The 288,358-nt window shown below is 40.7% G+C and overlaps 4 protein-coding genes and 2 pseudogenes across 4 annotated transcripts; 3 read left to right on the top strand and 3 right to left on the bottom strand.

Moving 5' to 3' along the window:
• Positions 1-18,676: 18,676 nt before the first annotated feature.
• On the bottom strand, positions 18,677-20,929 carry LOC138831365 (sentrin-specific protease 2 pseudogene; annotated as a pseudogene).
• A 66-nt stretch (positions 20,930-20,995) lies between these two features.
• On the bottom strand, positions 20,996-22,978 carry LOC138831364 (sentrin-specific protease 2 pseudogene; annotated as a pseudogene).
• Positions 22,979-47,862: 24,884 nt separating this feature from the next.
• LOC138831363 (zinc finger protein 25-like) lies at positions 47,863-68,583 on the bottom strand. Its single transcript, XM_070028481.1, has 8 exons — positions 68,558-68,583; positions 68,007-68,203; positions 67,396-67,467; positions 58,792-58,850; positions 50,994-51,120; positions 50,341-50,430; positions 49,126-49,226; positions 47,863-49,038 (listed from the first exon to the last, which is right to left on the bottom strand). The coding sequence occupies exons 1-8, from the start codon at positions 68,581-68,583 to the stop codon at positions 47,863-47,865; spliced, it is 1,848 nt and encodes a 615-aa protein (XP_069884582.1).
• Positions 68,584-96,035: 27,452 nt separating this feature from the next.
• On the top strand, positions 96,036-98,072 carry LOC138831362 (zinc finger protein 717-like). The gene has a single exon (XM_070028480.1). The coding sequence runs from the start codon at positions 96,036-96,038 to the stop codon at positions 98,070-98,072; it is 2,037 nt and encodes a 678-aa protein (XP_069884581.1).
• A 14,671-nt stretch (positions 98,073-112,743) lies between these two features.
• LOC138831361 (zinc finger protein 658B-like) lies at positions 112,744-177,274 on the top strand. The gene is made up of 7 exons (XM_070028479.1): positions 112,744-112,959; positions 132,188-132,314; positions 133,306-133,395; positions 135,549-135,782; positions 135,825-135,901; positions 136,199-137,574; positions 175,825-177,274. The coding sequence occupies exons 1-7, from the start codon at positions 112,744-112,746 to the stop codon at positions 177,272-177,274; spliced, it is 3,570 nt and encodes a 1,189-aa protein (XP_069884580.1).
• A 3,722-nt stretch (positions 177,275-180,996) lies between these two features.
• LOC138831360 (zinc finger protein 585A-like) lies at positions 180,997-266,794 on the top strand. The gene is made up of 7 exons (XM_070028477.1): positions 180,997-181,047; positions 181,904-182,219; positions 228,026-228,259; positions 228,302-228,378; positions 228,676-230,345; positions 257,754-257,769; positions 265,739-266,794. The coding sequence occupies exons 1-7, from the start codon at positions 180,997-180,999 to the stop codon at positions 266,792-266,794; spliced, it is 3,420 nt and encodes a 1,139-aa protein (XP_069884578.1).
• Positions 266,795-288,358: the final 21,564 nt, after the last annotated feature.

Genomic DNA, 288,358 nt, shown 5'->3' with positions numbered 1-288,358 from the left:
GGCACAGGAGAGCACAAAACTCACTTTTGGCCAACCCACTACCATTCGCTCTCCCCACAGACTAAAGGACCTTTTGTCTCATAAATCCCTGTCTTCCCTTTCCCCTTCCCGCCTACAGCTGTTTCATGTTACTTTTATTCAAAACCCTGACTTTTCACTGGAAAGCTGCTCCCCGCTCAATCCAGCCACCTTGCTTCCATCCAATTCTAACCCTCTTTCCCATTCCTGTACAGAGATCTTGGAGGAATTCACACCCCATTTTACAGGTATCTCAGAAACTCCTCTTCCTGACCCAGAAGACACCTGGTACATCGATGGCAGTTCCACATCTACCTCTTCAGGAAGCCGAGTGGTGGGCTATGCCATTCTTGAAAGCAGCCCTCTGCCCCCTAGCACTACCTCACAAAAGGCAGAACTTATAGCTTTAACTAGGGCCTTAATTCTAGCCAAGGGCCGGAAGATCAATATTTATACAGACTCAAAATATGCCTATCATATTCTCCATTCTCATGCAGCAATCTGGAAGGAACGTGGCTTCCTGACCACCAAAGGGACTCCCATAACTAATGCCTCACTTATTCTTAAACTATTAGAAGCTGCTTCCCTTCCCCAACAGGTTGCGTTCATCCACTGCAGAGGACACCAGACAGGATTGGATGCCATTACAGTCGGCAATTCAAAAGCAGACCGGGAGGCAAAGCTAGCAGCCCAGAGACAACTCCAGGGACAACTTCCAGCTCCCTTGCTTCTGGTATTGCCTTCAATTCAACCCTCTTATACCCCACAGGAGATCGAGGAACTTATGCACCAGGGAGCCTCCCAGGAAGCACAGGGATGGTGGTCTCTGGAAGGACGAGTTGTTCTTCCTGAGACACAAGCAGACAGCTTTCTTTCCCAGGTTCACCAGGCGCTGCATATTGGATACAAGCCTCTCTCCCACCTTCTTAAACCTTTAATCCATTGCCCTAGCCTAACTACTCGACTAAAGGCTATTACCCAAGCCTGCCCCACGTGTTCTCTTACTTCCTCACAGGGTGGTCTCCGACCAGCTGCATTCCCCACACACCAAGCATGGGGACACACCCCAGGGGAAGACTGGCAGATAGACTTCACTCACATGCCCAGATGTAAGCGGCTGAAATACCTTCTAACTATGGTTGATACCTTTTCAGGATGGATTGAAGCCTATCCCACAACGTCGGAGACAGCTGACACTGTTGCCTCTGTCCTTATTAAAGAAATTATTCCTAGGTTTGGCTTACCCAGGTCACTTCAATCTGACAATGGACCTGCTTTCATCTCCAAAGTGACCCAACAGGTGGCATCCTCTCTAAACATCCAGTGGAATCTTCACATTCCTTATAGGCCTCAGTCTTCTGGAAAGGTTGAAAGAGCTAATGCGCTCCTTAAGACACAACTTACTAAACTTTCTCTAGAGCTCCAGCAATCCTGGCCAGAACTGTTACCCCTGGCGCTCACCCGCTTACGTGTTTCTCCCCGCAGCCCTACTTTCCTCAGCCCCTTTGAGTTAATGTATGGAAGACCTTTTCTCCTAGGTAATTTCCCTACTGACAATACCAAAACTCCACTAATAGACTACCTTCCCGTCCTAACCTTTCTTAGGCACATCCTGCGCCAACATGCTGACCAGTGTCTCCCTCAGCATCATCAAGGCCCCTTTCCCACTCCCCCAATTTTGCCTGGTGATCAAGTGTTTCTCAAGACCCTTAATCCATCTGGTTTACACCCTAAGTGGACAGGCCCTCACCAGGTTCTGCTGACCACCCCCACAGCAGTCAAGCTCAAGGGACAGCCACAGTGGATTCACCTGTCAAGAATAAAAAGGTCTCCTGCTCCTGCCCCTTCTATGCCAACACTGACTTCGAGGTACACCTGTTCCCCCCTTGGGCCTACCAAGGTAAGGCTATCTCGCATCCCTGAAGATCCGGGTGAGTAACACTGAGCTAACTGCTCTCCTCCCCAAGGACCTCACTACCTCATCCCTTAGGTCACCTCCAAGCCATGGACATCCAATCTTTTCTTTCCAGTAATATATTTGCTTTTCATCTTTGTTCAGCCCCCTGCCTGAGAAGACTTCTTCCAGACTTCATCGAAGAGACTCGCTTCTTGCAGATATCATGGAACTGGCAGACCTGGAAGCAGTCACCTCCTACTAGGTCACCTCTCTTCCCCCCCTTTCCTTTTTCAGCCATGCTTCTCCACCATGCTGGGTGGGGCTACAGTTCAGTAACTTCTTTTCCTGCCTGAATAGCGCATGGTGTTCTTTTCACCTACCCAATAAAACCTAGAATTTCCTAACCACCTAACTACCCCTTTTGTGTGAACCAAAGTGCCTTGACACCATGCAAGATTTTTCACCAATACCATTTCTGGCCTTCACATCCACGTCCACACCACTTCTCTACTCTGGTGAGTGAAACTACTCTACGGCTCTCTGTCACTCAGTCTCTGTCCAGACGTGGCGCCACGCCAGAGAGCTCCTACGGCCTTTAGCTGAAAGGTGGTCACCTCTGAAGCCGAGGACGCTTGGCTTTGGGGGCTTGGCCATTTCTCTCTAGAGGGCTCTGGGGGAAGTCGGGATGCCGCTTCTGCCTGGTCAGCTCTTCTTCACTCACCAGACTGACTCTACTTTTTGGCTTGTGCCCTGAAGAGTGTGACGCAGGCTGGGTCCCGGGGACCCCCCCTCTAGGTTCCCTCTCAAAGGCTAGCCATTCTAGGTTTAAAAATTGTCAGAGTTTCCATTTGTTCAGGTTTCCGTCAATGCCTCATGAAACTTCTCCAGACTCCCGTCCAACAGACTCGCCTCCTCCAGACTTCATCGAGGAATCAACACCCAAGTGACAGCTGCAGCCTGCTGCCTTCTCCCAGCATGGACCACATCCCAGCCTTTTACCCCTACGACGCCCCTTGCCAGCAGGAAGTAGCCAGAGAGAGTCTTCGCCCTTTTTCATAATTATCAAAAGGCTGGAATGTAAGGTCCATTCCTGGACGACGAACAGACCTTGCCCAGTACCTGCGTTACCTAGGCAACTGGGATACCTGGAAGAGGTCACGTCCGCATCTGCTGAGGTCACATCCTAACCTGATGTGGCCACACCTTTCTCCCACCTGATCCCACTTCCCTTTACCTGGACACACCCTTCCCCGCCCCCTACCCTATATAAGGCCTAAACCGCCGCCAGACCGCCCTCTTTTTTTCCTTTGCCAGCCGCGTGGAGTGCCAACCTTGCCTGGTCCCAGCAGGTCTACTGAATAAACCCCTTACCTGAATACCACGTGCGTGGTGCAGTTTCAGTTCTTACTCGGTCACCTCTTTTTAAAAACCTAACACTTTCGAGGACTGGTTTTTCCAATAACTGTTTTGTCCCTTAAGTTCAACCTGAGGCCAGTTTTACAGGAAATCATGGCTTGCTTTTAGAATGGAATTAGCTTAGTCCTTCACTCTACACCTTGAGACACTATTATTCTCTGTTTTTGGAAATGCCCCATCTCCCGTGAGTAGGCTTGTCCAGGTGATCCTTGGAGGCAGGGGCAGGCACTTGGCTGATAGGTATAGATTACTGAACCTGTCAGCCTGGGACTAAGAATTTCCGTTGGGCCTGCCCCCCCACCCCCACCCCACCCCCCACCCCCCACCCCCGTTAGAACCTTCTTTAGTCCATACCACCTGTGTCTCCATGATTGTGTCCTTTGTCCTGTCTCCTGGCTCATCTCCAGGTATCATGGTGTCCCAATTCAGCTCTCCATGGGAGGTGAATTGGTTTGTTGGTATTGTTTTTGTTTTTTTTTTCATTTCTCTCTGGCCTATTTCCTAGCCATATTATGTGTATTTTGGGGCCTGTAGGCATTCATAACAATGGGCTGCCTGCTGACTGCTAGTGGTGTAATAAAGACTCCAATATCCCATCTTCCAAAATGTGCCTTCTGGGATCATTTCACCTTACAACAGATGTGGTCTCATTGGGGATCCCAGTGCCAAGGAGGGCATCGGGGCTCCTTGAAGCCACTGGTGGATGGTCTTGGTGGGCCGGCTGCCAAGGGAAGGAAACCCATACAGGAGAGGTATGCCACCCCTGTGAAGTTCCAGGGCCCAGTAGTCTTTGCGCCACTCTGACAGCCAACTCATCAATGCTTGAAATTTCATCCAAACATCTTTTTGGAGTGGCTTAGAAATCTTCTGGAAGGGGCTGGGAAGGTGGCTCAGTGGTAGAGCGCTTGTCTTGCATGCATGAGGCCCTGGGTTTGATTCCTCAGCACCACATAAGCAAAAAGAAAAAAGCCAGAAGTGGTGCTGTGGCTCAAGTGCTAGAGCGCTAGCCTTGAGCTGAAGAGCTGAAGGACAGCGCCCAGGCCCAGAGTTCAGGACCCACGACCAAATCCCAAACAAAAAAAAATTAAAAAAGAAATCTTCTGGAACTGTTTCTTTGTCCTATATTTTGTTTATGTATTTTTCTGAAACCTGAGACTACACAGTCCATCTGTAAATTGAAGTGGTAAAGGGACATGTGCTCTCCCATTGGAGGGTGCTGAGAGGTTTTGGTGGCCCTGAGTGGGAGTCACTCACTCAGCAGACTCTCATACTGTGGAGAATTCTGCAACCTCTAGCGGGAAGATCTGTGGATCAACTCCCACCAAAAGTGCTCTCATACAGAAGAGAATTCTGGATATGGTTGTGTTGGGGTCTGCCTGACCTTAGCTGGCTTTTTTGTGTGTTTGTCTTGGTCTTGAACCTCTTCTATTTGGTCTTGTGTCTTCTCTATGGGGGAAACCAGATCCTGCTATGTGCTGTGTCCTACTCTGCATACTCTGAGAGTGTGCAGGAAGCTGAGGACCTGGTTCAAAACAACTAGCTAATCTTAGCAGTTTAAAAATTGTAAAGTGCTCCCAACTAAAATTGGCAAAAGAAAGTCAGGCTGCCAGGTGAGTAGACAGAGTAGCCCCATCCAACTGAAGGTATTCAAAGGTCAATTGATATGTAAAATGCTCTAGACAATTGGGACAAAAAGTAAAGTCAGTTACTGGGTGGGCTCCAGGGAATCCCCACCCAGCATTCTTCAATAGAAGTATTTAATATGCTAATATGAGGTTGAGCCTGGTCAAGAGCAGCTGACCCTGGAAAAATGTTGCCAAGCTAAGGTAATTTGCTTAAAAGTTTGTCTGAAATCTTAGTCATCTGCAGGAGTAAGCTTGGCAAAAATATCTCTTGCCACTAACAATTCAGGAAAATGTATAACTGGTATCTGTTAGTATTATCCACACATTTGGTCCTCAGCTCAACCTAGACCCGGGGCCTCCTATAGTAGGAGGCCTACTCAGGCAGGCAAGCCCACCTAATCGTCCAAAGTGACAGAGCCCACCACAACGAAGTTGTTAACAAAGAAGCAACTTTATTGAGAAGGTTCCTACACAGACCAGTCAGGGCCCAAGCAACTGCGGGAGCTGATACTGCAACCCCAAGCGGCCCCCATTCTTTGGGTTTTAAAGGCAAAATCCATGAGGGTGAGCCTGGTCACAAGCAGCTGACCAATGGGATCGTAACACACACAAAGGATTGTACAAACATACCAGACCACACACTGGTGGCCAATAGGCAGAGTTTACTGTAAGCATGTGCAAAAGTAAGGGTTTACCATAAGCATATGATATTGCCAGTTGGAGCCAGATTACAACCTGTTTTATGGGTCAGTGTTTTTTTTTTTTTTTTTTTGGTCCGGTCGTGAGACCTGAACTCTGGGCCTGGGCACTGTCCCTCAGCTCTTCAGCTCAAGGCTATCGCTCCACCACTTGAACCACAGTGCCACTTCCAGCTTTTTTCTTTTTGCTTATGTGGTACTGAGGAATCGAACCCAGGGCCTCAGGCATGCAAGGCAAGTGCTCTACCACTGAGCCACCTTCCCAGCCCCTTATGGGTCAGTCTTTAACTGAACAATCAAGAGTGGGTTAGGTTGTTAAGGGGAGAGGGACCAGATGAATTTTCTTCATTCCAGGTGAACTAGGCCCTGCTACTTTACAGGTTTTGTTTTTGTTTTAGGGATTATAGAAAAAAACAAAAACCTTGGCTCCAAGCAGCCAAGTTCTTGAAATGAAAAGAATGCTTCTAGGTCCCCCTCCCCTTAACTTATCCCACCTTCATTGTTTTGTTAAAGACTGACCGATTAGCCGGGCGCTGGTGGCTCACACCTGTAATCCTAGCTACTCAGGAGGCTGAGATCTGAGGATCGCGGTTCAAAGCCAGCCCATGCAGAAGAGACCTTGAGACTCCTATCTCCAATAAACCACCAGAAAACTGGAAGTGGCACCGTAGTTCAAGTGGTAGAGTGCTCACCTTGAGCTGAAGAGCTGAGGGACAGCGCCCAGGCCCAGAGTTCAAGCCCCACGGCTGACCAAAAAAAAAAAAAGACTGACTGATTAAACAGGTAGCCAGTAATCTGGCTCATGCTGGCATGCTGGCTGGCATGCTGGTGACATCGCGAGTTTACTATAAACTCTACCTTTTTCACATGCTTATGTTAAACTCCACTAAACTCCCTTGTGTATGTTTACCTTAAGCTCCGCTTTACAATTGAATTCGCGAGTCATTTAAACCAAAAGTGATAGGCTGGTTTAAACAGCCATTATGTGACAAAGTGTAACCTCACTGGCCACCTGCGTGTGGTCTGGTATGACTGTGCAGTCTTTGGGGTGTGTGAAAATCTCATTGGTCGCCTATGTGACCAGGCTTCACCTTCTGATTTTTGCCTTTAAAAACCTAAGCACGTGGGCCATTCGGGGTCGCAGTATCAGCTCCCGAGCCTGTGCTGCGGCCCTGGCTGGTCAGTGAAGGAACCTTCTCAATAAAGTTGCTTCTTTAATATCAACTTTGTTGCGGTGGGCTCTGTCACTCTGGATGACTAGGTGGGCTTGCCTGCCTGAGTAGGGGGTCTTCCTACTACACAGGAACTAGGCCTATCAAGTCTAAAATTCCTAAAACAAAGGCAAAGCTCAAAATGGAATCATACCAGTTTGGGCCCCATCTCAGAATCCACTTCACTTCCTGCCCTTGAATTCCTTCAAAACAGCTGGCCACTCCATCCCTTCACTCAGACCTACCTAGCAAGCACTTACCTCACTCACTTCAGCTCTCACTTTCTCCCCTAGATGCTCCTTCAACCTGGATAGGAGTATATGCCAACTGCTCTCTTTCCTGAGGAGATAAGAAGTAAGGAGGCCACGTCTGGCCAGCGCCATATGGGCCACATGGTGGATGGTAGGGTCTGGCATATTATCTTCATGCTGGGGGAAGGACCCCTGGCCCACCCCCATTGCCTGCCTAGCAAGTAATAGGCATGCGCAGACCCCTGGAGGCATGGGCAGGCACTTGGCTGATAGGTTACTGAATCAGGGACTGGGAATTTTCTGAGGATCTGCCCTCTGTGCCAACATATTTTAGGCCTGGACCAGCCTAGCCGCTGGACTCCATGCCACTTGTGTCTCTGATCCTGTCATGTGTCTCTGATCCTGTCATGTGTCCCATCTCCTGGCTTATCTCCAGTCATCATGGAGCCCCAATTCAGCTCTCCATTGGAGCTGAATTGGCTTGTTGGTATTGTTCTTGCTATTACTTTCCTCTTTAGCATGTTTCCTAGCTGGGTTATGTGTATTTGCGTGCTGTAGGCCTTTGTAACAACTGGTGGCCTGTAGCCTGTTCACTGTATAATAAAGACTCCAATACTCTATATTTTAAAATGTGGCTTTTGGATGATTTACTTACAACAGATATAGCCCCTCTAATAAACCTTATAATATTCTTTCTCCTGTGCCTGCCCCCCCCATGGTCCCCTGTGATGGTCATGACAGATTCTTACATTTGGTGCACAAAACCTGGGATAGGTTCCCCAGTAGATATGCTCCCCCTCCACTTCAGACAGGGTACTGACCAGCTGCTCCAGGCCTTAGCCCATGGTCCTACAATGGAGTCGCCAGAGGACCACCAAGGTAACTTTCTCCTAATCAAGTGCTGTAACTTCTGCCCATCCAACACTGGCTAATTCATTCCTACCCAGGTGAGTGACCAATCCAGAGGCTTAGATTCTGCTGTTCAGGCCACCGGGACTGTGTGGGGGCTTCAGGGCCCCAGAAAGCTTGGCCAAGTATCTAAGCCACATTCTGAGGTTTCTCTTCTGTGTCAGTTGTCTGAGGCGTGCTGAGAGCTGACTTATGGGTGGAAAATTTCTTACATTCCTCATTTTCATAGGGTTTCTCTTCTGTGGGTGTTTGAGGTTGGAAAAGTCAGGTCTGACTTCTGAGAGGTAGCTTTTGTACATTGCTTAGGCTCACTGGACTTCTCTGAATAATTGCTCTGAGCTTCCGTAGGGTTTAATTCCTTACAAAAAATTTTCCCCATTTACTACATATATAGAGATGCTGTCTAGTGTGTATTTTGTGATATGTAGTGACTGTAGGTCTTAAGTAGAATGCCTTTTCACATGCAGTACATTCAGGTATATTCCTTCCACCCTGAAGAATTTCTTTGTTATGGTTATAGGAGGGTTCTCCTACACAAACCCAATTACATTTAAAGAATACAGTCTCTGAATTTAGTATTCTCTTCTCCACCATATTCAAAATATGGCAGCTCATTTGGACTCCCCAAATACCTGATGGATTCTTCAACTACACGAAACACACCAGGCCTATCGTAAGCATGCATCTCCTCAGGCTCACTATAGCGAAGCATGTTCTGACACTCAATGAAATCTTCAGCCCTCATGCCTAAAGAGTTCTCCTTAATCCTAATAAGCTCTGGTATATGTGTGGAGCGCAAACAAAGTTGTTACTAATCTCACGCTTTCCTCCACTGTGGTAGAATTTGTGATTGCTACTTCATACAGACATTCATCTGGACTTTCCTGGAAGGTCTTAAGCATGTCTTCCATTTCTTAGACTCTAAAATGAGTCATAGAAAAAAATAGACAAAAACAGAGATCCAAATTCCTTTTTATAAAGACAATAACATTTCTCCCATCCTGTTAGAGATTTTGAAATATCAAAATAAGAATTGATTTATGAGAAATATGTGCTTTGCTCTCTAATGTATTAACAAAGTAATAGTGATATTTTGCAAGGGAAAAGAATTTTTTTCTGTTTCTGTTTTTTCTTCTTTTTATATCATAGGAAATATTTACTCAAACTACTCAACTACATAATGGTAGAGTTTTAAGCTGAGTACTTACCATATGCCTTTTGTATTCTTGGGATTTTTCAATTTTTTTTTATCACAGGGGAATAAATGCATTGTTCTCTTTTATATTATTGAAATAATTTATATATTCTACTGCTTTGCTTCTCAATCAGTAGGTGATGAACAGGATGATTTTGTAGATTTGGAGAACATAGGATGTTTTAGTCATCCCTTTAGCTTTTGCTTAAGCAGTAATGTTTCCTGAGAGCAAGGATTTATAATTACATCTCTTCAATTCTAAATTCTCACTAAGAATTACTTTGGGTATCTGTGGGAATTTTAAAATTCATTTCTCCCCACCTTAGACAAAGTCTCTTCAGATTTCCTTTTCTGGCATTCCATCCCCTCACAACCATGGAAGACCAAAAATATTCCAGCTCACCTCCTACTCAATCATTCTCTGTAGACTAAAAGCATTGGTCTAACTCTCAGTCTCAGTGCATCACCAGTTGCTACTTTCCTTATCATATGAGAGCAGCTCTGGTGTACTCAATTCCTACACCTGCATAGTCCTAGCTTCAAAGAAAATGAAATCTCATATTCTACATTTGAATTTTCTTTCTTTTGTTTCAGTATGATTTCCACAAAAAGAGAATTCCTAACTTGAACTCTACAGTATGTCTCCATACAAATTATTAATTCATAAGTGTTTGAGACAAAGGATCACCTAGTTCTCTCCCACAAACAGGACTCAGGGGAATTAGGAACATTATTGCTCAGTACAGCACAAGATCAACTTATCAACTGGGTTCAGGCTCCAACATCACTATCCCAGATGAATTAACTCACCTGTGAAATTCTTGTCTGAGGCTACTCCTAACCATGGTTCTGCACCTTGCTCCAAATGACAATCAATTTAGGCTTAGGAACACAGTGCCCTGATAATAAGAAGTAGAGGAGAACTGTTGCTCATACTGGGTAATCATTGGTCTAAGATCTCAGATATCCTGTTCAGAATGTTGTTCCTAAATCATATTTCTCATTGTTCACTGGCTCCTTGGCTCCCAGGCTTGGATCTATTTTGCTGGTTGTGTGGCTTGAAATCAGCTCTTTCATTCAAGGCTAGCATTCTACCGGTTTTGAGTCCCAGTTCTACTCCAGTTTTGTTTTTTTCTTTTGTCGGTTGTGAGTCTTGTACTCTGGGCCTGGGCATTCTCCCTCAGTGGTTCAGCTCAAGGCTAGTGCTCTCTCACTTGAGCCACAGCACTGCTTCTGGTTTTATAGCAGTTTATTGGAAATGAGAATTTCACAGACGTTCCTGCCCAGGCTGGCTTTGAACCACAAACCTCAGATCTCAGTCTCCTGAGTAGCTAGGATTACAACCATGAGCCACTGGCACTCGGCCCACTTCTAGTTTTTGAATAGTTAATTGGAGATAAGAGTCTTATGTGGAATTTTTGGCCATTGCTGGCTTCAAACCAAAATCCTCAGATTTCAGCCTCCTAAATAGCTAGGATTACAAGTATGAAAAACTGTACCCAGTGACAGGTTTGGATTATAAATACCCACTTTAAATTGATGATTTACAGAGCATACTTCCAATAGTGATATACATTCTTGTCCTAGATTGGAATCAACATACAAAAATTACCTCAGGTTTGGGAAGACAGTCTCCTGTCCGTGGAACATAGTTTGGAACTTTTGTCATCCTGCTGGTTTGGATTCTTGAAGAATGAGAATAAAATTGCCTCAGGAGTTATATCATCAAGTTGAAGTTGTCTTTAAAAAGAAATTAAACTTCTTACAGACTGGACTCATGTCTAATAGAATTGAAAGTTTGATAAATATTCACATATATACTAAAAATGAACCATTTGGCCCTAGCAAGTTAATGTGATTTTGATCACCCAAGAACATCAGGTTACTGTAGGTCTCCAGCATTATATCCCCATATCAGGTACTCTGACCAATGTCAAGTCCTCCCAGCTGAAGTCCACAGCTACATCATCTAATGACAACAGCTTTTGTAAGGGTACATTTACATCAAGTAATCATGAGAACACCAAGACTGGAATTTCATTTTCCTGTATATATGCTTTTGTTTTACATAAAATATCTGGAGCTTGCTGTGTTGTTATCTATACAATGGGAGAAGGAAAAATCAAAGTAGAAATGTTTGTTTCTATTTTAACTTAGTCATTCCCTACGATATGTATCAAAAGAGACATACACTAAGTATAGAGAAATAAAAATAAATAAATACAAAGATAACATAAGCAAAATCAGTAATGAACAGTGCAAGTAATGATAATATGAAATGGAATAAACATCAGCAGAAATTGTATGACCACACCACAGACCATTGATAATGAACAGATCATATATCTCAATAGTAAAAGTTGTATGCTGAAAAGCAAAGTCTCCAAGGACACGTTTAAAAGGCCATACAATTTTTTAAATCTACCTTTACTACTGGAGAACTACTATTCCTTGTACTGATAGAACAGCCAGACAAAAAGTGAGCAGGAGCCGGGTGCCGGTGGCTCAAGTCTGTAATCCTAGCTTCTCAGGAGGCTGAGATCTGAGGATCGCGGTTCAAAGCCAGCCCAGGCAGAAAAGTCTGTGAGACTCATATCTCCAATAAACCACTAGAAAACCGGAAGAGGTGCTGTGGCTCAAGCGGTAGAGCGCTCGCCTTGAGCTGAAGAGTGCAGGGACAGCACCAAGCCCAGAGTTCAAGGCCATGACCAACAACAAAAAAAAAAGTGAACAGGAACACATAAATGGATGGCATTATCTTAACCTAAATGTTATTTATAAAGTACTTGGTGTTACATTTACCAAGAAAGACACATTGAAAGTAAGTCCCAGGACAAACTTTCTAGAAATCAATATGAGAAATAAAGCTGTGATAAATACATTATAGTTAAATAATCTATTACTAATAATCTCAGTGAAATAAACAACAGGGAAAGTACAATGGACATCGGTGGAATGTTTCCTACCATTGATATTTATACAATATTAAAGGTAGCCATTTTCTTACTTCATCTTTGAAATAAAAACATATGTTTTAATGTTATATTCACAAGGGTATCTTCTTTTTTTTTTTTTTTTGTCGGTCGTGGGGCTTGAACTCTGGGCCTGGGCGCTGTCCCTCAGCTCTTCAGCTCAAGGCGAGCGCTCTACCATTTGAGCTACAGCGCCACTTCCGGTTTTCTGGTGATTTATTGGAGATAGGAGTCTCACGGTCTCTCCTGCCCGTGCTGGCTTTGAACCGGGATCCTCAGATCTCAGCCTTCTGAGTAGCTAGGATTACAGGCGTGAGCCACCAGCGCCCGGCCACAAGGGTATCTTCTGAAGAGTGGGGGAAAGCCAAAGAAATGGGTGCAAACAGGATGAAAAAGTGCATCAATGGAGGTCATTCAACACTGATGAAAATAAACTATATAACTTGTGAGTAGAAATGGGGGAAAGTGCTTGGGAGAGAGTGAACATAAGACATTGAACAAAAGGAAATGTCCTCATTACCTGACTCATGTAATTGTAATCTCTCTGTACATCACCTCTATAATAAATTAAATTATTTAGAAAACAATTCTCCATGGAGTTGTGTTAGCCTAAACTATTTGCTTACTGAAGAAAATCTACCATAGTTACAAGAACAGTTACAATAATTAGAAATAAAATAAAACACTTAATTTGAAACAAGAAATATTTTGAATTTAGGTTGAATATAAATTCTACATAAACTAATAACAATAATCTTGTTTTATGGTAGTATCCAATTCACTGTTAGTGTTAAATAGTCAGGTAAGAGAAAACAAAGTAAAATAAGTATTTCTGGCTCAAAACTGTTATCCTACCCTAGCTACTAAGGAGGCTGAGGTCTGGAAGCCAGCCTGAGTAGACAAATTAATCAGCTAATAAACAGGCTGGAAGCAAGGCTCAAGTGACAGTACCAATAGTGAATGAGGCCTATGAGTTCAAGCTTCAGTCCTAGCACAAGAAAGGCATGGTGAGGCTGAGGTAGGTGTGTCACATGAGTTTTGAAATTAGACACCAATTATGGTAACACAGCAAGTGCTCATCTCAGACATACAGAGAAAAGAAAATGGGTGAAGGCGGGGGCGGGGGGGGGAGAAGGGAAGCAAAAGGATAGGGAAAAGAAGGAAGAAGAGGAGACAAGAGAGGAGTGGCGAGGAGAGAAAAAGAAAGGGAAAGGAGGACAAGAAGACAAGATGGTAAGACAGGATCATGAAATTACATTTGACTCCTTAGATAGGACACCAAAAGTGATTGATCCAAAGCCAAACAAGACTAAGTACATACAATTGAAATTTTGTGCACCAAAAGGCATGATCAACAAAGAAGAAAAAACATGGTATATGAGAAAATATTTGCATATATCTTTAAATAGATTACTAAATGAAAAGAATTAGAAAATATAAAATGAAGTCCTATAATTAACCCCCAACACCAATCTGATTTTGAAATGGGAAAAAAAGACTAAAAAGAATATATACATATAGTTGATTAAAATATGAAAAGAAGTTCAATATCAATATTAATGAGTAAAATTCAAATCAAAATTACAATGAAATAGATACTTCACACTGTTAATATGTTCAAATTTTTAAGTAACAACAACAACAAAAATCCAAAGTCTAACAACTGCTGAAAAGGATGTGAAAATATGAACTTTGGTGCATCTCTGGCAGGAATGTAAAACAAAGATGGTATGGAGACTCCCAAAAATAACTATATAGAGAATTAGGAATATGGTGCAGCACTTCTATTTCTAGATTTGTACCCAACAGAACAGAAAGCAGGGACTAGAACAAATATTTGGAAAATCACTTCACTAAAATGACTCACAATAACCAAAAGATAAAAGCACGTAAAACAATAGATAAATGCATTGAAAAGGAAGGCAATTTGATTACATTTTACAGCAGCATGAACCTTGAATACAATAAGCTAAATAAAATACACCAATCATAAAGGAGCAACCATGGTATTATTCCCCTTATTGAACTTTCAAGGATGAACAACTTATAGAGGCAAAAAGTATGATGATTCCAGAGACTGGGACAGAGAAGAATAGGAGCTGTATACTTAATGATTACACAGCTTCATACGTGGATGATAAAAAATGCTGTACACGGATGGAAGGGATGGTCACACAATGAGGCCAAGTGCAATTTCAATGAATTGTACATTTAAGAGTGGTTTAGTAGCCAAATACCTATACTTCTGGAACTTGGGAAATTCAAGAAGGATTAGCCTACCTACCTAGGCTACACAACAAGTTCAATTGTTTCCTGGACTAGCAAGACCTGTCTTCAAAAGGAATATGGAAAATTCAAATTTTGGATTCTGAATTTTATCAGTGATAAAAGTGACTTATGTATCTATTTTTCCTAGTGAAATAGCAAGTGAATTGAAAGTGTTTGAAAACATGTTAAAACAGATTTTAGTTGGAAACACACATTAGAAATAACATTAATAACAAACACATTAACAAAAGACACACATTATTATAATCTATGCATCTTGCTGTTTGTTTTTTGTATATTTTTCACTGACTACAATTCAAATGTGTCACATATTCATGAATCATTTCTCCCAGTAGATTCCTAAGGATATTTTGCCACACATGTTAGCTACATTAGCATAGGCAAGTTGAACAGTAAGAAAAACTGGTTCCCAGAAAGATAATTTGAAGAAAAGAAAAAAATGAGAGGTATATGAAAGAGAGACTGAGAGAAAGAAAGAGGAAAAGAGACAGAAAGAAAAAATAGACCTGAAGAGAGAGAAAGAGAAAAAATTGGGGGGGGGGGTCACTCATGGGGCCTGAATTCTGGGCCTGGGCACTGTCCCTCACCTCTTCAGCTCAAGGCTAGCGCTCTACTACTCAAGCCTCAGCAACACTTCTAGCTTTTTTTTTCTTCATATGTGATACTGAGGAATTGAACCCAAGGTCTCATGCATGCAGGGCAAGCACTCTACCACTAAGCCACCTTCCTAGCCTCAAGAGAAAGAGAAATTTTTAAAAAGCTAATGAGTAGGAAATGGAATGAAGAGAGAAAATAGAGCAAAAAAAAATACTGTGAGGACACTTTAGAAAAAAATAGGGATTTCAAGAAACACCGTAGACTATACCATCAAATATAGTCTTAAGTTTTAAGTAAGACAAAGACCACAAAGCATTCCAAGAAGCATGTATAGAGAGTAATTTAAGTACCTATCGCTTACTCCGTCCTCTACAGCATTTGAAGTGTATGTGACCACACTATTTCAGCATCTCCCATCAATCTTCATTAATATAGTTTAATGTTACTCATGGGGATGTGATACTGGACTAGATGATAATGAACATTCACCTTCCAGGGGATGTCATCTCCTTGCTGTCAGTGAATCACATTACAAGTGTGACTATTTTTTCTCACATCAGAAAAACTAGAAGCAAACTGAAGCAAATCAGCACTCAACTTACACAGAATGTAAGATTTTATATTTCACTAAATCTATGATCAATCTTTATCTATTTAGGAACATGTTCCTGAAGCAGAATCTGCTTTTCTGTTCTTCAATCTTGGACACTCTTAGGTTCCCAAAATGGAATGTAAAATAAAGTGAGAAATAAAAAGTAACTCACCAGAAATCCTTGCATTCTTTCTTGCCTTTGACAATGAACAGGAGATACTGGAAGCATGGCTGATAGAGAAGGCAAATGAGGTAGTCAGGAAAGAACCTGTGTGATTGTGCCCCAGATTTTTCTTCTCAAAACATCATACATGGGCTGGAAAAGCATAAAGCTTTTTTATGAAAAAATAATGTTTTCTGTCTCAAATAGAACATTAAACTATCCACTAAAGATGAAACCACAGTCCATTAGTCAGTAGCTAGATAGTATAAAAGCAATTCATTTCTAGGTTACCATATGTATGTATACACACACACACACACACACATATAGTTAAAACTACTATTCCCACAAAATAATTGGATAATTAAAACAATAAACATATCACATCTTCACTAAAACTAGTTATTAGTGAAGTACACTTAGGGATGTATGAACTACTTTTCTCTTAATGCAAAGATATCCTAGAACTTAATTCAGCATTTGTACTCTACTTCATTCATTTACATATTTAAACACTGTGGTAGTGATGTCTGCTATAATTCAGTTTTTTTTCACCCAAAGTTATACAGGAAAAATGTATACAATATATATTTCTTGCATTACGTTTCCATAATGGTTTTGAAATGGCACATTTCTTTGTATCCAAATACTGAGAGCACCTTTGTACAATGACTTGCAATTTGCCATTTAACCTGCTTTGGCCAAAGGAGCATCAGCAAAGATGATGTAAACACAGGTTTGAGAAGTCCCTAATACTCACTTTCCTAAATGGTCACATGAAGAACCTTGGCCATCCTGCTAGAGATATAGAACCTCATAAAAATGCAACATAAAATACTGGTCATAGGATTGACACAATCCAACCCCATCCTGAGCCAATGAACCAGAAGATTAAAGTCTTCTATGTTACTGAAACAAAATATCAAGCTGAGGACACCCTAAAATGTAGATCCATAAAACTTAATGCTCTTATCCACACGTGTTTTTTTACACAATTACATAGAATGTAAACTTTTAATATAAAATAACATGAGCATTACAGTGATGTACGAAATGAAATCTACTCTGTAGATTTCAAAGTTTTTTGTTGTTTTGTTTGGAATGACAATATGAGTTATTAAAAAGCAATGTTTGCATATCAGTATTGAATTTTCTACAACACAAGAATGTTTACAAAACTTAGAAGGTTTTACTATAGACAAAGTTGTCCATATTCACACTGCTTGACACGGAGTGTTATAGATTTCAGGGTGGGATATTTTCCAAAAACAGAAACAAAAGAACAACAAGAAAAAAAAACCCCACACTTTCAAAGGATTTGTGTTCAAATGGAGACTACAACTCCCACAATGCTCTGTGCCATGCTGGAGGAAGTGGGATCTTACATGGGTTTGACCACTGCTAGACCCTAGGTCCATGGAGGGCATAAATGAATGGGGACCTTTCTCTTCCAGCTGTGGGAGCTGAGTTGGATTTTTTTTTTTGAAAAACATTATTTGCCTCCTGAAATACTCTAAGACCAACCAGAAGATGGAAATGTCTTAGGAGCATTAGATAAGTTGTTTTTTTAAAATTCTTACTTCTAATAATGTACTTGAGGTTATGAGAATACATTTAAATTTTTTATTTAATGGATACATTTTGTTGAATGTAAATTATGTCTCTGTTTTGCCTTACATTTTTTTGTCAGTCCTGGAGCTTGAACTCTGGGCCTTGGTGCTGTCCCTAAGCTCTTCTGCTTACGGCAGTGCTCTACCACTTGAGACACAGCACTGATTTTGTGGCGGCTAATTGGAAATAAGAGTATCACAGACTTTTGTGGCTTTCAACCATGATCTTTAGATCTAAGCCTCCTGAGCATCTAGGATTCCAGCGCCTGGATCGCCTAAATTTCTAAATATCTCCCCTATCACTTTAAATAGGTATTCACAGCCATTAAACTTGGACCATTTTCCACTGCTCTAATTTATACCCTGGAAAAAGTATCAGGATTGCTATAATCTTGTGTCAATTTAGATTTCTCAAAATCTAACAATTTCCCAGAAACTCCCAAACTCCATCTATGAAATCTTAAGGAGTGTTTCGTTATTTCTGAATTTTGTCTTTCCTTTACAGGATTTATTTTCTCTTTTTTTTTCCTTTTCAATCTTCAGCAAGGAGTGGAAGTCTGATTAACACTTCTTTCAGAAATAAATAGTTCAAATAACTTAAGTATAAAAGAACAGTGGAAAATGGCCACAGTCTTATGATTGCAAATAAATGAGAAAAATAATATAAGTGAACAAACACATGGTAAAAACAAAACAAAACAATTCATAGCATAAATCCTGTATTTCCCACATTTGTAAGGAAATAACTCTTTGAAAGAAACAAAAAAATATCAGCTGGGCACCTGTGGCTCAGACCTATAATCCTAGCTACTCAGGAGGCTGAGATCTAAGGATTGAGGTTCAAACCCAAGCCAGGCAGCAAAGTCCATGAGATTCATATCTCCAATAAATTACTCAGAAAACCAGAAGTGGCGCTGTGGATCAAGTGGTAGAGCACTTGCCATGAGCTGAAGAGCTGAGGGAAAGTGCCAAGGCCCAGAGTTCAAGCCCCACAACCGACCAAAAAGAGAAATCAATCAATGTTTGTTCTTGTATGGGTTGAGCAGACACAGCCTTCCAGAGGTTGGAAGCTGTTCCTCCACCCTGTCAGGATTTGGACGCAGAGGGCCTGCATGCACTTTTACGGCTCAGTACCTGGGCAAACAGAAATGGAGTAGAGACACTGTATCCTGTGATGCATGAGGAAATGCCCATAAAGAAACACCAGCAGCAATAGGACCTAGCAGCGCACAGTCACAGCAACTGCTGAGGGAGGATCTCTACTGTCTTCTACTGAAAGAGAAGCATCTGTTCCTGCATAAATGTGATAGGTTTGTCCCTAGAAATATAGAATTTGAATATTTGGAAGTAAACATTCCACAATCGCTCCCATTCAACAGTTGAAGAATCTCATGTGACTTCATACTGTAGTGTGTCCACTCTAAAAGAATTAGATCAACATTTCTTTTCATCTTACTTTCATCCTGTAAATACTGATGGAAAATTTCACAGTTTTGCTTCCTTTTTGGGTCCAGTCGTGGGCCTGAACTCTGGGCCTGGGCGCTGTCCCTCAGCTCTTCGGCTCAAGGCTAGCACTCTACCACTTGAGCCACAGTGCCACTTCCGGCTTTTTTCTTTTGTTGCTTATGTGGTGCTGAGGAATCGAACCCAGGGCCTCAGGCATGCAAGGCAAGTGCTCTACCACTGAGCCAGCTTCCCAGCCCATCTTGCTTCCCTTTTGTCCCATAAAGTCCAGATACTTAAGATATTTTTATCTTAGATCTGTCACCACCAGGATCCAATGTAACTTCCAGTGAATAGACACAGAATAAATTCTTGTTCAAAGTGGTTTGCCCCTTTGGTCCATCGTTTCATTGCTTGGTAAGCCCCAGACTTAGGTCAGGATAGAAGAAAGTAATGAATGCATGAAAGTACTGGATAGCCTTGCTTTTATTTCTTTCCATTAGGAGATTCATGTAAAAATTAGTGACCTCATCAGTGAACAAGTTTTTTAAGGTTTGGATATCTCCCTCAGTAATTCTCAATTTGAAAGCACTACTGAGGATCTCATCCTGTGGGCCATGGTCTAGGGCATTATTGATTTTCTTTTCCAGGTCTTCAATAAGTTCAAGATCATCTGTTCTTCTGTCCTTCTCTTTGTCTAAGAAATTCTTTTTCTTGGCCTCAACTACTACTATTTTCCTCCTAAATAAGACATTGCTTCCAAGCTGGGCACTGGTGGCTCACGCCTGTAATCCTAGCCACTCAGGAGGCTGAGATATGAGGATTGTGGTCCAAAGCCAGCCAGGGCAGGAAAGTCCATGAGACTCTTTTTTTTTTTTTGGTCGGTCATGGGGCTTGAACTCTGGGCCTAGGCGCTGCCCCTCAGCTCTTCAGCTCAAGGTGAGTGCTCTACCACTTGAGCTACAATGCCACTTCCGGTTTTCTGGTGGTTTTATTGGAGATAGGAGTCTCACAGTCTTTCCTGCCCGGGCTGGCTTTGAACCCTGATCCTCAGATCTCAGCCTCCTGAGTAGCTAGGATTACAGGCGTGAGCCACCAGCGCCCAGCTTGAGGAAAGTCCATGAGACTCTAATCTCCAATAAACCACTAGAAAACCAGAAGTGGCACTATGACTCAAGAAGTAGAGTGCTCACCTTGAGCTGAAGAGCACAGGGACAGCGCCCAAGCCCAGAGTTCAAGCCCTACGACCGACCAAAAAAAAAAAAAAAAAAGACATTGCTTCCAGGCAGAGTCAGGCTGATACTTCTGATAGGTCACGTACAGCCGGATGCCCTCCTTTATTGTCATTTTCAGGTCTTACAGTGATCTTTTCTTTTCTTTTTTGTTGGACATAGGGCTTGAACTCTGGGCCTGAGGGCTGTCCCTTAGCTCTTCAGCTCAAGGCTAACGCTCTACCATTTGAGCCATAGTGCTACTTCCTGTTTTCTGGGTTTTTTTTAATTGGAGATAAGAGTTTCATGGCCTTTCCTGTTATTTCCTTCTTCTTTTTGAGTACCCTAGCTGATCTTGCCTTCCTGCACAACTACCATAATTCTTCTTTGCATGACAGTCTCCGCTGGAGATTATTCCTTCTTGTTCCTGCCATAATGCTGATGGTTTTGTCCATCTCTTTTCCCTTCTTACATCTTTCTCTGAATGATCATATCAGTTTCCTTGATTTAAATAATCCATGGAGGGCTGGGAAGGTGGATCAGTGGTAAAGTGCTTGCCTGGCATGCATGAGGCCCTGGGTTTGATTCATCAGCACCACAGAAACAGAAAAAGAAGGAAGTAACACTGTGGCTCAAGTGGTAGAGCGCTAGCCTTGAACTGAAGAGTACAGGGAGAGCGCCCAGGCCCAGAGTTCAAGCCCCATGACTGACAAAATAAACATAAATAATAAATAAATAAATAACCTATGGAGAAAATTCAAAAGGGTGTCACTAACTTCTCAAAACTCCCATCACATGTATCCAAGTGCCTACAGTAGAAGTGTTCTTGCATGTTTCATAGGCACTTTAAACAATTTCCAAGAATGAAGTCATCATTTTTACCCAATATTTCTAGAATTTACCTCTGTATAATACTCATAAACATTTGGTCAGTTCTGTTTCTGTGATTTCTCACCTCCTCTCCAAAACAATGGGGACACCTCACACCCTTGCTACCCTCTTCAGAAATATCTGTTATATCCTGTTCTTGAGGTTTCCATGTTATGCAACTCTCTGAATTGCCCCTGCTGTGGCCCCAACCAATTGCTGTTCTATCATAGTCTTCTGAATTCAAAGTAAAACCAAAGGAAGGCAGGACTCTACAGGGCTGATCTCATGTAACTGCCACTGATCTTTGGATAGTCACTTATTCCATCAGGAGATTTATTATCCATTTTCAGCATGTTGTTCTGAGATCCAGAACCTGTCAGTTCACAAGATGAAGAGTTCAAAAATACCTCTCCTCAAGAGGCCACATTTCATGTTCCATTACAAGCAGAAATCACCATGGGCATTGTGGTCAGCTCTAATGGGAATCCAAGTAAGCTACCAACATTGCAGCAACTTTTTCAGTTGGTGAATAAAGCAATCTAATCTTTGTCTTTAACAGGTATTTTCATCAGTACCCACTGGAGAAAACAGAGTGTTGTGTGAGCGCCACCGTTTGAGGAGGGGCCAAACTCGGGGCAACGACCAGTTGCAGAAATGGAAAATGGCACCCAGAATCCTATTCAGCCCTGTTTACATACCAGACTGGAGCAGTGGAGGCCAACACACACGAGGTGAAAACCCCAGACCTCTTGCAGCCATTGCCGCCTTCACAGCTTTGGCCACCACCATCAAGCCTCTCAGTCATTGCACATTGAGATGTTTCTTTGTTGGCGGTAGACTCTGCTTGCCTTTGCCTGTTATCCACTTTCTGGCTTGATCTTACAATTAAAGCTTCTTAGTTCTTGTTGAAGCATATAGGGCTCTGATATTGCTTTATCTCTAGTCTGCCATCTAGGATTTTCATTTTCCCTTTAAAAAATTAACATATATGTATTTCTTTACCTCCTCCGTGATTTTCCTCTTTAATTTGTATTTTGAAATAACTCATAAGACCTTTGAACTCAAATAACATGGGTTTAGAAAATACTCTATAGCCATGAAGAAAAACCATTTTGAATTGTACTTTTTTAAAATGTAATAACACCTAGACACACTTAGCACCTAAATCTTAAAATCAGTTTTGTAGTTTTATTTTAAAGTACTCCCTCACCTTGTTTATACCTGCTGTGCCAAGTGATTCATGGTTACAGTGATAAAAGTTTTATGAATTAAAAATATCAGATAATTTAAAATTCTGAATATGTCTACTGGCAAATGAATATATTTGCCAAATGCTTGACAAACCCATGCACAACAGTAACACTCACAATAAAGTATATTAATTTCAAAGATTGATTATGATTTTACCTAGGGACAGGGTGCCAAGATATCACAGACCTTTGTCCCACAGCTTTAAGAAGGATTTCATGACCAGACAAGTGGTAGAAAACAAAAAGTAAAGGAAACAGCTTTGTGGGCTGGGAATGTGGCTTAGTGGTAGAGTACTTGACTAGCATGCATGAAACCCTACATTCCATTCCTCAGTACCACGTAAATAGAAAAGTCTGGAAGTGGTCCTGTAGCTAAAGTGCTAGAGTACTAGCCTTGAGCACAGAGAGGCTCAGGGCCAGTGCCAGCTCCACCCCTAATGAAAACTGGGTACTTAGAATGGAATATATGTTACAAAATTTCTTCAAGATTCTGGCTGTATTTATCATATAAGTTGACCTTTACACTCCATAGGTTGGCATTAGTCTTGAGAGCCTCTAAAGAGAATTGGAAAGTTTTAAAAATTGTTTTTGTAAAGGTAATGTACAAATGGGTCACCATTTTGTAAGTTAGGTAAAGTGTACATTTCTTGTTGGACAATGTCACCACTTCCTTTTTTCTCTTCCAGTTTTCCCCCCTGTTCTTGTTCACAAGTTGTCAACATCATATCTACTGGGTACCACTGCTGCTTGTGTTTCCCCATTTTCCCTCAATTTCTGTGTCCTCTTACTCTCCCTCAAAAATATGGATAAATCGGGGCTGGGAAGGTGGCTCAGTGGTAGAGCCCTTGCCTTGCATGCATGAGGCTCTGAGTTCAATTCCTCAGCACCACATAAGCAGAAAAAAAGCCAGCAGTGGCGCTGTGGCTCAAGTGGTTGAGTGCTAGCCTTGAGTTGAAGAGCTGAGGGACAGCACCCAGGCCCAGAGTTCAGGCCTATGACTGGACCCAGAAAGAAAAAAAAACATATGGATAAATAAACAAACAAGACAAAAAAATTCCTCTTGTTTCCATTTTCTGGAATTCATTTCAATATAAAAATCAGCAGCTTTATGCAAGCATCAGGCTTTGCTCACACATACATGACACTTATACTTCCTGCACCCAGTCATAGCTCACACCAGATTCTAAGGTCCACAAAGTAATTCTTTTCTCTTTCCACAGAAAGGAGCTGAGGATCAGAAAGATTAAGTGACTTTTGGGGAATGCTGGCTGAGCATAGTGGCTCACTCTTATAGCCTTCTTTACTGCAGAGAATGAGATCTGAAGATCATAATTTGAAACCAACCCAGATTGACAAATGTCTAATGGTAGACATTCACCATCAGTTAACTGTCAGAAAGCCAGAATTTTGTGTTGCAAGCAGTAGAGCTACAACACTACCATACTTAAATGAGAAACTTAAAGGATACTGAAGGATAGTGCAAATACAATGATCTTAAGAACCAATACTATCCCATACACACACCAACACCACCAACATACACACACATATTAAAAGAGATATTAGTACTGAAATCCAAATACAGTTTTTATATTTGTATATGCTTTATTATTGGCTTTAGTAAGGTTTGACCTGATAGTCTCTCTACCTATGAGCCACAATTCAAGCACTTTGTTGCAATTACTACCCAGGTTTGTGTACAGAAATACATTTTCCTAGTTAAGGACACATCCTTTTCCAACAATGGTGAAATGTCTCTACTTGGCCCAGGTTCTTCTATTGAGACCCAGTATCTTACACTATTTGTCCTGCATGGCCTGTAAGTTGATTGGTCCAGTAGATCTCAGCCATCCTAATAACTAGGATAATAGGTAGCAGCTATTGTACTGGATGGTACTTGCTTTAGGAAAAGTGCTCTGAGTTCACCATTCAGTGAAGGTTGTTAGAACTCACCTATTAATACTTTTTGTTCAGAATTGGGAACTTCATATATCTAGGACTGCAGGGGGAACATGGTGTTATTTCATACTGGTTTGATTTTTTTTTTTTTTTTTTTTTTGCCAGTCATGGGGCCTGAACTCTGGGTCTGGGTGCTGTCCCTCAGCTCTTCAGCTCAAGGCTAGCGCTCTACCACTGGAGCCACAGCACCACTTCCAGCTTTCTCTGTTTATGTGGTGCTGAGGAATCGAACCCAGGGCCTCCTGCTTGCAAGGCATGCACTCTACCACTGAGCTACCTTCCCAGCCCACATACTGGTTTGATTTTATGGCAGCTTGTAGCTATTGCCTACTTTGAGCCCTGTATGAAGAGAAAGGGAGCTCCTGGGAGACAAATGCACTGTACTAACTGCTGCTCTCAGATATAGAAGTGAAAAGAAGACTCAAAGAGCCAAATAGCATAGACACTGAGCTCTTAGAAACTCAGGCTATCTGGTTCCTTACATTCAATGTAGAAAGTCAGAGCCTGCAGGGCTTGTAAAATCCATTTAGATTCCTGAACATGGGATTCCTTTCTCCTCAGCCCTTTTGACTCTTTGTATCAGGGTTTGTTGGTGTGGCTTTCTTTCCTGTTAACTTACTATACAGGTTAAAACATTATGTGCACCAAACAACAGGTTTCTTTTGTCCTAGTAGATGTTCTACATTCTGTTACCTTCCTGTTTGGGAGCTTGTTTTGTACTTGGACCATCATATACATATCCTTACTAAGGGAATAGCTCACAGACTGTGCAACATAGTTTCTCAATGATGATTAACTCACCCAGAGACTGAGCCTTGGGAGGTTGGTTTTAGGCCTTTATGAGAGGCTTTGGCCTAGGCACTGTGGGCAACATTGGTGGAAATGTCCTCAGAGCAATCCCACAGACAGTGAGTGAGCCCTGATTAGTATGTAGTTATTGACAGTTCTACCTAGGAGTGTGAACAAATGACTGAGTCCTTTTTAGCTTATTGCACAATATGGAAATTGGAAACAATTATCAGCTTGTGAATTCCTAGCCCAACTTCCTGGCTATTCCTAGGAACCACTTTCAGGAAATGGTGAGATTATCATGATCTCAAAAAGGATTTGTTATTCCCAGGCTCAAATTCTAGGTATTCTTGTTACATCATCTCACCTGCCCTTTATACCAAATAGATGTGGCGAAGGTCATATTCCTCAAAGACCTGATCTTGTGCAGGCAAGTTGTCACACCATCTCATGATAGAGAAGTTCTTGACAAATGGGTCCTTAAGTGATTGTTCTTAATATGCAAATCCCATAAATGTGTTTAAGAAGATAGAGGTGGTCAAGACCTCACTGGGCCACACGCACATGTTTATCATTGTCCTCACAGTCCAAGATTACACAAATATCATGTGTGACACTTCAGTGTAGCTATGTCTACAAGAACTATGAAGTTTTTCCTGCCCACCTATTATTTAGAATTGCTCTGTTTTCTGCTCCCAGAATGCACCAATGAATTGAACTGTGCAAAATTTCATTCCTGGCAGGCAGGGTTTGATGAATAGAATGACATCTGCTGGAAGGGGACCCAAGAAAACCAGGTTTTGCTGAGAGCAGCTTACTCAGAAATATTCAGGTGTACCTAGAGATGGACAGTGTTTCTGCACCTTTCAGGTATCAGCATCTTCTCACTCCTCAGGATTCCTTTTGAAGAGTCACATCTTCAGTGATAAGGAAGGGGAGGAAAATGATGTGTTTAGTGGGCCAGAGGAGACATTTTTAGAAGTAAGGACATAGATGGCTTGCATAATTTTCTTTCAAGAAATATAGTGGCTACTGGTGGGCTCACATCTGTAATTCTAGTTACTCAGGAGGCTGAGATATGAGGACTGTGCTCTGAAGCCAGCTGGGTCAAGAAAATTCAGGAGACTCATCTCTAACTACTAAAAATAAAAATAAAAAGCCAGTGATTCAATGAGTAGAGCAGTAGCCTGGAGCAAAAAGAGCTCAGAATCAGTGCCCAGGTCCTGAATTTAAGCTGTATGACAGGTACATAAACCCCGATCTCCACCCCCTCACACACAGAAGGAATACAGGAAAACTAATTAGCAACCAGACTGGCAGCTGGTGTGTGTGTGTGTGTGTGTGTGTGTGTGTGAGTACACAGGAAAATAAGAGAAGTAACAATCTGCAGGCAGTCAAGATGGTTCCAGGATGAGAAGTCTATTTTATCACTTCCATTTTCCTGTCATGCTGAATGCCTGCCCCTTCAGCAGGTTGAATTACAAGGAGAGCCTGTGGGAACTGGCAAGGCTGCCATGAACTGGTGTTAGGAGGAGTCATCTCACGTGTCATTGGTGGAGATGACAAGAGTGTGGTTCAGCTCTCACTCTGGACTTTCCTACCTTCCATACTCACCAAAGTCAACAGCAGGAAGACAAAAGATTCCCTAGATGTTTGCGATATTTAAGGCCCCTGGGAAATACAGCATTGAGAGAAGCAGCCCAAGTACCTTTGGCTGCAGACAGGAGTGGGCTCCTGCTTCCAGGCCACCCAACCCAGCTGTGTCCCCCTGGGAGCATTCAGCAGGTCCTGATATTCAGTGAGGAAATTACTGGAACCCAGACTGACTCGCATTTGTCCAATCTCTTTGATTCAACTGTTCTGGAGCCCTCTGGGAACCTGGAGTCACCTGAGGGTACTATGTCTCTACCTGAGATTTGTAAGCATCCTATCTCTAAGTGTGGCTTTGTATGCCACATTGCAATACAATGCTCACATGGAGAAGTTAAAGGACACTGAATCTTAAGTTTTATGCATTCCTTGAATTCATTTGTGAAGTTTTCTCCAATGATACAAATATAACAGATTTTACTTCATGTTTAGAAAACATTGCTTTCTGAAATACTTCAAATTATGTAATTTTCTAAAGTGATAGAAACAACAAAGGACTGGTTTAAATCAGGATATTTTAGAACAGTGTGAGTAGTGTTAAATATGTTCTACAGTTTGAAGGATAATGGAGAACTCCAGGCAGCTGTCCATAATTAACACAGGGCACTGTGTTGCTTCCCAGGGGGAGATATGGTGGGTGGGAAAACATGGGGTTCAGCAGTGTGTGATCAGCCTTTCCTTCCCAGGACATAACAAACACCTTTCTTCTCTGGAAGGGAAGGTATCTTCCTCTGCAGTCTGCCCAGGTGAATGCTTGGACATTTACTTCTGGAGAACATTTGTAATCCCTGTGCTCAACTTCAGCCCAGAGGAGAAGGCAGGTCTTAGAGCCCATGGACCCAAGCCCCACCCCAGGTGACCTTTAGGATCTGAGGAGCCTTCTTTGTCCTGCCCCCAATAAGTTCTCCTCCCTCATCTGGTCTCCCCAGTGACCCTGAACCTGTATCTGTGTTCCACATTTCTGCTCTGTCCCCTTCCCCAACAGCAAAGTGGATTGTGGGGACACAGTGTAAATGAAGTCTTAAGAGAAACTGGAAGCACACATAGAGACCTCAAATTTGACCATCTCTGCACATCCTGAAATTTTGTTAGTTTTTTACTTACTTTTGCTAATTTATTTGTTAGGTACTTATTGGATTGTATGAACAACATATTTTGTTTAGTATGGTATTGAATATAGCTATCTGTGCCCTACATCACCTATAGTTTAGTAATATAATGTAAAAGATAAAGATTGGTTTAAATAATGTCCATTAAATGTTACTGATTAGGTCCCTTGCAATTAGTTGCTTAAAGTTTTTTTTTCCTACAAAAGGAAAGTCTTGTTAGGAAACTCCTAAACTGAAGAGGAACATGGAATATAAAATTCACCCTAATGATTGTCCCTCCCATAACTCCTTTTCTTTTTTTTTTTTTTTTTTTTTTTTTGCCAGTCATGGGGCCTGAGCTCTGGGCCTGGGCACTCTACCACTTGAGCCACAGCACCACTTCTGGCTTTTTCTGCTTATGTGGTGCTGAGGAATGGAACCTAGGACCTCATGCATGCAAGGCAAGCACTCTACCACTGAGCCACCTTCCCAGCCCCCATAACTCTTTTTCTATTTCATCATTCAGTCTCAAGGAAACTCAGCATCAATAAAGTTAGCAATCTATTTGTCACTGCTCCTCTGGGGATTTTGTTGGATGAAATCTGTTTGTTCCTCTTTGTTCCTCCCATTGGTGTGATGATAGGAACAGGATTACTGAGGTCTTCCAGAATGACTTGGATGTCAGGCCTTTATACCTAATAGCCCCACTCTCTGCTACTATCAAATGCATGCTTCCCATGCCTTTTTCTTAGAATCTTCACAGTGCCATTCCATTTCTCTTAGGCAAAGAATACTTCATTATTAAAGGCTGGAGAGATTTTGTGGTTCCAGAAAGACCTGTCCTTTTTCTTAAGGATTTTTCTACTTTCAAATCCATTTTTTAGTCCAGGACATTCTCTCACATGTACACCTTCTCTCTCTCTGTCTCTCTCTTTCTCTCTCTCTCCTTTCTTTCTCTCTCTGTCCATTTGATTGTTAGTGATCTATGAGCTTTAACATGCTTTCTTACTTCTGTTGGGTTTTTTGTTTTGTTTTGTTTTTTGTTGGTGTGGTGCTTGAACTCTGGACTTGGGCGCTGTCCTTGTGCTCTTCAGCTCAAGGCGAGCACTCTACCACTTGAGCCCCAGCACCATTTCCGGTTTTCTAGTGGTTTATTGGAGATAAGAGTCTCGTGGGACTTTCCTGCCTGGGCTGGCTTTGAACCACGATCCTCAGATTTCAGCCTCCTGAGTAGCTAGGATTACAGGCATGAGCCACTGGTGCCCAGCTCTCTTACTTCTGTTGTTATATCTCTCTTCCTCTCTCTTCTTACTTCTCTCTGTGTGTCTCTTTCTCTGTCTCTTGTCTGTCTCTCTCTGTATTTCTCACCCTCTGTCCATTTGATTGTCATGGATCAAATATAGGAGCTTTAACATGCTTAGCCTCTAATCTCTATCTTCAGCCACTTTATATTCTCCTATTTTCTATAAAAGTTAGAAATAGGGGCTGGAAAGGTGGCTCAGTGGTAGAGCGCTTGCCTTTCATGCATGTGTCCCTGGGTTTGATTCCTCAGCACCACAGAAGCCAAAAGAAAAAAGCCGGAAGTGGCACTGTGCCTCAAGTGGTAGAGCACTAGCCTTGAGCTGAAGAGCTGAGGGACAGCGCCCAGGCCCAGAGTTCAAGCCCCATGACCGGACCCCCCAAAAAAAGTTAGAAATATTATATTTTATTAAGGCATGATTTGGATTTTGTGGGGTGTGTAACAACATTGGGTGTTGTGTTGAAGCCAAGGCCTTGACTAGTGATCTTCTGTCCTCAGCCTTCTAAGTGCTCGAAATACAGGCTGATAATTTGAGATACAATATTTAATCTTTCTTTTGTGTCTTTACTTAGGTATTTCCTTTTCTTTTTCAAGCTCTGCATTCATTTATTCATCAGGAGTTTTATAACATAAAGGGTGTGCATTTCTCAGATGTTTACTACCTTTTATAAATGTCTTTTTCTTCTTTTTGTTGTTGTTGTTCTGCTAGTGATGGGACTGTGTCTCTTCATTAGGGAATCCAACACACTCATTTGACCTTTTTACTTCAAGCTGGTGCTTTATCACTTGAACTATACCTCCAGTAGAGTTTCTTTGGGCAGCTACTTGGAGACATTGGAGACAAAGTCTCTCAAACTTTTCTTTTTTGGGGGTCCAGTCGTGGGGCCAGAACTCTGGACCTGGGCACTGTCCCTCAGCTCTTCAGTTCAAGGCTAGTGCTCTACCACTTGAGTCACAGCACCACTTCCGGGTTTTTTTTCTTTTTGCTTATGTGGTGCTGAGGCATGCAATGCAAGCACTCTACCACTGAGCCAACTTCCCAGCCCCTCTCTCTCAAACTTTTCTGTTTCAGCTAATATATAACTGTGATCCACAGAGCTTCGCCTCTAAAGTAACTAAGATTATAAGCATGAGACAAAGGCTCCAAATGCCTTTTGAAAATAATTATTTCCCTTTCCTCTTCTTAGCCTTGTCACAGTCCTTCTCTACTTTGCAATTCCTGGCTTTAATGATTTCCCAGTGACATTTATTATCTCTTGAATAGAGTTTCCTTATTCTGTGTTTCTCTGTGTACTTTTGGGATCATCCAAGCTTGATATGACTTTTTTTCTTACTTTTTCCTAATTTTCCTTGCCCTGTAGATAATTTTCAAGACTGACCACTTTCATTTCCTTGGGGGTATTACTTTGTCCTTATTCTGTTTTTCATCAAAGGACCCTTGTATGGAACTGGAATTAATTCTCTTCTTTTGCTCAATTTTTTTTTGTCAGTTGTGGGGCCTGAACTCTGGGCCTGGGCACTGTTCCTCAGCTCTTCAGCTCAAGGCTAGTGCTCTACCACTTGAGCCACAGTGCCACTTTTGTTTTTTTCTGCTAATGTTGTGCTGAGGAATCAAACCCAGGGCCTCATGCATATAAGGCAAGCGCTCTACCACTGAGCCACCTTCCCAGCCCCTTTTGCTCACTTTTGTATGAAATTTGTTTGTAGGAATTTTTATAAGTGCAACATTTTCAGCAAGTTTTCCGTCCAAGCAGAGTTTCTTTCTAATGTGTCTGTACAATGCTCACAAAGATGTTATTTTTTTACCTCCCCCCATTCTTTACCCCAAGCTTTCTCTCTCTTCACCTCTACATGAGTCCTTCTCTATTGGGTCCCTGCTCCTGCTTGTTGTTCCCTTGTGTGAGGCCTGTCTTAGAAGGAAACAGCAGCTATTTCTAGACCTGTTGTCTTTCTCCTAAATTGGTACTGATCTGTAAAACTTTCAGAAACTACATATTTTCTTTATCTAAAAAAATTATTTCCTTTCTGAATTATTGGACTTTATTTTTCCAGTAAATCAGTCTTCATTACAGTTACAGGAATTATTCATCCTTTCATATTAGTGTTTGAGTCATTAGATTTCAGATTTACTTCTTCTCAGTTCATTTCTTGAAAGAAATCAGATTTCCCTATGGCAGCTGATTCCTAATTAGCTGATATTGATTTTAAGTCCTGTAGATCCCAGACCTTCCCATAAAGTTCATGTGAACCTAAACTACAACTCATTGACAAAGGTGTGTTTAGCTGTCAGACGTGAAGCTTTACCCCAGACCTGAATCCTAAAGGATTGTTCTTTCTTACCCATATTATTTGTAGAAATATATTTAGGAATAAATTCTGATTATTGAAACTTTGATTTTCCCTAGTGATTTTTTAAAAAGTAGATTCAGTGATAAAAATATGTGCAGCATAGTATATACAGGTATTACTCATTCGTCAAAAGAAATAATACTGTTCTTTGATAGAATTTTATTAGAGGACATTGTATTTAAGTGAAGCAGAAAAGACACAGCAAGAAATATTACACGGTCTCACTTGTCACATCTAAGGAAATTGAACTCTAGGAAGCAAAGAGGAGCATAGTTGTAGCTAATTTGGAAGATGGGCAACTCTAGGTCAAAGGAAGCAAAGTTTCAGTGATATACGATGAGTAAGTCCTGGAAATCTAATTAACAGTAAGATTCTTACATGAGGTAATATTGACTGGTTAAGCTGTAATTAACATTCCAGTGTATAATCATTGACATGGGTTCCCTTGGTTCTTATGTCACATAATGTGTTGTCTTTATGGATTTATATTGAATCAATTAATTTCAGAATTTTATATTTTTTTCACAATTATTTCTAAATGTATCTATTTTTCAACTGATTTGTTTTAGCAAGCCCTTGAAAATAAATGCTTGAGGGGTTGAGAAAGTGGCTCAGTAGTAGAATGCTTGCCTTGCATGCATGAGGCCCTGAGTTTGATTCCTCAGCACTACATAATCAGAAAAAGCCAGAAGTGGTGCTGTGGTTCAAGTGGTAGAGCACTAGTTTTGAGCTGAAGAGCTGAGGGACAGTGCCCAGGCCCAGAGTTCAGGCCCACTACTGGAAACAAACAAACAAACAAAAAAAGAAAATAGATGCTTGAATTTTCTGTGAGTTCTCTTCATACAAAGTATATGCCTTGTTAAGTGTATTAGCTTTATGGTGGTAACCACCCAAAGGTTTTTTGTAATATGAAAATATCATATAGTAGTCCTCCAAAATATGCAATTTTCTATGACAAATTCGCTTAGTTAAGGATTAAATATTTTGAAAATTATATCTATACTTGCACCAGATTATTCTTGGAGCCTACGTCGTTCAACGGATTGTTATGTGTTCAACAGATTCTTAATCATAGGCATAATAAAATGTATATTTTGAAAATAGATCAGAAATTTGTCATGTGTAGTCACAGTCATGAAATCCCACTAACAATTCTCAATGTTTGAAGCCAAACTTCTTATTATCAGTCATATATTAGTAAGATTATTTGTGATCTTTCATTTCATGAAAGTGACTGATGTGGTTTTTAATTATATCAACTCAACATAAAGTTATTGATTTTTTACATTCTCCTGAGAAGAAGAAAATTTACATAAATGTTAGTCAAAAAGAGTTCAGCATGATGAAACTGAAATATTTCCAAGAGTAAACAAGGATGGCATAAAATTATTTGTAATGTTTAAGTTTACATGATTCCTTATGCATTTATGCTCAATGAATAATAAAATGTTTTAAGGAAAAATATATTGATTGGCCCTTTTCTTCCTGCTTTTTATCAATGGGCTTTTCATCAGAGCAGCCAATGTCAATGAGTAAGAAGGTGAACACTATACTAAGGAATGGCTGAACAGCACAAGTTGGTCTTTGCAGGAAACTTGATCACGGGGTTTGGCTCTCAGTGTCCACACAGAATCAGCTCTCATTAGTTGGTGGCATGATTTTTCCTGTTGTTGTTTGATTCATTGACTTTGTCTCCCTCCAAATGAAAGGTGCCTTGGCTCTTATTTGCTATATGACACTTGGCTGGTTTCTGTAATTAAACCACGTCAATGTGCTCTATCACTTCATGGTCCTACATTTCCTGACTCTATCAAACTTCTTTACCTGTATCCTTCACTTGGTCCTGATCTGTAGGACCAGCTGTTCCTGGACAGCACACTTGTATTGCTCAGTTGAAAACTCTGTGCACAAGGCCCTTTAGAAGATCATCTCACTTGTGCAGGTGTTCAACATTCCCTGGCAGAAGCATTTCTATCAAGTACTACAGGGGATTCAATATCTCTCACATTTTCCCTTATCACAACTCATGCATCTCTACCTCACTAGGTGAAGAACACCAGCGTATCTTCCTGTCACACTACAACAAGCTTGCATAGATCCTTCATGTCATTGACAGGAGGTTAAATCCAGTACCTCAGGTGGGGCCTCCAGCACATAAATTCCCTGTCCTTCTCAGCTTCTACCCTTGTTTTTGCATTTTCTTTACATACACCCAAGCACACCCTCTGGTCCCACCTCATTTTGTAGCTGAATTTGTAGCTTCTGTCTCCCATAGCAGGCCTAGAACCTGCCTGATTTAAGTGTCTTGCAACTCAGTCTTATTCCAGTAGCCTTCAAATGATGAGAAGGCTGGTCACTGGGAGTGTTTTATTGTGAAAATTATTTCACATATCAAAGACCTCAGCACCATTTTTAAACATTTATTATTATTATTATTATTATTATTATTATTATTATTATTATTATTATTATGTAGTTGTACAAAGAACTTCCTATTCTACAAAACAGTATATGAATACAAGGTGTCTGACAACATTGTCACCCATTGCTCCTAACCCATCCCTTCTCTTACTTTTCTTTTAAATTGAGATTAGGTGATTACATAAGTTTCTCATATTTCACAGTATTGTGATACATAAAGTTACAAACACATTAAAACCTTCACAAAGCAAATTGTCATTATGATGGTCTATAAAGTTTGTGAATTCTATGAGCTTTGACAATACAAATTACTTCTTCCACATCAGGTGATGTTTACATTTCTTTCCTTTTGCTTAGTGTAAGCTGTTCCCTCTTTTTTTTTTTTTTTGCAGTTGTGGGGCCTGAACTCGGCCTGGGCACTGTCCTTCAGCTCTTGCTCAAAGCTAGTGCTCTACCACTTGAGCCATAGCGCCATTTCTGGCTTTTTCTGCTTATGTGGTGCCGAAGAATTGAACCCAGGGCCTCATGCATGCAAGGCAAGCACTCTTCCACTAAGCCACCTTCCCAGACCAAGCTGTTCCCTCTTTTCCTCTCATTCCTCCCTTCCCATCACTGTCTTTGGGTTGCTCAGTTCATTTTCATCTGTGTCCAGTGCAGCTGATGGGCCTTTTGTTGTACGTTGTTCCATTTCCTACTTATTCTGTGTCCTCCTCTTGGCTTCCCTCCTTTGCATGCATATATCCACCATATATATGGTCAAGAACATGGAGTCATTTAGTAAAGATACAACAAAATGAGTGGCTGTCCTTTGTTTCTCAAGTGTTGTTTACTTTGTCATATCTCCTTGCATTTTGGCTTTAGCATCCACACATCAGAGAGACCATGTGCCATTTGTCTCTTTGTTCTTGGCTTAGCTTGCTCAAAATAATTTGTTCTAGTTCATTCCATTTCTCTGGAAATGCCATCATTTTGTCCTTTCTAATAGCTGCATAATATTCCATTATATATAGGCACCACAATTTTGGGATCCACTCATCAGTAGTGGGGCATCTGGGTTGTTTCCAAATCTTGGCTATTGTGAACAGTGCTGCACAGGTCTCAGCATCATTTTTAATTGAAGTGAATGTAGACATTGATTCCAATCAATAAGAGCTACTACTAAGGTCTCAGACACATCCAAGGAATTACTGAATCAGATACTGAGGTAGAGCTCATTTTGCAACTCAGGATTTTATTAGTACATAATCTGGGTCCTGACACTATCATTAAAAGCTGCTCATGAGTGCTAGCCTTGGACAAAAAAGGCTCAGTGACAGTGCTCGGACCCTGAGTTCAAGCCCCACAACTAAACAACAAAACAAAACCAAACTCATGGACAGTTACTGTTCTACTCTCTGTTACTCCCAAGATGAAATTGTGGGCTGCATCCATCCTCATCCTCTCTGAAAAGATGGAAGGCTTATTACTTTCACTGCCAAAAAGTTAAAAGTATACCAGTGTGACATATTGGCTATGGAAGTTAAATGTGCTTGAAGAAAATGGTGAAAACTGTTTTTTTTTTGTCTGACTTCTTTTTTGTTTTTTAAAAGCAAATTACTTTATTATGTAAATACTTCCTATTTCTCCTAGGTAAAACTTGCCTCGAAAGTGCTGGAAGTGACAGGCTTTTATAAATCAAAGGGGAAGAAATTATATTTTCCATTTCTGTCCCTATGCCTTATGCAATCCTGAAGCATATTAACAGAGGTATTCATAGGACTGTCCTGTCATTCAGAAACGAAGTGTATCTATAACTAGGTAGGGTATCTGGATTTCTTAAACTCATGGAAAGACTGGATGATAGAAAAGTTAAAGTTCTGATTCTTATCTCCTTGAAAAGTAGGCAAGCTTTAGCTTCAGAAAACCATTCTTATGAACCATTTATTTAGAATCTCTTGGATTAATTAATTTTTAAATGGATGACACAAATAACTCCATTTAGACTCTGCCAACATGCCCACTTATCTTAACAATTTACTTCTCTAGTATTAGAATCTGAATGGTCCCTCATTGCTGGAATAAAGTTTGTCCGTAGAAACCTTTTTTGTTGCCTGGAAGAGATGTCCTAGTCGTTGTTATCCCAAGTTGGCATGAAATGACAGTTGAGAAGGGATTCAGTACTAAAAAGACCTTTTAGGATCAAATTGGGAGAAATTAGCTTAGGAGGAATGTTTCTGAAACTGGTCTTGAAGTTAGTTAAGGTTGTTTTTTATCCTCCTGTTGTTGGGTTGGGTAAGAGGAAGGTTAACTGGAACACATTTTTTACCTACATAGGAAGTATCCATGAATACTCCCTCCCCCCCCCTCGCCCACTGCTTATGTATATCAGTTAATTTAAAATAATGAACACATGGACAGAAGCTTTTAAGTAGCTAGGCTTATTAACCTGAATAACTTCGAGGATGCTAGCTTTTTAAAGCATTTTCTTTATTCCATCATAGAAGCCTTATATTAACTTGGGAAACAAATATATTTAACATACAAGTGAGCCATCAATACTTAGCATATCACTTTACAAATACAGAGCACAGAGTATGTTAGAATCACTTAAAATAATAGTTTGTTTACTCTGCTATAAAATATAGCAGGTATTTGGCTTAAAAGGAAAAAAATCTCTTCCTTAAAAAAATATTTATTGGGGCTGGGAAGGTGGCTCAGTGGTAGAGTGCTTGCCTTGCATGCATGAGGCCCTGGGTTTGATTCCTCAGCACCACATAAGCAGAAAAAGCTGGAAGTGGTGCTGTGGCTCAAGTGGTAGAGTGCTAGCCTTGAGCTGAAGAGCTGAGGGACAATGACGAGGCCCAGAGTTCAGGCCCACAACCAACAAAAAAAGAAAAAGAAAATATTTATTAACAGCAGAGCAATATTATTTTTTTTTCAGAGCAATATTCTTAAGATAGCCTTGTTACTACAGAAAAAGAGAATGAGATATTATATAGAAAATCATTTAGATAACTTTTGAATTATGCTTTAACAACACAAAAATGGTATAAGCTCCATATATTTGTTTTAAGACTTAGTAAGTTATATTGTAGCATTTTGTTCTATCCTACTTTTTCTGTGAAAGTTGTGCTGCCTGATTTCATGGCCGGGACACTGTCTTGAGCTTTTTGTTCACTGCTAGCCCTGTATCACTGGGTCTACAGTTCCACTTCTGTATTTTTTTGGTAGTTATTTGGACATAAGTAGCTCAAGGCCATACTGCCCAGGCTGGCTTTAAACCAACATCCTCAGATCTCAGCCTCCTCAGCAGATAGAATTAAAGGTATGAGCCATCAGTGCTCAGCCATCCTTCTTTTGTTTAGGAAAAAAAAATCCTTTGCAATAGTGCTTACCCTACATAACTGTTTTATTCAAAAACATTTTCTCCTATTATCTTTTTTTTATTGTGAAAATACCGAACAGAGGGGTTACAATTACATGGCCAAGGTAATGAGTACATTTCTTATCAAGCATTGTTGCCTCCTCCTTTGTTTCCCCTTCCCATTCCTCCTATTATCTTTAAGAATTTGTATAAAAGGTTTCCATTCCACAGCTTTGTGAGTATACTGCATCTGGGTCACTGTCACCCTTTATTATTATCCCCACCTCCCTCAAACACACCAATCCAAATTCATCTTAATTACCTTGCATAGAATACATTACCAGCAGATCTATCTTGAATGAATTGGATCTTGCGGTTCAGGCGTGTTAATTCCAGCAATAGGAGAGGCCTAGTTAGAACTATAGTCTGAAAACCATCCCTTCTCAGAAAGCATCCAGTTTATAAAAGGTGGGCCAATGAGCCACTTCCAACTAGCTTGTATATGTATGTGTGTATGTGCATGTGTATGTGTGTGTGTGTGTGTGTGTGTGTGTGCGTGTGTGTGTGTGCGTGTGTGTCTACGTGGCATAAAAGGTAGAAAAACAGGTGCGTCCCAATTTTTCTATTTTCTTATATTTTCAATATTTTTTCTAAGCCTTTGCAGTCAAGCAAACGGATGAACATTGTGAGCAGAAAACACTTGAAGTGTAATTTCACTGTCTTCATCTTGTAAATATACTCATGGTCAGGACTAAATGGCCCTGTTTGAACAAAATAAATACTAGAATTGTGGAAGGCCTAGGAAACCTGAAATGAGACTCTGGATGAAGCCTCTATTTCCCAGAGAGAAAAGATTTCTTCAGGACAGCACAAAGGGCTCATGTTTTTATTCCTAGCTTTTCTGGAAACCAAGATCAGAGAATCTCCTTTGAAGCCAGCCCTGGCAGGAAAGTCAGTAGAAATATCTGCAATTAACCATGAATTGTTGCTGGGGCTCAACTGGTAGACGGATAGCATTGGTTAAAAGAAGATAAAAGGTCAAGGATGGCACTCAAGTCTGGAGTACAAAACCCCAGAAAAGCACACAAAATTTTCTTTATGTAAGTGCTTTTAATTTAAGCAAACAGTTCAGACCTTATGAAGAATGACTGGGTTATATAGGATTTGGAGTCCTGGTCTTGGTTTACTAATTAAGCACTTCCTGGGGAAATACAGACATATTTCCAAATGCCTACAGGACATATTTACTTTTACTATATACTGGCATGTAACATGGCTCTAGGAATTCTAAACTTAGGTCAACTTTTGTGTGTCTATGTAAATGAAGACAGTATATTAGTGGAGTTATTCCAACAGTCTACAAAAATAGAGCCTTTGTTTACATCATTTTCTAAACGATTCAAGAGTTTGCTTTTTGTAAAAGCCATTTTTCTTGAGTCCTACTTCTAAAAGAATAATTGTTTCACCAGGTATCAGACATTCTTCTTTTGAATACTGTTTATCCCTCCATCCCTCTCTTCCTTCATTCCTTTTTTCTCAGGGTCTGGGACTGTCCCCCACCATCTTTACTAAGGCTAGTCCTCTGACTTCGGGTACAACTCAGAACTAAATATCTTAATGTTGACCAAAACCTTTCCAATCATTAGATTTGTAGCTTTTTACATTATCCTTTAAAGTAAAGGGGCAATGGAAAATTTCTAAAATGTTGAAAAATATTGTGCAGTCTGAGCTGAGGATCACAGTTCAAAATCAACATTGCAGTAAAGTCAGGCAATACTTCAGACTTCACCTTTAATTACTAAACAGGCAAAACTGGAGCTGGGCCTTCAAAAGTAGAATACCATCACTGACTGAAAAACCTCAAGAAAAACTGCAAGATTCTTCACCCACTACCTGGGGGAGGGCGGGAGGGGGAGGGATGCCCAGGAAGCAAAAATTAAATATTTTGCAAATCTGGTTTACCTTGAATTAGGGAGATATCATGTGTGTGTGTGTGTGTATGTATGTATGTGTGTGTGTGTGTGTGTGTGTGTGTGTGTGTGTGTATTTCTAGTTACACAGGCCGAAGAAAAAGGAGTGTAATCTCTGAAACATCCCTTGAGATTTATCTAATTTTACTTAGTTTGCAAAAAGGTCTAAGTAAATAAAAACATTTGGGGGCTATGGGTAATGCTCCAATTTAAGGCATCTTTGTATCAAGTGCAAAGCTACAAATTCATCATCAATAGTGTCACCTCGGTGCTATAAAGAAAACAAACTGAAAAGTAGTTCAGAGAGAACTGATACTACAACAGTGAGAAACTTAAATATATAGCATGTCATGGGTACAATCACAATAAGTAAGTGAAAAGAAAAGGTTTCCTTCACTTATCATTACCTAGCCTAACAAATCCCATTGTGTTCAAAATAAGGGCAGAAATGTTTCTTAGTGCTAGTTTATGGACAGGTGAAATGTACTGCAGAAAATTTATAAGGGACAGCAGAGGAAGTGAGTGTCCCCTGCACAGTGCTATTGAAAGTGAACTAAAGTCACTTGTAAGATTTTGAATTGTAGGGAAAACATTGAGTAACTTAAATATGCAGACTTTTTATGTTAAAAGAAGAAAGAATAGTCTGGTCTATAGTATCTACATTCCATAGTTCAATACCCAAAAGTGAAAAGGAAGAAGTAGAAAATGGAATGACATGAAGTATTCAGTTATAGGTAGATAAGGAAAAAAGGTATTGAGTGAAAGAAACAGAGGAACAAAGACAAAGAGGAAGAAATCAGTTTTTTTTAAGTTTTGGTTGTAGGGTTTGAACTCAGGACCTGTTTGAACTCAGGTATGTGACAGGACTAGGTAGGAGAACTGAAGTCTGTGAACCATCCCTTCTCAGAAATCATCCAGTTCATAAAAGATGGGAGAATATGCCACTTCCAACTGGTTTGTGTGTCTGTCAGTCTCTGTCTTATCTGTATGTCTATGTGCTATAAAAGTAGAAAAGCCAATTTTATGGGTGCTTTTCAATCACCTTATTCTTTTCTAGTCCTCTGTAGACAGGCAAAGGAGTGAACAGTGTGAGGGGAGGGGCTAAGCGAGCAACCTAGCCAGCTTTAGGAATGTAAGTTCACTGCAGTCATGGCAAGGATTTAATAGCCTAGGTATTCTGAGATTGTTTTTTGTCAGTCGTGGGGCCTGAAATCTGGGCCTGGGCGCTGTCCTTCAACTTTTCAGCTCAGGGCTAGCGCTCTACTTGAGCCACAGCGCCACTTCCAGCTTTTTTTTCTCTGCTTACATGGTGCTGAGGAATTGAACCCAGGGCCTCATGCATGCAAGGCAAGCACTTTACCACTAAGTCACCTTCCCAACCCTCCCTGAGCTTTTTGATTGAAGGATGGCACTCTGCCACTTTGAGCCACAGAGCCACTTCCAGTTTTCTGCTAGTTAATTGGTGATTAGTCTCACTGACTGGCCAGGCTAACTTTAAGCCACAATTCTGACATCTCAGCCTTCTGAGCAACTAGGATTACAGGCATGAGCCACTGATACCTGGGTAAAAGTCAGTTTTGTGTATTATTTCTACTAAACCAAATATATCAGTAATCAGTTCACTTTAAATCAGTAACCAGTTCATTTTAATCATGAGCTATAACATCAATATATACCTTTGAAAATTTCAAGTTCATATTGTTAAGCATGTATCACTATTATGTTTATATATTCACAAGGTAGTTTCTTTTATTGGGGGGGTCCAGTCATGGGGCCTGATCTCTGGGCCTGGGTGCTGTCCCTCAGCTCTTCAGCTCAAGGCTAGCGCTCTACCACTTGAGCCACAGTGCCACTTCCGGCTTTTTTCTTTTTGCTTATGTGGTGCTAAGGAATCGGACCCAGGGCCTCAGGCATGCAAGGCAAGTGCTCTACCACTGAGCCACCAACCCAGCCCCAAGGCGTTTCTTAATGTTTGTAGTAGTTAAGGTTCAAACCTTGGGTCTCACCCATGCAGAACACATGCTTTACTCCTGAGCCACCATCCTCCATCTCTCGAGTAGTTGACAGTAACGTTTTTAATATGGTTGAACAATTTTGTGTGCATTTGTGTGGCCTGCAGGTGAATTCAGGGCTTGAGGGCTTTCTGAGCTTTTTTTCCTCAAGGCTAGTGCTCTAGCCCTTGTGCCACAACTCAGCTTCTACCTTGTTTTATAAACTCAGATTTTGTGCTTGTTGAATTTCCTTGCTCAGAGCTCTCTACCTCTTATCCCATGCCCACAACTCAGCTTTTTTGGTGGCTAATTGGAGCTAGCCTTGTAGGCTTTTCTGTCTCGGGTGGCTCTATTCCTTGATCTTCACGTCTCAGTTCATGAATATCTAGACTTAGAGGCAAACACCACCTTTGGCTGTTTCTTTACTTTTATGTCTGTTGCAGCATAAAACAAGATGAAATTTCAAGTGCTCAGCTTTACAAAAATAGTCTACTTCTATGTGGACCAGTATGTATATATAAAGAGGATACTAAGCACATTCCCTGGCTCACCATTGCTATGAGCATTCTTTACAATAACCTAGCAGTATTTTATCTATGTGCACATGTATGCATGCATGTTTGAATGTGTGGATATATATAAACATCCATATATGCACACAAACAGAAACTTAGTTTGGAGGAAGGATCTTAGTATGTAGGTTGGGTTGCTCTCAAACTAGTGAACTTCCTGACTTCACCTCTTAAATTAAAATTATAAGCCTACCCAATCACAATTGGTTTACTGTTATTTGAAATGAGTTCACTGCCATCCTCAAATGAATAGTGACTTAATGAAATACCCCCACAACCCTATTACATCTAAGAGCAATTCTTTTTTTGGTTGTGGGGCCTGAACGCTGGGCCTGGGCGCTGTCCCTCAGCTCTTCAGCTCAAGGCTAGCGCTCTACCACTTGAGCCACAGCACCACTTCCGGCTTTTTTCTTTTTGCTTATGTGGTGCTGAGGAATCGAACCCAGAGCCTCATGCATGCAAGGCAAGCGCTCTACCACCGAGCCACCTTCCCAGCCCCTAAGAGCAATTCTTAAAAGTGAATTTTGCCAGGTGCTGGTGGCACACACCTATAATCCTACTCAGGAGGCTGAGATCTGAGGATCATGGTTCAAAGCCAGCCAACACAGAAAACTCTGTGAGACATCCTATTTCCTATAAACCACCAGAAAATCAGAAGTGACATTGTGGCTCAAGTGGTAGAGTAATAGCTTTGAGCTTAAGAGCTGCAGGACAGGACTCAGGTCCAGAGTTCAAGCCCCACAACTGACACATATGTGCATTTTGCACATGTATACACACTATATTAATTTCTTTTTTATATTATTGAGCTTTATGTACAAAATCATTTGATTTCAAATAAACATTTAATGTAAAAACAAATGTTCTTTAAACTGAATTTCTTTTACATCCACTGTACCATTCAAATGCTTTATCATCTTACATGATTTCTTCAAAATCTGTTATCAAGGGTACATATAGAAAAGCATTTTTTTATAAATAGAAACAAAGGTTTTTTTCAGCTTTTATTATAAGATGACGTAAAAAGTTTATTCAACAGATGTAATTTCATTACTATTTGGGGGAGGGAATCACCGACTTTTTGTGCAAACAATGCTAGCCTTCTTTTAAGCATTAAGAGCATTAACTGCTTAAGAAATGACATAAGCAATAATTCTACACCTACATCTCCCCTAAAATAATCTATTTTTTTTCATTTTTTTTACATATGTGCACAGCTTTAGCAAATTAAAGCCCAAGAGAAATGCTGGAAACCCACTACCCAGAGGCAAGATGGGGTTTTACTGTAACTCCACAAGGAGTCAAGGAGTCTGTAATGAAAGCTGCAGTTTCCCTCTTTCCTATTATTTAACACAAAAATCAATGACTAATAACTTAATACTGGATGACAAATCACATCTACATTACACACTATTAATTTCTATACATCACAAATATCCAATTTTAAGGCTTGAACTCATTGCCTTAGGGCTGTTCCTGAGCTTCTTTTCCCAAGGCTACTGCTCTACCAGTTGAGCCACATCTCTAATTCTACTTCCCACATTTGTGGTGATTATTTGGGGATAAGAATCTTATGGAATTTTATTCTGAGGCTGGTTTCAAGGCTCAATCAGCAGACATCAGGTTTATAGTCATGAGTCTCCTGTGATCAGCAGCTTTAGATATGTTTACTTACATGTGTTAGGTTATTTCTGGTACTTAGGATGGGTGTGGATTGCCCTTCACATGGACTATGAGAGTTCCCATGGTGTTCATTACACTGCATACAGCTGACATTTGCTCATCATCTGATTTTAAAAATGAGAAATAGTATTTTACTGATGTTCCAATCTCAAGAAGGTATTTAAGTTTAGCTCGTTGTAAATCATGTGCACATAGCAGAACCCATGTATACATTGTTTATTTATTCAGTCAATAAATATTCTCAGTCTCTTAGAAAGTGAGAAACTTATTTTTCTTTCTGTTTCTCTTTTGCTTCTTCTGTGTGTATGTCTGTGTTGTGTGCCAGGAATGGGACTTGAATGCATGGCTTGGTCACTGTCCACCCTCAGCTTTTTCCATTCAAGGCTGGCACTCTACCAGGTGACCCACAGACTCTACTTCCAACTTTTCATTGGGTAATTGGAGGTAACTATCTGTCATTCTTGGGTTGACTGGCTTTGAACTGTGATCCTTAGATGTCATCAACAGGTGTGAGTCACCAACCTGAGGGATGATTTATTCTTTTCTTGATCAATTCTGGGCTTGAACTTGGAGCTGGGGTGTTGTCCCTAAGCTGTCTTACTCAAGTGGTTTACCATTTTGAGCCACAGTTCCACTTCTGGATTTCTTCTGGTTCACTGGGGATGAGTTTCCTGTTCAAGCTCATTTTGATCTGTGATCCTTTGATCTCTAGCTTGCTGAGTAGCTTGGATTCTAGGCACAAGTAATACTCTATTTTTTTGCTTTCTGTTATTTTTGGACCTGAGAAATGACATCTACTTAATTTCTTTCTTTTGTAAACCAACTTATTGCTTGCACAGTAATTTACAGTCAAGGACTGCCCCAAGACATAGAGGTATGCTCCCACCATTTAGTTGTAAAAACAAGATCTTGTTCGTTTTTTTTAGGCTGAATTTACTCCAGATTCCTGATGGAGTGTGCATAGGACACATGTACCGCAAAAGTGCCATGATGGGGTTCTAGAGCGACCAATTAATTGAAAAGCTCAGACATCCTGGCTCTTCCACCCACACTGAACATTGGTAGCTCTCCAGAGAGGCAGGATAGAGCCCTCATCTCAAATGGCCTAGCCTGCCAGTGTGGCTCAAAAGGTTCTGCAGGGAAGACATGGAGATGTTGGTTCCATAGGAAATGAATGAGCTGGGAGCACTGGCTCATGGAGAGCAGGATGGCTCACTGGCATCTTTATAACCCAACCTCACACAGAGCATCGCATATGAACCAATCAGAGAGTAGCTTCTGATAGGATTTCTGAGCCACAGCAATTACACCTTGGTTGGAAGTTGCACTCCAGATTAATTCAAACAGTGGATTTAACCAAAAGTGATAGGATTAAAGGGGTGACCCACACAGCCCAGCTTCTTTTTAAAATGTGAAAAAGGATGCACCAAAGACTTCCCTTGCACACCTTAATCCCTCCAGACCTGTCCACAAATGCTCCACTGCCCTGAGCCTGAAAAGGATTCAAAAAGATCACCTGAAGACTACAAATAGAGTTCCGAAGACTACACATAGAGCTCTGCTATAACCCAGCAATCCCACTTTTGGGCATTTTCTCAAAGAATCACAAACAAGGCTATACTAAAGCTACCAGCACAACTATGTTTATTGCGGCATTATCCACCATAGCTAAGATATAGAACAAACCCAGACGCCCCTCAGTAGATGAATGGATGAAGAAAACATGGTGTGTTTGTATGTATATATATATATATATATATATATATATATATATATATATATATATATATATATATATATACACATACATACATACATACACAATGGAATTCTATGCCTCCATCAGAGCAGAAACACTTAAAAGCTATATATATATATATATATATATATATATATATATATATGAACAGATAAGAAAATGCTAAGTGAAATGAGCCCCAAGACATGGATACAGCTTTTCTTTTTTTAACAAAGTTTTTCTTTGTTATACTGTGATTTTTTTTGCATGTTCTTCCCCCTATAGTATATCCCCTGTTGTCACTGTATTATGTTTTGCTTTCCTGCACAGGCCATAGAAAGGTGGGTAACATGGCAGGAATTGCCAAAACTTTTCACTCCTGTCAATACTTAAGGACTTAACTCCCAATTAAATGAAACAGATTGATTAGTTGAATCAAAAAACAAGACCCATCTATCTGTCTTCAAGAGGCACACCTTGCCCACAGAAACAAGTATCCTGACTGTGAATGGGTAGAATAAATTCTATCAAGGAAATAGTCCCCCTAAGCAGGCCAGAATAGCAATACTAATATCAGATAGAATATACTTCAAATTATAATTAGTAAGAAGAGACTAAGAAGGCCATGACATACTAATAAATGGACCTTTCCTATGGGATGATATAACAATCTTAAATACCTATACCCCAAATGAATACCCCCTTCATCAAACAGATACTACTTACCCCATAATATACACAGATCCAAACACATTGATTTTTGGTGACTTTTACAGACCAAAGTCACCTATAGATACATCAACTCAGCAAAAATTAATCAGAGAAAACTTAGTATTAAAGAACTGCATTGACCAACTAGACTTCACAGACATCTACAGAATATCTCACCCAGCAGCATAAGACTATACATTCTTCTCAGGAACAGATGACATGATCTTGCATTGAAAGAAACTCAGATTCCTCTCCCAACTTACTTGAGCTGATTGGAAACTGGCAAAGCAGCAGGCTATAATATTAACACAAAACATTCAGTAACTTTCCTGAGTGCCAACAATGATTAGAGTGAGGCTGAAATCAGTAAAGCAACCCCATTTGTAACTGCCTCATAAAAACAAAAGCTAAGAACTTAATTAGATGTGAAGGGCCTCTATGATGAAAACTTTTAAAACCTCAAGGGAAATTAAAGCACACTGAAAGAAATGAAAAAACTTATGCCCCTGCATTGGGAGGATCATCATCATGAAAATGGCAATACTACACAAAGCTATTTACAAATTCAACACAATACCCTTCAAAATCTCAACAATATTTTTTAATTACATAGAAGAAATGATCCCAAATGCTTATGGAATTACTGGAGATGTTGAATAGCAAAAGCAGTCCATAGTGGAGAAAAAACAGTGCTGGAAGAATATCAATACCAAGCCTCAAACTCTCTAACAAAGCCATACTACTACTACTACTGCTACTACTACTACTAGTAATAGAACCCACAGACTTGTGGGTAGCCTCCAAATATTTGATAAGGGAGACAAAAATCTCAAAATACAAGAAACCAATGATGCTGGCACAATTAGCTATACATGCAGAAAACAATTAAATCCTTCTATATAACCCTGCAACAGATTAGTAACAATTAGATCAAATGGATGACCAGATACCCTGAATATATTACAGGAAGGGATAGGGAAAACACTAAGTCTCTGTGGCACAGGTCAAAACTTCCTAAAGATCCAGAATTGAAACAAATCAAAGGAAAACCAGAAAAATGGGATTGCATAAAACAAGCTTTTCTGCATACCAAAGAACCTTGGTACATGTAGACATATGACTTCTGGCTAAAATATTTTTCTATATTTGTTATACTCAATTGTTTCTCTGCTGTATGTGTTCTCAGATGCAGTGAAGACTGACTTCTGATTTAGTAATTACACATTTGTTAAGTTCTATTTTCTACTGTGAGTCAGTTCTCTAATGAATAGGAATGCCATCCAGGTGACTTTCTACATGTGTGCTCATGTTTCTCTTCAAAATGACAGCCTGCTTTCTTGATGAAGGATTTTCCACATCTGTTACATTCATATGATCTCTGCTGTGTTTTCTGATATGAACTTAGTTTTGTGAAACTCTTGTTTGGAACTTTCCACATTTGTTTCTTTTGTAACAGTTCTCTTGTGGGTGTCCAATGATAAAGCCTGAGCAGTGTCTTCTGGGTGAAAGACTGCACACTGGGCTACATTCTTAAGGCTTCTCTCCTGTGTGAGTTCTTTGATGCAAACTGAGTTTTGTTTCAGGTGAGAAATTTTCCACATATCTTACAGTCCAAAGGTTTCACATGAGTTGCTAAAGTGTGAATGCTAGGTGAAGGATTTGCACATATACTACATTCCTAAGGTTTCTAACCTATGTAAATTGTTATGCCTGCTGAGGTGTGAACTCTGTTTGAAGGTCTTTACATATGTTGCTTTCATAAGGTTTCTCTACTGTGTGTGTTCTCTGATACAAAGTGAGTTATGACTTCTGTCTGAAAGTCTGTCCAGTTTTTTACTTTCATAGGGTTTCTCATGAGTGTGTCTTCACATGAGTATTAAATTTTGACTTCTGGGTAAAGGACTTTTCACAATTCTTACATTCACAGGGTTTCTCTCCCGTGTGACTTCTCTGATGTTTAGTAAGGTCTGCCTTGTAGGTGACTTTCTACCTGTTGCATTCATAAGGTTTCTCTCCTGTGTAAACTATGATGTGAAGTGACATGTGACTGCTGCATGAAAGACTTTCCACACCTGTTGCATTCATGTTGCTCTTTGGTGTATATTCTGATGTGAAGTGAGGTGTATCTTCTGTCTGAACAACTTCCCACATTTGTTACATTCATAAGGTTTCTCTCCTGTGTGTATTCTCTGATGCAAAATGAGGGGTGACTTCCGTACAAAAGCCTTTCCACATTTATCACATTCATAAGGTTTCTCCCCAGTGTGTCTTCTCTGATGTAAAGCAAGGTTTTCTTTCTGTCCGAAAGATTTTCCACATGTGTTACATTTGTAAGGTTTCTCTCCTGTGTGTACAGTGTGATGAACAGCAAGTTGTGACTTCCAGGTGAAACACTGTCCACATTCCTTACACTCATAAGGTTTCTCTCCTGTGTGAGTTCTCTGATGCAAAGTAAGGTGTATCTTCTGTCTGAATGACCTTCCACATTTGATACACTCATAAGGTTTCTCTCCTGTGTGTGTTCTCTGATGCAAAAGAAGTCTTGACTGGTGTCTGAATGACTTCCCACATTTGTTACATTCATTACATTTCTCTCCTGTGTGTATTCTCTGATGCAAAATGAAGGGTGACTTCCGCACGAAAGTCTTTCCACATTTATCACATTCAAAAAGTTTCTCCTCTGTGTGTCTTCTCTGATGTAAAACAAGGCTATTTTTCTGTCTGAAAGACTTTCCACATTCCTTACACTCATAAGGTTTCTCTCCTGTGTGAGTTCTCTGATGCAAAGTGAGGTGTGTCTTCTGTCTGAACAACTTTCCACATTTGATACATTCATAAGGTTTCTCTCCGGTGTGTATTCTCTGATGCAAAAGGAGTTGTGACTTCTTTTTGAATGACTTTTCACATTTGTTACATTCATTACGTTTCTCTTTGGGGTGATTTCTATGGGTGGAAAATTGTCTATATTCCTCATATTCATAGAGTTTTTCTTCTGTTGGTGTTTGAGAATGTAAATTCAGGTCTGACATCTGAGAGGTAAATTTTGCACACTGGATATACTCATTGGAATTCTCTGGATATTTGCTCTGAGGCTTCATAAGGTCTATTTCCTGACTGAAAGATTTGTCACATGCACCACATATGCAATGTTTCTCTCTTGTGTATCTTTTCTCATGAGTAGGGACTGTAGGTCTTAAGTTGAACAGTTTTCCACATAGACTACATCCAGGAGTTTTTCTTCCTCCCTGAAGTATTTTCTGAAAAAGAGAGCAGAGTTATAATAGCATTCTCTATATTCATTATGGTTATATTCATTCTGCCTTATGAAAAGTTACTAAACTCACTCCTTCCTCCACTGTATTACTATTTGTGACTAAGACTTCACATGGACTTTCATCTGGATTTTGCTGGCACATCTTATTCACGTCCTCCATTTCTTGGATATCTAAAATAAGTCACAGAAAAAAAGACAAAACACAAATGAGATCCAAAGATTCCTTACTGTAAAGGTAAAGACATTTTTACTCATTCTAATTATTACATATTTTAACATATCAGAGTAGGAATTGATTGGTGATAAATATATGCTTTTCTCCATAATGTCTAAATTAAGAAAGTAATACTGATGTTTTACAATGGAAAAGAATTTTTGTGTTTCAATTTTCTTCATTTTATAACAGAGGAAATACTTCCTCAAATTACTTACCCATGTACTGTCAGAGTAGTAAGCTGTGTACGAACTATACCCTTTAGTATTCTTGGGGTTGTTTTTCTCAATTTTTATTTTGTTTGGCACAAGGGAATAGTTATTTTTTATTTCCTTGAAATAATTTATATATTTTGTTTTATTGTTTCTCAACCATTAGGTGAGGAAGAAAAATATTTTCCATTCTCAGAAACCATAATATTGTTTATATATCACTTTGCCTATCAAGTAAGCAGGAATTGTTCCTAGAAGTAAGGTTTTACACCTACATCTCTTAAGTTCTAACTTCTTACTAAGAATTATGAGGTACCTATGGGAATTTTAAACTTTCTTTGTCTTCACTGTGGATCAAAGTCTTTTTAAAATTCCTTTTCTGATATTCCTGCCTATCAGAAGCATGGAAGAACAAAGATTCTTCAGCTCATCAGCCAAATAATCATCCTCTCTAGACTAAAATCTGCAGTTCTGAATCCCAGTGTATGTCTTCCAGCACTGATGATCTATTATACTCATCAGGAGAACAGGCCTGGAGTACTCCTTATTTCTTCATACGTACATAGTCCTAGTTTCAAAGAAAATAAAATCTTATTTTCTACATTTCTTGTTTAGTTTTTCTGTTTCAGAATGATTTCCACAAAGACAAAGAGAATTGCAAACTTTATCTCTATAGCCACAACAAATTCAGTTAGTGTCCACATGAATTCTTGATTTACTAGTCTTTAAGAGAAAGGATCATCTATTTGTTTGCCACACAGGACTTAGAATTGGGAACATTATTGCTCAGAACAGTGCAAGACGAATCTACCAACAGAGCTCTGGCAAAAACATCACTACACAAGATGCTTTAACTCACTTGTGAAATTTTTGCTTGAGGCTTCTCTTATCCTTGGTTCTACTGCTTGCACCAGTTTGACGATCAAGTTAGGTTTAGGAACACAGTGCCCTGTTAATAAGAAATAGTGAAGAATTATTGATCATGCTGGGTCATCTTTGCTGTAAGATTTGACCATCTATTCACAAGGTTGCTCCTAAATCTTGTTATTTCTCAATGACTCCATGGTTGACTTTCCCCCAGCTTTGGATTTATTTTTCTTTTTGTGTGGTTTGAAATCAGCTATTTTGCTCAAGGCTAGCATTCTACCAATTAAGAGTACCAGCCCCTCTTTCACTTTTTGAGTGGTTAATTGAAAATGAGTGTCATGGGGTCTTTTCTGCCATTTCTGGCTTCAAATCAAAATCCTCAGTTCAGCTTCCTGAGTAGCTAGGATAACAGACCAGCTCCATTGTACCTAATTGCCAGTTTTGAATTATAAATACCCATTTTAAATCTGTGGTTTCCAGATCATCTTTCCAACAGTAATATACATTATATTCTAGATTGTATAACCATTTACAATAATATGCTCAAGGTTGGGAAGAGAATGCTACATCTAAATAACATAAATATTCATATATCTACTAAAAACAAAGCACGTGACCTTACAAGTTAATGTGACTTTTGCTCACCCACGGACACAATGTTACGGTAGATCTCCAGCATTACATCTCTATACAGAGTCCTCTGAGCAACGTCCAGGTACTGCCACTCCTCCCAGCTGAAGTCCACAGCCACATCATCAAATGACACTAGCTTCTGTAAGGACACATTTCTGTCAAGTAATTAGCCCTGAGTCATGAGAAAACCAAGGCTGGAATTTCATTCATCTACAGGTATGCATTTTATCTTATATAAAAATGTTTGGAGCTTGCTGTGTTATCTATACAGTGGGAGAAAGAATGATCAAAGTAGAAATGTTTGCCACTGTATTAACTTAGTAATTAAAATACAAGGTTTCCTGCTGGGAAGGTGGCTCAGTATTAGAGTGCTTGCCTTGCATGTATGAGACTCTGGGTTTGATTTCTCAGCACCACATAAGCAGAAAAACCCAGAAGTGGCTCTGTGGCTTAAGTGGTAGTGTGCTAGTCTTGAGCTGAAGAGCTCAGGGACAGCACCCATGCTGAGTTCAAACCACACAGACAACAAAAATAAAAAAAAATAGTTTCCCTAATACATCAGAATACATTTCTAAGGAGATAATAATCTGGCATGACCACATTAAGTCTAGGTAGTAAAAGAGTATGTTTAGCTTACTTTGATAAAATTTCCTATGTATCAGGGTGACAATGAAGTAAACAAGAAACTTTTCTTGCATTTTCATATTCTGCCTCACTTAAAAAGTGCTCTCACATGGGGGCTGGGAAGGTGGCTCAGTGGTAGAGTGCTTGCCTTGCATGCATGAGGCCCTGGGTTCGATTCCTCAGCACCACATAAGCAGAGAAAGCTGGAAGTAGTGCTGTGGCTCAAGTGGTAGAGCACTAGCCTTGAGCTGAAGAGCTGAGGGACAGTGCCCAGGCCCAGAGTTCAGGCACCATGACTGGCAAAAAAAAAAAAAAAAAGTGCTCTCACATAAGCAAGCACAACACATTCAGGATATTATATCGAATATATACCATATTCATCAACCTACGAAAAGCAGTGTTCATGTGAATGTAAAAGAGAGTTAACAATACTCAAGAGAGTAGCTAATGACTGATTTGGACATTTTAAGATTTGACTTAGCACATAAAAATATTTTTGTTAACTGTTTCTGTTATTAAAATTTTTTACAGTAGCATTGAGTTTATTTATTCATGTTAAGTCACCTGAAATGATATCTGCTGCATTTAATGCTCATTACTGTAAATGGCTGAATAAACCCAGGGATGCCCAATATCTCATGGTTATATTCAACACAGCCTCATTACGACTCCCACAACAGTACTTTATTTTGTAAACTGTAACCCACTATTACTCCCTTTTCCCCTCCCCCCCCCAGCTTCAAATGCACATGATAAAGAGGTTTAGTTAGGAAATGTACATGGAAAATAATAAAAACAGCTTTCCATTTACAAAATATATTCCCCATACTGATTAATTCAGGCAGCTAATTGGTTTATGAAACTTTATTGAAGAAAAATAAATCAATTACTAGCAGAGCTATCAATCACTTCTCCAGTAATACCTTGCATCATTTATTCAGTGCTATATTAAGCAGTGTATTGGAAGACAGTTTAACTAATAGCCTCCTAAGAATTTAAATGAAAATTACAAAATGTTTGACACCCTATTTTGAAATACAAAGGGTGTTTGACTTCTAATTTCCATTCTCTGGAGAAGAACAGCTCAATTCTTTATTGACCTGTATAAAATACACCACATTTTCTGTTCTGCTGATACTATAAATTCAATATCAATTCTCCAGCCACATCAGTTAGGAGCATAAAGTACATGTAACCTCAAATCTCTAACAGTGGAAGGCTTCAACAAGAATGGATGCTGCTAGAATGTTGGTTCCTTTGATGTGACAACTGAGAATCCAGCTCCCGCCCCCTCAGGTGGCTTCTTTATCATGTTAGAGTAGTGAGGAATGGTTTGGTTTCATAATCAGGTTAAGAGTGAATATAGGTTGGGTGGGGGTTGGGGGAAGGATGGGAAAGGATGGGAAGGGGAAACAAAGGAGGAGGCTACAATGCTTGATAAGAAATGTATTCATTATCTTGCCCATGTAATTGTAACCCCTCTGTACAGTATTTTCACAATGAAAAAAAGAAAAGCACAAAAAAAAGAAAAAAAAGGAGTGAATATAGGAAGTAGAGGTAGAGGGCTAGCCTTAAGCTGGAGAGTTGAGGGACAGCACTTGGCCCAGAGTTCAAGCCCCATGACTGACAAAAAAAAAAAAAAGTGAACATACTGGCTGTATAATACAAATGCTGAACTTTAAAAAAAAATTTGAGTCTTGGGCAACTGCTTTCTTGTAACTACAGTTTCTAAAAGCAGTTATTGTCCAAAGCTGGAAGAACTTAAGTCTACTCAGATGAGAATGTAAATGAATGGAGGGAGGGAGCTAAGTGAAAAATAAAATTTAAAAGAAAAGATGATGTCTGATAGGGGAGCAGCCAGATAAGAAATCAAAAAAGGAACAGTAGTTTCAAGTTCATTCCAGCTATAATGCAGGTTATTCTGACTTTTAGGTAGCATCACATGACATACTTTTGATTCTATTCCCGAGATACTCTGTTGTATTTGTCTCTGTCTGTTTTATTGTCCGTGCAATCTCTGGCACTAGGAGGTCATCTAGGATCGGATCACATAGCAGTGAATAAATGGATAAACAAACTTTAGAAATAGTTAAAGCAGGAGACCACTGTGACCTTAGAATATCAAGACAAATACTGTCAATATTGTTAATATTTGGATGCTAAATTCTTGTTGTAAACGCAACCTCAGGTGGTTTGTTGGGTAGTCTGTAGGAAAATGAATTGTTAAAAAAATACACCTCCATGATATGGGCTGTCATTACATAACAGAATATAAGAGAACATTATTCCTTATTAATCCATTTCAACACCATACTCTGTGCTTTTCTCCTGGCTCCTCACTATCAAAGGATCTGTCCCAAACTCTTGATTATCCAGGTGGCTGGGGAAAGACTATCTTCTTCTTACACTGGCTTTCCCAGACACAGGCACAGAGGGCCAGGGGCCCGTGGAGCAGTGGCCTCAGCCTTCTCCCCATGCAGCAGCTGATGCTTCCCCAGCCTGAAGAAATTCTAATGATTGAAATGTGGTCATAGATACCCTGATACTTCCTTCCTCTGTAAGAACTGCTACATGAACTTTTGTGAACATTGCATACCTCCTACAGTAAGAAATTTAGGTGGCAGAGGAATAAAATGTTCCTTGACTACAATTGCATTTTATCAGTCCTTTACTGAAGGATGGAGGCAAAGGGCAAAAGGCTTATGGAACATTAAAAAATGACCAAAAAAATGTGAAATATGACCACAAGCACAACAGAGTATAAAAAGGATAAAAAGTGATGCTACCTAAAACCTACAGAAGAAAATTTTAAAAGGTGAAATGAAATATAGTACTAATTTGTTTTGCAGAGGCTAAAAGGAAAGTCTTTTGATTCCCATTTTGAACCCCATTACAAAGGAAGAATGGCCAACAATCATCCTACCAATCCAGCCATGTGTGACAATACCAGTGGTGAATGCTGACTAGCACACAAAAAGGAAATATATGTGTAAAGTATTGAAAGAAAATAATCTTCAATAGATAATCCATTGGGTAGAGGAACTCTTCAGAAAATGTAGATAGGAGATATTTAAATGGAAAGATAATTCATTAATAACACATCTGCCTTTTAAGACTGTTACAAAAAATTATCCTGCTTCAAAAGAATAAGATGCCAACATGCATGTACACATAGGACAAGGTCATTAAAAGGAAATCTGTAGAACATATGTTAGGTTTTAGGTAATCTTTCTGAAATGATTCATGGAAGAAAAACTAATTTATTAAGATTCAATATACAAATGCACAAGTGTATTATACACAAAGTATTTGCACTAGGCATATGTATCAATTAATACTTTACTTGCTTGGTAAATATGAAGGCCTGAGACCAAAGAATTCTACCAAAAGAAAATAAAAAGACAATAAATTTAGGGCTGGGAACATGGCTTATAAAGAGTGCTTGCTTAGCATGCATGAAGTAATGGTTTTGATTCCTCAGTACCACATGAACAAAAAAAGCTGAATGTGGTGCTGTGGCTCAAGCAGTGAGTGCTAGACTTCAGGGAAAGAAGCTTAGAGAGAATGAATGCCCAGTTACTGAGATCAAGGAACTGTGCAAAAAAGGCCACAGAATTGTAATTTTTTAATCTTCCATTACTATTGGAAAAGTAATACTCCTCTAATTTATAAACATCAGGACAAAACATCAGCAGTACATACATATCACTGGCATTATTTCAAACTAAATGCTGTTTATAAAGTACTGAAGTATTAATTTTACGAAGACCAAAACAATGAGAGTAATTCTCAAGACAAACTTCCTAGAAAAAAATGAGATATAAAGCTAGGTTATAAACACATTACAGTTAAGTAATATATTTCTAAAAATCGATGAGTGAAATAAACACAGGGAAATTAGTATGGATATGGGAGAAATGTACATTATCACTATGTTTTATAGGCTATTAAAAGCAGTCACTTTGTTACTTCACCTTTGAACTAAAAGCAAATGCTTTTAACTATGTATGATCTATTCACAGGTATATTTTCTGGAGGGTGGGGGAAAGTCATAGAACTCCAGGGAAACAGGGAAAAAGTACAGCAGTGGAATTCATTAGACACTAATGAAAATAAACTATACAACTCATGATTAGAGAAGGGAGGGAGGAATTGTGAAAATAAGGAAAGGAAGACCCTCTGTGAAAGGGAATATACTCATTACCTGATATGTAATTGTAATCTCTCTGTATCTCTATAACAATAAATTAAATTAATTATAAAACAATCCTTCCATGTAGTTGTGCTAGCCTACACTGTTTGCTTAGTGAAGAAAATATACCAGTTAGAATAGTTACAACTATTAGAAATAAAATACAAGGCTTAATTTGAAATGTGAAATATTGGAATTGAGGGTGAATATTAATTCTATATAAACCAGTAACAATAACCTTGTTTTAGTATCAAATTAACTGTTAGTATTAAATGTTCAGGTAAGAAAAAAGCAAATCAAAACAAGTGCTCTAGCTCAAGACTGTTATCAGACCCTAGCTACTCAAGGAGGCTGAGATCTGGAAGCCAGCATTGTAGACAACTCAAATTCATTTGAAATTTTGGAGTTGAGGTTGAATATTAATTCCACATAAGCCAGTAACAGTATGTGCTGGTAAGAAAAACAAAAACAAGAGCTTCAGGAACGAGAATGTATCCTACTTATTAAGGAGGCTGAGGTCTGGAAGCAGCCTTGGTGGACAACTCAAATTAAATAGCTAATAACAGGTTGGAGGCATGGCTTAAATGAGCGTGTCAACAGTGATTGAGGAAGCTGACTGACTGAGTTCAAGATCTAGTACTAGCACAAGAAAGCATGGTTGGGGCTTTGACACTAATTGTGACAACACAGTAAGTCCTCAGACATAAAGAGAAATGAAAATGAGTGGAGTGGGGAGAGGAGAGAAAAGGGGCAGAGAAAAGAAGAGCTGACAAGACAGTAGTGGAAAAAAGGGAAAAAGAAGGGAAGGGAAAGGAAAAGAAGAGAAGAAGGGAGGAAAGTTTCATGACATTAGACTTGACAGTGACTCCTTTGATAGGACACCAAAAGTGTTTGATACTAAACAAAATCAAATTTAGTGCATATAATTAAAACATTGTATATCAGAAGGTGTGATGAACAAGGAAGAGAAAGCATAGTATTAGTTTTTCTCTAAATAGATTACTAACCAAAGTGAATTAAAAACATAAAACAACGGGGCTGGGAAGGTGGCTCAGTGGTAGAGTGCTTGCCTTGCATGCCTGAGGCCCTGGGTTTGATTCCTGAGCACCATATAAGCAGAAAAAGCCGGAGGTGGTGCTGTGGATCAAGTGGTAGAGTGCTAGCCTTGAGCTGAAGAGCTGAGGGGCAGCACCCAGGCCCAGAGTTCACATAAAACAAAATCCTATAATTAATCATCCCCCCACAACACAAAATCTAATTTAAAAATGGAAAAAACTGAAGAGACTTTTCTAAAAAGTATACAGGTAGCTCATTAAATATAAAAAAGTTCAATGTCAATAGTTATTAGAAAAATTCAAATCAAAATGAAATATCTACTTCTTCATACACACTTTTATTAAACAAAAACAAAAAAGTTTCCAAAGTCTAACAACTGTTGAGAAAGATGTGAAAACAAAGTGAATTTTGATGCATTTCTGGCAGGAATGTAAAACAATCAACGATGGTATGGAGACTTCTAAAAGAACTAAATATAGAATTACATAGGAATATGGTCTAGGGGCTGGGAAGGTGGCTCAGTGGTAGAGCACTTGCTTGCATGCCTGAGGCCCTGGGTTCGATTCCTCAGCACCACATAAGCAAAAAAAAGAAAGAAAAAAGAAAGAAAGAAAGAAAGGAATATGGCCTAGCACTTCTATTTCTAGATTTATACCAATGGAAGTGAAAGCAGGGACTAGAACAATTATTTGGAGAATCACTACACAACAACTACTCACAATAACCAAAAGACAGAAGCCTGGAAAGAATAGATAAATGTGTTTAACAGGAAGAAAACTTTAATACATTTTACAGCAGGGATAAATCTTGAATACAATAAGCTAAATAAAATACACCAGGCATCAAGTATCAGCCATGGTATGATTTCCCTTACTGCTCTTCCATGGATCAACAAACACATAGACCCAGTAATATAATGGTTCCAAAGACTGGTAGGAGCTGTGTATTTAATGATTTTTACAGCTTCATTTATGGAAGGTAAAAAATGCTGTAGAAGGATGGAAGGCATGACCATAAAACAATGTGGCCATATGTAATGGTTTAATGTAGCCAAAAAGGATGGAATATACCTATACTCCCTGAATTTGGGATTACCAGCCAGCCTAGGCTACATAAAATTTCAAGAGCAAGCTAGACTACATAGCAAGACCTGTCTTCAAAGGGAATACAGAAAAAATCAAACCATAAGAAAAATGTCAATTCTAAGAGCCACTGCAGCAAAGGAAAATTTGTAAGAAAAACTAGTTCCCAGACACAGCATTCGAAGAAAAGTAAAAAGTGAGAGACAGATGGAGGGAAGACAGGCTGGGAGAAAAAAAAATACAGAAAGAAAAATAGATACATAAAGAAAGATACAAATAAGCAAAGCTAGAGAGCAGAAAACAAAGATTGAAACAGAAAATAGTAGGGGGGTGGGGAATCCTGTGAGGACACCTTAGAAAAAAATAGAGGGATTTCTAGAAAAATCATAGACCATATCATTGCCTATAGCCTAAGTTTCAAGTAAGAAAATGACCATGAAGCAGTCCAATAAGGTATGAAGAGTAATTTAAGTACATATTGCTTACTCAGTCCTCTAAAACATTCAAAGACTTCATTAAGACAGTTCAATGTTATTCATGAGGACGGGATCTCTGACAAGTTGCTAGGGAACCTTTATCTTCCATGAGATGTCACCTCCTCTAGGTTATTGAATCACATCACAGTGTGACTACATTTTCTCACATAAGAAAAACTAGAAACAAGCTGAAGGAAATCTGCACTTAACATAGACAGAATGTCAGATTTTATTAAAATATGCTAAACTTAATAGCCATCTTTATGGGATTTATGAACATGTTCCTGAAGCTGAATCTGTTTTTCTGTTTTTAAATCTTGGACACCTTTAAGTTCATAAGATGGAATGTAATACAAAATGAGAAATAAAATGCAACTCACCAGAGAATCTTTCATTCTTTCTTGCTGTTGACAATGAACAGAAGATTCAGGAAGCATGGCTGGGAGAGAAGGCAAATGAGGTAGTCAGGAAAGAACCTGTGTGATTTTCCTGAAATTTTCCTCCTCAAAATATTATACATGGGAGGAAAGGCCTTCTTATGGGAGAAGAATTTTTTTTTTTTTTTTTTTTTTTGGGTCCGGTCGTGGGGCCTGAACTCTGGGCCTGGGCGCTGTCCCTCAGCTCTTCAGCTCAAGGCTAGCGCTCTACCACTTGAGCCATAGCGCCACTTCCGGCTTTTTTCTTTTTGCTTATGTGGTGCTGAGGAATCGAACCCAGGGCCTCAGGCATGCAAGGCAATCGCTCTACCACTGAGCCATCTTCCCAGCCCGGGAGAAGAATTTTTTATGTATCAAGTAAAGCATCAAACTCTCCACTAAAGACAAATCCACAGTCCATTAGTTGCTAGATATTGTTAGCCCAGTAAGATTATTTCCCATAGCTAAGCATGCTCCTTCCCCTTTCCACATTGGCATGCTCCCTTCCTGGTCAACACTAGGCCCATTAAGGAAAGGCAGTTAATAATCAGCCTCCCTCCAAGCCCCCTTTACCTTGAGATGGTACTCTTCTGAGGTAGTTACCACCATATAAGGCAGCAAGAACTCCCTAGAGTGACCTTAAGGTCTGGGCAGATGCAGAGCCCCTTATCTACTATTTGGACAGCAGCCATAAATCCTAGTCCACCATGATGGATCCCTTGGTCCACATGTCCACACTGGGATCTCCACCTCCTAGCCCCTCGTTATATAGGTCACCTCAAACAATAGCCGGTACTTCTTCTCACTCTTCACTTGTGAGGTCTTGCCAGTTCCACTGCTGTCAATAAAACTTTCTTTGTTCTTTGTACCTGGATGTTTGCATGGTTTTCTGGCAAAGTCTAATATACCCTAACAGATAATACAAAAGCAATTCATTTCTCTGTTAATGTACATACAGAATTCATAAAAACTGATGTTCCTACAAAAATAATTGAATAATCAAAAAGTCACATCTTCAATAAAACTAGCTATTACTCAAACACACTTAGAGATGTATGATCTATTATTCTACTAATGCAAAGATATCCTAGGACTCCACTGAGCATTTGTATTCTAACATTCATTTACATATTTAAACACCATGGAGAACACGAATATTGTGACTCAGTATTTTTCACCTAAATTTATAGAGGGAAAATGTATACAACACATATTTTTTGTGTTATAATGTTTCAATGATGATTGTCAAATGGCACATTTCCTTGTATCCAAATACTCAGAGCACCCTCATCAGGGCAGAGAATCAAGGACAGTTATGACTCCTGGAGAGTTGTCAGATTGTCTGAAGAACTTTTGGGCTTTCAGTGACCTGGAAGGTAAATTAAAAAGGCTTAGGGACAGGCACTGGTGGCTCATGCATGTAAACCTCACTGAATCAGGAGGCTGAGATCTAAGGATCATGGTTCAAAGACAGCCTGGGAAGGAAACCAAGTGGAATCTTATCTACAATTGACTACCAAAAACCTGGATATGGAGCTGTGGCTCAAGTGGCAGAGGATGAGTTTTGAGCCAAAAAGCTCAAGGGCATCATCCAGATTTGAGTTCAAACCCTAGGAATCACACACACACACACACACACACACACACACACACACACACACATAACACACACACACACTCGATAGATCTGTCAGACAGTGACTCTCATTTACATGCCTATGTCCCTTCAATGCACTTCCATGGAGACTGAAGGAATGCTGGGGAAGAGGGATATACCCAGTGAAGACAGTATGTGGACAGAGAAGAATAGACAGCAATGAAGGAGTGATGCTTCCTCAAGGTTTCCAGGAAGTCCATGAAATGATTATACATAAGGTGTACGATGTTCCAGGGGATCAGCAGCAGAAGAAAAGGATAACAGGGTGATATGGGGTTCTGTGCAAGCCTGAACTTGGAGAGCCTTGAGTTGCAGTGAACAATCTCCTCCTGCTGCCCTAATCCATTTGGTCATCCCTCTATTTTGCTTTCTCCTCTAAAGAAAGCCACAGGTGTTCAGTGCTGAGGAGCAGAGCCATGGAAATGGTAAAAGGGTCAGAGAACGTTGCTCAATGGGCATCATTGGCACCCACCAAAGCAGCAGGGGTTCTGAATCTACACCAGCCATCCTTCATGGCCTGCATGCAGAGGCCAAAGAGAACAGAGAGACCATAGGAAAAAATTGTGCATGTGTGCCAATTCTGGGGCTTGAACTCAAGGTCTGAGCCCCCTCCTTGATCTTTTGTTTAAGGCTAGTGATCTACCACTTGAGTGACACCTCCATTTCTGGCTTTTCAAAAGGTGGTTAATTTGAGATAAGGGCCTCACAGACTTCCCTGCCCAGGCTGGCTTTAAACCTTGATTATCAGATCTCAGCTCCCTGAGTAGCTGGGATTATAGATGTGAACCACTGGTCCCTGGCTTAGGAAGGAATCTTAATCACACTCAATCTTCTAAGTATTGATTAGTGGTATGTACTGTCACTTCTGCACAATGCAAGAATGTTTTTTCTGGTCCTGGGGCTTAAACTCTTGATCTGGGTGCTATCCATGAGTTTTTGTTCTCAAGGCTAGCACTCTACCACTTGAGCCAAAAAGCTCCACTTCCAGTTTTACAGTGGGTCATTGGAACTCAGAGTCTCACAGGGACTTTCCTGCCCAAGCGGGCTTTGAACTGTGATCCTCAGATCTCAGCCTCCTGAGTAGTGAGGATTACATGCATGAGCAACTGGTGCCCAACTAATGAAAGAATTCTGGAGACAGTAAGTAAGTGAGGAAAAATAACTGCTGTTAAAAGGTAGAGCCTGTCACAGTGCTCACACAGTAGCTACGATTACAGACATGAGCCATGGGCACCTGACATGACATGTGTATTCTTGTTTTGGATGTAGGCATATTTGTTTTAGTAAAATGTACCTTTCTCATTGGTGGCTTAGGTCTGTTTCTTAGCTACTCAACTAATTACCAAAAGGCCAGCAATGGAGCTTAGACTCAAGTGGTAGAGCATTAACCTTGAGCAAATAAACAAAACAAAACAAAAACAAACAAACAAAAAAAACAGCTTATGGAGAGTACTCAGGCCCTGAGTTCAAGCCCCAGGACCATTAGACACAGACACAGACACACAGAAACATATTGCAAATGTACTCAGAACACCACTATTCTACAAACAGAAAAACTTGGGCCCAAAAAAAAAAAATGGCTGGGAGCTGGTACCTCATACCTGTGATCCTAGCTACCCAGCAAGCTGAGATCTGAAGATTACAATTCAAAGACAACCTGGGCAGGAAAGTCCATAAGACTCTTATCTTCAATTAACCACCAGAAAACCAGAAATGGAGCTATGGCTCTAGTGGTAGAGTAGCAGTCTGGAGCCAAAGAGCCCAGGAACAGTGTTCAGATACTGAGTTCAAGCTTGGCCAGTGGTGAGCAGAAGAGCCACAAGCAAGCACATCTCCTTCAGTGAAAGGCCCTCTGGCAATCCATAAATCCAGCTAGGTCCTGCTGATCCTGTTTACTGGATTAGTTGACTGAATAACTCTATAAACAACATCCCCCCCCCCCCCCTGTGACTTACAGAGCTGCTCTGGAAGGCCCCAAGGTCTGACTGATGTGGACCCCAGGGGAGGGTTAACAACTGTTGTCTAAGCCACTCAGCTTGCAGAGATGATCAGTTCTGCCCTTTCCATTGGGCAGAGCCACTCTACACCCAGTTTTGACCCTCTTCTGCATCTTGCAGTCTCCATTCAAGGCAAAAAGTTCTGGCTAAAAATGTACAGAATACCACTGAATGAGACACTCAGCCCAAGGTTGCCATCTTCACTCAAATGAACTATAAAGCTGACTTTAATAGGTGAACTTGGTAATAAATTATCCTAGTCGTACAGACCTGGCCGCTGGAACACAGAACAAATGATTGGCCAGAGACAAGATCACAAAACTTGAATCTTGGCCATACAAACGTCTCAATCCAAATTCAGTAGTGAATATGAGACTCAAATCCAGGCACTCTCCTCACCAGACAGAGCCATGTTCTTAATCACACCTGTGGGTGTTGTTGATTCCTTGGTACAGGAATATGATGGGATGACAAAGGCCACACAAATGGAGTATTATTTGAGGGTGAGCTTTGCTAAAAGATAACAGCCCCAGCTCTGGCATTTAATAACTTGTGACATCATAGACAAGTCATTTTAATTTTTTTGCCTCTGTTTCTACATCGGTGAAATGGAGATAATCAGAGCCCCTTCCCTCATAGAAGAGCAGGTCTCCAGCAAGGTGCAGGGGCTCCTGCCTGTAATCCTAACTACTCAGGAGGCTGAGATCAGAGGATTGAAGTTCAAGGCTAAAGAGCAGCAAAGTCTGTGAGACTCTCATCTCTAATTAATCACCAGAAAACCAAAAGTAGTACAGTGGTTCGAAGTGGTAGAGAACTAGCCTTAAGCAGAAGACCTCAGGGTCAGTGCCCAGGCACTGAGTTTAAGCCTGATAACCAAAAACAACAACAAAAAAATGAGCAGGCCGGGAGCTGGTGGCTCACGCCTGTAATCCTAGCTACTCAGGAGGCTGAGATCTGAGGATCACGGTTCAAAGCCAGCTCAGGGAAGGAAAGTTCATGAGACTCTTATCTCCAATAAACCACTAGAAAACCAGAAGTGGTGCTGTGGCTCAAGCGGGTAGAGCACTCGCCTTAAGCTGAAGATCACAAGGATAGCGCCCAAGCCCAGGGTTCAAGCCCCATGACTGACAAAAAAAAAAAAAAAAGAGCAGGTTCCACTCATGAGTTTAAGATAGTATATTGAGATCAAAGCCAGCCATGGCAGCTAAATCTGAGAGATTAATCTCCAATTAACCTGTAAAAAGCCAGAAGTATAATTGTGGCTCAAGTAATAGAGGGCCAGATCTAAGCAACCTACCCACTGCCTTTGTTCCAACTTGACACAGGCCAAGCACAAAGGGTCCAACAACAGATATTTGGTGATGAGAAACTGAATGAGTGAACTTTACACCTCCTGCCAACCTTTCTTGTCCAGCCCCTCTCTGGCTGCAATGTTAATTATTCTCTCATTGTGTGAAAATAAGTATAGCATAAAACATGCTATACGAACCAAGTATACGTATACACTTCAGTGGCTTTAAGTACAATCACATTTCAAGCAACCTCACTGATATCAACTTCTAGAACTTTCTCAGTATCCCAAACTGAAATTGGGTACCTATTAATTAGCAGTACCCATCCATGCCTTTTCCCAGGCTCTGGAAACCCACCATTCTACTTCCTGAGGTTGAGAGGAGAGGATTGCAGTTCAAAGCCAGCCTGGGCAGGCAAGTCTGACACCCTTATCTCCAATTAACAAGAAAAAAATCAAAAACATAAAACAGAAATAGAGATGGTGCTCATCTAGTAGAGCACCAATTGTGAGGGGAAAAAAGCAATAAAAAATATGAGGTGGGGCTGGGGATTTAGCTCTTGGAGAAGCCTGTCCTGACAAGTACAAGGTCCTGAGTTCCATCCCCACCTCTGACTTGACAATAACAATAACAACAACAAGTAGTACACAAACTATTTATGCCCAGAGGCAAGTTTACGATAAAAGATAATCACTACCTCATCCTTCTTTATAAATATGAGCTGGGTGCTGTTGGCTCATATCTGTAATCCTTGCTGCTGCTACTCAGGATGCTGGGGATCACAGTTCAAAGCCAGCCTGGGCACAAAACTCCATGAAATTCTATCTTCAGTAAATTACTCAGAAAAAGCTGGAAATAGAGCTGTGGCTCAGTGGTAGCCTTGAGAAAAAGACTCTCATGGATATGTCCCTAGCCCTGAGATCAAGCCCCAGCATCAACAAAAACAAAATAGAATACGAGGTCCTGTGTTTAGGCAACTGCACAAGTACATACAGACACACAGACACAGAGTACAGTGCCAGCCCCAACCTGACTAACTAAATCCAAGTCTCTGGGGCTGCCTCCAGGTGGTTTGCATCTTAGCCAGCTAAGCCAGGTGCTGGTGGCCCACATCTGTTATCCTAGCTATTCAGGAGAGGCCAAGATCTGAAAATCATGGTTCAAACCAGTCTGGGCAGGAAAGTTCATGAGACTCTTATCTCCAATGAGCCACCTAAAAACCTAGAATTACAGCTGTAGCTCAAGTGGTAAAACTGAGCAAAAAAGCTCAGTTTATAGTACCCAGGCCATGATTTCAAGCCACAGCCGGCACTATAAAGTACAGAAAGACCCACCAGTTAGTAAGCAAAAGAGCACAACTGCATTCACTCCAACACCAGTCTCTCCATGGCTCATATAGGTGGAAAAGAGAGAGCATTTATTTGTGCCAGTGCTGGTGCTTGAAGTCTGGGTCTGTGTGCTATCTCATAACCTTTTCTCTCTAGGCTGATGCTCTACCACTTTAGCCACAGCTCACTTCCAAGAGAATGAAAGTTAAATTAAAAGGCTGTACATGCCCAATAATTAGATAGCCTTGGGCACAATTCCAGGAAGACCAATGGTAATCTAGCTCTTAGACAAGTTCAAACCCCACAGAACCCTAGTTTCCTTACAGGTTTCTGGAATGAGAGTCCTACAAGCACCTAGAATTGCCAGCCATAGCACAGTACTCTTAAAGTCAACAAGAGTAACTTTGTGTTTCAGTTTGGTTTTATTTTGTGGACTGATCCTAGGGCTTAAACTCAGGGCCTGGATCCTGTCCCTGAGCTTCTGTGCTCCTGAGACTTGAGCCATAGATCCACTTTGTGGCTTTTTGGTAGTTAATTGGAGAGCAAAGTTTCAGACTTTTCTGCCAAGGCTGTTTTTGAATCATGAGCTCAGCTCTCAGCCTCCTGAGTAGCTAGGATTACAGGCATGAGCTACTGGTGCCCAGCTAACTAATTATATTCCTTTATTAACTAGCACTCTGGTAATCCATAAGGCCAGGGCCCACTGAGAGACCCTGGAGCTAGGCTCATACCTAGGACCCATCACCCTGAAGTGGGGGTGAGCTTCTCTAGAGGCTCCTGAACCTCCCCTCTGCCAGCTCCATTACTCCAGGATAAGGCCAGACCTGTTAATCATCCCTGCTGAGGAGAGTTTAACCCTGCCTGCAGGCCCTGGGCTAGTGTTAGCAGCCCTGGTTACCAGCTTTCCTTCAGTTCCCATATGAAGTTGGGAAAGAGGAGAGGTCTCAAAGAGAGATTCGGGCTAGGTTATCTGTGGCTCACCTCCTTTCCCCACTCCACTGCACATGCTACAGAGGCTCCCTCCATTCCCAGTTCCATTGTGGTTGTTAGGAAGCAACAGTTTCATTTAAGTCTTTGTCTTTCTTACTCTGACAACATGTATGAAATGCAGAGGGTCTGGCATATGCAAAATACAGAAGACACATAACCCACTCACACAATTCAAACACTGACAAGGGCAATTAACTGCTACAGGATGTACTTTTAGCTGCCAAGTTAACCTCAAGGTATTAACTAGAGCATTTGCTAATCTCCATTTGATTAGCCCTAGAACAAAGAGCCCTCTGTACTCAAGACACCAGAATGGCCAGAGACCAGCCAGAGACTGAGGAGAAAGGAAAAGCATCAACCTCAAAAATTCAGCCTCTTGGGCTGGAAAGGTGGCTCAGTGGTAGAGCACTTGTCTTGCATGCATGAGACCCTGGGTTCCATTCCTCAGCACCACATAAGCAAAAAGAACAAAGCTGGAAGTGGTGCTATGGATCATGTAGTAGAGTGCTAGCCTTGAGCTGAAGAGCTGAGGGACAGCACCCAGGCCCAGAGTTCAGGCCCCATGACAGGACCCCCCCCCCCAACAAAAAAAATTCAGCCTCTTCCTTTGAGGCCAGCCAACAGTCAGTCAAGTCAGATCCTGATATACAAATTACCCACTTCTTATGGGACCAGGAAAAATCACATAAGCAAATCTGAAATGCCCTACTATAGGAAGCAATTTAAGTATCCATAGACTTGCTAGGAGATAAGGGAGTTGGAATGATGTGAGGGAGCAGTCAAAGCCAGGTGCCAATGGTTCACACATGCCATCCTAGCTACTCAGGAGGCTGAAATATGAGAATCCTTGTTCTAAGCCAGTGAAATCTGTACCACTTATCTCCAATGAACCACCAAAAAGCCAGAAGTGGAGCTGTGGATCAGGCGGCAGAACACGGGCCATGAGTGAAAAACACTAAAGGACAGCACCCAGGCCCTGAATTCAAGTCCCAGGATCTGAACACATGAACACACACGAACACACACACACACACACACACACACAGAGAAATGCAAATTTAGCCTAATGCATGTACACAGGTACAGGTACATGATTAAGTTTCAAAAAGGCAATAACAAAAATGATCACAATTTGGAATGGAAAAAATACCAAGTCCCGTCAATTCAGAGGAGAGGAGGAAGGCATGTGGCATTCTACCCTCAAGGAATTGTGCTTTGGGACATTTCGGGGGATCCTTCCACCAGGACACCTCCATATCCTGGAGAGGTAAAGGTGGCAAGTTCCTCAAGAACCAGAAACTCACCTTTCACCCTATCCAAGGCACCTGAAGCTCCAAGAGGATCTCTGCACTCACTCCCCAAGGAATCCACAGGAGCTGAGAAAAAAAATAGGAATGGGGAAAGCCAAATAGGGAGAGGGGAGCAGGGGGGCCTAGGGGCCCCTGTGCAAATGGTAAAATGCAAAAGGGACTGACCTGAGCAGAAACAACAGGATCAGGTGAGGTGGGGGGGAGGGGGATGAGGGAGGAGAGCAGAGATGAGGAGAGAACCAGTCCTACAGAAGGCATCACACCCTGGGACACAGGGTTCTCCCCAGAAAGAGAACATTGGGAGGTCAGGGGAGGAGAGAGGGCAACAGAAAGGAGGACTGACTGTAAAGCATGGAAATTTGAAATAAGAGTCCCAGACTGGCGCACCAAAGGCCCTGGGTTTTATTTCTGACTCAATTGAGTGGACACATTTTCATCCTCAATTTGCCCCATCTGGGGAAAAAAAGCGGGGAAAAGTGCAAATGTTCCCCCCTGCCGCCTCTGAGGACTTCGACAGGAGGAGAAGGAGCAAGAAGGGGCAGCAGAAAAGTATTTGGAGAAGAGGGAAAGCATTATTCCATGCTGCACTGGACCGAGGCACTCACCTGCCCAGCCGCTAGAACCAGCACTTTTTCTGAACCCCCCACAGGTGCCACCAAGCTGCCTCTCCTGGTACAAAGCCCACAGCCCCACATTGGGCAGGAAGACCAGGGCCACCAGTACCACCGCCTGAAAAATCCCCTTCAGAGCCCAGCAGCCCTTCACCGCACTAGCTGGGTTGTGAGTTATCCCTGAAGCTACACTTGGGAATATAAAATATTGGAGTCTTTATTACACAGTTAACAGGCTGCAGGCCGCCCGTTGCTACAAAGGCCCACAGCCCCCCAAATACACATAACACAGCTAGCAAACATGCTAAAGAGGAAAGAAATAAAGCCAATACCAACAAGGCAATTCAGCTTCCATGGAGATCTGAATTACGATGGCATGATGACCAAAGATGAGACAGGACCCAGCACTCAACTAGGGAGACACACGTGGCAAGACTTAAGCTGATCCGGGCCTAAAAAGATCGGAGCACGGGCAGACCCACCGGAAATTCCCAGTCCCAGGCACTGGACTGACAGGTTCAATAACCTATCAGCCAAGTGCTCACCCCAGGGATCTGGACACGCCCATCATCTGGCCTAAAGAGATCAGTTCACGGGGCAGAGCCACAGGAAATTCCCAGTCCCAGGCATTGGACTGACAGGTTCAATAACCTATCAGCCAAGTGCCCACCCCTGCCTCCAGGGATCCGGGCACGCCTCTCATCTGGGAGGATGGTTTTCCTCCCCCAGCATGAAGACTAGATGCCAGACTCTACAATCACCATGTGGCCGATATGGACAGTCAGACCTGACCTCCTTAGTACATCCGCATGTCCACTTGGTGGCAGCAGCAACAACTAACCAAACCCAAGACAGCAATGGCGCTGTCCCACTCCGACTCTATAGCACTTTCCACTGCTGCCTGCTCATTGGGCACTGGTGCTTATGGTGCATTTTGGTGCAGTTGGAGTGCACTCCAGGATCTGATCCCTGCCTCCTATGCTTCTGTGGTCACTGGAGTCGAGGTCTTTGGGCTTTGCAGATAGTGGCGGAGCCCCGCCTTTGCTCAGCCCCCGGGGTCTGGGGCTCCCCTGAAGGCTTGGGTCACCTTGGCTCCAGTGCACATTCCTGGGGATGACACACAAGAGTTAATGAAATGGGGGGAAGTAGTAGCTCATGCCTGTATGCCTAGCTACTCGGGAGGCCACGATCTGAGGATCAATCTCTGAAGCCAGCCTGGCAGGAAGTCCATGAAAGTGTTATTTCCAATAAAGACTCAGAAAAAGCCAACAGCAGGGCAGGGCTGTGGCTCAAGTGGTAGAGCACTAGCCTTCAGCACACTGAGGGTCAGGAACAGGAACCAGGCCCTGGGATCAACCCACAGGGCTGGCCAATAAAAGTAATCAAACCTCTCCTGTCTTTTCTGCCCTTCCTTGTCAGCCTAGGGCTGGCTTTGTGTGCTCACTCTGCCACAGTGCTGTTGCACCCAGAAAGCTTGCTCTTTCTCACCCGCACTGACCGACTCATTCTCCACTCGAAGTTGAATTTTTTTTACGCAAGGCTGATATTCTACTGATGAGTCCTAGCTCTACTTCTGACTTTTTGGTATAATTGGGTTAAGAGCCCCAGAGATTTTTCTGCCTAGCCTGGCTTCAAGCCTCCATCCTCAGTTCTCAGCCCACTGAGAAGCTAGTATTATAAATGTGAGCCATGGGTACCCAGCAAATTTGACTTTTATTTATTTATTTTTACTATTGTTTAACTATGGATGTGGAAACATAAATTGTCATTTTTTATATCTGGTTTATTTCACTTACAATATTTTAAAGATTCATTCATGTAGCATGGGTCCGAATGCCATTCCTTTTTAAGACTGAATAGTATTTCATTGGATGCATAGATCACATTTTGTTTATTCATCCATGGACATTTGAGTTGCTCCTACTTTTCCACTACTGTGAATGATGCGATGACTAATATTATACTTCTTTTGTATTGGGCACACTGCTGTAACAGAGTAGCCAGAGGAGCGGCTAGAACCCCAGGTGAACTGTAGGGACTCACCAGTACTTTTCCTTCACATTAACAATCCACAAGAATCCTTACAGCCTGCGAGGCCCATATGATATGACCGATTTACACCTTTTGCTTTTCTCCTAGTTAGGCTGATCTTGCTCTTTTCCTAATTAAATAAATACCCAAGAAGTTAACAAATCAGGTAGGGCCTTTGCAAATTTGCTCTGGTCTCCTCTAGAAACTTCTCTAAAATTTTGTGTTACCTGGACACTTGAAGGCTTCTGCTTATAACCCTAGCTACTCAGGAGGCTGAGATCTGAGGATACTTGTTAAAAGCCAGACTGGGCAGACAAAGCTGACAGACTCCTATCTCCAATAAACTAGCAAAAAACCTCAAAGTGGAGGTTTGGCTCAAGTGGGAGAGGATCTGCCTTGCAGGAAAAGCTAAGCAAGGGCATGAGACCTGGAGTTCAAGCCCCCTGGCATGCATACACACACACACACACACACACACACACACACACACACATAAAAATAAACCTTTGTGTAGTTCTCTCCATTTTCTCAGGAACAGGAGCAGAAATTCTACCTCAGCAACCCCTTCCCTTGCCTGCTGACCTAAAATATTCATTCTTCACTAGTTCTTTGATTTCTCTACAGAGCAGGTCTCAGTTTGGGCTTCCCTCTGGAGGATGTCAGCACCTAGGTCACAATCTATTCTATTCCATTCTTATCTCTAGCAGCACCTGCTACTGTTCATTGAGAATAAACTAGAGCTCTTTCTGGACAGAAGAATTTGCAGAAAAGGTCCCCCTCTTCCCTGAGCCAAGCAGCCTAAGTAAAGCTGAGACCTGAAATTTTAGCTCATATACTTCTCCACCTTGGGAAAGTAAACTGACGACCTTCCCCAGCTAGGTACATTGTAGCTATTGTATTCAGTAATTACTGCTTGAGCTTAGCATTCAAAGTCATAAAAGGAAGGAAATTAATTAGTCTCTCTCCCCTTCACCTCTCTTCAACTAGCTCCCTAGAGGACTCTGAAGGAAATTGGAGTTGAGGTGTGTTTTGTTTTTATCTTCCCGGAGTCATTTTTTAATAAAAGTTGCAAACCAGGCCAGGCTTCCCACAATACTTTAAGAACCCAGCTTTAACCTCATGCCCTTTCATCACTTTTTTTGGGGGGGGGTCTGGTTGTGGGGCCTGGGCGCTGTCCCTCAGCTCTTCAGCTCAAGGCTAGCGCTCTACCACTTGAGCTACAGCGCCACTTCCGGCTTTTTTCTTTTTGCTTATGTGGTGCTGAGGAATCGAACCCAGGGCCTTATGCATGCAAGTCAAGCACTCTACCACTGAGCCACCTTCCCAGCCCCTTTCATCACTTTTGTAATATAGGATGCACCAAACAAGGGAAAGGGCTTTTGGGATTTTATCCTCCTCCCAGAGACAAGACTACTTTCAGTGGAAAAACAGACCTGATCATTGACTGAAAGTAAATGAGAACTGATACTTTTAGACTGAGCCCTCTTATTGGGGTAGTCATGGACATTAAATGAGATAATATATAATAAAAGGTCGCCTTGCTGTGGTGGCTCACATATGTATTCCTATCTACTCAGGAAGCTGAAGTCTGAGGACTGGGGCTTGACTCAGGGCCTGAGCCCTGTCCTGGAGTTTAAGGCTAATGCTCTACTACTTGAGCCACAGCTTTTTTGAGTAGTTTATTGAAGATAAAAGTCTCATGGAGGGCTGAGAAAGTGACTCAGTGGTAGGGCACTTGCCTTGCCTGCCTGAGGCCCTGGGTTCGATTCCTCAGCACCACATAAGCAAAAAGAAAAAAGCCAGAAGTGGCGCTGTGGCTCAAGTGGTAGAGGGCTAGCCTTGAGCTGAAGAGCTGAGGGACAGCACCCAGGCCCAGAGTTCAGGCCCCACGACCGGACCCCCAAAAAAAAAAAAAGTCTCATGGACTTTAGTGCCTGGGCTGGCTTTGAAACAGGATCCTGAAATCTCAGCCTCCTGAGTAGTTGGGATAACAGGTTGAGCCACCAGCACTTGACTCATAATGACCCCTTTAAAGCCCTCTCACCTGCACTGTTGATCTTGCTATGGTTGCTTCACATATTTGTTTGTTTACTTGGTTGTCACTGTGCTTCCTCAAATAGATGATTGGTTGTGACTTGGGTCAGCTCCTTGTCAGCTTCTAGACTATTGTATTTGATGAATGGTAAGTCTCTCCTCCCACTACCCCTTGCTACTTCCCTCTTTATTATTTTTTGTGTGGTCCTGTGCCTTGAACTCAAGGTCTGGGTCCTGTCCTTGAAGTTTTATTGCTTAATGCTAGCACTCAACCCCTTGAACCACAGCCCCCCCATTCAGTTTTCTTGGTGGTTAACTGGAGATAAGAGTTTCACAGTCAGCCTATGCTGATGGCTCCCACCTGTAATCCTAGCTACTCAGGAGGCAGAGATCTGAGAATCTGAGTTTAAAGCCAGTAAAGGCAGGAAAGTTCGGGAGATTCTTATCTCCAGTTAATCACAGAAAGAGCCAGATGTCGCACTGTGGCTCAAGTGATTGAGTGCAATCCTTGAGCAAAAGTTTAGGGACAGTGCCCAGGCCTAGAATTTAAGGCCCAAGACTGGCAAAAAATAAAAAGGAAAGCAAGCAAGCAAACTCATAGACATTCCTGTCCAGACTTGCTTGGAATAGTGATCCTCAGATCTCTGCCCCACAAGTAGCTAGGATTACGAGCATGAGCCACCAATATCTAGGTCCCTTTTTATTTATGTATGTATTTTAACAAACTGCTTATTCATCCTCTGTGTCTTCAACCTTCCTGGTGGGATACAAAAACTTTTCCTACTAGGTGTCCTTATCTGGCTTTGTTAGGGAGCTTCAATGTTGGTGCTATTCATTCTGGGACCTCATACTGATGAAGCCAAAGCCAAAGCCAAGGGTTTTGAAAGAAGAATAGATTCACCAGTCTAGAAGTGCTGGTTTATTTAAAAACACATTTTATTGATTGTGTGTGTGTGCATGACGTGTGCATGCGTGCACAAGTGCTATGATAGTAGGGCTTGCTCTCTTGCTTAGCTTTTCTGCTCAAGTCTGGTGTTTACCACTTAAGCCACACTTCCACTTCTGACTTTTTAAAACTGGTTAATTGTCGGTAAGACTCTCACAGGCTTTTTTGCCCAGGCTGACTTCAAACCATGGTCTTTAGATCTTAGCCTCTTAAGTTGCTTGAATGGCAGGCAGGAACCACCGTTGCCTGGGTTGTTTTTAATATTCTTTAACAAACTCCTCATTCAAAGACTGGGTTTCCAGTGAAATGTACAAGTCGTTATGTTGAAAATGAACATTACAACTTTGGTGCAGGCCGGGGGGGGGGCGAGGATTGGGTGGTGGGGGGAGGATGGGAAGGGAAAACAAAGGAGGAGGCTACAATGCTTGATAAGAAATGTACTCATTATCTTACCCATGTAATTGTAACCCATCTGTACAGTATTTTCACAATAAAAATAAAAAAGGGGGGTGGAAAGACTGGGTCTCCATTTTCCCATCTCATCATCACAAACCTTTAGTCCCCATTCTCTTCTCTACCAAGTAAGGATGATTATAATGGTGTGATTTCCAGGCTGGGAACAGACAGATCAGCTTAGCCAAAAGCAAAGCCCAAAAATCATAAGTATGAGACTTCGGGCAAAGATCCAGGAGAAAGGAGAAGGGATTGGAATGCAAGGGTTTAAGGACAATGTCTGTGAACTTGGAGGAAATGAAGGCTCAGAAGAGGGACATGACCTCTCACAGTCCCACTGGTGGCAGTGGAGAACAGGAAGAGCCTTAGTGCCCTGTACCCCAGGACTTGGCATGCCTTCAGTGAGTGGGCATTCATCTAACTCCTTGGAGGTCTCCAAGAGGGCAGTGGCATTTATCAGAAGCCCCAAGATCATTCATACTGTGGCAGATGTAAGAGGCACCAGGCTCAGATTCCATACTTTCTGTCCCTGGCTTATTCCCTTATGTTTGCCCTAGTCATCATAATAGCATTGCAGTAGATTCCTGGACCAGAGAGCTATAGCCAGGGGCTCATTGCTCACACCTGTTATTCTCACTACTCAGGAGGCTGAGATCAGAGAATGATGGTTTAAAGTCAACCTGGGAAGAAAAATCCAACAGACTCTTATGTCCAGTTACTCAAAAAACCAAAAAAAAAAAAAAAACAAAAACTGGAAGTGGAGCTGTGTCTCAAGAGGTAGAGAGCTGTCTTGAGATAAAGTCAAGTGAGGTAGATGCTGGTGGTTCACACCTCTAATCTTAGCTACTCAGGAGGCTGAAATCTGAAGATCATGGTTCAAAGTCAACCTGAGCATGAAAGTTTGTGAGACTTCTTTTTTTGAGTTATTACAGGGGGTAGGAGGGAGTCAGTCCCGAGGCTTGAACTCAGGACCTAGGTGTTCCTGAACTCTTTTGCTCAAGGCTAGCACTCTACCACTTGGAGCCATAGCAACACTTCTAGTTTTCAGGTGGTTAATTATAGATAAGAGTCTCATGGAATTTCCTGTTTGGGCTAGCTTTGAACCATGACCCTCATATCTTAGCTCCCTAAGTAGCTAGGATTACAGGCATGAGCTATGAGACACTCATTTCCCTTTAATTACTAAAAAGCTGGAAGTACAGATGTTCCTCAAAAGGTAGCATGCGAGCCTTGAGCATAAACAGCTCAAGATCAGTGCCCAGGCTCTGAATTCAAGCCCCAGGACCTGTATGTATACATACACACCCAGGGGGTCCACTAACAGCCAGAGTGATGAAGCCCATGAAGAGAAGATTAATTCACCTGCCTAACACACTAGGACCTTGCAGAACAATCTAGAACTGTGTAGAGAGTTCTGTCTCCTCCCCGTTTGCTGTTCTCCCTTAGATTTGGATGCTGGCTCTTCCTGTTACTGAAGTCCCCATTCCTAGGCCTGTAGGAGACCCTTCCTCCAGTTCTGTCCCCAGCACGACACCCAAAACATGGCTCCCAGTCAGCCACCCCCTCTATACCCCACAGCCCATGGTCATACTACCGTATCTTCCTCTGTGTGTGTGTGTGTGTGTGTGTGTGTATGTGTGTGTGTGTGTATGTGTGTGTGTGCTTGTGTGTATATGTATGCACAGGTGCATGTGTGCATGTTCATCCTGGGAATTGAACTTAGGACCTGCACATTGTCCCTCAGCTTTACTACTCAAGGTTATCTCTGTATCTCTTAAGGCACAGCTCTGCTTTCAGCTTTTTGATATCTAATTGGAGATAAGTGTCTTATGGACTTTCCTGCCTTGTCTGGCTGCACACCATGATTCTTGCCTCACTTCTAGTCTCCTGAGTAGCTAAGATTACAGGTGTGAAATACCAGTACGCAGAAAACCTGTTTATCTATCTATCTATCTATCTATCTATCTATCTATCTATCTATCTATCTATCTATCAATCTATCTATCTATCTATCTGTCTGTCTGTCTATCTATCTCTATCTATCGCTGGTAATGAGGCTTCAATTCAGAACCTAGTCACTGTCCCTTAGCTTTTTTGATCAAGGCTGGAATTCTGCCACTTGAACCACAGCCCCACTTTGGAATATTTGCTGGTTCTTTGAAGGTAAGTCTAGGGACTTTTCCTACCCAAGTTGTCTTTGAACCAAGATCCTTAGTTCTCCGCCTCCAGAGTCCTTCTTCTGTGTTATTTTTCCATATCTGTTTGTTACTACTTATCTGCTTTTGTCCAGAGAAGCTGATCTGAGACCCTTCCCAGATCACGCATGCTGCCATGTGCAGTGTGGCAAAGGAATGGCTTGCAGAATGAAGGAATGAAGTCTGTGTGTCCAGCCTCCATCTACGGATGTGGCAGGTTTCAGGTTAAGGCACTAAAGGTGACTAAGTTATGATCTCTGCCCAAGGAGCTCATGTTCTTCCCATAATGAGAAAGCCTACAGCTGGACAGAAAGACATGAGATCTTCGGGGTGGCAGCCCTGAACTCCCTAGGAGAGTTTTGGGAGTCTGTGATGAGAAACAAAGTAGTCACCAGGAAGGAATAGGCCTAGCCCAAAAGGCAGGGAGTAACAGAACACTCCCTTCCCCTCACCCAAAATCTAAGACCACTGGACAATAAATGGTTGGTGTGAACATTGTTCTGCCCTTTGACTGGGCTTGGACAATGTCCCTGCTTCTGTGTGTGTGTGTGTATGTGTGTGTGTGTGTGTGTGTATGCGTACATGAGGGTGTACACACACACACACACACACACACACATTGGATGAACATAGAAATATTATTTTATAAGAAATGTACTCATTATCTTGCCCATGTAATTGTAACCCCTCTGTACAGTATTTTCACAATAAAAGAAAAAATATTATTTTAAAAAATCATCTCTAAAACAACTCACTGATGGCTTACGACTGTAATTCTAGCTATTTGGGAGGCAGAGATCTGAAGATCTCAGTTCAAAGCCAGCCCCAGCAGATATATTTGAGAGATTCTTTTCTCCCATGATCCAGCAAAATCCCAGAAGTGAACATATGGCTCCAGTGGGAAGAGTGCCAGCCTTGAGAAGAAAAGCCAAGTAAGAGTGACAGACTCTGAGTTAAAGCCCCAATGCTAGCAAAAATCAGGCAAATAACTAATTTAAAAAATCAGCTCAGAGCTTTCCTCATCTGTAAAATGGAATGATGAACAAGATAATGGAAGAATGAAGGAAGAGAATCCTGAAGGGCTTCAATTCACCCCATTCCACCCCCAACACCCAGCAAATATACAAAATCACCTGCTCATTACTTAGAGCCAACCAACTAGGCCTGCTTAGCCTTGTTTAGTGCCACCTGCTGGTACAAATGCAAAATGCTGCATGTTGCCATCCTAGGAGACACTTTGGCAAGTGTCTTACCTGCTTCACAGACCTCTGGCCTCATTGGGTCTCACTTTGTCTGTCTGCTACATAAACACAGTAGACTCCTTCTGCTCCATATCCTGCATCTTCCTGGCTTGTGATTTTCAGATTATTTCTTTTCTATTCCTTCTGTTGATTCTGGGGCTTGATCTCAAGCCAGGGTGCTATCCCTTAATATTTATGCTCAAGGCTAGCACTCTACCAATTGAACCACACCTCCACTTCTGGCTTTTTGCTGATTACTTGGAGATAAGAGTTTCGTATGAGCTAGGTGTCAATTGCTCAGGCCTTTAATCCTAGCTACTCAGGAGGCTGATATCTGAGGATGTCAATTCAAAGCCAGCCTGGGCAGGAGAATCTGTTAGTTTCCTATCTCCAATTATTTACAGAAAAATCTTGAAGTGGTGCTGTGGCAAAAGAGTGCTACCTTTGAGCAAAAGAGCTCATGGATAGCTCCCAGATGCTCAGTTCAAGCCATAAGACTAGTAAAAAAAAAAGTTATAGATTTTTCTTTTTGCCTGGGCTGGCTTTGAACCCTGATCCTCAGATCTCAGGCTCCAAAGTAACTAGGATTACACACAAAGGGCCCCTCTTATAAAGGTTCTGTCTCCTATTACTGTGACCTTCAGCCATCCCGTATGCAAGCCCCTAGACATCAACTCATCCTGCCTTGAGCAGTTAAGCACGTGGGCTACTGGGCATCACACTGTGGCCTATCACCCCGGAAGACTTGTACATGAACACTGGACTGAATGGACCTCAGAGATATTTCCTTTTCTTTTTAGTCCCCTTCTTTGTAGAGATCTTCATTTCTTTGGCTTTCAATCCCAAATAATTTAATAATCTTACTGATATCTCTTCTTTCAAAACTGATCACACCTCTTTTGTGTGCCTATTTTTAAGGCCCTGATATGGATCTTGTGTCCTGTTGTGGCTTCTCCTGACCTGAGCTTACTCAGGAGGACTAATGCTTGTGCAAAAGATATGATAAGTTTACAGGTTTATGAAGGAGTCTGGACGGATTCAATGACTGGATGGGTTTGTATTGATTTATATATAACACTAATTTAATATTTCATATTAATGAAATACAATCTTACTGATTACCCCCAAAGCATTATATGTGTACTTATATACATATATGTGTCTATATGTTTGTCTTTGAAAGAATGGCAGTGTTTATTTTAGAACTATTATCAAACACAAGAATAGTAATTGGTATAGTTGATATTTCCAATGAAGAAAGCAGATATTTTTTGCCTCCAATCATCAATATTTATTGAGCATTTACAGTGTACTGAACACAGTAGAACATACAGGAAATATTGTCCCTGCTCTGGAGGATCTTACATTCTGAAAGAAAAAATATATCTTTTTTTTTCTCGGTCGTGGGGCCTGAACTCTGGGCCTGGGAGCTGTCCCTCAGCTCTTCAGCTTGAGGCGAGCACTCTACCACTTGAACACAGCACCATTTCTGACTTTTTCTGTGTATGTGGTGCTGAGGAATAGAAACTAGGGTCTCGTGCATGCAAGGCAAGCACTCTATCACTGAGCCACCTTCTCAGCCCCACTTGTCTTTTAAAATGGCACTTTTATTTGGTGTCTTCTGTAACTTTCTGAAGAAATATTCTGTAGGGTGAGATTTGATATAACTCAGACCCATCATTACTTAGAGAAGATTTAAAGACAAACAATGGCAGAGCATTCTAGATAGAGTTTGTAGGAGATACACAATCTCATTAAGTAAGGTGAGATGTGCTGCAGTAGAGGATGGTTAATAGTTTGTGGGATGCAAGCAAGGAAAGCAAGGGATCTTAGACAGTGAGTAGACCAGAAAAGTCATGTGACCTTTTCCGAAGTACATGGCCACCAAGGAGGAATGGTTAGTGACAAGACAGAAGGCTAAAAAAAAAAAAAAAAACAAAAAAAAACAAAAAAAAACAACGATAATCCTGCATGCCTGGCAAATGCAATTACCAAAATCGAAGGCAAGTTGAATCAAAAAATTCTCAAAAACCAAAACTGATTTAGATGCACAGAATTTTCAGTTAATACCAACCATGGTGAGTCAAAAACGTTGTGGCTTCCTAAGTTAGAAAATGCTATATATCAAAATTTTAACTGGAACATTATTTTTCAAATCAATTTTCCCCTACCCAAGGAAAAACTTGGGTTTGTAGGAGGTAGTTGGTAGATAGATTAGTATTTTTGTTATTGTGATAAATTTTGCACTTTAAACTTGGTAAAAGCCCATTAGCTGCCAAAAGGGAGTAATGAACTAAGTTATAATAATGTACAATTTCTTTTGAGGCATATCAAAACCAAAAGAATAATTTACATGAAAAGTTGTAGAGAAAACGGTAATAATGATTACCAAACAGTTCGTTTTCACTGCATCTTTACTTTTACATTTTTTTTTGTAGGTTGTCTAAAACAGTTAAATACAAATAAAATGTGTAGCAAAAATAATGAGAGCAAGCAGCAGGTAACATTACAAATAATGGAATGTGAACCATTTCTACCCTTATCCAGAGTTAATTGGGACACAACTTTGTCTCAAATAATACTTCTGGTACTGTAGTCTAAGGTGTGCACACTGAAATAGACTCTTCCACAGAAATAGATGATTCCAGAATGCAACAGCCATGGAATATCTGTACCACAGCCCTGCTAGTGCTCCAAAATTTTCAAATATCCAGAATAACTACACCTGTGCCTGGAACCAATTTTCCCTTTTATTCCCCACCAGTACAAACCAATATGTAGGAAGATTTCTTCACTTCAACATGGAAGCAGTTTTAACACACACTGGCCCTTGTGAAGTCCCCATGTACCAAAGTACATGCCAAACATTTACAACTTGTAAAAATACTACATCTTTGGGCTGGGAAGGTGGCTCAGTGGTAGAGCGCTTGCCTTGCATGCCTGAGGCCCTGGGTTCGATTCCTCAGCACCACATAAGCAAAATAGAAAAAAGCCAGAAGTGGCGCTGTGGCTCAAGTGGTAGGGCACTAGCCTTGAGCTGAAGAGCTGATGGACAGTGCCCAGGCCAAGAGTTCAGGCCCCATGACTGGACCCAAAAAAAAAAATTCTACATCTTCATATTGGCCAATTGAAGATGAAAACAGATAAATCACTAAATGTTAACAGGCAATATCTATTCCCCTAATATTAAAAAACAACAACAAAAAACCCTGAGAAATATAGAAATTCAAATAGAAGCAACATAAACCCATCATAAATCATAAACAAACTATTTGTGGGACAGCATGGATGGCAATTAGTCTGCTGTATAAATTTTAGAATGAGGCAGACAAAAGTTGGAAGGCCATTTAATTTTCCCCTCCTTCTCCTGCTTTCACTTCATCTCCTTGGTTATCATATCTACAATGTCAACGTTTCTCTCAGTAACTACTTTATTAGCGTGCAGTCTTTGAACCCCTCTTCACTTAATGTATCAAGTTCAGCAATGACTTCATCAAAACCTGTCTTTGCAAGAAAGCAAGCTTTCTCTAGGGAGTTCAGAATCTCATAATAGAACACCAAGAAGTTAAGGGCCAGACCCAAACTGATAGGTTTATCGGTTGTGAAGCTTGAACTCTGGGCCTGGGCACTGTCTCTCAGCTCTTCAGCTCAAAGCTAGTGCTCTACCACTTGAGCCATAGTACCACTTCCTGTTTTCTAATCGGTTTATCAGATATGAGTCTCAAATATTTCTTTATTGCTATTGTTTCTAACATATTTGTACGATGATTTCTTTTTTGCTGTGTATGTCCCTCCCCAATGGTATTTTGTAAAGAACTGCTACACTTGTGTTTCGTTGAAAATCAATCTTTCTATGGTACCTAGAATGGCCTTCATCTCCTGAGCTTGAATGATCCTACTCAGGCTTAGAAGTTGCTTGACTATAGTTGTATCACTGGGCCTGGAAAGATTAGGCCTACACAGTTATTTTGAGAAGAGCTCCTAGGGAGCTAAGAAGTTAGGAATTCTCTGGTGATGCTGCATTATCAGTAAAGGAACTGTGTTTTCCCAAATGATGCCTGACTATTCCTGACTGTGGCAAATGCCAGAGGTCAGGACACAAGCCTGGTTTCTAGAAGTGGCCCTGACTCTTCCCACACTTAGTACCTGGGATAACAAAGATTTATTCCAAAGTCTAATGGGTAACACCTGGGAAGACAATATGAGGTAGCTTAGAGTGACTGAGAGGAACTTTTAGGATCATAGAAGAGGGAGGAATTCACACTGAAATAGGGCGTGCAAATGGAAAGACAAAAACACACTGGTTTGGGCCAAGCCATCAAGCTTCACTGAAACCTATCCTTCACTTCACACTTGCACCTCACCCACATTCCCCCCGATCTCCCCAAACCACCATTAGTTTGAACAGTAATTGTGGTGAGGTGCCTGTTCTAAGACCACTCCTCCCACCCACAGGATGCTTTTCACTATTTAGCTGAACAAATTGTTAAAGAAAAGATAATGGGAACACCATGAGTTCAAGCCACAAGAATAACAATGAACATCAAAGAAAAGAAATGAAAAGTAAAGTAAAGAATCTTAAAGGAAAGGAAAAATTTGGAAACAGCCAAAAACTACTTAAGATTCCAAAAATGGAATTTGGACATTTCTGGGAAATTGTTAGATTTTTTAAAAAAATTTAATTGGTGTAAGGATTATGCTGTATATCTAGCAATTCTGCTACTTTATTGCAGTGTATACATTAAAGCATGAAAAATGATCCAAGAATCAGTTTAGTGCCTGCGAATACCTTTTTATATTGAACAGGGAGCTATTCCAAAATGTAAAGAAATCAGATATCATTTACATTCAACAGAACTTATCTGTTACACACGAACAGAAACAAAAGTCTCATAACCTCAATTACATTAGTAGATCTAAGAATTAAAAAGCCAACATATTTCATGTTTCCAATACTTGTCCTTTTCTCAGATAGTCTAACAATGTTTCAGGAGACACACAGTGATTTTCATTAAAAAAAAACCAAACTCACCTATGCTCATGCAAGCAGGAGAAAACATCCCCATAAATCCCTGCAGTCCTAAGACAAAGGGCCTAGCACTGGTGGAAACCTACTTTCTCTCAGAGTGGCACGATGCATTGTGGGAATTGTAGTCTATGTTGCAGCACAGATACTTTGAAAGTGCAGGTTTTTTATTCTTTTTTTAAAAGCAGGACAAAGATCCTTCTGCGCATGTGCCTCCCCACCCACTGTGGGTGGTTCCAGCCTGCAAATTCCAGTTTCTTTCTCGTTGCCTTGCTGCTGGAAGTTTTCTCTTCAGTGGAGCTTGGGAGGTGTAACTTGAAGGGATCTCAGGCTGCAGAACTAATAACAGGTAGGAACTGTGAGCTGGATGCAAAACACAAGGCAAAATTGATCCTCCACATGTTCCTCCAGCATGAGGCTGATGATTTGTTCAGGGCTCCAGAGTTTGTGCTGCCACAGCTCTTGTGTCTCCAGGTGCCAGAAACTGGCTAGCAACATTCTGACAGCAAGTTGGGTGGTTCTCCAGAATAGGAGAAAGTGTGCATTTATATTTCCATGATGGTGAAATTCTGCTGTTAACACCTGTGACCTTACTATCTTTGCCCAGGTGTAAGATGAGCATGGTAACAATTGTAGCAAAATTGTGAGGTGTGTGCCTGATTTGACTCCATTTATATTGCAGTTGTTTTTTGGGTTCCTGTGTTGTTTCTCCTACAGGTGTCTCTGCTCTTCTCCTTCCTTGTTAGCTTTCTTACTACTCCTGGCTTTAGTTCACTCGTGTTTGTACAAGACCTTTTTACTAGGAACAGGTCTACATGAGATATTACAGTAGTGTGTGATGGTCCTGGTTTTTTTTTTTTTTACTTTCTGTTAAGCAATGAAGCCTAGCAATGTTTGAAGAAGGATAGCTTGTCAACTCTGACAAGCCCTACAGAGCAGAGGCAGAAAGGCAAAGGAAAGGCAAAATATTTTCAGCTTCCTTGCCTTCAGCAAAGATTGGATCTACTCACTAGAGCACAAGACTCAGGTGGTACTCTTTCCTCTAACACTCCCAATCACTAGGTGCTGTTGGAAGGTTAACAGTAACTAGTAGGAGGGGAAATGAACTTGCCTGAGGAATCAGTCAGAGCCTAGTTCTCAGAAAGGACATGGGGCTGTGGTTTGTGGATTAGGAATTATTGTCACAACTGAAAGTATCTATCTCTGTTCTTACTCATTTATTCAGCCTCTTCACAGTATCAATTCTTGTACATGATCTCTCAAATGTCTCACCTGTGGATATACTGATAGTAGCCTTATAGCGTTGGTTTTTACCTGCAGTTAAGAAAGTGTTTGTCATGGAGTGTTACAGAAGGAAATTAAAGTACTGTGTCTTACTCAAAGTGGTATGGTTTTGAGATGTAACGTATAATGAAGTTTTAGGTAGTGTTCTCCACTTTGTCTCAATCTGCTCAAAGAAGTATTATTTCACTTAAAATCTTCATGGGAATTGAAGTCAATGAAGCTTGAACATTCATTTAAAATATGTTAGTGAAAGACGTTGATCCCTTTTTATCCTTTGCAGTTCCTATGCATTTTCCTAGCTTAAAATTTTACTAACATGGAGGTTTTCCACTTTATCTGTTCTTGACAATTTACAATTTCTCCACTAGATTATTGAGCCTATTTTACATCATTTAAAATGAGAGACTGCCTAAATATGTATTCCAAAACAATTGTTCAATAGAATTTAAATACAATACAATAAAATGCTCTTTTTTTGTGTGCTAGACCTGGTTCTTGGGCTCAAGCACTGGACATTGACCCTGAGCTTGTTTTGTTCCAGCCTAATGTTCTACCACTTAAGCCATATCTCCACTTCTAGGTATTTTAGTAGTTTATTGGAGATCAGTGTCTCTTAGACTTTCCTGCCCCAGCTGGCTTCAATCTGTGGTGCTCAGATCTCAGACTTCTGAGTAGCTAAGATTACAACTATGAGCCACCAGAGCCCAGTTACAAAATAAACTCTTAAATATAGATTATGTTTGTAATAAAATAATATGAAATAGAAACTTGAAATTTAAAGGATGATAGTCTAAATCCCAAAACAAGAAGAAAATATCCCACCCTGAAATCTATAACAATTGTGGTTTTGAGTATTTGAATATGGATAATTAGCCTACAGAAGTTTCTTTGTTACTTTTTAAAAGTAAGAAACCATTCTTGTCATGTGGAACAATCCAAAATGAATGTGCAAATGTTGCTTTTAAGTGATTCATATTGTTCCTTAGCACAAACGACCCAACTGAAGTTTACAGAGTAGGTTTTCATATTTCATACATATCACTGTAAAATTTATGTTATTTTATATTAAGAGTTTCTAATCCACGTAGTTGTGTAAAAAAAAATAAAAAATCTGGACAGTAGCATTTCCTGTGTAAAAGCCAAACAATAAATATAAGAAAAAGCATATAGATATTTATTTTTTACTTTTATAAGTCTGCATTTTGGGGTGTCCTCAGCTTAGAACTTTGTGTTAGTATTATTTGTGCAACATAAGATTTTAATCTTCTGGTTCTTTAGCTGTGATGTTCTGTCACTCCTATGCTTAATATTTCATGTTACATCTTTAGTAAGCCCTTTATCTCTCATATGATTGTTTAGGAAAGTGAGCATTAGGGACTTCTCAAAACTGTATTTACATAATCTTTACTGATTAAGTAAAGTAGGCTAAATGACAAATTTCAAGTTATTGCTCAAGGGTTCTCCAAGTATTTGGATGCAGGGAAATGTGCCATTTGAAAACCATTACTGAAATATTATAATACAAGTAATATGTATTGTATATATTTTCTTGTATAATTTTGGGGAAAAGTATTGAGTTATAACCTATATTCTCTCCATGGAGTTTAAATGTATAAATGAATAAGATAGAGTGCAAAAGCTCGATGGAGTCCTAGGATCCATTTTAATGAATAGAAAAATAATTCATACAACCCTAAATGTATTTCATTAATAATTGGTGGTATTGAAGGTGTGGATTTTTGTTTTAATTATTCAATCATTTTTAGGAACCTTAGTTTTTATGAATTCTGTATGTATATTAACCTAGAATACTGTTTGTCTACCAACTAATGGACTGTGGAGTCATCTTCAGTGGAGCATTTAATACTCTACTTGAGACATCAAAGATTCTTCTCCCATAAGAAGGCTTTGTGCTTTTTCACTCCATGTATAATGTTTTGAGCAGGAAAATCTGAGGCATAATCACACAGGTTCTTTCCTGACTATGTCAATTGCCTTTTCTCTAAGCCATGCTTCCAGAATCTTCTCTTCATTGGCAACAGGAAGAAAGAATGAGAGGATCTCTGGTGAGTTGTTTTTTATTTCTCATTTTTCACATTCCATTTTAGGAAGCTAAGTCTATCCAAGATTTAAAACAGAAAAAAAATATTCAGTTTCAAGAACATGTTCCTAAACAAGAGTAAGATGGTTTTAGAATGAGTAGATTATAAAATGTCTTAGTTGAGGGCAGACTTGCTTGGAGTTTTCTGATGTGAGATAAAGTAGTCACACTTGTTTGGTGATTCAATGCCATTGAGGGAGTCACTTGTCATGTAAAGTGGACATTTGCTGACAACTTGTCAGAGATCACCTCCTTATGATTAATGTTGAATTATGTTAAACAGATTTTACTGGAGTTTCTGAAATAGTGTGGTCACACACACACCTTCAAATGTGAGAGATTACTTAGTAAGATACATGTAATTAAATTACTCTCCATACATACTTCTTGGACTGCTTCCTGGTTTTTGACTACATAAAACTTGATAATATTTGATGATATAGTGTGTGGTCTTCCTAGAAAACCCTTTGTTTTTTTCCTAACGTGTCGTTACAAGATTTTTTTTCTCTATTTACTCTCTTCATTCTGTTTCCTACTCATAAGCTTTCATCATTTCTCTCTTTCTCTCACTTTTTATATATTTTCCTCCCTGTGTCTTCATCTCTTTCAGTCCCCCTTCTCTCCGTCTGTCTCTCACCATTTTTCAAATGCTGTTTCTGGGAACTTGTTTGTTTTCCTGATCAATTTTCCTTTGCTGACATAGTTCTTTGAATTGAAATTTCTCTTACCCCTTTTCTCTTTATGTCTGAGATGAACGTTTGTTGTGTTGCATGCTTGGTGTCTAAATTCAACACTAATGGGACACACCTACCTCATTCTCCACTGTCTTTCTTGTGCTAGTGTTGGAACAGGAACTCACAGGCTTCACATCCTGTCCGCTTCCTCCTTCACTGTTGACACTACTTGGTCTTTTAAAAAAAATCTTTTTGCATTGTAAAATAGTTTACAGAGGGGTTACAGTTACATGATTATATTTCCTATGGAGCATTGTTACCTGCTCCTTTGTTTTTCCTCTACCATTTCTTTCCTCCTAACCTCTGCAACCCCTCCCACCCTCCCTCACTCAAATGGTAAAGTTCGTTTTCAAACTAGTGTCTTTTTTTTGTTTTGGGGTCCAGCTGTGGGGCCTGAATTCTGGACCTGGGCATTGTCCCTCAGCTCTTTCCACTTGAGCCACAGCGCCACTTCCAGCTTTTTTTCTTTTTGCTTATGTGGTGCTGAGGAATCGAACCCTGGGCCTCACGCATGCAAGGCAAGCGCTCTACCACTGATCCACCTTCCCAGCCCCCAACCTAGTGTCTTGTACATCTCATTGTTACAATGAGTCAGCCTGTATCCCTATTTAAGCATTTTGTTTTTTTCCGTCCTATCCCCAAATTAGAAAAGTGTATATACAAGATGCAAGGCACCGCAAAAACATACAGTGAAAACAGGGGTTATACCGTGGGGGAAGAACATACCAAAGGAACAAAAAGTCACATAGTACATTAAAAACAAGAGCAAGAAAGAGAAAAAACACTTGAGTTCCTGTTTAGGGCTCATTTCACTTCATATCATCTGATATGGTCATATGTACATAGCTTTTGACCATTTCTGCTTGTCCTAGACATGTACTAGTTATTTCAAATAAGGGAGATCATGGGACCTATGTTTCTTTGGGCCTGGCTTACTTCACTTATTACACATTTCTCCAAGTCTTAACATTTCCTTATAAATGGGGTGATGCCATTATTTCTGATGGAGGCATAGAAAAGCATTGTGTGTGTGTGTGTGTGTGTGTGTATGTCTATACACATATATGTATAATTACATATTATGTATATATGGATATATATATCATATTTTCTTGATTCACTCATCTACTGAGGGGCATCAAGGTTGGTTCCATATCTTAGCTATGGTAAATAAAGCTGCAATAAACATAGGTGTGCTGGTAGCTTTAGTATACCCTTGTTTGTGATCTTTGGGTAAATACCCTAAAGTGTGATTGCTGGGTCAAAGGGGAGCAACTATGTGGAGTCTTTTGAGGAACCTCCATACTACTTTCCAAAGTGATTGAACAAGTTTACACTCCCACCAACAATGCAGTAGGGTTCCCTTTTCTGTTCGCATCCCCTCCAGCATCTGTTGTTATTCGTGTTCTTGATTATAGGCATTTTATCTGGGGTGAGGTGGAATTTCAAGGTTGTCTTAATCTGCATTTCTTTTTGGCTAGAGAAGTTGAGACTTTTTTTGATTTTTGTGTTTTTTTTAGAATGAAATTGCTCCATTTGTTAGGAAATGGAAAGTCTTGGAAAAAATTATACTAAGAGAAGTAAGAAAAGCCCAAAGAAACATAGGTCCCATGGTTTCCCTTATTTGCAATAACTTGTATATGTCTGAAACAAGCAGAAACGGTCAGATAAGTTGATTGTAGGCAAAAATGAACTCCATTAAGGATTCAAATGTATTTTCTTTCTTGTAATTGTTTCTAACATATTTATAAGTTGAGCCTTTTTTTAAATATGTCTTTTGGCCATTCTTATTTCCTCTTCAGATTAGATTCTTGTTAAGTCTTTAGCCTACTTATTTATTGGGCAGTTGTTTCTCTGAGGATTTGTTGTTGTGGATTTAATTTCTTGAGTTCTAAGTATATTTTAGATATGAGACCCATGTTCATTTTATGCCTAATGAAGATCTTCTGCCAATCTGTGGGTTTTGTATTGATCTTGTTAGCAATGTCCTTTGCCATGCAGAAGCTCTGCGGTTTCATGCAATCCCATTTGTCCAACCTTTCTTTGATTTGTTGTGTTTCTGGGTCTCTATTAAGAAAATTTTGGCTGGTGCCAAGTACCACTAGAGTTTCTCCTATTCTTTTCTGTAATGTTGTTTAGGGTGTTTGCTTTGAATGTGAGGTTTTTGGTCGTTTTGGAATTGATTCTGGTGCAGGGTTATATATACAGATCTAGCTTTAGTTTTCTACAGGTAATGAACTAACTTTGCCACCACCATTTACTGACAAAGTTGTCTTTCCTCGATTCTATTTTTGAGCTCCCTTCTCAAAGTTTAGGTGGATATAGGTCTGTGTGTACATTTCTGGGACTTCAGTCCTATTCCATTGGTCCTCAAGTTTGTTCTTGTGCAATTACCAATCTGTTTTGATTACTATGGCTTTGTAGTACAGTTTGAAATTTGGTAGTGATATTCTACCAGCATTGTTCTTTCTGGTATGGATCGTTTTTGCTATCTGGGGTCTTTTATTGTTCCATATACATTTCTGGCTTGTTTTTAATATTTCATTGAAGAACTCGGACTATTGATAAGTATCGCATTGAATTTGTAGATAGCCTTTGGAAGTATTGTCATTTTCACAATGTTAATCCTCCCATTCCGGGAGCATGGTAGGTTTTTCCAGTTCCTAAGTTGTGCTTTAATTTCTTTTTTGGCACTATCTCTTGAGCCACACCTCCTCCAATAGTTGTCTACCCAGTTTTCTGGCTTCCAGCCTCCTTAATAGCTAGGGTAGGATAAGCATCTTGAACCAGAAGCACTTGTTTTGTTTTTACTTACTTGAATATTTATCATTAATAATTAATTGGATACTACAATAAAGTTAGATGATTGTTAACAGCATATTTAAAATTAATATTCAACCTAAGCTCCAGTATTTCATGTTTCAATTAAGTGATGTACTTTATTTCTAATAATTGTAGCTGTTTTTCTAACTGTGCTACATTTTCTTCACTAACTTTATGCTCACACAACTCCATGAAGAAATTGTTTCAAATTTAATTGATCTATTGTTATAGTGGTGATGTATAGAGAGACTACCATTTCTTGGACCAGGTATTGAATACATTTCCTTTCATGCTGTGTCTTCCATACCCTCACTCTCTCCCAATGTTTCCCTGCCATCTTGACTCATGATTTGTATAGCTTACTTTCATCAGTGCCTAATGACCTGCACAGATGCGCTTTTTACCCCATTTCCTTCTAGTTCTCTGGCTTTCCCCCACTCTCCAGAAGAGATCCATGTGAATACACCATATCTATTTAAACTTTTTTTTGCCAAACCTGGGGCTTGAATTTGGAGCCTGTCCTGGGCACCATTCCTGATCTTGATTTGCTCAAGTCTACAACTCTACCACCTGAGCCACAGTGCCATTTCCTAATTTTTCTATTTATGTAATGCTGAGGAATGGAACCTAGAGCTTCATGCATGGCAGGCAAGTACTCTAACACTTAGCTATATTCCCAGCCCCAAACTATGTGTTTTTATTTCAAAGGTGAAGTAAGAAAGAGGCTATATTTAATATTCTATAAATCACAATGACGGAATACATTTCTTTGAGATCCATTGTAATTTCCCTGTGTTTATTTCACTCATAGAATACTATAAATATATCTTTTAATTTTCATGTATTTATAACATAACTTTAATTTTTCATATTGTTTTCTACACCATTTGTCTTCTGATTTACTATTAATCTTGGAATATGTGTCTTGATAAATGCAACACCATAGTATTTTTTTTTAAGTTTAAGATAATGTCATCCATGTGTGTGTTCGTGCTGATTTTTTGTCTGGTTGTTGTATCAGTTAGTAAGAGGAGTATTAGTTCTACAATAGTAATGGTAGATTAAAGTATTAAAACTGCATGGTCTTTTAAACATGTCTTTGTACCTTTGCTTTTCAGCATACATTTTTACTATCATAATGTATAATCTGTCTGTCATTATCAATGATCTATATCTGTGGTCATATATTTTGGGCTGATGCTTATTTCCTACATATTATCACTATTTGTATTTTTCATCATTAACTTTTGCTCATGGTATCTTTGTATATTTTTTTTAATTTTTATTTCTCTCTAATCCATGACTTTGGATTGCTCATTAAGTTTTCTTTCTTCTGTTCATGTCAGACAGTGCCTTATATATTTACTATATTTTACAATATAAATATGGTCTTATTTTGATGGATATCTTGCTATTTAATATCTGTTTGTCTCATCTGATATTTATTTCTTATTTTGCTTCTATGTAACCTGCACACACCTCAACTTCACTGTAAATCACCTCTCATATAAGCTGCAGGCATTCTCCTGTACACTGTGAATTACCTCTGATACCAATTACAAATTAAATCTCATGTAAATAGTTGTTATACTCCATTGTTCATAGGATAAAAATAAGACTGCATGCTTAATACAGGTGCCCTACTTTTTCAAAGGTTTGTTTCTATGTTCCATTGAATTTGTGCAACTCAAAATATGCAAGGACTGCAAGATTTTTTAAAAACAGTCTTATTCATATTCTTCATACAGAAATAAGCAGACATTTCATGTAAAGAACAAAGGCCATTCTCAGGCTGAAGCATAGAGCTTCAGCAGAAGTAAAATGTGCAGGAAAATTGTTATACTGTAGAACTGCAAGTAAATGAACTTTCTATCCTGTGGGATTCTTTGTTAGGAACACAAAGGAAATTAACTTGCTGGATGCATTTTTACTACGAACATTAATCTTTACAATATTATCATAGTAATAGCATATAGCATAATATAGTTACTTTTCAATGGAATTGAATGGAATTTATAACCTATGTATAACTTTTCTATTTTCCTTTTAAATTTTTGTAGAAATAATTCTTTGAACTCAGACACCCATATTTGCGAGGCAAGTACAAAATTAATTGATCCATATGCAGGATTCACAAACTTTGTTTTTAAAACACCTATGTGTTTGTATATTGAATTTGCATTCCTTATGAATTATGAATATGGTACTATAAGTTTTCTTTTCACAAGAGAAATTACATACAATGTTTTCTATACATTCTTTTACCTACACATGTACCATTCCTTTAACTACACATTTACCTTTTTAATAATCTTCTCCTCTGTGTAGATCTATGTTAGCAATTTTTTTTTTCTCTTGATGCACAATATTTTTTTTTCGGTCCCGTTTTCGGGCCTGATCTCTGGCCCTGGGCCCTATCCATCAGCTCTTCAGCTCAAGGCTAGGGCTCTACCACTTGAGCCACAGCGCCACTTCTGGCTTTTTTCTTTTTTGCTCATATGGTGCTGAGGAATCGAACCCTGGGCCTCAGGCATGCAAGGCAAGCACTCTACCGCTGAGCCAGTCACCTTCCCAGCCCCACAGAATAATTTTTATAGCACTTAAAATGAAGATGTGTTAATAATGCATTATCTTTCCCTAGGAATGCCTTCAATCTTAATTGTAAGAAGAGGCCCTTTGCCCCATGGATTGTGTATTGAAGTCTATTTTCTTTAAACACTTTATAGATATATTTCTTTTTGTGTGTTAGTCATCATTCACCTCTGATATTGTCAAGAATGACTGTATTCCTTTTAGACACTGTACAACAAATTAGTGCTGTATTTTATTCTAATTCTTAAAACTACTATATTTTTTACATCATGTCCCAATTCATAGTTTTATTCTCTATCCTTCTTGTGGTGGTCATAGTTCACATTTTTGGGGATCATCTTGAGCATTCCTTAAGCCTCTATCCATTTACATCCATCCTTCAATTAAGGCCTATTAAAATGCAAAGCTGATTAAGAAACATTTTATGGTAATAAGTAAGTATTTGGTGTGGTAGGAAGTAGTCAGTGTTCACAAACGTTCATGCTGGCAGTTCATTTTTACATATGAAGAAACAAATGGCTATGACCATACTTTTATATCTAGAAATTTAATAACAAAAATAGTTAACATCGGATGTTTTATTGTGAGAACTAAGTCAAATCTTATGAGAGCCAAATCATTCGTTTACTATTTTTTGAGTAATTTACTCCTTTGAACATTTATCTGGATGCTGTGCTTTTCATAGATCTACTAATGTGTTATGTATTGCATATGATGTAATGGCCATGTTGTGACTGTTTATGAGAGCACTATTTAACAGAAACTCTAAATAGTATTGTCAGTGAGGCAGAATATGAAAATGCCGAAAACACATTTATTTACTTCATTGTTACCCAGATATATAGTAAATATTACCAAAATAAGCTAAACACACACTTTCAGACTCCTACTTATACTTATTGTTGTCTTGCTAGGTTATTAGCTTCTTAGAACTGTTTTCTTGTCTTTATTGCTGGAACCAGAAATGGGTTCTAATGTAGTAGAAAAACTTTGTATGTGTAATTACCAAGTTACTATGGAGGCAAATATTTCTACTTTGATTATATATTCTCTCATTTTATAAATAACACAGAAAGTTCCAACCACATTCTGTAATACAAAAGCATACATGTAGAAGAATGAAATTCTAGTTTTGGTGTTCTCAGGACTCAGGGATTGATGGAATGTGCCCTTACAGAAGCTGGTGTCATTTGATGATGTGGCTGTGGAATTCAGCTGGGAGGAGTGGCAGGAATTGGATATTTCTCAGAGGACCCTGTATAGAGATGTGATGCTGGAAACCTATAGCATGCTGGTGTCCTTAGGTGAGCCAAAAATATCACATTAACTTGAAAAGTTAAGTAGGGCTTGACCTCTGGGCATTGGTACAGTGCCTCAGCTCTTCGGTTCAAGGTGAGCACTCTATCACTTGAGCAACAGCGCCTCTTCAAGCTTTCTGGTGGTTAAATTGGAGATAAGTATCTCACAGCTTTCCTATTAGGGCTGGCTTTGTATGGCAATCCTCAGATCTCAGCCTACTGAGTAACTAGGATTACAGGTGTGAACCAGTGGTGGGCGGAAAATGATTTGTTTGTAGTAGATATGTGAATATTTATAGAACTTTCAATGCTATTTGGATGTAAGTTTCCAGTCTGAGGGAAGTGTCATTTGTTTCAAATGAAGGTAGATTATATACAGGTAGATTATATAAATTCTGAGGCAATTTTATTTTCATTGTTCAAGAATCCAAATCAGCAGTTTGACAAAAGTTCCAAACTGTCTTCCCTAAAGAGAAGACTGTATTCCCAAACTTGAAGTGATTATTGTGGGTAGATATACAATCTAGAAAACACATACATACATACATACATACATACATACATACATACATACATACATACATACATACCTATTTATCATTATTGGAAGTAAGAACTGGAAATCACTAGATTAGAGGGAGTATTTATAATCCAAACCTAGTACTAGATGCAGTGGTTCATGCCTGTAATTCTTAGGAGTCTGAAATCTGAGGCTTTCAGTTTGAAGCAAAAAATGCCAGTGAAGTCTCCATGAGACTCTTATCTCAAGATAAGCACTCTTACACTGAAAGTGGAGCTAGGACTCAAACTAATAGAATGCTAACCTTGAGAAAAAGAATTGCATTCAAGTCACACAACCTGCAAAATTAATTCAAACCTCGGGGAGATTCAACCATGGAGACAGTGAGAAATGAAAGAAGATTTGGGAGCAACCTTGTTAACAGGATATCTGAAATCTTAGAACAATTTTGACACAGCATGAGCAATAAGTCTTCACTCTTATTAACAGGGCACACTGGTCCTAAACCTCAATTGATTGTCAAGCTGGAGCAAGATGAAGAGCCATATATGAGAGAAGCCTCAGACAAGAATTTCTCAGGTGAATTAAAGCATCTTGCATAGTGATCATGGATCCAGAACCAAATTGGTAAATTCGTCTTGCTATGTACTGACCAATAATATTCCTAATTCCCTTGAGTCCCATGTGTAGCAGAGAACTAGGTGATCTTTGTGTTAGACTTGTGAATCAAAAATGCATGTAGATGCACACTGAACTGTGTAGGGCAGTAAAGGTAAAGTTAGCAATTCTTTCTCTTGGTGGAAATTATTTTGAAAAAAGAAAATTAGAAATGTGAAAAGTGAGATTTACTTTTCTTTGAAACTAGGACTAGGCAGGTATAGCAAATGACTATGCCAAGGCTGCTATCCTCTGATAAGGATAAGGAGGGTAGAGGCCAGTAAACAGAACCCAAGCTTTCAGTCTAGAGAGAATGATTAACTAGGTCGTGATCTGATGTGGCTTTAGTTCATGAGTCTGAGGGTTTAAAAGTCAGATGACATTCTGTCTAACGTGGAGGGAAACAAATTTTAAAATTTCTAAAGATACTTAATTCACAGTGAGAACTTATAACTGAAGAAATGTGGTTATAAAACTTTATTCTCAGGTGTAAGCAAAGGTTTGTATAAAAAAGGTACAATCTCCAAAGTTAGAAAATACTGTTCTCCTAATGTTTGAGAAGTAAAGTAGCACAATATATAAATTATTTTAAGAAAGTAAAACAATACAAAGCATCTATTCCCCTAAGATCAAACAAAACAATTTTTCGGAAAAAATGAAGAATGCTACATATTAAATTATACAGGTTAAAAAGCTAGCAGTAAATAGTTTAGTAATTTGTATAAATAATTCCTCTGACATAAAAAAGAAGAAAAACCTGTAATACAGAAAAACATTTTCCATCATAAACTGTCAGTGTTACTCTTTTTTGTTGTTGTGAAAACAATTTACAGAGGGGTTACAATTACATGGGCAAGGTAATGAGTACATTTCTTACCAAGCATTGCTGCCTCCTCCTTTGTTTTCCGTTACCATCCCCTCCTATCATTCCCCTCCAGCCCCCCGCCCCAGCCAAAGTTGGGAAGTTCATTTTTTGACATAACATCTTGTACATCTCATTGTTGCAATGGGTCCACCTTCCCTCCACAAATTATACCTACATCAAACACAGTAAAAACAGGGGTTATACCATAGGGGAGGGACATATAAAGCAATAAAGAAATATCATATATATATATATATATATATATATATATATGTTAGATACAATATCAATAAATAAAAACATATGAGTCCTTATCTTGGGGTTCATTTTGCTAACATCAATTTATTGACCGTTTCTGCTTGTCTCAGATATATACTAATTATTGCAAATAAGCGGAACCATGGGACCTGTTTCTTTGGGCTTGGCATACTTCACTCAATATAATTTTTCCAAGTCTTTCCATTTCCTAACAAATGGAGCCATATCATTCTTTCCGATGAATGCATGGAATTCCATTATGTATATATACCACATTTTCTTGATCCATTCATCTACTGAGGGGCATTTTTGTTTGTTCCTTATCTTACCTATGGTAAACAATGCTGCAATAAACATAGTTGTGCTGGTACCCTTAGTATGGTCTTGTTTGTGATCATTTGGGTAAATGCCCAGAAATGGGATTGCTGAGTCATAAGGGAGCTCTATGTGAAGTCTGTTGAGGAGCCTCCATTCTGTTTTCCAAAGTGGTTGTACAAGTTTACACTCCCAACAACAATGCAGTAGTGTTCCCTTCTGTCCATATCCCCTCCAGCATCTGTTGTTATTAGAGTTCTTGATTATAGTAGCTCAGTGGTAGTGTGCTTGCCTTGCATGCATAAGGCTCTGGGTTCGATTCTTCAGCACCATATAAGCAGATAAAACTGGGAGTCGTGCTGTGGCTCAAATGATAGAGAGCTAACATTGAGCTGAAGAGCTGAAGGACAACACCGGGCCTGGAGTTCATGCCCCATGACAAAAAAACGGTGTAAGGAAGAGTATTACTTTCTTAATCAATACATTGTGGTAAAAGAAATTTATTTCTCATAAATCATTTCCTATATTAATATTTCAAAATTTGTAACAGTTAAGATGGGGAAAATGTCTTTACCTTTATTTTAAGGAGTATTTGGATCTTATTTATGTTTTTTTTCTTCTTTATATGACTCATTTTAGATATTCAAAAAATGGAGCATGTGATTAAGACTTACCAGGAAGGTCCAGATGAATGTCTGCGTGACGTAGCTGTCACAAATATTAACACAATAGAGCAAAGAGTGAGATTAGTGACAACTTCTAACTTGACCTCAAAACAGAAGCCAGATCTGAATAGGAATGATGAGAACTCCTTAAGGATGACGACGGACGAGTTCATTCAGTGTCAGAACATGCTCCACTACAGTGAGCCTGGTAAGATGCCAGCTGCATATATGCCTGGTGTTTCTCCTGTAGTTAAACAATCGCTTCGATACTCAGAGGCTTTTAGTCAAAATGATGATGGTCCATATTTTGAATATGGAAGAGAGAAGGTATTAAATTCAGAGATGATATTCTTTCCACATAATTGGGTTTGCATCAGAGATCCCGCCTCTAACCATAACGAATATAGAGAAGAATATGATAAGTCTGCTCTTCTTGCCCAAGAACTTGGTCAGGGAGGGAGGTTTCCAGTCACTATGCATCAGAAAAGAGACACAGGAGAGAATCCTTATACAAGTAGTGAATGTGAGAAATCATTCAGTAAGGATTTACACCTTACAAAACCTGAGAGGAAATATCCAGAGAATCCTGATGAGTGTAAGCAATGTACAAAATCTATCTCTAAGAATTCAGAACTAAGTTCTGATCAACCTAAAACAACACCAGAAGAGAAACCCTATGAATACGAAGAATGTAGGAAATTTTCCACCCAAAAGTCAGGTCTCAGAAGGCATCAGAGAACTGACAAAGAACAAAAGTTTGAGGAATGCAACAAATGTGGAAAATCATTTAGAATGAAGTCATACATCACTTTGCATCAGACAATACACACAGGAGAGAAATCTTATGAATGGGACAAATGTGGAAAGTATTTCAGACAGAAGTCAGACGTTACTGTTCCTCAGAGAACTCATAAAGGAGAGAAACCTTATGAATGTAATGTGTGTGAAAAGTCTTTCACCCAGAAGTCAGACCTTACTGTTCATCAGAGAACACACACAGGAGAGAAACCTTATGAATGTAACAAATGTGGAAAGTATTTCAGACAGAAGTTTCACCTTATTGTCCATCAGAGAACACACACAGGAGAGAAACCTTATGAATGTAAGGTGTGTGAAAAGTCTTTCACCGGTAAGTCTGACCTTACTGTTCATCAGAGAACTCATATAGGAGAGAAACCTTATGAATGTAATGTGTGTGAAAAGTCTTTCACCCGTAAGTCACACCTTACTGTTCATCAGAGAACACACACAGGAGAGAAACCTTATGAATGTAACAAATGTGGAAAGTATTTCAGACAGAAGTTTCACCTTATTGTCCATCAGAGAACACACACAGGAGAGAAACCTTATGAATGTAATGTATGTGAAAAGTCTTTCACCATTAAGTCTGACCTTACTGTTCATCAGAGAACACACACAGGAGAGAAACCTTATGAATGTAACAAATGTGGAAAGTATTTCAGATTAAAATCACACCTTACTGTCCTTCAGAGAACACACACAGGAAAAAAACCTTATGAATGTAATGTGTGTGAAAAGTCTTTCACCCGTAAGTCAGAACTTACTGTTCATCAGAGAACACACACGGGTGAGAAACCTTATGAATGTAACAGATGTGGAAAGTATTTCATATTAAAATCACACCTTACTGTCCATCAGAGAAAACATACAGGGGAGAAACCTTATGAATGTAATGTGTGTGAAAAGTCTTTCACCCAAAAGTCACACCTTAGTGTTCATCAGAGAACACACACGGGAGAGAAACCTTATGAATGTAACAGATGTGGAAAGTATTTCAGATTAAAATCACACCTTACTGTCCATCAGAGAAAACATACAGGGGAGAAACCTTATGAATGTAATGTGTGTGAAAAGTCTTTCACCCAGAAGTCAGATCTTACTGTTCATCAGAGAACACATACAGGAGAAAAACCTTATGAATGTAACAAATGTGGAAAGTCCTTCATCTGCAGTTCATCCCTCAGGAAGCATAAGAGAATCCACACACATGAGAAATCTTAGGAATGTGATATCTATGGAAAGTCTCACCTGGATGAAAAATAAGTTTGCATGATAGAACCAAAACCTGATAGAAGCCTTGTGAATGTAGCAAATGTGGAGCCTTTTAGCCAGAAGGCATGCCTCATGGTTCCAAATTGAATGCACACAAGAGAAAAATCTTATGAATGAAAAAAATGTGGAAAGTTTTTGAGAAGTCATAGTTAAATTTTCATCCGAAAACACACAGGAGAAAAACATTATGAATGAAACAAGTATCAAAAAAGTCCTTCACTTAGTAATCATGCATGGATGAGTGTTTATAGAGCACAGACAAGAAAGACAAGGTATGAATAATACCAATGTAGAAAATACCACTTCGACAGCATAGCACAGTGTTCAGCAGAGAACTGAATCACATAGGAGAAAAGAAAATTAACAGGTCTAACAAATATGCAATTTTTAATAGAAGTCAGTCCCCAGTACATCCAAGAACATAAAAAGGAGAGAAAATGTGAGTATAATAAATGTAGACAAATATTTAGCCAGAAGTTTCACAGGTTTCTCTACATATTTCAGAGACCTAGAGACAAGACAGAATGTCGAGTGAACATTACAGAACATCTTTCAAGCAGGAATGAACCTTCAGCCAGCATTAGAGCACTCACACAAAAAATGAAACCCAACATAGGGAAACCTTTGGCAGAAACCTCTGTAAATTATAGAGAAATCCTTCATGGCAGAATTAAGCTAGGTGTAAGGGAAAACCACTCACTGAACCAACATTTCTCATCCTCTCATTGTGTAGAGTAGGGATGATTCCCCTTCATGTTATTCAGGGGTTGGATTTCCAGGCTTGACAAAGAATTAAGATAGTGAAATTGTTGACTTGTGTCTTTTATATTGAGAAATGGATGGTCAAGAAATTTAATAAACACTTTTCAGAAATAGGAGCTCTGGACCTTTGAGATTGAACTCAAATCATCCATAGTGGTTTGGTAGTGATAGATGGGGAAGGACTATCATGCTTTATTCCAAGGACATGAGAGCATCAATTTCTCCACTGCTCCCCAAATGTCTTCCACTATATGTGTGGTCTATGTATGCATTATAACACTATTACTATTCCAATTCATTTTTTTAATGGAAGGTCTGGTGGAAGATAATACTCCTTGTTTATTACAAAATGTGCACAAGAATAAAATCTGTCTCATCATCTTTCATCCCCAAGTTCATGAAACATTCAGAAAACCTGAAAGAATACATTTTCTTTGTGTGTGGGTACTAGTCTTGTAGATTGAACTCAAAGCCTAGTCACGTTCCTTAACTACTTTTTCTCAAGGCTAAATTCTAGCACTAGAATCACAGTTCCATTTCTAGTTTCTTTGGTGGAAAAATGAAGACATGATTCTTAAGCATTTGGGTTTGGATGAGTAATGCCAAAAGGATTTTACTACATGCTGTTTTCTATTTACTACTGATGAGTCTGTTGTAAATTTTTCACTTGTAGACCATGCTATTGTTCTTCTGAGTAATAAAACACTAGTCTGGATATTGTGGAGAGTCTGTGTTTTCTCACTGTTATGGAGGGTGAAAGTGAATTCTCAAGAGGAGAATATTGCTTTTTCAAGTTACAAATTTCTAGTTCTACAACAAAATATAAGTTATGGTTTTGCTAAATTTAATTCTGTAGCAATTAAAAAAAAACTAGACCCATGGAAAAAATGATTGACAAAAGCTAGCTAGAATACTTACAGATATCCATGCGATTATAGAGATAAGCAGAAAGAGGTAGGACTGTGCTAGATATTTGGCAGGGTAAAATACAGGTGGCAGGTGGTCTACCACTTTAAATCACAGTAGATTGCTAATTGGAGATAAAAGCCCTGCTCTGGCTGGCTTTGAACCTCAACATCAGATATCAAGCCTTTTGAGTAGCTAAGATTATAGTGTGAGCCACTTGAACCTGGCCTAAAAAAAATGACATGGAGACATGGCTCAAGTGGTAGCATCAGCCTTATCTTGAATACAAAAGGTAAGGAAGAACTCACTCACAGAGGCTGAGTTCCAGCCACAGTATCAGCATGTGTACACATGCATGCAGGTGCATACATATACACACACACACACACACACAGTAGTTTAAGAGTGCTTAAAAAAACCCAACAATGAAGCTGGGTGCTTGTGGCTCATGCCTGTAATCCTAGCTACTCAGGAGGCTGAGATCTGAGGATCATAGTTCAAAGCCAGCCCAGGCAGGAAAGTCTGTGAGACTCCTATCTCCAATAAACCACTCAGAAAACTCGAAGTGGCACTGTGGCTCAGGTGGTAGAGTGCTAGCCTTAAGCTGAAGAGCTCAGGCACAGAGCTTAGGCCCAGAGTTCAAGCCCCATAACCAACAAAACAAAACAAAACCCAACAATGACAAATTATAGGTGAGTTGTGAGAGAACAAGTAAGGTAAATCTGGAGGCAAATGAAGCTGACATCTGTGATGGTTAAATCTTGAGGATGAACTTAATTGAGATCGATTGGTTTAGATGCATCAGGCTGATGAGTAAAACACACCTTTGTGTGTGGGGGGGTGGGGGGGTTGGGCTGGATATCAGATTAACTGAATCTCTCCTGCATATAGGTAGCACCATTCCATAGGCAGGCTTTCCATATGAAATTAAAGTGGGGTGGGGGAGAGAATACTGCAATGCAGGCATTCTCTTTCCCACTCTTACCCCCTCCCCTAACTCCCTGGCTACCATGAGTTGTTCTGCTTTGCCAAGATTGCCTGAAATCTGTGACATGAAGCAAAATAAATCCTTTTTCCCTTAGGTTATTTCTGTCAAGTATTTTGTCGCAGCAACAACAAACTATATTGCTAACACAAAACCCTATCTTTTCTACTTCTGTCTCTTGTTTTATTTTTTCGCTAGTCTTGAGGCTTGAACTCAGAGCCTGAGCACTGTCCGTGAGCCTCTTTGTGTTCAATCAAGGCTAGTTCTTTGGGGCTGGGAAGGTTGTTCAGTGGTACAGCACTTGCCTTGCATGCTTGAGGCCCTGGGTTCGATTCCTCAGCACCACATAAGCAAAGAAGAAAAAAGCCAGAAGTGGCGCTGGGACCCAAGTGGTAGAGTGCTAGCCTTGAGCTGAAGAGCTGAGGGACAGCGCCCAAGCCCCAGGACGAGACCCCTCCCCCCCACAATAAAAGGCTAGTGCTTTACCACTTGAGCCACAGTTCCACTTATAGTCTTTGAGTAGTTTGAGATAAAAATCTTGGTGGGTGCTGGTGGCTCCCACCTTTGATTCTAGCTACTCAGGAGGCTGAGATCTGAAGATCGTGGTTCAAAGCCAGCCCAGGTAGAAAAGTCCTTGAGACTCTTATCTCCAATAAACCACTAGAAAACCGGAAGTGCTGCTGTGTCTCAAGCAGTAGAGCACTCAGCCTGGAGCTGAAGAGTGCAGGGACAGCGCCCAAGCCCAGAGTTCAAGCCCCACGAACGACCAAAAAAAAAAAAAAATCTTACAGACTTTCCTGTACTGGCTGGTTTGAACTATCATCTTCAGATGTTAGCCGCCTGAATAACTAGGATTACTGGCTCCAGACATTGATACCTGGCCAACGTCCACCTCTACCTCTACCTCTTCCTCTTGGTTCTTCTTCCTCTCCCCTCACCTCCCTCCTCCTTCTCACCATGCTAAAAATGTACAGAATACCACTGAATGAGACACTCAGCCCAAGGTTGCCATCTTCACTCAAATGAACTATAAAGCTGACTTTAATAGGTGAACTTGGTAATAAATTATCCTAGTCGTACAGACCTGGCCACTGGAACACAGAACAAATGATTGGCCAGAGACAAGATCACAAAACTTGAATCTTGGCCATACAAACGTCTCAATCCAAATTCAGTAGTGAACATGAGACTCAAATCCAGGCACTCTCCTCACCAGACAGAGCAATGTTCTTAATCACACCTGTGGGTGTTGTTGATTCCTTGGTACAGGAATATGATGGGATGACAAAGGCCACACACAAATGGAGTATTATTTGAGGGTGAGCTTTGCTAAAAGATAACAGCCCCAGCTCTGGCATTTACTAACTTGTGACATCATAGACAAGCCATTTTATTTTTTTTGTCACTGTTTTTACATCTGTAAAATGGAGATAATCAGAGTCCCTTCCCTCATAGAAGAGCAGGTCTCCAGCAAGGTGCAGGGGCTCCTGCCTGTAATCCTAACTACTCAGGAGGCTGAGATCAGAGGATTGAAGTTCAAGGCTAAAGAGCAGCAAAGTCTGTGAGACTCTCATCTCTAATTAATCACCAGAAAACCAAAAGTAGTACAGTGGTTCGAAGTGGTAGAGAACTAGCCTTAAGCAGAAGAGCTCAGGGTCAGTGCCCAGGCACTGAGTTTAAGCCTGATAACCAAAAACAACAAATAAAAAAGAGCAGGCCGGGAGCTGGTGGCTCACGCCTGTAATCCTAGCTACTCAGGAGGCTGAGATCTGAGGATCACGGTTCAAAGCCAGCTCAGGGAAGGAAAGTTCATGAGACTCTTATCTCCAATAAACCACTAGAAAACCAGAAGTGGTGCTGTGGCTCAAGCGGGTAGAGCACTCGCCTTAAGCTGAAGATCACAAGGATAGCGCCCAAGCCCAGGGTTCAAGCCCCATGACTGACAAAAAAAAAAAAAAAAAGAGCAGATTCCACTCATGAGTTTAAGATAGTATATTAAGTTCAAAGCCAGCCATGGCAGCTAAATCTGAGAGATTAATCTCCAATTAACCTGTAAAAAGCCAGAAGTATAATTGTGGCTCAAGTAATAGAGGGCCAGATCTAAGCAACCACCCACTGCCTTTGTTCCAACTTGACACAGGCCAAGCACAAAGGGTCCAACAACAGATATTTGGTGGTGAGAAACTGAATGAGTGAACTTTACACCTCCTGCCAACCTTTCTTGTCCAGCCCCTCTCTGGCTGCAATGTTAATTCTTCTCTCATTGTGTGAAAATAAGTATAGCATAAAACATGCTATACGAACCAAGTATACGTATACACTTCAGTGGCTTTAAGTACAATCACATTTCAAGCAACCTCACTGATATCAACTTCTAGAACTTTCTCAGTATCCCAAACTGAAATTGGGTACCTATTAATTAGCAGCACCCATCCATGCCTTTTCCCAGCCTCTGGAAACCCACCATACTACTTCCTGAGGTTGAGAGGAGAGGATTGCAGTTCAAAGCCAGCCTGGGCAGGCAAGTCTGACACCCTTATCTCCATTTAACAAGAAAAAAAATCAAAAACATAAAACAGAAATAGAGATGGGTCTCATCTGGTAGAGCACCAATTGTGAGGGGAAAAAAACAATAAAAAATATGAGGTGGGGCTGGGGATTTAGCTCTTGTTGAAGCCTGTCCTGACAAGGTCCTGAGTTCCATCCCCACCTCTGACTTGACAACAACAATAACAACAACAAGTAGTACACAAACTATTTATGCCCAGAGGCAAGCTTTACAATAAAAGATAATCACTACCTCATCCTTCTTTATAAATATGAGCTGGGTGCTGTTGGCTCATATCTGTAATCCTTGCTGCTGCTACTCAGGATGCTGGGGATCACAGTTCAAAGCCAGCCTGGGCACAAAACTCCATGAAATTCTATCTTCAGTAAATTACTCAGAAAAAGCTGGAAATAGAGCTGTGGCTCAGTGGTAGCCTTGAGAAAAAGACTCTCATGGATATGTCCCTAGCCCTGAGATCAAGCCCCAGCATCAACAAAAACAAAATAGAATACGAGGTCCTGTGTTTAGGCAACTGCACAAGTACATACAGACACACAGACACAGAGTACAGTGCCAGCCCCAACCTGACTAACTAAATCCAAGTCTCTGGGGCTGCCTCCAGGTGGTTTGCATCTTAGCCAGCTAAGCCAGGTGCTGGTGGCCCACATCTGTTATCCTAGCTATTCAGGAGAGGCCAAGATCTGAAAATCATGGTTCAAACCAGTCTGGGCAGGAAAGTTCATGAGACTCTTATCTCCAATGAGCCACCTAAAAACCTAGAATTACAGCTGTAGCTCAAGTGGTAAAACTGAGCAAAAAAGCTCAGTTTATAGTACCCAGGCCATGATTTCAAGCCACAGCCAGCACTATAAAGTACAGAAAGACCCACCAGTTAGTAAGCAAAAGAGCACAACTGCATTCACTCCAACACCAGTCTCTCCATGGCTCATATAGGTGGAAAAGAGAGAGCATTTATTTGTGCCAGTGCTGGTGCTTGAAGTCTGGGTCTGTGTGCTATCTCATAACCTTTTCTCTCTAGGCTGATGCTCTACCACTTTAGCCACAGCTCACTTCCAAGAGAATGAAAGTTAAATTAAAAGGCTGTACATGCCCAATAATTAGATAGCCTTGGGCACAATTCCAGGAAGACCAATGGTAATCTAGCTCTTAGACAAGTTCAAACCCCACAGAACCCTAGTTTCCTTACAGGTTTCTGGAATGAGAGTCCTACAAGCACCTAGAATTGCCAGCCATAGCACAATACTCTTAAAGTCAACAAGAGTAACTTTGTGTTTCAGTTTGGTTTTATTTTGTGGACTGATCCTAGGGCTTAAACTCAGGGCCTGGATCCTGTCCCTGAGCTTCTGTGCTCCTGAGACTTGAGCCATAGATCCACTTTGTGGCTTTTTGGTAGTTAATTGGAGAGCAAAGTTTCAGACTTTTCTGCCAAGGCTGTTTTTGAATCATGAGCTCAGCTCTCAGCCTCCTGAGTAGCTAGGATTACAGGAATGAGCTACTGGTGCCCAGCTAACTAATTATATTCCTTTATTAACTAGCACTCTGGTAATCCATAAGGCCAGGGCCCACTGAGAGACCCTGGAGCTAGGCTCATACCTAGGACCCATCACCCTGAAGTGGGGGTGAGCTTCTCTAGAGGCTCCTGAACCTCCCCTCTGCCAGCTCCATTACTCCAGGATAAGGCCAGACCTGTTAATCATCCCTGCTGAGGAGAGTTTAACCCTGCCTGCAGGCCCTGGGCTAGTGTTAGCAGCCCTGGTTACCAGCTTTCCTTCAGTTCCCATATGAAGTTGGGAAAGAGGAGAGGTCTCAAAGAGAGATTCGGGCTAGGTTATCTGTGGCTCACCTCCTTTCCCCACTCCACTGCACATGCTACAGAGGCTCCCTCCATTCCCAGTTCCATTGTGGTTGTTAGGAAGCAACAGTTTCATTTAAGTCTTTGTCTTTCTGACTCTGACAACATGTATGAAATGCAGAGGGTCTGGCATATGCAAAATACAGAAGACACATAACCCACTCACACAATTCAAACACTGACAAGGGCAATTAACTGCTACAGGATGTACTTTTAGCTGCCAAGTTAACCTCAAGGTATTAACTAGAGCATTTGCTAATCTCCATTTGATTAGCCCTAGAACAAAGAGCCCTCTGTACTCAAGACACCAGAATGGCCAGAGACCAGCCAGAGACTGAGGAGAAAGGAAAAGCATCAACCTCAAAAATTCAGCCTCTTGGGCTGGAAAGTTGGCTCAGTGGTAGAGCACTTGTCTTGCATGCATGAGACCCTGGGTTCCATTCCTCAGCACCACATAAGCAAAAAGAACAAAGCTGGAAGTGGTGCTATGGATCATGTAGTAGAGTGCTAGCCTTGAGCTGAAGAGCTGAGGGACAGCACCCAGGCCCAGAGTTCAGGCCCCATGACAGGACCCCCCCCCAACAAAAAAAATTCAGCCTCTTCCTTTGAGGCCAGCCAACAGTCAGTCAAGTCAGATCCTGATATACAAATTACCCACTTCTTATGGGACCAGGAAAAATCACATAAGCAAATCTGAAATGCCCTACTATAGGAAGCAATTTAAGTATCCATAGACTTGCTAGGAGATAAGGGAGTTGGAATGATGTGAGGGAGCAGTCAAAGCCAGGTGCCAATGGTTCACACATGCCATCCTAGCTACTCAGGAGGCTGAAATATGAGAATCCTTGTTCTAAGCCAGTGAAATCTGTACCACTTATCTACAATGAACCACCAAAAAGCCAGAAGTGGAGCTGTGGATCAGGCGGCAGAACACGGGCCATGAGTGAAAAACACTAAAGGACAGCACCCAGGCCCTGAGTTCAAGTCCCAGGATCTGAACACATGAACACACACGAACACACACACACACACACACACACACAGAGAAATGCAAATTTAGCCTAATGCATGTACACAGGTACAGGTACATGATTAAGTTTCAAAAAGGCAATAACAAAAATGATCACAATTTGGAATGGAAAAAATACCAAGTCCCGTCAATTCAGAGGAGAGGAGGAAGGCATGTGGCATTCTACCCTCAAGGAATTGTGCTTTGGGACATTTCGGGGGATCCTTCCACCAGGACACCTCCATATCCTGGAGAGGTAAAGGTGGCAAGTTCCTCAAGAACCAGAAACTCACCTTTCACCCTATCCAAGGCACCTGAAGCTCCAAGAGGATCTCTGCACTCACTCCCCAAGGAATCCACAGGAGCTGAGAAAAAAAATAGGAATGGGGAAAGCCAAATAGGGAGAGGGGAGCAGGGGGGCCTAGGGGCCCCTGTGCAAATGGTAAAATGCAAAAGGGACTGACCTGAGCAGAAACAACAGGATCAGGTGAGGTGGGGGGGAGGGGGATGAGGGAGGAGAGCAGAGATGAGGAGAGAACCAGTCCTACAGAAGACATCACACCCTGGGACACAGGGTTCTCCCCAGAAAGAGAACATTGGGAGGTCAGGGGAGGAGAGAGGGCAACAGAAAGGAGGACTGACTGTAAAGCATGGAAATTTGAAATAAGAGTCCCAGACTGGCGCACCAAAGGCCCTGGGTTTTATTTCTGACTCAATTGAGTGGACACATTTTCATCCTCAATTTGCCCCATCTGGGGAAAAAAAGCGGGGAAAAGTGCAAATGTTCCCCCCTGCCGCCTCTGAGGACTCCGACAGGAGGAGAAGGAGCAAGAAGGGGCAGCAGAAAAGTATTTGGAGAAGATGGAAAGCATTATTCCATGCTGCACTGGACCGAGGCACTCACCTGCCCAGCCGCTAGAACCAGCACTTTTTCTGAACCCTCACGGGTGCCACCAAGCTGCCTCTCCTGGTACAAAGCCCACAGCCCCACATTGGGCAGGAAGACCAGGGCCACCAGTACCACCGCCTGAAAAAGCCCCTTCAGAGCCCTGCAGCCCAGCACCGCACTAGCTGTGTTGTGAGCTATCCCTGAAGCCACATTCTGGAATATGAAATACTGGAGTCTTTATTACACAGTTAACAGGCTGCAGGCCACCCGTTGCTACAAAGGCCCACAGCCCCCCAAATACACATAACACAGCTAGCAAACATGCTAAAGAGGAAAGAAATAAAAACAATACCATCAAGGCAATTCACCTTCCATGGAGATCTGAATTACGATGGCATGATGACCAAAGATGAGACAGGACCCAGCACTCAACTAGGGAGACACATGTGGCAAGACTTAAGCTGATCCGGGCCTAAAAAGATCAGAGCACCGGCAGACCCACCGGAAATTCCCAGTCCCAGGCATTGGACTGACATGTTCAATAACCTATCAGCCAAGTGCCCACCCCTGCCTCCAAGGATCTGGGCACGCCTATAATCTGGGAGGCTGGTTTTCCTCCCCCAGCGTGAAGACTAGATTCCAGACTCTACAATCACCATGTGGCCAATATGGACAGTCAGACCTGACCTCCTTAGTCCATCCGCATGTCCACGTTGTGGCAGCGGCAACAACTAACCAAACCCAAAACAGCAATGGCGCTGTCCCACTCCGACTCTATAGCACTTTCCACTGCTGCCTGCTCATTGGGCACTGGTGCTCATGGTGCATTTTGGTGCAGTTGGAGTGCACTCCAGGATCTGATCCCAGCCTCCTATGCTTCTGTGGTCACTGGAGTCGAGGTCTTTGGGCTTTGCAGATAGTGGCGGACTTTGCTCAGCCCCCGGGGTCTGGGGCTCCCCTGAAGGCTTGGGTCACCTTGGCTCCAGTGCACATTCCTGGGGATGACACACAAGAGTTAATGAAATGGGGGGAAGTAGTAGCTCATGCCTGTATGCCTAGCTACTCGGGAGGCCGTGATCTGAGGATCAATCTCTGAAGCCAGCCTGGCAGGAAGTCCATGAAAGTGTTATTTCCAATAAAGACTCAGAAAAAGCCAAAAGCAGGGCAGGGCTGTGGCTCAAGTGGTAGAGCACTAGCCTTAAGCACAATGAGGGTCAGGAACAGGACCCAGGCCCTGGGGTCAACCCACAGGGCTGGCCAATAAAAGTAATCAAACCTCTCCTGTCTTTTCTGCCCTTCCTTGTCAGCCTAGGGCTGGCTTTGTGTGCTCACTCTGCCACAGTGCTTTTGCACCCAGAAAGCTTGCTCTTTCTCACCCGCACTGACCGCCTCATTCTCCACTCAATGTTGAATTTTTTTGCGCAAGGCTGATATTCTACTGTTGAGTCCTACCTCTACTTCTGACTTTTTGGTATAATTGGGTTAAGAGCCCCAGAGATTTTTCTGCCTAGCCTGGCTTCAAGCCTCCATCCTCAGTTCTCAGCCCACTGAGAAGCTAGTATTATAAATGTGAGCCATGGGTACCCAGCAAATTTGACTTTTATTTATTTATTTTTACTATTGTTTAACTATGGATGTGGAAACATAAATTGTCATTTTTTATATCTTACAATATTTTAAAGATTCATTCATGTAGCATGGGTCCGAATGCCATTCCTTTTTAAGACTGAATAGTATTTCATTGGATGCATAGATCACATTTTGTTTATTCATCCATGGACATTTGGGTTGCTCCTACCTTTCAACTACTGTGAATGATGTGATGACTAATATTATACTTCTTTTGTATTGGGCACACTGCTGTAACAGAGTAGCCAGAGGGGCGGCTAGAACCCAGGGTGAACTGTGGGGACTCACCAGTACTTTTCCTTCACATTAACAATCCACAAGAATCCTTACAGCCTGCGAGGCCCATATGATATGACCGATTTACATCTTTTGCTTTTCTCCTAGTTAGGCTGATCTTGTTGTTTTCCTAATTAAATAAATACCCAAGAAGTTAACAAATCAGGTAGGGCCTTTGCAAATTTGCTCTGGTCTCCTCTAGAAACTTCTCTAAACCTTTGTGTGGACCTGGATACTTGAAGGCTTCTGCTTATAACCCTAGCTACTCAGGAGGCTGAGATCTGAGGATACTTGTTAAAAGCCAGACTGGGCAGACAAAGCTGACAGACTCCTATCTCCAATAAACTAGCAAAAAACCTCAAAGTGGAGGATTGGCTCAAGTGGTAGAGGATCTGCCTTGCAGGAAAAGCTAAGCAAGGGCATGAGACCTGGAGTTCAAGCCCCCGGCATGCATACACACACACACACACACACACACACACACACACACACACACACACACACACACACACACACACACACACACATGTAAAAATAAACCTTTGTGTAGTTCTCTCCATTTTCTCAGGAACAGGAGCAGAAATTCTACCTCAGCAACCCCTTCCCTTGCCTGCTGACCTAAAATATTCATTCTTCACTAGTTCTTTGATTTCTCTACAGAGCAGGTCTCAGTTTGGGCTTCCCTCTGGAGGATGTCAGCACCTAGGTCACAATCTATTCTATTCCATTCTTATCTCTAGCAGCACCTGCTACTGTTCATTGAGAATAAACTAGAGCTCTTTCTGGACAGAAGAATTTGCAGAAAAGGTCCCCCTCTTCCCTGAGCCAAGCAGCCTAAGTAAAGCTGAGACCTGAAATTTTAGCTCATATACTTCTCCACCTTGGGAAAGTAAACTGACGACCTTCCCCAGCTAGGTTCATTGTAGCTATTGTATTCAGTAATTACTGCTTGAGCGTAGCAGTCAAAGTCATCAAAGGAAGGAAATTATTTAGTCTCTCTCCCCTTCACCTCTCTTCAACTAGCTCCCTAGAGGACTCTGAAGGAAATTGGAGTTGAGGTGTGTTTTGTTTTTATCTTCCCGGAGTCATTTTTTAATAAAAGTTGCAAACCAGGCCAGGCTTCCCACAATACTTTAAGAACCCAGCTTTAATCTCATGCCCTTTTGTCACTTTTTTTTTGGGGGGGGGTCTGGTTGTGGGGCCTGGGCGCTGTCCCTCAGCTCTTCAGCTCAAGGCTAGCACTCTACCACTTGAGCTACAGTGCCACTTCCGGCTTTTTTCTTTTTGCTTATGTGGTGCTGAGGAATCGAACCCAGGGCCTTATGCATGCAAGGCAAGCACTCTACCACTGAGCCACCTTCCCAGCCCCTTTCATCACTTTTGTAATATAGGATGCACCAAACAAGGGAAAGGGGTTTTGGGATTTTATCCTCCTCCCAGAGACAAGACTACTTTCAGTGGAAAAACAGACCTGATCATTGACTGAAAGTAAATGAGAACTGATACTTTTAGACTGAGCCCTCTTATTGGGGTAGTCATGGACATTAAATCAGATAATATATAATAAAAGGTTGCCTTGCTGTGGTGGCTCACAGATGTATTCCTATCTACTCAGGAAGCTGAAGTCTGAGGACTGGGGCTTGACTCAGGGCCTGAGCCCTGTCCTGGAGTTTAAGGCTAATGCTCTACTACTTGAGCCACAGCTTTTTTGAGTAGTTTATTGAAGATAAAAGTCTCATGGAGGGCTGAGAAAGTGACTCAGTGGTAGGGCGCTTGCCTTGCCTGCCTGAGGCCCTGGGTTTGATTCCTCAACACCACATAAGCAAAAAGAAAAAAGCCAGAAGTGGCACTGTGGCTCAAGTGGTAGAGCGCTAGCCTTGAGCTGAAGAGCTGAGGGACAGCACCCAGGCCCAGAGTTCAGGCCCCACGACCGGACCCAAAAAAAAAAAAAAGTCTCATGGACTTTAGTGCCTGGGCTGGCTTTGAAACTGGATCCTCAAATCTCAGCCTCCTGAGTAGTTGGGAATAACAGGTGTGAGCCACCAGCACTTGACTCATAATGACCCCTTTAAAGCCCTCTCACCTGCACTGTTGATCTTGTTATGGATGCTTCACATATTTGTTTGTTTACTTGGTTGTCACTGTGCTTCCTCAAATAGATGATTGGTTGTGACTTGGGTCAGCACTGTGTTAGCTTCTAGAATATTGTATTTGATGAATGGTAAGTCTCTCCTCCCACTGTCCCCTTGCTACTTCCCTCTTTATTATTTTTTGTGTGGTCCTGTGCCTTGAACTCAAGGTCTGGGTCCTGTCCTTGAAGTTTTATTGCTTAATGCTAGCACTCAACCCCTTGAACCACAGCCCCCCCATTCAGTTTTCTTGGTGGTTAACTGGAGATAAGAGTTTCACAGTCAGCCTAGGCTGGTGGCTCCCACCTGTAATCCTAGCTACTCAGGAAGCAGAGATCTGAGAATCTGGGTTTAAAGCCAGTCAAAGCAGGTAAGTTTGGGAGATTCTAATCTCCAGTTAATCACAGAAAGAGTCAGATGTGGCACTGTGGCTCAAGTGATTGAGTGCAATCCTTGAGCAAAAGTTTAGGGACAGTGCCCATGCCTAGAGTTTAAGGCCCAAGCCTGGCAAAAAATTAAAAGGAAAGCAAACAAGCAAACAAGAAACTCATAGACATTCCTGCCCAGATTTGCTTCGAATAATGATCCTCAGATCTCTGCCCCACAAGTAGCTAGGATTACGAGCATGAGCCACCAATATCCAGGTCCCTTTTTATTTATGTATTTATTTTAACAAACTGTGGTCTGTGTCTTCAACCTTCCTGGTGGGATATAAAATTTCCTACTAGGTGTCCTTACTTTGGCTTTTTTAGGGATCTTCAGTGTTGATGCTATTCATTCTGGGACCTCAAGCTGATGAAGCCAAAGCCTTAGCCAAGGGTTTTGTAAGAAGAATAGATTCACCAGTCTAGAAGTGCTGGTTTATGGCTCAGTATTTAAAACACATTTTAGTGTGTGTGTGTGTGTGTGTGTGCATGTGCAAGTGCTCTGATACTAGGGCTTGTTCTCTTGCTTAGCTTTTCTGCTCAAGTCTGGTGTTTACCACTTAAGCCACACTTCCATTTCTGACTTTTTAAAACTGGTTAATTGTCAGTAAGACTCTCACAGGCTTTTTTGCCCAGGCTGACTTCAAACCATGGTCTTTAGATCTTAGCCTCTTAAGTTGCTTGAATGGCAGGCAGGAACCACCGTTTCCTGGGTTGTTTTTAATATTCTTTAACAAACTCCTCATTCAAAGACTGGGTCTCCAATGAAATGTACAAGTCGTTATGTTGAAAATGAACATTACAACTTTGGTGCAGGTGGGGGGGGCGAGAATTGGGTGGTGGGGGGAGGATGGGAAGGGAAAACAAAGGAGGAGGCTACAATGCTTGATAAGAAATGTACTCATTATCTTACCCATGTAATTGTAACCCATCTGTACAGTATTTTCACAATAAAAATAAAAAAGGGGGGTGGAAAGACTGGGTCTCCATTTTCCCATCTCATCATCACAAACCTTTAGTCCCCATTCTCTTCTCTACCAAGTAAGGATGATTATAATGGTGTGATTTCCAGGCTGGGAACAGACAGATCAGCTTAGCCAAAAGCAAAGCCCAAAAATCATAAGTATGAGACTTCTGGCAAAGAGCCAGGAGAAAGGAGAAGGGATTGGAATGCAAGAGTTTAAGGACAATGTCTGTGATCTATGGAGGAAATGAAGGCTCAGAAGAGGGACATGACTTCTCACAGTCCCACTGGTGGCAGTGGAGAACAGGAAGAGCCTTAGTGCCCTGTACTCCAGGACTTGGCATGCCTTCAGTGAGTGGGCATTCAACTAACTCCTTGGAGGTCTCCAAGAGGGCAGTGGCATTTATCAGAAGCCCCAAGATCACTCACACGCTGGCAGATGTAAGAGGCAGCAGGCTCATATTGCATACTGTCTGTCCCTGGCTTATTGCCTTATGTTTGCCCTAGTCATCATAATAGCATTGCAGTAGATTCCTGGGACCAGAGACTGAGTGACTCAGTCAAAATAGGAGGGAGTGACAATCACCACCAATGATAGCAAGGGAGTGAAAAGCCAGGGTAGGAAGCTAGGGAGGTTGGTGGAACTGAAAAAGGGCCAAGAAGAGAGCTGTAGCCAGGTGCTCATTGCTCACACCTGTTATTCTCACTACTCAGGAGGCTGAGATCAGAGAATGATGGTTTAAAGTCAACCTGGGAAGAAAAATCCAACAGACTCTTATGTCCAGTTACTCAAAAATAAAAAAAACTGGAAGTGGAGCTGTGTCTCAAGAGGTAGAGAGCTGTTTTGAGTGAAAAGTCAAGTGAGGTAGATGCTGGTGGTTCACACCTCTAATCTTAGCTACTCAGGAGGCTGAAATCTGAAGATCATGGTTCAAAGCCAACCTGAGCATGAAAGTTTGTGAGACTTCTTTTTTTGAGTTATTACAGGGGGTAGGAGTGAGTCAGTACCGAGGCTTGAACTCAGGACCTAGGTGTTCCTGAACTCTTCTGCTCAAGGCTAGCACTCTACCACTTGGAACCACAGCAACACTTCTGGTTTTCAGGTGGTTAATTATAGATAAGAGTCTCATGGAATTTCCTGTTTGTGCTAGCTTTGAACCACGATCCTCATATCTTAGCTCCCTGAGTAGCTAGCATTACAGGAATGAGCTATGAGACACTCATTTCCCTTTAATTACTAAAAAGCAGGAAGTACAGACGTTCCTCAAAAGGTAACATGCTAGCCTTGAGCATAAACAGCTCAAGATCAGGGCCCAGGCTCTGAATTCAAGCCCCAGGACCTGCATACATACACACCCAGGGGGTCCACTAACAGCCAGAGTGATGAAGGCCATGAAGAGAACATTCATTCACCTGGCTAACACACTAGGACCTTGCAGAACAATCTAGAACTGTGTAGAGAGTTCTGTATCCTCCCCGTTTGCTGTTCTCCCTTGGATTTGGATGCTGGCTCTTCCTGTTACTGAAGTCCCCATTTCTAGGCCTGTAGGAGACCCTTCCTCCAGTTTGTCCCCAGCACCACACCCAAAACACGGCTCCCAGTCAGCCACCCCCTCTATACCCCACAGCCCATGGTCATACTACCGTATCTTCCTCTGTGTGTGTGTGTGTGAGTGTGTGTGTGTGTGTGTATGTGTGTGTGTGCTTGTGTGTATATGTTTGCACAGGTGCATGTGTGCATGTTCATCCTGGGAATTGAACTTAGGACCTGCACATTGTCCCTCAGCTTTTCTACTCAAGGTTATCTCTGTATCTCTTGAGCCACAGCTCTGCTTTTAGCTTTTTGATATCTAACTGGAGATAAGTGTCTTATGGACTTTCCTGCCTTGTCTGGCTGCACACCATGATTCTTGCCTCACTCCTAGTCTCCTGAGTAGCTAAGATTACAGGTGTGAAATACCAGTACGCAGAAAACCTGTTTATCTATCTATCTATCTATCTATCTATCTATCTATCTATCTATCTATCTATCTATCTATCTATCTATCTATCTGTCTGTCTGTCTGTCTGTCTGTCTGTCTGTCTATCTATCTATCTATCTATCTATCTATCTATCTATCTATCTATCTATCTATCTATCTATCTATCTATCGCTGGTAATGAGGCTTCAATTCAGAACCTAGTCACTGTCCCTTAGCTTTTTTGATCAAGGCTGGAATTCTGCCACTTGAACCACAGCCCCACTTTAGAATATTTGCTGGTTCTTTGAAGGTAAGTCTAGGGACTTTTCCTACCCAAGTTGTCTTTGAACCAAGATCCTTAGTTCTCCGCCTCCAGAGTCCTTCTTTCTGTGTTATTTTTCCATATCTGTTTGTTACTATTTATCTGCTTTTGTCCAGAGAAGCTGATCTGAGACCCTTCCCAGATCACGCATGCTGCCATGTGCTGTGTGGCAAAGGAATGGCTTGCAGAATGAAGGAATAAAGTCTGTGTGTCCAGCCTCCATCTAGGGATGTGGCAGGTTTCAGGTTAAGGCACTAAAGGTGACTAAGTTATGATCTCTGCCCAAGGAGCCCATGTTCTTCCCATAATGAGAAAGCCTACAGCTGGACAGAAAGACATGAGATCTTCGGGGTGGCAGCCCTGAACTCCCTAGGAGAGTTTTGGGAGTCTGTGATGAGAAACAAAGTAGTCACCAGGAAGGAATAGGCCTAGCCCAAAAGGCAGGGAGTAACAGAACACTCCCTTCCCCTCACCCAAAATCTAAGACCACTGGACAATAAATGGTTGGTGTGAACATTGTTCTGCCCTTTGACTGGGCTTGGACAATGTCCCTGCTTCTGTGTGTGTGTGTGTATGTGTGTGTGTGTGCGTGTGTGTGTCTGTGTTTGCGTGCATGAGGGTGTACACACACACACACACACACACACACATTGGATGAACATAGAAATATTATTTTATAAGAAATGTACTCATTATCTTGCCCATGTAATTGTAACCCCTCTGTACAGTACTTTCACAATAAAAGAAAAAATATTATTTTAAAAAATCATCTCTAAAACAACTCACTGATGGCTTACGACTGTAATTCTAGCTATTTGGGAGGCAGAGATCTGAAGATCTCAGTTCAAAGCCAGCCCCAGCAGATATATTTGAGAGATTCTTTTCTCCCATGAACCAGCAAAATCCCAGAAGTGAACATATGGCTCCAGTGGGAAGAGTGCCAGCCTTGAGAAGAAAAGCCAAGTAAGAGTGACAGACTCTGAGTTAAAGCCCCAATGCTAGCAAAAATCAGGCAGATAACTAATTTAAAAAATCAGCTCAGAGCTTTCCTCATCTGTAAAATGGAATGATGAACAAGATAATGGAAGAATGAAGGAAGAGAATCCTGAAGGGCCTCAATTCACCCCATTCCACCCCCCCCCCCCAGCAAATATACAAAATCACCTGCTCATTACTTAGAGCCAACCAACTAGGCCTGCTTAGCCTTGTTGTTTTAGTGCCACCTGCTGGTACAAATGCAAAATGCTGCATGTTGCGATCCTAGGAGACACTTCGGCAAGTGTCTTACCTGCTTCACAGACCTCTGGCCTCATTGGGTCTCACTTTGTCTGTCTGCTACATAAACACAGTAGACTCCTTCTGCTCCATATCCTGCATCTTCCTGGCTTGTGATTTTCAGATTATTTCTTTTCTATTCCTTCTGTTGATCCTGGGGCTTGATCTCAAGCCAGGGTGCTATCCCTTAATATTTATGCTCAAGGCTAGCACTCTACCAATTGAACCACACCTCCACTTCTGGCTTTTTGCTGATTACTTGGAGATAAGAGTTTCGTATGAGCTAGGTGTCAATTGCTCAGGCCTTTAATCCTAGCTACTCAGGAGGCTGATATCTGAGGATGTCAATTCAAAGCCAGCCTGGGCAGGAGAATCTGTTAGTTTCCTATCTCCAATTATTTACAGAAAAATCTAGAAGTGGTGCTGTGGCAAAAGAGTGCTACCTTTGAGCAAAAGAGCTCATGGATAGCTCCCAGATGCTCAGTTCAAGCCATAAGACTAGTAAAAAAAAAGTTATAGATTTTTCTTTTTGCCTGGGCTGGCTTTGAACCCTGATCCTCAGATCTCAGCCTCCAAAATAACTAGGATTACACACAAAAGGCCCCTCTTATAAAGGTTCTGTCTCCTATTACGGTGACCTTCAGCCATCCTGTATGCAAGCCCCTAGGCATCATCTCATCCTGCCTTGAGCAGTTAAGCACGTGGGCTACTGGGCATCACACTGTGGCCCATCACCCCTGGAAGACTTGTACATGAACACTGGACTGAATGGACCTCAGAGATATTTCCTTTTCTTTTTAGTCCCCTTCTTTGTAGAGATCTTCATTTCTTTGGCTTTCAATCCCAAATAATTTAATAATCTTACTGATATCTCTTCTTTCAAAACTGATCACACCTCTTTTGTGTGCCTATTTTTAAGGCCCTGATATGGATCTTGTGTCCTGTTGTGGCTTCTCCTGACCTGAGCTTACTCAGGAGGACTAATGCTTGTGCAAAAGATATGATAAGTTTACAGGTTTATGAAGGAGTCTGGACGGATTCAATGACTGGATGGGTTTGTATTGATTTATATATAACACTAATTTAATATTTCATATTAATGAAATACAATCTTACTGATTACCCCCAAAGCATTATATGTGTACTTATATACATATATGTGTCTATATGTTTGTCTTTGAAAGAATGGCAGTTTTTATTTTAGAACTATTATCAAACACAAGAATAATAATTGGTATAGTTGATATTTCCAATGAAGAAAGCAGATATTTTTTGCCTCCAAACATCAATATTTATTGAACATTTACAGTGTACTGAACACAGTAGAACATACAGAAAATATTGTCCCTGCCTGGAGGATCTTACATTCTGAAAGAAAAAATATATCTTTTTTTTTTTCTCGGTCATAGGGCCTGAACTCTGGGCCTGGGAGCTGTCCCTCAGCTCTTCAGCTTGAGGCGAGCACTCTACCACTTGAACACAGCACCATTTCTGACTTTTTCTATGTATGTGGTGCTGAGGAATAGAAACTAGGGCCTCGTGCATGCAAGGCAAGCACTCTATCACTGAGCCACCTTCTCAGCCCCACTTGTCTTTTAAAATGGCACTTTTATTTGGTGTCTTCTGTAACTTTCTGAGGAAATATTCTGTAGGGTGAGATTTGATATAACTCAGACCCATCATTACTTAGAGAAGATTTAAAGACAAACAATGGCAGAGCATTCAGGATAGAGTTTGTAGGAGATACACAATCTCATTAAGTAAGGTGAGATGTGCTGCAGTAGAGGATGGTTAATAGTTTGTGGGATGCAAGCAAGGAAAGCAAGGGATCTTAGACAGTGAGTAGACCAGAAAAGTCATGTGACCTTTTCGGAAGTACATGGCCACGAAGGAGGAATGGTTAGTGACAAGTCAGAAGGCTAAAAAAAAAAAAAAACAACGGTAATCCTGCGTGCCTGGCAAATACAATTACCAAAATCGAAGGCAAGCTGAATCAAAAAATTCTCAAAAACCAAAATTGATTTAGATGCACAGAATTTTCAGTTAATACTAACCATTGTCATGGTGAGTCAAAAATTTGGCTTCCTAAGTTACAAAATGCTATATATCAAAATTTTAACTGGAACATATTTTTCAAATCAATTTTCCCCTCCCCAAGGAAAAACTTGGGTTTGTAGGAGGTAGTTGGTAGATAGATTAGTATTTTTGTTATTGTGATAAATTTTGCACTTTAAACTTGGTAAAAGCCCATTAGCTGCCAAAAGGGAGTAATGAACTAAGTTATATGATGTACAATTTCTTTTGAGGCATATCAAAACCAAAAGAATAATTTACATGAAAAGTTGTAGAGAAAACGGTAATAATGATTACCAAAGAGTTCGTTTTCACTGCATCTTTACTTTTACATTTTTGTTTGTAGGTTGTCTAAAACAGTTAAATACAAATAAAATGTGTAGCAAAAATAATGAGAGCAAGCAGCAGGTAACATTACAAATAATGGAATGTGAACCATTTCTGCCCTTATCCAGAGTTAATTGGGACACAACTTTGTCTCAAATAATACTTCTGGTACTGTAGTCTAAGGTGTGCACACTGAAATAGACTCTTCCACAGAAATAGATGATTCCAGAATGCAACAGCCATGGAATATCTATACCACAGCCCTGCTAGTGCTCCAAAATTTTCGAATATCCAGAATAACTACACCTGTGCCTGGAACCAATTTTCCCTTTTATTCCCCACCAGTACAAACCAATATGTAGGAAGATTTCTTCACTTCAACGTGGAAGCAGTTTTAACACACACTGGCCCTTGTGAAGTCACCATCTACCAAAGTACATGCCAAACATTTACAACTTGTAAAAATTCTACATCTTCCGGCTAGGAAGGTGGCTCAGTGGTAGAGCGCTTGCCTTGCATGCCTGAGGCCCTGGGTTCGATTCCTCAGCACCACATAAGCAAAAAAGAAAAAAGCCAGAAGTGGCGCTGTGGCTCAAGTGGTAGGGCGCTAGCCTTGAGCTGAAGAGCTGAGGGACAGTGCCCAGGCCAAGAGTTCAGGCCACATGACTGGACCCAAAAAAAAAAAATTCTACATCTTCATATTGGCCAATTGAAGATGAAAACAGATAAATCACTAAATGTTAACAGGCAATATCTATTCCCCTAATATTAAAAAACAACAACAAAAAACCCTGAGAAATATAGAAATTCAAATAGAAGCAACATAAACCCATCATAAATCATAAACAAACTATTCGTGGGACAGCATGGATGGCAATTAGTCTGGTGTATAAATTTTAGAATGAGGCAGACAAAAGTTGGAAGGCCATTTAATTTTCCCCTCCTTCTCCTGCTTTCACTTCATCTCCTTGGTTATCATATCTACAATGTCAACTTTTCTCTCAGTAACTACTATATTAGCGTGCAGTCTTTGAACCCCTCTTCACTTAATATATCAAGTTCAGCAATGACTTCATCAAAACCTGTCTTTGCAAGAAAGCAAGCTTTCTCTGGGGAGTTCAGAATCTCATAATAGAACACCAAGAAGTTAAGGGCCAGACCCAAACTGATAGGTTTATCAGTTGTGAAGCTTGAACTCTGGGCCTGGGCACTGTCTCTCAGCTCTTCAGCTCAAAGCTAGTGCTCTACCACTCGAGCCATAGTACCACTTCCTGTTTTCTAATCGGTTTATCAGATATGAGTCTCAAATATTTCTTTATTGCTATTGTTTCTAACATATTTGTAGGATGATTTCTTTTTTGCTGTGTATGTCCCTCCCCGATGGTATCTGATAGAGAACTGCTACACTTGTGTTTCGTTGAAAATCAATCTTTCTATGTTACTCCTGAGCTTGAATGATCCTCCCTACTCAGGCTTAGAAGTTGCTGCACTATAGTTTTATCAATGGGCCTGGAAAGATTAGGCCTACACAGTTATTTTGAGAAGAGCTCCTAGGGAGCTAAGAAGTTAGGAATTCTCTGGTGATGCTGCATTATCAGTAAAGGAACTGTGTTGTCCCAAATGATGCCTGACTATACCTGACTGTGGCAAATGCCAGAGGTCAGGACACAAGCCTGGTTTCTAGAAGTGGCCCTGACTCTTCCCACACATAGGACCTGGGATAACAAAGATTTATTCCAAGGTCTAATGGGTAACACCTGGGAAGACAATATGAGGTAGCTTAGAGTGACTGAGAGGAACTTTTAGGATCATAGAAGAGGGAGGAATGCACACTGGAATAGGGCATGCAAATGGAAAGACAAAAACACACTGGTTTGGGCCAAGCCATCAAGCTTCACTGAGACCTATCCTTCACTTCACTTGCACCTCACCCACATTCCCCCCGATCTCCCCAAACCACCATTAGTTTGAACAGTAATGGTGGTGAGATGCCTGTTCTAAGACCACTCCTCCCACCCACAGGATGCTTTTCACTATTTAGCTGAACAAATTGTTAAAGAAAAGGTCATGGGAACACCATGAGTTCAAGCCACAAGAATAACAATGAACATCAAAGAAAAGAAATGAAAAGTAAAGTAAAGAACCTTAAAGGAAAGGAAAAATTTGGAAACAGCCAAAAACTACTTAAGATTCCAAAAATGGAATTTGGACATTTCTGGGAAATTGTTAGATTTTTAAAAAAAATTTAATTGGTGCAAGGATTATGCTGTATATCTAGCAATTCTGCTACTTTATTGCAGTGTATACATTAAAGCATGAAAAATGATCCAAGAATCAGTTTAGTGCCTGCGAATACCTTTTTATATTGAACAGGGAGCTATTCCAAAATGTAAAGAAATCAGATATCATTTACATTCAACAGAACTTATCTGTTACACACGAACAGAAACACAAGTCTCATAAGCTCAATTACATTAGTAGATCTAAGAATTAAAAAGCCAACTTATTTCATGCTTCCAATACTTGTCCATTTCTCAGATAGTCTAACAATGTTTCAGAAGACACACAGTGATTTTCATTTAAAAAAAAAAAAAACTCACCTATGTTCATGCGAAGCAGGTGAAAACCTCCCTATGCATCCCTGCAGTCCTAAGACAAAGGGCCTAACACTGGTGGAAACCTACTTCCTCTCAGAGTGGCACGATGCATTGTGGGAATTGTAGTCTATGTTGCAGCACAGATACTTTGAAAGTGCAGGTTTTTTATTCTTTTTTTAAAAGCAGGGAAAAGATCCTTCTGCGCATATGCCTCCCCACCCACTGTGGGTGGTTCCAGCCTGCAAATTCTGGTTTCTTTCCCGATGCCTTGCTGCTGGAAGTTTTCTCTTCAGTGGAGCTTGGGAGGTGTAACGAAGGGATCTCAGGCTGCAGAACCAATAACAGGTAGGAACTGTGAGCTGGATGCAAAACACAAGGCAAAATTGATCCTCCACATGTTCCTCCAGCATGAGGCTGATGATTTGTTCAGGGCTCCAGAGTTTGTGCTGCCACAGCCCTTGTGTCTCCAGGTGCCAGAAACGCTTGCAACATTCTGACAGCAAGTTGGGTGGTTCTCCAGAATAGGAGAAAGTGTGCATTTATATTTCCATGATGGTGAAATTCTGCTGTTAACACCTGTGATCTTACTATCTTTGCCCAGGTGTAAGATGAGCATGGTAACAATTGTAGCAAAATTGTGAGGTGTGTGCCTGATTTGACTCCATTTATATTGCAGTTGTTTTTTGGGTTCCTGTGTTGTTTCTCCTACAGGTGTCTCTGCTCTTCTCCTTCCTTGTTAGCTTTCTTAGTACTCCTGGTTTTAGTTCACACGTGTTTGTACAAGACCTTTTTACTAGGAACAGGTCTACATGAGATATTACAGTAGTGTGTGATGGTCCTGTTTTGTTTTTGTTTTTGTTTTTGTTTTTTTTTTACTTTCTGTTAAGCAATGAAGCCTAGCAATGTTTGAAGGAGGATACCTTGTCAACTCTGACAAGCCCTACAGAGCAGAGGCAGAAAGGCAAAGGAAAGGCAAAATATTTTCAGCTTCCTTGCCTTAAGCAAAGATTGGTTCTACTCACTAGAGCACAAGACTCAGGTGGTACTCTTTCCTCTAACACTCCCAATCACTAGGTGCTGTTGGAAGGTTAACAGTAACTAGTAGGAGGGAAAATGAATTTGCCTGAGGAATCAGTCAGAGCCTAGTTCTCAGAAAGGACATGGGGCTGTGGTTTGTGGATTAGGAATTATTGTCACAACTGAAAGTATCTATCTCTGTTCTTACTCATTTATTCAGCCTCTTCACAGTATCAATTCTTGTACAGGATCTCTCAAATGTCTCACCTGTGGATATACTGATAGTAGCCTTATAGCGTTGGTTTTTACCTGCAGTTAAGAAAGTGTTTGTCATGGAGTGTTACAGAAGGAAATTAAAGTACTGTGTCTTACTCAAAGTGGTATGGTTTTTAGATGTAACGTATAATGAAGTTTTAGGTAGTGTTCTCCATTTTGTCTCAATCTGCTCAAAGAAGTATTATTTCACTTAAAATCTTCATGGGAATTGAAGTCAATGAAGCTTGAACATTCATTTAAAATATGTTAGTGAAACACGTTGATCCCTTTTTATCCTTTGCAGTTCCTATGCATTTTCCTAGCTTAAAATTTTACTAACATGGAGGTTTTCCACTTTATCTGTTCTTGACAATTTACAATTTCTCCACTAGATTATTGAGCCTATTTTACATCATTTAAAATGAGAGACTGCCTAAATATGTATTCCAAAACAATTGTTCAATAGAATTTAAATACAATACAATAAAATGCTCTTTTTTTGTGTGCTAGACCTGGTTCTTGGGCTCAAGCACTGGACATTGACCCTGAGCTTGTTTTGTTCCAGCCTAATGTTCTACCACTTAAGCCATATCTCCACTTCTAGGTATTTTAGTAGTTTATTGGAGATCAGTGTCTCTTAGATTTTCCTGCCCCAGCTGGCTTCAATCTGTGGGGCTCAGATCTGAGCCTTCTGAGTAGCTAAGATTACAACTATGAGCAACCAGAGCACAGTTACAAAATAAACTCTTAAATATAGATTATGTTTGTAATAAAATAATATGAAATAGAAACTTGAAATTTAAAGGATGATAGTCTAAATCCCAAAACAAGAAGAAAATATCACACCCCGAAATCTATAACAATTGTGGTTTTGAGTATTTGAATATGGATAATTAGCCTACAGAAGTTTCTTTGTTACTTTTTAAAAGTAAGAAACCATTCTTGTCATGTGGAACAATCCAAAATGAATGTGCAAATGTTGCTTTTAAGTGATTCATATTGTTCCTTAGCACAAACGACCCAACTGAAGATTACAGAGTAGGTTTTCATATTTCATACATATCACTGTAAAATTTATGTTATTTTATATTAAGAGTTTCTAATCCACGTAGTTGTGTAAAAAAAAATAAAAACTCTGGACAGTAGCATTTCCTGTGTAAAAGCCAAGCAATAAATATAAGAAAAAGCATATCGATATTTATTTTTTATTTTTATAAGTCTGCATTTTGGGGTGTCCTCAGCTTAGAACTTTGTGTTAGTATTATTTGTGCAACATAAGATTTTAATCTTCTGGTTCTTTAGCTGTGATGTTCTGTCACTCCTATGCTTAATATTTCATGTTACATCTTTATTAAGCCCTTTATCTCTCATATGATTGTTTAGGAAAGTGAGCATTAGGGACTTCTCAAAACTGTATTTACATAATCTTTACTGATTAAGTAAAGTAGGCTAAATGACAAATTTCAAGTTATTGCTCAAGGGTTCTCCAAGTATTTGGATGCAGGGAAATGGGAAATGTGCCATTTGAAAACCATTACTGAAATATTATAATACAAGTAATATGTATTGTATATATTTTCTTGTATAATTTTGGGGAAAAGTATTGAGTTATAACCTATATTCTCTCCATGGAGTTTAAATGTATAAATGAATAAGATAGAGTGCAAAAGCTCAATGGAGTCCTAGGATCCATTTTAATGAATAGAAAAATAATTCATACAACCCTCAATGTATTTCATTAATAATTGGTGGTATTGAAGGTGTGGATTTTTGTTTTAATTATTCAATCATTTTTAGGAACCTTAGTTTTTATGAATTCTGTATGTATATTAACCTAGAATACTGTTTGTCTACCAACTAATTGACTGTGGAGTCATCTTCATTGGAGCATTTAATACTCTACTTGAGACATCAAAGATTCTTCTACCATAAGAAGGCTTTGTGCTTTTTCACTCCATGTATAATGTTTTGAGCAGGAAAATCTGAGGCATAATCACACAGGTTCTTTCCTGACTATGTCAATTGCCTTTTCTCTAAGCCATGCTTCCAGAATCTTCTCTGCATTGGCAACAGGAAGAAAGAATGAGAGGATCTCTGGTGAGTTGTTTTTTATTTCTCATTTTTCACATTCCATTTTAGGAAGCTAAGTCTATCCAAGATTTAAAACAGAAAAAAAATATTCAGTTTCAAGAACATGTTCCTAAACAAGAGTAAGATGGTTTTTAGAATGAGTAGATTATAGAATGTCTTAGTTGAGGGCAGACTTGCTTGGAGTTTTCTGATGTGAGATAAAGTAGTCACACTTGTTTGGTGATTCAATGCCATTGAGGGAGTCACTTGTCATGTAAAGTGGACATTTGCTGACAACTTGTCAGAGATCACCTCCTTATGATTAATGTTGAATTATGTTAAACAGGTTTTACTGGAGTTTCTGAAATAGTGTGGTCACACACACACACCTTCAAATGTGAGAGATTACTTAGTAAGATACATGTAATTAAATTACTCTCCATACATACTTCTTGGACTGCTTCCTGGTCTTTGACTACATAAAACTTGATAATATTTGATGATATAGTGTGTGGTCTTACTAGAAAGCCCTTTGTTTTTTTCCTAATGTGTCGTCACAAGATTTTTTTTCTCTATTTACTCTCTTCATTCTGTTTCCTACTCATAAGCTTTCAACATTTCTCTCTTTCTCTCACTTTTTATATATTTTCTTCCCTGTGTCTTCATCTCTTTCAGTCCCCCTTCTCTCCATCTGTCTCTCACCATTTTTCAAATGCTGTATCTGGGAACTTGTTTGTTTTACTGATCAATTTTCCTTTGCTGACATAGTTCTTTGAATTGAAATTTTTCTTACCCCTTTTCTCTTTATGTCTGAGATGAACGTTTGTTGTGTTGCATGCTTGGTGTCTAAATTCAACACTAATGGGACACACCTACCTCATTCTCCACTGTCTTTCTTGTGCTAGTGTTGGAACAGGAACTCACAGGCTTCACATCCTGTCCGCTTCCTCCTTGGAAGACCAAGCACTACTTGGTCTTTTAAAAAAAATCTTTATGCATTGTAAAATAGTTTAGAGAGGGGTTACAGTTATATGATTATATTTCCTATGGAGCATTGTTACCTGCTCCTTTGTTTTTCCTCTACCATTTCTTTCCTCCTAACCTCTGCAACCCCTCCCACCCTCCCTCACTCAAATGGTAAAGTTCGTTTTCAACCTACTGTCTATTTTTGTTTTGGGGTCCAGCTGGGGGACCTGAATTCTGGACCTGGGCGTTGTCCCTCACCTCTTCCAACTTGAGCCACAGCGCCACTTCCGGCTTTTTTTCTTTTTGCTTATGTGGTGCTGAGGAATCGAACCCTGGGCCTCATGCATGCAAGGCAAGCGCTCTACCACTGATCCACCTTCCCAGCCCCCAACCTAGTGTCTTGTACATCTCATTGTTACAATGAGTCAGCCTGTATCCCTATTTAAGCATTTTGTTTTTTTCCATCCTATCCCCAATTTAGAAAAGTGTATATACAAGATGCAAGGCACTGCAAAAACATACAGTGAAAACAGGGGTTATACCGTGGGGGAAGAACATACCAAAGGAACAAAAAGTCACATAGTACATTAAAAACAAGAGCAAGAAAGAGAAAAACCACTTGAGTTCCTGTCTTAGGGCTCATTTCACTTCATATCATCTGATATGGTCATATGTACATAGCTTTTGACCATTTCTGCTTGTCCTAGACATGTACTAGTTATTTCAAATAAGGGAGATCATGGGACCTATGTTTCTTTGGGCCTGGCTTACTTCACTTATTACACATTTCTCCAAGTCTTAACATTTCCTTATAAACGGGGTGATGCCATTATTCTGATGGAGGCATAGAAAAGCATTGTTTGTGTGTGTGTGTGTGTGTGTGTGTGTGTGTGTGTGTGTGTGTGTGTGTGTGTGTCTATACACATATATGTATAAATACATATTATGTATATATGGATATATATATCATATTTTCTTGATTCACTCATCTACTGAGGGGCATCAAGGTTGGTTCCATGTCTTAGCTATGGTAAATAAAGCTGCAATAAACATAGGTGTGCTGGTAGCTTTAGTATACCCTTGTTTGTGATCTTTGGGTAAATACCCTAAAGTGTGATTGCTGGGTCAAAGGGGAGCACTATGTGGAGTCTTTTGAGGAACCTCCATACTACTTTCCAAAGTGATTGAACAAGTTTACACTCCCACCAACAATGCAGTAGGGTTCCCTTTTCTGTTTGCATCCCCTCCAGCATCTGTTGTTATTCGTGTTCTTGATTATAGCCATTCTATCTGGGGTGAGGTGGAATTTCAAGGTTGTCTTAATCTGCATTTCTTTTTGGCTAGAGAAGTTGAGACTTTTTTTGATTTTTGTGTTTTTTTTAGAATGAAATTGCTCCATTTGTTAGGAAATGGAAAGTCTTGGGAAAAAATTATACTAAGAGAAGTAAGAAAGGCCCAAAGAAACATAGGTCCCATGGTTTCCTTTATTTGCAATAACTTGTATATGTCTGAAACAAGCAGAAACGGCCAGATAAGTTGAGTTTAGGCAAAAATGAACCCATTAAGGATTCAAATGTATTTTCTTTCTTGTAATTGCAGGTCCCATGGTTTCCCTTATTTGCAATAACTTGTATATGTCTGAAACAAGCAGAAACGGTCAGATAAGTTGAGTTTAGGCAAAAATGAACCCCATTAAGGATTCAAATGTATTTTCTTTCTTGTAATTGTTTCTAACATATTTATAAGTTGAGCCTTTTTTTAAATATGTCTTTTGGCCATTCTTATTTCCTCTTCAGATTAGATTCTTGTTAAGTCTTTAGCCCACTTATTTATTGGGCAGTTGTTTCTCTGAGGATTTGTTGTTGGGGATTTAATTTCTTGAGTTCTAAGTATATTTTAGATATGAGACCCATGTTCATTTTATGCCTAGTGAAGATCTTCTGCCAATCTGTGGGTTTTGTATTGATCTTGTTAGCAATGTCCTTTGCCATGCAGAAGCTCTGCGGTTTCATGCAATCCCATTTGTCCAACCTTTCTTTGATTTGTTGTGTTTCTGGGTCTCTATTAAGAAAATTTTGGCTGGTGCCAAGTACCACTAGAGTTTCTCCTATTCTTTTCTGTAATGTTGTTTAGGGTGTTTGCTTTGAATGTGAGGTTTTTGATCATTTTGGAATTGATTCTGGTGCAGGGTTATATATACAGATCTAGCTTTAGTTTTCTACAGGTAATGAACCAACTTTGCCACCACCATTTACTGACGAAGTTGTCTTTCCTCGATTCTAATTTTGAGCTCCCTTCTCAAAGTTTAGGTGGATATAGGTCTGTGTGTACATTTCTGGGACTTCAGTCCTATTCCATTGGTCCTCAAGTTTGTTCTTGTGCAATTTCCAATCTGTTTTGATTACTATGGCTTTGTAGTACAGTTTGAAATTTGGTAGTGATATTCTACCAGCATTGTTCTTTCTGGTATGGATCGTTTTTGCTATCTGGGGTCTTTTATTGTTCCATATACATTTCTGGCTTGTTTTTAATATTTCATTGAAGAACTCGGACTATTGATAAGTATTGCATTGAATTTGTAGATAGCCTTTGGAAGTATTGTCATTTTCACAATGTTGATCCTCCCATTCTGAGAGCATGGTAGGTTTTTCCAGTTCCTAAGTTGTGCTTTAATTTCTTTTTTGGCACTATCTCTTGAGCCACACCTCCTCCAATATGTTGATTAGCTGCTTAATTTGAGTTGTCTACCCAGTTTTCTGGCTTCCAGCCTCCTTAATAGCTAGGGTAGGATAAGCATCTTGAACCAGAAGCACTTGTTTTGTTTTTACTTACTTGAATATTTATCATTAATAATTAATTGGATACTACAATATAGTTAGATGATTGTTAACAGCATATTTAAAATTAATATTCAACCTAAGCTCCAGTATTTCATGTTTCAATTAAGTGATGTACTTTATTTCTAATAATTGTAGCTGTTTTTCTAACTGTGCTACATTTTCTTCACTAACTTTATGCTCACACAACTCCATGAAGAAATTGTTTCAAATTTAATTGATCTATTGTTATAGTGGTGATGTATAGAGTGACTACCATTTCTTGGGCCAGGTATTGAATACATTTCCTTTCATGCTGTGTCTTCCATACCCTCACTCTCTCCCAATGTTTCCCTGCCATCTTGACTCATGATTTGTATAGCTTACTTTCATCAGTGCCTAATGACCTCCACAGATGCGCTTTTTACCCCATTTCCTTCTAGTTCTCTGGCTTCCCCCACTCTCCAGAAGAGATCCATGTGAATACACCATATCTATTTAAACTTTTTTTTGCCAAACCTGGGGCTTGAATTTGGAGCCTGTCCTGGGCACCATTCCTGATCTTGATTTGCTCAAGTCTACAACTCTACCACCTGAGCCACAGTGCCATTTCCTAATTTTTCTATTGATGTAGTGCTGAGGAATGGAACCTAGAGCTTCATGCATGGCAGGCAAGTACTCTAACACTTAGCTATATTCCCAGCCCCAAACTATGTGTTTTTATTTCAAAGGTGAACTAAGAAAGAGGCTATATTTAATATTCTATAAATCACAATGATGGAATACATTTCTTTGAGATCCATTGTAATTTCCCTGTGTTTATTTCATTCATAGAATACTATAAATATATCTTTTAATTTTCATGTATTTATAACATAACTTTAATTTTTCATATTGTTTTCTACACCTTTTGTCTTCCGATTTGCTATTAATCTTGGAATATGTGTCTTGATAAATGCAACACCATATTTTTTAAGTTTAAGATAATGGCATCCAGGGGGAGGGGGGAGGCGGGGAAGGGAAGTGAAGGGTAAACAAAGGAGGAGGCTGCAATGCTTGGTAAGAAATGTATGCATTATCCTGCCCATGTAATTGTAGCCCCTCTGTACAGTATGTTCTCAAATAAAATAAAATACAATTTAAAAAAAAAATAATCCTAAAAAAAAAAAAAAAAAAAAAAAAGATAATGGCATCCATGTGTGTGTTCGTGCTGATTATTTGTCTGGTTGTTATATCAGTTAGTAAAAGGAGTATTAGTTCTACAATAGTAATGGTAGATTAAAGTATTAAAACTGCATGGTCTTTTAAACATGTCTTTGTACCTTTGCTTTTCAGCATACATTTTTACTATCATAATGTATAATCTGTCTGTCATTATCAATGATCTATATCTGTGGTCAAATATTTTGGGCTGATGCTTATTTCCTACATATTATCACTATTTGTATTTTTCATCATTAACTTTTGCTCATGGTATCTTTGTATATTTTTTTTTATTTTTTTTCTCTCTAGTCCATGACTTTGGATTGCTCATTAAGTTTTCTTTCTTCTGTTCATGTCAGACAGTGCCTTATATATTTACTATATTTTACAATATAAATATGGTCTTATTTTGATGGATATCTTGCTATTTAATATCTGTTTGTCTCATCTGATATTTATTTCTTATTTTGCTTCTATGTAACCTGCACACACCTCAACTTCACTGTAAATCACCTCTCATATAAGCTGCAGGCATTCTCCTGTACACTGTGAATTACCTCTGATACCAATTACAAATTAAATCTGATGTAAATAGTTGTTATACTCCATTGTTCATAGGATAAAAATAAGACTGCATGCTTAATACAGGTGCCCTACTTTTTCAAACGTTTGTTTCTATGTTCCATTGAATTTGTGCAACTCAAAATATGCAAGGACTGCAAGATTTTTTAAAAACAGTCTTATTAATATTCTTCATACAGAAATAAGCAGACATTTCATGTAAAGAACAAAGGCCATTCTCAGGCTGAAGCATAGAGCTTCAGCAGAAGTAAAATGTGCAGGAAAATTGTTATACTGTAGAACTGCAAGAAAAAGAACTTTCTACCCTGTGGGATTCTTTGTTAGGAACACAAAGGAAATTAACTTGCTGATTGCATTTTTACTATGAACATTAATCTTTACAATATTATCATAGTAGTAGCATATAGCATAATATAGTTACTTTTCAATGGAATTCAATGAAATTTATAACCTATGTATAACCTTTCTATTTTCCTTTTAAATTTTTGTAGAAATAATTCTTTGAACTCAGACCCCCATATTTGCGAGGCAAGTACAAAATTAATTGATCCATATGCAGGATTCACAAACTTTGTTTTTAAAACACCTATGTGTTTGTATATTGAATTTGCATTCCTTATGAATTATGAATATGGTACTATAAGTTTTCTTTTCACAAGAGAAATTACATACAATGTTTTCTATACATTCTTTTACCTACACATGTACCATTCCTTTAACTACACATTTACCTTTTTAATAATCTTCTCCTCTGTGTAGATCTATGTTAGCAATTTTTATTTTTCTCTTGATGCACAATAATTTTTTTTCGGTCCCGTTTACGGGCCTGATCTCTGGCCCTGGGCCCTATCCATCAGCTCTTCAGCTCAAGGCTAGGGCTCTACCACTTGAGCCACAGCGCCACTTCTGGCTTTTTTCTTTTTTGCTCATGTGGTGCTGAGGAATCGAACCCTGGGCCTCAGGCATGCAAGGCAAGCGCTCTACCGCTGAGCCAGTCACCTTCCCAGCCCCGAAGAATAATTTTTATAGCACTTAAAATGAAGATGTGTTAATAATGCATTATCTTTCCCTAGGAATACCTTCAATCTTAATTGTAAGAAGAGGCCCTTTGCCCCATGGATTGTGTATTGAAGTCTATTTTCTTTAAACACTTTATAGATATATTTCTTTTTGTGTGTTAGTCATCATTCACCTCTGATATTTTCAAGAATGACTGTATTCCTTTTAGACACTGTACAACAAATTAGTGCTGTATTTTATTCTAATTCTTAAAACTACTATATTTTTTACATCATGTCCCAATTCATAGTTTTATTCTCTATCCTTCTTGTGGTGGTCATAGTTCACATTTTTGGGGATCATCTTGAGCATTCCTTAAGCCTCTATCCATTTACATCCATCCTTCAATTAAGGCCTATTAAAATGCAAAGCTGATTAAGAAACATTTTATGGTAATAAGTAAGTATTTGGTGTGGTAGGAAGTAGTCAGTGTTCACAAACGTTCATGCTGGCAGTTCATTTTTACATATGAAGAAACAAATGGCTATCTATGACCATACTTTTATATCTAGAAATTTAATAACAAAAATAGTTAACATCGGATGTTTTATTGTGAGAACTAAGTCAAATCTTATGAGAGCCAAATCATTCGTTTACTATTTTTTGCATAATTTACTCCTTTTAACATTTACCTGGATGCTGTGCTTTTCATAGATCTACTAATGTGTTATGTATTGCATATGATGTAATGGCCATGTTGTGACTGTTTATGAGAGCACTATTTAATACAAACTCTAAATAGTATTGTCAGTGAGGCAGAATATGAAAATGCCGAAAACATATTTATTTACTTCATTGTTACCCAGATATATAGTAAATATTACCAAAATAAGCTAAACACACACTTTGAGACTCCTACTTATACTTATTGTTGTCTTGCTAGGTTATTAGCTTCTTAGAACTGTTTTCTTGTCTTCATTGCTGCAACCAGAAATGGGTTCTAATGTATTAGAAAAACTTTGTATGTGTAATTACCAAGTTACTATGGAGGCAAATATTTCTACTTTGATTATATATTCTCTCATTTTATAAATAACACAGAAAGTTCCAACCACATTCTGTAATACAAAAGCATACATGTAGAAGAATGAAATTCTAGTTTTGGTGTTCTCATGACTCAGGGATTGATGGAATGTGCCCTTACAGAAGCTGGTGTCATTTGATGATGTGGCTGTGGAATTCAGCTGGGAGGAGTGGCAGGAATTGGATATTTCTCAGAGGACCCTGTATAGAGATGTGATGCTGGAAACCTATAGCATGCTGGTGTCCTTAGGTGAGCCAAAAATATCACATTAACTTGAAAAGTTAAGTGGGGCTTGACCTCTGGGCATTGGTACAGTGCCTCAGCTCTTCAGTTCAAGGTGAGCACCCTATCACTTGAGCAACAGCGCCTCTTCAAGCTTTCTGGTGGTTAAATTGGAGATAAGTATCTCACAGCTTTCCTATTAGGGCTGGCTTTGTATGGCAATCGTCAGATCTCAGCCTACTGAGTAACTAGGATTACAGGTGTGAACCACTGGTGGGCGGAAAATGATTTGTTTTTAGTAGATATGTGAATATTTATAGAACTTTCAATGCTATTTGGATGTAAGTTTCCAGTCTGAGGGAAGTGTCATTTGTTTCAAATGAAGGTAGATTATATACAGGTAGATTATATAAATTCTGAGGCAATTTTATTTTCATTGTTCAAGAATCCAAATCAGCAGTTTGACAAAAGTTCCAAACTGTCTTCCCTAAAGAGAAGACTGTATTTCCAAACTTGAAGTGATTATTGTGGGTAGATATACAATCTAGAAAACACATACATACATACATACATACATACATACATACATACATACATACCTATTTATCATTATTGGAAGTAAGAACTGGAAATCACTAGATTAGAGGGAGTATTTATAATCCAAACCTAGTACTAGATGCAGTGGTTCATGCCTGTAATTCTTAGGAGTCTGAAATCTGAGGCTTTCAGTTTGAAGCAAAAAATGCCAGTGAAGTCTCCATGAGACTCTTATCTCAAGATAACCACTCTTACACTGGAAGTGGAGCTAGGACTCAAACTAATAGAATGCTAACCTTGAGAAAAAGAATTGCATTCAAGTCACACAACCTGCAAAATTCATTCAAACCTCGGGGAGATTCAACCATGGAGACAGTGAGAAATGAAAGAAGATTTGGGAGCAACCTTGTTAACAGGATATCTGAAATCTTAGAACAATTTTGACACAGCATGAGCAATAAGTCTTCACTCTTATTAACAGGGCACACTGGTCCTAAACCTCAATTGATTGTCAAGCTGGAGCAAGATGAAGAGCCATATATGAGAGAAGCCTCAGACAAGAATTTCTCAGGTGAGTTAAAGCATCTTGCATAGTGATCATGGATCCAGAACCAAATTGGTAAATTCGTCTTGCTATGTACTGACCAATAATATTCCTAATTCCCTTGAGTCCCATGTGTAGCAGAGAACTAGGTGATCTTTGTGTTAGACTTGTGAATCAAAAATGCATGTAGATGCACACTGAACTGTGTAGGGCAGTAAAGGTAAAGTTAGCAATTCTTTCTCTTTGTGGAAATTATTTTGAAAAAACAAAATTAGAAATGTGAAAAGTGAGATTTACTTTTCTTTGAAACTAGGACTAGGCAGGTATAGCAAATGACTATGCCAAGGCTGCTATCCTCTGATAAGGATAAGGAGGGTAGAGGCCAGGATACAGAACCAAAGCTTTCAGTCTAGAAAGAATGATTAACTAGGTCGTGATCTGATGTGGCTTTAGTTCATGAGTCTGAGGGTTTAAAAGTCAGATGACATTCTGTCTAACGTGGAGGGAAACAAATTTTAAAATTTCTAAAGATACTTAATTCACAGTGAGAACTTATAACTGAAGAAATGTGGTTATAAAACTTTATTCTCAGGTGTAAGCAAAGGTTTGTATAAAAAAGGTACAATCTCCAAAGTTAGAAAATACTGTTCTCCTAATGTTTGAGAAGTAAAGTAGCACAATATATAAATTATTTTAAGAAAGTAAAACAATACAAAGCATCTATTCCCCTAAGATCAAACAAAACAATTTTTCGGAAAAAATGAAGAATGCTACATATTAAATTATACAGGTTAAAAAGCTAGCAGTAAATAGTTTAGTAATTTGTATAAATAATTCCTCTGACATAAAAAAGAAGAAAAACCTGAAATACAGAAAAACATTTTCCATCATAAACTGTCAGTGTTACTCTTTTTTGTTGTTGTGAAAACAATTTACAGAGGGGTTACAATTACATGGGCAAGGTAATGAGTACATTTCTTACCAAGCATTGTTGCCTCCTCCTTTGTTTTCCGTTACCATCCCCTCCCATCATTCCCCTCCAGCCCCCCGCCCCAGCCAAAGTTGGGAAGTTCATTTTTTGACATAACATCTTGTACATCTCATTGTTGCAATGGGTCCACCTTCCCTCCACAAATTATACCTATATCAAACACAGTAAAAACAGGGCTTATACCATAGGGGAGGGACATATAAATCAATAAAGAAATATCATATATATATATATATATATATATATATATGTTAGATACAATAGCAATAAATAAAAACATATGAGTCCTTATCTTGGGGTTCATTTTGCCTAACATCAATTTATTGACCGTTTCTGCTTGTCTCAGATATATACTAGTTATTGCAAATAAGCGGAACCATGGGACCTGTTTCTTTGGGCTTGGCATACTTCACTCAATATAATTTTTCCAAGTCTTTCCATTTCCTAACAAATGGAGCCATATCATTCTTTTCGATGAATGCATGGAATTCCATTATGTATATATACCACATTTTCTTGATCCATTCATCTACTGAGGGACATTAGTGTTTGTTCCTTATCTTACCTATGGTAAACAATGCTGCAATAAACATAGTTGTTTGGTACCCTTAGTATGGTCTTGTTTGTGATCATTTGGGTAAATGCCCAGAAATGGGATTGCTGAGTCATAAGGGAGCTCTATGTGAAGTCTGTTGAGGAGCCTCCATTCTGTTTTCCAAAGTGGTTGTACAAGTTTACACTCCCAACAACAATGCAGTAGTGTTCCCTTCTGTCCATATCCCCTCCAGCATCTGTTGTTATTAGAGTTCTTGATTATAGTAGCTCAGTGGTAGTGTGCTTGCCTTGCATGCATAAGGCTCTGGGTTCGATTCTTCAGCACCATATAAGCAGATAAAACTGGGAGTCATGCTGTGGCTCAAATGATAGAGAGCTAGCATTGAGCTCAATAGCTGAAGGACAACACCAGGCCTGGAGTTCATGCCCCATGACAAAAAAACGGTGTAAGGAAGAGTATTACTTTCTTAATCAATACATTGTGGTAAAAGAAATTTATTTCTCATAAATCATTTCCTATATTAATATTTCAAAATTTGTAACAGTTAAGATGGGGAAAATGTCTTTACCTTTATTTTAAGGAGTATTTGGATCTTATTTATGTTTTTTTTCTTCTTTATATGACTCATTTTAGATATTCAAAAAATGGAGCATGTGATTAAGACTTACCAGGAAGGTCCAGATGAATGTCTGCGTGACGTAGCTGTCACAAATATTAACACAATAGAGCAAAGAGTGAGATTAGTGACAACTTCTAACTTGACCTCAAAACAGAAGCCAGATCTGAATAGGAATGATGAGAACTCCTTAAGGATGACGACGGACGAGTTCATTCAGTGTCAGAACATGCTCCACTACAGTGAGCCTGGTAAGATGCCGGCTGCATATATACCTGGTATTTCTCCTGTAGTTAAACAATCAATTCGATACTCAGAGGCTTTTAGTCAAAATTATGATGGTCCATATTTTCAATATGGAGGAGAGAAGGTATTAAATTCAGAGATGATATTCTTTCCACATAATTGGGTTTGCATCAGAGATCCCGCCTCTAACCATAACGAATATAGAGAAGAATATGATAAGTCTGCTCTTCTTGCCCAAGAACTTTGTCAGGGAGGGAGGTTTCCAGTCACTATGCATCAGAAAAGAGACACAGGAGAGAATCCTTATACAAGTAGTGAATGTGAGAAATCATTCAGTAAGGATTTACACCTTACAAAACCTGAGAGGAAATATCCAGAGAATCCTGATGAGTGTAAGCAATGTGCAAAATCTATCTCTAAGAATTCAGAACTAAGTTCTGATCAACCTAAAACAACACCAGAAGAGAAACCCTTTGAATACGAAGAATATAGGAAATTTTCCACCCAAAAGTCAGGTCTCAGAAGGCATCAGAGAACTGACAAAGAACAAAAGTTTGAGGAATGCAACAAATGTGGAAAATCATTTAGAATGAAGTCATACATCACTTTGCATCAGAGAATACACACAGGAGAGAAATCTTATGAATGGGACAAATGTGGAAAGTATTTCAGACAGAAGTCAGACTTTACTGTTCCTCAGAGAACTCATACAGGAGAGAAACCTTATGAATGTAATGTGTGTGAAAAGTCTTTCTCCCAGAAGTCAGACCTTACTGTTCATCAGAGAACACACACGGAAGAGAAACCTTATGAATGTAACAAATGTGGAAAGTATTTCAGACAGAAGTTTCACCTTATTGTCCATCAGAGAACACACACAGGAGAGAAACCTTATGAATGTAAGGTGTGTGAAAAGTCTTTCACTCGTAAGTCAGACCTTACTGTTCATCAGAGAACTCATACAGGAGAGAAACCTTATGAATGTAATGTGTGTGAAAAGTCTTTCACCCGTAAGTCACACCTTACTGTTCATCAGAGAACACACACAGGAGAGAAACCTTATGAATGTAACAAATGTGGAAAATATTTCAGACAGAAGTTTCACCTTATTGTCCATCAGAGAACACCCACAGGAGAGAAACCTTATGAATGTAATGTATGTGAAAAGTCTTTCACCAGTAAGTCTGACCTTACTGTTCATCAGAGAACACACACAGGAGAGAAACCTTATGAATGTAACAAATGTGGAAAGTATTTCAGATTAAAATCACACCTTACTGTCCATCAGAGAACACACACAGGAGAGAAACCTTATGAATGTAATGTGTGTGAAAAGTCTTTCACCCATAAGTCACCCCTTAGTGTTCATCAGAGAACACACACGGGAGAGAAACCTTATGAATGTAACAGATGTGGAAAGTATTTCATATTAAAATCACACCTTACTGTCCATCAGAGAAAACATACAGGGGAGAAACCTTATGAATGTAATGTGTGTGAAAAGTCTTTCACCCAAAAGTCACACCTTAGTGTTCATCAGAGAACACACACGGGAGAGAAACCTTATGAATGTAACAAATGTGGAAAGTATTTCAGATTAAAATCACACCTTACTGTCCATCAGAGAAAACATACAGGGGAGAAACCTTATAAATGTAATGTGTGTGAAAAGTCTTTCCCCTGTAAGTCACAGCTTACTGTTCATCAGAGAACACATACAGGAGAAAAACCTTATGAATGTAACAAATGTGGAAAGTCCTTCATCTGCAGTTCATCCCTCAGGAAGCATAAGAGAATCCACACACATGAGAAATCTTAGGAATGTGATAACTATGGAATGTCTCACCTGGATGAAAAATAAGTTTGCATGATAGAACCAAAACCTGATAGAAGCCTTGTGAATGTAGCAAATGTGGAGCCTTTTAGCCAGAAGGCATGCCTCATGGTTCCAAATTGAATGCACACAGGAGAAAAATCTTATGAATGAAAAAAATGTGGAAAGTTTTTGAGAAGTCATACATAGTTAAATTTTCATCAGAAAACACACAGGAGAAAAACATTATGAATGAAACAAGTATCAAAAAAGTCCTTCACTTAGTAATCATGCATGGATGAGTGTTTATAGAGCACAGACAAGAAAGACAAGGTATGAATAATACCAATGTAGAAAATACCACTTCGACAGCGTAGCACATTGTTCAGCAGAGAACTGAATCACATAGGAGAAAAGAAAATTAACAGGTCTAACAAATATGCAATTTTTAATAGAAGTCAGTCCTCAGTACATCCAAGAACATAATAAGGAGAGAAAATGTGAGTATAATAAATGTAGACAAATATTTAGCCAGAAGTTTCACAGGTTTCTCTACATATTTCAGAGACCTAGAGACAAGAGAGAATGTGGAGTGAACATTAGAGGACATCATTCAAGCAGGAATGAACCTTCAGCCAGCATTAGAGCACTCACACAAAAAATGAAACCCAACATAGGGAAACCTTTGGCAGAAACCTCTGTAAATTATAGAGAAATCCTTCGTGGCAGAATTAAGCTAGGTGTAAGGGAAAACCACTCACTGAACCAACATTTCTCATCCTCTCATTGTGTAGAGTAGGGATGATTCCCCTTCATGTTATTCAGGGGTTGGATTTCCAGGCTTGACAAAGAATTAAGATAGTGAAATTGTTGACTTGTGTCTTTTATATTGAGGAATGGATGGTCAAGTAATTTAATAAACACTTTTCAGAAATAGGAGCTCTGGACCTTTGAGATTGAACTCAAATCATCCATAGTGGTTTGGTAGTGATAGATGGGGAAGGACTAACATGCTTTATTCCAAGGACATGAGAGCATCAATTTCTCCACTGCTCCCCAAAAGTCTTCCACTATATGTGTGGTCTATGTATGCATTATAACACTATTACTATTCCAATTCATTTTTTTAATAGAAGGTCTGGTGGAAGATAATACTCCTTGTTTATTACAAAATGTGCACAAGAATAAAATCTGTCTCATCATCTTTCATCCCCAAGTTCATGAAATATTCAGAAAACCTGAAAGAATACATTTTCTTTGTGTGTGGGTACTAGTCTTGTAGATTGAACTCAAAGCCTAGCCACTTTCCTTAACTACTTTTTCTCAAGGCTAAATTCTAGCACTAGAATCACAGTTCCATTTCTAGTTTCTTTGGTGGAAAAATGAAGACATGATTCTTAAGCATTTGGGTTTGGATGAGTAATGCCAAAATGATTTTACTACATGCTGTTTTCTATTTACTACTGATGAGTCTGTTGTAAATTTTTCACTTGTAGACCATGCTATTGTTCTTCTGAGTAATAAAACACTAGTCTGGATATTGTGGAGAGTCTGTGTTTTCTCACTGTTATGGAGGGTGAAAGTGAATTTCTCAAGAGGAGAATATTGCTTTTTCAAGTTACAAATTTCTAGTTCTACAACAAATTATAAGTTATGGTTTTGCTAAATTTAATTCTGTAGCAATTAAAAAAAACTAGACCCATGGAAAAAATGATGGACAAAAGCTAGCTAGAATACTTACAGATATCCATGCGATTATAGAGATAAGCAGAAAGAGGTAGGACTGTGCTAGATATTTGGCAGGGTAAAATACAGGTGGCAGGTGGTCTACCACTTTAAATCACAGTAGATTGCTAATTGGAGATAAAAGCCCTGCTCTGGCTGGCTTTGAACCTCAACATCAGATATCAAGCCTTTTGAGTAGCTAGGATTAGAGTGTGAGCCACTTGAACCTGGCCTAAAAAAAACGACATGGAGACATGGATCAAGTGGTAGCATCAGCCTTATCTTGAATACAAAAGGTAAGGAAGAACTAACAGAGGCTGAGTTCCAGCCACAGTATCAGCATGTGTACACATGCATGCAGGTGCATACATATAAACACACACACACACTGTAGTTTAAGAGTGCTTAAAAAAAAAACCAACAATGAAGCTGGGTGCTTGTGTCTCATGCCTGTAATCCTAGCTACTCAGGAGGCTGAGATCTGAGGATCATAGTTCAAAGCCAGCCCAGGCAGGAAAGTCTGTGAGACACCTATCTCCAATAAACCACTCAGAAAACTCCAAGTGGCACTGTGGCTCAGGTGGTAGAGTGCTAGCCTTAAGCTGAAGAGCTCAGGCACAGAGCTTAGGCCCAGAGTTCAAGCCCCATAACCAACAAAACAAAACAAAACCCAACAATGACAAATTATAGGTGAGTTGTGAGAGAACAAGTAAGGTAAATCTGGAGGCAAATGAAGCTGACATCTGTCATGGTTAAATCTTGAGGATGAACTTAATTGAGATAGATTGGTTTAGATGCATCAGTCTGATGAGTAAAACACACCTTTGTGTGGGGGGGGTGGGGGGGTTGGGCTGGATAGCAGATTAACTGAATCTCTCCTGCATATAGGTCGCACCATTCCATAGGCAGGCTTTCCGTATGAAATTAAAGTGGGGTGGGGGAGAGAATGCTGCAATGCAGGCATTCTCTTTCCCACTCTTACCCCCTCCCCTAACTCCCTGGCTACCATGAGTTGTTCTGCTTTGCCAAGATTGCCTGAAATCTGTGACATGAAGCAAAATAAATCCTTTTTCCCTTAGGTTATTTCTGTCAAGTATTTTGTCGCAGCAACAACAAACTATATTGCTAACACAAAACCCTATCTTTTCTACTTCTGTCTCTTGTTTTATTTTTTCGCTAGTCTTGAGGCTTGAACTCAGAGCCTGAGCACTGTCCGTGAGCCTCTTTGTGTTCAATCAAGGCTAGTGCTTTGGGGCTGGGAAGGTTGTTCAGTGGTACAGCACTTGCCTTGCATGCTTGAGGCCCTGGGTTCGATTCCTCAGCACCACATAAGCAAATAAGAAAAAAGCCAGAAGTGGCGCTGGGACCCAAGTGGTAGAGTGCTAGCCTTGAGCTGAAGAGCTGAGGGACAGCGCCCAAGCCCCAGGACCAGACCCCTCCCCCCCACAATAAAAGGCTAGTGCTTTACCACTTGAGCCACAGTTCCACTTCCAGTCTTTGAGTAGTTTGAGATAAAAATCTTGGTGGGTGCCGGTGGCTCCCACCTGTGATTCTAGCTACTCAGGAGGCTGAGATCTGAAGATCGTGGTTCAAAGCCAGCCCAGGTAGAAAAGTCCTTGAGACTCTTATCTCCAATAAACCACTAGAAAACCGGAAGTGCCGCTGTGTCTCAAGCAGTAGAGCACTCAGTCTGGAGCTGAAGAGTGCAGGGACAGCGCCCAAGCCCAGAGTTCAAGCCCCACGACCGACCAAAAAAAAAAAAATCTTACAGACTTTCCTGTACTGGCTGGTTTGAACTAGGATTACTGGCTCCAGACATTGATACCTGGCCAACGTCCACCTCTACCTCTACCTCTTCCTCTTGGTTCTTCTTCCTCTCCCCTCACCTCCCTCCTCCTTCTCACCATGCTAAAAATGTACAGAATACCACTGAATGAGACACTCAGCCCAAGGTTGCCATCTTCACTCAAATGAACTATAAAGCTGACTTTAATAGGTGAACTTGGTAATAAATTATCCTAGTCGTACAGACCTGGCCACTGGAACACAGAACAAATGATTGGCCAGAGACAAGATCACAAAACTTGAATCTTGGCCATACAAACGTCTCAATCCAAATTCAGTAGTGAACATGAGACTCAAATCCAGGCACTCTCCTCACCAGACAGAGCCATGTTCTTAATCACACCTGTGGGTGTTGTTGATTCCTTGGTACAGGAATATGATGGGATGACAAAGGACACACACAAATGGAGTATTATTTGAGGGTGAGCTTTGCTAAAAGATAACAGCCCCAGCTCTGGCATTTACTAACTTGTGACATCATAGACAAGCCATTTTATTTTTTTTGTCACTGTTTCTACATCTGTAAAATGGAGATAATCAGAGTCCCTTCCCTCATAGAAGAGCAGGTCTCCAGCAAGGTGCAGGGGCTCCTGCCTGTAATCCTAACTACTCAGGAGGCTGAGATCAGAGGATTGAAGTTCAAGGCTAAAGAGCAACAAAGTCTGTGAGACTCTCATCTCTAATTAATCACCAGAAAACCAAAAGTAGTACAGTGGTTCGAAGTGGTAGAGAACTAGCCTTAAGCAGAAGAGCTCAGGGTCAGTGCCCATCCACTGAGTTTAAGCCTGATAACCAAAAACAACAACAACAACAAAAAAGAGCAGGCCGGGAGCTGGTGGCTCACGCCTGTAATCCTAGCTACTCAGGAGGCTGAGATCTGAGGATCACGGTTCAAAGCCAGCCCGGGGAAAGAAAGTTCATGAGACTCTTATCTCCAATAAACCACTAGGAAACCGGAAGTGGTGCTGTGGCTCAAGCGGGTAGAACACTCGCCTTAAGCTGAAGATCACAAGGGCAGCGCCCAAGTCCAGAGTTCAAGCCCCACAACTGATACACACACACAAAAAAGAGCAGGTTCCACTCATGAGTTTAAGATAGTATATTAAGTTCAAAGCCAGCCATGGCAGCTAAATCTGAGAGATTAATCTCCAATTAACCTGCAAAAAGCCAGAAGCATAAGTGTGGCTCAAGTAATAGAGGACCAGTTCCAAGCAACCACCCACACTGCCTTTGTTACAACTTGGCACAGGCCCAGCACAAATGGTCCAACAATAGATATTTGGTGATGAGAAACTGAATGAGTGAACTTTACACCTCCTGCCAACCTTTCTTGTCCAGCCCCTCTCTGGCTGCAATGTTAATTATTCTCTCATTGTGTGAAAATAAGTATAGCATAAAACATGCTATACGAACCAAGTATACGTATACACTTCAGTGGCTTTAAGTACAATCACATTTCAAGCAACCTCACTGATATCAACTTCTAGAACTTTCTCAGTATCCCAAACTAAAATTGGGTACCTATTAATTAGCAGTACCCATCCATGCCTTTTCCCAGGCTCTGGAAACCCACCATTCTACTTCCTGAGGTTGAGAGGAGAGGATTGCAGTTCAAAGCCAGCCTGGGCAGGCAAGTCTGACACCCTTATCTCCAATTAACAAGAAAAAAAATCAAAAACATAAAACAGAAATAGAGATGGTGCTCATCTGGTAGAGCACCAATTGTGAGGGGAAAAAAACAATAAAAAATATGAGGTGGGGCTGGGGATTTAGCTCTTGGAGAAGCCTGTCCTGACAAGTACAAGGTCCTGAGTTCTATCCCCACCTCTGACTTGACAACAACAATAACAACAACAAGTAGTACACAAAACCTATTTATGCCATGCCCAGAGGCAAGCTTTAAGATAATCACTACCTCATCCTTCTTTACAAATATGAGCTGGGTGCTGTTGGCTCATACCTGTAATCCTTGCTGCTGCTACTCAGTATGCTGGGGATCACAGTTCGAAGCCAGCCTGGGCACAAAACTCCATGAAATTCTATCTTCAGTAAATTACTCAGAAAAAGCTGGAAATAGAGCTGTGGCTCTGTGGTAGCCTTGAGAAAAAGACTCTCATGGATATGTCCCTAGCCCTGAGTTCAAGCCCCAGCATCAACAACAACAAAATAGAATATGAGGTCCTGTGTTTAGGCAACTGCACAAGTACATACAGACACACAGACACAGAGTACAGTGCCAGCCCCAACCTGACTAACTAAATCCAAGTCTCTGGGGTGCCTCCAGGTGGTTTGCAGTTTAGCCAGCTAAGCCAGGTGCTGGTGGCCCACATCTGTTATCCTAGCTATTCAGGAGAGGCCAAGATCTGAAAATCATGGTTCAAACCAGTTTGGTTAGGAAAGTTCATGAGACTCTTATCTCCAATGAACCACCTAAAAACCTAGAATTAGAGCTGTAGCTCAAGTGGTAAAACTGAGCAAAAAAGCCCAGTTTATACTACCCAGGCCATGATTTCAAGCCACAGCCGGCACTATAAAGTACAGAAAGACCCACCAGTTAGTAAGCAAAAGAGCACAACTGCATTCACTCCAACACCAGTCTCTCCATGGCTCATATAGGTGGAAAAGAGAGAGCATTTATTTGTGCCAGTGCTGGTGCTTGAAGTCTGGGTCTGTGTGCTCTCTCATAACCTTTTCTCTCTAGGCTGATGCTCTACCACTTTAGCCGCAGCTCACTTCCAAGAGAATGAAAGTTAAATTAAAAGGCTGTACATGCCCAATAATTAGATAGCCTTGGGCACAATTCCAGGAAGGCCAATAGTAATGTAGCTCATGGTAGGGATCTTAAACAAGTTCAAGCCCCACAGAACCCTAGTTTCCTTATAGGTTTCTGGAATGAGAGTCCTACTAGCACCTAGAATTGCCAGCCATAGCGCAGTACTCTTAAAGTCAACAAGAGTAACTTTGTGTTTCAGTTTTGTTTTATTTTGGGGACTGGTCCTAGGGCTTAAACTCAGGGGCTGGATCCTGTCCCTGAGCTTCTGTGCTCCTATCACTTGAGCCACAGATCCACTTTGTGGCTTTTTGGTAGTTAATTGGAGAGCAAAGTTGCAGACTTTTCTGCCAAGGCTGTTTTTGAATCATGAGCTCAGCTCTCAGCCTCCTGAGTAGCTAGGATTACAGGCATGAGCTACTGGTGCCCAGCTAACTAATTATATTCCTTTATTAACTAGCACTCTGGTAATCCATAAGGCCAGGGCCCACTGAGAGACCCTGGAGCTAGGCTCATACCTAGGACCCATCACCCTGAAGTGGGGGTGAGCTTCTCTAGAGGCTCCTGAACCTCCCCTCTGCCAGCTCCATTACTCCAGGATAAGGCCAGACCTGTTAATCATCCCTGCTGAGGAGAGTTTAACCCTGCCTGCAGGCCCTGGGCTAATGTAAGCAGCCCTGGTTTCCAGCTTTCCTTCAGTTCCCATATGAAGTTGGGAAAGAGGAGAGGTCTCAAAGAGAGATCCGGGCTAGGTTATCTCTGGCTCACCTCCTTTCCCCACTCTACTGCACATGCTACAGAGGCTCCCTCCATTCCCAGTTCCATTGTGGTTGTTAGGAAGCAACAGTTTCATTTAAGTCTTTGTCTTTCTGACTGTGACACATGTATGAAATGCAGAGGGTCTGGCATATGCAAAATACAGAAGACACATAACTCACTCACACAATTCAAACACTGACAAGGGCAATTAACTGCTACAGGATGTACTTTTAGCTGCCAAGTTAACCTCAAGGTATTAACTAGAGCATTTGCTAATCTCCATTTGATTAGCCCTAGAACAAAGAGCCCTCTGTACTCAAGACACCAGAATGGCCAGAGACCAGCCAGAGACTGAGGAGAAAGGAAAAGCATCAACCTCAAAAATTCAGCCTCTTGGGCTGGAAAGGTGGCTCAGTGGTAGAGCACTTGTCTTGCATGCATGAGGCCCTGGGTTCCAATCCTCAGCACCCCATAAGCAAAAAGAACAAAGCTGGAATTGGTGCTGTGGATGATGTAGTAGAGTGCTACCCTTGAGCTGAAGAGCTGAGGGACAGCACCCAGGCCCAGAGTTCAGGCCCCATGACAGGACCCCCCCCCCAACAAAAAAAATTCAGCCTCTTCCTTTGAGGCCAGCCAACAGTCAGTCAAGTCAGATTCTGATATACAAATTACCCACTTCTTATGGGACCAGGAAAAATCCCATAAGCAAATCTGAAATGCCCTACTATAGGAAGCAATTTAAGTATCCATAGACTTGCTAGGAGATAAGGGAGTTGGAATGATGTGAGGGAGCAGTCAAAGCCAGGTGCCAATGGTTCACACATGCCATCCTAGCTACTCAGGAGGCTAAAATATGAGAATCCTTGTTCTAAGCCAGTGAAATCTGTACCACTTATCTCCAATGAACCACCAAAAAGCCAGAAGTGGAGCTGTGGATCAGGCGGCAGAGCACGGGCCATGAGTGAAAAACACTAAAGGACAGCACCTAGGCCCTGAGTTCAAGTCCCAGGATCTGAACACATGAACACACACACACACACACACACACACACACACACACACACACACACACACACACACAGAAATGTAAATTTAGCCTAATGCATGTACACAGGTACAGGTACATGATTAAGTTTCAAAAAGGCAATAACAAAAATGATCACAATTTGGAATGGAAAAAATACCAAGTCCCGTCAATTCAGAGGAGAGGAGGAAGGCATGTGGCATTCTACCCTCAAGGAATTGTGCTTTGGGACATTTCGGGGGATCCTTCCACCAGGACACCTCCATACTCCTGGAGAGTTAAAGGTGGCAAGTTCCTCAAGAACCAGAAACTCACCTTTCACCCTATCCAAGGCACCTGAAGCTCCAAGAGGATCTCTGCACTCACTCCCCAAGGAATCCACAGGATCTGAGAAAAAAATAGGAATGGGGAAAGCCAAATAGGGAGAGGGGAGCAGGGAGGCCCAGGGGCCCCTGTGCAAATGGTAAAAGGCAAAAGGGACTGACCTGAGCAGAAACAACAGGATCAGGTGAGGTGAGGGGAGGGGGGATGAGGGAGGAGAGCAGAGATGAGGGGGGAACCAGTCCTACAGAAGGCATCACACCCTGGGACACAGGGTTCTCCCCAGAAAGAGAATATTGGGAGGTCAGGGGAGGAGAGAGGGCAACAGAAAGGAGGACTGACTGTAAAACATGGAAATTTGAAATAAGAGTCCCAGACTGGGGCACCAAAGGCCCTGGGTTCTAATTCTGACTCAATTGAGTGGACACATTTTCATCCTCAATTTGCCCCATCTGGGGAAAAAAAGCGGGGAAAAGTGCAAATGTTCCCCCCTGCCGCCTCTGAGGACTCCGACAGGAGGAGAAGGAGCAAGAAGGGGCAGCAGAAAAGTATTTGGAGAAGAGGGAAAGCATTATTCCATGCTGCACCGGACCGAGGCACTCACCTGCCCAGCCGCTAGAAACAGCACTTTTTCTGAACCCCCCACAGGTGCCACCAAGCTGCCTCTCCTGGTACAAAGCCCACAGCCCCACATTGGGCAGGAAGACCAGGGCCACCAGTACCACCGCCTGAAAAAGCCCCTTCAGAGCCCGGCAGCCCTGCACCGCACTAGCTGTGTTGTGAGCTATCCCTGAAGCCACACTTGGGAATATAAAATATTGGAGTCTTTATTACACAGTTAACAGGCTGCAGGCCGCCCGTTGTTACAAAGGCCCACAGCCCCCCAAATACACATAACACAGCTAGCAAACATGCTAAAGAGGAAAGAAATAAAAACAATACCAACAAGGCAATTCAGCTTCCATGGAGATCTGAATTACGATGGCATGATGACCAAAGATGAGACAGGACCCAGCACTCAACTAGGGAGACACATGTGGCAAGACTTAAGCTGATCCGGGCCTAAAAAGATCAGAGCACGGGCAGATCCACCAGAAATTCCCAGTCCCAGGCACTGGACTGACAGGTTCAATAACCTATCAGCCAAGTGCTCACCCCAGGGATCCGGACACACCCATCATCTGGCCTAAAGAGATCAGTTCAGGGGGCAGAGCCACAGGAAATTCCCAGTCCCAGGCATTGGACTGACAGGTTCAATAACCTATCAGCCAAGTGCCCACCCCTGCCTCCAGGGATCCAGGCATGCCTCTCATCTGGGAGGCTGGTTTTCCTCCCCCAGCATGAAGACTAGATGCCAGACTCTACAATCACCATGTGGCCAATATGGACAGTCAGACCTGACCTCCTTAGTCCATCCGCATGTCCACGTGCTGGCAGCGGCAACAACTAACCAAACCCAAGACAGCAATGGCGCTGTCCCACTCCGACTCTATAGCACTTTCCACTGCTGCCTGCTCATTGGGCACTGGTGCTCGTGGTGCATTTTGGTGCAGTTGGAGTGCACTCCAGGATCTGATCCCTGCCTCCTATGCTTCTGTGGTCACTGGAGTCCAGGTCTTTGGGCTTTGCAGATAGTGGCGGAGCCCCGCCTTTGCTCAGCCCCTGGGGTCTGGGGCTCCCCTGAAGGCTTGGGTCACCTTGGCTCCAGTGCACATTCCTGGGGATGACACACAAGAGTTAATGAAATGGGGGGAAGTAGTAGCTCATGCCTGTATGCCTAGCTACTCGGGAGGCCGCGATCTGAGGATCAATCTCTGAAGCCAGCCTGGCAGGAAGTCCATGAAAGTGTTATTTCCAATAAAGACTCAGAAAAAGCCAAAAGCAGGGCAGGGCTGTGGCTCAAGTGGTAGAGCACTAGCCTTCAGCACAATGAGGTTCAGGAACAGACCCAGGCCCTGGGGTCAACCCACAGGGCTGGCCAATAAAAGTAATCAAACCTCTCCTGTCTTTTCTGCCCTTCCTTGTCAGCCTAGGGCTGGCTTTGTGTGCTCACTCTGCCACAGTGCTGTTGCACCCAGAAAGCTTGCTCTTTCTCACCCGCACTGACCGACTCATTCTCCACTCGAAGTTGAATTTTTTTTGCGCAAGTCTGATATTCTACTGTTGAGTCCTGGGTTAAGAGCCCCAGAGATTTTTCTGCCTAGCCTGCCTTCAAGCCTCCATCCTCAGTTCTCAGCCCACTGAGAAGCTAGTATTATAAATGTGAGCCATGGGTACCCAGCAAATTTGACTTTTATTTATTTATTTTTACTATTGTTTAACTATGGATGTGGAAACATAAATTGTCATTTTTTATATCTTACAATATTTTAAAGATTCATTCATGTAGCATGGGTCCGAATGCCATTCCTTTTTAAGACTGAATAGTATTTCATTGGATGCATAGATCACATTTTGTTTATTCATCCATGGACATTTGGGTTGCTCCTACCTTTCCACTACTGTGAGTGATGCGATGACTAATATTATACTTCTTTTGTATTGGGCACACTGCTGTAACAGAGTAGCCAGAGGAGCGGCTAGAACGCCAGGTGAACTGTGGGGACTCACCAGTACTTTTCCTTCACATTAACAATCCACAAGAATCCTTACAGCCTGTGAGGCCCATATGATATGACCGATTTACACCTTTTGCTTTTCTCCTAGTTAGGCTGATCTTGCTCTTTTCCTAATTAAATAAATACCCAAGAAGTTAACAAATCAGGTAGGGCCTTTGCAAATTTGCTCTGGCCTCCTCTAGAAACTTCTCTAAACCTTTGTGTGGACCTGGCTACTTGAAGGCTTCTGCTTATAACCCTAGCTACTCAGGAGGCTGAGATCTGAGGATACTTGTTAAAAGCCAGACTGGGCAGACAAAGCTGACAGATTCCTATCTCCAATAAACTAGCAAAAAACCTCAAAGTGGAGGTTTGGCTCAAGTGGTAGAGGATCTGCCTTGCAGGAAAAGCTAAGCAAGGGCATGAGACCTGGAGTTCAAGCCCCCTGGCATGCATACACACACACACACACACACACACACACGTAAAGATAAACCTTTGTGTAGTTTTCTCCATTTTCTCAGGAACAGGAGCAGAAATTCTACCTCAGCAACCCCTTCCCTTGCCTGCTGACCTAAAATATTCATTCTTCACTAGTTCTTTGATTTCTCTACAGAGCAGGTCTCAGTTTGGGCTTCCCTCTGGAGGATGTCAGCACATAGGTCACAACCTATTCTATACCATCCTTATCTCTAGCAGCACCTGCTACTGTTTATTGAGAATAAACTAGAGCTCTTTCTGGACAGAAGAATTTGCAGAAAAGGTCCCCTCTTCCCTGAGCCAAGCAGCCTAAGTAAAGCTGAGACCTGAAATTTTAGCTCATATACTTCTCCACCTTGGGAAAGTAAACTGACGACCTTCCCCAGCTAGGTACATTGTAGCTATTGTATTCAGTAATTACTGCTTGAGCGTAGCAAAGTCATAAAAGGAAGGAAATTATTTAGTCTCTCTCCCCTTCACCTCTCTTCAACTAGCTCCCTAGAGGACTCTGAAGGAAATTGGAGTTGAGGTATGTTTTGGTTTTATCTTCCCGGAGTCATTTTTAATAAAAGTTGCAAACCAGGCCAGGCTTCCCACAATACTTTAAGAACCCAGCTTTAATCTCATGCCCTTTTATCACTTTTTTTTTGGGGGGGGGGTCTGGTTGTGGGGCCTGGGCGCTGTCCCTCAGCTCTTCAGCTCAAGGCTAGCGCTCTACCACTTGAGCCACAGCGCCACTTCCGGCTATTTTCTTTTTGCTTATGTGGTGCTGAGGAATCGAACCAGGGCCTAATGCATGCAAGGCAAGCACTCTACCACTGAGCCACCTTCCCAGCCCCTTTCATCACTTTTGTAATATAGGATGCACCAAACAAGGGAAAGGGCTTTTGGGATTTTATCCTCCTCCCAGAGACAAGACTACTTTCAGTGGAAAAATAGACCTGATCATTGACTGAAAGAAAATGAGAACTGATACATTTAGACTGAGCCCTCCTATTGGGGCAGTCATGGACATTAAATGAGATAATATATAATAAAAGGTTGCCTTGCTATGGTGGCTCACATTTGTAATCCTATCTACTCAGGAAGCTGAAGTCTGAGGACTGGGGCTTGACTCAGGGCCTGGGCCGTGTCCTGGAGTTTAAGGCTAGTGCTCTACGACTTGAGCCACAGCTTTTTTGAGTAGTTTATTGAAGATAAAAGTCTCATGGAGGGCTGGGAAGGTGACTCAGTGGTAGGGCGCTTGCCTTGCCTGCCTGAGGCCCTGGGTTCGATTCCTCAGCACCACATAAGCAAAAAGAAAAAAGCCAGAAGTGGCACTGTGGCTCAAGTGGTAGAGCGCTAGCCTTGAGCTGAAGAGCTGAGGGACAGCACCCAGGCCCAGAGTTCAGGCCCCACGACCGGGCCCCCCCCCCAAAAAAAGTCTCATGGACTTTAGTGCCTGGGCTGGCTTTGAAACAGGATCCTCAAATCTCAGCCTCCTGAGTAGTTGGGATAACAGGTGTGAGCCACCAGCACTTGACTCATAATGACCCCTTTAAAGCCCTCTCACCTGCACTGTTGATCTTGTTATGGTTGCTTCACATATTTGTTTGTTTACTTGGTTGTCACTGTGGTTCCTCAAATAGATGATTGGTTGTGACTTGGGTCAGCACCTTGTCAGCTTCTAGACTATTTTATTTGATGAATGGTAAGTCTCTCCTCCCACTACCCCTTGCTACTTCCCTCTTTATTATTTTTTGTGTGGTCCTGTGCCTTGAACTCAAGGTCTGGGTCCTGTCCTTGAAGTTTTATTGCTTAATGCTAGCACTCAACCCCTTGAACCACAGCCCCCCCATTCAGTTTTCTTGGTGGTTAACTGGAGATAAGAGTTTCACAGTCAGCCTATGCTGGTGGCTCCCTCCTGTAATCCTAGCTACTCAGGAGGCAGAGATCTGACAATCTGAGTTTAAAGCCAGTAAAGGCAGGAAAGTTCGGGAGATTCTTATCTCCACTTAATCACAGAAAGAGCCAGATGTGTCACTGTGGCTCAAGTGATTGAGTGCAATCCTTGAGCAAAAGTTTAGGGACAGTGCCCAGGCCTAGAATTTAAGGCCCAAGACTGGCAAAAAATAAAAAGGAAAGCAAGCAAGCAAACTCATAGACATTCCTGTCCACACTTGCTTTGAATAGTGATCCTCAGATCTCTGCCCCACAAGTAGCTAGGATTACGAGCATGAGCCACCAATATCTAGGTCCCTTTTTATTTATGTATGTATTTTAACAAACTGCTTATTCATCGTCTGTGTCTTCAACCTTCCTGGTGGGATACAAAAACTTTTCCTACTAGGTGTCCTTATTTGGGTTTTTTAGGGAGCTTCAATGTTGGTGCTATTCATTCTGGGACCTCATACTGATGAAGCCAAAGCCAAAGCCAAGGGTTTTGAAAGAAGAATAGATTCACCAGTCTAGAAGTGCTGGTTTATTTAAAAACACATTTTATTGATTGTGGGTGTGTGCATGAAGTGTGCGTGCGTGCACAAGTGCTATGATAGTAGGGCTTGCTCTCTTGCTTAGCTTTTCTGCTCAAGTCTGGTGTTTACCACTTAAGCCACACTTCCACTTCTGACTTTTTAAAACTGGTTAATTGTCGGTAAGACTCTCACAGGCTTTTTTTGCCCAGGCTGACTTCAAACCATGGTCTTTAGATCTTAGCCTCTTAAGTTGCTTAAATGGCAGGCAGGAACCACCGTTGCCTGGGTTGTTTTTAATATTCTTTAACAAACTCCTCATTCAAAGACTGGGTCTCCAATGAAATGTACAAGTCGTTATGTTGAAAATGAACATTACAACTTTGGTGCAGGCGGGGGGGGGGCGAGGATTGGGTGGTGGGGGGAGGGTGGGAAGGGAAAACAAAGGAGGAGGCTACAATGCTTGATAAGAAATGTACTCATTATCTTACCCATGTAATTGTAACCCATCTGTACAGTATTTTCACAATAAAAATTAAAAAGGGGGTTGGAAAGACTGGGTCTCCATTTTCCCATCTCATCATCACAAACCTTTAGTCCCCATTCTCTTCTCTACCAAGTAAGAATGATTATAATGGTGTGATTTCCAGGCTGGGAACAGACAGATCAGCTTAGCCAAAAGCAAAGCCCAAAAATCATAAGTATGAGACTTCTGGCAAAGATCCAGGAGAAAGGGGAAGGGATTGGAATGCAAGGGTTTAAGGACAATGTCTGTGAACTATGGAGGAAATGAAGGCTCAGAAGAGGGACATGACCTCTCACAGTCCCACTGGTGGCAGTGGAGAACAGGAAGAGCCTTAGTGCCTTGTACCCCAGGACTTGGCATGCCTTCAGTGAGTGGGCATTCATCTAACTCCTTGGAGGTCTCCAAGAGGGCAGTGGCATTTATCAGAAGCCCCAAGATCACTCATACTGTGGCAGATGTAAGAGGCAGCAGGCTCAGATTCCATACTGTCTGTCCCTGGCTTATTCCCTTATGTTTGCCCTAGTCATCATAATAGCATTGCAGTAGATTCCTGGGACCAGAGACTGAGTGACTCAGTCAAAATAGGAGGGAGTGACAATCACCACCAATGATAGCAAGGGAGTGAAAAGCCAGGGCAGGAAGCTAGGGAGGTTGGTGGAACTGAAAAAGGGCCAAGAAGAGAGCTATATCCAGGGGCTCATTGCTCACACCTGTTATTCTCACTACTCAGGAGGCTGAGATCAGAGAATGATGGTTTAAAGTCAACCTGGGAAGAAAAATCCAACAGACTCTTATGTCCAGTTACTCAAAAAAAAAAAAAAAAACAAAAACTGGATGTGGAGCTGTGTCTCAAGAGGTAGAGAGCTGTCTTGAGTGAAAAGTCAAGTGAGGTAGATGCTGGTGGTTCACACCTCTAATCTTAGCTACTCAGGAGGCTGAAATCTGAAGATCATGGTTCAAAGCCAACCTGAGCATGAAAGTTTGTGAGACTTCTTTTTTTGAGTTATTACAGGGGGTAGGAGTGAGTCAGTACCGAGGCTTGAACTCAGGACCTAGGTGTTCCTGAACTCTTTTGCTCAAGGCTAGCACTCTACCACTTGGAACCACAGCAACACTTCTGGTTTTCAGGTGGTTAATTATAGATAAGAGTCTCATGGAATTTCCTGTTTGGGCTAGCTTTGAACCACGATCCTCATATCTTAGCTCCCTGAGTAGCTAGGATTACAGGAATGAGCTATGAGACACTCATTTCCCTTTAATTACTAAAAAGCTGGAAGTACAGATGTTCCTCAAAAGGTAGCATGCGAGCCTTGAGCATAAACAGCTCAAGGTCAATGTCCAGGCTCTGAATTCAAGCCCCAGGACCTGTATGTATGCATACACACCAAGGGGGTCCACTAACAGCCAGAGTGATGAAGGGCATGAAGAGAACATTCATTCACCTGCCTAACACACTAGGACCTTGCAGAACAATCTAGAACTGTGTAGAGAGTTCTGTCTCCTCGCCGTTTGCTGTTCTCCCTTAGATTTGGATGCTGGCTCTTCCTGTTACTGAAGTCCCCATTCCTAGGCCTGTAGGAGACCCTTCCTCCAGTTCTGTCCCCAGCACCACACCCAAAACATGGCTCCCAGTCAGCCACCCCCTCTATACCCCACAGCCAATGGTCATACTACCGTATCTAACTCTGTGTGTGTGTGTGTGTTTGTGTGTGTGTGTGTGTGTGTGTGTGCTTGTGTGTGCTTGTGTGTATATGTATGCACAGGTGCATGTGTGCATGTTCATCCTGGGAATTGAACTTAGGACCTGCACATTGTCCCTCAGCTTTTCTACTCAAGGTTATCTCTGTATCTCTTGAGGCACAGCTCTGCTTTCAGCTTTTTGATATCTAATTGGAGATAAGTGTCTTATGGACTTTCCTGCCTTGTCTGGCTGCACACCATGATTCTTGCCTCACTCCTAGTCTCCTGAGTAGCTAAGATTACAGGTGTGAAATACCAGTACACAGAAAACCTGTTTATCTATCGATCTATCTATCTATCTATCTATCTATCTATCTATCTATCTATCTATCTATCTATCTATCTATCTATCTATCTATCACTGGTAATGAGGCTTCAATTCAGAACCTAGTCACTGTCCCTTAGCTTTTTTGATCAAGGCTGGAATTCTGCCACTTGAACCACAGCCCCACTTTGGAATATTTGCTGGTTCTTTGAAGGTAAGTCTAGGGACTTTTCCTACCCAAGTTGTCTTTGAACCAAGATCCTTAGTTCTCCGCCTCCAGAGTCCTTCTTTCTGTGTTATTTTTCCATATCTGTTTGTTACTATTTATCTGCTTTTGTCCAGAGAAGCTCATCTGAGACCCTTCCCAGATCACGCATGCTGCCATGTGCAGTGTGGCAAAGGAATGGCTTGCAGAATGAAGGAATGAAGTCTGTGTGTCCAGCCTCCATCTAGGGATGTGGCAGGTTTCAGGTTAAGGCACTAAAGGTGACTAAGTTATGATCTCTGCCCAAGGAGCCATTGTTCTTCCCATAGTGAGAAAGCCTACAGCTGGACAGAAAGACATGAGATCTTCGGGGTGGCAGCCCTGAACTCCCTAGGAGAGTTTTGGGAGTCTGTGATGAGAAACAAAGTAGTCACCAGGAAGGAATAGGCCTAGCCCAAAAGGCAGGGAGTAACAGAACACTCCCTTCCCCTCACCCAAAATCTAAGACCACTGGACAATAAATGGTTGGTGTGAACATTGTTCTGCCCTTTGACTGGGCTTGGACAATGTCCCTGCTTCTGTGTGTGTGTGTGTATGTGTGTGTGTGTGTGTGTGTGTATGCATGCATGAGGGTGTACACACACACACACACACACACACACACATTGGATGAACATAGAAGTCTTATTTTATAAGAAATGTACTCATTATCTTGCCCATGTAATTGTAATCCCTCTGTACAGTATTTTCACAATAAAAGAAAAAATATTATTTTAAAAAATCATCTCTAAAACAACTCACTGATGGCTTACGACTGTAATTCTAGCTATTTGGGAGGCAGAGATCTGAAGATCTCAGTTCAAAGCCAGCCCCAGCAGATATATTTGAGAGATTCTTTTCTCCCATGAACCAGCAAAATCTCCAGTGAGAAGAGTGCCAGCCTTGAGAAGAAAAGCCAAGTAAGAGTGACAGACTCTGAGTTAAAGCCCCAATGCTAGCAAAAATCAGGCAAATAACTAATTTAAAAAATCAGCTCAGAGATTTCCTCATCTGTAAAATGGAATGATGAACAAGATAATGGAAGAATGAAGGAAGAGAATCGTGAAGGGCCTCAATTCACCCCATTCCACCCCCAACACCCAGCACATATACAAAATCACCTGCTCATTACTTAGAGCCAACCAACTAGGCCTGTTTAGCCTTGTTGTTTTAGTGCCACCTGCTGGTACAAATGCAAAATGCTGCATGTTGCCATCCTAGGAGACACTTTGGCAAGTGTCTTACCTGCTTCACAGACCTCTGGCCTCATTGGGTCTCACTTTGTCTGTCTGCTACATAAACACAGTATACTCCTTCTGCTCCATATCCTGCATCTTCCTGGCTTGTGATTTTCAGATTATTTCTTTTCTATTCCTTCTGTTGATCCTGGGGCTTGATCTCAAGCCAGGGTGCTATCCCTTAATATTTCTGCTCAAGGCTACCACTCTACCAATTGAACCACACCTCCACTTCTGGCTTTTTGCTGATTACTTGCAGATAAGAGTTTCGTATGAGCTAGGTGTCAATTGATCAGGCCTTTAATCGTAGCTACTCTGGAGGCTGATATCTGAGGATGTCAATTCAAAGCCAGCCTGGGCAGGAGAATCTGTTAGTTTCCTATCTCCAATTATTTTTTTAATGCATTTTCTTTCTTTCTTTTTTTTTTTTCTTTTTGCTTATGTGGGTGCTGAGGAATCGAACCCAGGGCCTCAGGCATGCAAGGCAAGCGCTCTACCACTGAGCCACCTTCCCAGCCCCAACCTATCTCCAATTATTTACAGAAAAATCTAGAAGTGGTGCTGTGGCAAAAGAGTGCTACCTTTGAGCAAAAGAGCTCATGGATAGCTCCCAGATGCTCAGTTCAAGCCATAAGACTAGTAAAAAAAAAAAAGTTATAGATTTATCTTTTTGCCTGGGCTGGCTTTGAACCCTGATCCTCAGATCTCAGCCTCCAAAGTAACTAGGATTACACACAAAGGGCCCCTCTTATAAAAGTTTTGTCTCCTATTACTGCGACCTTCAGCCATCCTGTATGCAAGCCCCTAGACATCATCTCATCCTGCCTTGAGCAGTTAAGCACGTGGGCTACTGGGCATCACACTGTGGCCCATCACCCCTGGAAGACTTGTACATGAACACTGGACTGAATGGACCTCAGAGATATTTCCTTTTCTTTCTAGTCCCCTTCTTTGTAGAGATCTTCATTTCTTTGGCTTTCAATCCCAAATAATTTAATAATCTTACTGATATCTCTTCTTTCAAAACTGATCACACCTCTTTTGTGTGCCTATTTTTAAGGCCCTGATATGGATCTTGTGTCCTGTTGTGGCTTCTCCTGACCTGAGTTTACTCAGGAGGACTAATGCTTGTGCAAAAGATATGATAAGTTTACAGGTTTATGAAGGAGTCTGGACGGATTCAATGACTGGATGGGTTTGTATTGATTTATATATAACACTAATTTAATATTTCATATTAATGAAATACAATCTTACTGATTACCCCCAAAGCATTATATGTGTACTTATATACATATATGTGTCTATATGTTTGTCTTTGAAAGAATGGCAGTGTTTATTTTAGAACTATTATCAAACACAAGAATAGTAATTGGTATAGTTGATATTTCCAATGAAGAAAGCAGATATTTTTTGCCTCCAATCATCAATATTTATTGAGCATTTACAGTGTACTGAACACAGTAGAACATACCGGAAATATTGTCCCTGCTCTGGAGGATCTTACATTCTGAAAGAAAAAATATATCTTTTTTTTTCTCGGTCGTGAGGCCTGAACTCTGGGCCTGGGAGCTGTCCCTCAGCTCTTCAGCTTGAGGCGAGCACTCTACCACTTGAACACAGCACCATTTCTGACTTTTTCTGTGTATGTGGTGCTGAGGAATAGAAACTAGGGCCTCGTGCATGCAAGGCAAGCACTCTATCACTGAGCCACCTTCTCAGCCCCACTTGTCCTTTAAAATGGCACTTTTATTTGGTGTCTTCTGTAACTTTCTGAGGAAATATTCTGTAGGGTGAGATTTGATATAACTCAGACCCATCATTACTTAGAGAAGATTTAAAGACAAACAATGGCAGAGCATTCAGGATAGAGTTTGTAGGAGATACACAATCTCATTAAGTAAGGTGAGATGTGCTGCAGTAGAGGATGGTTAATAGTTTGTGGGATGCAAGCAAGGAAAGCAAGGGATCTTAGACAGTGAGTAGACCAGAAAAGTCATGTGACCTTTTCCGAAGTACATGGCCACCAAGGAGGAATGGTTAGTGACAAGACAGAAGGCTTAAAAAAAAAAAAAAAAAAAAAAAAAAAAAAAAAAAAAAAAAAAAAACAACGGTAATCCTGCGTGCCTGGCAAATAAAATTACCAAAATCGAAGGCAAGCTGAATCAAAACATTCTCAAAAACCAAAACTGACTTAGATGCACAGAATTTTCAGTTAATACTAACCATTGTTATGGTGGGTCAAAAACGTTGTGGCTTCCTAATTTAGAAAATGCTATATATCAAAATTTTAACTGGAACGTTATTTTTCAAATCAATTTTCCCCTCCCCAAGGAAAAACTTGGGTTTGTAGGAGGTAGTTGGTAGATAGATTAGTATTTTTGTTATTGTGATAAATTTTGCACTTTAAACTTGGTAAAAGCCCATTACCTGCCAAAAGGGAGTAAGGAACTAAGTTATAATAATGTACAATTTCTTTTGAGGCATATCAAAACCAAAAGAATAATTTACATGAAAAGTTGTAGAGAAGATGGTAATAATGATTACTAAACAGTTCGTTTTCACTGCATCTTTACTTTTACATTTTTGTTTGTAGGTTGTCTAAAACAGTTAAATACAAATAAAATTTGTAGCAAAAATAATGAGAGCAAGCAGCAGGTAACATTACAAATAATGGAATGTGAACCATTTCTGCCCTTATCCAGAGTTAATTGGGACACAACTTTGTCTCAAATAATACTTCTGGTACTGTAGTCTAAGGTGTGCACACTGAAATAGACTCTTCCACAGAAATAGATGATTCCAGAATGCAACAGCCATGGAATATCTGTACCACAGCCCTGCTAGTGCTCCAAAATTTTCGAATATCCAGAATAACTACACCTGTGCCTGGAACCAATTTTCCCTTTTATTCCCCACCAGTACAAACCAATATGTAGGAAGATTTCTTCACTTCAACATGGAAGCAGTTTTAACACACACTGGCCCTTGTGAAGTCCCCATGTACCAAAGTACATGCCAAACATTTACAACTTGTAAAAAATTCTACATCTTCGGGCTGGGAAGGTGGCTCAGTGGTAGAGCGCTTGCCTTGCATGCCTGAGGCCCTGGGTTCGATTCCTCAGCACCACATAAGCAAAAAAGAAAAAAGCCAGAAGTGGCGCTGTGGCTCAAGTGGTAGAGCGCTAGCCTTGAGCTGAAGATCTGAGGGACAGTGCCCAGGCCCAGAGTTCAGGCCCCATGACTGGACCCAAAAAAAAGAAAATTCTACATCTTCATATTGGCCAATTGAAGATGAAAACAGATAAATCACTAAATGTTAACAGGCAATATCTATTCCCCTAATATTAAAAAACAACAACAAAAAACCCTGAGAAATATAGAAATTCAAATAGAAGCAACATAAACCCATCATAAATCATAAACAAATTATTTGTGGGACAGCATGGATGGCAATTAGTCTGGTGTATAAATTTTAGAATGAGGCAGACAAAAGTTGGAAGGCCATTTAATTTTCCCCTCCTTCTCCTGCTTTCACTTCATCTCCTTGGTTATCATATCTACAATGTCAACTTTTCTCTCAGTAACTACTATATTAGCGTGCAGTCTTTGAACCCCTCTTCACTTAATGTATCAAGTTCAGCAATGACTTCATCAAAACCTGTCTTTGCAAGAAAGCAAGCTTTCTCTGGGGAGTTCAGAATCTCATAATAGAACACCAAGAAGTTAAGGGCCAGACCCAAACTGATAGGTTTATCGGTTGTGAAGCTTGAACTCTGGGCCTGGGCACTGTCTCTCAGCTCTTCAGCTCAAAGCTAGTGCTCTACCACTCGAGCCATAGTACCACTTCCTGTTTTCTAATCGGTTTATCAGATATGAGTCTCAAATATTTCTTTATTGCTATTGTTTCTAACATATTTGTAGGATGATTTCTTTTTTGCTGTGTATGTCCCTCCCCGATGGTATCTGGTAAAGAACTGCTACACTTGTGTTTCGTTGAAAATCAATCTTTCTATGTTACTCCTGAGCTTGAATGATCCTCCCTACTCAGGCTTAGAAGTTGCTGCACTATAGTTGTATCAATGGGCCTGGAAAGATTAGGCCTACAGAGTTATTTTGAGAAGAGCTCCTAGGGAGCTAAGAAGTTAGGAATTCTCTGGTGATGCTGCATTATCAGTAAAGGAACTGTGTTGTCCCAAATGATGCCTGACTATTCCTGACTGTGGCAAATGCCAGAGGTCAGGACACAAGCCTGGTTTCTAGAAGTGGCCCTGACTCTTCCCACACTTAGGACCTGGGATAACAAAGATTTATTCCAAGGTCTAATGGGTAACACCTGGGAAGACAATATGAGGTAGCTTAGAGTGACTGAGAGGAACTTTTAGGATCATAGAAGAGGGAGGAATTCACACTGAAATAGGGCGTGCAAATGGAAAGACAAAAACACACTGGTTTGGGCCAAGCCATCAAGCTTCACAGAGACCTATCCTTCACTTCACTTGCACCTCACCCACATTCCCCCCGATCTCCCCAAACCACCATTAGTTTGAACAGTAATGGTGGTGAGGTGCCTGTTCTAAGACCACTCCTCCCACCCACAGGATGCTTTTCACTATTTAGCTGAACAAATTGTTAAAGAAAAGATAATGGGAACACCATGAGTTCAAGCCACAAGAATAACAATGAACATCAAAGAAAAGAAATGAAAAGTAAAGTAAAGAACCTTAAAGGAAAGGAAAAATTTGGAAACAGCCAAAAACTACTTAAGATTCCAAAAATGGAATTTGGACATTTCTGGGAAATTGTTAGATTTTTTTAAAAAAATTTAATTGGTGCAAGGATTATGCTGTATATCTAGCAATTCTGCTACTTTATTGCAGTGTATACATTAAAGCATGAAAAATGATCCAAGAATCAGTTTAGTGCCTGCGAATACCTTTTTATATTGAACAGGGAGCTATTCCAAAATGTAAAGAAATCAGATATCATTTACATTCAACAGAACTTATCTGTTACACACGAACAGAAACAAAAGTCTCATAAGCTCAATTACATTAGTAGATCTAAGAATTAAAAAGCCAACTTATTTCATGCTTCCAATACTTGTCCTTTTCTCAGATAGTCTAACAATGTTTCAGGAGACACACAGTGATTTTCATTAAAAAAAAAACCAAACTCACCTATGCTCATGCAAGCAGGAGAAAACATCCCCATGCATCCCTGCAGTCCTAAGACAAAGGGCCTAGCACTGGTGGAAACCTACTTCCTCTCAGAGTGGCACGATGCATTGTGGGAATTGTAGTCTATGTTGCAGCACAGATACTTTGAAAGTGCAGGTTTTTTATTCTTTTTTTAAAAGCAGGACAAAGATCCTTCTGCGCATGTGCCTCCCCACCCACTGTGGGTGGTTCCAGCCTGCAAATTCCAGTTTCTTTCCCGTTGCCTTGCTGCTGGAAGTTTTCTCTTCAGTGGAGCTTGGGAGGTGTAACTTGAAGGGATCTCAGGCTGCAGAACTAATAACAGGTAGGAACTGTGAGCTGGATGCAAAACACAAGGCAAAATTGATCCTCCACATGTTCCTCCAGCATGAGGCTGATGATTTGTTCAGGGCTCCAGAGTTTGTGCTGCCACAGCTCTTGTGTCTCCAGGTGCCAGAAACTGGCTTGCAACATTCTGACAGCAAGTTGGGTGGTTCTCCAGAATAGGAGAAAGTGTGCATTTATATTTCCATGATGGTGAAATTCTGCTGTTAACACATGTGACCTTACAATCTTTGCCCAGGTGTAAGATGAGCATGGTAACAATTGTAGCAAAATTGTGAGGTGTGTGCCTGATTTGACTCCATTTATATTGCAGTTGTTTTTTGGGTTCCTGTGTGGTTTCTCCTACAGGTGTCTCTGCTCTTCTCCTTCCTTGTTAGCTTTCTTAGTACTCCTGGCTTTAGTTCACACGTGTTTGTACAAGACCTTTTTACTAGGAACAGGTCTACATGAGATATTACAGTAGTGTGTGATGGTCCTGTTTTGTTTTGTTTTTTTTTTTTTTTTACTTTCTGTTAAGCAATGAAGCCTAGCAATGTTTGAAGAAGGATACCTTGTCAACTCTGACAAGCCCTACAGAGCAGAGGCAGAAAGGCAAAGGAAAGGCAAAATATTTTCAGCTTCCTTGCCTTAAGCAAAGATTGGTTCTACTCACTAGAGCACAAGACTCAGGTGGTACTCTTTCCTCTAACACTCCCAATCACTAGGTGCTGTTGGAAGGTTAACAGTAACTAGTAGGAGGCGAAATGAACTTGCCTGAGGAATCAGTCAGAGCCTAGTTCTCAGAAAGGACATGGGGCTGTGGTTTGTGGATTAGGAATTATTGTCACAACTGAAAGTATCTATCTCTGTTCTTACTAATTTATTCAGCCTCTTCACAGTATCAATTCTTGTACAGGATCTCTCAAATGTCTCACCTGTGGATATACTGATAGTAGCCTTATAGCGTTGGTTTTTACCTGCAGTTAAGAAAGTGTTTGTCATGGAGTGTTACAGAAGGAAATTAAAGTACTGTGTCTTACTCAAAGTGGTATGGTTTTTAGATGTAACGTATAATGAAGTTTTAGGTAGTATTCTCCATTTTGTCTCAATCTGCTCAAAGAAGTATTATTTCACTTAAAATCTTCATTGGAATTGAAGTCAATGAAGCTTGAACATTCATTTAAAATATGTTAGTGAAACACGTTGATCCCTTTTTATCCTTTGCAGTTCCTATGCATTTTCCTAGCTTAAAATTTTACTAACATGGAGGTTTTCCACTTTATCTGTTCTTGACAATTTACAATTTCTCCACTAGATTATTGAGCCTATTTTACATCATTTAAAATGAGAGACTGCCTAAATATGTATTCCAAAACAATTGTTCAATAGAATTTAAATACAATACAATAAAATGCTCTTTTTTGTGTGCTAGACCTGGTTCTTGGGCTCAAGCACTGGACATTGACCCTGAGCTTGTTTTGTTCCAGCCTAATGTTCTACCACTTAAGCCATATCTCCACTTCTAGGTATTTTAGTAGTTTATTGGAGATCAGTGTCTCTTAGACTTTCCTGCCCCAGCTGGCTTCAATCTGTGGTGCTCAGATCTCAGACTTCTGAGTAGCTAAGATTACAACTATGAGCCACCAGAGCCCAGTTACAAAATAAATTCTTAAATATAGATTATGTTTGTAATAAAATAATATGAAATAGAAACTTGAAATTTAAAGGATGATAGTCTAAATCCCAAAACAAGAAGAAAATATCCCACCCTGAAATCTACAACAATTGTGGTTTTGAGTATTTGAATATGGATAATTAGCCTACAGAAATTTCTTTGTTACTTTTTAAAAGTAAGAAACCATTCTTGTCATGTGGAACAATCCAAAATGAATGTGCAAATGTTGCTTTTAAGTGATTCATATTGTTCCTTAGCACAAACGACCTAACTGAAGTTTACAGAGTAGGTTTTCGTATTTCATACATATCACTGTAAAATTTATGTTATTTTACATTAAGAGTTTCTAATCCACGTAGTTGTGTAAAAAAAAATAAAAATTCTGGACAGTAGCATTTCCTGTGTAAAAGCCAAGCACTAAATATAAGAAAAAGCATATAGATATTTATTTTTTATTTTTATAAGTCTGCATTTTGGGGTGTCCTCAGCTTAGAACTTTGTGTTAGTATTATTTGTGCAACATAAGATTTTAATCTTCTGGTTCTTTAGCTGTGATGTTCTGTCACTCCTATGCTTAATATTTCATGTTACATCTTTAGTAAGCCCTTTATCTCTCATATGATTGATTAGGAAAGTGAGCATTAGGGACTTCTCAAAACTGTATTTACATAATCTTTACTGATTAAGTAAAGTAGGCTAAATGACAAATTTCAAGTTATTGCTCAAGGGTGCTCCAAGTATTTGGATGCAGGGAAATGGGTCATTTGAAAACCGTTACTGAAATATTATAATACAAGTAATATGTATTGTATATATTTTCTTGTATAATTTTGGGGAAAAGTATTGAGTTATAACCTATATTCTCTCCATGGAGTTTAAATGTATAAATGAATAAGATAGAGTGCAAAAGCTCGATGGCGTCCTAGGATCCATTTTAATGAATAGAAAAATAATTCATACAACCATAAATGTATTTCATTAATAATTGGTGGTATTGAAGGTGTGGATTTTTGTTTTAATTATTCAATCATTTTTAGGAACCTTAGTTTTTATGAATTCTGTATGTATATTAACCTAGAATACTGTTTGTCTACCAACTAATGGACTGTGGAGTCATCTTCATTGGAGCATTTAATACTCTACTTGAGACATCAAAGATTCTTCTCCCATAAGAAGGCTTTGTGCTTTTTCACTCCATGTATAATATTTTGAGCAGGAAAATCTGAGGCATACTCACACAGGTTCTTTCCTGACTATGTCAATTGCCTTTTCTCTAAGCCATGCTTCCAGAATCTTCTCTGCATTGGCAACAGGAAGAAAGAACGAGAGGATCTCTGGTGAGTTGTTTTTTATTTCTCATTTTTCACATTCCATTTTAGGAAGCTAAGTCTATCCAAGATTTGAAACAGAAAAAAAATATTCAGTTTCAAGAACATGTTCCTAAACAAGAGTAAGATGGTTTTTAGAATGAGTAGATTATAGAATGTCTTAGTTGAGGGCAGACTTGCTTGGAGTTTTCTGAGGTGAGATAAAGTAGTCACACTTGTTTGGTGATTCAATGCCATTGAGGGAGTCACTTGTCATGTAAAGTGGACATTTGCTGACAACTTGTCAGAGATCACCTCCTTATGATTAATGTTGAATTATGTTAAACAGGTTTTACTGGAGTTTCTGAAATAGTGTGGTCACACACACACACCTTCAAATGTGAGAGATTACTTAGTAAGATACATGTAATTAAATTACTCTCCATACATACTTCTTGGACTGCTTACTGGTCTTTGACTACATAAAACTTGATAATATTTGATGATATAGTGTGTGGTCTTCCTAGAAAACGCTTTGTTTTTTTCCTAACGTGTCGTCACAAGATTTTTTTTCTCTATTTACTCTCTTCATTCTGTTTCCTACTCATAAGCTTTCATCATTTCTCTCTTTCTCTCACTTTTTATATATTTTCCTCCCTGTGTCTTCATCTCTTTCAGTCCCCCTTCTCTCCGTCTGTCTCTCACCATTTTTCAAATGCTGTATCTGGGAACTTGTTTGTTTTCCTGATCAATTTTCCTTTGCTGACATAGTTCTTTGAATTGAAATTTCTCTTACCCCTTTTCTCTTTATGTCTGAGATGAACGTTTGTTGTGTTGCATGCTTGGTGTCTAAATTCAACACTAATGGGACACACCTACCTCATTCTCCACTGTCTTTCTTGTGCTAGTGTTGGAACAGGAACTCACAGGCTTCACATCCTGTCCGCTTCCTCCTTCACTGTTGACACTACTTGGTCTTTTAAAAAAAATCTTTTTGCATTGTAAAATAGTTAACAGAGGAGTTACAGTTACATGATTATATTTCCTATGGAGCATTGTTACCTGCTCCTTTGTTTTTCCTCTACCATTTCTTTCCTCCTAACCTCTGCAACCCCTCCCACCCTCCCTCACTCAAATGGTAAAGTTCGTTTTCAACCTAGTGTCTTTTTTTTGTTTTGGGGTCCAGTTGTGGGGCCTGAATTCTGGACCTTGGCGTTGTCTCTCAGCTCTTCCCACTTGAGCCAGAGCGCCACTTCCAGCTTTTTTTCTTTTTGCTTATGTGGTGCTGAGGAATCGAACCCTGGGCCTCACGCATGCAAGGCAAGCGCTCTACCACTGATCCACCTTCCCAGCCCCCAACCTAGTGTCTTGTACATCTCATTGTTACAATGAGTCAGCCTGTATCCCTATTTAAGCATTTTGTTTTTTTCCGTCCTATCCCCAAATTAGAAAAGTGTATATACAAGATGCAAGGCACCGCAAAAACATACAGTGAAAACAGGGGTTATACCGTGGGGGAAGAACATACCAAAGGAACAAAAAGTCACATAGTACATTAAAAACAATAGCAAGAAAGAGAAAAAACACTTGAGTTCCTGTCTTAGGGCTCATTTCACTTCATATCATCTGATATGGTCATATGTACATAGCATTTGACCATTTCTGCTTGTCCTAGACATGTACTAGTTATTTCAAATAAGGGAGATCATGGGACCTATGTTTCTTTGGGCCTGGCTTACTTCACTTATTACACATTTCTCCAAGTCTTAACATTTCCTTATAAATGGGGTGATGCCATTATTTCTGATGGAGGCATAGAAAAGCATTTTGTGTGTGTGTGTGTGTGTGTGTGTGTGTGTGTGTGTATGTCTATACACATATATGTATAAATACATATTATGTATATATGGATATATATATCATATTTTCTTGATTCACTCATCTACTGAGGGGCATCAAGGTTGGTTCCATATCTTAGCTATGGTAAATAAAGCTGCAATAAACATAGGTGTGCTGGTAGCTTTAGTATACCCTTGTTTGTGATCTTTGGGTAAATACCCTAAAGTGTGATTGCTGGGTCAAAGGGGAGCATTATGTGGAGTCTTTTGAGGAACCTCCATACTACTTTCCAAAGTGATTGAACAAGTTTACACTCCCACCAACAATGCAGTAGGGTTCCCTTTTCTGTTCGCATCCCCTTCAGCATCTGTTGTTATTCGTGTTCGTGATTATAGCCATTCTATCTAGGGTGAGGTGGAATTTCAAGGTTGTCTTAATCTGCATTTCTTTTTGGCTAGAGAAGTTGAGACTTTTTTTGATTTTTGTGTTTTTTTTAGAATGAAATTGCTCCATTTGTTAGGAAATGGAAAGTCGTGGAAAAAATTATACTAAGAGAAGTAAGAAAGGCCCAAAGAAACATAGGTCCCATGGTTTCCCTTATTTGCAATAACTTGTATATATCTGAAACAAGCAGAAATGGTCAGATAAGTTGATTTTAGGCAAAAATGAACCCCATTAAGGATTCAAATGTATTTTCTTTCTTGTAATTGTTTCTAACATATTTATAAGTTGAGCCTTTTTTTAAATATGTCTTTTGGCCATTCTTATTTCCTCTTCAGATTAGATTCTTGTTAAGTCTTTAGCCCACTTATTTATTGGGCAGTTGTTTCTCTGAGGATTTGTTGTTGTGGATTTAATTTCTTGAGTTCTAAGTATATTTTAGATATGAGACCCATGTTCATTTTATGCCTAGTGAAGATCTTCTGCCAATCTGTGGGTTTTGTATTGATCTTGTTAGCAATGTCCTTTGCCATGCAGAAGCTCTGCGGTTTCATGCAAATCCATTTGTCCAACCTTTCTTTGATTTGTTGTGTTTCTGGGTCTCTATTAAGAAAATTTTGGCTGGTGCCAAGTACCACTAGAGTTTCTCCTATTCTTTTCTGTAATGTTTTTTAGGGTGTTTGCTTTGAATGTGAGGTTTTTGATCATTTTGGAATTGATTCTGGTGCAGGGTTATATATACAGATCTAGCTTTAGTTTTCTACAGGTAATGAACCAACTTTGCCACCACCATTTACTGACGAAGTTGTCTTTCCTCCATTCTATTTTTGAGCTCCCTTCTCAAAGTTTAGGTGGATATAGGTCTGTGTGTACATTTCTGGGACTTCAGTCCTATTCCATTGGTCCTCAAGTTTGTTCTTGTGCAATTACCAATCTGTTTTGATTACTATGGCTTTGTAGTACAGTTTGAAATTTGGTAGTGATATTCTACCAGCATTGATCTTTCTGGTATGGATCGTTTTTGCTATCTGGGGTCTTTTATTGTTCCATATACATTTCAGGCTTGTTTTTAATATTTCATTAAAGAACTCGGACTATTGATAAGTATCGCATTGAATTTGTAGATAGCCTTTGGAAGTATTGTCATTTTCACAATGTTGATCCTCCCATTCCGGGAGCATGGTAGGTTTTTCCAGTTCCTAAGTTGTGCTTTAATTTCTTTTTTGGCACTATCTCTTGAGCCACACCTCTCCAATATGTTGATTAGCTGCTTAATTTGAGTTGTCTACCCAGTTTTCTGGCTTCCAGCCTCCTTAATAGCTAGGGTAGGATAAGCATCTTGAACCAGAAGCACTTGTTTTGTTTTTACTTACTTGAATATTTATCATTAATAATTAATTGGATACTACAATAAAGTTAGATTATTGTTAACAGCATATTTAAAATTAATATTCAACCTATGCTCCAGTATTTCATGTTTCAATTAAGTGATGTACTTTATTTCTTATAGTTATAGCTCTTTTTCTAACTGTGCTACATTTTCTTCACTAACTTTACGCTCACACAACTTCATGAAGAAATTGTTTCAAATTTAATTGATCTATTGTTATAGTGGTGATGTATAGAGAGACTACCATTTCTTGGGCCAGGTATTGAATACATTTCCTTTCATGCTGTGTCTTCCATACCCTCACTCTCTCCCAATGAATGTTTCCCTGCCATCTTGACTCATGATTTGTATAGCTTACTTTCATCAGTGCCTAATGACCTCCACAGATGCGCTTTTTACCCCATTTCCTTCTAGTTCTCTGGCTTTCCCCCACTCTCCAGAAGAGATCCATGTGAATACACCATATCTATTTAAACTTTTTTTTGCCAAACCTGGGGCTTGAATTTGGAGCCTGTCCTGGGCACCATTCCTGATCTTGATTTACTCAAGTCTGCAACTCTACCACCTGAGCCACAGTGCCATTTCCTAATTTTTCTATTTATGTAGTGCTGAGGAATGGAACCTAGAGCTTCATGCATGGCAGGCAAGTACTCTAACACATAGCTATGTTCCCAGCCCCAAACTATGTGTTTTTATTTCAAAGGTGAACTAAGAAAGAGGCTATATTTAATATTCTATAAATCACAATGACGGAATACATATCTTTGAGATCCATTGTAATTTCCCTGTGTTTATTTCACTCATAGAATACTATAAATATATCTTTTAATTTTCATGTATTTATAACATAACTTTAATTTTTCATATTGTTTTCTACACCATTTGTCTTCCGATTTACTATTAATCTTGGAATATGTGTCTTGATAAATGCAACACCATAGTATTTTTTTTTAAGTTTAAGATAATGTCATCCATGTGTGTGTTCGTGCTGATTTTTTGTCTGGTTGTTATATCAGTTAGTAAGAGGAGTATTAGTTCTACAATAGTAATGGTAGATTAAAGTATTAAAACTGCATGGTCTTTTAAACATGTCTTTGTACCTTTGCTTTTCAGCATACATTTTTACTATCATAATGTATAATCTGTCTGTCATTATCAATGATCTATATCTGTGGTCATATATTTTGGGCTGATGCGTATTTCCTACATATTATCACTATTTGTATTTTTCATCATTAACTTTTGCTCATGGTATCTTTGTATATTTTTTTTAATTTTTATTTCTCTCTAGTCCATGACTTTGGATTGCTCATTAAGTTTTCTTTCTTCTGTTCATGTCAGACAGTGCCTTATATATTTACTATATTTTACAATATAAATATGGTCTTATTTTGATGGATATCTTGCTAATTAATATCTGTTTGTCCCATCTGATATTTATTTCTTATTTTGCTTCTATGTAACCTGCACACACCTCAACTTCACTGTAAATCACCTCTCATATAAGCTGCAGGCATTCTCCTGTACACTGTGAATTACCTCTGATACCAATTACAAATTAAATCTGATGTAAATAGTTGTTATACTCCATTGTTCATAGGATAAAAATAAGACTGCATGCTTAATACAGGTGCCCTACTTTTTCAAAGGTTTGTTTCTATGTTCCATTGAATTTGTGCAACTCAAAATATGCAAGGACTGCAAGATTTTTTAAAAACAGTCTTATTAATATTCTTCATACAGAAATAAGCAGACATTTCATGTAAAGAACAAAGGCCATTCTCAGGCTGAAGCATAGAGCTTCAGCAGAAGTAAAATGTGCAGGAAAATTGTTATACTGTAGAACTGCAAGAAAGTGAACTTTCTACCCTGTGGGATTCTTTGTTAGGAACACAAAGGAAATTAACTTGCTGGATGCATTTTTACTACGAACATTAATCTTTACAATATTATCATAGTAGTAGCATATAGCATAATATAGTTACTTTTCAATGGAATTGAATGGAATTTATAACCTATGTATAAACTTTCTATTTTCCTTTTAAATTTTTGTAGAAATAATTCTTTGAACTCAGACCCCCATATTTGCGAGGCAAGTACAAAATTAATTGATCCATATGCAGGATTCACAAACTTTGTTTTTAAAACACCTATGTGTTTGTATATTGAATTTGCATTCCTTATGAATTATGAATATGGTACTATAAGTTTTCTTTTCACAAGAGAAATTACATACAATGTTTTCTATACATTCTTTTACCTACACATGTACCATTCCTTTAACTACACATTTACCTTTTTAATAATCTTCTCCTCTGTGTAGATCTATGTTAGCAATTTTTATTTTTCTCTTCATGCACAATAATTTTTTTTTCGGTCCCGTTTTCGGGCCTGATCTCTGGCCCTGGGCCCTATCCATCAGCTCTTCAGCTCAAGGCTAGGGCTCTACCACTTGAGCCACAGCGCCACTTCTGGCTTTTTTCTTGTTTGCTCATGTGGTGCTGAGGAATCGAACCCTGGGCCTCAGGCATGCAAGGCAAGCGCTCTACCGCTGAGCCAGTCACCTTCCCAGCCCCGCAGAATAATTTTTATAGCACTTAAAATGAAGATGTGTTAATAATGCATTATCTTTCCCTAGGAATACCTTCAATCTTAATTTTAAGAAGAGGCCCTTTGCCCCATGGATTGTGTATTGAAGTCTATTTTCTTTAAACACTTTATAGATATATTTCTTTTTGTGTGTTAGTCATCATTCACCTCTGATATTGTCAAGAATGACTGTATTCCTTTTAGACACTGTACAACAAATTAGTGCTGTATTTTATTCTAATTCTTAAAACTACTATATTTTTTACATCATGTCCCAATTCATAGTTTTATTCTCTATCCTTCTTGTGGTGGTCATAGTTCACATTTTTGGGGATCATCTTGAGCATTCCTTAAGCCTCTATCCATTTACATCCATCCTTCAATTAAGGCCTATTAAAATGCAAAGCTGATTAAGAAACATTTTATGGTAATAAGTAAGTATTTGGTGTGGTAGGAAGTAGTCAGTGTTCACAAACGTTCATGCTGGCAGTTCATTTTTACATATGAAGAAACAAATGGCTATCTATGACCATACTTTTATATCTAGAAATTTAATAACAAAAATAGTTAACATCGGATGTTTTATTGTGAGAACTATGTCAAATCTTATGAGAGCCAAATCATTCGTTTACTATTTTTTGCATAATTTACTCCTTTGAACATTTACCTGGATGCTGTGCTTTTCATAGATCTACTAATGTGTTATGTATTGCATATGATGTAATGGCCATGTTGTGACTGTTTATGAGAGCACTATTTAATAGAAACTCTAAATAGTATTGTCAGTGAGGCAGAATATGAAAATGCCGAAAACACATTTATTTACTTCATTGTTACCCAGATATATAGTAAATATTACCAAAATAAGCTAAACACACACTTTCAGACTCCTACTTATACTTATTGTTGTCTTGCTAGGTTATTAGCTTCTTAGAACTGTTTTCTTGTCTTTATTGCTGGAACCAGAAATGGGTTCTAATGTATTAGAAAAACTTTGTATGTGTAATTACCAAGGTACTATGGAGGCAAATATTTCTACTTTGATTATATATTCTCTCATTTTATAAATAACACAGAAAGTTCCAACCACATTCTGTAATACAAAAGCATACATGTAGAAGAATGAAATTCTAGTTTTGGTGTTCTCAGGACTCAGGGATTGATGGAATGTGCCCTTACAGAAGCTGGTGTCATTTGATGATGTGGCTGTGGAATTCAGCTGGGAGGAGTGGCAGGAATTGGATATTTCTCAGAGGACCCTGTATAGAGATGTGATGCTGGAAACCTATAGCATGCTGGTGTCCTTAGGTGAGCCAAAAATATCACATTAACTTGAAAAGTTAAGTGGGGGCTTGACCTCTGGGCATTGGTACAGCCTCAGCTCTTCAGTTCAAGGTGAGCACTCTATCACTTGAGCAACAGCGCCTCTTCAAGCTTTCTGGTGGTTAAATTGGAGATAAGTATCTCACAGCTTTCCTATTAGGGCTGGCTTTGTATGGCAATCCTCAGATCTCAGCCTACTGAGTAACTAGGATTACAGGTGTGAACCACTGGTGGGCGGAAAATGATTTGTTTTTAGTAGATATGTGAATATTTATAGAACTTTCAATGCTATTTGGATGTAAGTTTCCAGTCTGTGTGAAGTGTCATTTGTTTCAAATGAAGGTAGATTATATACAGGTAGATTATATAAATTCTGAGGCAATTTTATTTTCATTGTTCAAGAATTCAAATCAGCAGTTTGACAAAAGTTCCAAACTGTCTTCCCTAAAGAGAAGACTGTATTCCCAAACTTGAAATGATTATTGTGGGTAGATATACAATCTAGAAAACACATACATACATACATACATACATACATACATACATACATACATACCTATTTATCATTATTGGAATTAAGAACTGGAAATCACTAGATTAGAGGGAGTATTTATAATCCAAACCTAGTACTAGATGCAGTGGTTCATGCCTGTAATTCTTAGGAGTCTGAAATCTGAGGCTTTCAGTTTGAAGCAAAAAATGCCAGTGAAGTCTCCATGAGACTCTTATCTCAAGAAAACCACTCTTACACTGGAAGTGGAGCTAGGACTCAAACTAATAGAATGCTAACCTTGAGAAAAAGAATTGCATTCAAGTCACACAACCTGCAAAATTAATTCAAACCTCGGGGAGATTCAACCATGGAGACAGTGAGAAATGAAAGAAGATTTGGGAGCAACCTTGTTAACAGGATATCTGAAATCTTAGAACAATTTTGACACAGCATGAGCAATAAGTCTTCACTCTTATTAACAGGGCACACTGGTCCTAAACCTCAATTGATTGTCAAGCTGGAGCAAGATGAAGAGCCATATATGAGAGAAGCCTCAGACAAGAATTTCTCAGGTGAGTTAAAGCATCTTGCATAGTGATCATGGATCCAGAACCAAATTGGTAAATTCGTCTTGCTATGTACTGACCAATAATATTCCTAATTCCCTTGAGTCCCATGTGTAGCAGAGAACTAGGTGATCTTTGTGTTAGACTTTTGAATCAAAAATGCATGTAGATGCACACTGAACTGTGTAGGGCAGTAAAGGTAAAGTTAGCAATTCTTTCTCTTGGTGGAAATTATTTTGAAAAAAGAAAATTAGAAATGTGAAAAGTGAGATTTACTTTTCTTTGAAACTAGGACTAGGCAGGTATAGCAAATGACTATGCCAAGGCTGCTATCCTCTGATAAGGATAAGGAGGGTAGAGGCCAGGATACAGAACCAAAGCTTTCAGTCTAGAGAGAATGATTAACTAGGTCGTGATCTGATGTGGCTTTAGTTCATGAGTCTGAGGGTTTAAAAGTCAGATGACATTCTGTCTAACGTGGAGGGAAACAAATTTTAAAATTTCTAAAGATACTTAATTCACAGTGAGAACTTATAACTGAAGAAATGTGGTTATAAAACTTTATTCTCAGGTGTAAGCAAAGGTTTGTATAAAAAAGGTACAATTTCCAATGTTAGAAAATACTGTTCTCCTAATGTTTGAGAAGTAAAGTAGCACAATATATAAATTATTTTAAGAAAGTAAAACAATACAAAGCATCTATTCCCCTAAGATCAAACAAAACAATTTTTCGGAAAAAATGAAGAATGCTACATATTAAATTATACAGATTAAAAAGCTAGCCGTAAATAGTTTAGTAATTTGTATAAATAATTCCTCTGACATAAAAAAGAAGAAAAACCTGAAATACAGAAAAACATTTTCCATCATAAACTGTCAGTGTTACTCTTTTTTTGTTGTTGTGAAAACAATTTACAGAGGGGTTACAATTACATGGGCAAGGTAATGAGTACATTTCTTACCAAGCATTGTTGCCTCCTCCTTTGTTTTCCGTTACCATCCCCTCCCATCATTCCCCTCCAGCCCCCCTCCCCAGCCAAAGTTGGGAAGTTCAATTTTCGACATAACATCTTGTACATCGCATTGTTGCAATGGGTCCACCTTCCCTCCACAAATTATACCTACATCAAACACAGTAAAAACAGGGGTTATACCATAGGGGAGGGACATATAAAGCAATAAAGAAATATCAAATATATATATACATATATATATATATATATATATATATATGTTAGAAACAATAGCAATAAATGAAAAATATGAGTCCTTATCTTGGGGTTCATTTTGCCTAACATCAATTTATTGACCGTTTCTGCTTGTCTCAGATATATACTAGTTATTGCAAATAAGCAGAACCATGGGACCTGTTTCTTTGGGCTTGGCATACTTCACTCAATATAATTTTTCCAAGTCTTTCCATTTCCTAACAAATGGAGCCATATCATTCTTTCCGATGAATGCATGGAATTCCATTATGTATATATACCACATTTTCTTGATCCATTCATCTACTGAGGGGCATTTGTGTTTGTTCCTTATCTTACCTATGGTAAACAATGCTGCAATAAACATAGTTGTGCTGGTACCCTTAGTATGGTCTTGTTTGTGATCATTTGGGTAAATGCCCAGAAGTGGGATTGCTGAGTCATAAGGGAGCTCTATGTGGAGTCTTTTGAGGAGCCTCCATTCTGTTTTCCAAAGTGGTTGTACAAGTTTACACTCCCAACAACAATGCAGTACTGTTCCCTTCTGTCCATATCCCCTCCAGCATCTGTTGTTATTAGAGTTCCTGGTTATAGTAGCTCAGTGGTAGTGTGCTTGCCTTGCATGCATAAGGCTCTGGGTTCAATTCTTCAGCACCATATAAGCAGATAAAACTGGGAGTCGTGTTGTGGCTCAAATGATAGAGAGCTAGCATTGAGCTGAACAGCTGAAGGACACCACCAGGCCTGGAGTTCATGCCCCATGACAAAAAACGGTGTAAGGAAGAGTATTACTTTCTTAATCAATACATCGTGGTGAAGAAAATTATTTCTCATAAATCAATTCCTACATTAATATTTCAAAATTTGTAACAGTTAAGATGGGGAAAATGTCTTTACCTTTATTTTAAGGAGTATTTGGATCTTATTTATGTTTTTTTTTCTTCTTTATATGACTCATTTTAGATATTCAAAAAATGGAGCATGTGATTAAGACTTACCAGGAAGGTCCAGATGAATGTCTGCATGACGTAGCTGTCACATATATTAACACAATAGAGCAAAGAGTGAGATTAGTGACAACTTCTAACTTGACCTCAAAACAGAAGCCAGATCTGAATAGGAATGATGAGAACTCCTTAAGGATGACGACGGACGAGTTCATTCAGTGTCAGAACATGCTCCACTACAGTGAGCCTGGTAAGATGCCGGCTGCATATATGCCTGGTGTTTCTCCTGTAGTTAAACAATCGCTTACATATTCAGAGGCTTTTAGTCAAAATTATGATGGTCCATATTTTGAATATGGAGGAGAGAAGGTATTAAATTCAGAGATGATATTCTTTCCACATAATTGGGTTTGCATCAGAGATCCCGCCTCTAACCATAACGAATATAGAGAAGAATATGATAAGTCTGCTCTTCTTGCCCAAGAACTTTGTCAGGGAGGGAGGTTTCCAGTCACTATGCATCAGAAAAGAGACACAGGAGAGAATTCTTATACAAGTAGTGAATGTGAGAAATCATTCAGTAAGGATTTACACCTTACAAAACCTGAGAGGAAGTATCCAGAGAATCCTGATGAGTATAAGGAATGTGCAAAATCTATCTCTAAGAATTCAGAACTAAGTTCTGATCAACCTAAAACAAGACCAGAAGAGAAACCCAATGAATACGAAGAATGTAGGAAAATTTCCACCCAAAAGTCAGGTCTCAGAAGGCATCACAGAACTGACAAAGAACAGAAGTTTGATGAATGCAACAAATGTGGAAAATCATTTAGAATGAAGTCATACATCACTTTGCATCAGAGAATACACACAGGAGAGAAATTTTATGAATGTGACAAATGTGGAAAGTATTTCAGACAGAAGTCAGACCTTACTGTTCCTCAGAGAACTCATACAGGAGAGAAACCTTATGAATGTAATGTGTGTGAAAAGTCTTTCACCCGTAAGTCAGACCTTACTGTTCATCAGAGAACACACACAGGAGAGAAACCTTATGAATGTAACAAATGTGGAAAGTATTTCAGACAGAAGTTTCACCTTATTGTCCATCAGAGAACACACACAGGAGAGAAACCTTATGAATGTAATGTGTGTGAAAAGTCTTTCACCCGTAAGTCGGGCCTTACTGTTCATCAGAGAACTCATACAGGAGAGAAACCTTATGAATGTAATGTGTGTGAAAAGTCTTTCACCCATAAGTCACACCTTACTGTTCATCATAGAACACACACAGGAGAGAAACCTTATGAATGTAACAAATGTGGAAAGTATTTCAGACAGAAGTTTCACCTTATTGTCCATCAGAGAACACACACAGGAGAGAAACCTTATGAATGTAATGTGTGTGAAAAGTCTTTCACCGGTAAGTCAGACCTTACTGTTCATCAGAGAACACACACAGGAGAGAAACCTTATGAATGTAACAAATGTGGAAAGTATTTCAGATTAAAATCACACCTTACTGTCCATCAGAGAACACACACAGGAGAGAAACCTTATGAATGTAATGTGTGTGAAAAGTCTTTCACCCATAAGTCACCCCTTAGTGTTCATCAGAGAACACACACGGGAGAGAAACCTTATGAATGTAACAGATGTGGAAAGTATTTCATATTAAAATCACACCTTACTGTCCATCAGAGAAAACATACAGGGGAGAAACCTTATGAATGTAATGTGTGTGAAAAGTCTTTCACCCAAAAGTCAGACCTTACTGTTCATCAGAGAACACACACGGGAGAGAAACCTTACGAATGTAACAAATGTGGAAAGTATTTCATATTAAAATCACACCTTACTGTCCATCAGAGAAAACATACAGGGGAGAAACCTTATGAATGTAATGTGTGTGAAAAGTCTTTCACCCATAAGTCACACCTTAGTGTTCATCAGAGAACACACACAGGAGAGAAACCTTATGAATGTAACAAATGTGGAAAGTATTTCAGACAGAAGTTTCACCTTATTGTCCATCAGAGAACACACACAGGAGAGAAACCTTATGAATGTAATGTGTGTGAAAAGTCTTTCACCCAGAAGTCAGACCTTACTGTCCATCAGAGAACACACACAGGAGAGAAACCTTATGAATGTAACAAATGTGGAAAGTATTTCAGATTTAAATCAGACCTTACTGTCCATCAGAGAAAACATACAGGGGAGAAACCTTATGAATGTAATGTGTGTGAAAAGTCTTTCACCTGTAAGTCACACCTTACTGTTCATCAGAGAACACATACAGGAGAAAAACCTTATGAATGTAACAAATGTGGAAAGTCCTTCATCTGCAGTTCATCCCTCAGGAAGCATAAGAGAATCCACACACATGAGAAATCTTAGGAATGTGATAACTATGGAAAGTCTCACCTGGATGAAAAATAAGTTTGCATGATAGAACCAAAACCTGATAGAAGCCTTGTGAATGTAGCAAATGTGGAGCCTTTTAGCCAGAAGGCATGCCTCATGGTTCCAAATTGAATGCACACAGGAGAAAAATCTTATGAATGAAAAAAATGTGGAAAGTTTTTGAGAAGTCATAGTTAAATTTTCATCAGAAAACACACAGGAGAAAAACATTATGAATGAAACAAGTATCAAAAACGTCCTTCACTTAGTAATCATGCATGGATGAGTGTTTATAGAGCACAGACAAGAAAGACAAGGTATGAATAATACCAATGTAGAAAATACCACTTCGACAGCATAGCACAGTGTTCAGCAGAGAACTGAATCACATAGGAGAAAAGAAAATTAACAGGTCTAACAAATATGCAATTTTTAATAGAAGTCAGTCCTCAGTACATCCAAGAACATAATAAGGAGAGAAAATGTGAGTATAATAAATGTAGACAGATATTTAGCCAGAAGTTTCACAGGTTTCTCTACATATTTCAGAGACCTAGAGACAAGACAGAATGTCGAGTGAACATTAGAGGACATCTTTCAAGCAGAAATGAACCTTCAGCCAGCATTAGAGCACTCACACAAAAAATGAAACCCAACATAGGGAAACCTTTGGCAGAAACCTCTGTAAATTATAGAGAAATCCTTCGTGGCAGAATTAAGCTAGGTGTAAGGGAAAACCACTCACTGAACCAACATTTCTCATCCTCTCATTGTGTAGAGTAGGGATGATTCCCCTTCATGTTATTCAGGGGTTGGATTTCCAGGTTTGACAAAGAATTAAGATAGTGAAATTGTTGACTTGTGTCTTTTATATTGAGAAATGGATGGTCAAGAAATTTAATAAACACTTTTCAGAAATAGGAGCTCTGGACCTTTGAGATTGAACTCAAATCATCCATAGTGGTTTGGTAGTGATAGATGGGGAAGGACTATCATGCTTTATTCCAAGGACATGAGAGCATCAATTTCTCCACTGCTCCCCAAAAGTCTTCCACTATATGTGTGGTCTATGTATGCATTATAACACTATTATTATTCCAATTCATTTTTTAATGGAAGGTCTGGTGGAAGATAATACTCCTTGTTTATTACAAAATGTGCACAAGAATAAAATCTGTCTCATCATCTTTCATCCCCAAGTTCATGAAACATTCAGAAAACCTGAAAGAATACATTTTCTTTGTGTGTGGGTACTAGTCTTGTAGATTGAACTCAAAGCCTAGCCACTTTCCTTAACTACGTTTTCTCAAGGCTAAATTCTAGCACTAGAATCACAGTTCCATTTCTAGTTTCTTTGGTGGAAAAATGAAGACATGATTCTTAAGCATTTGGGTTTGGATGAGTAATGCCAAAATGATTTTACTACATGCTGTTTTCTATTTACTACTGATGAGTCTGTTGTAAATTTTTCACTTGTACACCATGCTATTGTTCTTCTGAGTAATAAAACACTAGTGTGGATATTGTGGAGAGTCTGTGTTTTCTCACTGTTATGGAGGGTGAAAGTGAATTTCTCAAGAGGAGAATATTGCTTTTTCAAGTTACAAATTTCTAGTTCTACAACAAATTATAAGTTATGGTTTTGCTAAATTTAATTCTGTAGCAATTTTAAAAAACTAGACCCATGGAAAAAATGATGGACAAAAGCTAGCTAGAATACTTACAGATATCCATGCGATTATAGAGATAAGCAGAAAGAGGTAGGACTGTGCTAGATATTTGGCAGGGTAAAATACAGGTGAAGATGATTCTTGTGGGCTGCCTTGTGTCACATGACAGGGGTGCCTGGGTGGAAGGAATTGGTCCAGGTGCTCTGAGGGAAGCCCAGTGAAGAGGGGGAGGGCATGAAGGTGGCTTTCACAATAAATTTCCTTGGATGTTTTTTGGGGTCCTATAAACTTCCCCCCCTCTTACCTGACCAGGATAGGGGTCATTACATCATGCTATATATCTGTTCATGTCTTGACTCCTGTTTACTAAAAAGTTTCTTCTTGTTGGCAGGTTTTTGTTTTGCACTGACTATGTGGTTCTACCATGATTAGGCAAAGTATTACTGCTAAAATTCCAAAAACTTTAAATGGTCAATTTTAGCATTTAAGTGTGCTCTATAATCTGTGCACAAACATCTCGGTCTATATGTAAAATGTGTAAATAGTAATGGTTCCAAAATTACCAAGTATTCTGCTTGCTAAAAATCTTTGTCAGTGGAAGCTGTCTTTTAATCTGAATTGCTTTGTGACCTGACTATAAGGCAAATAAAAAAAAAAACAAGCAGGCAGTTTTAAAAGGCCATGGGAAAGGAGTTAGAACAGATGGTTTCCTTTCCAAAGTCAATGAAATTGGTAATTAAGTTGGCTGTGATTTATGTTATTTCTTATGTCTATCTATGTTAAGATTAAATATTGTACCTCTGACCATGACTGGTAAACTAAGGCTGAGGTTTTAATTCTCTGTTTCCTCCCCTGTGCACTGATCAACTCCCTTTATAATCAAGGGACCACAGTGCGTCAAGATGCAGTTTGCTCCTATGCATGGGAAATACCCACGTAATAGAACAAAGCAGCTGCCTAAACCAGTGACACCAGCCTGCAAAAGCCAGTGTGGTCTTTCACCAGTGGTCTTTAACCAGTGCATATAGAATTTTGCAGGTAACCAGAAAGAGATGCGACAGTCCATATACACTGGGAGATGCCACATCCTTGCCTAGACTCCAGCCTTGCTGAATCACACATGATGAAAAGCCTGTGAATTTGCAGTAAAAAGAGAATAAAAAACAAGCCAGTTAAGATATTTGTTTCTGGATCGAAAAAAAAAAAGATATTTGTTTTTGTTTCTGTAATGTTAATCACCACCATGTTAGACCATGAGGGGTGTATGAGCAAAAAATCTAAGTTGACTTTTCTCTAAAGGGCAAGAGATACTAAGTCTAGATTCTTGGTACAGAGCTACTGCATTAAAATAAACTGCTAATTTGCTAAATGTAACTCATACTGGAGGAAAAAATAGCCAGTTGAAACCTTCAGCCAAGAGGTAAACGGTGTTGCCCAGTGTTTCAATGAAGAATTTAAATGCAAAGTAAAATGACTTTTCAAAAAGATTTTAAAATGGCCTCCCATTGTCAGAAATTTGTCACGTTGTGGGGAGTGGCAGGCCTCCCAGAAAAAAGAAAGTTTAAAAGGACAAATTGTCCTAAAGATTGATTTCAATGTGGAAAATAAAAATTAGGATTACCAAAATGATTGTTTAACCTACTTTGCCATTATAGGTTTTTTATAACAGTTTCCTAAACGCCCACAATAAAGGAGAGAGGACAAGTTTGTCAGATGTAATGTTGGCCCTGAATAAGTTCGAGGTAAGACCATGCTTTTAAATCTCCTTCCAGTGCCCATCGTTGTTGCTTTTACTTGGAGTAAATGTGGCCATAAGTAAAGACTCATTAAGCTGAAAAGTGGTGTGAAGACAGGCTGGGCAGACAAAGGTGCCTGTGAGATTGTCATCTCTAATGTGCCAGCAGAGTGCTGAAAAGCAGAGTTGGTTTGGAGTTCCAAGTGGCAGAGGCCTAGTCTTGATCTGGAGAGTTGAGGGACAATACTCAAACCCTGAGTTCAAGTCCAGCAAGCAATGAAGGAAACTACTAAACAAGTACTTATCCCACCATGGAGAAAGGCATTCCTGGAACCCTGGGAATGTTGGAACATGCAGAGGCAGTAAGCCACTGGTCTTTGGATGGCAGAAATGGTATCAGATCCTGGAGTCACTTCTGCTTGGCCGTTCAAAGCTTGATCAGAGTCTGGAAGTCATGGGAAGATAATTTGTAGGCATGCCTAATACCCATGTCTGTCTGACTTGGCAGGGACTTGCCAGTCATCTATGGTACTGGGTTATAAAAGCTAAAGTTGTAAAATGTGAGAGATAATTGAAATCCCAAACGCTCTTTATCTGCTCAAATTCTTAAATGGCAATGACTTTTGAGCTGGCCCAGCCACATTAATTTATCCGTTACGGAAAAGTGGTTGTGACCTGAGATTAGGTCCCTAGTAAGATTTGTCTAAAGGCCTACAGGGGCAGGCATTTTTGGAACCACTACAGATCAGGCTCCTCAGTCAACCAGAAAAATGCATTTACAAACAAAATGTTAAACAATATATACTGCTATAGCCCAAGAAAGGGTCTGACATTTGTTAAAAGTTAAATGTTGTATGAATTTAAACAGGCTGCCCAGAGGCAAGGGTCAATGACAATCAGTTGTAGTTTAAAATATGTACTGGGTTTTACTACAAAATTCTGACAAGCAATTGTTAGTCAATTATTAAGAAGTTATAGAGGGGGAACAACCAAGATGGCGACGGGGCAGTAGGGAAACGCCACAGCTCTCTCCAACCAAAAAGAGAGTTCGAGTTCCAACGCTTAATCTCCCCAAGAGACTGACAACAACAAAAAGACGAACACTCAGAGAAAAACCCGAGGTGGAAAATAACAAAAAAAAGAAAGAGAGGAAAAGAAGAACTTCAGAACAGAGAAAAGCGAAGACCCCTCCCCCAACCTTTACTGGCCGCGCGGCAGTGCGACAAGCCGCCAGCCAGTCGGCCCGGCGGGGGCTGCCAGAGCCCCAGAGACACAGGGGGCCGCTTGCAGATCACCAGGTACCGGTTTGCAGAACAGCGGGTCGCCAGGAAGAGAGAAACGTACCAGCCGGGAGTCTCCACAAGGATCCCACCACCACCCCTCACTCTCCACCGGAGCAGAGAGGCTCCATCCCGCCAAAGCCACTCGGCACCAGCAGCGCAACAAACGGACCTGTCAGCAGACCACCCGCCCGATCACGATCGCAACGACCCGGCGGGGCCGCCCGGGCCCCAGAGGCACCGCGAAGAAGCTGGTGAGCGTGGACACTTTTCACCCGAGAGCTTCGACAGAGGCAGAGACAGAAAAGAATCACACAGCCACCACTGCCCAACCCAACCCGCAACCACCCCAACTGAACTCGGATTGCAACAACAACTGACGACATACACCACACAGAAACAACCAGCTCCAGGGTGAGTACCCCACAGGGGAAGTGTATCCCTCAAGGGAGACCAGAGCTGGAGGGAATCCCCAGACCCTGACCTAGACTCCCTACCCCAAAACCCGGACCACAGGACCCGCTAAAACTGGGAACTGTTTGAGAGCTTCACCAGTCCGTGGAGCACACTCAGCTGGCCAGGCTAGAGCAAGAGCGCCCCTGGAAGGGAGCTTAAATGGCCAAGCCAGGAACAGCGCCCCTGGGTCAAGACTACCAACAGTAGAAGAAATTTGAACTGTGTCCCCCAGGCTGTATAACCTAGGTGGGATACACATCAGCACAGGCCTAATGAGCATGCTCCAAGCTGCATAACCTAGGTGGTATACACATCAGCACAGGCCTAACGAGCGCGCTCCAGGCTGGGGCCGGAACCAGGCCCGGGGATCCGGCGCCTGAACAACACGACCAACTCCTTCCAAATGAAGTAAAAAGCTGAGCATATGCCTCAACAGAGGGGAGAAAATCAGGAAACAACACTCCCCGGGAAGCACGCCTGTGATAACAAAAGACCTGGAGGCCCAGGACAAGAGAAGCCCAAACCCCACCAAAACTCCACCCATATACCCTAGACTGGGAATTGGGCAACACAGGCTGCCAGCACCTGATAGTAAGCAGGAGCTCAGACTGTTAAGGCGGCTCAGCAATAGAGTGAGAGTCTTGGATGTATGAGGCCCTGGATCTGATTCCTCAGCATCACAAAAGCAAAAAGGGTCAGAAGTGGTGCTGTGGCTCAAATGGTAGGGTGCCAGCCTTGAGCTGAGGAGCTGAGGGACAGCAACCAAACCTAGAGTTCAAGCCCACAACCAGCCCAAAACAAACAAACAAAAACACATCAGGAGCCCATAGCAGACTCCAGTATTTGGGAGAGTGCATCCAGAGCATCTGTTCTTCACAAGAGCACCCATAGGAGCAAACACAAGCAGTCTAGGCTGCTCAGCCCTTCCAAAGGAGGGAACTGCCAGCAATCTACAGCAGAGAGCTGAGAATCCTAAGTAAGTCAGAATAGCGGCTGGAAATAGGCTCCCAACAGAACCCAGATCAGGCACAGACTCTCTCTACCAATACAGAATCAGCAACCAAGCAAAGACAGACACACCAAAACAAAATTGAAGAACAGTCTCCTCAACCTCCATGCGAAAATCACAGAGAAAAATCACAAGGTTTACCACCACCCAGGGCAGCAAGCTCACCTCAAAAAGCCACACAGGGGAGAGCCCCAGTGGGAGCAAAGCAGGAATGGAAGACAAAAGCTACATCCAAGGGTTGCTGGAGGCAATGACTCATTGAAAGAGCACAAGGATGAACTATCCAAACAGATACAGGATATCAAACAAGAGTTGGATGCAAAAACTGAAGCTGCACAAACCTCAGTAAGAAGTGAGATAAACGCCAAATTAGAGGTAATGCATACCTCATTGAGAGGTGAGATCAGTACTCTGAGAACCAACATTGAATCCATAAAGGGATCCATTTCCTCCATGCAAACCACAATAGAAGCCACTGTCAACAGAGTGAATGAAATGGAAGGTAGAGTGTCAGATACAGAAGACAGAATACACCAACTGGACCAAAAAGTGACAGATATGGAAAAATCACTCAAATTAAACCAAAGGGATATTCAAGAGCAAGCAGATAATGCTAAAAAATTTAACCTTCGCATAATCGGAGTGGACGAAGGTGAGGAATTCCAGAGCAAGGGAATGCAACACCTATTTAACAAGATAATCAATGAAAATTTTCCCCACCTCAAAAACAACCATCTTAACTACATCACAAAAGCTTATCGAACACCCAACAAGCAAGACCCCAGGAGAAACACTTCTAGACACATTATAGTAAAAATGATAGATCTGAATAATAAGGAAACAATCCTGCATGCAGCAAAAATGAAGAAGGAGCTATACTACAACGGGAAAAAAATAAGAATCACTGCAGATCTCTCCACACAAACAATGAATGCAAGAAAAGCCTGGGAAAGCACCATACGAGCCCTGAGAGCCAATCACTGCCAACACAGACTCATATACCCGGCAAAGCTAGCATTCACATTCGATGGAGAACTGAAAACTTTTAATAGCAAAGAAAAACTAAATGAATACATAAACATTAAGCCAGCATTACAAAGAATTCTAAGAGGGGGGACACAACCTGAAGAAAGCAACCAGGAACTGGGGCCTGCCCCAAACAGGCATTACTCAATGTCTAACTGAGCAAGCACAGGAGGAAAGCAAAGAAGAAAAACCTAGGAAAACGGAATGGCAGGGACAACAATGCATCTCTCTATACTTTCTCTTAATATAAATGGGCTGAATTCGCCAATTAAAAGAAAACGAACTGAGGACTGGATCAGAAAACAAGACCCATCCATCTGTTGCCTTCAGGAGACCCACCTCTCAGACAAACATACAAACAAACTCAGAGAGAAGGGGTGGAAAAGGATCTACCAATCAAACGCCCCCAGTAAGCAGGTGTAGCTATCCTGATAACTGACAAAATAAACTTTTCCTTAAAATCAGTACAGAAAGACAAGGACGGACACTACATATTAATAAAGGGAACAATCCAAGAGGAGGATATAACCATCATCAACTTATATGCCCCAAATATTGGTGCACCCAGATATGTCAAACAAATGCTCTCAAACTTACAGAATAAAATAGATCCCAATACGATAATACTAGGAGACTTTAACACACCACTCTCACCAAAGGACAGGTCTACCAACCAGAGGATTGGCAAAGAAGCTACCGAATTAAGAGAGGCCATACTCCAAGCGGAATTAACTGACATCTACCGAGTATTTCACCCTAAAACAACACAGTACACATTCTTCTCAGCAGCTCACGGAACTTTCTCCAAAATAGACCATATCATAGTTCATGCAAGGAACTTAAACAAGTACAAAGGGATCGACATAATCCCCTGTATCCTATCTGACCACAGTGGAATCAAGCTAGCTCTCAATAACAAAGCATACCGCAGAAATTTCTCTAATACATGGAAATTGAACAGCACACTCCTTAACAATGCCTGGATAACAGAAGAGATCAGAGAAGAAATAAAGCATTTCCTACAACTCAATGAAAATGTAAACACCTTACAAGGAAACTTGTGGGACACAGCAAAAGCAGTCCTGAGGGGCAAATTTATTGCCCTCAGTGCCCACATCAAGAGAATGGAGACAGACCAAGTAAATAATCTCATGTTGCAATTAAAACAGCTAGAAAAACAAGAAAAAATGGGACCTAAAGCTACTAGACGAAGCCAGATAACCAAATTAAAAGCAGAGATTAACCAATTAGAAAATCAGAAAACCATAACCAAAATAAATCAAACAAAAAGCTGGTTCTTTGAAAAAATAAACAAAATTGATGGCCCATTGGCTAGATTAATTTAAAAAAGAAGAGAGGAAACCCTTATTAATTGGATTAGGGATGCCATGGGAAACATCACAACATGTACCCAAGATATCCAAACAATTCTAACAGACTACTTTCAAAAGCTCTACTCTCTAAAGGAAGAAAATGGGGCAGAAATGGATGCATTTTTAGAGAAATACAACTTGCCCAAACTGAGCAAGGAAGAAGTTAACCAATTAAATAAGCCAATATCCTATAATGAGATACAGGAAGCTATCAAAAGTCTTCCAACAACAAAAAGCCCAGGTCCAGATGGATTCACAGCAGAATTCTATAAGACCTTTAAACAAGAACTAATACCCATACTCCTCAAGCTCTTCAGAGAAACAGAGAAGGAGGGAGCTATCCCAAACTCATTCTACGAAGCCAATATCACACTCATCCCCAAACCAGGCAAAGACCCAACCAAAAAGGAGAATTACAGGCCAATCTCCTTGACGAACACAGATGCAAAGATCCTTAACAAGATTCTAGCTAACAGAATCCAGAAACACATAAAAAAAATAATTCACTATGACCAGGTAGGCTTCATCCCAGAGACACAGGGATGGTTTAACATACGTAAGTCAATAAATGTAATCCAACATATCAACAGAGCCAAGGTCAAGAATCACATGATTATCGCCACAGATGCAGAAAAGGCCTTTGACAAAATTCAACATTCATTCATGCTAAGAGCTCTGGAGAAAATAGGAATAGAAGGAACATTTCTAAAACAATAAAAGCCACTTATGACAGACCAATAGCCAATATTATACTTAATGGGAAAAGCTACAACCAATTCTCCTAAAATCAGGAACAAGGCAAGGATGCCCACTGTCTCCACTCCTCTTCAATATAGTCCTAGAACCCTTAGCCAGGGCAATAAGGCAAGATAAAGACATTAAAGGGATCCGCATATGGAAAGAAGTAGTTAAACTATCCCTTTTTGCAGACGACATGATACTATACCTCCACGATCCCAAAAACTCCATCCCCAAACTCTTAGAAATCATAAATCACTTCGGCAAAATAGCAGGATACAAAATAAACCCACAAAAATCAGTTGCCTTCCTATACACTGATAATGTACAGGAAGAGAGGGAAATAAAGGGAGCAACCCCATTCACAATAACCTCCCGAAAAATAAAATATTTAGGAAATAACCTAACCAAAGATGTAAAAGAACTATTTAATGAGAACTATAAAAAGTTAAAGAAAGAAATTGCAGAAGACACTAGGAAATAGAAAGACCTCCCATGCTCCTGGATAGGCCGACTTAATATAGTAAAGATGGTAATACTTCCAAAACTAATATACAAATTCAACGCAATTCCTATTAAAATCCCAATGACGTACATCACTGAAATACAGAAAACAAATTCCAAAAATTCATATGGAACAACAAAAGACCTAGAATAGCCAAAGCAATTCTAGGGGATAAAGACAATACTGAGGGCTAGCCATGCCGAACTTCAAACTCTACCACAGAGCTATAATAACAAAGACAGCATGGTACTGGCACAAAAACAGACCCGAAGACCAATGGAACACAATAGAAGATCCAGAAATAAATCCACAGGACTACAGCCAGCTGATATTCGACAAAAGAGCCAAAGACATACAATGGAAGAAACACAGCCTCTTCAACCGCTGGTGCTGGGAAAACTGGGCAGCCACATGCAGAAAACTAAAAGTGGACCCCGGCCTATCACCACGCACCAACATCAACTCAAAATGGATTAAAGACCTTAACATTAAACCTGAATCTCTGAAAGTACTGCAGGACAGAGTAGGAGAGACACTTGAACTAATAGGCACAGGAAGGAACTTCCTGAACAGAGTCCCAGGGTCACAACAAATTGGAGAGAGACTCGACAAATGGGACTACCTTAAAATAAAAAGCTTCTGCACAGATAAAGCTATCGCAACCAAGCTAGAAAGACAACCAACAAATTGGGAAAAAATATTTACCAGCAATATATCAGACAAGGGGTTAACATCCTGTATATACAGGGAACTCAAGAAACTAATCCCTCCCAAACCTAACAAACCAATTACTAAATGGGCAAGGGAACTAAAGAGGGACTTCTCAAATGAAGAAATAAAAATGGCAAAGAAACACATGAGGAAATGTTCATCATCCCTGGTGGTGAAGGAAATGCAAATAAAGACAACCCTGAGATACCACCTTACCCCAGTCAGAATGTCCCACATCCACAAATCAGCCAACGACAAATGCTGGAGGGGATGTGGAGAACGAGGAACGCTATTACACTGCTGGTGGGAATGTACACTCATACAACCACTTTGGAAAGCAGTCTGGAGGGTCCTTAGGAAGCTAAAGATTGACCTCCCTTACGACCCAGTCATGCCACTTCTAGGCATCTACCCTGAACAACAGGAACCAATATACAAGGACACGTGCACCTCCATGTTTATAGCAGCACTGTTCGCAATAGCTAGGATATGGAAACAACCTAGATACCCCACCACAGATGAATGGATCCAAAAATTGTGGTATCTATACACAATGGAATATTATTATGCAGCCATTAGAAATGACAAAATAATGGCATTTGCAGGGAAATGGATGGAGCTAGAAGGAATCATGTTGAGCGAGGTAAGCCAAGAACAAAGAGACAAACAGTACATGGTCTCCCTGATAAGTGGATGATAAATCCAAAATGTTAGGTGATATGACAAAACTAACAGGACTTAAGAAACAAAGAACGCCCACTCATCTGGTTGAACCACTACTAAATATCCCCATGCTGCTGATCACATGTATGGTATATAACATGTGAGCACCGTTATATATTACAGACTGTGATAGACAATTTGCTCCAGGAAAATTAGAATGAACTTGTGACTTTAAATGAGCATCATTATTCCACAATACTGTGAATTTCCGGAAATTAAGTAATCACTTAATCACAATCAAAAAAAAAAAAAAACCTTGGGGTAGGGAGGAAGGGAGGGGATTGTAGGGGGAAAACAATGGAGGGGGTAACAATGTTCAAGAGGAAGTATACTCATTACCTCACTCATGTAACTGTAACCCTCTGTACAGAATGTCAGATTTTATAATATGCTAAACCTAATAGCCATCTTTATGTGATTTATGAACATGTTCCTGAAGCTGGATCTGTTTTTCTGCTTTTAAATCTTGGACACCTTTAAGTTCATAAGATGGAATGTAATACAAAATGAGAAATAAAATGCAACTCACCAGAGAGTCTTTCATTCTTTCTTGCTGTTGACAATGAACAGAAGATTCAAGAAGCATGGCTGGGAGAGAAGGCAAATGAGGTAGTCAGGAAAGAACCTGTGTAATTTTACTGAAATTTTCCTCCTCAAAATATTATACATGGGAGGAAAGGCCTTCTTATGGGAGAATTTTTTATGTATCAAGTAAAGCATCAAACTCTCCACTAAAGACAAATCCACAGTCCATTAGTTGCTAGATATTGTTAGCCCAGTAAGATTATTTCCCATAGCTAAGCATGCTCCTTCCCCTTTCCACATTGGCATGCTCCCTTCCTGGTCAACACTAGGCCCATTAAGGAAAGGCAGTTAATAATCAGCCTCCCTCCAAGCCCCCTTTACCTTGAGATGGTACACTTCTGAGGTAGTTACCACCATATAAGGCAGCAAGAACTCCCTAGAGTGACCTTAAGGTCTGGGCAGATGCAGAGCCCCTTATCTACTATTTGGACAGCAGCCATAAATCCTAGTCCACCATGATGGATCCCTTGGTCCACATGTCCACACTGGGGTCTCCACCTCCTAGCCCCTCGTTATATAGGTCACCTCAAACAATAGCCGGTACTTCTTCTCACTCATCACTTGTGAGGTCTTGCCAGTTCCACTGCTGTCAATAAAAGTTTCTTTGTTCTTTGTACCTGGATGTTTGCATGGTTCTCTGGCAAAGTCTAATATACCCTAACAGATAGTACAAAAGCAATTTATTTCTCTGTTAATGTACATACAGAATTCATAAAAACTGATGTTCCTACAAAAATAATTGAATAATCAAAAAGTCACATCTTCACTAAAACTAGCTATTACTCAAATACACTTAGAGATGTATGAGCATTTGTATTCTAACATTCATTTACATATTTAAACACCATGGAGAACACGAATATTGTAACTCAGTATTTTTCACCTAAATTTATAGAGGGAAAATGTATACAACACATATTTTTTGTGTTATAATGTTTCAATGATGATTGTCAAATGGCACATTTCCTTGTATCCAAATACTCAGAGCACCCTCATCAGGGCAGAGAATCAAGGACAGTTATGACTCCTGGAGAGTTGTCAGATTGTCTGAAGAACTTTTGGGCTTTCAGTGACCTGGAAGGTAAATTAAAAAGGCTTAGGGACAGGCACTGGTGGCTCATGCATGTAAACCTAGCTGAATCAGGAGGCTGAGATCTAAGGATCATGGTTCAAAGACAGCCTGGGAAGGAAACCAAGTGGAATCTTATCTACAATCGACTACCAAAAACCTGGATATGGAGCTGTGGCTCAAGTGGCAGAGGATGAGTTTTGAGCCAAAAAGCTCAAGGGCATCATCCAGATTTGAGTTCAAACCCTAGGAATCACACACACACACACACACACTCGATAGATCTGTCAGACAGTGACTCTCATTTACATGCCTATGTCCCTTCAATGCACTTCCATGGAGACTGAAGGAATGCTGGGGAAGAGGGATATACCCAGTGAAGACAGTATGTGGACAGAGAAGAATAGACAGCAATGAAGGAGTGATGCTTCCTCAAGGTTTCCAGGAAGTCCATGAAATGATTATACATAAGGTGTACGATGTTCCAGGGGATCAGCAGCAGAAGAAAAGGATAACGGGGTGATATGGGGTTCTGTGCAAGCCTGAACTTGGAGAGCCTTGAGTTGCAGTGAACAATCTCCTCCTGCTGCCCTAATCCATTTGGTCATCCGTCTATTTTGCTTTCTCCTCTAAAGAAAGCCACAGGTGTTCAGTGCTGAGGAGCAGAGCCATGGAAATGGTAAAAGGGTCAGAGAGCGTTGCTCAATGGGCATCATTGGCACCCACCAAAGCAGCAGGTGTTCTGAATCTACACCAGCCATCCTTCATGGCCTGCATGCAGAGGCCAAAGAGAACAGAGAGACCATAGGAAAAAATTGTGCATGTGTGCCAATTCTGGGGCTTGAACTCAAGGTCTGAGCCCCCTCCTTGATCTTTTTTTTAAGGCTAGTGATCTACCACTTGAGTGACACCTCCATTTCTGGCTTTTCAAAAGGTGGTTAATTGGAGATAAGGGCCTCACAGACTTCCCTGCCCAGGCTGGCTTTAAACCTTGATTATCAGATCTCAGCTCCCTGAGTAGCTGGGATTATAGATGTGAACCGCTGGTCCCTGGCTTAGGAAGGAATCTTAATCACACTCAATCCTCTAAGTATTGATTAGTGGTATGTTCTGTCACTTCTGCACAATGCAAGAATGTTTTTTCTGGTCCTGGGGCTTAAACTCTTGATCTGGGTGCTATCCATGAGTTTTTGTTCTCAAGGCTAGCACTCTACCACTTGAGCCAAAAAGCTCCACTTCCAGTTTTACAGTGGGTCATTGGAACTAAGAGTCTCACAGGGACTTTCCTGCCCAAGTGGGCTTTGAACTGTGATCCTCAGATCTCCGCCTCCTGAGTAGTGAGGATTACAGGCATGAGCAACTGGTGCCCAGCTAATGAAAGAATTCTGGAGACAGTAAGTAAGTGAGGAAAAATGACTGCTGTTAAAAGGTAGAGCCTGTCACAGGGCTCACACAGTAGCTACGATTACAGACATGAGCCATGGGCACCTGACATGACATGTGTATTCTTGTTTTGGATGTGGGCATATTTGTTTTGGTAAAATGTACCTTTCTCATTGGTGACTTAGGTCTGCTTCTTAGCTACTCAACTAATTACCAAAAGGCCAGCAATGGAGCTTAGACTCAAGTGGTAGAGCATTAACCTTGAGCAAATAAACAAAACAAAACAAAAACAAACAAACAAAAAAAAACAGCTTAGGGACAGTACTCAGGCCCTGAGTTCAAGCCCCAGGACCATTAGACACAGACATAGACACACAGAAACATATTGCAAATGTACTCAGAACACCACTATTCTACAAACAGAAAAACTTGGGCTCAAAAAAAAAATGGCTGGGAGCTGGTACCTCATACCTGTGATCCTAGCTACCCAGCAAGCTGAAATCTGAAGATTACAATTCAAAGACAACCTGGGCAGGAAAGTCCATAAGACGCTTATCTTCAATTAACCACCAGAAAATCAGAAATGGAGCTATGGCTCTAGTGGTAGAGTAGCAGTCTGGAGCCAAAGAGCCCAGGAACAGTGTTCAGATACTGAGTTCAAGCTTGGTCAGTGGTGAGCAGAAGAGCCACAAGCAAGCACATCTCCTTCAGTGAAAGGCCCTCTGGCAATCCATAAATCCAGCTAGGTCCTGCTGATCCTGTTTACTGGATTAGTTGACTGAATAACTCTGTGACTTACAGAGCTGCTCTGGAAGGCCCCAAGGTCTGACCAATGTGGACCCCAGGGGAGGGTTAACAACTGTTGTCTAAGCCACTCAGCTTGCAGAGATGATCAGTTCTGCCCTTTCCATTGGGCAGAGCCACTCTACACCCAGTTTTGACCCTCTTCTGCATCTTGCAGGCTCCATTCAAGGCAAAAAGTTCTGGCAATTTTAGGAACATCGATTATCTCAGAATCTAAAAGCTGGGTGCCAGTGGCTCACACACACCTGTAATCCTAGCTATTCAGGAGCCTGAGATCTAAGGATCACGTTTCAAAGTCAGCGCAGGTCAGGCAAGAAAGTTCATGAGAGTTTTCAGTTTTTTTTGTTGTTGTTTGTGGAATTTGAAGTCAGGGCCTGGTTGCTGTACCTACATGAACTCCTTTTCCTCAGGGCAGGTGGTCTACCAATTTAAATCACAGTAGATTGCTAATTGGAGATAAAAGCCCTGCTCTGGCTGGCTTTGAACCTCAACATCAGCTATCAAGCCTTTTGAGTAGCTAGGATTAGAGTGTGAGCCACTTGAACCTGGCCTAAAAAAAATGAAATGGAGACATGGCTCAAGTGGTAGCATCAGCCTTATCTTGAATACAAAAGGTAAGGAAGAACTCACTCACAGAGGCTGAGTTCCAGCCACAGTATCAGCATGTGTACACATGCGTGCAGGTGCATACATATACACACATACACACACAGTAGTTTAAGAGTGCTTAAAAAACCCAACAATGAAGCTGGGTGCTTGTGGCTCATGCCTGTAATCCTAGCTACTCAGGAGGCTGAGATCTGAGGATCATAGTTCAAAGCCAGCCCAGGCAGGAAAGTCTGTGAGACTCCTATCTCCAATAAACCACTCAGAAAACTCGAAGTGGCACTGTGGCTCAGGTGGTAGAGTGATAGCCTTAAGCTGAAGAGCTCAGGGACAGAGCTCAGGCCCAGAGTTCAAGCCCCATAACCAACAAAAGAAAACAAAACCCAACAATGACAAATTATAGGTGAGTTGTGAGAGAACAAGTAAGGTAAATCTGGAGGCAAATGAAGCTGACCTCTGTGATGGTTAAATCTTGAGGATGAACTTAATTGAGATCGATTGGTTTAGATGCATCAGTCTGATGAGTAAAACACACCTTTGTGTGGGGGGGGTGGGGGGGGTTGGGCTGGATATCAGATTAACTGAATCTCTCCTGCATATAGGTCGCACCATTCCATAGGCAGGCTTTCCATATGAAATTAAAGTGGGGTGGGGGAGAGAATACTGCAATGCAGGCATTCTCTTTCCCACTCTTACCCCCTCCCCTAACTCCCTGGCTACTATGAGTTGTTCTGCTTTGCCAAGATTGCCTGAAATCTGTGACATGAAGCAAAATAAATCTTTTATCCCTTAGGTTATTTCTGTCAAGTATTTTGTCGCAGCAACAACAAACTATATTGCTAACACAAAACCCTATCTTTTCTACTTCTGTCTCTTGTTTTATTTTTTCGCTAGTCTTGAGGCTTGAACTCAGAGCCCGAGCACTGTCCGTGAGCCTCTTTGTGTTCAATCAAGGCTAGTTCTTTGGGGCTGGGAAGGTTGTTCAGTGGTACAGCACTTGCCTTGCATGCTTGAGGCCCTGGGTTCGATTCCTCAGCACCACATAAGCAAAAAAGAAAAAACCCAGAAGTGGGGCTGGGACCCAAGTAGTAGAGTGCTAGCCTTGAGCTGAAGAGCTGAGGGACAGCGCCCAAGCCCCAGGACCAGACCCCTCCCCCCCACAAAAAAGGCTAGTGCTTTACCACTTGAGCCACAGTTCCACTTCCAGTCTGAGTAGTTTGAGAAAAAAATCTTGGTGGGTGCCGCTGGCTCCCACCTGTGATTCTAGCTACTCAGGAGGCTGAGATCTGAAGATCGTGGTTCAAAGCCAGCCCAGGTAGAAAAGTCCTTGAGACCCTTATCTCCAATAAACCACTAGAAAACCAGAAGTGCCGCTGTGTCTCAAGCAGTAGAGCACTCAGCCTTGAGCTGAAGAGTGCAGGGACAGCACCCAAGCCCAGAGTTCATGCCCCGCGACCGACCAAAAAAAAAAAAATCTTACAGACTTTCCTGTACTGGCTGCTTTGAACTATCATCTTCAGATGTTAGCCGCCTGAATAACTAGGATTACTGGCTCCAGACATTGATACCTGGCCAACGTCCACCTCTACCTCTACCTCTTCCTCTTGGTTCTTCTTTCTCTATCCTCACCTCCCTCCTCCTTCTCACCATGCTAAAAATGTACAGAATACCACTGAATGAGACACTCAGCCCAAGGTTGCCATCTTCACTCAAATGAACTATAAAGCTGACTTTAATAGGTGAACTTGGTAATAAATTATCCTAGTCGTACAGACCTGGCCACTGGAACAAAGAACAAATGATTGGCCAGAGACAAGATCACAAAACTTGAATCTTGGCCATACAATCGTCTCAATCCAAATTCAGTAGTGAACATGAGACTCAAATCCAGGCACTCTCCTCACCAGACAGACCCATGTTCTTAATCACACCTGTGGGTGTTGTTGATTCCTTGGTACAGGAACATGATGGAATGACAAAGGCCACACACAAATGGAGTATTATTTGAGGGTGAGCTTTGCTAAAAGATAAAAGCCCCAGCTCTGGCATTTACTAACTCATGACATCATAGACAAGTCATTTTAATTTTTTTGCCTCTGTTTCTACATCTGTAAAATGGAGATAATCAGAGCCCCTTCCCTCATAGAAGAGCAGGTCTCCAGCAAGGTGCAGGGACTCCTGCCTGTAATCCTAACTACTCAGGAGGCTGTGATCAGAGGATTGAAGTTAAAGGCTAAAGAGCAGCAAAGTCTGTGAGACTCTCATCTCTACCTAATCACCAGAAAACCAAGAGTAGTACAGTGCTTCGAAGTGGTAGAGGACTAGCCTTAAGCAGAAGAGCTCAGGTTCAGTGTCCAGGCACTGAGTTTAAGTCTGATAACCAAAAACAACAAAAAAAAAGAGCAGGCCGGGAGCTGGTGGCTCACTCCTGTAATCCTAGCTACTCAGGAGTCTGAGATCTGAGGATCAGGGTTCAAAGCCAGCCCGGGGAAGGAAAGTTCATGAGACTCTTATCTCCAATAAACCACTAGAAAACCAGAAGTGGTGCTGTGGCTCAAGCGGGTAGAGCACTCGCCTTAAGCTGAAGAACACAAGGATAGCACCCAAGCCCAGGGTTCAAGCCCCACGACTGATACACACACACAAAAAAGAGCTTGTTCCACTCATGAGTTTAAGATAGTATATTAAGTTCAAAGCCAGCCATGGCAGCTAAATCTGAGAGATTAATCTCCAATTAACCTGCAAAAAGCCAGAAGTGTAAGTGTGGCTCAAGTAATAGAGGACCAGTTCCAAGCAACCACCCACTGCCTTTGTTCCAACTTGGCACAGGCCCAGCACAAATGGTCCAACAAGAGATATTTGGTGGTGAGAAACTGACTGAGTGAACTTTACACCTCCTGCCAACCTTTCTTGTCCAGCCCCTCTCTGGCTGCAATGTTAATTATTCTCTCATTGTGTGAAAATAAGTATAGCATAAAACATGCTATACGAACCAAGTATACGTATACACTTCAGTGGCTTTAAGTACAATCACATTTCAAGCAACCTCACTGATATCAACTTCTAGAACTTTCTCAGTATCCCAAACTGAAATTGGGTACCTATTAATTAGCAGCACCCATCCATGCCTTTTCCCAGCCTCTGGAAACCCACCATTCTACTTCCTGAGGTTGAGAGGAGAGGATTGAAGTTCAAAGCCAGCCTGGGCAAGCAAGTCTGACACCCTTATCTCCAATTAACAAGAAAAAAATCAAAAACATAAAACAGAAATAGAGATGGGTCTCATCTGGTAGAGCACCAATTGTGAGGGGAAAAAAAACAATAAAAAATATGAGGTGGGGTTGGGGATTTAGCTCTTGGAGAAGCCTGTCCTGACAAGTACAAGGTCCTGAGTTCCATCCCCACCTCTGACTTGACAACAACAATAACAACAACAAGTAGTACACAAACTATTTATGCCCAGAGGCAAGCTTTACGATAAAAGATAATCACTACCTCATCCTTCTTTACAAATATGAGCTGGGTGCTGTTGGCTCATACCTGTAATCCTTGCTGCTGCTACTCAGGATGCTGGGGATCACAGTTCAAAGCCAGCCTGGGCACAAAACTCCATGAAATTCTATCTTCAGTAAATTACTCAGAAAAAGCTGGAAATCGAGCTGTGGCTCAGTGGTAGCCTTGAGAAAAAGACTCTCATGGATATTTCCCTAGTTCCTGAGATCAAGCCCCAGCATCAACAACAACAAAATAGAATATGAGGTCATGTGTTTAGGCAACTGCACAAGTACATACAGACACACAGACACAGAGCACAGTGCCAGCCCCAACCTGACTAACTAAATCCAAGTCTCTGGGGCTGCCTCCAGGTGGTTTGCATTTTAGCCAGCTAAGCCAGGTGCTGGTGGCCCACATCTGTTATCCTAGCTATTCAGAAGAGGCCAAGATCTGAAAATCATGGTTCAAACCAGTCTGGGCAGGAAAGTTCATGAGACTCTTATCTCCAATGAACCACCTAAAAACCTAGAATTAGAGTTGTAGCTCAAGTGGTAAAACTGAGCAAAAAAGCTCAGTTTATAGTACCCAGGCCATGATTTCAAGCCACAGCCGGCACTATAAAGTACAGAAAGTCCCACCAGTTAGTAAGCAAAAGAGCACAACTGCATTCACTCCAACACCAGTCTCTCCATGGCTCATATAGGTGGAAAAGAGAGAGCATTTATTTGTGCCAGTGCTGGTGCTTGAAGTCTGGGTCTGTGTGCTATCTCATAACCTTTTCTCTCTAGGCTGATGCTCTACCATTTTAGCCACAGCTCACTTCCAAGAGAATGAAAGTTAAATTAAAAGGCTGTACATGCCCAATAATTGGATAGCCTTGGGCACAATTCCAGGAAGACCAATGGTAATCTAGCTCTTACACAAGTTCAAGCCCCACAGAACCCTAGTTTCCTTACAGGTTTCTGGAATGAGAGTCCTACTAGCACCTAGAATTGCCAGCCATAGCACAGTACTCTTAAAGTCAACAAGAGTAACTTTGTGTTTCAGTTTTGTTTTATTTTGGGGACTGGTCCTAGGGCTTAAACTCAGGGCCTGGATCCTGTCCCTGGGCTTCTATGCTCCTATCACTTGAGCCACAGATCCACTTTGTGGCTTTTTGGTAGTTAACTGGAGAGGAAAGCTTCATAGACGTTTCTGCCCAGGCTGTCTTTGAATCATGAGCTCAGCTCTCAGCCTACTGAGTAGCTAGGATTACAGGCATGAGCTACTGGTGCCCAGTAACTAACTATATTCCTTTATTAACTAACACTCTGGTAATCCATAAGGCCAGGGCCCACTGAGAGACCCTGGAGCTAGGCTCATACCTAGGACCCATCACCCTGAAGTGGGGGTGAGCTTCTCTAGAGGCTCCTGAACCTCCCCTGCTGCCAGCTCCATTACTCCAGGATAAGGCCAGACCTGCTAATCATCCCTGCTGAGGAGAGTTTAACCCTGCCTGCAGGCCCTGGTTACCAGCTTTCCTTCAGTTCCCATATGAAGTTTGGAAAGAGGAGAGGTCTCAAAAAGAGATCCGGGCTAGGTTATCTGTGGCTCACCTCCTTTCCCCACTCTACTGCACATGCTACAGAGGCTCCCTCCATTCCCAGTTCCATTGTGGTTGTTAGGAAGCAACGGTTTCATTTAAGTCTTTGTCTTTCTGACTGTGACACATGTATGAAATGCAGAAGGTCTGGCATATGCAAAATACAGAAGACACATAACTCCCTCACACAATTCAAACACTGACAAGGGCAATTAACTGCTACAGGATGTGCTTTTAGCTGCCAAGTTAACCTCAAGGTATTAACTAGAGCATTTGCTAATCTCCATTTGATTAGCCCTAGGACAAAGCCCTCTGTACTCAACACACCAGAATGGCCAGAGACCAATCAGAGACTGAGGAGAAAGGAAAAGCATCAACCTCAAAAATTCAGCCTCTTGGGCTGGAAAGGTGGCTCAGTGGTAGAGCACTTGTCTTGCATGCATGAGGCCCTGGGTTCCATTCCTCAGCACCACATAAGCAAAAAGAAAAAAGCTGGAATTGGTGCTGTGGCTCATGTGGTAGAGTGCTAGCCTTGAGCTGAAGAGCTGAGGGACAGCACCCAGGCCCCAGGCCCCATGACAGGACCCCCCCCAAAAAAAATTCAGCCTCTTCCTTTGAGGCCAGCCAACAGTCAGTCAAGTCAGATCCTGATACACAAATTACCCACTTCTTATGGGACCAGGAAAAATCCCATAAGCAAATCTGAAATGCCCTACTATAGGAAGCAATTTAAGTATCCATAGACTTGCTAGGAGATAAGGGAGTTGGAATGATGGGAGGGAGCAGTCAAAGCCAGGTGCCAATGGTTCATACATGCCATCCTAGCTACTCAGGGGGCTGACATATGAGAATCCTTGTTCTAAGCCAGTGAAATCTGTACGACTTATCTCCAATGAACCACCAAAAAGCCAGAAGTGGAGCTGTGGATCAGGCGGCAGAGCACGGGCCATGAGTGAAAAACACTAAAGGACAGCACCCAGGCCCTGAGTTCAAGTCCCAGGATCTGAACACATGAACACACACGAACACACACACACACACACACACACACACAGAAAAATGCAAATTTAGCCTAATGCATGTACACAGGTACAGGTACATGATTAAGTTTCAAAAAGGTAATAACAAAAATGATCACAATTTGGAATGGAAAAAATACCAAGTCCCGTCAATTCAGAGGAGAGGAGGAAGGCATGTGGCATTCTACCCTCAAGGAATTGTGCTTTGGGACATTTCGGGGGATCCTTCCACCAGGACACCTCCATACTCCTGGAGAGTTAAAGGTGGCAAGTTCCTCAAGAACCAGAAACTCACCTTTCACCCTATCCAAGGCACCTGAAGCTCCAAGAGGATCTCTGCACTCACTCCCCAAGGAATACACAGGATCTGAGAAAAAAAATAGGAATGGGGAAAGCCAAATAGGGAGAGGGGAGCAGGGAGGCCCAGGGGCCCCTGTGCAAATGGTAAAATGCAAAAGAGACTGACCTGAGCAGAAACAACAGGATCAGGTGAGGTGGGGGGGAGGGATGAGGGAGGAGAGCAGAGATGAGGAGAGAACCAGTCCTACAGAAGGCATCACACCCTGGGACACAGGGTTCTCCCCAGAAAGAGAATATTGGGAGGTCAGGGGAGTAGAGAGGGCAACAGAAAGGAGGACTGACTGTAAAGCATAGAAATTTGAAATAAGAGTCCCAGACTGGGGCACCAAGGGCCCTGGGTTCTAATTCTGACTCACTTGAGTGGACACATTTTCATCCTCAATTTGCCCCATCTGGGGAAAAAAAGCGGGGAAAAGTGCAAATGTTCCCCCCTGCCGCCTCTGAGGACTCCGACAGGAGGAGAAGGAGCAAGAAGGGGCAGCAGAAAAGTATTTGGAGAAGAGGGAAAGCATTATTCCATGCTGCACCGGACCGAGGCACTCACCTGCCCAGCCGCTAGAACCAGCACTTTTTCTGAACCCTCACGGGTGCCACCAAGCTGCCTCTCCTGGTACAAAGCCCACAGCCCCACATTGGGCAGGAAGACCAAGGCCACCAGTACCACCACCTAAAATAGCCCCTTCAGAGCCCTGCAGCCCTGCACCGCACTAGCTGTTTTGTGAGCTATCCCTGAAGCCACACTTGGGAATATAAAATATTGGAGTCTTTATTACACAGTTAACTGGCTGCAGGCCGTCCATTGTTACAATGGCCCACAGCCCCCCAAATACACATAACACAGCTAGCAAACATGCTAAAGAGGAAAGAAATAAAAACAATACCAACAAGGCAATTCAGCTTCCATGGAGATCTGAATGACCAACTAGGGAGACACATGTGGCAAGACTTTAGCTGATCCGGGCCTAAAAAGATCAGAGCACGGGCAGATCCACCAGAAATTCCCAGTCCCAGGCATTGGACTGACAGGTTCAATAACCTATCAGCCAAGTGCTCACCCCAGGGATCCGGACACGCCCATCATCTGGCCTAAAGAGATCAGTTCACCGGGCAGAGCCACAGGAAATTCCCAGTCCCAGGCATTGGACTGACAGGTTCAATAACCTATCAGCCAAGTGCCCACCCCTGCCTCCAGAGATCCGGGCACGCCTCTCATCTGGGAGGATGGTTTTCCTCCCCCAGCATGAAGACTAGATGCCAGACTCTACAATCACCATGTGGCCAATATGGACAGTCAGACGTGACGTCCTTAGTACATCCGCATGTCCACTTGGTGGCAGCGGCAACAACTAACCAAACCCAAGACAGCAATGGCGCTGTCCCACTCCGACTCTATAGCACTTTCCACTGCTGCCTGCTCATTGGGCATTGGTGCTCATGGTGCATTTTGGTGCAGTTGGAGTGCACTCCACGATCTGATCCCTGCCTCCTATGCTTCTGTGGTCACTGGAGTCGAGGTCTTTGGGCATTGCAGATAGTGGCGGAGACCCGCCTTTGCTCAGCCCCCGGAGTCTGGGGCTCCCCTGAAGGCTTGGGTCACCTTGGCTCCAGTGCACATTCCTGGGGATGACACAAAAGAGTTAATGAAATGGGGGGAAGTAGTAGCTCATGCCTGTATGCCTAGCTACTCGGGAGGCCGCGATCTGAGGATCAATCTCTGAAGCCAGCCTGGCAGGAAGTCCATGAAAGTGTTATTTCCAATAAAGACTCAGAAAAAGCCAAAAGCAGGGCAGGGCTGTGGCTCAAGTGGTAGAGCACTAGCCTTCAGCACAATGAGGGTCAGGAACAGACCCAGGCCCTGGGGTCAACCCACAGGGCTGGCCAATAAAAGTAATCAAACCTCTCCTGTCTTTTCTGCCCTTCCTTGTCAGCCTAGGGCTGGCTTTGTGTGCTCACTCTGCCACAGTGCTGTTGCACCCAGAAAGCTTGCTCTTTCTCACCCGCACTGACCGACTCATTCTCCACTCAAAGTTGAATTTTTTTTGCGCAAGGCTGATATTCTACTGTTGAGTCCTACCTCTACTTCTGACTTTTTGGTATAATTGGGTTAAGAGCCCCAGAGATTTTTCTGCCTAGCCTGGCTTCAAGCCTCCATCCTCAGTTCTCAGCCCACTGAGAAGCTAGTATTATAAATGTGAGCCATGGGGACCCAGCAAATTTGACTTTTATTTATTTATTTTTACTATTGTTTAACTATGGATGTGGAAACATAAATTGTCATTTTTTATATCTTACAATATTTTAAAGATTCATTCATGTAGCATGGGTCCGAATGCCATTCCTTTTTAAGACTGAATAGTATTTCATTGGATGCATAGATCACATTTTGTTTATTCATCCATGGACATTTGGGTTGCTCCTACCTTTCCACTACTGTGAGTGATGCGATGACTAATATTATACTTCTTTTGTATTGGGCACACTGCTGTAACAGAGTAGCCAGAGGAGCGGCTAGAACCCCAGGTGAACTGTGGGGACTCACCAGTACTTTTCCTTCACATTAACAATCCACAAGAATCCTTACAGCCTGCGAGGCCCATATGATATGACCGATTTACACCTTTGGTTTTCTCCTAGTTAGGCTGATCTTGCTGTTTTCCTAATTAAATAAATACCCAAGAAGTTAACAAATCAGGTAGGGCCTTTGAAAATTTGCTCTGGTCTCCTCTAGAAACTTCTCTAAACCTTTGTGTGGACCTGGATACTTGAAGCCTTCTGCTTATAACCCTAGCTACTCAGGAGGCTGAGATCTGAGGATACTTGTTAAAAGCCAGACTGGGCAGACAAAGCTGACAGACTCCTATCTCCAATAAACTAGCAAAAAACCTCCAAGTGGAGGTTTGGCTCAAGTGGTAGAGGATCTGCCTTGCAGGAAAAGCTAAGCAAGGGCATGAGACCTGGAGTTCAAGCCCCCTGGCATGCATACACACACACACACACACACACACACACACGTAAAAATAAACCTTTGTGTAGTTCTCTCCATTTTCTCAGGAACAGGAGCAGAAATTCTACCTCAGGAACCCCTTCCCTTGCCTGCTGACCTAAAATATTCATTCTTCACTAGTTCTTTGATTTCTCTACAGAGCAGGTCTCAGTTTGGGCTTCCCTCTGGAGGATGTCAGCACCTAGGTCACAATCTATTCTATTCCATTCTTATCTCTAGCAGCACCTGCTACTGTTCATTGAGAATAAACTAGAGCTCTTTCTGGACAGAAGAATTTGCAGAAAAGGTCCCCCTCTTCCCTGAGCTAAGCAGCCTAAGTAAAGCTGAGACCTGAAGTTTTAGCTCATATACTTCTCCACCTTGGGAAAGTAAACTGACGACCTTCCCCAGCTAGGTACATTGTAGCTATTGTATTCAGTAATTACTGCTTGAGCGTAGCAGTCAAAGTCATCAAAGGAAGGAAATTATTTAGTCTCTCTCCCCTTCACCTCTCTTCAACTAGCTCCCTAGAGGACTCTGAAGGAAATTGGAGTTGAGGTGTGTTTTGTTTTTATCTTCCCGGAGTCATTTTTTAATAAAAGTTGCAAACCAGGCCAGGCTTCCCACAATACTTTAAGAACCCAGCTTTAATCTCATGCCCTTTTATCACTTTTTTTTGGGGGGGGGTCTGGTTGTGGGGCCTGGGCTCTGTCCCTCAGCTCTTCAGCTCAAGGCTAGCGCTCTACCACTTGAGCCACAGCGCCACTTCCGGCTTTTTTCTTTTTGCTTATGTGGTGCTGAGGAATCGAACCCAGGGCCTTATGCATGCAAGGCAAGCACTCTACCAGTGAGCCACCTTCGCAGCCCCTTTCATCACTTTTGTAATATAGGATGCACCAAACAATGGAAAGGGCTTTTGGGATTTTATCCTCCTCCCAGAGACAAGACTACTTTCAGTGGAAAAATAGACCTGATCATTGACTGAAAGAAAATGAGAACTGATACTTTTAGACTGAGCCCTCCTATTGGGGCAGTCATGGACATTAAATGAGATAATATATATTAAAAGGTTGCCTTGCTGTGGTGGCTCACATATGTAATCCTATCTACTCAGGAAGCTGAAGTCTGAGGACTGGGGCTTGACTCAGGGCCTGAGCCCTGTCCTGGAGTTTAAGGCTAATGCTCTACTACTTGAGCCACAGCTTTTTTGAGTAGTTTATTGAAGATAAAAGTCTCATGGAGGGCTGAGAAAGTGACTCAGTGGTAGGGCACTTGCCTTGCCTACCTGAGGCCCTGGGTTCGATTCCTCAGCACCACATAAGCAAAAAGAAAAAAGCCAGAAGTGGCGCTGTGGCTCAAGTGGTAGAGCGCTAGCCTTGAGCTGAAGAGCTGAGGGACAGCACCCAGGCCCAGAGTTCAGGCCCCACGACCGGACCCCAAAAAAAAAAAAAGTCTCATGGACTTTAGTGCCTGGGCTGGCTTTGAAACAGGATCCTCAAATCTCAGCCTCCTGAGTAGTTGGGATAACAGGTGTGAGCCACCAGCACTTGACTCATAATGACCCCTTTAAAGCCCTCTCACCTGCACTGTTGATCTTGCTATGGTTGCTTCACATATTTGTTTGTTTACTTGGTTGTCACTGTGCTTCCTCAAATAGATGATTGGTTGTGACTTGGGTCAGCACTGTGTCAGCTTCTAGAATATTGTATTTGATGAATGGTAAGTCTCTCCTCCCACTGTCCCCTTGCTACTTCCCTCTATTATTTTTTGTGTGGTCCTGTGCCTTGAACTCAAGGTCTGGGTCCTGTCCTTGAAGTTTTATTGCTTAATGCTAGCACTCAACCCCTTGAACCACAGCCCCCCCATTCAGTTTTCTTGGTGGTTAACTGGAGATAAGAGTTTCACAGTCAGCCTATGCTGGTGGCTCCCACCTGTAATCCTAGCTACTCAGGAAGCATAGATCTGAGAATCTGGGTTTAAAGCCAGTCAAAGCAGGAAAGTTTGGGAGATTCTAATCTCCAGTTAATCACAGAAAGAGTCAGATGTGGCACTGTGGCTCAAGTGATTGAGTGCAATCCTTGAGCAAAAGTTTAGGGACAGTGCCCATGCCTAGAGTTTAAGGCCCAAGACTGGCAAAAAATTAAAAGGAAATCAAACAAGCAAACAAGAAAATCATAGACATTCCTGCCCAGATTTGCTTCGAATAATGATCCTCAGATCTCTGCCCCACAAGTAGCTAGGATTACGAGCATGAGCCACCAATATCCAGGTCCCTTTTTATTTATGTATTTATTTTAACAAACTGTGGTCTGTGTCTTCAACCTTCCTGGTGGGATATAAAATTTCCTACTAGGTGTCCTTACTTTGGCTTTTTTAGGGATCTTCAGTGTTGATGCTATTCATTCTGGGACCTCAAGCTGATGAAGCCAAAGCCTTAGCCAAGGGTTTTGTAAGAAGAATAGATTCACCAGTCTAGAAGTGCTGGTTTATGGGTCAATATTTAAAACACATTTTAGTGTGTGTGTGTGTGTGTGTGTGTGTGTGCATGTGCAAGTGTGCTGATACTAGGGCTTGTTCACTTGCTTAGCTTTTCTGCTCAAGTCTGGTGTTTACCACTTAAGCCACACTTCCATTTCTGACTTTTTAAAACTGGTTAATTGTCAGTAAGACTCTCACAGGGTTTTTTGCCCAGGCTGACTTAAAACCATGGTCTTTAGATCTTAGCCTCTTAAGTTGCTTGAATGGCAGGCAGGAACCACCGTTGCCTGGCTTGTTTTTAATATTCTTTAACAAACTCCTCATTCAAAGACTGGGTCTCCAATGAAATGTACAAGTCGTTATGTTGAAAATGAACATTACAACTTTGGTGCAGGCGGGGGGGGGGCGAGGATTGGGTGGTGGGGGGAAGATGGGAAGGGAAAACAAAGGAGGAGGCTACAATGCTTGATAAGAAATGTACTCATTATCTTACCCATGTAATTGTAACCCATCTGTACAGTATTTTCACAATAAAAATAAAAAAGGGGGGTGGAAAGACTGGGTCTCCATTTTCCCATCTCATCATCACAAACCTTTAGTCGCCATTCTCTTCTCTACCAAGTAAGGATGATTATAATGGTGTGATTTCCAGGCTGGGAACAGACAGATCAGCTTAGCCAAAAGCAAAGCCCAAAAATCATAAGTATGAGACTTCTGGCAAAGAGCCAGGAGAAAGGAGAAGGGATTGGAATGCAAGAATTTAAGGACAATATCTGTGAACTATGGAGGAAATGAAGGCTCAGAAGAGGGACATGACCTCTCACAGTCCCACTGGTGGCAGTGGAGAACAGGAAGAGCCTTAGTGCCCTGTACCCCAGGACTTGGCATGCCTTCAGTGAGTGGGCATTCAACTAACTCCTTGGAGGTCTCCAAGGGGGCAGTGGCATTTATCAGAAGCCCCAAGATCATTCATACTGTGGCAGATGTAAGAGGCAGCAGGCTCAGATTCCATACTTTCTGTCCCTGGCTTATTCCCTTATGTTTGCCCTAGTCATCATAATAGCATTGCAGTAGATTCCTGGGACCAGAGACTGAGTGACTCAGTCAAAATAGGAGGGAGTGACAATCACCACCAATGATAGCAAGGGAGTGAAAAGTCAGGGCAGGAAGCTAGGGAGGTTGGTGGAACTGAAAAAGGGCCAAGAAGAGAGCTATAGCCAGGGGCTCATTGCTCACACCTGTTATTCTCACTACTCAGGAGGCTGAGATCAGAGAATGATGGTTTAATGTCAACCTGGGAAGAAAAATCCAACAGACTCTTATGTCCAGTTCCTAAAAAAAACAAAAAACAAAAAACAAAAACTGGAAGTGGAGCTGTGTCTCAAGAGGTAGAGAGCTGTCTTGAGATAAAGTCAAGTGAGGTAGATGCTGGTGGTTCACACCTCTAATCTTAGCTACTCAGGAGGCTGAAATCTGAAGATCATGGTTCAAAGCCCACCTGAGCATGAAAGTTTGTGAGACTTCTTTTTTTGAGTTATTACAGGGGGTAGGATGGAGTCAGTACCGAGGCTTGAACTCAGGACCTAGGTGTTCCTGAACTCTTTTGCTCAAGGCTAGCACTCTACCACTTGGAGCCATAGCAACACTTCTAGTTTTCAGGTGGTTAATTATAGATAAGAGTCTCATGGAATTTCCTGTTTGGGCTAGCTTTGAACCATGATCCTCATATCTTAGCTCCCTAAGTAGCTAGGATTACAGGCATGAGCGATGAGACACTCATTTCCCTTTAATTACTAAAAAGCTGGAAGTACAGATGTTCCTCAAAAGGTAGCATGCGAGCCTTGAGCATAAACAGCTCAAGATCAGTGCCCAGGCTCTGAATTCAAGCCCCAGGACCTGTATGTATGCATACACACCAAGGGGGTCCACTAACAGCCAGAGTGATGAAGCCCATGAAGAGAACATTCATTCACCTGCCTAACACACTAGGACCTTGCAGAACAATCTAGAACTGTGTAGAGAGTTCTGTCTCCTCCCCGTTTGCTGTTCTCCCTTAGGTTTGGATGCTGGCTCTTCCTGTTACTGAAGTCCCCATTCCTAGGCCTGTAGGAGACCCTTCCTCCAGTTCTGTCCCAAGCACCACACCCAAAACACGGCTCCCAGTCAGCCACCCCCTCTATACCCCACAGCCCATGGTCATACTACCGTATCTTCCTCTGTGTGTGTGTGTGTGTGTGTGTGTGTGTGTGTGTGTGTGTGTGTATGTGTGTGTGTGCTTGTGTGTATATGTATGCACAGGTGCATGTGTGCATGTTCATCCTGGGAATTGAACTTAGGACCTGCACATTGTCCCTCAGCTTTACTACTCAAGGTTATCTCTGTATCTCTTGAGGCACACCTCTGCTTTCAGCTTTTTGATATCTAATTGGAGATAAGTGTCTTATGGACTTTCCTGCCTTGTCTGGCTGCACACCATGATTCTTGCCTCACTCCTAGTCTCCTGAGTAGCAAAGATTACAGGTGTGAAATACCAGTATGCAGAAAACCTGTCTATCTATCTATCTATCTATCTATCTATCTATCTATCTATCTATCTATCTATCTATCTATCTATCTATCTATCTATCTGTCTGTCTATCTATCTCTATCTATAGCTGGTAATGAGGCTTCAATTCAGAACCTAATCACTGTCCCTTAGCTTTTTTGATCAAGGCTGGAATTCTGCCACTTGAACCACAGCCCCACTTTGGAATATTTGCTGGTTCTTTGAAGGTATGTCTAGGGACTTTTCCTACCCAAGTTGTCTTTGAACCAAGATCCTTAGTTCTCCGCCTCCAGAGTCCTTCTTTCTGTGTTATTTTTCCATATCTGTTTGTTACTATTTATCTGCTTTTGTCCAGAGAAGCTGATCTGAGACCCTTCCCAGATCACGCATGCTGCCATGTGCAGTGTTGCAAAGGAATGGCTTGCAGAATGAAGGAATGAAGTCTGTGTGTCCAGCCTCCATCTAGGGATGTGGCAGGTTTCAGGTTAAGGCACTAAAGGTGACTAAGTTATGATCTCTGCCCAAGGAGCTCATGTTCTTCCCATAATGAGAAAGCCTACAGCTGGACAGAAAGACATGAGATCTTCGGGGTGGCAGCCCTGAACTCCCTAGGAGAGTTTTGGGAGTCTGTGATGAGAAACAAAGTAGTCACCAGGAAGGAATAGGCCTAGCCCAAAAGGCAGGGAGTAACAGAACACTCTCTTTCCCTCACCCAAAATCTAAGACCACTGGACAATAAATGGTTGGTGTGAACATTGTTCTGCCCTTTGACTGGGCTTGGACAATGTCCCTGCTTCTGTGTGTGTGTGTGTATGTGTGTGTGTGTGTATGTATGCGTGCATGAGGGTGTACAAACACACACACACACACACACATTGAATGAACATAGAAATATTATTTTATAAGAAATGTACTCATTATCTTGCCCATGTAATTGTAACCCCTCTGTACAGTATTTTCACAATAAAAGAAAAAATATTATTTTAAAAAATCATCTCTAAAACAACTCACTGATGGCTTACGACTGTAATTCTAGCTAGTTGGGAGGCAGAGATCTGAAGATCTCAGTTCAAAGCCAGCCCCAGCAGATATATTTGAGAGATTCTTTTCTCCCATGAACCAGCAAAATCCCAGAAGTGAACATATGGCTCCAGTGGGAAGAGTGCCAGCCTTGAGAAGAAAAGCCAAGTAAGAGTGACAGACTCTGAGTTAAAGCCCCAATGCTAGCAAAAATCAGGCAAATAACTAATTTAAAAAATCAGCTCAGAGCTTTCCTCATCTGTAAAATGGAATGATGAACAAGATAATGGAAGAATGAAGGAAGAGAATCCTGAAGGGCCTCAATTCACCCCATTCCACCCCCAACACCCAGCAAATATACAAAATCACCTGCTCATTACTTAGAGCCAACCAACTAGGCCTGCTTAGCCTTGTAGTTTTAGTGCCACCTGCTGGTACAAATGCAAAATGCTGCATGTTGCCATCCTAGGAGACACTCCGGCAAGTGTCTTACCTGCTTCACAGACCTCTGGCCTCATTGGGTCTCACTTTGTCTGTCTGCTACATAAACACAGTAGACTCCTTCTGCTCCATATCCTGCATCTTCCTGGCTTGTGATTTTCAGATTATTTCTTTTCTATTCCTTCTGTTGATCCTGGGGCTTGATCTCAAGCCAGGGTGCTATCCCTTAATATTTCTGCTCAAGGCTAGCACTCTACCAATTGAACCACACCTCCACTTCTGGCTTTTTGCTGATTACTTGGAGATAAGAGTTTCGTATGAGCTAGGTGTCAATTGCTCAGGCCTTTAATCCTAGCTACTCAGGAGGCTGATATCTGAGGATGTCAATTCAAAGCCAGCCTGGGCAGGAGAATCTGTTAGTTTCCTATCTCCAATTATTTACAGAAAAATCTAGAAGTGGTGCTGTGGCAAAAGAGTGCTACCTTTGAGCAAAAGAGCTCATGGATAGGTCCCAGATGCTCAGTTCAAGCCATAAGACTAGTAAAAAAAAAAGTTATAGATTTTTCTTTTTGCCTGGTCTGGCTTTGAACCCTGATCCTCAGATCTCAGCCTCCTATATAACTAGGATTACACACAAAGGGCCCCTCTTATAGAGGTTCTGCCTCCTATCACTGTGAAATTCAGCCATCCTGTATGCAAGCCCCTAGACATCATCTCATCTTGCTTTCAGCAGTTAAGCATGTGGGCCACTGGGCATCACACTGTGGCCCATCACCCCTGGAAGACTTGTACATGAACACTGGACTGAATGGACCTCAGAGGTATTTCCTTTTCTTTTTAGTCCCCTTCTTTGTAGAGATCTTCATTTCTTTGGCTTTCAATCCCAAATAAATTAATAATCTTACTGATATCTCTTCTTTCAAAACTGATCACACCTCTTTTGTGTGCCTATTTTTAAGGCCCTGATATGGATCTTGTGTCCTGTTGTGGCTTCTCCTGACCTGAGCTTACTCAGGAGGACTAATGCTTGTGCAAAAGATATGATAAGTTTACAGGTTTATGAAGGAGTCTGGACGGATTCAATGACTGGATGGGTTTGTATTGATTTATATATAACACTAATTTAATATTTCATATTAATGAAATACAATCTTACTGATTACTCCAAAGCATTATATGTGTACTTATATACATATATGTGTCTATATGTTTGTCTTTGAAAGAATGGCAGTTTTTATTTTAGAACTATTATCAAACACAAGAATAGTAATTGGTATAGTTGATATTTCCAATGAAGAAAGCAGATATTTTTTGCCTCCAATCATCAATATTTATTGAGCATTTACAGTGTACTGAACACAGTAGAACATACAGAAAATATTGCCCCTGCCTGGAGGATCTTACATTCTGAAAGAAAAAATATATCTTTTTTTTTTCTCGGTCGTGGGGCCTGAACTCTGGGCCTGGGAGCTGTCCCTCAGCTCTTCAGCTTGAGGCGAGCACTCTACCACTTGAACACAGCACCATTTCTGACTTTTTCTGTGTATGTGGTGCTGAGGAATAGAAACTAGGGCCTCGTGCATGCAAGGCAAGCACTCTATCACTGAGCCACCTTCTCAGCCCCACTTGTCTTTTAAAATGGCACTTTTATTTGGTGTCTTCTGTAACTTTCTGCGGAAATATTCTGTAGGGTGAGATTTGATATAACTCAGACCCATCATTACTTAGAGAAGATTTAAAGACAAACAATGGCAGAGCATTCAGGATAGAGTTTGTAGGAGATACACAATCTCATTAAGTAAGGTGAGATGTGCTGCAGTAGAGGATGGTTAATAGTTTGTGGGATGCAAGCAAGAAAGCAAGGGATCTTAGAGAGTGAGTAGACCAGAAAAGTCATGTGACCTTTTCCGAAGTACATGGCCACCAAGGAGGAATGGTTAGTGACAAGACAGAAGGCTAAAAAAAACAAAACAAAAAAAACAACGGTAATCCTGCGTGCCTGGCAAATAAAATTACCAAAATCGAAGGCAAGCTGAATCAAAACATTCTCAAAAACCAAAACTGACTTAGATGCATAGAATTTTCAGTTAATACTAACCATTGTCATAGTGGGTCAAAAACGTTGTGGCTTCCTAATTTAGAAAATGCTATATATCAAAATTTTAACTGGAACATTATTTTTCAAATCAATTTTCCCCTCCCCAAGGAAAAACTTGGGTTTGTAGGAGGTAGTTGGTAGATAGATTAGCATTTTTGTTATTGTGATAAATTTTGCACTTTAAACTTGGTAAAAGCCCATTAGCTGCCAAGAGGGAGTAAGGAACTAAGTTATAATAATGTACAATTTCTTTTGAGGCATATCAAAACCAAAAGAATAATTTACATGAAAAGTTGTAGAGAAAACGGTAATAATGATTACCAAACAGTTCGTTTTCACTGCATCTTTACTTTTACATTTTTGTTTGTAGGTTGTCTAAAACAGTTAAATACAAATAAAATGTGTAGCAAAAATAATGAGAGCAAGCAGCAGGTAACATTACAAATAATGGAATGTGAACCATTTCTGCCCTTATCCAGAGTTAATTGGGACACAACTTTGTCTCAAATAATACTTCTGGTACTGTAGTCTAAGGTGTGCACACTGAAATAGACTCTTCCACAGAAATAGATGATTCCAGAAGGCAACAGCCATGGAATATCTGTACCACAGCCCTGCTAGTGCTCCAAAATTTTCGAATATCCAGAATAACTACACCTGTGCCTGGAACCAATTTTCCCTTTTATTACCCACCAGTACAAACCAATATGTAGGAAGATTTCTTCACTTCAACATGAAAGCAGTTTTAACACACACTTGTCCTTGTGAAGTCACCATGTACCAAAGTACATGCCAAACACTTACAACTTGTAAAAAATTCTACATCTTCGGGCTGGGAAGGTGGCTCAGTGGTAGAGCGCTTGCCTTGCATGCCTGAGGCCCTGGGTTCGATTCCTCAGCACCACATAAGCAAAAAAGAAAAAAGCCAGAAGTGGCGCTGTGGCTCAAGTGGTAGAGCGCTAGCCTCGAGCTGAAGAGCTGAGGGACAGTGCCCAGGCCCAGAGTTCAGGCGCCATGACTGGACCCCCCCAAAAAAAATTCTACATCTTCATATTGGCCAATTGAAGATGAAAACAGATAAATCACTAAATGTTAACAGGCAATATCTATTCCCCTAATATTAAAAAACAACAACAACAAACCCTGAGAAATATAGAAATTCAAATAGAAGCAACATAAACCCATCATAAATCATAAACAAACTATCTGTGGGAAAGCATGGATGGCAAATAGTCTGCTGTATAAATTTTAGAATGAGGCAGACAAAAGTTGGAAGGCCATTTAATTTTCCCCTCCTTATCCTGCTTTCACTTCATCTCCTTGGTTATCATATCTACAATGTCAACATTTCTCTCAGTAACTACTACATTAGCGTACAGTCTTTGAACCCCTCTTCACTTAATGTATCAAGTTCAGCAATGACTTCATCAAAACCTGTCTTTGCAAGAAAGCAAGCTTTCTCTGGGGAGTTCAGAATCTCATAATAGAACACCAAGAAGTTAAGGGCCAGACCCAAACTGATAGGTTTATCGGTTGTGAAGCTTGAACTCTGGGCCTGGGCACTGTCTCTCAGCTCTTCAGCTCAAAGCTAGTGCTCTACCACTCGAGCCATAGTACCACTTCCTGTTTTCTAATCGGTTTATCAGATATGAGTCTCAAATATTTCTTTATTGCTATTGTTTCTAACATATTTGTAGGATGATTTCTTTTTTGCTGTGTATGTCCCTCCCCGATGGTATCTGGTAAAGAACTGCTACACTTGTGTTTCGTTGAAAATCAATCTTTCTATGTTACACCTGAGCTTGAATGATCCTCCCTACTCAGGCTTAGAAGTTGCTGCACTATAGTTGTATCAATGGGCCTGGAAAGATTAGGCCTACACAGTTATTTTGAGAAGAGCTCCTAGGGAGCTAAGAAGTTAGGAATTCTCTGGTGATGCTGCATTATCAGTAAAGGAACTATGTTGTCCCAAATGATGCCTGACTATACCTGACTGTGGCAAATGCCAGAGGTCAGGACACAAGCCTGGTTTCTAGAAATGGCCCTGACTCTTCCCACACTTAGGACCTGGGATAACAAAGATTTATTCCAAGGTCTAATGGGTAACACCTGGGAAGACAATATGAGGTAGCTTAGAGTGACTGAGAGGAACTTTTAGGATCATAGAAGAGGGAGGAATTCACACTGGAATAGGGCATGCAAATGGAAAGACAAAAACAAACTGGTTTGGGCCAAGCCATCAAGCTTCACTGAGACCTATCCTTCACTTCACTTGCACCTCACCCACATTCCCCCCGATCTCCCCAAACCACCATTAGTTTGAACAGTAATGGTGGTGAGATGCCTGTTCTAAGACCACTCCTCCCACCCACAGGATGCTTTTCACTATTTAGCTGAACAAATTGTTAAAGAAAAGATCATGGGAACACCATGAGTTCAAGCCACAAGAATAACAATGAACATCAAAGAAAAGAAATGAAAAGTAAAGTAAAGAACCTTAAAGGAAAGGAAAAATTTGGAAACAGCCAAAAACTACTTAAGATTCCAAAAATGGAATTTGGACATTTCTGGGAAATTGTTAGATTTTTAAAAAAAATTTAATTGGTGCAAGGATGATGCTGTATATCTAGCAATTCTGCTACTTTATTGCAGTGTATACATTAAAGCATGAAAAATGATCCAAGAATCAGTTTAGTGCCTGCGAATACCTTTTTATATTGAACAGGGAGCTATTCCAAAATGTAAAGAAATCAGATATCATTTACATTCAACAGAACTTATCTGTTACACACGAACAGAAACAAAAGTCTCATAAGCTCAATTACATTAGTAGATCTAAGAATTAAAAAGCCAACTTATTTCATGCTTCCAATACTTGTCCTTTTCTCAGATAGTCTAACAATGTTTCAGGAGACACACAGTGATTTTCATTAAAAAAAAACCAAACTCACCTATGCTCATGCAAGCAGGAGAAAACATCCCCATGCATCCCTGCAGTCCTAAGACAAAGGGCCTAGCACTGGTGGAAACCTACTTCCTCTCAGAGTGGCACGATGCATTGTGGGAATTGTAGTCTATGTTGCAGCACAGATACTTTGAAAGTGCAGGTTTTTTATTCTTTTTTTAAAAGCAGGACAAAGATCCTTCTGCGCATGTGCCTCCCCACCCACTGTGGGTGGTTCCAGCCTGCAAATTCCAGTTTCTTTCCCGTTGCCTTGCTGCTGGAAGTTTTCTCTTCAGTGGAGCTTGGGAGGTGTAACTTGAAGGGATCTCAGGCTGCAGAACTAATAACAGGTAGGAACTGTGAGCTGGATGCAAAACACAAGGCAAAATTGATCCTCCACATGTTCCTCCTGCATGAGGCTGATGATTTGTTCAGGGCTCCAGAGTTTGTGCTGCCACAGCTCTTGTGTCTCCAGGTGCCAGAAACTGGCTTGCAACATTCTGACAGCAAGTTGGGTGGTTCTCCAGAATAGGAGAAAGTGTGCATTTATATTTCCATGATGGTGAAATTCTGCTGTTAACACATGTGACCTTACAATCTTTGCCCAGGTGTAACAATTGTAGCAAAATTGTGAGGTGTGTGCCTGATTTGACTCCATTTATATTGCAGTTGTTTTTTGGGTTCCTGTGTTGTTTCTCCTACAGGTGTCTCTGCTCTTCTCCTTCCTTGTTAGCTTTCTTAGTACTCCTGGCTTTAGTTCACACGTGTTTGTACAAGACCTTTTTACTAGGAACAGGTCTACATGAGATATTACAGTAGTGTGTGATGGTCCTGTTTTGTTTTGTTTTTTTTTTTTTTACTTTCTGTTAAGCAATGAAGCCTAGCAATGTTTGAAGAAGGATACCTTGTCAACTCTGACAAGCCCTACAGAGCAGAGGCAGAAAGGCAAAGGAAAGGCAAAATATTTTCAGCTTCCTTGCCTTGAGCAAAGATTGGTTCTAATCACTAGAGCACAAGACTCAGGTGGTACTCTTTCCTCTAACACTCCCAATCACTAGGTGCTGTTGGAAGGTTAACAGTAACTAGTAGGAGGCGAAATGAACTTGCCTGAGGAATCAGTCAGAGCCTAGTTCTCAGAAAGGACATGGGGCTGTGGTTTGTGGATTAGGAATTATTGTCACAACTGAAAGTATCTATCTCTGTTCTTACTCATTTATTCAGCCTCTTCACAGTATCAATTCTTGTACATGATCTCTCAAATGTCTCACCTGTGGATATACTGATAGTAGCCTTATAGCGTTGGTTTTTACCTGCAGTTAAGAAAGTGTTTGTCATGGAGTGTTACAGAAGGAAATTAAAGTACTGTGTCTTACTCAAAGTGGTATGGTTTTTAGATGTAACGTATAATGAAGTTTTAGGTAGTGTTCTCCATTTTGTCTCAATCTGCTCAAAGAAGTATTATTTCACTTAAAATCTTCATTGGAATTGAAGTCAATGAAGCTTGAACATTCATTTAAAGTATGTTAGTGAAACACGTTGATCCCTTTTTATCCTTTGCAGTTCCTATGCATTTTCCTAGCTTAAAATTTTACTAACATGGAGGTTTTCCACTTTATCTGTTCTTGACAATTTACAATTTCTCCACTAGATTATTGAGCCTATTTTACATCATTTAAAATGAGAGACTGCCTAAATATGTATTCCAAAACAATTGTTCAATAGAATTTAAATACAATACAATAAAATGCTCTTTTTTGTGTGCTAGACCGGGTTCTTGGGCTCAAGCACTGGACATTGACCCTGAGCTTGTTTTGTTCCAGCCTAATGTTCTACCACTTAAGCCATATCTCCACTTCTAGGTATTTTAGTAGTTTATTGGAGATCAGTGTCTCTTAGACTTTCCTGCCCCAGCTGGCTTCAATCTGTGGGGCTCAGATCTCAGACTTCTGAGTAGCTAAGATTACAACTATGAGCCACCAGAGCCCAGTTACAAAATAAACTCTTAAATATAGATTATGTTTGTAATAAAATAATATGAAATATAAACTTGAAATTTAAAGGATGATAGTCTAAATCCCAAAACAAGAAAAAAATATCCCACCCTGAAATCTACAACAATTGTGGTTTTGAGTATTTGAATATGGATAATTAGCCTACAGAAATTTCTTTGTTACTTTTTAAAAGTAAGAAACCATTCTTGTCATGTGGAACAATCCAAAATGAATGTGCAAATGTTGCTTTTAAGTGATTCATATTGTTCCTTAGCACAAACGACCTAACTGAAGTTTACAGAGTAGGTTTTCGTATTTCATACATATCACTGTAAAATTTATGTTATTTTACATTAAGAGTTTCTAATCCACGTAGTTGTGTAAAAAAAAATAAAAATTCTGGACAGTAGCATTTCCTGTGTAAAAGCCAAGGACTAAATATAAGAAAAAGCATATAGATATTTATTTTTTATTTTTATAAGTCTGCATTTTGGGGTGTCCTCAGCTTAGAACTTTGTGTTAGTATTATTTGTGCAACATAAGATTTTAATCTTCTGGTTCTTTAGCTGTGATGTTCTGTCACTCCTATGCTTAATATTTCATGTTACATCTTTAGTAAGCCCTTTATCTCTCATATGATTGATTAGGAAAGTGAGCATTAGGGACTTCTCAAAACTGTATTTACATAATCTTTACTGATTAAGTAAAGTAGGCTAAATGACAAATTTCAAGTTATTGCTCAAGGGTGCTCCAAGTATTTGGATGCAGGGAAATGGGTCATTTGAAAACTATTACTGAAATATTATAATACAAGTAATATGTATTGTATATATTTTCTTGTATAATTTTGGGGAAAAGTATTGAGTTATAACCTATATTCTCTCCATGGAGTTTAAATGTATAAATGAATAAGATAGAGTGCAAAAGCTCGATGGCGTCCTAGGATCCATTTTAATGAATAGAAAAATAATTCATACAACCATAAATGTATTTCATTAATAATTAGTGGTATTGAAGGTGTGGATTTTTGTTTTAATTATTCAATCATTTTTAGGAACCTTAGTTTTTATGAATTCTGTATGTATATTAACCTAGAATACTTTTTGTCTACCAACTAATGGAATGTGGAGTCATCCTCAATGGAGCATTTAATACTCTACTTGAGACATCAAAGATTCTTCTCCCATAAGAAGGCTTTGTGCTTTTTCACTCCATGTATAATATTTTGAGCAGGAAAATCTGAGGCATAATCACACAGGTTCTTTCCTGACTATGTCAATTGCCTTTTCTCTAAGCCATGCGTCCAGAATCTTCTCTGCATTGGCAACAGGAAGAAAGAATGAGAGGATCTCTGGTGAGTTGTTTTTTATTTCTCATTTTTCACATTCCATTTTAGGAAGCTAAGTCTATCCAAGATTTAAAACAGAAAAAAAATATTCAGATTCAAGAACATGTTCCTAAACAAGAGTAAGATGGTTTTTAGAATGAGTAGATTATAGAATGTCTTAGTTGAGGGCAGACTTGCTTGGAGTTTTCTGAGGTGAGATAAAGTAGTCACACTTGTTTGGTGATTCAATGCCATTGAGGGAGTCACTTGTCATGTAAAGTGGACATTTGCTGACAACTTGTCAGAGATCACCTCCTTATGATTAATGTTGAATTATGTTAAACAGGTTTTACTGGAGTTTCTGAAATAGTGTGGTCACACACACACACCTTCAAATGTGAGAGATTACTTAGTAAGATACATGTAATTAAATTACTCTCCATACATACTTCTGGGACTGCTTACTGGTCTTTGACTACATAAAACTTGATAATATTTGATGATATAGTGTGTGGTCTTCCTAGAAAACCCTTTGTATTTTTCCTAACGTGTCGTCACAAGATTTTTTTTCTCTATTTACTCTCTTCATTCTGTTTCCTACTCATAAGCTTTCATCATTTCTCTCTTTCTCTCACTTTTTATATATTTTCCTCCCTGTGTCTTCATCTTTTTCAGTCCCCCTTCTCTCCGTCTGTCTCTCACCATTTTTCAAATGCTGTATCTGGGAACTTGTTTGTTTTACTGATCAATTTTCCTTTGCTGACATAGTTCTTTGAATTGAAATTTTTCTTACCCCTTTTCTCTTTATGTCTGAGATGAACGTTTGTTGTGTTGCATGCTTGGTGTCTAAATTCAACACTAATGGGACACACCTACCTCATTCTCCACTGTCTTTCTTGTGCTAGTGTTGGAACAGGAACTCACAGGCTTCACATCCTGTCTGCTTCCTCCTTCACTGTTGGCACTACTTGGTCTTTTAAAAAAATCTTTTTGCATTGTAAAATAGTTTACAGAGGGGTTACAGTTACATGATTGTATTTCCTATGGAGCATTGTTACCTGCTCCTTTGTTTTTCCTCTACCATTTCTTTCCTCCTAACCTCTGCAACCCCTCCCACCCTCCCAGACTCAAATGGTAAAGGTCATCTTCAACCTAGTGTCTTTTTTTTGTTTTGGGGTCCAGTTGTAGGGCCTGAATTCTGGACCTGGGCATTGTCCCTCAGCTCTTCCCACTTGAGCCACAGCGCCACTTCCAGCTTTTTTTCTTTTTGCTTATGTGGTGCTGAGGAATCGAACCCTGGGCCTCATGCATGCAAGGCAAGCGCTCTACCACTGATCCACCTTCCCAGCCCCCAACCTAGTGTCTTGTACATCTCATTGTTACAATGAGTCAGCCTGTATCCCTATTTAAGCATTTTGTTTTTTTCCGTCCTATCCCCAAATTAGAAAAGTGTATATACAAGATGCAAGGCACAGCAAAAACATAACAGTGAAAACAGGGGTTATACCGTGGGGGAAGAACATACCAAAGTAACAAAAAGTCACATAGTACATTAAAAACAATAGCAAGAAAGAGAAAAACCACTTGAGTTCCTGTCTTAGGGCTCATTTCACTTCATATCATCTGATATGGTCATATGTACATAGCTTTTGACCATTTCTGCTTGTCCTAGACATGTACTAGTTATTTCAAATAAGGGAGATCATGGGACCTATGTTTCTTTGGGCCTGGCTTACTTCACTTATTACACATTTCTCCAAGTCTTAACATTTCCTTAAAAATGGTGTGATGCCATTATTTCTGATGGAGGCATAGAAAAGCATTGTGTGTGTGTGTGTGTGTGTGTGTGTGTGTCTATACACATATATGTATAAATACATATTATGTATATATGGATATATATATCATATTTTCTTGATTCACTCATCTACTGAGGGGCATCAAGGTTGGTTCCATATCTTAGCTATGGTAAATAAAGCTGCAATAAACATAGGTGTGCTGGTAGCTTTAGTATACCCTTGTTTGTGATCTTTGGGTAAATACCCTAAAGTGTGATTGCTGGGTCAAAGGCGAGCACTATGTGGAGTCTTTTGAGGAACCTCCATACTACTTTCCAAAGTGATTGAACAAGTTTACACTCCCACCAACAATGCAGTAGGGTTCCCTTTTCTCTTCGCATCCCCTTCAGCATCTGTTGTTATTCGTGTTCGTGATTATAGCCATTCTATCTGGGGTGAGGTGGAATTTCAAGGTTGTCTTAATCTGCATTTCTTTTTGGCTAGAGAAGTTGAGACTTTTTTTGATTTTTGTGGGTTTTTTAGAATGAAATTGCTCCATTTGTTAGGAAATGGAAAGTCGTGGAAAAAATTATACTAAGAGAAGTAAGAAAGGCCCAAAGAAACATAGGTCCCATGGTTTCCCTTATTTGCAATAACTTGTATATGTCTGAAACAAGCAGAAATGGTCAGATAAGTTGGTTTTAGGCAAAAATGAACCCCATTAAGGATTCAAATGTATTTTCTTTCTTGTAATTGTTTCTAACATATTTATAAGTTGAGCCTTTTTTTAAATATGTCTTTTGGCCATTCTTATTTCCTCTTCAGATTAGATTCTTGTTAAGTCTTTAGCCCACTTATTTATTGGGCAGTTGTTTCTCTGAGGATTTGTTGTTGTGGATTTAATTTCTTGAGTTCTAAGTATATTTTAGATATGAGACCCATGTTCATTTTATGCCTAGTGAAGATCTTCTGCCAATCTGTGGGTTTTGTATTGATCTTGTTAGCAATGTCCTTTGCCATGCAGAAGCTCTGCGGTTTCATGCAATCCCATTTGTCCAACCTTTCTTTGATTGGTTGTGTTTCTGGGTCTCTATTAAGAAAATTTTGGCTGGTGCCAAGTACCACTAGAGTTTCTCCTATTCTTTTCTGTAATGTTTTTTAGGGTGTTTGCTTTGAATGTGAGGTTTTTGATCATTTTGGAATTGATTCTGGTGCAGGGTTATATATACAGATCTAGCTTTAGTTTTCTACAGGTAATGAACCAACTTTGCCACCACCATTTACTGACGAAGTTGTCTTTCCTCCATTCTATTTTTGAGTTCCCTTCTCAAAGTTTAGGTGGATATAGGTCTGTGTGTACATTTCTGGGTCTTCAGTCCTATTCCATTGGTCCTCAAGTTTGTTCTTGTGCAATTACCAATCTGTTTTGATTACTATGGCTTTGTAGTACAGTTTGAAATTTGGTAGTGATATTCTACCAGCATTGTTCTTTCTGGTATGGATCGTTTTTGCTCTCTGGGGTCTTTTATTGTTCCATATACATTTCTGGCTTGTTTTTAATATTTCATTGAAGAACTCGCACTATTGATAAGTATCGCATTGAATTTGTAGATAGCCTTTGGAAGTATTGTCATTTTCACAATGTTGATCCTCCCATTCCGGGAGCATGGTAGGTTTTTCCAGTTCCTAAGTTGTGCGTTAATTTCTTTTTTGGCACTATCTCTTGAGCCACACCTCCTCCAATATGTTGATTAGCTGCTTAATTTGAGTTGTCTACCCAGTTTTCTGGCTTCCAGCCTCCTTAATAGCTAGGGTAGGATAAGCATCTTGAACCAGAAGCACTTGTTTTGTTTTTACTTACTTGAATATTTATCATTAATAATTAATTGGATACTACAATAAAGTTAGATGATTGTTAACAGCATATTTAAAATTAATATTCAACCTAAGCTCCAGTATTTATTGTTTCATTAAGTGATGTACTTTATTTCTAATAATTATAGCTCTTTTTCTAACTGTTCTACATTTTCTTCACTAACTTTACGCTCACACAACTTCATGAAGAAATTGTTTCAAATTTAATTGATCTATTGTTATAGTGGTGATGTATAGAGAGACTACCATTTCTTGGGCCAGGTATTGAATACATTTCCTTTCATGCTGTGTCTTCCATACCCTCACTCTCTCCCAATGAATGTTTCCCTGCCATCTTGACTCATGATTTGTATAGTTTACTTTCATCAGTGCCTAATGACCTCCACAGATGCGCTTTTTACCCCATTTCCTTCTAGTTCTCTGGCTTTCCCCCACTCTCCAGAAGAGATCCATGTGAATACACCATATCTATTTAAACTTTTTTTTGCCAAACCTGGGGCTTGAATTTGGAGCCTGTCCTGGGCACCATTCCTGATCTTGATTTGCTCAAGTCTACAACTCTACCACCTGAGCCACAGTGCCATTTCCTAATTTTTCTATTTATGTAGTGCTGAGGAATGGAACCGAGAGCTTCATGCATGGCAGGCAAGTACTCTAACACTTAGCTATATTCCCAGCCCCAAACTATGTGTTTTTATTTCAAAGGTGAAGTAAGAAAGAGGCTATATTTAATATTCTATAAATCACAATGATGGAATACATTTCTTTGAGATCCATTGTAATTTCCCTGTGTTTATTTCACTCATAGAATACTATAAATATATCTTTTAATTTTCATGTATTTATAACATAACTTTAATTTTTCATATTGTTTTCTACACCATTTGTCTTCCGATTTACTATTAATCTTGGAATATGTGTCTTGATAAATGCAACACCATAGTATTTTTTTTTAAGTTTAAGATAATGTCATCCATGTGTGTGTTCGTGCTGATTTTTTGTCTGTTTGTTATATCAGTTAGTAAGAGGAGTATTAGTTCTACAATAGTAATGGTAGATTAAAGTATTAAAACTGCATGGTCTTTTAAACATGTCTCTGTACCTTTGCTTTTCAGCATACATTTTTACTATCATAATGTATAATCTGTCTGTCATTATCAATGATCTATATCTGTGGTCATATATTTTGGGCTGATGCTTATTTCCTACATATTATCACTATTTGTATTTTTCATCATTAACTTTTGCTCATGGTATCTTTGTATATTTTTTTTAATTTTTATTTCTCTCTAGTCCATGACTTTGGATTGCTCATTAAGTTTTCTTTCTTCTGTTCATGTCAGACAGTGCCTTATATATTTACTATATTTTACAATATAAATATGGTCTTATTTTGATGGATATCTTGCTATTTAATATCTGTTTGTCTCATCTGATATTTATTTCTTATTTTGCTTCTATGTAACCTGCACACACCTCAACTTCACTGTAAATCACCTCTCATATAAGCTGCAGGCATTCTCCTGTACACTGTGAATTACCTCTGATACCAATTACAAATTAAATCTGATGTAAAGAGTTGTTATACTCCATTGTTCATAGGATAAAAATAAGACTGCATGCTTAATACAGGTGCCCTACTTTTTCAAAGGTTTGTTTCTATGTTCCATTGAATTTGTGCAACTCAAAATATGCAAGGACTGCAAGATTTTTTAAAAACAGTCTTATTAATATTCTTCATACAGAAATAAGCAGACATTTCATGTAAAGAACAAAGACCATTCTCAGGCTGAAGCATAGAGCTTCAGCAGAAGTAAAATGTGCAGGAAAATTGTTATACTGTAGAACTGCAAGAAAATGAACTTTCTACCCTGTGGGATTCTTTGTTAGGAACACAAAGGAAATTAACTTGCTGGATGCATTTTTACTACGAACATTAATCTTTACAATATTATCATAGTACTAGCATATAGCATAATATAGTTACTTTTCAATGGAATTGAATGGAATTTATAACCTATGTATAAACTTTCTATTTTCCTTTTAAATTTTTGTAGAAATAATTCTTTGAACTCAGACCCCCATATTTGCGAGGCAAGTACAAAATTAATTGATCGATATGCAGGATTCACAAACTTTGTTTTTAAAACACCTATGTGTTTGTATATTGAATTTGCATTCCTTATGAATTATGAATATGGTACTATAAGTTTTCTTTTCACAAGAGAAATTACATACAATGTTTTCTATACATTCTTTTACCTACACATGTACCATTCCTTTAACTACACATTTACCTTTTTAATAATCTTCTCCTCTGTGTAGATCTATGTTAGCAATTTTTATTTTTCTCTTGATGCACAATAATTTTTTTTTCGGTCCCGTTTTCGGGCCTGATCTCTGGCCCTGGGCCCTATCCATCAGCTCTTCAGCTCAAGGCTAGGGCTCTACCACTTGAGCCACAGCGCCACTTCTGGCTTTTTTCTTTTTTGCTCATGTGGTGCTGAGGAATCGAACCCTGGGCCTCAGGCATGCAAGGCAAGCGCTCTACCGCTGAGCCAGTCACCTTCCCAGCCCCGCAGAATCATTTTTATAGCACTTAAAATGAAGATGTGTTAATAATGCATTATCTTTCCCTAGGAATACCTTCAATCTTAATTGTAAGAAGAGGCCCTTTGCCCCATGGATTGTGTATTGAAGTCTATTTTCTTTAAACACTTTATAGATATATTTCTTTTTGTGTGTTAGTCATCATTCACCTCTGATATTGTCAAGAATGACTGTATTCCTTTTAGACACTGTACAACAAATTAGTGCTGTATTTTATTCTAATTCTTAAAACTACTATATTTTTTACATCATGTCCCAATTCATAGTTTTATTCTCTATCCTTCTTGTGGTGGTCATATTTCACATTTTTGGGGATCATCTTGAGCATTCCTTAAGCCTCTATCCATTTACATCCATCCTTCAATTAAGGCCTATTAAAATGCAAAGCTGATTAAGAAATATTTTATGGTAATAAGTAAGTATTTGGTGTGGTAGGAAGTAGTCAGTGTTCACAAAAGTTCATGCTGGCAGTTCATTTTTACATATGAAGAAACAAATGGCTATCTATGACCATACTTTTATATCTAGAAATTTAATAACAAAAATAGTTAACATCGGATGTTTTATTGTGAGAACTAAGTCAAATCTTATGAGAGCCAAATCATTCGTTTACTATTTTTTGAGTAATTTACTCCTTTTAACATTTACCTGGATGCTGTGCTCTTCATAGATCTACTAATGTGTTATGTATTGCATATGATGTAATGGCCATGTTGTGACTGTTTATGAGAGCACTATTTAATAGAAACTCTAAATAGTATTGTCAGTGAGGCAGAATATGAAAATGCCGAAAACACATTTATTTACTTCATTGTTACCCAGATATATAGTAAATATTACCAAAATAAGCTAAACACACACTTTCAGACTCCTACTTATACTTATTGTTGTCTTGCTAGGTTATTAGCTTCTTAGAACTGTTTTCTTGTCTTTATTGCTGGAACCAGAAATGGGTTCTAATGTATTAGAAAAACTTTGTATGTGTAATTACCAAGTTACTATGGAGGCAAATATTTCTACTTTGATTATATATTCTCTCATTTTATAAATAACACAGAAAGTTCCAACCACATTCTGTAATACAAAAGCATACATGTAGAAGAATGAAATTCTAGTTTTGGTGTTCTCATGACTCAGGGATTGATGGAATGTGCCCTTACAGAAGCTGGTGTCATTTGATGATGTGGCTGTGGAATTCAGCTGGGAGGAGTGGCAGGAATTGGATATTTCTCAGAGGACCCTGTATAGAGATGTGATGCTGGAAACCTATAGCATGCTGGTGTCCTTAGGTGAGCCAAAAATATCACATTAACTTGAAAAGTTAAGTGGGGGCTTGACCTCTGGGCATTGGTACAGCCTCAGCTCTTCAGTTCAAGGTGAGCACTCTATCACTTGAGCAACAGCGCCTCTTCAAGATTTCTGGTGGTTAAATTGGAGATAAGTATCTCACAGCTTTCCTATTAGGGCTGGCTTTGTATGGCAATCCTCAGATCTCAGCCTACTGAGTAACTAGGATTACAGGTGTGAACCACTGGTGGGCGGAAAATGATTTGTTTGTAGTAGATATGTGAATATTTATAGAACTTTCAATGCTATTTGGATGTAAGTTTCCAGTCTGTGTGAAGTGTGATTTGTTTCAAATGAAGGTAGATTATATACAGGTAGATTATATAAATTCTGAGGCAATTTTATTTTCATTGTTCAAGAATCCAAATCAGCAGTTTGACAAAAGTTCCAAACTGTCTTCCCTAAAGAGAAGACTGTATTCCCAAACTTGAAATGATTATTGTGGGTAGATATACAATCTAGAAAACACATACATACATACATACATACATACATACATACATACATACATACATACATACCTATTTATCATTATTCGAATTAAGAACTGGAAATCACTAGATTAGAGGGAGTATTTATAATCCAAACCTAGTACTAGATGCAGTGATTCATGCCTGTAATTCTTAGGAGTCTGAAATCTGAGGCTTTCAGTTTGAAGCAAAAAATGCCAGTGAAGTCTCCATGAGACTCTTATCTCAAGATAACCACTCTTACACTGGAAGTGGAGCTAGGACTCAAACTAATAGAATGCTAACCTTGAGAAAAAGAATTGCATTCAAGTCACACAACCTGCAAAATTAATTCAAACCTCGGGGAGATTCAACCATGGAGACAGTGAGAAATGAAAGAAGATTTGGGAGCAACCTTGTTAACAGGATATCTGAAATCTTAGAACAATTGTGACACAGCATGAGCAATAAGTCTTCACTCTTATTAACAGGGCACACTGGTCCTAAACCTCAATTGATTGTCAAGCTGGAACAAGATGAAGAGCCATATATGAGAGAAGCCTCAGACAAGAATTTCTCAGGTGAGTTAAAGCATCTTGCATAGTGATCATGGATCCAGAACCAAATTGGTAAATTCGTCTTGCTATGTACTGACCAATAATATTCCTAATTCCCTTGAGTCCCATGTGTAGCAGAGAACTAGGTGATCTTTGTGTTAGACTTGTGAATCAAAAATGCATGTAGATGCACACTGAACTGTGTAGAGCAGTAAAGGTAAAGTTAGCAATTCTTTCTCTTGGTGGAAGTTATTTTGAAAAAAGAAAATTAGAAATGTGAAAAGTGAGATTTACTTTTCTTTGAAACTAGGACTAGGCAGGTATAGCAAATGACTATTCCAAGGCTGCTATCCTCTGATAAGGATAAGGAGGGTAGAGGCCAGGATACAGAACCAAAGCTTTCAGTCTAGAGAAAGATGATTAACTAGGTCGTGATCTGATGTGGCTTTAGTTCATGAGTCTGAGGGTTTAAAAGTCAGATGAGATTCTGTCTAAGGTGGAGGGAAACAAATTTTAAAATTTCTAAAGATACTTAATTCACAGTGAGAACTTATAACTGAAGAAATGTGGTTATAAAACTTTATTCTCAGGTGTAAGCAAAGGTTTGTATAAAAAAGGTACAATTTCCAAAGTTAGAAAATACTGTTCTCCTAATGTTTGAGAAGTAAAGTAGCACAATATATAAATTATTTTAAGAAAGTAAAACAATACAAAGCATCTATTCCCCTAAGATCAAACAAAACAATTTTTGGGAAAAAATGAAGAATGCTACATATTAAATTATACAGATTAAAAAGCTAGCCGTAAATAGTTTAGTAATTTGTATAAATAATTCCTCTGACATAAAAAAGAAGAAAAACCTGAAATACAGAAAAACATTTTCCATCATAAACTGTCAGTGTTACTCTATTTTTGTTGTTGTGAAAACAATTTACAGAGGGGTTACAATTACATGGGCAAGGTAATGAGTACATTACTTACCAAGCATTGTTGCCTCCTCCTTTGTTTTCCGTTACCATCCCCTCCCATCATTCCCCTACAGCCCCCCGCCCCAGCCAAAGTTGGGAAGTTCATTTTTGACATAACATCTTGTACATCTCATTGTTGCAATGGGTCCACCTTCCCTCCACATATTATACCTACATCAAACACAGTAAAAACAGGGGTTATACCATAGGGGAGGGACATATAAAGCAATAAAGAAATATCATATATATATATATATATATATATATGTTAGAAACAATAGCAATAAATAAAAACATATGAGTCCTTATCTTGGGGTTCATTTTGCCTAACATCAATTTATTGACCGTTTCTGCTTGTCTCAGATATATACTAGTTATTGCAAATAAGCAGAACCATGGGACCTGTTGCTTTGGGCTTGGCATACTTCACTCAATATACTTTTTCCAAGTCTTTCCATTTCCTAACAAATGGAGCCATATCATTCTTTTCGATGAATGCATGGAATTCCATTATGTATATATACCACATTTTCTTGATCCATTCATCTACTGAGGGGCATTTGTGTTTGTTCCTTATCTTACCTATGGTAAACAATGCTGCAATAAACATAGTTGTGCTGGTACCCTTAGTATGGTCTTGTTTGTGATCATTTGGGTAAATGCCCAGAAGTGGGATTGCTGAGTCATAAGGGTGCTCTATGTGGAGTCTTTTGAGGAGCCTCCATTCTGTTTTCCAAAGTGGTTGTACAAGTTTACACTCCCAACAACAATGCAGTAGTGTTCCCTTCTGTCCATATCCCCTCCAGCATCTGTTGTTATTAGAGTTCCTGGTTATAGTAGCTCAGTGGTAGTGTGCTTGCCTTGCATGCATAAGGCTCTGGGTTCGATTCTTCAGCACCATATAAGCAGATAAAACTGGGAGTCGTGTTGTGGCTCAAATGATAGAGAGCTAGCATTGAGCTGAAGAGCTGAAGGACAACACCAGGCCTGGAGTTCATGCCCCATGACAAAAAACGGTGTAAGGAAGAGTATTACTTTCTTAATCAATACATTGTGGTGAAGAAATTTATTTCTCATAAATCAATTCCTACATTAATATTTCAAAATTTGTAACAGTTAAGATGGGGAAAATGTCTTTACCTTTATTTTAAGGAGTATTTGGATCTTATTTATGTTTTTTTTCTTCTTTATATGACTCATTTTAGATATTCAAAAAATGGAGCATGTGATTAAGACTTACCAGGAAGGTCCAGATGAATGTCTGCGTGACGTAGCTGTCACATATATTAACACAATAGAGCAAAGAGTGAGATTAGTGACAACTTCTAACTTGACCTCAAAACAGAAGCCAGATCTGAATAGGAATGATGACAACTCCTTAAGGATGACGACGGACGAGTTCATTCAGTGTCAGAACATGCTCCACTACAGTGAGCCTGGTAAGATGCCGGCTGCATATATGCCTGGTGTTTCTCCTGTAGTTAAAAAATCGCTTAGATATTCAGAGGCTTTTAGTCAAAATTATGATGGTCCATATTTTGAATATGGAGGAGAGAAGGTATTAAATTCAGAGATGATATTCTTTCCACATAATTGGGTTTGCATCAGAGATCCCGCCTCTAACCATAACGAATATAGAGAAGAATATGATAAGTCTGCTCTTCTTGCCCAAGAACTTTGTCAGGGAGGGAGGTTTCCAGTCACTATGCATCAGAAAAGAGACACAGGAGAGAATCCTTATACAAGTAGTGAATGGGAGAAATCATTCAGTAAGGATTTACACCTTACAAAACCTGAGAGGAAGTATCCAGAGAATCCTGATGAGTATAAGCAATGTGCAAAATCTATCTCTAAGAATTCAGAACTAAGTTCTGATCAACCTAAAACAACACCAGAAGAGAAACCCTATGAATACGAAGAATGTAGGAAAATTTCCACCCGAAAGTCAGGTCTCAGAAGGCATCACAGAACTGACAAAGAACAGAAGTTTGATGAATGCAACAAATGTGGAAAATCATTTAGAATGAAGTCATACATCACTTTGCATCAGAGAATACACACAGGAGAGAAATTTTATGAATGTGACAAATGTGGAAAGTATTTCAGACAGAAGTCAGACCTTACTGTTCCTCAGAGAACTCATATAGGAGAGAAACCTTATGAATGTAATGTGTGTGAAAAGTCTTTCACCCGTAAGTCAGACCTTACTGTTCATCAGAGAACACACACAGGAGAGAAACCTTATGAATGTAACAAATGTGGAAAGTATTTCAGACAGAAGTTTCACCTTATTGTCCATCAGAGAACACACACAGGAGAGAAACCTTATGAATGTAATGTGTGTGAAAAGTCTTTCACCCGTAAGTCAGGCCTTACTGTTCATCAGAGAACTCATACAGGAGAGAAACCTTATGAATGTAATGTGTGTGAAAAATCTTTCACCCATAAGTCACACCTTACTGTTCCTCAGAGAACACACACAGGAGAGAAACCTTATGAATGTAACAAATGTGGAAAGTATTTCAGACAGAAGTTTCACCTTATTGTCCATCAGAGAACACACACAGGAGAGAAACCTTATGAATGTAATGTGTGTGAAAAGTCTTTCACCGGTAATTCAGACCTTACTGTTCATCAGAGAACACACACAGGAGAGAAACCTTATGAATGTAACAAATGTGGAAAGTATTTCAGATTAAAATCCCATCTTACTGTCCATCAGAGAACACACACAGGAGAGAAACCTTATGAATGTAATGTGTGTGAAAAGTCTTTCACCCATAAGTCACCCCTTAGTGTTCATCAGAGAACACACACGGGAGAGAAACCTTATGAATGTAACAGATGTGGAAAGTATTTCATATTAAAATCACACCTTACTGTCCATCAGAGAAAACATACAGGGGAGAAACCTTATGAATGTAATGTGTGTGAAAAGTCTTTCACCCAAAAGTCAGACCTTACTGTTCATAAGAGAACACACACGGGAGAGAAACCTTACGAATGTAACAAATGTGGAAAGTATTTCATATTAAAATCACAACTTACTGTCCATGAGAGAAAACATACAGGGGAGAAACCTTATGAATGTAATGTGTGTGAAAAGTCTTTCACCCATAAGTCACACCTTAGTGTTCATCAGAGAACACACACAGGAGAGAAACCTTACGAATGTAACAAATGTGGAAATTATTTCAGACAGAAGTTTCACCTTATTGTCCATCAGAGAACACACACAGGAGAGAAACCTTATGAATGTAATGTGTGTGAAAAGTCTTTCACCCAGAAGTCAGACCTTACTGTCCATCAGAGAACACACACAGGAGAGAAACCTTATGAATGTAACAAATGTGGAAAGTATTTCCTATTTAAATCAGACCTTACTGTCCATCAGAGAAAACATACAGGGGAGAAACCTTATGAATGTAATGTGTGTGAAAAGTCTTTCACCTGTAAGTCACACCTTACTGTTCATCAGAGAACACATACAGGAGAAAAACCTTATGAATGTAACAAATGTGGAAAGTCCTTCATCTGGAGTTCATCCCTCAGGAAGCATAAGAGAATCCACACACATGAGAAATCTTAGGAATGTGATAACTATGGAAAGTCTCACCTGGATGAAAAATAAGTTTGCGTGATAGAACCAAAACCTGATAGAAGTCTTGTGAATGTAGCAAATGCGGAGCCTTTTAGCCAGAAGGCATGCCTCATGGTTCCAAATTGAATGCACACAGGAGAAAAATCTCATGAATGAAAAAAAATGTGGAAAGTTTTTGAGAAGTCATAGTTAAATTTTCATCAGAAAACACACAGGAGAAAAACATTATGAATGAAACAAGTATCAAAAACGTCCTTCACTTAGTAATCATGCATGGATGAGTGTTTATAGAGCACAGACAAGAAAGACAAGGTATGAATAATACCAATGTAGAAAATACCACTTCGACAGCATAGCACAGTGTTCAGCAGAGAACTGAATCACATAGGAGAAAAGAAAATTAACAGGTCTAACAAATATGCAATTTTTAATAGAAGTCAGTCCTCAGTACATCCAAGAACATAATAAGGAGAGAAAATGTGAGTATAATAAATGTAGACAGATATTTAGCCAGAAGTTTCACAGGTTTCTCTACATATTTCAGAGACCTAGAGACAAGACAGAATGTCGAGTGAACATTAGAGGACATCTTTCAAGCAGAAATGAACCTTCAGCCAGCATTAGAGCACTCACACAAAAAATGAAACCCAACATAGGGAAACCTTTGGCAGAAACCTCTGTAAATTATAGAGAAATCCTTCATGGCAGAATTAAGCTAGGTGTAAGGGAAAACCACTCACTGAACCAACATTTCTCATCCTCTCATTGTGTAGAGTAGGGATGATTTCCCTTCATGTTATTCAGGGGTTGGATTTCCAGGCTTGACAAAGAATTAAGATAGTGAAATTGTTGACTTGTGTCTTTTATATTGAGGAATGGATGGTCAAGTAATTTAATAAACACTTTTCAGAAATAGGAGCTCTGGACCTTTGAGATTGAACTCAAATCATCCATAGTGGTTTGGTAGTGATAGATGGGGAAGGACTAACATGCTTTATTCCAAGGACATGAGAGCATCAATTTCTCCACTGCTCCCCAAAAGTCTTCCACTATATGTGTGGTCTATGTATGCATTATAACACTATTACTATTCCAATTTATTTTTTAATGGAAGGTCTGGTGGAAGATAATACTCCTTGTTTATTACAAAATGTGCACAAGAATAAAATCTGTCTCATCATCTTTCATCCCCAAGTTCATGAAACATTCAGAAAACCTGAAAGAATACATTTTCTTTGTGTGTGGGTACTAGTCTTGTAGATTGAACTCAAAGCCTAGCCACTTTCCTTAACTACTTTTTCTCAAGGCTAAATTCTAGCACTAGAATCACAGTTCCATTTCTAGTTTCTTTGGTGGAAAAATGAAGACATGATTCTTAAGCATTTGGGTTTGGATGAGTAATGCCAAAATGATTTTACTACAGGCTGTTTTCTATTTACTACTGATGAGTCTGTTGTAAATTTTTCACTTGTAGACCATGCTATTGTTCTTCTGAGTAATAAAACACTAGTCTGGATATTGTGGAGAGTCTGTGTTTTCTCACTGTTATGGAGGGTGAAAGTGAATTTCTCAAGAGGAGAATATTGCTTTTTCAAGTTAAAATTTCTAGTTCTACAACAAATTATAAGTTATGGTTTTGCTAAATTTAATTCTGTAGCAATTAAAAAAAACTAGACCCATGGAAAAAATGATGGACAAAAGCTAGCTAGAATACTTACAGATATCCATGGGATTATAGAGATAAGCAGAAAGAGGTAGGACTGTGCTAGATATTTGGTAGGGTAAAATACAGGTGGCAGGTGGTTTACCACTTTAAATCACAGTAGATTGCTAATTGGAGATAAAAGCCCTGCTCTGGCTGGCTTTGAACCTCAACATCAGATATCAAGCCTTTTGAGTAGCTAGGATTAGAGTGTGAGCCACTTGAACCTGGCCTAAAAAAAACGAAATGGAGACATGGCTCAAGTGGTAGCATCAGCCTTATCTTGAATACAAAAGGTAAGGAAGAACTCACTCACAGAGGCTGAGTTCCAGCCACAGTATCAGCATGTGTACACATGCGTGCAGGTGCATACATATACACACACACAGTAGTTTAAGAGTGCTTAAAAAACCCAACAATGAAGCTGGGTGCTTGTGGCTCATGCCTGTAATCCTAGCTACTCAGGAGGCTGAGATTTGAGGATCATAGTTCAAAGCCAGCCCAGGCAGGAAAGTCTGTGAGACTCCTATCTCCAATAAACCACTCAGAAAACTCGAAGTGGCACTGTGGCTCAGGTGGTAGAGTGCCAGCCTTAAGCTGAAGAGCTCAGGGACAGAGGAGCTCAGGCCCAGAGTTCAAGCCCCATAACCAACAAACCAAAACAAAACCCAAAAATGACAAATTATAGGTGAGTTGTCAGAGAACAAGAAAGGTAAATCTGGAGGCAAATGAAGCTGACATCTGTGATGGTTAAATCTTGAGGATGAACTTAATTGAGATCAATTGCTTTAGATGCATCAGGCTGATGAGTAAAACACACCTTTGTGTGGGGCGGGGGGTTGGGCTGGATATCAGATTAACTGAATCTCTCCTGCATATAGGTCGCACCATTCCATAGGCAGGCTTTCCATATGAAATTAAAGTGGGGTGGGGGAGAGAATACTGCAATGCAGGCATTCTCTTTCCCACTCTTACCCCCTCCCCTAACTCCCTGGCTACCATGAGTTGTTCTGCTTTGCCAAGATTGCCTGAAATCTGTGACATGAAGCAAAATAAATCCTTTTTCCCTTAGGTTATTTCTGTCAAGTATTTTGTCACAGCAACAACAAACTATATTGCTAACACAAAACCCTATCTTTTCTACTTCTGTCTCTTGTTTTATTTTTTTGCTAGTCTTGAGGCTTGAACTCAGAGCCTCAGCACTGTCCATGAGCCTCTTTGTGTTCAATCAAGGCTAGTGCTTTGGGGCTGGGAAGGTTGTTCAGTGGTACAGCACTTGCCTTGCATGCTTGAGGCCCTGGGTTCGATTCCTCAGCACCACATAAGCAAAAAAGAAAAAAGCCAGAAGTGGTGCTGGGACCCACGTGGTAGAGTGCTAGCCTTGAGCTGAAGAGCTGAGGGACAGCGCCCAAGGGACAGCGCCCAAGCCCCAGGACCAGCCCTCCTCCCCAGAAAAAATGGCTAGTGTTTTACCACTTGAGCCACAATTCCACTTCCAGTTTTTCTGAGTAGTTTGAGATAAAAATCTTGGTGGGTGCCGGTGGCTCCCACCTGTGATTCTAGCTACTCAGGAGGGTGAGATCTGAAGATCATGGTTCAAAGCCAGCCCAGGTAGGTAAGTCCTTGAGACTCTTACCTCCAATAAGCCACTAGAAAACCAGAAGTGGCGCTGTGGCTCAAGCGGTAGAGCACTCAGCCTTGAGCTCAAGAGTGCAGGGACAGCGCCCAAGCCCAGAGTTCAAGCCCCACGACCGACAAAAAAAAGAAAATCTTACAGACTTACCTGTACTGGCTGCTTTGAACTATCATCTTCAGATGTTAGCCACCTGAATAACTAGGATTACTGGCTCCAGACATTGATACCTGGCCAACGTCCACTTCTACCTCTACCTCTTCCTCTTGGTTCTTCTTCCTCTCCCCTCACCTCCCTCCTCCTTCCCACCATGCTAAAAATGTACAGAATACCACTGAATGAGACACTCAACCCAAGGTTGCCATCTTCACTCAAATGAACTATAAAGCTGACTTTAATAGGTGAACTTGGTAACAAATTATCCTAGTCTTACAGACCTGGCCACTGGAACACAGAACAAATGATTGGCCAGAGACAAGATCACAAAACTTGAATCTTGGCCATACAAACGTCTCAATGAAATTCAATAGTGAACATGAGGCTCAAATCCAGGCACTCTCCTCACCAGACAGAGCCATGTTCTTAATCACACCTGTGGGTGTTGTTGATTCCTTGGTACAGGAATATGATGGAATGACAAAGGACACACACAAATGGAGTATTATTTGAGGGTGAGCTTTCCTACAAGATAAAAGCCCCAGCTCTGGCATTTACTAACTTGTGACATCATAGACAAGTCATTTTAATTTTTTTGCCTCTGTTTCTACATCTGTAAAATGGAGATAATCAGAGCCCTTTCCCTCATAGAAGAGCAGGTCTCCAGCAAGGTGCAGGGACTACTCAGGAGGCTGTGATCAGAGGATTGAAGTTCAAGGCTAAAGAGCAGCAAAGTCTGTGAGACTCTCATCTCTAATTAATCACCAGAAAACCAAAAGTAGTACAGTGGTTCGAAGTGGTAGAGAACTAGCCTTAAGCAGAAGAGCTCAGGGTCAGTGCCCAGGCACTGAGTTTAAGCCTGATAACCAAAAACAAACAAAAAAATAGAGCAGGCCGGGAGCTGGTGGCTCACGCCTGTAATCCTAGCTACTCAGGAGGCTGAGATCTGAGGATCACGGTTCAAAGCCAGCCCGGGGAAGGAAAGTTCATGAGACTCTTATCTCCAATAAACCACTAGAAAACCAGAAGTGGTGCTGTGGCTCAAGCGGGTAGAGCACTCGCCTTAAGCTGAAGATCACAAGGATAACACCCAAGCCCAGAGTTCAAGCCCCACGACTGATACACACACACAAAAAAGAGCATGTTCCACTCATGAGTTTAAGATAGTATATTAAGTTCAAAGCCAGCCATGGCAGCTAAATCTGAGAGATTAATCTCCAATTAACCTGCAAAAAGCCAGAAGTGTAAGTGTGGCTCAAGTAATAGAGGACCAGTTCCAAGCAACCACCCACTGCCTTTATTCCAACTTGGCACAGGCCCAGCACAAATGGTCCAACAACAGATATTTGGTGGTGAGAAACTGAATGAGTGAACTTTACACCTCCTGCCAACCTTTCTTGTCCAGCCCCTCTCTGGCTGCAATGTTAATTATTCTCTCATTGTGTGAAAATAAGTATAGCATAAAACATGCTATACAAACCAAGTAGAAGTATACACTTCAGTGGCTTTAAGTACAGTCACATTTCAAGCAACCTCACTGATATCAACTTCTAGAACTTTCTCAGTATTCCAAACTGAAATTGGGTACCTATTAATTAGCAGCACCCATCCATGCCTTTTCCGAGACTTTGGAAACCCAACATTCTACTTCCTGAGGTTGAGATGAGAGGATTGCAGTTCAAAGCCAGCCTGGGCAGGCAAGTCTGACACTCTTACCTCCAATTAACAAGAAAAAAAATCAAAAACATAAAACAGAAATAGAGATGGGGCTCATCTGGTAGAGCACCAATTGTGAGGGGAAAAAACAATAAAAAATATGAGGTGGGGCTGGGGATTTAGCTCTTGGAGAAGCCTGTCCTGACAAGTACAAGGTCCTGAGTTCCATCCACACCTCTGACATGACAACAACAATAACAACAACAAGTAGTACACAAACTATTTATGCCCAGAGGCAAGCTTTACGATAAAAGATAATCACTACCTCATCCTTCTTTATAAATATGAGCTGGGTGCTGTTGGCTCATATCTGTAATCCTTGCTGCTGCTACTCAGGATGCTGGGGATCACAGTTCAAAGCCAGCCTGGGCACAAAACTCCATGAAATTCTATCTTCAGTAAATTACTCAGAAAAAGCTGGAAATAGAGCTGTGGCTCAGTGGTAGCCTTGAGAAAAAGACTCTCATGGATATGTCCCTAGCCCTGAGTTCAAGCCCCAGCATCAACAACAACAAAATAGAATATGAGGTCCTGTGTTTAGGCAACTGCACAAGTACATACAGACACACAGACACAGAGCACAGTGCCAGCCCCAACCTGACTAACTAAATCCAAGTCTCTGAGGCTGCCTCCAGGCGGTTTGCATTTTAGCCAGCTAAGCCAGGTGCTGGTGGCCCACATCTGTTATCCTAGCTATTCGGGAGAGGCCAAGATCTGAAAATCATGGTTCAAACCAGTCTGGGCAGGAAAGTTCATGAGACTCTTATCTCCAATGAGCCACCTAAAAACCTAGAATTAGAGCTGTAACTCAAGTGGTAGAACTGAGGAAAAAAGCCCAGTTTATAGTACCCAGGGCATGATTTCAAGCCACAGCTGGCACTATAAAGTACAGAAAGACCCACCAGTTAGTAAGCAAAAGAGCACCCACTGCATTCACTCCAACACCAGTCTCTCCATGGCTCATGTAGGTGGAAAAGAGAGTGCATTTATTTGTGCCAGTGCTGGAGCTTGAAGTCTGGGACTGTGTGCTCTCTCATAACCTTTTCTCTCTAGGCTGATGCTCTGCCACTTTAGCTGCAGCTCACTTCCAAGGGAATGAAAGTTAAATTAAAAGGCTGTACATGCCCAATAATTAGATAGCCTTGGGCACAATTCCAGGAAGACCAATGGTAATCTAGCTCTTAGACAAGTTCAAGCCCCACAGAACCCTAGTTTCCTTACAGGTTTCTGGAATGAGAGTCCTACTAGCACCTAGAATTGCCAGCCATAGCGCAATACTCTTAAAGTCAACAAGAGTAACTTTGTGTTTCAGTTTTTTTTTATTTTGAGGACTGGTCCTAGGGCTTAAACTCAGGGCCTGGATCCTGTCCCTGGGCTTCTGTGCTCTTATCACTTGAGCCACAGATCCACTTTGTGGCTTTTTGGTAGTTAACTGGAGAGGAAAGCTTCATAGACTTTTCTGCCAAGGCTCTTTGAATCATGAGCTCAGCTCTCAGCCTCCTGAGTAGCTAGGATTACAGGCATGAGCTACTGGTGCCCAGTAACTAACTATATTCCTTTATTAACTAACACTCTGGTAATCCATAAGGCCAGGGCCCACTGAGAGACCCTGGAGCTAGGCTCATACCTAGGACCCATCACCCTGAAGTGGGGGTGAGCTTCTCCAGAGGCTCCAGAACCTCCCCTGCTGCCAGCTCCATTACTCCAGGATAAGGCCAGACCTGTTAATCATCCCTGCTGAGGAGAGTTTAACCCTGCCTGCAGGCCCTGGGCTAGTGTTAGCAACCCTGGTTACCAGCTTTCCTCCAGTTCCCATATGAAGATGGGAAAGAGGAGAGGTCTCAAAGAGAGATCCGGGCTAGATTATCTGTGGCTCACCTCCTTTCCCCACTCTACTGCACATGCTACAGAGGCTCCCTCCATTCCCAGTTCCATTGTGGTTGTTAGGAAGCAACAGTTTCATTTAAGTCTTTGTCTTTCTGACTGTGACACATGTATGAAATGCAGAGGGTCTGGCATATGCAAAATACAGAAGACACATAACTCACTCACACAATTCAAACACTGACAAGGGCAATTAACTGCTGCAGGATGTACTTTTAGCTGCCAAGTTAACGTCAAGGTATTAATTAGAGCATTTGCTAATCTCCATTTGATTAGCCCTAAAACAAAGAGCCCTCTGTACTCAAGACACCAGAATGGCCAGAGACCAGCCAGAGACTGAGGAGAAAGGAAAAGCATCAACCTCAAAAATTCAGCCTCTTGGGCTGGAAAGGTGGCTCAGTGGTAAAGCACTTGTCTTGCATGCATGAGGCCCTGGGTTCCATTCCTCAGCACCACATAAGCAAAAAGAAAAAAGCTGGAAGTGGTGCTGTGGATCATGTAGTAGAGTGCTAGCCTTGAGCTGAAGAGCTGAGGGACAGCACCCAGGCCCAGAGTTCAGGCCCCATGACAGGACCCCCCCCCAACAAAAAAAATTCAGCCTCTTCCTTTGAGGCCAGCCAACAGTCAGTCAAGTCAGATCCTGATATACAAATTACCCACTTCTTATGGGACCAGGAAAAATCCCATAGCAAATCTGAAATGCCCTACTATAGGAAGCAATTTAAGTATCCATAGACTTGCTAGGAGATAAGGGAGTTGGAATGATGGGAGGGAGCAGTCAAAGCCAGGTGCCAATGGTTCACACATGCCATCCTAGCTACTCAGGAGGCTGAAATATGAGAATCCTTGTTCTAAGCCAGTGAAATCTGTACGACTTATCTCTAATGAACCACCAAAAAGCCAGAAGTGGAGCTGTGGATCAGGCGGCAGAGCACGGGCCATGAGTGAAAAACACTAAAGGACAACACCCAGGCCCTGAGTTCAAGTCCCAGGATCTGAACACATGAACACACACAAACACACACAAACACACACACACACACACACACGCACAGAGAAATGCAAATTTAGCCTAATGCATGTACACAGGTACAGGTACATGATTAAGTTTCAAAAAGGCAATAACAAAAATGATCACAATTTGGAATGGAAAAATACCAAGTCCCGTCAATTCAGAGGAGAGGAGGAAGGCATGTGGCATTCTACCCTCAAGGAATTGTGCTTTGGGACATTTCGGGGGATCCTTCCACCAGGACACCTCCATACTCCTGGAGAGTTAAAGGTGGCAAGTTCCTCAAGAACCAGAAACTCACCTTTCACCCTATCCAAGGCACCTGAAGCTCCAAGAGGATCTCTGCACTCACTCCCCAAGGAATCCACAGGATCTGAGAAAAAAAATAGGAATGGGGAAAGCCAAATAGGGAGAGGGGAGCAGGGAGGCCTAGGGGCCCCTGTGCAAATGGTAAAATGCAAAAGGGACTGACCTGAGCAGAAACAACAGGATCAGGTGAGGTTGGGGGGGGATGAGGGAGGAGAGCCGAGATGAGGGGGGAACCAGTCCTACAGAAGGCATCACACCCTGGGACACAGGGTTCTCCCCAGAAAGAGACTATTGGGAGGTCAGGGGAGGAGAGAGGGCAACAGAAAGGAGGACTGACTGTAAAGCATGGAAATTTGAAATAAGAGTCCCAGACTGGGGCACCAAAGGCCCTGGGTTCTAAATCTGACTCAATTGAGTGGACACATTTTCATCCTCAATTTGCCCCATCTGGGGAAAAAAAGCGGGGAATAGTGCAAATGTTCCCCCCTGCCGCCTCTGAGGACTTCGACAGGAGGAGAAGGAGCAAGAAGGGGCAGCAGAAAAGTATTTGGAGAAGAGGGAAAGCATTATTCCATGCTGCACTGGACCGAGGCACTCACCTGCCCAGCCGCTAGAACCAGCACTTTTTCTGAATCCCCCACAGGTGCCACCAAGCTGCCTCTCCTGGTACAAAGCCCACAGCCCCACATTGGGCAGGAAGACCAGGGCCACCAGTACCACCGCCTGAAAAATCCCCTTCAGAGCCCAGCAGCCCTGCACCGCACTAGCTGGGTTGTGAACTATCCCTGAAGCTACACTTGGGAATATAAAATATTGGAGTCTTTATTACACAGTTAACAGGCTGCAGGCCGTCCATTGCTACAAAGGCCCACAGCCCCCCAAATACACATAACACAGCTAGCAAACATGCTAAAGAGGAAAGAAATAAAGCCAATACCATCAAGGCAATTCAGCTTCCATGGAGATCTGAATTACGATGGCATGATGACCAAAGATGAGACAGGACCCAGCACTCAACTAGGGAGACACACATGGCAAGACTTAAGCTGATCCAGGCCTAAAAAGATCGGAGCACGGGCAGACCCACCGGAAATTCCCAGTCCCAGGCACTGGACTGACAGGTTCAATAACCTATCAGCCAAGTGCTCACCCCAGAGATCCGGACACGCCCATCATCTGGCCTAAAGAGATCAGTTCACGGGGCAGAGCCACAGGAAATTCCCAGTCCCAGGCATTGGACTGACAGGTTCAATAACCTATCAGCCAAGTGCCCACCCCTGCCTCCAGGGATCCGGGCACGCCTCTCATCTGGGAGGATGGTTTTCCTCCCCCAGCATGAAGACTAGATGCCAGACTCTACAATCACCATGTGGCCAATATGGACAGTCAGACGTGACGTCCTTAGTACATCCGCATGTCCACTTGGTGGCAGGGGCAACAACTAACCAAACCCAAGAGAGCAATGGCGCTGTCCCACTCCGACTCTATAGCACTTTCCACTGCTGCCTGCTCATTGGGCATTGGTGCTCATGGTGCATTTTGGTGCAGTTGGAGTGCACTCCAGGATCTGATCCCTGCCTCCTATGCTTCTGTGGTCACTGGAGTCCAGGTCTTTGGGCTTTGCAGATAGTGGCGGAGCCCCGCCTTTGCTCAGCCCCCGGGGTCTGGGGCTCCCCTGAAGGCTTGGGTCACCTTGGCTCCAGTGCACATTCCTGAGGATGACACACAAGAGTTAATGAAATGGGGGGAAGTAGTAGCTCATGCCTGTATGCCTAGCTACTCGGGAGGCCACGATCTGAGGATCAATCTCTGAAGCCAGCCTGGCAGGAAGTCCATGAAAGTGTTATTTCCAATAAAGACTCAGAAAAAGCCAACAGCAGGGCAGGGCTGTGGCTCAAGTGGTAGAGCACTAGCCTTCAGCACACTGAGGGTCAGGAACAGGAACCAGGCCCTGGAATCAACCCACAGGGCTGGCCAATAAAAGTAATCAAACCTTTCCTGTCTTTTCTGCCCTTCCTTGTCAACCTAGGGCTGGCTTTGTGTGCTCACTCTGCCACAGTGCTGTTGCACCCAGAAAACTTGCTCTTTCTCACCCGCACTGACCGACTCATTCTCCACTCAAAGTTGAATTTTTTTTACGCAAGGCTGATATTCTACTGTTGAGTCCTAGCTCTACTTCGGACTTTTTGGTATAATTGGGTTAAGAGCCCCAGAGATTTTTCTGCCTAGCCTGGCTTCAAGCCTCCATCCTCAGTTCTCAGCCCACTGAGAAGCTAGTATTATAAATGTGAGCCATGGGTACCCAGCAAATTTGACTTTTATTTATTTATTTTTACTATTGTTTAACTATGGATGTGGAAACATAAATTGTCATTTTTTATATCTGGTTTATTTCACTTACAATATTTTAAAGATTCATTCATGTAGCATGGGTCCGAATGCCATTCCATTTTAAGACTGAATAGTATTTCATTGGATGCATAGATCACATTTTGTTTATTCATCCATGGACATTTGAGTTGCTCCTACTTTTCCACTGCTGTGAATGATGCGATGACTAATATTATACTTCTTTTGTATTGGGCACACTGCTGTAACAGAGTAGCCAGAGGAGCGGCTAGAACCCCAGGTGAACTGTGGGGACTCACCAGTACTTTTCCTTCACATTAACAATCCACAAGAATCCTTACAGCCTGCGAGGCCCATATGATATGACCGATTTACACCTTTGATTTTCTCCTAGTTAGGCTGATCTTGCTGTTTTCCTAATTAAATAAATACCCAAGAAGTTAACAAATCAGGTAGGGCCTTTGAAAATTTGCTCTGGTCTCCTCTAGAAACTTCTCTAAACCTTTGTGTGGACCTGGATACTTGAAGGCTTCTGCTTATAACCCTAGCTACTCAGGAGGCTGAGATCTGAGGATACTTGTTAAAAGCCAGACTGGGCAGACAAAGCTGACAGACTCCTATCTCCAATAAACTAGCAAAAAACCTCAAAGTGGAGGTTTGGCTCAAGTGGTAGAGGATCTGCCTTGCAGGAAAAGCTAAGCAAGGGCATGAGACCTGGAGTTCAAGCCCCATGGCATGCATACACACACACACACACACACACACACACACACACACACACACACACGTAAAAATAAACCTTTGTGTAGTTCTCTCCATTTTCTCAGGAACAGGAGCAGAAATTCTACCTCAGCAACCGCTTTCCTTGCCTGATGACCTAAAATATTCATTCTTCACTAGTTCTTTGATTTCTCTACAGAGCAGGTCTCAGTTTGGGCTTCCCTCTGGAGGATGTCAGCACCTAGGTCACAATCTATTCTATTCCATTCTTATCTCTAGCAGCACCTGCTACTGTTCATTGAGAATAAACTAGAGCTCTTTCTGGACAGAAGAATTTGCAGAAAAGGTCCCCCTCTTCCCTGAGCCAAGCAGCCTAAGTAAAACTGAGACCTGAAATTTTAGCTCATATACTTCTCCACCTTGGGAAAGTAAACTGACGACCTTCCCCAGCTAGGTACATTGTAGCTATTGTATTCAGTAATTACTGCTTGAGCGTAGCAGTCAAAGTCATCAAAGGAAGGAAATTATTTAGTCTCTCTCCCCTTCACCTCTCTTCAACTAGCTCCCTAGAGGACTCTGAAGGAAATTGGAGTTGAGGTGTGTTTTGTTTTTATCTACCCGGATTCATTTTTTAATAAAAGTTGCAAATCAGGCCAGGCTTCCCACAATACTTTAAGAACCCAGCTTTAATCTCATGCCCTTTTATCACTTTTTTGGGGGGGGTCTGGTTGTGGGGCCTGGGCGCTGTCCCTCAGCTCTTCAGCTCAAGGCTAGCGCTATACTACTTGAGCTACAGCGCCACTTCCGGCTTTTTTCTTTTTGCTTATGTGGTGCTGAGGAATCGAACCCAGGGCCTTATGCATGCAAGGCAAGCACTCTACCACTGAGCCACCTTCCCAGCCCCTTTCATCACTTTTGTAATATAGGATGCACCAAACAAAGGAAAGGGCTTTTGGGATTTTTATCCTCCTCCCAGAGACAAGACTACTTTCAGTGGAAAAACAGACCTGATCATTGACTGAAAGAAAATGAGAACTGATACTTTTAGACTGAGCACTCCTATTGGGGCAGTCATGGACATTAAATGAGATAATATATAATAAAAGGTTGCCTTGCTGTGGTGGCTCACATATGTAATCCTATCTACTCAGGAAGCTGAATTCTGAGGACTGGGGCTTGACTCAGGGCCTGAGCCCTGTCCTGGAGTTTAAGGCTAATGCTCTACTACTTGAGCCACAGCTTTTTTGAGTAGTTTATTGAAGATAAAAGTCTCATGGAGGGCTGAGAAGGTGACTCAGTGGTAGGGCGCTTGCCTTGCCTACCTGAGGCCCTGGGTTCGATTCCTCAGCACCACATAAGCAAAAAGAAAAAAGCCAGAAGTGGCGCTGTGGCTCAAGTGGTAGAGCGCTAGCCTTGAGCTGAAGAGCTGAGGGACAGCACCCAGGCCCAGAGTTCAGGCCCCACGACCGGACCCCCCCCCCAAAAAAAAAAGTCTCATGGAATTTTCTGCCTGGGCTGGCTTTGAAACAGGATCCTCAAATCTCAGCCTCCTGAGTAGTTGGGATAACAGGTGTGAGCCACCAGCACTTGACTCATAATGACCCTTTTAAAGCCCTCTCACCTGCACTGTTGATCTTGCTATGGTTGCTTCACATATTTGTTTGTTTACTTGGTTGTCACTGTGCTTCCTCAAATAGATGATTGGTTGTGACTTGGGTCAGCACCTTGTCAGCTTCTAGTCTATTGTATTTGATGAATGGTAAGTCTCTCCTCCCACTACCCCTTGCTACTTCCCTCTTTATTATTTTTTGTGTGGTCCTGTGCCTTGAACTCAAGGTCTGGGTCCTGTCCTTGAAGTTTTATTGCTTAATGCTAGCACTCAACCCCTTGACTCACAGCCCCCCATTCAGTTTTCTTGGTGGTTAACTGGAGATAAGAGTTTCACAGTCAGCCTATGCTGGTGGCTCTCACCTGTAATCCTAGCTACTCAGGAGGCAGAGATCTGAGAATCTGAGTTTAAAGCCAGTAAAGGCAGGAAAGTTCGGAAGATTCTTATCTCCAGTAAATTAAAAAAAATGTCAGATGTGGCACTGTGGCTCAAGTGATTGAGTGCAATCCTTGAGCAAAAGTTTAGGGACAGTGCCCATGCCTAGAGTTTAAGGCCAAAGACTGGCAAAAAATTAAAAGGAAAGCAAACAAGCAAACAAGAAACTCATAGACATTCCTGCCCAGATTTGCTTCGAATAATGATCCTCAGATCTCTGCCCCCCATGTAGCTAGGATTACGAGCATGAGCCACCAATATCCAGGTCCCTTTTTATTTATGTATTTATTTTAACAAACTGTGGTCTGTGTCTTCAACCTTCCTGGTGGGATATAAAATTTCCAACTAGGTGTCCTTACTTTCGCTTTTTTAGGGATCTTCAGTGTTGATGCTATTCATTCTGGGACCTCAAGTGATGAAGCCAAAGCCTTAGCCAAGGGTTTTGTAAGAAGAATAGATTCACCAGTCTAGAAGTGCTGTTTTATGGCTCAGTATTTAAAACACATTTTAGTGTGTGTGTGTGTGTGTGTGTGTGTGTGTGTGTGTGTGCATGTGCAAGTGCTCTGATACTAGGGCTTGCTCTCTTGCTTAGCTTTTCTGCTCAAGTCTGGTGTTTACCACTTAAGCCACACTTCCATTTTTGACTTTTTAAAACTGGTTAATTGTCAGTAAGACTCTCACAGGCTTTTTTGCCCAGGCAGACTTCAAACCATGGTCTTTAGATCTCAGCCTCTTTAAGTTGCTTGAATGGCAGGCAGGAACCACCATTGCCTGGCTTGTTTTTAATATTCTTTAACAACTCCTCATTCAAAGACTGGGTCTCCAATGAAATGTACAAGTCATTATGTTGAAAATGAACATTACAACTTTGGTGCAGGCGGGGGGGGGGGCGAGGATTGGGTGGTGGGGGGAGGATGGGAAGGGGAAACAAAGGAGGAGGCTACAATGTTTGATGAAAAATGTACTCATTATCTTGCCCATGTAAATGTAACGCATCTGTACAGGATTTTCACAATAAAAATAAAAAAGGGGGGTGGAAAGACTGGGTCTCCATTTTCCCATCTCATCATCACAAACCTTTAGTCCCCATTCTCTTCTCTACCAAGTAAGGATGATTATAATGGTGTGATTTCCAGGCTGGGAACAGACAGATCAGCTTAGCCAAAAGCAAAGCCCAAAAATCATAAGTATGAGACTTCTGGCAAAGAGCCAGGAGAAAGGAGAAGGGATTGGAATGCAAGAGTTTAAGGACAATGTCTGTGAACTATGGAGGAAATGAAGGCTCAGAAGAGGGACATGACCTCTCACAGTCCCACTGGTGGCAGTGGAGAACAGGAAGAGCCTTAGTGCCCTGGACCCCAGGACTTGGCATGCCTTCAGTGAGTGGGCATTCAACTAACTCCTTGGAGGTCTCCAAGGGGGCAGTGGCATTTATCAGAAGCCCCAAGATCACTCACACGCTGGCAGATATAAGAGGCAGCAGGCTCAGATTCCATACTGTCTGTCCCTGGCTTATTCCCTTATGTTTGCCCTAGTCATCACAATAGCATTGCAGTAGATTCCTGGGACCAGAGACTGAGTGACTCAGTCAAAATAGGAGGGAGTGACAATCACCACCAATGAAAGCAAGGGAGTTAAAAGCCAGGGCAGGAAGCTAGGGAGGTTGGTGGAACTGAAAAAGGGCCAAGAAGAGAGCTGTAACCAGGTGCTCATTGCTCACACCTGTTATTCTCACTACTCAGGAGGCTGAGATCAGAGAATTATGGTTAAAAGTCAGCCTGGGAAGAAAAATCCAACAGACTCTTATGTCCAGTTACTCAAAAAAAAAAAAAAACAAAAAACAAAAACTGGAAGTGGAGCTGTGTCTCAAGAGGTAGAGAGCTGTCTTGAGTGAAAAGTCAAGTGAGGTAGATGCTGGTGGTTCACACCTCTAATCTTAGCTACTCAGGAGGCTGAAATCTGAAGATCATGGTTCAAAGCCAACCTGAGCATGAAAGTTTGTGAGACTTCTTTTTTTGAGTTACTACAGGGGTAGGAGGGAGTCAGTACTGAGGCTTGAACTCAGGACCTAGGTGTTCCTGAACTCTTTTGCTCAAGGCTAGCACTCTACGATGGGAGCCACAGCAACACTTCTGGTTTTCAGGTGGTTAATTATAGATAAGAGTCTCATGGAATTTCCTGTTTGGGCTAGCTTTGAACCATGACCCTCATATCTTAGCTCCCTAAGTAGCTAGGATTACAGGCATGAGCTAGGAGACACTCATTTCCCTTTAATTACTAAAAAGCTGGAAGTACAGATGTTCCTCAAAAGGTAGCATGCGAGCCTTGAGCATAAACAGCTCAAGATCAGTGCCCAGGCTCTGAATTCAAGCCCCAGGACCTGTATGTATGCATACACACCAAGGGGGTCCACTAACAGCCAGAGTGATGAAGGCCATGAAGAGAACATTCATTCACCTGCCTAACACACTAGGACCTTGCAGAACAATCTAGAACTGTGTAGAGAGTTCTGTCTCCTCCCCGTTTGCTGTTCTCCCTTAGATTTGGATGCTGGCTCTTCCTGTTACTGAAGTCCCCATTCCTAGGCCTGTAGGAGACCCTTCCTCCAGTTCTGTCCCCAGCACCACACCCAAAACACGGCTCCCAGTCAGCCACCCCCACTATACCCCACAGCCCATGGTCATACTACCGTATCTTCCTCTGTGTGTGTGTGTGTGTGTGTGTGTGTGTGTGTGTGTGTTTGTGTGTGTATGTGTGTGTGTGCTTGTGTGTATATATATGCACAGGTGCATGTGTGCATGTTCATCCTGGGAATTGAACTTAGGACCTGCACATTGTCCCTCAGCTTTACTACTCAAGGTTATCTCTGTATCTCTTGAGGCACAGCTCTGCTTTCAGCTTTTTGATATCTAATTGGAGATAAGTGTCTTATGGACTTTCCTGCCTTGTCTGGCTGCACACCATGATTCTTGCCTCACTCCTAGTCTCCTGAGTAGCTAAGATTACAGGTGTGAAATACCAGTACGCAGAAAACCTGTTTATCTATCTATCTATCTATCTATCTATCTATCTATCTATCTATCTATCTATCTATCTATCTATCTATCTATCTATCTATCTATCTGTCTATCTATCTATCTATCTATCTATCTGTCTGTCTATCTATCTCTATCTATCGCTGGTAATGAGGCTTCAATTCAGAACCTAGTCACTGTCCCTTAGCTTTTTTGATCAAGGCTGGAATTCTGCAACTTGTTATTATTTATCTGCTTTTGTCCAGAGAAGCTGATCTGAGACCCTTCCCAGATCACGCATGCTGCCATGTGCAGTGTGGCAAAGGAATGGCTTGCAGAATGAAGGAATGAAGTCTGTGTGTCCAGCCTCCATCTAGGGATGTGGCAGGTTTCAGGTTAAGGCACTAAAGGTGACTAAGTTATGATCTCTGCCCAAGGAGCTCATGTTCTTCCCATAATGAGAAAGCCTACAGCTGGACAGAAAGACATGAGATCTTCGGGGTGGCAGCCCTGAACTCCCTAGGAGAGTTTTGGGAGTCTGTGATGAGAAACAAAGTAGTCACCAGGAAGGAATAGGCCTAGCCCAAAAGGCAGGGAGTAACAGAACACTCTCTTTCCCTCACCCAAAATCTAAGACCACTGGACAATAAATGGTTGGTGTGAACATTGTTCTGCCCTTTGACTGGGCTTGGACAATGTCCCTGCTTCTGTATGTGTGTGTGTATGTGTGTGTGTGTGTGTATGCGTGCATGAGGGTGTACAAACACACACACACACATACATTGGATGAACATAGAAATATTATTTTATAAGAAATGTACTCATTATCTTGCCCATGTAATTGTAACCCCTCTGTACAGTATTTTCACAATAAAAGAAAAAATATTATTTTAAAAAATCATCTCTAAAACAACTCACTGATGGCTTACGACTGTAATTCTAGCTATTTGGGAGGCAGAGATCTGAAGATCTCAGTTCAAAGCCAGCCCCAGCAGATATATTTGAGAGATTCTTTTCTCCCATGAACCAGCAAAATCCCAGAAGTGAACATATGGCTCCAGTGGGAAGAGTGCCAGCCTTGAGAAGAAAAGCCAAGTAAGAGTGACAGACTCTGAGTTAAAGCCCCAATGCTAGCAAAAATCAGGCAAATAACTAATTTAAAAAATCAGCTCAGAGCTTTCCTCATCTGTAAAATGGAATGATGAACAAGATAATGGAAGAATGAAGGAAGAGAATCCTGAAGGGCCTCAATTCACCCCATTCCACCCCCAACACCCAGCAAATATACAAAATCACCTGCTCATTACTTAGAGCCAACCAACTAGGCCTGCTTAGCCTTGTTGTTTAGTGCCACTTGCTGGTACAAATGCAAAATGCTGCATGTTGCCATCCTAGGAGACACTTTGGCAAGTGTCTTACCTGCTTCACAGACCTCTGGCCTCATTGGGTCTCACTTTGTCTGTCTGCTACATAAACACAGTAGACTCCTTCTGCTCCATATCCTGCATCTTCCTGGCTTGTGATTTTCAGATTATTTCTTTTCTATTCCTTCTGTTGATCCTGGGGCTTGATCTCAAGCCAGGGTGCTATCCCTTAATATTTATGCTCAAGGCTAGCACTCTACCAATTGAACCACACCTCCACTTCTGGCTTTTTGCTGATTACTTGGAGATAAGAGTTTCATATAAGCTAGGTGTCAATTGCTCAGGCCTTTAATCCTAGCTACTCAGGAGGCTGATATCTGAGGATGTCAATTCAAAGCCAGCCTGGGCAGGAGAATCTGTTAGTTTCCTATCTCCAATTATTTACAGAAAAATCTAGAAGTGGTGCTGTGGCAAAAGAGTGCTACCTTTGAGCAAAAGAGCTCATGGATAGCTCCCAGATGATCAGTTCAAGCCATAAGACTAGTAAAAAAAAAAAGTTATAGATTTTTCTTTTTGCCTGGGCTGGCTTTGAACCCTGATCCTCAGATCTCAGCCTCCTAAATAACTAGGATTACACACAAAGGGCCCCTCTTATAAAGGTTCTGCCTCCTATCACTGTGAAATTCAGCCATCCTGTATGCAAGCCCCTAGACATCATCTCATCTTGCTTTCAGCAGTTAAGCATGTGGGCCACTGGGCATCACACTGTGGCCCATCACCCCTGGAAGACTTGTACATGAACACTGGACTGAATGGACCTCAGAGGTATTTCCTTTTCTTTTTAGTCCCCTTCTTTGTAGAGATCTTCATTTCTTTGGCTTTCAATCCCAAATAATTTAATAATCTTACTGATATCTCTTCTTTCAAAACTGATCACACCTCTTTTGTGTGCCTATTTTAAGGCCCTGATATGGATCTTGTGTCCTGTTGTGGCTTCTCCTGACCTGAGCTTACTCAGGAGGACTAATGCTTGTGCAAAAGATATGATAAGTTTACAGGTTTATGAAGGAGTCTGGACGGATTCAATGACTGGATGGGTTTGTATTGATTTATATATAACACTAATTTAATATTTCATATTAATGAAATACAATCTTACTGATTACTCCAAAGCATTATATGTGTACTTACATACATATATGTGTCTATATGTTTGTCTTTGAAAGAATGGCAGTTTTTATTTTAGAACTATTATCAAACACAAGAATAGTAATTGGTATAGTTGATATTTCCAATGAAGAAAGCAGATATTTTTTGCCTCCAATCATCAATATTTATTGAGCATTTACAGTGTACTGAACACAGTAGAACATACAGAAAATATTGCCCCTGCCTGGAGGATCTTACATTCTGAAAGAAAAAATATATCTTTTTTTTTTTCTCGGTCGTGGGGCCTGAACTCTGGGCCTGGGAGCTGTCCCTCAGCTCTTCAGCTTGAGGCGAGCACTCTACCACTTGAACACAGCACCATTTCTGACTTTTTCTGTGTATGTGGTGCTGAGGAATAGAAACTAGGGCCTCGTGCATGCAAGGCAAGCACTCTATCACTGAGCCACCTTCTCAGCCCCACTTGTCTTTTAAAATGACACTTTTATTTGGTGTCTTCTGTAACTTTCTGAGGAAATATTCTGTAGGGTGAGATTTGATATAACTCAGACCCATCATTACTTAGAGAAGATTTAAAGACAAACAATGGCAGAGCATTCAGGATAGAGTTTGTAGGAGATACACAATCTCATTAAGTAAGGTGAGATGTGCTGCAGTAGAGGATGGTTAATAGTTTGTGGGATGCAAGCAAGAAAGCAAGGGATCTTAGAGAGTGAGTAGACCAGAAAAGTCATGTGAACTTTTCCGAAGTACATGGCCACCAAGGAGGAATGGTTAGTGACAAGACAGACGGCTAAAAAAAAAAAACAAAAAACAAAAAAAAACAAGGGTAATCCTGCGTTCTTGGCAAATAAAATTACCAAAATCGAAGGCAAGCTGAATCAAAAAATTCTCAAAAACCAAAACTGACATAGATGCACAGAATTTTCAGTTAATACTAACCATTGTCATAGTGGGTCAAAAACGTTGTGGCTTCCCAATTTAGAAAATGCTATATATCAAAATTTTAACTGGAACATTATTTTTCAAATCAATTTTCCCCTCCCCAAGGAAAAACTTGGGTTTGTAGGAGGTAGTTGGTAGATAGATTAGTATTTTTGTTATTGTGATAAATTTTGCACTTTAAACTTGGTAAAAGCCCATTAGCTGCCAACAGGGAGTAAGGAACAAAGTTATAATAATGTACAATTTCTTTTGAGGCATATCAAAACCAAAAGAATAATTTACATGAAAAGTTGTAGAGAAAACGGTAATAATGATTACCAAACAGTTCGTTTTCACTGCATCTTTACTTTTACATTTTTGTTTGTAGGTTGTCTAAAACAGTTAAATACAAATAAAATCTCTAGCAAAAATAATGAGAGCAAGCAGCAGGTAACATTACAAATAATGGAATGTGAACCATTTCTGCCCTTATCCAGAGTTAATTGGGACACAACTTTGTCTCAAATAATACTTCTGGTACTGTAGTCTAAGGTGTGCACACTGAAATAGACTCTTCCACAGAAATAGATGATTCCAGAATGCAACAGCCATGGAATATCTGTACCACAGCCCTGCTAGTGCTCCAAAATTTTCGAATATCCAGAATAACTACACCTGTGCCTGGAACCAATTTTCCCTTTTATTACCCACCAGTACAAACCAATATGTAGGAAGATTTCTTCACTTCAACATGAAAGCAGTTTTAACACACACTGGTCCTTGTGAAGTCACCATGTACCAAAGTACATGCCAAACACTTACAACTTGTAAAAAATTCTACATCTTCGGGCTGGGAAGGTGGCTCAGTGGTAGAGCGCTTGACTTGCATGCCTGAGGCCCTGGGTTCGATTCCTCAGCACCACATAAGCAAAAAAGAAAAAAGCCAGAAGTGGCGCTGTGGCTCAAGTGGAGAGCGCTAGCCTCGAGCTGAAGAGCTGAGGGACAGTGCCCAGGCCCAGAGTTCAGGCGCCATGACTGGACACCAAAAAATATAATTCTACATCTTCATATTGGCCAATTGAAGATGAAAACAGATAAATCACTAAATGTTAACAGGCAATATCTATTCCCCTAATATTAAAAAACAACAACAACAAACCCTGAGAAATATAGAAATTCAAATAGAAGCAACATAAACCCATCATAAATCATAAACAAACTATTTGTGGGAAAGCATGGATGGCAAATAGTCTGCTGTATAAATTTTAGAATGAGGCAGACAAAAGTTGGAAGGCCATTTAATTTTCCCCTCCTTCTCCTGCTTTCACTTCATCTCCTTGGTTATCATATCTACAATGTCAACTTTTCTCTCAGTAACTACTATATTAGCGTACAGTCTTTGAACCCCTCTTCACTTAATGTATCAAGTTCAGCAATGACTTCATCAAAACCTGTCTTTGCAAGAAAGCAAGCTTTCTCTGGGGAGTTCAGAATCTCATAATAGAACACCAAGAAGTTAAGGACCAGACCCAAACTGATAGGTTTATCGGTTGTGAAGCTTGAACTCTGGGCCTGGGCACTGTCTCTCAGCTCTTCAGCTCAAAGCTAGTGCTCTACCACTCGAGCCATAGTACCACTTCCTGTTTTCTAATCGGTTTATCAGATATGAGTCTCAAATATTTCTTTATTGCTATTGTTTCTAACATATTTGTAGGATGATTTCTTTTTTGCTGTGTATGTCCCTCCCCGATGGTATCTGGTAAAGAACTGCTACACTTGTGTTTCGTTGAAAATCAATCTTTCTATGTTACCTAGAATGGCCTTCATCTCCTGAGCTTGAATGATCCTCCCTACTCAGGCTTAGAAGTTGCTTAACTATAGTTGTATCACTGGGCCTGGAAAGATTAGGCCTACACAGTTATTTTGAGAAGAGCTCCTAGGGAGCTAAGAAGTTAGGAATTCTCTGGTGATGCTGCATTATCAGTAAAGGAACTGTGTTGTCCCAAATGATGCCTGACTATTCCTGACTGTGGCAAATGCCAGAGGTCAGGACACAAGCCTGGTTTCTAGAAGTGGCCCTGACTCTTCCCACACTTAGGACCTGGGATAACAAAGATTTATTCCAAAGTCTATTGGGTAACACCTGGGAAGACAATATGAGGTAGCTTAGAGTGACTGAGAGGAACTTTTAGGATCATAGAAGAGGGAGGAATTCACACTGGAATAGGGCATGCAAATGGAAAGACAAAAACACACTGGTTTGGGCCAAGCCATCAAGCTTCACAGAGACCTATCCTTCACTTCACACTTGTACCTCACCCACATTCCCCCCGATCTCCCCAAACCACCATTAGTTTGAACAGTAATGGTCGTGAGGTATCTGTTCTAAGACCACTCCTCCCACCCACAGGATGCTTTTCACTATTTAGCTGAACAAATTGTTAAAGAAAAGATAATGGGAACACCATGAGTTCAAGCCACAAGAATAACAATGAACATCAAAGAAAAGAAATGAAAAGTAAACAACCTTAAAGGAAAGGAAAAATTTGGAAACAGCCAAAAGCTACTAAAGATTCCAAAAATGGAATTTGGACACTTCTGGGAAATTGTTACATTTTTTAAAGAAATTTAATTGGTGCAAGGATTATGCTGTATATCTAGCAATTCTGCTACTTTATTCCAGTGTATACATTAAAGCATGAAAAATGATCCAAGAATCAGTTTAGTGCCTGCGAATACCTTTTTATATTGAACAGGGAGCTATTCCAAAATGTAAAGAAATCAGATATCATTTACATTCAACAGAACTTATCTGTTACACACGAACAGAAACAAAAGTCTCATAAGCTCAATTACATTAGTAGATCTAAGAATTAAAAAGCCAACTTATTTCATGCTTCCAATACTTGTCCTTTTCTCAGATAGTCTAACAATGTTTCAGGAGACACACAGTGATTTTCATTAAAAAAAAAACCAAACTCACCTATGCTCATGCAAGCAGGAGAAAACATCCCCATGCATCCCTGCAGTCCTAAGACAAAGGGCCTAGCACTGGTGGAAACCTACTTCCTCTCAGAGTGGCACGATGCATTGTGGGAATTGTAGTCTATTTTGCAGCACAGATACTTTGAAAGTGCAGGTTTTTTATTCTTTTTTTAAAAGCAGGACAAAGATCCTTCTGCGCATGTGCCTCCCCACCCACTGTGGGTGGTTCCAGCCTGCAAATTCCAGTTTCTTTCCCGTTGCCTTGCTGCTGGAAGTTTTCTCTTCAGTGGAGCTTGGGAGGTGTAACTTGAAGGGATCTCAGGCTGCAGAACTAATAACAGGTAGGAACTGTGAGCTGGATGCAAAACACAAGGCAAAATTGATCCTCCACATGTTCCTCCTGCATGAGGCTGATGATTTGTTCAGGGCTCCAGAGTTTGTGCTGCCACAGCTCTTGTGTCTCCAGGTGCCAGAAACTGGCTAGCAACATTCTGACAGCAAGTTGGGTGGTTCTCCAGAATAGGAGAAAGTGTGCATTTATATTTCCATGATGGTGAAATTCTGCTGTTAACACCTGTGACCTTACTATCTTTCCCCAGGTGTAAGATGAGCATGGTAACAATTGTAGCAAAATTGTGAGGTGTGTGCCTGATTTGACTCCATTTATATTGCAGTTGTTTTTTGGGTTCCTGTGTTGTTTCTCCTACAGGTGTCTCTGCTCTTCTCCTTCCTTGTTAGCTTTTTTAGTACTCCTGGCTTTAGTTCACACGTGTTTGTACAAGACCTTTTTACTAGGAACAGGTCTACATGAGATATTACAGTAGTGTGTGATGGTCCTGTTTTTTTTTTTTTTTTTTTTTTTTTTTTTTTTTTTTTTTTTTTACTTTCTGTTAAGCAATGAAGCCTAGCAATGTTTGAAGGAGGATACCTTGTCAACTCTGACAAGCCCTACAGAGCAGAGGCAGAAAGGCAAAGGAAAGGCAAAATATTTTCAGCTTCCTTGCCTTGAGCAAAGATTGGTTCTACTCACTAGAGCACAAGACTCAGGTGGTACTCTTTCCTCTAACACTCCCAATCACTAGGTGCTGTTGGAAGGTTAACAGTAACTAGTAGGAGGGGAAATGAACTTGCCTGAGGAATCAGTCAGAGCCTAGTTCTCAGAAAGGACATGGGGCTGTGGTTTGTGGATTAGGAATTATTGTCACAACTGAAAGTATCTATCTCTGTTCTTACTCATTTATTCAGCCTCTTCACAGTATCAATTCTTGTACATGATCTCTCAAATGTCTCACCTGTGGATATACTGATAGTACTGATAGTACTGATAGTAATCACACAGGTTCTTTCCTGACTATGTCAATTGCCTTTTCTCTAAGCCATGCGTCCAGAATCTTCTCTTCATTGGCAACAGGAAGAAAGAATGAGAGGATATCTGGTGAGTTGTTTTTTATTTCTCCTTTTTCACATTCCATTTTAGGAAGCTAAGTCTATCCAAGATTTAAAACAGAAAAAAAATATTCAGTTTCAAGAACATGTTCCTAAATAAGATTAAGATGGTTTTTAGAATGAGTAGATTATAGAATGTCTTAGTTGAGGGCAGACTTGCTTGGAGTTTTCTGAGGTGAGATAAAGTAGTCACACTTGTTTGGTGATTCAATGCCATTGAGGGAGTCACTTGTCATGTAAAGTGGACATTTGCTGACAACTTATCAGGGATCACCTCCTTATGATTAATGTTGAATTATGTTAAACAGGTTTTACTGGAGTTTCTGAAATAGTGTGGTCACACACACACACCTTCAAATGTGAGAGATTACTTAGTAAGATACATGTAATTAAATTACTCTCCATACATACTTCTTGGACTGCTTCCTGGTCTTTGACTACATAAAACTTGATAATATTTGATGATATAGTGTGTGGTCTTCCTAGAAAGCCCTTTGTATTTTTCCTAATGTGTCATCACAAGATTTTTTTTCTCTATTTACTCTCTTCATTCTGTTTCCTACTCATAAGCTTTCATCATTTCTCTCTTTCTCTCACTTTTTATATATTTTCCTCCCTGTGTCTTCATCTCTTTCAGTCCCCCTTCTCTCCGTCTGTCTCTCACCATTTTTCAAATGCTGTATGTGGGAACTTGTTTGTTTTCCTGATCAATTTTCCTTTGCTGACATAGTTCTTTGAATTGAAATTTTTCTTACCCCTTTTCTCTTTATGTCTGAGATGAACGTTTGTTGTATTGCATGCTTGGTGTCTAAATTCAACACTAATGGGACACACCTACCTCATTCTCCACTGTCTTTCTTGTGCTAGTGTTGGAACAGGAACTCACAGGCTTCACATCCTGTCCGCTTCCTCCTTCACTGTTGACACTACTTGGTCTTTTAAAAAAAATCTTTTTGCATTGTAAAATAGTTTACAGAGGGGTTACAGTTACATGATTATATTTCCTATGGAGCATTGTTACCTGCTCCTTTGTTTTTCCTCTACCATTTCTTTCCTCCTAACCTCTGCAACCCCTCCCACCCTCCCTCACTCAAATGGTAAAGTTCGTTTTCAAACTAGTGTCTTTTTTTTGTTTTGGGGTCCAGTTGTGGGGCCTGAATTCTGGACCTGGGCATTTTCCCTCAGCTCTTTCCACTTGAGCCACAGCGCCACTTCCAGCTTTTTTTCTTTTTGCTTATGTGGTGCTGAGGAATCGAACCCTGGGCCTCACGTATGCAAGGCAAGCACTCTACCACTGATCCACCTTCCCAGCCCCCAACCTAGTGTCTTGTACATCTCATTGTTACAATGAGTCAGCCTGTATCCCTATTTAAGCATTTTGTTTTTTTCCGTCCTATCCCCAAATTAGAAAAGTGTATATACAAGATGCAAGGCACCGCAAAAACATACAGTGAAAACAGGGGTTATACCTTGGGGGTTATACCAAAGGAACAAAAAGTCACATAGTACATTAAAAACAATAGCAAGAAAGAGAAAAACCACTTGAGTTCCTGTCTTAGGGCTCATTTCACTTCATATCATCTGATATGGTCATATGTACATAGCTTTTGACCATTTCTGCTTGTCCTAGACATGTACTAGTTATTTCAAATAAGGGACATCATGGGACCTATTTTTCTTTGGGCCTGGCTTACTTCACTTATTACACATTTCTCCAAGTCTTAACATTTCCTTAAAAATGGGGTGATGCCATTATTTCTGATGGAGGCATAGAAAAGCATTGTGTGTGTGTGTGTGTGTGTGTGTGTGTGTGTGTATGTCTATACACATATATGTATAATTACATATTATGTATATATGGATATATATATCATATTTTCTTGATTCACCCATCTACTGAGGGGCATCAAGGTTGGTTCCATATCTTTGCTATGGTAAAGAAAGATGCAATAAACATAGGTGTGCTGGTAGCTTTAGTATACCCTTGTTTGTGATCTTTGGGTAAATACCCTAAAGTGTGATTGCTGGGTCAAAGGGGAGCAACTATGTGGAGTCTTTTGAGGAACCTCCATACTACTTTCCAAAGTCATTGAACAAGTTTACACTCCCACCAACAATGCAGTAGGGTTGCCTTTTCTGTTCGCATCCCCTTCAGCATCTGTTGTTATTCGTGTTCTTGATTATACCCATTTTATCTGGGGTGAGGTGGAATTTCAAGGTTGTCTTAATCTGCATTTCTTTTTGGCTAGAGAAGTTGAGACTTTTTTTGATTTTTGTGTTTTTTTTAGAATGAAATTGCTCCATTTGTTAGGAAATGGAAAGTCTTGGAAAAAATTATACTAAGAGAAGTAAGAAAGGCCCAAAGAAACATAGGTCCCATGGTTTCCCTTATTTGCAATAACTTGTATATGTCTGAAACAAGCAGAAGCGGTCAGATAAGTTGATTGTAGGCAAAAATGAAACCCATTAAGGATTCAAATGTATTTTCTTTCTTGTAATTGTTTCTAACATATTTATAAGTTGAGCCTTTTTTTAAATATGTCTTTTGGCCATTCTTATTTCCTCTTCAGATTAGATTCTTGTTAAGTCTTTAGCCTACTTATTTATTGGGCAGTTGTTTCTCTGAGGATTTGTTGTTGTGGATTTAATTTCTTGAGTTCTAAGTATATTTTAGATATGAGACCCATGTTCATTTTATGCCTAGTGAAGATCTTCTGCCAATCTGTGGGTTTTGTATTGATCTTGTTAGCAATGTCCTTTGCCATGCAGAAACTCTGCGGTTTCATGCAATCCCATTTGTCCAACCTTTCTTTGATTTGTTGTGTTTCTGGGTCTCTATTAAGAAAATTTTGGCTGGTGCCAAGTACCACTAGAGTTTCTCCTATTCTTTTCTGTAATGTTTTTTAGGGTGTTTGCTTTGAATGTGAGGTTTTTGATCGTTTTGGAATTGATTCTGGTGCAAGGTTATATATACAGATCTAGCTTTAGTTTTCTACAGGTAATGAACTAACTTTGCCACCACCATTTACTGACAAAGTTGTCTTTCCTCCATTCTATTTTTGAGCTCCCTTCTCAAAGTTTAGGTGGATATAGGTCTGTGTGTACATTTCTGGGACTTCAGTCCTATTCCATTGGTCCTCAAGTTTGTTCTTGTGCAATTACCAATCTTTTTTGATTACTATGGCTTTGTAGTACAGTTTGAAATTTGGTAGTGATATTCTACCAGCACTGTTCTTTCTGGTATGGATCGTTTTTGCTATCTGGGGTCTTTTATTGTTCCATATACATTTCTGGCTTGTTTTTAATATTTCATTGAAGAACTCGGACTATTGATAAGTATCGCATTGAATTTGTAGATAGCCTTTGGAAGTATTGTCATTTTCACAATGTTAATCCTCCCATTCCGGGAGCATGGTAGGTTTTTCCAGTTCCTAAGTTGTGCGTTAATTTCTTTTTTGGCACTATCTCTTGAGCCACACCTCCTCCAATATGTTGATTAGCTGCTTAATTTGAGTTGTCTACCCAGTTTTCTGGCTTCCAGCCTCCTTAATAGCTAGGGTAGGATAAGCATCTTGAACCAGAAGCACTTGTTTTGTTTTTACTTACTTGAATATTTATCATTAATAATTAATTGGATACTACAATAAAGTTAGATGATTGTTAACAGCATATTTAAAATTAATATTCAACCTAAGCTCCAGTATTTCATGTTTCAATTAAGTGATGTACTTTATTTCTAATAATTGTAGCTGTTTTTCTAACTGTGCTACATTTTCTTCACTAACTTTATGCTCACACAACTCCATGAAGAAATTGTTTCAAATTTAATTGATCTATTGTTATAGTGGTGATGTATAGAGAGACTACCATTTCTTGGGCCAGGTATTGAATACATTTCCTTTCATGCTGTGTCTTCCATACCCTCACTCTCTCCCAATGTTTCCCTGCCATCTTGACTCATGATTTGTACAGCTTACTTTCATCAGTGCCTAATGACCTGCACAGATGCGCTTTTTACCCCATTTCCTTCTAGTTCTCTGGCTTTCCCCCACTCTCCAGAAGAGATCCATGTGAATACACCATATCTATTTAAACTTTATTGCCAAACCTGGGGCTTGAATTTGGAGCCTGTCCTGGGCACCATTCCTGATCTTGATTTGCTCAAGTCTACAACTCTACCACCTGAGCCACAGTGCCATTTCCTAATTTTTCTATTTACTATATTTTACAATATAAATTTGGTCTTATTTTGATGGATATCTTGCTATTTATTATCTGTTTGTCTTATCTGATATTTATTTCTTATTTTGCTTCTATGTAACCTGCACACACCTCAACTTCACTGTAAATCATCTCTCATATAAGCTGCAGGCATTCTCCTGTACACTGTGAATTACCTCTGATACCAATTACAAATTAAATCTGATGTAAATAGTTGTTATACTCCATTGTTCATAGGATAAAAATAAGACTGCATGCTTAATACAGGTGCCCTACTTTTTCAAAGGTTTGTTTCTATGTTCCATTGAATTTGTGCAACTCAAAATATGCAAGGACTGCAAGATTTTTTAAAAACAGTCTTATTAATATTCTTCATACAGAAATAAGCAGACATTTCATGTAAAGAACAAAGACCATTCTCAGGCTGAAGCATAGAGCTTCAGCATAAGTAAAATGTGCAGGAAAATTGTTATACTGTAGAACTGCAAGAAAATGAACTTTCTACCCTTTGGGATTCTTTGTTAGGAACACAAAGGAAATTAACTTGCTGGATGCATTTTTACTACGAACATTAATCTTTACAATATTATCATAGTACTAGCATATAGCATAATATAGTTACTTTTCAATGGAATTGAATGGAATTTATAACCTATGTATAAACTTTCTATTTTCCTTTTAAATTTTTGTAGAAATAATTCTTTGAACTCAGACCCCCATATTTGCGAGGCAAGTACAAAATTAATTGATCGATATGCAGGATTCACAAACTTTGTTTTTAAAACACCTATGTGTTTGTATATTGAATTTGCATTCCTTATGAATTATGAATATGGTACTATAAGTTTTCTTTTCACAAGAGAAATTACATACAATGTTTTCTATACATTCTTTTACCTACACATGTACCATTCCTTTAACTACACATTTACCTTTTTAATAATCTTCTCCTCTGTGTAGATCTATGTTAGCAATTTTTATTTTTCTCTTGATGCACAATAATTTTTTTTTCGGTCCCGTTTTCGGGCCTGATCTCTGGCCCTGGGCCCTATCCATCAGCTCTTCAGCTCAAGGCTAGGGCTCTACCACTTGAGCCACAGCGCCACTTCTGGCTTTTTTCTTTTTTGCTCATGTGGTGCTGAGGAATCGAACCCTGGGCCTCAGGCATGCAAGGCAAGCGCTCTACCGCTGAGCCAGTCACCTTCCCAGTCCCGCAGAATAATTTTTATAGCACTTAAAATGAAGATGTGTTAATAATGCATTATCTTTCCCTAGGAATACCTTCAATCTTAATTGTAAGAAGAGGCCCTTTGCCCCATGGATTGTGTATTGAAGTCTATTTTCTTTAAACACTTTATAGATATATTTCTTTTTGTGTGTTAGTCATCATTCACCTCTGATATTTTCAAGAATGACTGTATTCCTTTTAGACACTGTACAACAAATTAGTGCTGTATTTTATTCTAATTCTTAAAACTACTATATTTTTTACATCATGTCCCAATTCATAGTTTTATTCTCTATCCTTCTTGTGGTGGTCATAGTTCACATTTTTGGGGATCATCTTGAGCATTCTTTAAGCCTCTATCCATTTACATCCATCCTTCAATTAAGGCCTATTAAAATGCAAAGCTGATTAAGAAACATTTTATGGTAATAAGTAAGTATTTGGTGTGGTAGGAAGTAGTCAGTGTTCACAAACGTTCATGCTGGCAGTTCATTTTTACATATGAAGAAACAAATGGCTATCTATGACCATACTTTTATATCTAGAAATTTAATAACAAAAATAGTTAACATCGGATGTTTTATTGTGAGAACTAAGTCAAATTTTATGAGAGCCAAATCATTCGTTTACTATTTTTTGAGTAATTTACTCCTTTTAACATTTACCTGGATGCTGTGCTTTTCATAGATCTACTAATGTGTTATGTATTGCATATGATGTAATGGCCATGTTGTGACTGTTTATGAGAGCACTATTTAATAGAAACTCTAAATAGTATTGTCAGTGAGGCAGAATATGAAAATGCCGAAAACACATTTATTTACTTCATTGTTACCCAGATATATAGTAAATATTACCAAAATAAGCTAAACACACACTTTCAGACTCCTACTTATACTTGTTGTTGTCTTGCTAGGTTATTAGCTTCTTAGAACTGTTTTCTTGTCTTTATTGCTGGAACCAGAAATGGGTTCTAATGTATTAGAAAAACTTTGTATGTGTAATTACCAAGTTACTATGGAGGCAAATATTTCTACTTTGATTATATATTCTCTCATTTTATAAATAACACAGAAAGTTCCAACCACATTCTGTAATACAAAAGCATACATGTAGAAGAATGAAATTCTAGTTTTGGTGTTCTCAGGACTCAGGGATTGATGGAATGTGCCCTTACAGAAGCTGGTGTCATTTGATGATGTGGCTGTGGAATTCAGCTGGGAGGAGTGGCAGGAATTGGATATTTCTCAGAGGACCCTGTATAGAGATGTGATGCTGGAAACCTATAGCATGCTGGTGTCCTTAGGTGAGCCAAAAATATCACATTAACTTGAAAAGTTAAGTGGGGCTTGACCTCTGGGCATTGGTACAGTGCCTCAACTCTTCGGTTCAAGGTGAGCACTCTATCACTTGAGCAACAGCACCTCTTCAAGCTTTCTGGTGGTTAAATTGGAGATAAGTCTCTCACAGCTTTCCTATTAGGGCTGGCTTTGTATGGCAATCGTCAGATCTCAGCCTACTGAGTAACTAGGATTACAGGTGTGAACCACTGGTGGGCGGAAAATGATTTGTTTGTAGTAGATATGTGAATATTTATAGAACTTTCAATGCTATTTGGATGTAAGTTTCCAGTCTGTGGGAAGTGTCATTTGTTTCAAATGAAGGTAGATTATATACAGGTAGATTATATAAATTCTGAGGCAATTTTATTTTCATTGTTCAAGAATCCAAATCAGCAGTTTGACAAAAGTTCCAAACTGTCTTCCCTAAAGAGAAGACTGTATTCCCAAACTTGAAGTGATTATTGTGGGTAGATATACAATCTAGAAAACACATACATACATACACACATACATACATACCTATTTATCATTATTGGAAGTAAGAACTGGAAATCACTAGATTAGAGGGAGTATTTATAATCCAAACCTAGTACTAGATGCAGTGGTTCATGCCTGTAATTCTTAGGAGTCTGAAATCTGAGGCTTTCAGTTTGAAGCAAAAAATGCCAGTGAAGTCTCCATGAGACTCTTATCTCAAGATAACCACTCTTACACTGGAAGTGGAGCTAGGACTCAAACTAATAGAATGCTAACCTTGAGAAAAAGAATTGCATTCAAGTCACACAACCTGCAAAATTAATTCAAACCTCGGGGAGATTCAACCATGGAGACAGTGAGAAATGAAAGAAGATTTGGGAGCAACCTTGTTAACAGGATATCTGAAATCTTAGAACAATTGTGACACAGCATGAGCAATAAGTCTTCACTCTTATTAACAGGGCACACTGGTCCTAAACCTCAATTGATTGTCAAGCTGGAGCAAGATGAAGAGCCATATATGAGAGAAGCCTCAGACAAGAATTTCTCAGGTGAGTTAAAGCATCTTGCATAGTGATCATGGATCCAGAACCAAATTGGTAAATTCGTCTTGCTATGTACTGACCAATAATATTCCTAATTCCCTTGAGTCCCATGTGTAGCAGAGAACTAGGTGATCTTTGTGTTAGACTTGTGAATCAAAAATGCATGTAGATGCACACTGAACTGTGTAGGGCAGTAAAGGTAAAGTTAGCAATTCTTTCTCTTGGTGGAAATTATTTTGAAAAAAGAAAATTAGAAATGTGAAAAGTGAGATTTACTTTTCTTTGAAACTAGGACTAGGCAGGTATAGCAAATGACTATGCCAAGGCTGCTATCCTCTGATAAGGATAAGGAGGGTAGAGGCCAGGATACAGAACCCAAGCTTTCAGTGTAGAGAGAATGATTAACGAGGTCGTGATCTGATGTGGCTTTAGTTCATGAGTCTGAGGGTTTAAAAGTCAGATGAGATTCTGTCTAAGGTGGAGGGAAACAAATTTTAAAATTTCTAAAGATACTTGATTCACAGTGAGAACTTATAACTGAAGAAATGTGGTTATAAAACTTTATTCTCAGGTGTAAGCAAAGGTTTGTATAAAAAAGGTACAATCTCCAAAGTTAGAAAATACTGTTCTCCTAATGTTTGAGAAGTAAAGTAGCACAATATATAAATTATTTTAAGAAAGTAAAACAATACAAAGCATCTATTCCCCTAAGATCAAACAAAACAATTTTTGGGAAAAAATGAAGAATGCTACATATTAAATTATACAGGTTAAAAAGCTAGCAGTAAATAGTTTAGTAATTTGTATAAATAATTCCTCTGACATAAAAAAGAAGAAAAACCTGAAATACAGAAAAACATTTTCCATCATAAACTGTCAGTGTTACTCTTTTTTGTTGTTGTGAAAACAATTTACAGAGGGGTTACAATTACATGGGCAAGGTAATGAGTACATTTCTTACCAAGCATTGTTGCCTCCTCCTTTGTTTTCCGTTACCATCCCCTCCCATCATTCCCCTCCAGCCCCCCGCCCCAGCCAAAGTTGGGAAGTTCATTTTTCGACATAACATCTTGTACATCTCATTGTTGCAATGGGTCCACCTTCCCTCCACAAATTATACCTACATCAAACACAGTAAAAACAGGGGTTATACCATAGGGGAGGGACATATAAAGCAATAAAGAAATATCATATATATATATATATATATATATATATATATATATATATGTTAGATACAATATCAATAAATAAAAACATATGAGTGCTTATCTTGGGGTTCATTTTGCCTAACATCAATTTATTGACCGTTTCTGCTTGTCTCAGATATATACTAGTTATTGCAAATAAGCGGAACCATGGGACCTGTTTCTTTGGGCTTGGCATACTTCACTCAATATAATTTTTCCAAGTCTTTCCATTTCCTAACAAATGGAGCCATATCATTCTTTTCGATGAATGCATGGAATTCCATTATGTATATATACCATATTTTCTTGATCCATTCATCTACTGAGGGGCATTTGTGTTTGTTCCTTATCTTACCTATGGTAAACAATGCTGCAATAAACATAGTTGTGCTGGTACCCTTAGTATGGTCTTGTTTGTGATCATTTGGGTAAATGCCCAGAAATGGGATTGCTGAGTCATAAGGGAGCTCTATGTGAAGTCTGTTGAGGAGCCTCCATTCTGTTTTCCAAAGTGGTTGTACAAGTTTACACTCCCAACAACAATGCAGTAGTGTTCCCTTCTGTACATATCCCCTCCAGCATTTGTTGTTATTAGAGTTCTTGATTATAGTAGCTCAGTGGTAGTGTGCTTGCCTTGCATGCATAAGGCTCTGGGTTCCATTCTTCAGCACCATATAAGCAGATAAAACTGGGAGTCGTGCTGTGGCTCAAATCATAGAGAGCTAGCATTGAGCTGAAGAGCTGAAGGACAACACCAGGCCTGGAGTTCATGCCCCATGACAAAAAAACGGTGTAAGGAAGAGTATTAGTTTCTTAATCAATATATTGTGGTAAAAAAAATTTATTTCTTATAAATCATTTCCTATATTAATATTTCAAAATTTGTAACAGTTAAGATGGGGAAAATGTCTTTACCTTTATTTTAAGGAGTATTTGGATCTTATTTATGTTTTTTTTCTTCTTTATATGACTCATTTTAGATATTCAAAAAATGGAGCATATGATTAAGACTTACCAGGAAGGTCCAGATGAATGTCTGCGTGACATAGCTGTCACAAATATTAACACAATAGAGCAAAGAGTGAGATTAGTGACAACTTCTAACTTGACCTCAAAACAGAAGCCAGATCTGAATAGGAATGATGAGAACTCCTTAAGGATGACGACGGACGAGTTCATTCAGTGTCAGAACATGCTCCACTACAGTGAGCCTGGTAAGATGCCGGCTGCATATATGCCTGGTGTTTCTCCTGTAGTTAAAAAATCGCTTAGATACTCAGAGGCTTTTAGTCAAAATGATGATGGTCCAAATTTTGAATATGGAGGAGAGAAGGTATTATATTCAGAGATGATATTCTTTCCACATAATTGGGTTTGCATCAGAGATCCCGCCTCTAACCATAACGAATATAGAGAAGAATATGATAAGTCTGCTCTTCTTGCCCAAGAACTTTGTCAGGGAGAGAGGTTTCCAGTCACTATGCATCAGAAAAGAGACACAGGAGAGAATCCTTATACAAGTAGTGAATGTGAGAAATCATTCAGTAAGGTTTTACACCTTACAAAACCTGAGAGGAAATATCCAGAGAATCCTGATGAGTGTAAGCAATGTACAAAATCTATCTCTAAGAATTCAGAACTAAGTTCTGATCAACCTAAAACAACACCAGAAGAGAAACCCTATGAATACGAAGAATGTAGGAAATTTTCCACCCAAAAGTCAGGTCTCAGAAGGCATCAGAGAACTGACAAAGAACAAAAGATTGAGGAATGCAACAAATGTGGAAAATCATTTAGAATGAAGTCATACATCACTTTGCATCAGAGAATACACACAGGAGAGAAATCTTATGAATGGGACAAATGTGGAAAGTATTTCAGACAGAAGTCAGACCTTACTGTTCCTCAGAGAACTCATACAGGAGAGAAACCTTATGAATGTAATGTGTGTGAAAAGTCTTTCACCCAGAAGTCAGACCTTACTGTTCATCAGAGAACACACACGGAAGAGAAACCTTATGAATGTAACAAATGTGGAAAGTATTTCAGACAGAAGTTTCACCTTATTGTCCATCAGAGAACACACACAGGAGAGAAACCTTATGAATGTAAGGTGTGTGAAAAGTCTTTCACCGGTAAGTCTGACCTTACTGTTCATCAGAGAACTCATACAGGAGAGAAACCTTATGAATGTAATGTGTGTGAAAAGTCTTTCACCCGTAAGTCACACCTTACTGTTCATCAGAGAACACACACAGGAGAGAAACCTTATGAATGTAACAAATGTGGAAAGTATTTCAGACAGAAGTTTCACCTTATTGTCCATCAGAGAACACACACAGGAGAGAAACCTTATGAATGTAATGTATGTGAAAAGTCTTTCACCGGTAAGTCTGACCTTACTATTCATCAGAGAACACACACAGGAGAGAAACCTTATGAATGTAACAAATGTGGAAAGTATTTCAGATTAAAATCACACCTTACTGTCCATCAGAGAACACACACAGGAGAGAAACCTTATGAATGTAATGTGTGTAAAAAGTCTTTCACCCATAAGTCAAACCTTAGTGTTCATCAGAGAACACACATAGGAGAGAAACCTTATGAATGTAATGTGTGTGAAAAGTCTTTCACCCATAAGTCAGACCTTACTGTTCATCAGAGAACACACACGGGAGAGAAACCTTATGAATGTAACAAATGTGGAAAGTATTTCAGATTTAAATCATACCTTACTGTCCATCAGAGAAAACATACAGGGGAGAAACCTTATGAATGTAATGTGTGTGAAAAGTCTTTCACCTGTAAGTCACACCTTACTGTTCATCAGAGAACACATACAGGAGAAAAACCTTATGAATGTAACAAATGTGGAAAGTCCTTCATCTCGAGTTCATCCCTCAGGAAGCATAAGAGAATCCACACACATGAGAAATCTTAGGAATGTGATAACTACGAAAAGTCTCACCTGGATGAAAAATAAGTTTCCATGATAGAACCAAAACCGGATAGAAGCCTTGTGAATGTAGCAAATGTGGAGCCTTTTAGCCAGAAGGTATGCCTCATGGTTCCAAATTGAATGCACACAGGAGAAAAATAATATGAAAGAAAAAAATGTGGAAAGTTTTTGAGAAGTCATAGTTAAATTTTCATCAGAAAACACACAGGAGAAAAACATTATGAATGAAACAAGTATCAAAAAAGTCCTTCACTTAGTAATCATGCATGGATGAGTGTTTATAGAGCACAGACAAGAAAGACAAGGTATGAATAATACCAATGAATAAAATACCACTTCGACAGCATAGCACAGTGTTCAGCAGAGAACTGAATCACATAGGAGCAAAGAAAATTAACAGGTCTAACAAATATGCAATTTTTAATAGAAGTCAGTCCTCAGTACATCCAAGAACATAATAAGGAGAGAAAATGTGAGTATAATAAATGTAGACAAATATTTAGCCAGAAGTTTCACAGGTTTCTCTACATATTTCAGAGACCTAGAGACAAGACAGAATGTCGAGTGAACATTAGAGGACATCTTTCAAGCAGAAATGAACCTTCAGCCAGCATTAGAGCACTCACACAAAAAATGAAACCCAACATAGGGAAACCTTTGGCAGAAACCTCTCTAAATTATAGAGAAATCCTCCATAGCAGAATTAATCTAGGTGTAAGGGAAAACCACTCACTGAACCAACATTTCTCATCCTCTCATTGTGTAGAGTAGGGATGATTTCCCTTCATGTTATTCAGGGGTTGGATTTCCAGGCTTGACAAAGAATTAAGATAGTGAAATTGTTGACTTGTGTCTTTTATATTGAGGAATGGATGGTCAAGAAATTTAATAAACACTTTTCAGAAATAGGAGCTCTGGACCTTTGAGATTGAACTCAAATCATCCATAGTGGTTTGGTAGTGATAGATGGGGAAGGACTATCATGCTTTATTCCAAGGACATGAGAGCATCAATTTCTCCACTGCTCCCCAAAAGTCTTCCACTATATGTGTGGTCTATGTATGCATTATAACACTATTACTATTCCAATTCATTTTTTTAATGGAAGGTCTGGTAGAAGATAATACTCCTTGTTTATTACAAAATGTGCACAAGAATAAAATCTGTCTCATCATCTTTCATCCCCAAGTTTATGAAACATTCAGAAAACCTGAAAGAATACATTTTCTTTGTGTGTGGGTACTAGTCTTGTAGATTGAACTCAAAGCCTAGCCACTTTCCTTAACTACTTTTTCTCAAGGCTAAATTCTAGCACTAGAATCACAGTTCCATTTCTAGTTTCTTTGGTGGAAAAATGAAGACATGATTCTTAAGCGTTTGGGTTTGGATGAGTAATGCCAAAATGATTTTACTACATGCTGTTTTCTATTTACTACTGATGAGTCTGTTGTAAATTTTTTACTTTTACACCATGCTATTGTTCTTCTGAGTAATAAAACACTAGTGTGGATATTGTGGAGAGTCTGTGTTTTCTCACTGTTATGGAGGGTGAAAGTGAATTTCTCAAGAGGAGAATATTGCTTTTTCAAGTTACAAATTTCTAGTTCTACAACAAATTATAAGTTATGGTTTTGCTAAATTTAATTCTGTAGCAATTTAAAAAAACTAGACCCATGGAAAAAATGATGGACAAAAGCTAGCTAGAATACTTACAGATATCCATGCGATTATAGAGATAAGCAGAAAGAGGTAGGACTGTGCTAGATATTTGGCAGGGTAAAATACAGGTGAAGATGATTCTTGTGGGCTGCCTTGTGTCACATGACAGGGGTGCCTGGGTGGAAGGAATTGGTCCAGGTGCTCTGAGGGAAGCCCAGTGAAGAGGGGGAGGGCCTGAAGGTGGCTTTCACAATAAATTTCCTTGGATGTTTTTTGGGGTCCTATAAACTTCCCCCCCCCTTACCTGACCAGGATAGGGGTCATTACATCATGCTATATATCTGTTCATGTCTTGACTCCTGTTTACTAAAAAGTTTCTTCTTGTTGGCAGGTTTTTGTTTTGCACTGACTATGTGGTTCTACCATGATTAGGCAAAGTATTACTGCTAAAATTCCAAAAACTTTAAATGGTCAATTTTAGCATTTAAGTGTGCTCTATAATCTGTGCACAATCATCTCTGTCTATATGTAAAATATGTAAATAGTAATGGTTCCAAAGTTACCAAGTATTCTGCTTGCTAAAAATCTTTGTCAGTGGAAGCTGTCTTTTAATCTGAATTGCTTTGTGACCTGACTATAAGGCAAATAAAAAAAAAACAGGCAGTTTTACAAGGCCATGGGAAAGGAGTTAGAAAAGATGGTTTCCTTTCCAAAGTCAATGAAATTGGTAATTAAGTTGGCTGTGATTTATGTTATTTCTTATGTCTATCTATGTTAAGATTAAATATTGTACCTCTGACCATGACTGGTAAACTAAGGCTGAGGTTTTAATTCTCTGTTTCCTCCCCTGTGCACTGATCAACTCCCTTTATAATCAAGGGACCACAGTGCGTCAAGATGCAATTTGCTCCTATGCATGGGAAATACCCACGTAATAGAACAAAGCAGCTGCCTAAACCAGTGACACCAGCCTGCAAAAGCCAGTGTGGTCTTTCACCAGTGGTCTTTAACCAGTGCATATAGAATTTTGCAGGTAACCAGCAAGAGATGCGACAGTCCATATACACTGGGAGATGCCACATCCTTGCCTAGACTCCAGCCTTGCTGAATCACACATGATGAAAAGCCTGTGAATTTGCAGTAAAAAGAGAATAAAAAACAAGCCAGTTAAGATATTTGTTTCTGGATCGAAAAAAAAAATAGATATTTGTTTCTGTAATGTTAATCACCACCATGTTAGACCATGAGGGGTGTATGAGCAAAAATGCTAAGTTGACTTTTCTCTAAAGGGCAAGAGATACTAAGTCTAGATTCTTGGTACAGAGCTACTGCATTAAAATAAACTGCTAATTTGCTAAATGTAACTCATACTGGAGGAAAAAATAGCCAGTTGTAACCTTCAGCCAAGAGGTAAAGGGTGTTGCCCAGTGTTTCAATGAAGAATTTAAATGCAAAGTAAAATGACTTTTCAAAAAGATTTAAAAATGGCCTCCCCATTGTCAGAAATTTGTCACGTTGTGGGGAGTGGCAGGCCTCCCAGAAAAAAGAAAGTTTAAAAGGACAAATTGTCCTAAAGATTGATTTCAATGTGGAAAATAAAAATTAGGATTACCAAAATGATTGTTTAACCTACTTTGCCATTATAGGTTTTTTATAACAGTTTCCTAAACGCCCACAATAAAGGAGAGAGGACAAGTTTGTCAGATGTAATGTTGGCCCTGAATAAGTTCGAGGTAAGACCATGCTTTTAAATCTCCTTCCAGTGCCCATCGTTGTTGCTTTTACTTGGAGTAAATGTGGCCATAAGTAAAGACTCATTAAGCTGAAAAGTGGTGTGAAGACAGGCTGGGCAGACATAGGTGCCTGTGAGATTGTCATCTCTAATGTGCCAGCAGAGTGCTGAAAAGCAGAGTTGGTTTGGAGTTCCAAGTGGCAGAGTCCTAGTCTTGATCTGGAGAGTTGAGGGACAATACTCAAACCCTGAGTTCAAGTCCAGCAAGCAATGAAGGAAACTACTAAACAAGTACTTATCCCACCATGGAGAAAGGCATTCCTGGAACCCCGGGAATGTTGGAACATGCAGAGGCAGTAAGCCACTGGTCTTTGGATGGCAGAAATGGTATCAGATCCTGGAGTCACTTCTGCTTGGCCATTCAAAGCTTGATCAGAGTCTGGAAGTCATGGGAAGATAATTTGTAGGCATGCCTAATACCCATGTCTGTCTGACTTGGCAGGGAGTTGCCAGTCATCTATGGTACTGGGTTATAAAAGCTAAAGTTGTAAAATGTGAGAGATAATTGAAATCCCAAACGCTCTGTATCTGCTCAAATTCTTAAATGGCAATGACTTTTGAGCTGGCCCAGCCACATTAATTTATCCGTTAAGGAAAAGTGGTTGTGACCTGAGATTAGGTCCCTAGTAAGATTTGTCTAAAGGCCTACAGGGGCAGGCATTTTTGGAACCACTACAGATCAGGCTCCTCAGTCAACCAGAAAAATGCATTTACAAACCAAAATGTTAAACAATATATACTGCTATAGCCCAAGAAAGGGTCTGACATTTGTTAAAAGTTAAATGTTATATGACTTTAAACAGGCTGCCCAGAGGCAAGGGGCAATGACAATCAGTTGTAGTTTAAAATATGTACTGGGTTTTACTACAAAATTCTGACAAGCAATTGTTAGTCAATTATTAAGAAGTTATAGGAGGGGGGGACAACCAAGATGGCGACGGGGCAGTAGGGAAACGCCACAGCTCCCTCTAACCAAAAAGAGAGTTCGAGTTCCAATGCTTAATCTGCCCAAGAGACCAACAACAACAAAAAGACGAACACTCAGAGAAAAACCCGAGGCGGAAAATAACAAAAAAAAGAAAGAGAGGAAAAGAAGAATTTCAGAACAGAGAAAAGCGAAGACCCCTCCCCCAACCTTTACTGGCACGCGGCAGTGCGCCAGGCCACCAGCCAGCCGGCCCGGCGGGGGCTGCCAGAGCCCCAGAGACACAGGGGGCCACTTGCAGATCACCAGGTACCGGTTTGCAGAACAGCGGGTCGCCAGGAACAGAGAAACCTACCAGCCGGGAGTCTCCACGAGGATCCCACCCCGACCCCTCACTCTCCACCGGAACAGAGAGGCTCCATCCCACCAAAGCCGCTCGGCACCAGCAGCGCGACAAAGGGACCTGTCAGCAGACCACCCGCCAACATAACGATCCCAACGACCCGGCGGGGCCGCCCGGGCCCCAGAGGCACCACGAAGAAGCTGCCTGAGCGTGGACACTTTTGACCCGACAGCTTCGACAGAGGCAGAGACAGAAAAGAATCACACAGAGCCACCACTGCCCAAACCAACCCGCAACCACCCCAACTGAACTCGGATTGCAACAACAACTGACGACCTACACCACACAGAAACAACTAGCTCCAGGGTAAGTACCTCACAGGGGAAGTGTATCCCTCAAGGGAGACCAGAGCTGGAGGGAATCCCCAGACCCTGACCTAGACTCCCTACCCCAACACCCAGACCACAGGACCCAATGAAACTGGGAACTGTTTGAGAGCTCCACCAGCCCATGGAGCACACTCAGCTGGTCAGGCTAGAGCAAGAGCGCCCCTGGAAGGAAGCTTAAATGGCCAAGCCAGGAACAGCGCCCCTGGGTCAAGACTACGAACAGTAGAAGAAATTTGAACTGTGTCCCCCAGGCTGTATAAGCTAGGTGGGATACACATCAGCACAGGCCTAATGAGCGTGCTCCAAGCTGCATAACCTAGGTGGTATACACATCAGCACAGGCCTAACGAGCGCGCTCCAGGCTGGGGCCGGAACCAGGCCCGGGGATCCGGTGCCTGAACAACACGACCAACTCCTTCCAAATGAAGTAAAAAGCTGAGCATATGCCTCAACAGAGGGGAGAAAATCAGGAAACAACATTCCCCGGGAAGCACGCCTGTGATAACAAAAGACCTGGAGGCCCAGGACAAGAGAAGCCCAAACCCCACCAAAACTCCACCCATATACCCTAGACTGGGAATTGGGCAACACAGGCTGCCAGCACCTGATAGTAAGCAGGAGCTCAGACTGTTAAGGCGGCTCAGCAATAGAGTGAGAGTCTTGGATGTATGAGGCCCTGGATCTGATTCCTCAGCATCACAAAAGCAAAAAGGGTCAGAAGTGGTGCTGTGGCTCAAATGGTAGGGTGCCAGCCTTGAGCTGAGGAGCTGAGGGACAGCAACCAAACCTAGAGTTCAAGCCCACAACCAGCCCAAAACAAACAAACAAAAACACATCAGGAGCCCATAGCAGACTCCAGTATTTGGGAGAGTGCATCCAGAGCATCTGTTCTTCACAAGAGCACCCATAGGAGCAAACACAAGCAGTCTAGGCTGCTCAGCCCTTCCAAAGGAGGGAACTGCCAGCAATCTACAGCAGAGAGCTGAGAATCCTAAGTAAGTCAGAATAGCAGCTGGAAATAGGCTCCCAACAGAACCCAGATCAGGCACAGACTCTATCTACCAATACAGAATCAGCAACCAAGCACAGACAGACACACCAAACAAAATTGAAGAACAGTCTCCTCAACCTCCATGCGAAAATCACAGAGAAAAATCACAAGGTTTACCACCACCCAGGGCAGCAAGCTCACCTCAAAAAGCCACACAGGGGAGAGCCCCAGTGGGAGCAAAGCAGGAATGGAAGACAAAAGCTACATCCAAGGGTTGCTGGAGGCAATGCCTCATTGAAAGAGCACAAGGATGAACTATGCAAACAGATACAGGATATCAAACAAGAGTTGGATGCAAAAATTGAAGCTGCACAAACCTCAGTAAGAAGTGAGATAAACGCCAAATTAGAGGTAATGCATACCTCATTGAGAGGTGAGATCAGTACTCTGAGAACCAACATTGAATCCATAAAGGGATCCATTTCCTCCATGCAAACCACAATAGAAGCCACTGTCAACAGAGTGAATGAAATGGAAGGTAGAGTGTCAGATACAGAAGACAGAATACACCAACTGGACCAAAAAGTGACAGATATGGAAAAATCACTCAAATTAAACCAAAGGGATATTCAAGAGCAAGCAGATAATGCTAAAAAATTTAACCTTCGCATAATCGGAGTGGACGAAGGTGAGGAATTCCAGAGCAAGGGAATGCAACACCTATTTAACAAGATAATCAATGAAAATTTTCCCCACCTCAAAAACAACCACCTTAACTACATCACAAAAGCTTATCGAACACCCAACAAGCAAGACCCCAGGAGAAAAACTTCTAGACACATTATAGTAAAAATGATAGATCTGAATAATAAGGAAACAATCCTGCATGCAGCAAAAATGAAGAAGGAGCTATACTACAACGGGAAAAAAATAAGAATCACTGCAGATCTCTCCACACAAACAATGAATGCAAGAAAAGCCTGGGAAAGCACCATACGAACCCTGAGAGCCAGTAACTGCCAACACAGACTCATATACCCGGCAAAGCTAGCATTCACATTCGATGGAGAACTGAAAACTTTTAATAGCAAAGAAAAACTAAATGAATACATAAACATTAAGCCAGCATTACAAAGAATTCTAAGAGGGGGGACACAACCTGAAGAAAGCAACCAGGAACTGGGGCCTGCCCCAAACAGGCGTTACTCAAAGTCTAACTGAGCAAGCACAGGAGGAAAGCAAAGAAGAAAAACCTAGGAAAACGGAATGGCAGGGACAACAATGCATCTCTCTATACTTTCTCTTAATATAAATGGGCTGAATTCGCCAATTAAAAGAAAACGAACTGAGGACTGGATCAGAAAACAAGACCCATCCATCTGTTGCCTTCAGGAGACCCACCTCTCAGCCAAACATACAAACAAACTCAGAGTGAAGGGGTGGAAAAGGATCTACCAATCAAACGCCCCCAGTAAGCAGGTGTAGCTATCCTGATATCTGACAAAATAAACTTTTCCTTAAAATCAGTACAGAAAGACAAGGACGGACACTACATATTAATAAAGGGAACAATCCAAGAGGAGGATATAACCATCATCAACTTATATGCCCCAAATATTGGTGCACCCAGATATGTCAAACAAATGCTCTCAAACTTACAGAATAAAATAGATCCCAATACGATAATACTAGGAGACTTTAACACACCACTCTCAGCAAAGGACAGGTCTACCAACCAGAGGATTGGCAAAGAAGCTACCGAATTAAGAGAGGCCATACTCCAAGCGGAATTAACTGACATCTACCGAGTATTTCACCCTAAAACAACACAGTACACATTCTTCTCAGCAGCTCACAGAACTTTCTCCAAAATAGACCATATCATAGTTCATGCAAGGAACTTAAACAAGTACAAAGGGATCGACATAATCCCCTGTATCCTATCTGACCACAGTGGAATCAAGCTAGCTCTCAATAACAAAGCATACCGCAGAAATGTCTCTAATACATGGAAATTGAACAGCACACTCCTTAACAATGCCTGGATAACAGAAGAGATCAGAGAAGAAATAGAGCATTTCCTACAACTCAATGAAAATGAAAACACCTCACAAGGAAACTTGTGGGACACAGCAAAAGCAGTCCTGAGGGGCAAATTTATTGCCCTCAGTGCCCACATCAAGAGAATGGAGACAGACCAAGTAAATAATCTCATATTGCAATTAAAACAGCTAGAAAAACAAGAAAAAATGGGACCTAAAGCTACTAGACAAAGCCAGATAACCAAATTAAAAGCAGAGATTAACCAATTAGAAAATCAGAAAACCATAACCAAAATAAATCAAACAAAAAGCTGGTTCTTTGAAAAAATAAACAAAATTGATGGCCCATTGGCTAGATTAATTTAAAAAAGAAGAGAGGAAACCCTTATTAATTGGATTAGGGATGCCATGGGAAACATCACAACACGTACCCAAGATATCCAAACAATTCTAACAGACTACTTTCAAAAGCTCTACTCTCTAAAGGAAGAAAATGGGGCAGAAATGGATGCATTTTTAGAGAAATACAACTTGCCCAAACTGAGCAAGGAAGAAGTTAACCAATTAAATAAGCCAATATCCTATAATGAGATACAGGAAGCTATCAAAAGTCTTCCAACAACAAAAAGCCCAGGTCCAGATGGATTCACAGCAGAATTCTATAAGACCTTTAAACAAGAACTAATACCCATACTCCTCAAGCTCTTCAGAGAAATAGAGAAGGAGGGAGCTATCCCAAACTCATTCTACGAAGCCAATATCACACTCATCCCCAAACCAGGCAAAGACCCAACCAAAAAGGAGAATTACAGGCCAATCTCCTTGATGAACACAGATGCAAAGATCCTTAACAAGATTCTAGCTAACAGAATCCAGAAACACATAAAAAAAATAATTCACTATGACCAGGTAGGCTTCATCCCAGAGACACAGGGATGGTTTAACATACGTAAGTCAATAAATGTAATCCAACATATCAACAGAGCCAAGGTCAAGAATCACATGATTATCGCCACAGATGCAGAAAAGGCCTTTGACAAAATTCAACATTCATTCATGCTAAGAGCTCTGGAGAAAATAGGAATAGAAGGAACATTTCTAAAAACAATGAAAGCCACTTATGACAGACCAATAGCCAATATTATACTTAATGGGGAAAAGCTACAACCAATTCTCCTAAAATCAGGAACAAGGCAAGGATGCCCACTGTCTCCACTCCTCTTCAATATAGTCCTAGAACCCTTAGCCAGGGCAATAAGGCAAGAGAAAGACATTAAAGGGATCCGCATAGGAAAAGAAGTAGTTAAACTATCCCTTTTTGCAGACGACATGATACTATACCTCCACGATCCCAAAAACTCCATCCCCAAACTCTTAGAAATCATAAATCACTTCGGCAAAATAGCAGGATACAAAATAAACCCACAAAAATCAGTTGCCTTCCTATACACTGATAATGTACAGGAAGAGAGGGAAATAAAGGGAGCAACCCCATTCACAATAACCTCCCGAAAAATAAAATATTTAGGAAATAACCTAACCAAAGATGTAAAAGAACTATTTAATGAGAACTATAAAAAGTTAAAGAAAGAAATTGCAGAAGACACTAGGAAATAGAAAGACCTCCCTTGCTCCTGGATAGGCCGACTTAATATAGTAAAGATGGTAATACTTCCAAAACTAATATACAAATTCAACGCAATTCCTATTAAAATCCCAATGACGTACATCACTGAAATACAGAAAACAAATTCCAAAAATTCATATGGAACAACAAAAGACCTAGAATAGCCAAAGCAATTCTAGGGGATAAAGACAATACTGAGGGCTAGCCATGCCGAACTTCCAACTCTACCACAGAGCTATAATAACAAAGACAGCATGGTACTGGCACAAAAACAGACCCGAAGACCAATGGAACACAATAGAAGATCCAGAAATAAATCCACAGGACTACAGCCAGCTGATATTCGACAAAGGAGCCAAAGACATACAATGGAAGAAACACAGCCTCTTCAACCGCTGGTGCTGGGAAAACTGGGCAGCCACATGCAGAAAACTAAAAGTGGACCCCAGCCTATCACCACGCACCAACATCAACTCAAAATGGATTAAAGACCTTAACATTAAACCTGAATCTCTGAAACTACTGCAGGACAGAGTAGGAGAGACACTTGAACTAATAGGCACAGGAAGGAACTTCCTGAACAGAGTCCCAGGGTCACAACAAATTGGAGAGAGACTCGACAAATGGGACTACCTTACAATAAAAAGCTTCTGCACAGATAAAGCTATCGCAACCAAGCTAGAAAGACAACCAACTAATTGGGAAAAAATATTTACCAGCAATATATCAGACAGGGGGTTAACATCCTGTATATACAGGGAACTCAAGAAACTAATCCCTCCCAAACCTAACAAACCAATTACTAAATGGGCAAGGGAACTAAAGAGGGACTTCTCAAATGAAGAAATAAAAATGGCAAAGAAACACATGAGGAAATGTTCATCATCCCTGGTGGTGAAGGAAATGCAAATAAAGACAACCCTGAGATACCACCTTACCCCAGTCAGAATGTCCCACATCCACAAATCAGCCAACGACAAATGCTGGAGGGGATGTGGAGAACGAGGAACGCTATTACACTGCTGGTGGGAATGTACACTCATACAACCACTTTGGAAAGCAGTCTGGAGGGTCCTTAGGAAGCTCAAGATTGACCTCCCTTACGACCCAGTCATGCCACTTCTAGGCATCTACCCTGAACAACAGGAACCAATATACAAGGACACGTGCACCTCCATGTTTATAGCAGCACTGTTCACAATAGCTAGGATATGGAAACAACCTAGATACCCCACCACAGATGAATGGATCCAAAAATTGTGGTATCTATACAAAATGGAATATTATTATGCAGCCATTAGAAATGACAAAATAATGGCATTTGCAGGGAAATGGATAGAGCTAGAAGGAATCATGTTGAGCGAGGTAAGCCAAGAACGAAGAGACAAACAGTACATGGTCTCCCTGATAAGTGGATGATAAATCCAAAATGTTAGGTGATATGACAAAACTAACAGGACTTAAGAAACAAAGAACTCCCACTCATCTGGTTGAACCACTACTAAATATCCCCATGCTGCTGATCACATGTATGGTATATAACATGTGAGCACCGTTATATATTACAGACTGTGATAGACAATTTGCTCCAGGAAAATTAGAATGAACTTGTGACTTTAAATGAGCATCATTATTCCACAATACTGTGAATTTCCGGAAATTAAGTAATCACTTAATCACAATCAAAAAAAAAGAAAAAAACCTTGGGGTAGGGAGGAAGGGAGGGGATAGTAGGGGGAAAACAATGGAGGGGGTAACAATGTTCAAGAGGAAGTTTACTCATTACCTCACTCATGTAACTGTAACCCTCTGTACAGAATGTCAGATTTTATAATATGCTAAACCTAATAGACATCTTTATGTGATTTATGAACATGTTCCTGAAGCTGGATATGTTTTTCTGCTTTTAAATCTTGGACACCTTTAAGTTCATAAGATGGAATGTAATACAAAATGAGAAATAAAATGCAACTCACCAGAGAGTCTTTCATTCTTTCTTGCTGTTGACAATGAACAGAAGATTCAAGAAGCATGGCTGGGAGAGAAGGCAAATGAGGTAGTCAGGAAAGAACCTGTGTAATTTTACTGAAATTTTCCTCCTCAAAATATTATACATGGGAGGAAAGGCCTTCTTATGGGAGAAGAATTTTTTATGTATCAAGTAAAGCATCAAACTCTCCACTAAAGACAAATCCACAGTCCATTAGTTGCTAGATATTGTTAGCCCAGTAAGATTATTTCCCATAGCTAAGCATGCTCCTTCCCCTTTCCACATTGGCATGCTCCCTTCCTGGTCAACACTAGGCCCATTAAGGAAAGGCAGTTAATAATCAGCCTCCCTCCAAGCCCCCTTTACCTTGAGATGGTACTCTTCTGAGGTAGTTACCACCATATAAGGCAGCAAGAACTCCCTAGAGTGACCTTAAGGTCTGGGCAGATGCAGAGCCCCTTATCTACTATTTGGACAGCAGCCATAAATCCTAGTCCACCATGATGGATCCCTTGGTCCACATGTCCACACTGGGGTCTCCACCTCCTAGCCCCTCGTTATATAGGTCACCGCAAACAATAGCCGGTACTTCTTCTCACTCTTCACTTGTGAGGTCTTGCCAGTTCCACTGCTGTCAATAAAACTTTCTTTGTTCTTTGTACCTGGATGTTTGCATGGTTCTCTGGCAAAGTCTAATATACCCTAACAGATAGTACAAAAGCAATTTATTTCTCTGTTAATGTACATACAGAATTCATAAAAACTGATGTTCCTACAAAAATAATTGAATAATCAAAAAGTCACATCTTCACTAAAACTAGCTATTACTCAAATACACTTAGAGATGTATGATCTATTATTCTACTAATGCAAAGATATCCTAGGACTCCACTGAGCATTTGTATTCTAACATTCATTTACATATTGAAACACCATGGAGAACACGAATATTGTAACTCAGTATTTTTCACCTAAATTTATAGAGGGAAAATGTATACAACACATATTTTTTGTGTTATAATGTTTCAATGATGATTGTCAAATGGCACATTTCCTTGTATCCAAATACTCAGAGCACCCTCATCAGGGCAGAGAATCAAGGACAGTTATGACTCCTGGAGAGTTGTCAGATTGTCTGAAGAACTTTTGGGCTTTCAGTGACCTGGAAGGTAAATAAAAAAGGCTTAGGGACAGGCACTGGTGGCTCATGCATGTAAACCTAGCTGAATCAGGAGGCTGAGATCTAAGGATCATGGTTCAAAGACAGCCTGGGAAGGAAACCAAGTGGAATCTTATCTACAATCGACTACCAAAACCCTGGATATGGAGCTGTGGCGCAAGTGGCAGAGGATGAGTTTTGAGCCAAAAAGCTCAAGGGCATCATCCAGATTTGAGTTCAAACCCTAGGAATCACACACACACACACACACACACACACACACACACACACACACACATAACACACACACACACACACACTCGATAGATCTGTCAGACAGTGACTCTCATTTACATGCCTATGTCCCTTCAATGCACTTCCATGGAGACTGAAGGAATGCTGGGGAAGAGGGATATACCCAGTGAAGACAGTATGTGGACAGAGAAGAATAGACAGCAATGAAGGAGTGATGCTTCCTCAAGGTTTCCAGGAAGTCCATAAAATGATTATACATAAGGTGTACGATGTTCCAGGGGATCAGCAGCAGAAGAAAAGGATAACGGGGTGATATGGGGTTCTGTGCAAGCCTGAACTTGGAGAGCCTTGAGTTGCAGTGAACAATCTCCTCCTGCTGCCCTAATCCATTTGGTCATCCGTCTATTTTGCTTTCTCCTCTAAAGAAAGCCACAGGTGTTCAGTGCTGAGGAGCAGAGCAATGGAAATGGTAAAAGGGTCAGAGAGCGTTGCTCAATGGGCATCATTGGCACCCACCAAAGCAGCAGGGGTTCTGAATCTACACCAGCCATCCTTCATGGCCTGCATGCAGAGGCCAAAGAGAACAGAGAGACCATAGGAAAAAATTGTGCATGTGTGCCAATTCTGGGGCTTGAACTCAAGGTCTGAGCCCCCTCCTTGATCTTTTGTTTAAGGCTAGTGATCTACCACTTGAGTGACACCTCCATTTCTGGCTTTTCAAAAGGTGGTTAATTTGAGATAAGGGCCTCACAGACTTCCCTGACCAGGCTGGCTTTAAACCTTGATTATCAGATCTCAGCTCCCTGAGTAGCTGGGATTATAGATGTGAACCACTGGTCCCTGGCTTAGGAAGGAATCTTAATCACACTCAATCCTCTAAGTATTGATTAGTGGTATGTACTGTCACTTCTGCACAATGCAAGAATGTTTTTTCTGGTCCTGTGGCTTAAACTCTTGATCTGGGTGCTATCCATGAGTTTTTGTTCTCAAGGCTAGCACTCTACCACTTGAGCCAAAAAGCTCCACTTCCAGTTTTACAGTGGGTCATTGGAACTAAGAGTCTCACAGGGACTTTCCTGCCCAAGTGGGCTTTGAACTGTGATCCTCAGATCTCCGCCTCCTGAGTAGTGAGGATTACAGGCATGAGCAACTGGTGCCCAGCTAATGAAAGAATTCTGGAGACAGTAAGTAAGTGAGGAAAAATGACTGCTGTTAAAAGGTAGAGCCTGTCACAGGGCTCACAGAGTAGCTACGATTACAGACATGAGCCATGGGCACCTGACATGACATGTGTATTCTTGTTTTGGATGTGGGCATATTTGTTTTGGTAAAATGTACCTTTCTCATTGGTGACTTAGATCTGCTTCTTAGCTACTCAACTAATTACCAAAAGGCCAGCAATGGAGCTTAGACTCAAGTGGTAGAGCATTAACCTTGAGCAAATAAACAAAACAAAACAAAAACAAACAAACAAAAAAAACAGCTTAGGGACAGTACTCAGGCCCTGAGTTCAAGCCCCAGGACCATTAGACACAGACACAGACACACAGAAACATATTGCAAATGTACTCAGAACACCACTATTCTACAAACAGAAAAACTTGGGCTCAAAAAAAAATGGCTGGGAGCTGGTACCTCATACCTGTGATCCTAGCTACCCAGCAAGCTGAAATCTGAAGATTACAATTCAAAGACAACCTGGGCAGGAAAGTCCATAAGACGCTTATCTTCAATTAACCACCAGAAAACCAGAAATGGAGCTATGGCTCTAGTGGTAGAGTAGCAGTCTGGAGCCAAAGAGCCCAGGAACAGTGTTCAGATACTGAGTTCAAGCTTGGTCAGTGGTGAGCAGAAGAGCCACAAGCAAGCACATCTCCTTCAGTGAAAGGCCCTCTGGCAATCCATAAATCCAGCTAGGTCCTGCTGATCCTGTTTACTGGATTAGTTGACTGAATAACTCTGTGACTTACAGAGCTGCTCTGGAAGGCCCCAAGGTCTGACCAATGTAGACCCCAGGGGAGGGTTAACAACTGTTGTCTAAGCCACTCAGCTTGCAGAGATAATCAGTTCTGCCCTTTCCATTGGGCAGAGCTACTCTACACCCAGCTTTGATCCTGTTCTTCATCTTGCAGGCTCCATTCAAGACAAAAAGTTCTGGCAATTTTAGGAACATCGATTATCTCAGAATCTAAAAGCTGGGTGCCAGTGGCTCACACACACCTGTAATCCTAGCTATTCAGGAGCCTGAGATCTAAGGATCACGTTCCAAAGTCAGCTCAGGTCACGCAAGAAAGTTCATGAGAGTTTTCAGTTTTTTTTGTTGTTGTTTGTGGAGTTTGAACTCAGGGCCTGGTTGCTGTACCCACCAGAACTCCTATTCCTCAGGGCAAGTGGTCTACCACTTTAAATCACAGTTGCTAATTGGAGATAAAAGCCCTGCTCTGGCTGGCTTTGAACCTCAACATCAGATATCAAGCCTTTTGAGTAGCTAGGATTAGAGTGTGAGCCACTTGAACCTGGCCTAAAAAAAACAAAATGGAGACATGGCTCAAGTGGTAGCATCAGCCTTATCTTGAATACAAAATGTAAGGAAGAACTCACTCACAGAGGCTGAGTTCCAGCCACAGTATCAGCATGTGTACCCATGCGTGCAGGTGCATACATATATACACACACAGTAGTTTAAGAGTGCTTAAAAAAACCCAACAATGAAGCTGGGTGCTTGTGGCTCATGCCTGTAATCCTAGCTACTCAGGAGGCTGAGATCTGAGGATCATAGTTCAAAGCCAGCCCAGGCAGGAAAGTCTGTGAGACTCCTATCTCCAATAAACCACTCAGAAAACTCGAAGTGGCACTGTGGCTCAGGTGGTAGAGTGCTAGCCTTAAGCTGAAGAGCTCAGGGACAGAGCTCAGGCCCAGAGTTCAAGCCCCATAACCAACAAAACAAAACAAAACCCAACAATGACAAATTATAGGTGAGTTGTGAGAGAACAAGTAAGGTAAATCTGGAGGCAAATGAAGCTGACATCTGTGATGGTTAAATCTTGAGGATGAACTTAATTGAGATCGATTGGTTTAGATGCATCAGGCTGATGAGTAAAACACACCTTTGTGTGTGGGGGGGTGGGGGGGTTGGGCTGGATATCAGATTAACTGAATCTCTCCTGCATATAGGTCGCACCATTCCATAGGCAGGCTTTCCGTATGAAATTAAAGTGGGGTGGGAGAGAGAATACTGCAATGCAGGCATTCTCTTTCCCACTCTTACCCATTCCCCTAACTCCCTGGCTACCATGAGTTGTTCTGCTTTGCCAAGATTGCCTGAAATCTGTGACATGAAGCAAAATAAATCCTTTTTCCCTTAGGTTATTTCTGTCAAGTATTTTGTCGCAGCAACAACAAACTATATTGCTAACACAAAACCCTATCTTTTCTACTTCTGTCTCTTGTTTTATTTTTTCGCTAGTCTTGAGGCTTGAACTCAGAGCCTGAGCACTGTCCGTGAGCCTCTTTGTGTTCAATCAAGGCTAGTGCTTTGGGGCTGGGAAGGTTGTTCAGTGGTACAGCACTTGCCTTGCATGCTTGAGGCCCTGGGTTCGATTCCTCAGCACCACATAAGCAAAGAAGAAAAAAGCCAGAAGTGGCGCTGGGACCCAAGTGGTAGAGTGCTAGCCTTGAGCTGAAGAGCTGAGGGACAGCACCCAAGCCCCAGGACCAGACCCCTCCCCCCCACAAAAAAAGGCTAGTGCTTTACCACTTGAGCCACAGTTCCACTTCCAATCTTTGAGTAGTTTGAGATAAAAATCTTGGTGGGTGCCGGTGGCTCCCACCTGTGATTCTAGCTACTCAGGAGGCTGAGATCTGAAGATCGTGGTTCAAAGCCAGCCCAGGTAGAAAAGTCCTTGAGACTCTTATCTCCAATAAACCACTAGAAAACCGGAAGTGCCACTGTGTCTCAAGCAGTAGAGCACTCAGCCTTGAGCTGAAGAGTGCAGGGACAGCGCCCAAGCCCAGAGTTCAAGCCCCGCTACCGACAAAAAAAAAAAAAAAAAAAAAAAAAAATCTTACAGACTTTCCTGTACTGGCTGGTTTGAACTATCATCTTCAGATGTTAGCCGCCTGAATAACTAGGATTACTGGCTCCAGACATTGATACCTGGCCAACGTCCACCTCTACCTCTACCTCTTCCTCTTGGTTCTTCTTCCTCTCCCCTCACCTCCCTCCTCCTTCTCACCTTGCTAAAAATGTACAGAATACCACTGAATGAGACACTCAGCCCAAGGTTGCCATCTTCACTCAAATGAACTATAAAGCTGACTTTAATAGGAGAACTTGGTAATAAATTATCCTAGTCGTACAGACCTGGCCACTGGAACACAGAACAAATGATTGGCCAGAGACAAGATCACAAAACTTGAATCTTGGCCATACAAACGTCTCAATCCAAATTCAGTAGTGAACATGAGACTCAAATCCAGGCACTCTCCTCACCAGACAGAGCCATGTTCTTAATCACACCTGTGGGTGTTGTTGATTCCTTGGTACAGGAATATGATGGAATGACAAAGGCCACACACAAATGGAGTATTATTTGAGGGTGAGCTTTGCTAAAAGATAAAAGCCCCAGCTCTGGCATTTACTAACTTATGACATCATAGACAAGTCATTTTAATATTTTTGCCTCTGTTTCTATATCTGTAAAATGGACATAATCAGAGCTACTTCCCTCATAGAAGAGCAGGTCTCCAGCAAGGTGCAGGGGCTCCTGCCTGTAATCCTAACTACTCAGGAGGCTGAGATCAGAGGATTGAAGTTCAAGGCTAAAGAGCAGCAAAGTCTGTGAGACTCTCATCTCTAATTAATCACCAGAAAACCAAAAGTAGTACAGTGGTTCGAAGTGGTAGAGAACTAGCCTTAAGCAGAAGAGCTCAGGGTCAGTGCCCAGGCACTGAGTTTAAGCCTGATAACCAAAAACAACAACAACAAAAAGAGCAGGCCGGGAGCTGGTGGCTCACGCCTGTAATCCTAGCTACTCAGGAGGCTGAGATCTGAGGATCACGGTTCAAAGCCAGCCCGGGGAAGGAAAGTTCATGAGACTGTTATCTCCAATAAACCACTAGAAAACCAGAAGTGGTGCTGTGGCTCAAGCGGGTAGAGCACTCGCCTTAAGCTGAAGATCACAAGGATAGCGCCCAAGCCCAGAGTTCAAGCCCCATGACTGACAAAAAAAAAAAACAAAGAGCAGGTTCCACTCAGTTTAAGATAGTATATTAAGTTCAAAGCCAGCCATGGCAGCTAAATCTGAGAGATTAATCTCCAATTAACCTGTAAAAAGCCAGAAGTATAATTGTGGCTCAAGTAATAGAGGGCCAGATCTAAGCAACCACCCACTGCCTTTGTTCCAACTTGACACAGGCCAAGCACAAAGGGTCCAACAACAGATATTTGGTGGTGAGAAACTGAATGAGTGAACTTTACACCTCCTGCCAACCTTTCTTGTCCAGCCCCTCTCTGGCTGCAATGTTAATTATTCTCTCATTGTGTGAAAATAAGTATAGCATAAAACATGCTATACAAACCAAGTAGAAGTATACACTTCAGTGGCTTTAAGTACAGTCACATTTCAAACAACCTCACTGATATCAACTTCTAGAACTTTCTCAGTATCCCAAACTGAAATTGGGTACCTATTAATTAGCAGTACCCATCCATGCCTTTTCCCAGGCTCTGGAAACCCACCATTCTACTTCCTGAGGTTGAGAGGAGAGGATTGCAGTTCAAAGCCAGCCTGGGCAGGCAAGTCTGACACCCTTATCTCCAATTAACAAGAAAAAAAATAAAAAACAGAAAACAGAAATAGAGATGGGGCTCATCTGGTAGAGCACCAATTGTGAGGGGGAAAAAAACAATAAAAAATATGAGGTGGGGCTGGGGATTTAGCTCTTGGAGAAGCCTGTCCTGACAAGTACAAGGTCCTGAGTTCTATCCCCACCTCTGACTTGACAACAACAATAACAACAACAAGTAGTACACAAAACCTATTTATGCCATGCCCAGAGGCAAGCTTTAAGATAATCACTACCTCATCCTTCTTTACAAATATGAGCTGGGCGCTGTTGGCTCATACCTGTAATCCTTGCTGCTGCTACTCAGTATGCTGGGGATCACAGTTCGAAGACAGCCTGGGCACAAAACTCCATGAAATTCTATCTTCAGTAAATTACTCAGAAAAAGCTGGAAATAGAGCTGTGGCTCAGTGGTAGCCTTGAGAAAAAGACTCTCATGGATATGTCCCTAGCCCTGAGTTCAAGCCCCAGCATCAACAACAACAAAATAGAATATGAGGTCCTGTGTTTAGGCAACTGCACAAGTACATACAGACACACAGACACAGAGTACAGTGCCAGCCCCAACCTGACTAACTAAATCCAAGTCTCTGGGGTGCCTCCAGGTGGTTTGCATTTTAGCCAGCTAAGCCAGGTGCTGGTGGCCCACATCTGTTATCCTAGCTATTCAGGAGAGGCCAAGATCTGAAAATCATGGTTCAAACCAGTCTGGGCAGGAAAGTTCATGAGACTCTTATCTCCAATGAGCCACCTAAAAACCTAGAATTAGAGCTGTAGCTCAAGTGGTAAAACTGAGCAAAAAAGCCCAGTTTATAGTACCCAGGCCATGATTTCAAGCCACAGCCGGCACTATAAAGTACAGAAAGACCCACCAGTTAGTAAGCAAAAGAGCACAACTGCATTCACTCCAACACCAGTCTCTCCATGGCTCATATAGGTGGAAAAGAGAGAGCATTTATTTGTGCCAGTGCTGGTGCTTGAAGTCTGGGTCTGTGTGCTCTCTCATAACCTTTTCTCTCTAGGCTGATGCTCTACCACTTTAGCCGCAGCTCACTTCCAAGAGAATGAAAGTTAAATTAAAAGGCTGTACATGCCCAATAATTAGATAGCCTTGGGCACAATTCCAGGAAGACCAATGGTAATCTAGCTCTTAGACAAGTTCAAGCCCCACAGAACCCTAGTTTCCTTACAGGTTTCTGGAATGAGAGTCCTACTAGCACCTAGAATTGCCAGCCATAGCGCAGTACTCTTAAAGTCAACAAGAGTAACTTTGTGTTTCAGTTTTGTTTTATTTTGGGGACTGGTCCTAGGGCTTAAACTCAGGGCCTGGATCCTGTCCCTGAGCTTCTGTGCTCCTATCACTTGAGCCACAGATCCACTTTGTGGCTTTTTGGTAGTTAACTGGAGAGGAAAGCTTCATAGACTTTTCTGCCCAGGCTGTCTTTGAATCATGAGCTCAGCTCTCAGCCTACTGAGTAGCTAGGATTACAGGCATGAGCTACTGGTGCCCAGTAACTAACTATATTCCTTTATTAACTAACACTCTGGTAATCCATAAGGCCAGGGCCCACTGAGAGACCCTGGAGCTAGGCTCATACCTAGGACCCATCACCCTGAAGTGGGGGTGAGCTTCTCTAGAGGCTCCTGAACCTCCCCTCTGCCAGCTCCATTACTCCAGGATAAGGCCAGACCTGTTAATCATCCCTGCTGAGGAGAGTTTAACTCTGCCTGCAGGCCCTGGGCTAATGTTAGCAGCCCTGGTTACCAGCTTTCCTTCAGTTCCATTATGAAGTTGGGAAAGAGGAGAGGTCTCAAAGAGAGATCCGGGCTAGGTTATCTGTGGCTCACCTCCTTTCCCCACTCTACTGCACATGCTACAGAGGCTCCCTCCATTCCCAGTTCCATTGTGGTTGTTAGGAAGCAACAGTTTCATTTAAGCCTTTGTCTTTCTGACTGTGACACATGTATGAAATGCAGAGGGTCTGGCATATGCAAAATACAGAAGACACATAACTCACTCACACAATTCAAACACTGACAAGGGCAATTAACTGCTACAGGATGTACTTTTAGCTGCCAAGTTAACCTCAAGGTATTAACTAGAGCATTTGCTAATCTCCATTTGATTAGCCCTAGAACAAAGAGCCCTCTGTACTCAAGACACCAGAATGGCCAGAGACCAGCCAGAGACTGAGGAGAAAGGAAAAACATCAACCTCAAAAATTCAGCCTCTTGGGCTGGAAAGGTGGCTCAGTGGTAGAGCACTTGTCTTGCATGCATGAGGCCCTGGGTTCCATTCCTCAGCACCACATAAGCAAAAAGAAAAAAGCTGGAAGTGGTGCTGTGGATCATGTAGTAGAGTGCTAGCCTTGAGCTGAAGAGCTGAGGGACAGCACCCAGGCCCAGAGTTCAGGCCCCATGACAGGACCCCCCCCAACCAAAAAAATTCAGCCTCTTCCTTTGAGGCCAGCCAACAGTCAGTCAAGTCAGATCCTGATACACAAATTACCCACTTCTTATGGGACCA

The sequence above is a fragment of the Dipodomys merriami genome, unplaced genomic scaffold (assembly GCF_024711535.1).
Source record: "Dipodomys merriami isolate MVZ:Mamm:240054 unplaced genomic scaffold, mDipMer1.0.p SCAF_194, whole genome shotgun sequence".
Taxonomy (NCBI): Eukaryota; Metazoa; Chordata; class Mammalia; order Rodentia; family Heteromyidae; genus Dipodomys; species Dipodomys merriami.
The sequence above is the reverse complement of the archived record's forward strand: the minus strand, read 5'-3'. Positions and strand labels throughout refer to the sequence as shown.

What these genes read in the sequence shown, in the direction of transcription:
- LOC138831363 (XM_070028481.1), bottom strand. Translation starts at nt 68,583, where the DNA reads ATGATGGGCGTGTCCAGATCCCTGGG. An exon ending in CCGTAACATTGTGTCCGTGG is followed by an intron (nt 50,431 to 50,993) that starts GTGAGCAAAAGT and finishes TCTTATTAACAG; the next exon opens with GGCACTGTGTTCCTAAACCT. An exon ending in GTAATACAGTGGAGGAAGGA is followed by an intron (nt 49,039 to 49,125) that starts GTGAGTTTAGTA and finishes TCTCTTTTTCAG; the next exon opens with AAAATACTTCAGGGAGGAAG.
- LOC138831362 (XM_070028480.1), top strand. Translation starts at nt 96,036, where the DNA reads ATGGAGCATGTGATTAAGACTTACCAGGAAGGTCCAGATGAATGTCTG.
- LOC138831361 (XM_070028479.1), top strand. Translation starts at nt 112,744, where the DNA reads ATGTCTGTGATCTATGGAGGAAATGAAGGCTCAGAAGAGGGACATGAC. An exon ending in CTCAGACAAGAATTTCTCAG is followed by an intron (nt 133,396 to 135,548) that starts GTGAGTTAAAGC and finishes GACTCATTTTAG; the next exon opens with ATATTCAAAAAATGGAGCAT. An exon ending in GCTCCACTACAGTGAGCCTG is followed by an intron (nt 135,783 to 135,824) that starts GTAAGATGCCGG and finishes TTTCTCCTGTAG; the next exon opens with TTAAACAATCAATTCGATAC.
- LOC138831360 (XM_070028477.1), top strand. Translation starts at nt 180,997, where the DNA reads ATGGAGAAAGGCATTCCTGGAACCCTGGGAATGTTGGAACATGCAGAG. An exon ending in GAGGCACCGCGAAGAAGCTG is followed by an intron (nt 182,220 to 228,025) that starts GTGAGCGTGGAC and finishes GACTCATTTTAG; the next exon opens with ATATTCAAAAAATGGAGCAT. An exon ending in TTGAATATGGAGGAGAGAAG is followed by an intron (nt 228,379 to 228,675) that starts GTATTAAATTCA and finishes TCTATCTCTAAG; the next exon opens with AATTCAGAACTAAGTTCTGA.